The 264,307-nt window shown below is 41.2% G+C and overlaps 17 protein-coding genes across 19 annotated transcripts; 6 read left to right on the top strand and 11 right to left on the bottom strand.

Moving 5' to 3' along the window:
• Nucleotides 1-21,760: 21,760 nt before the first annotated feature.
• Nucleotides 21,761-33,119, bottom strand: gnpat (glyceronephosphate O-acyltransferase). Its single transcript, XM_079290999.1, has 17 exons — nucleotides 32,977-33,119; nucleotides 31,745-31,936; nucleotides 30,679-30,855; nucleotides 30,462-30,591; nucleotides 30,032-30,159; nucleotides 29,787-29,862; nucleotides 29,360-29,511; nucleotides 28,500-28,630; nucleotides 27,110-27,348; nucleotides 26,925-27,023; nucleotides 26,345-26,521; nucleotides 26,117-26,196; nucleotides 25,846-25,986; nucleotides 25,285-25,384; nucleotides 25,080-25,173; nucleotides 24,131-24,192; nucleotides 21,761-24,037 (listed from the first exon to the last, which is right to left on the bottom strand). Exons 1-17 carry the CDS (start codon nucleotides 32,998-33,000, stop codon nucleotides 23,994-23,996), a joined length of 2,046 nt encoding a protein of 681 aa, XP_079147125.1. The 5' UTR covers nucleotides 33,001-33,119; the 3' UTR covers nucleotides 21,761-23,993.
• Nucleotides 33,120-33,215: 96 nt separating this feature from the next.
• Nucleotides 33,216-38,080, top strand: fsaf1 (40S small subunit processome assembly factor 1). Its single transcript, XM_079291416.1, has 9 exons — nucleotides 33,216-33,362; nucleotides 33,884-34,060; nucleotides 34,240-34,340; nucleotides 34,791-34,853; nucleotides 35,038-35,133; nucleotides 35,240-35,323; nucleotides 35,477-35,511; nucleotides 35,746-35,884; nucleotides 36,029-38,080. Exons 1-8 carry the CDS (start codon nucleotides 33,296-33,298, stop codon nucleotides 35,882-35,884), a joined length of 762 nt encoding a protein of 253 aa, XP_079147542.1. The 5' UTR covers nucleotides 33,216-33,295; the 3' UTR covers nucleotides 36,029-38,080.
• A 2,977-nt stretch (nucleotides 38,081-41,057) lies between these two features.
• Nucleotides 41,058-73,771, bottom strand: trim67 (tripartite motif containing 67; the record flags this gene model as incomplete). The annotated part of the gene is made up of 11 exons (XM_079290319.1): nucleotides 72,929-73,771; nucleotides 59,488-59,583; nucleotides 57,077-57,199; nucleotides 52,308-52,418; nucleotides 50,823-50,976; nucleotides 46,268-46,431; nucleotides 45,805-45,943; nucleotides 43,588-43,712; nucleotides 43,269-43,447; nucleotides 42,325-42,487; nucleotides 41,058-41,105 (listed from the first exon to the last, which is right to left on the bottom strand). The coding sequence occupies exons 1-11, from the start codon at nucleotides 73,754-73,756 to the stop codon at nucleotides 41,058-41,060; spliced, it is 2,130 nt and encodes a 709-aa protein (XP_079146445.1). The 5' UTR covers nucleotides 73,757-73,771.
• Nucleotides 73,772-78,863: 5,092 nt separating this feature from the next.
• exoc8 (exocyst complex component 8) lies at nucleotides 78,864-82,867 on the bottom strand. Its single transcript, XM_079290719.1, has 4 exons — nucleotides 81,633-82,867; nucleotides 80,794-81,047; nucleotides 80,358-80,606; nucleotides 78,864-79,971 (listed from the first exon to the last, which is right to left on the bottom strand). Exons 1-4 carry the CDS (start codon nucleotides 82,774-82,776, stop codon nucleotides 79,564-79,566), a joined length of 2,055 nt encoding a protein of 684 aa, XP_079146845.1. The 5' UTR covers nucleotides 82,777-82,867; the 3' UTR covers nucleotides 78,864-79,563.
• A 631-nt stretch (nucleotides 82,868-83,498) lies between these two features.
• On the top strand, nucleotides 83,499-87,811 carry sprtn (SprT-like N-terminal domain). The gene is made up of 5 exons (XM_079290527.1): nucleotides 83,499-84,098; nucleotides 84,289-84,388; nucleotides 85,191-85,319; nucleotides 85,430-85,715; nucleotides 85,893-87,811. Exons 1-5 carry the CDS (start codon nucleotides 83,767-83,769, stop codon nucleotides 86,873-86,875), a joined length of 1,830 nt encoding a protein of 609 aa, XP_079146653.1. The 5' UTR covers nucleotides 83,499-83,766; the 3' UTR covers nucleotides 86,876-87,811.
• A 4,340-nt stretch (nucleotides 87,812-92,151) lies between these two features.
• fam89a (family with sequence similarity 89 member A) lies at nucleotides 92,152-99,050 on the top strand. Its single transcript, XM_079290711.1, has 2 exons — nucleotides 92,152-92,539; nucleotides 94,400-99,050. The coding sequence occupies exons 1-2, from the start codon at nucleotides 92,291-92,293 to the stop codon at nucleotides 94,688-94,690; spliced, it is 540 nt and encodes a 179-aa protein (XP_079146837.1). The 5' UTR covers nucleotides 92,152-92,290; the 3' UTR covers nucleotides 94,691-99,050.
• Nucleotides 99,051-103,431: 4,381 nt separating this feature from the next.
• On the bottom strand, nucleotides 103,432-108,118 carry arv1 (ARV1 homolog, fatty acid homeostasis modulator). Of its 2 annotated transcripts, none has more exons than XM_079290606.1 (5): nucleotides 107,988-108,118; nucleotides 107,533-107,652; nucleotides 106,771-106,924; nucleotides 105,366-105,590; nucleotides 103,432-104,132 (listed from the first exon to the last, which is right to left on the bottom strand). In XM_079290606.1, the coding sequence occupies exons 1-5, from the start codon at nucleotides 108,081-108,083 to the stop codon at nucleotides 104,008-104,010; spliced, it is 720 nt and encodes a 239-aa protein (XP_079146732.1). In that variant the 5' UTR covers nucleotides 108,084-108,118; the 3' UTR covers nucleotides 103,432-104,007. The 2 variants fall into 2 exon arrangements, with proteins under 2 accessions (XP_079146732.1, XP_079146733.1); XM_079290607.1 differs by lacking the exon at nucleotides 103,432-104,132 and adding an exon at nucleotides 104,381-104,508.
• A 685-nt stretch (nucleotides 108,119-108,803) lies between these two features.
• On the top strand, nucleotides 108,804-129,075 carry ttc13 (tetratricopeptide repeat domain 13). The gene is made up of 23 exons (XM_079290639.1): nucleotides 108,804-108,984; nucleotides 110,631-110,725; nucleotides 112,100-112,175; nucleotides 112,275-112,345; nucleotides 112,504-112,569; nucleotides 113,397-113,489; nucleotides 114,666-114,782; nucleotides 114,875-114,985; nucleotides 117,183-117,265; nucleotides 117,439-117,580; nucleotides 117,857-118,031; nucleotides 118,449-118,605; nucleotides 119,140-119,270; nucleotides 119,362-119,494; nucleotides 120,216-120,308; nucleotides 120,552-120,635; nucleotides 120,960-121,044; nucleotides 121,373-121,482; nucleotides 122,131-122,266; nucleotides 123,064-123,143; nucleotides 123,815-123,893; nucleotides 126,060-126,139; nucleotides 126,226-129,075. Exons 1-23 carry the CDS (start codon nucleotides 108,816-108,818, stop codon nucleotides 126,338-126,340), a joined length of 2,481 nt encoding a protein of 826 aa, XP_079146765.1. The 5' UTR covers nucleotides 108,804-108,815; the 3' UTR covers nucleotides 126,341-129,075.
• A 1,167-nt stretch (nucleotides 129,076-130,242) lies between these two features.
• On the top strand, nucleotides 130,243-138,720 carry selenol (selenoprotein L). Of its 2 annotated transcripts, none has more exons than XM_079290683.1 (9): nucleotides 130,243-130,400; nucleotides 131,550-131,628; nucleotides 131,785-131,838; nucleotides 133,676-133,721; nucleotides 134,299-134,426; nucleotides 134,600-134,714; nucleotides 135,368-135,490; nucleotides 135,988-136,125; nucleotides 137,593-138,720. In XM_079290683.1, exons 1-9 carry the CDS (start codon nucleotides 130,295-130,297, stop codon nucleotides 137,728-137,730), a joined length of 927 nt encoding a protein of 308 aa, XP_079146809.1. In that variant the 5' UTR covers nucleotides 130,243-130,294; the 3' UTR covers nucleotides 137,731-138,720. The 2 variants fall into 2 exon arrangements, with proteins under 2 accessions (XP_079146809.1, XP_079146808.1); XM_079290682.1 differs by having other exon boundaries at nucleotides 137,519-138,720.
• Nucleotides 138,721-139,131: 411 nt separating this feature from the next.
• On the bottom strand, nucleotides 139,132-142,222 carry clec11a (C-type lectin domain containing 11A). The gene is made up of 5 exons (XM_079291029.1): nucleotides 142,113-142,222; nucleotides 141,270-141,384; nucleotides 140,971-141,078; nucleotides 140,469-140,552; nucleotides 139,132-140,259 (listed from the first exon to the last, which is right to left on the bottom strand). The coding sequence occupies exons 1-5, from the start codon at nucleotides 142,203-142,205 to the stop codon at nucleotides 139,847-139,849; spliced, it is 813 nt and encodes a 270-aa protein (XP_079147155.1). The 5' UTR covers nucleotides 142,206-142,222; the 3' UTR covers nucleotides 139,132-139,846.
• A 3,031-nt stretch (nucleotides 142,223-145,253) lies between these two features.
• Nucleotides 145,254-149,841, bottom strand: cUnh1orf198 (chromosome Un C1orf198 homolog; the record flags this gene model as incomplete). Its single annotated transcript, XM_079290525.1, has 6 exons — nucleotides 145,254-146,742; nucleotides 147,185-147,547; nucleotides 148,099-148,266; nucleotides 148,473-148,598; nucleotides 149,075-149,125; nucleotides 149,536-149,841. The coding sequence occupies 6 exons, from the start codon at nucleotides 149,839-149,841 to the stop codon at nucleotides 146,686-146,688; spliced, it is 1,071 nt and encodes a 356-aa protein (XP_079146651.1). The 3' UTR covers nucleotides 145,254-146,685.
• A 900-nt stretch (nucleotides 149,842-150,741) lies between these two features.
• LOC306793577 (gap junction Cx32.2 protein-like) lies at nucleotides 150,742-151,949 on the bottom strand (the record flags this gene model as incomplete). The annotated part of the gene is made up of 2 exons (XM_079291235.1): nucleotides 150,742-151,401; nucleotides 151,821-151,949. 2 exons carry the CDS (start codon nucleotides 151,947-151,949, stop codon nucleotides 150,742-150,744), a joined length of 789 nt encoding a protein of 262 aa, XP_079147361.1.
• Nucleotides 151,950-154,827: 2,878 nt separating this feature from the next.
• LOC306793576 (gap junction Cx32.2 protein) lies at nucleotides 154,828-155,682 on the bottom strand (the record flags this gene model as incomplete). The annotated part of the gene is made up of 1 exon (XM_079291234.1): nucleotides 154,828-155,682. One exon carries the CDS (start codon nucleotides 155,680-155,682, stop codon nucleotides 154,828-154,830), a length of 855 nt encoding a protein of 284 aa, XP_079147360.1.
• Nucleotides 155,683-157,238: 1,556 nt separating this feature from the next.
• Nucleotides 157,239-159,011, bottom strand: gja11 (gap junction protein, alpha 11; the record flags this gene model as incomplete). Its single annotated transcript, XM_079291147.1, has 3 exons — nucleotides 157,239-157,847; nucleotides 158,440-158,625; nucleotides 158,883-159,011. The coding sequence occupies 3 exons, from the start codon at nucleotides 159,009-159,011 to the stop codon at nucleotides 157,239-157,241; spliced, it is 924 nt and encodes a 307-aa protein (XP_079147273.1).
• A 2,401-nt stretch (nucleotides 159,012-161,412) lies between these two features.
• hsdl1 (hydroxysteroid dehydrogenase like 1) lies at nucleotides 161,413-165,897 on the bottom strand (the record flags this gene model as incomplete). Its single annotated transcript, XM_079291018.1, has 5 exons — nucleotides 161,413-163,570; nucleotides 163,732-163,872; nucleotides 164,174-164,257; nucleotides 164,547-164,989; nucleotides 165,678-165,897. 5 exons carry the CDS (start codon nucleotides 165,895-165,897, stop codon nucleotides 163,505-163,507), a joined length of 954 nt encoding a protein of 317 aa, XP_079147144.1. The 3' UTR covers nucleotides 161,413-163,504.
• Nucleotides 165,898-168,385: 2,488 nt separating this feature from the next.
• Nucleotides 168,386-231,187, top strand: tbc1d32 (TBC1 domain family, member 32; the record flags this gene model as incomplete). The annotated part of the gene is made up of 33 exons (XM_079290641.1): nucleotides 168,386-168,540; nucleotides 168,667-168,831; nucleotides 169,206-169,383; nucleotides 169,570-169,641; nucleotides 170,203-170,322; nucleotides 170,676-170,754; nucleotides 171,609-171,712; nucleotides 171,801-171,862; nucleotides 171,986-172,136; nucleotides 172,298-172,357; nucleotides 173,412-173,511; nucleotides 174,963-175,100; nucleotides 177,200-177,289; nucleotides 178,490-178,632; nucleotides 179,359-179,486; nucleotides 180,209-180,410; nucleotides 183,109-183,188; nucleotides 183,533-183,671; nucleotides 185,230-185,317; nucleotides 185,675-185,793; nucleotides 187,311-187,430; nucleotides 187,694-187,782; nucleotides 194,892-195,014; nucleotides 197,071-197,179; nucleotides 199,987-200,080; nucleotides 200,165-200,290; nucleotides 204,207-204,290; nucleotides 214,307-214,376; nucleotides 215,847-215,962; nucleotides 219,329-219,483; nucleotides 220,721-220,861; nucleotides 223,935-224,123; nucleotides 230,333-231,187. 33 exons carry the CDS (start codon nucleotides 168,386-168,388, stop codon nucleotides 230,450-230,452), a joined length of 3,909 nt encoding a protein of 1,302 aa, XP_079146767.1. The 3' UTR covers nucleotides 230,453-231,187.
• A 25,440-nt stretch (nucleotides 231,188-256,627) lies between these two features.
• On the bottom strand, nucleotides 256,628-258,251 carry LOC306793503 (nuclear factor 7, ovary-like; the record flags this gene model as incomplete). The annotated part of the gene is made up of 2 exons (XM_079291146.1): nucleotides 258,116-258,251; nucleotides 256,628-258,039 (listed from the first exon to the last, which is right to left on the bottom strand). Exon 2 carries the CDS (start codon nucleotides 258,020-258,022, stop codon nucleotides 256,628-256,630), a length of 1,395 nt encoding a protein of 464 aa, XP_079147272.1. The 5' UTR covers nucleotides 258,023-258,039; nucleotides 258,116-258,251.
• Nucleotides 258,252-264,307: the final 6,056 nt, after the last annotated feature.

Below are 264,307 nucleotides of genomic sequence, written 5' to 3'. Positions count from 1 at the left end.
TATGACTGCTCGCAGAGGCGGACTAACCATGAGGCAAAGTTTGGCAATCGACCCATCGCTAAGCCACCCTCCGTGCTGCTACTCCAAGCTGTCAGAGCTACCATGGAGCCCACACTGCCACTAACCACACACCCTGCATAAATATGATCAATCTTTGGTGACAACGAAAACGCAATTCCAGAGAGAAGCAGACAACAATAGCAGTAACAATAACAAGAGGTCTAAAACATGCGTTTGAAAGAAGTTTTTGAAATATGGATGGGTATGGGGTTGGGGGGAATTCAGAAATACAGCCCTGGTTTAAACAAACTGTTCGGCTAGGTGTAAGTACAGCAAAGCTTCCCTGGCGGTGCCGAAAAAAAGGAGGAAAGCATAAAGTGTTCAGCAAAACTGCCAAAGGTAACAACCTTTTTAACGGCAGTTACAAAAGACACGAACATGCCTGAAAAGCAGAAAGAAGCAGCTGCTCGGCAACCTTTACTTTCCAAAGAGCCATTTTGTGCTGTTTGTCTGGAGCCGCAAAAGCTATTTGATATCACAGCTTATAAAGTGTTATATAGTTATATTATATATACAAAAACTATAGTTTGTTGTATTTATGAAAATATAGAACAAGAATAAAGACAATTCTTCACATTTTGCATTTTGCTTTGCTTTGCTTCACAATTGCTTTCTTCCCAGGGTGCTATTCAAATGGAATTTCAGTGAGACATTGTGTACACACCTGAAAAATAAGTGTTATTATTTCGGGAATAATCCAGTTTAGGTGCCTTCGCAACTTGATGGTGATAATGTCACAGGCTGGGAGAACCTCTGCAGGTTCTGAAACTGTGTCTGACAGAGTGACACCTCTTTAAATCTGCTAAACTTGTAATGATGGTGATGCAGATCAGCATTTGCATGCATAAATAATTTCCCTCTTAATTCTTATTACAGACTTCTGGCTCAGTCTGATGTTACGACAGTTTGTCACAGAAAAATCGTACCACTTGTGTTTTTCATTTTCCGTGGATGCTCAAGCTTTATAGGTGAATAACTATGATTATTTCTACCCGTTGAAGTAAACATTACATAATCAAAGAGGGTACCTAGAGCTCTGTCGACGGACTGTTTTATCTGCACATGAGGCCCCACAGGTGGACAGAAATATTCTGCTCAGTTGTTTACTCATTGATGTGGCTTTCAGGTATGTAAACATCTTCACCGGGAAAAAGAAGACCTTATTCCTAGTAGCTGCCTCTCCTCATGCTTGTAAATATTCACATAATCCCTTTGCAGGTTTAATGGTTTGGAGAACGCGAATCTGTTCTTCAAAATGTTTTAAACATGTTGGGAATTTGCCGAGAAGGTCAGAGCGACTAAGGGGGTTGGTGACATACAAGAGGAAGACACAATAAGAGGTGAAGAGATAAAGAGAGACAAAGAGAACAGACTGTTCAACCTTTACAGACAGTTACACTGTCAGCACACCCTCTTCAGTGGAACGACAGCCTGAGAGCAGCAACCCTAAAGGGAAGGTGGCATTTACCTTTTTCTGGCCCACAAAGAGCCCTCGACTCGGATAGGCACTGACACACACTGTACATTATAGCGCCTGACAGTGTCAATGTTTCCATTGAGCACTCAGGTTGTGCCGATTTGAATGTCTCTGAACAGCAGATCTGCTTTTTTCACACCTGAGGCAGCGAGTACACGAGTGTGTAGATTCGATTGCTTGCTTGCATGAGGTTTCTGGACATGTGTATCAATGAGAGCTAAAATAAATCGCAGATACAGAGAGTAATGAAGTAGGTGTGTGCAAACTATTTTTTGTCACTTCGCAGTCGAAGAAACACAGGTGTTAAAGAATAGAATGAATGATGGCTGCCATGTCGACGCCATGAAAGTAGGGCCCCTGTATTATTTATTAACTCTGTATGTGTGACCCATTTTTAAAGATTTATGTGTTGCAATCAAACGGAGCTGAAATTTGATTTGAATGCTTCTTCTTTTGCAATTAGTTGTGAGGTCATGTTACGTTTCACTCAGATGCCAATCCTACTCGACTCTATGAGTTCATGCGATCCTTGATCTCGGGCTAGCGCTCTGATCATTCACATGCAGCCAGAAGGAGGAAGAAGAGGAGGGGAGCAAATAAGCCACTCTTCACCTCTGACACACACACACACACATGCCGGAAACTAATCTTCAATCTCTGATTTTTGTCAGTGTTTCAATTTCACTGGACACTTCCTGCAGCACTGAGGAGATAGGGAAAGGGAGAGAGTGCTGCCGAAGATTGACAGAACAAAGGAAAGTGTCGCCGCCAGCTCCCCTGAAACCCACCAAAATGAATAGAGCACTTCCAAATGTATATTTTTACTTCAAATAGCAGCTTTCCTTTCACTTATGATGTGTTGGGTGTGCAGTCAGACTGTGATAACTTATACTTAAAAGAGTGAGTGGTGTGCAGCTTTCATACAATGCAACAGCCCCATTGACAAAATCTCTTTCTTTCATTATTGATCAATTCGAGTCCTGTTGGTTCTGGAGCAAATCCCCAACTTCTCATGCAACTTTCTTTCAAATAACTTATATAAAATAATATATATAAAATATAAAATTGCTTTGTTCCTGAAAACCCAGCAAGGAAAAAATGTCATCAACAATTGCTATAAATAATGGAGACACCATAGTGTTGTGAGTTTTATTATTTAAATTTTCCTAAATTGCTTATTTGATGGTGTTTTATTTTATATATCTTATATACTACTGATTCTTAGAAAAAGTGGGGAAAAAACAAAAAACTGAGTCCAACACAACAAACTCTGACAGCATGGGCACTGTTCTATTCAACTATCACTCACCTTTCCACTGTTGTCTTCTGGCAACAAGTCACATGACACAAAAACAAACCGAAAGCGAAAGACAATACAAATATTTGAATTCTCTGTCGGGTCCTTTCCTTAATGTTGCCAGATATATAATAACAACCCGAGCCCATCAGTGGTAAAAACAAGCACTTTTAGTGGACATATATCGATCGTGAGGAATTGCCCTGAGAGATGACACAGCAGCCCATTTAGCAGCTGCCGTCTGCAGCGCTCTCACTCAATACTGGGCCGATTTCAAAAATGGCTGTCCCCATATAGTCACTTAGACACAAAAACATGGGAAAATATGGTCCAGATTGAAAAAATACTGAAGTTAAATTGAAGTTATTGTGAAAGGTACAGACTGGATGAGTGAAGCTGTGATGCGCTGCCGTTGACAGATGTGGAAAATTATGAAGAGTTGTTGCCATCTTCAATCATGTTGGTTCAGACTACGGAGGCTTTGTGCTTTTATTGCATGAGAATAGGCGCAACTCATTCCCCTTCGTTATACAATATGTTCTGGCTGGGGGTCAGTAGCTCGCGCAATGCATCCTGGTACATGTAGGCACTGCATGGCTATGCGAGCGGGAGAACTCAGCTTTCTCTGTCATTATAGCGCCCACAGACAGAATGACTACATTTATCAACAGCACAGATTGGCCATCCAGGAAGTGATTTTCCCTTTAAGGATTCGGTTAAGGACTGAAAATACTCAGATTTTGAGCACTGAAGAAAAACTGTTCATATGTTTCAATGTCAAACATTTAGGGCGCAAAACAGGTCGTGACTTTCAGTTAACTTAAATGTACTTAGTTACTCTCCTCTACTGCCAACTTTGTCTGAATCATGAATCAGAAACACCTAAATTCCACTTGTAGCTGCTTCTTAATACTCTGCTGATGGTTATTTTTACCCAAAGAAAACTTTACACTTTATACAAAGAAACTAAAAACAAATGGTAGAAACAACATTTTCACTCCATTTCCAGTTGACAGATACAGGGTTAAGGTTGAATGAACTTCCTCCCTTCCTTTATTCCCTTTCCTTTCCTCACATCCTTCTTTCATTTATTTCCATTTGTATTTTACCTCGGTCTCATTTTTCATCTGTAGTCCCAGGACAGCTGAAGAGGAAATGATCTCAGATTTACGAAACAATTACAGGCAGGCAATTATTCCAGGAGCTTTAAACACATGCGTGCTTACTTCTGGGAAATGTGCAGTTCTCTCCCTCTGCGATATGGTCAATTGAAGATCCAAATGATGTTCATTTACATCAGTGAAGCAGCATTAGGCTGGTAATGATTATGAAGGTTATATTCAGTCTTGCTTACAATGACTCCTGCATGGAAAACTGATTTAATATTGGTATTCAAAACAAGGCAGCAGCAAAAAAAAAGAAGAAATTATTTATTTAGACTACAGTAATACAATATTCAATTGTGTGTTGAGTGAACACACATGCACGCACACACACACACATGATACATGGTGGATAACAATGAAAAGCAACAGGGGGATTTAATCTGTATTCAAATTGAAAAGAATCGGCTGTCATCACAGTGTAATTTGGATTGTAAACTGTGTCTTTTCACTGGCCCAAGGTATGTGTGTTTATTTATGAGTGTGCGTCTGACTCTGATGAGACTGGGTGCTCTCCATTGTTGTCCCGCAGTTTTCAATTTGAGGGTCATTTGTTTGCATTTTCCAGTTTATGACAGGCGGGGTGGGAGAATGCCACTGTTCGATCTGATTGTAATTATTTAGAAGCTGTAAAACACTTGTCGCTGCCTCTCCAGTTTGCCTCCACCTCATTTGTCTGACAACGTCTTTTTTTTCTGGCCTCTGCCTTCCCTGATTCTTTATTTTCGAACCCACTGTTACTGGCAGCAGTGCCATTCAAAGGAACACGCCCAGAACCCGGGACATTTGTTTATATGTTTTTTTATTTACAAATAATGAGTAGATCAATAATTACATTTGATAATGGGGGGGGAACTAACTTCTGTTGACCTTTTTATTGTCTAACTGTGTCTTGTTTGTATCTAATATAGATGCATCTTGTAGTTCTTGTCATGGAACAATAGACGAGCACTCCAATCTCTGGCAAGGTTACTGTAGAAGTTATGGAGGTAAAAATGTGTAACCCTGTCTTGTGGGGCATTCTTCTTGATTACCGGCTGTTTGAGCCGTCAGCCATTCAGCTCTTCTATAGCCTGTGTGAGAGCCGTGCATGTATTCTTGTTTATGAGTGAAACAAGGTCAACCCGGTCTCAATCCCAACTCGTCAAATATCACAAATAGATTGGTCAGTGCCCCTCGGCGTCAGATACCGACGTACCAAGGCACCCTAAAGTGTCTGAATGAGATGCACCGGGCTTTTAACTGACTCCAATGTCAACCCATCCGCATCATTATTAGATGGTTAGAGCAAAAGATGTAAAGAGTGTGACAGTCGTCTTAGATTGGACGGGTCAACCAAATTTGTAAAAAAAAAAACTGTACGCATGTAACAAGCGGAAGCTGTATGTTTCATGGAGACAGGAGTTTATTTTGAAAAGACACAATGCAACGTGTCATGCAACTGGGCCAGAAGCCAAAAGGTGTTATAAATGCTCTAAATGGTCACACTCAAAGGCGACGTGAACATAGCCCGCTGTCTTAAAGAGTCAAAATGCGATAATAAATCAAGGATTGGGATAATGGCACACACTTTAAGACAAAGGCATTCATTGTGTTGCCATTGTTTGTAAGTGACAGAAGTATCGTTAAAAATAAGACCTATGGAGGTAGTTCAAACCCTATTTGCTTTCTCACCTTTTGCACAACTGGATGTCAGATTGTTGGTTTTTGAAAGTTACAGAAATGATCAGAAACAGCCTCCTAAATTCCAATGTTGAAACAGTTTGAGGGTTCAGATGCTGTTTGACCAATCCCACAGCCTTCAAATGATCCAGTTGAGGCATACTAGCAGGATTTTATATTCCATTGGGACTGGGAGAACCTGGGGATTCCATGGGGGGAGCTGGAAGAGGACACCTTGCTTACCGAGCTGCCACTACTGGGGCTATATAGGGTCAACCCCCTTGTTGCGTCCTGAAGGAACACACAGCCACTTAATGCCACACAAACCTATATACCCAAAGAGAAATCCCATCAACAGTCTCAGGGACAGACGCCACCGCTCTCCATCTCACCATCTCTCTCGTTCCCCCTTTTCAGAAATTAATCAGGCAACGTGTACTTGGGGAATGAGGTGACATTTTCCGATAATGAGAGCGATGGGTGGAAGGGAAGGAATCACTGCGTTTCCAGGGCCCCACCATCGACAGAGATTGACATTTTCCATTACCGAGTCAAAATGTACATGTGTTGCTCCGTCTGAGCTGCAGTGTGTGTGTGTGTGTGTGTGTGTGTGTGCGTGCGTGTGTGTGTGTGTGTGTGTGGGTTAAGGTTCGTTTTGGCAGCAGACGGCAAAGAGGTCATCCATCTTGTTAAAGCCTTATCCCAAAGTCTATGTGTGTGTACCTTTATGTGGTGTTTGGGCGTGTGTGTGGCAGCTGTGCGTGTGTGCTTTGGGTGCAAATATGGGTGTGTGGAGAGTAGTAGTGGTAAGGTAAAAAAAGAAGCATGATTTATGGAAGGGAGTGGTGCTGGAAAGCTCTAGGTACAACAAAGCCTGTAAATCCTGGTAAAAACCTGGATAGAAGCAATTTAATGTCATCAATCTTCCGACCTAGAGGCTGTGATGTATTGAAAGGAGTGTGTGTGTGTGTGTCTGTGTGTGTGTGTGTGTGTGTGTGTGTGCGTGTGTGTGTGTGCGTGCGTGTGTGTGTCTGTGTGCGTGCGTGCGTGTGCGTGTGTGTTTGGAGGAATTAAAGAAGTTAGCTAAACTCATCCCTCAGGTGGACAAACCTGCTTTTAACACTATCTTAAATGTTACTGTAGTTGAGACTTTGTGGATTTCACCCTAAAGGTATTGTCTAAGTGTATTTTTGTTTCATAACAACAGTAATACATTTATACATGACATCATAAACTCATATGAAACACTAAACAGTATTACTATGCTGGAACTATTTCTTGAATTCCAATCTTTTTAAGGACGTTCAAAAAGTTAATATTCTTGAAATCTATTTTAAAGCAGCGTGAAATAATATATAAACATTTTGACAATCAATCAAATGTGTTGCCATTTTTTTATTGGTGCCGATATGAAGGTACTTCCTTTGACATGACTTATTTGACACTGTCTGAAATGTCAACTGGGATCTCGGATATTTCTTCTAAACAATAGAAAATGTTGGCCACTAAAGGGTTAAAAGGGCAAAGAAGGTCCATAGAAGAATCACAGATTATTCCGATACAAAACAAGAAAAAACGAATTATGCGGTTTAATACAATTTAGTTTTAATCTTCAGACCTCTAGAAGAACATTTAACTTCTCACAACTCATAGACGTGCAACCGCTGACAATCGGCTGCAAGTACACATTGCTTTGTATTCTAGTGTCACACTTTGTTAACATGTGTTCATGTATTAAACATTAGTCATATAGCATTTTGTCTAAGACAACTCCGCATAGATATACTTTATGATCGCGCGCGTGTCCACCAGCATCCATCTACACCAGGGGTGCCCACACTTTTTCGGCTTGCGAGCTACTTTTAAAATGACCAAGTCAAAATGATCTACCTACATTAAAAATGCTGAATATCTATTTATACATACCGAGTATACTTTATATTTACAATATATGTTGGCGTACCTTGCATAACTGCATGAACCCTTATGGCACAATACAATTCTGTACATTTGTGGTCGTTACCTTACTCTGATGACTGCACTGAATGGATTGGCCAGAGTTGCATATTCCGAACAGTAGCTGCTGGTAGCCGCCTCAAGCAGACTTCATATGATCATCAGTCGTGGTGGAACGGTGTTTGGACTTAATGTTCTTCATGTGGGAAAAGGCTGACTCACATACATGAGTAGAGCCGAATAATGCAGTCAAGAAGGTATCTATCACATGTCCTCATGTTTGGGGACTTTTCCTCTGTGAGGAACCTGTCCATGAGCCCTGGACTTCAGCTGAATGTCAGCTTGCAGTGTCAGAATCTCATCCTCCACTCCAGACGAGTTCAGGTGAAACAGCGTTGACATTTTTGATGCGAGTGAATCAACCTCAATATCTTCCCGAAATGTGCAGCACATAAGTGTAGCAACTGGCTCGAGTAAAGCAACGTCTTGAAAGCGTTTGTCAAACTCTGACAGACACTTGTCAATCTGCTCTGTGTAGCGCGCACTGTCAAGTTACGCACACGCCTTCCGCTGAGTCTCCAGTTCTGACCCGAGGTTTTGGAAGTTTCCCAGATCATGGCGCTGCAGATGTAGCTTCTTTAGTAGAAATAAATTGGAAGGCTAACTAATTAGCTCGCCGGAGTTTTGCAGTAGCTCGCGCGGTTGACCGCGCATACGTGGTGACCCGTGTGTTAGAAAACCAAGTGGCAAATGCCATGAGGACATCTAATTATTTTTGAATGGCATGCGATCTACGCGCACTACCTCTATCGACGTATTGGGCACCCCTGATCTACACTATGTCTCTACAGCTCACTGTGACTCAAAGCCATAATCTGAGCCCGAGCGTGGACTGAAGGCTGGAAGAATCGCCCCAAAGTGAAAACAGCCTCGTGTTGCAGGCTCCCCTGAGATGTGCCGATGTGACATAACATTCACTGGCATTCACGGGTTAATACGAGTTTGATTTACAGCACGACAGGGTTCCATCTATCTAACCACAGCTGGTGTCGCTGCTCAGCATTGCTGTGTTCTCCACTAAATGCTACTAAATACTTCAGCAGCATCTCAAACAAAAAGCCCCATGTAGACTACTGAACTTGGTCTTGCGGACAGTGAACGACAACATAACTTTGTTTATTTACTCATCATGAAGTCAGTCAACCACATGATTAATACTTGTATCTGTCTTAAAATGCCTCTTCTGTGCTTACTGGATCCGAACTCCATACGAACATGCTATTGAGCATGAAATTCAAAAGTACCCAGGTTGCAAGTTATATACATGTTATATTTAATTGTTTAGTTTGATCCGAGACCTGTTAGTTCCTCTCTGGTCTGCTCCAACAGCTTCATGTGAATGTGAGGTCGCATCGACAGCATTATCTTTCTCTGTAACACACATTTGACAGGAGAGGCCTTGAGACATGATTTAATTTACCCCTGCAGCCACTAAATCATACAGTAAAAACATCTACTTCTCTCACACACACACACACACACACATATTGACAAGACAGTACATCAAACGCGATGAGCGCGTCCACACTGCTGTATTGCTGATTTGGAAAATTCACACCCGTCTTTCTCTGACTCCACCATGTCTCTCTCTCTCTCTCTCTCACACGCGTCAGAATACGAACAGTTGTTATTGTCTAAAAATGGAGCGACAGTAAAAGGCTCAACGGGACGAGATTTCTCGTCACACAAGTTTGACAGCTGCAGCCTCTGATTCAGGAAACGGCACGCTCTCTAATTTGTGTTATAGAACACAGCAGATCCCACAAATCCTAAGAATGCATGCCAACATCCAAGTCGATGTAATGACTGGGAAGCTGATCACTTTTCAAGCTTCAATGTGTCTGAAACAAATGCCTTAAAAAGGACACAAATATGTGGTGCAGCGCTGTATATCCACAATAGTCAGCGGTGGAAAATATATTCAGATCTTTTACTTGAGTAGCAGTAGCAATACTATGGTGTAAAAATATTCTCCTACAAGTAAAAGTCCTGTGTTCTAAATATCTAACTTATGTCAAGTAATTATAGCCGAGTAAAAGGTGGGCCACAATATTTGCCTCTGAAATTTAGTAGAGTAGAAGTAGAAAGTAACAGAAAGTGGAAACACTCAAGTCAACCACACCACTATCATAAACACTCTCCCGTTAAGTTCAGTACTTGAATAAACATCCTTTACTGATTGTAGTCCAGAGTTGGTTGTTTGAGGGTCAAGCACAGTCTTACAACCCTCGTGACTGGACCCGTGACAGTAACACTCACCAGTTGTAAATATAAGAATCTTTCCTATCTTTACCATTCGTCCATGTGATGTAAATGCAGCAGTATTTGGAAAAGTGGAATATAATCATAATGATGTCATCCCATCCAATCACATGTCTTAATAAGACACACCTTTCAGAAACAGCTGTACTAACCAGAAAGAAGCTGTCTGTTGCAACACCTGCCTCATGAAATCTACAGTATGATCTACCGCTACATCCATTTACATCTTTCATATATTTAGCATAGATTTGACATTGAATTTAATGTTAAAGCTTTATTTCAGAGGTCTGTGTCATCATTTTCTAGAAAGTTACCAAGATAGAACCATGTCATGGTGCACTACATATGGGTTCAATGGAGGCAGTGTTGAATTGGTATACTTCCAACTTATTAATTCCAATTAATTGCTTAACTAGTGTAACGTGGTCTTTACACGAACATGCAAAAGCGTGCAATATGTCTAGAGACAAGAATAAGATTTCAACATTTATGATGACGTACGTTTGAATTTATACCCAATTATTTATTTATTTATTATTCGACTGTTGGATTAGGTTCACACTGTTTTTCTGGATTAAACAGAAAAGTGTAGAAAGCCAATATGGCGCGATGACTTCTTTTCTAAATTTGACCGACAGTAAATGTCTTTGATGTCACAGGTCTGACTTACTAATTTATTTGCCAATTTCCTAAATTGTTTTTATCTTTTTCTCGGACATTTAAAACCAGAACCTCATTCGTAATATTCAATTTCACAATTTTAAAAAACTTTAAAAAACTACCAACAGCAGATTTAGTTTACGAAAGTAATGCATCTTATCATTTGTACATTATTATCAGTTTGTAAGCGTCTGTATTTATAACCTATTTTTCTTAGTACCTGGTTCTTATTTGTTGCTTAATTATCAAGTATTCTCAAATTACTTTTATTAAAGTTTAACATTGTCCTAGTTCTATTTACACTTTTCCCCCCCGACACACAAACTGACACATCAACGGCCGCTGACGGTGAGGTAGCTGAGGAGGAAGATATTGTGTTGAGGAATAGTGTCAGCGGGAAATGTCTTGTGATGGGCAATGGCTGTCCAAATGACATCAGTCCAACTTTAAGCCCTGCATCCACGCAACTCATGACAGATAGATTAAGGTTTTGACAGCCTTAAGCCTTCAAAGCTCACACCTCGACACATTCGTCTTTGAACTTTTACTTTGCTGCTCTGTTTTTCTCTCTCCGTCTCTTGACCAATGCTCGCTCTCTCACTGAGGACACACCTGTCAGAACAGACATCACAGCTTTCTTACCTGGCCTGCCCCCGTCTCTGCATTCACACACAACCACATAATTCATAATGGATGACATCATGCTGATTTAGACATAACTGCAGTGGTGGAATGCAACTAAGTCCATTTACTCAGATAACTACTGGAGTACATATTGTAGGCACTTTACATAAAATGAGTATTTTTATTTTATGTAACTTCATACTCCTACTCCATTACATCTCAGAGGCAAATATTGTATATATATAAAAGTATTTAACTCTAATATGACAACAAAGATTTTTTAAACCTGACTTTATCCAATGATTTATCTTTCGGAAATATCTGCAAAGTATATTTACTAAGATAATCTCATTTGCATATTTAAACATATAATACGGTTTCAGAAAACATGTTCTACAAAAATAATTCTCATGAACTTTATTTTTACCATGGGGTCAGTTTTTCTCCACAAGAAATCTCTCATCAGCGAGCTGTTGTTTGCACAATATTAGCTCTGAAGAGACCTGATGAAACGTTCAGCAGTTGAAATCAGTTGGGACACCACTGTGAAATGTTTTTGTTCCTCATTGCAACAACAGTTACCTTACATTTTCTCCAGCTCTGATTCTCACCCCTGGCTGGCTTCTTATCAGTGTTGAAAAAGACATTGCAACCACTGGCAGTTGCACACTTTGCTGTTCTGGTGGAAGATATTATGGACAAGCGTCACCTTGTTTACACAGTAATCTTGTGAGTTTCCCCTTGTCTCCTCTGAGGAGTGTTAGGAGGCTTCTCCTCTCCTCTCTTTTGCAGTAAGGAGGCAGGCAGCTTTGTGATAACCTTGCCCTGTCATTGCGTTCTTAGAACAAATCTGCTCTTATCGGGATCTTGTAGCAGGCAGCAAATGCAATTTCCCAGCTCCCCCGGCGGGCGTCTGCCTCAAATCCTCCACGGACAATCTGCCTGTGTGATCTGACGTCTTTAAGAGGGACTTGAACCAAGGCAGCATTAGCCCATCTGACAACTCGCTCTCCCTCTGACAAAGTGTCAGCCTCGCCCAGTGCGCTCCCTCACTCCTTCCCTTTTGTTTTCGCCCTGATTGCTTTCTATCTCTTTCACCCTTTCTGTGTGTTAGCATCCCTTCTTTTCTCTCTTGCTGTCCTTCTTCCTTTGTGGTGCCACTTGTGTGTTCTCAGGCCACACGTTACAGGAATGCATGAACAACATCTCTTGTCCATCGTGCGCTCTCTCTCTCTCCCTCCCCACCACATCGCAGGCCACTTCTCTGTTCTCCTTCACTTAGTCCCACTCCTCCACATTACAGAAGATCTGTTCAGACAGACTGCTGCTGAGGTGAGCGCATGCTTGTGCCTGGATGTGGCGTTGTGTGTGTGTATGTGTGTGTGTGTGTGTGTGTATGTGTGTGTATGTGTGTAAGTCATGTGTCATGGTGTGAGCCTTATACTTCAAACAAACTACCTGTTCACGTCATACAAGGGCAATAAAGCAAAAACAGGCTTAGTCATCGTTTTTGTTCTCGATTGTACCGATTCATTTTCTTGTACTGATATTGTACCGATATTTCCATTTTATACCTTTCATGGAAAAATACCTGATTAAGTCCACAGCAACAAAAGCAAACTCCCTGGTCCTGGCAAAAGCGTCACTGCAGGAGCCCGACAGCAGCCAGATGAAAGCTGGTGTGACCGAGAGTCACACAACCCTCAGAGAGAGCATGTGGTGCTATTGATGAGCTGCCACTTCATAGCTTTACTCCCTCAGTGGTAACGCGTTGTACTCTGATATGGAATCAAAACAAGAAAAGAAAATTAAATATTTTATACCAGCATGTCCAGCTTTTCCCAAAGTGCTTTTAATAATCAGCTGTGCTGTAGTTATTTTAATAAAAAACCATATCTTGATTTTATTAAATATATTTTAAAGACAACACTTTTTCACTCATCTGTCTGTGTTTGTTTTATGAGATCAGAAATAATGAATCTCATTAAATTCCATTCAAGAAATTGTTTAACATTTTAGGAAATACACGTCTTTTTGCTGTCTTTCCAAAAGTTAGGAGATCGATACCACTCTCATGTCTTTTAGTACAGATGTATCTAGGAGGCAACTAGCCTAGCTTAGCACGAAGAGAAGAATCAAGGGAAACGGCTAGCCTGGCTTTTCAGAAAGTTGAATAGCTGCTGCTACACTTCACCGTGTACTGGTCTCACATCTCATTGCAGCTGCAGTCATGACAGAATCTGAACCTCCTGTTGTGAAACAAGCTGGTAACTGGCAAAGGAAGAAATTATTAAAATTGTTGCAAATCCAATCTGTGGCAGTGGCATAACTTGACAGCATATTTGAACAGGTGGAGCTGTCCGCTCTGATAACTGCGATCTTGTTGACGTTTTTTTTAGAATTCAAGATTTCATGAGAAATGTGCATGTGCTGTAGTAGAAATAGTGTAACCGCAAACAAACACAATGGTGCCGCCAGATGGAAGAACTGTTAGACAGGTAACTCATTTGACTATGCTATGACTTTTTTGGACTATTTCTTGACATACTATACTTTGACTTTTTTGACATTCATTACATAGTATTTGTACTATCCAATGACTTATCTTAAAAAAACTTCACATACTGTAATAATGCTAATTTTCACCTTTTTGACATACTGGCCTTTTAATGACATACTGTAGGGAACGACCGAATTCACGAGGCCCCTTTAAGGAAAGGGGCGTAACCCTGGTGACAGGGGGGGTTAAAGGGTGGCAGGAAGTGAATGGATGTTTGTTTTGTATGGATGGAAATAAACGGCCACATGGTGCAGCCAAAGGGAATACTCGCCTCCTTGTTTGTTTCCACGCACCTACATTGGTGACCCTGACGCTCATGGACGTTTCCAGAAGTTAAGATGTCGATACATGCAGTTTCGCTGAAACTACCGGAGTTTTGGGAGACGCAAGCGGCGGTGTGGTTCGCCCAAACTGAGGCACAGTTCGCCCTCAGAGACATTTCAGCGGACGCGACGAAATATTATTATGTTGTGGCGGCTCTCGGCAGTTCGACAGCTCGACAGCAGGCAGAGTGGTGAGCATTCTGGAAAATCCTCCAGAGAGGGATAAGTACAATACCCTGAAAGACCGGCTGTTGAACATTTTCGGGCTTTCGGACTCTGAGCGGGCTCGCCGGTTGCTTGCTCTGAATGGCCTCGGCGACAGCAAGCCATCGGAGCTAATGGACAAAATGTTACCGCTGCTAGGTAAACACGAGCCGGAGTTCCTGTTTACGGAACTTTTTCTGCAGCAGCTCCCGCTGCAGGTCCGGGCTGCTTTAGCCAACACCAGGATTACCGATTGTCGGGAGTTGGCCGAGGAGGCCGATACGTTCTTTCTGGCGGGCCAACAAAGCTACACGGCCGCGGTGAGGCCGGCTCAAGCCATGGCGTGGCCGGGGGAGACAACGATCGTCGCCGCAGCAGCAGCAGCGAGCCAACGCCAGGGAGCTACCGGCCTGTGCTATTACCACGCAAGGTTTGGGCCACGGGCTACAAGGTGCCGTTCACCATGCAGTTTCGGCAGGACGGGAAATGCCAGGGCCGGCGCTCAGTGACTGCCATGAGCGTCGGTTGGGAAGGCAGGCTGCTGTTCATCAGGGACGACGTTTCCGGGCGGCGCTTTCTCTGCGACACGGGGGCGCAGAGGAGCATTGTGCCTGTATCGCGGGTGGACATGCTGACAAACGGGCAGGGCCCCCCGCTGGAAGCCGCGAACGGTACCCCCATACGCACTTTTGGGGCACGGTGCCTGGAGCTGTGTTTTATGGGGCAGCGTTTCAGCTGGGACTTTGTTACTGCCCAAATTGGCATTCCCCTGCTTGGCGCGGATTTCCTATGTGCTTATGGACTATTGGTGGACATCAAGGGCCGCCGCCTGATAAATGCTGTGACTTTTTGCTCTTACCCATGTACACTAAGTGGAGCGGGCTCTACCAGGTTGACTAACATGCTTGCAGCGGCTGATGAGTTTCTGCGTCTGCTGGCTGAGTTCCCAGACCTCTCGCAGCCCACCTTCTCCTCCTCCACGGTCAAGCATGGGGTGGAGCATCACATCTCTACCACCGGCCCACCGGTACATGCCCGGGCCCGGCGCCTAGATCCAGCAAAGCTCACCATCGCCAAGATAGAGTTTGAAAACATGGAGAGCCTGGGCATCATTCGCCGCTCCGACAGTCCATGGGCTTCACCCCTGCACATGGCCCCGAAGCCTGGGGGCGGGCGGCGCCCGTGTGGAGATTATCGCCGGCTCAACGATGCAACGATCCCGGACCGCTATCCGGTTCCACATATTCAAGACTTTTCTACCCACTTGTCGGATAGTGTGGTGTTTTCGAAAGTGGACCTGGTACGAGGTTACCATCAAGTGCCCATTCACCTGCTGGACATTCCCAAGACTGCGTTGATCACTCCATTCGGCCTGTTTGAGTTCTTGAGGATGCCGTTTGGCCTTAAAAATGCAGCGCAGACGTTCCAGCGTCTAATGGACACGGTGCTGAGGGACCTGCCTTTCCTGTTCGTCTACCTGGATGACATCAATGTTCATCAAGAGCGGAGCATAGGTCTCACCTCCGGACTCTATTTGAGCGACTCAGCCAGCACGGGTTGATCATCATCCCGGCTAAGTGCCAGTTTGGGTTGACCACCATTGACTTTCTGGGTCACCGCATCACAAAGGACAGGGCGCTTCCCCTCCCGGCAAAGGTGGAGGCAGTGACTAACTTTACACGCCCACTCACGGTGAGGGCCCTGCAGGAGTATTTAGGCATGGTGAACTTTTACCATCGCTTTATTCCGCGAGCAGCGCAAGTGATGCGGCCCCTGTACGAAGCCCTGAAAGGCAAGGCTATCAAACAGCTTGTGGACTGGACTGAAGAGAGGGAACTTGCGTTTGTTGATGCGAAAACAGCTCTGGCAAACGCAACAATGCTGGCACACCCGTCACCTAAGGCTCCGATTGCCATCACCACGGACACTTCGGACTATGCGGTGGGCGCGGTACACGAGCAGTGGGTGAAAGGGGCGTGGCAACCGCTGGCTTTCTTCAGTCGACAGTTGCGGCCTGATGAGCGGAAATACAGCACGTTCGATCGGGAGCTCCTCGGCCTCTTTCTGGCCATTCGGCATTTCCGGTTCCTGTTGGAGGCTCGGCCGTTCACTGCGTTTGTGGATCACAAGCCACTGACGTTTGCCATGAGTAAGAGCACCGAACCATGGTCTGCGCGCCAGCAGCGGCAGCTCTCCTTCATATCAGAGTTTACCACGGATCTACAGCATGTAGCAGGCAAGGAAAACCTGGTCGCAGACTGTCTCTCCAGGGCTGTCACAGGGGCTGTCCAGTTAGGCTTGGACTATAACAAGATGGCAGAGGATCAAATTACAGACCCGGGCGTCCAGGAGTTGAGGACGGCAGTTACGGGACTGCAGTTGGAGGAGGTCCCGTTTGGCGAAACTGGCGTTACGCTCCTGTGTGACGTCTCCACAGGCCAGCCACAGCCGGTTGTTCCCGATGAATGGAGACAGCAGGTTTTTGATGCTATTCATGGATGTCACACCCCGGCAAGAGGGCGTCGCAGAAGTTCGTCTCAGCAAAGTTCGTCTGGCATGGGCTGAAGAAGGATATACGGAAGTGGGCCGGGACTTGTGTGGTGTGCCAGCGCTCCAAGGTGCACCGTCACATAAAGAGCCCTTTAGCACAGTTTTCGGTTCCAGAAAGGAGGTTCGATCACGTAAATGTGGACTTGGTAGGACCTTTGCCCCCATCCCGTGGTTTCACACATCTCCTCACGATGGTAGACCGAACCACTCGTTGGCCAGAAGCTATCCCGTTTTTACAACGGCGGATGAGGTGGCTCGGGCGTTTATTCAGGCTTGGGTCGCCAGGTTCGGAGCCCCAGCTGACGTTTCCTCGGACCGAGGCCCACAGTTTACATCAGAGCTGTGGAATGCAGTGGCAGGAAGCCTAGGGGTGAAGCTCCATCGCACTACCGCCTACCACCCGCAGGCTAATGGTTATGCGAGCGGTTCCACCAGTCGATGAAAGCTGCTCTCCGTGCCAGCCTCAAAGACAGCAGTTGGGTGGACAGGCTTCCGTGGGTCATGTTGGGGCTTCGGACAGTTATTATTATTTATATTGGTGTCAAAAACTGGCAGCTCGTGGACTCCCACAGAGAATGAGAGGAATAGTTGTGAATGTGTGCGTGTGTGTGTGCATGTGTGTGTGTGCGCACATAGGAGCACGTGTGTGTGTGTGTGTGTGTGTGTGTGTGTGATGTTAAAGTTTAAAGCAAATGTGTTGCTCAGAATAGGAAATCTAATTATGGCTAATTGCCATTAAATATTATCCATGCATGTCTGCATTTTGCAAACATATTTAAAAATGCAAATGTTTTCATTCAGCACTAATCGCTGATCTTTCATGTATTATACAATAGAAAATATGAATACATCAACAATAATGGTGGATAAGAATACTATAATTATATCACTTAACACGTATTGTTTGCCCTCAATGTCTAATTTGTGACCAGAGTTAGACAGCTGATCTTATCCGACTGGATTTAATATGCACAAAAATGCATTATACATTATGAATGCACTTACTCTGCGTACAATTGGTCAATAATCTGTTTTTGATAATTAAAGCAGCATTTTATTGTTGCAACTGGTCGAGCTAGTGTATCGACAGTTCGGTTTAGTCCAGTGGTTCTCAACATAGGGATCGGGGCCCCTCCGAAAGGTCACAATATGAATCTGAGATGATTAGTGGGAGAGGAAAGAAGAGAAAAGAAAGTTCTGATACACAAATTCATATTCATATTTTCTACAATCTTAGCTCTTTTTTGGCAAAATATCTGATCATTTTATCTCTTTTGGCTTCAAACTGTTAATTCAAATGAAACCATTGGAGGGGTTTGCGGAGAAATGTCTTTTTGGTGGAACATCTGATGAACATCTGATGAAGGTCAAAATAGACACAGATTCTTGTATGAGGTCAGAAGGCAAAACGGTTCAGAACCTGTGGTTTAATCCTTATCAATACATTATATTTTAAAGTAATACCACCTGTTAGGTATTTGCAGTGGAGAAAAACAAGTACATTTCCATCTGAATTAGTGTTTAAAGTAGCAGATAATGTAAATACGCAGATAGGTCTCATCCCTTCATGCCACACAACCTCACTCTTCACCAGTACAAGGAGAACAATACGCAGAGGTGATAATTGCTGCTTTCTCTCCATAAAATATCCATTACAAGGAATAATTGTCATCTCATGGAACATTTTGAGGCATCAAATTGTCCCCATGGCTGCAGCATTTGCGAGGATGCAGTGACACTGGGGACTGAAGCACTAAACAAAGTGAGAACTTCAGTGACCAACACATCCTGAGAAAAAACTAATGGCGAGCAGATTAACTCACTTTTTCGCTGGCTGGAAAGTTTAATTTGCTTCAAACTGCTGGGACTCACTACTAAATTGCATGGATGATGTTTAATTGCTGAGGTTTGAAGAGTCTTTACGAAGGCGGGCTCTTAGAGCACTTTTCTGTCCTCTCGAACTTGTCTACGAACAATGAGATGAGTGGTTTGAGGGGAGAATACTGATGTTTTGATGATAGCTCAGCCCGTAGACTTTCAGGTTTTGATTGAGAAAACCTTTAAATGTGTAGTAATTGGGATCTCCTGGACTCTCCACAGGGATCCCTGCCAGGCCCCCAAATTTGAGGTTTAAGTGCTGCTTCCCCCTCCTGTATGTAAATGTCTCAGCCTTCAGCACAGCGCTGATAAACAGGATCTGCTGCAGCAAATGAGCTGAATCCATCAACCTACCATTACCTAAGGTTAACTGCTGAAACATTGTACACCAGGGTCCCTTTCTCTTTCAATCAATTCCCAACATATAGACCTCCACAAACCCCTCTGGGCACAACACCAGAGCACTCAGTCATGCCTACACACACACACACACACACACAGATACACAAAGTAAAGCAATAACACTGACCATATTTAAAGGAACAAAACTAAATACAATGCACTTCTGTCTGCTGCCTTCGTTTCCCAGCGGCTGCCATGGGTCAGAAAGTAGTTTATTAGGCTGTTGCCCTCCTGTATGTGTGTATGGGAGTGCATGTGCATGTACATGTGCCCCCCCCTCCACACAGCTTGTCCTAATGTAACAGGTAAAATGCTGATATGGCTGTGGCTGACACTATTATACAACACCACCACCAGGGAGACAGATATGGATGGAGGGCAGGAGAAAGCAGGAGGAGGAAATAAATGGACGGAAGGATGGACTGGAGTGTGTGTGTGTATTTAAGCAATTTGGTACGGCAACTTTAGATGAACCTATAATTTGTCAGATACTGAATGAGTGTGAGAGAAAGGGCAATAAGGATGGAAAGTGGTGGATTTGCTGGCAGCAGTCTCTTACTCAGCAGCAGAGCCACAAAACATGATGAAAAGAGCTGCTGTGATTTTACGTGTGTGTGTGTGTGTGTGCGCGCGCGCGTGCGTGTACACATCAACAACCTGCCATGAACAACGGGCTCAAAGAGAGGCAAGTCTGACACCTAGAGGAGGTTTTTATGTTGGGATTTCTCACCAACTCTATTGTTTGTGAAATATGCTACCATGCTACATCATAAATTTTTTGCAGTTGCAGAATATAACTAAATACATTTACTCAACTGCTGTACGTACATACATATTTTAGGTATACATGCTTCCATTTTATGCAACTTTAAACTTCTACATCACTAATATTGTACTTTTTACTCCGCTACATTTGTCTGAGTGCTTTAGTTAGGTTTCAATATTGCATTCCGTCTGTCCAGTGAAAACTGTATACATATATTTATAACATTCAAATCAAATCACATAACTAATTTCTCAATATGAAGAACAAGCCGTGGTCAGTTTATGCACATGTCCTCTAGAGACGAGCAGAGGACAGATTGGACAGTTTGCTCAAGTTGCTGCTCCTGGGATTGAACCTGTGAACTGTAGATTACAGAACGGGACACATTTCTACCATCAACTTGTCACAAAGCGTCTCTACAGATTTACTTTCGTCCTCCTGAAACAGTCGTTCCGTAGTAAATGATGGACAGATCATTGTTACAAGACATTGGAAGATGGGAGTGCATGAGTGTGTGCGTGCCAAGGACTATAAGAAGAGGACTTAGTTACCATAAGGTCACCCATTGATTTGTGGAGAACAGTTTTAAAGCCTAAAGTTCGGCATTTTAGCGGTTAGCATTTCTCCATTAACGGTAATGTTAATATTAGCTTAGAAGCTAGCTAGTCGAACATTCTTTCATGTTTGCTATATATGCTGGATTGTTATGTATTCATGTAACGTTATGTGTATATGGACAGTTTGTAAGGCCATATTTCATATTGTGTTTCCACAGTTTTACAAAATTAAGAACTTCTAACTGAAGCCCTGAAACTCTTCAATGGATGCCTGGGTCTTTATTGAAAGGATTTACTGTTAGCTATCTGTTAAGCTTTCCTGCACAAAGCAAGAGCAGAATAGCGACGGTGAAATCGCCGAACTCAAGGCTTCAAAACATGTTAGTGCTAGCATGGCATGCTAACGTAAGAGCTCTTAACTTGCAAAAATACTATGTCACCATACACAGTGGAGACATGTAACTGTTAACATGTCGAACAAATACATAATAAATACCAGCATGTCTCCATCGGTTGGTCAAATTCTTGTCAACATGCTAGAGTTAGCATGTTAGCTTTTAGGATCCAGTTAAAACTGAAGTACAGATTAGAGTGGTAAAAGTTGAGTCCAGTTTTTAGCTTCACTTGTGGTAAAAATCTTAAATTTACAGTGTTTCAAACACTTTCACCCATCAAAAGAATTTCGTCATTGTAATGAACAAAAAATCCTCGTGGGGTCTGCTAATGTGGAGGTACAATTTTGGTGCAAGCAGTTTATATTAAAACACTGACATGGAACATTTTATTGCATAATAAGTACTTTTAATAAGCATACTTTTCAGTGAATTTTTATACTCTTAATAGTACAGTAGTAGTATAAAATAAGGGTTTAGAATGCAGGACTTTCACTGGTAGTGGAGTATTTTTACAGTGTGGCATTAGTACTTTAACTTCGGTAAATCACCTGAATACTGCTTCCACTACTGGTTATTTATCAGTGGTTTCAGTTTGGAAACAATTGGCAAACAGATAAGATACAAACAGTGGCTCCTAAACTCACCACCAAATCCTTGACCAGGGGCCAATTCTTGCTCATAGTTTATAAAACTCAGATTTTCTCTGTTCATTTGAGTAAACACATCAGCATTATTGACTATGATCACATCATGTTTTCATCAATTAAGATCAAACTGTTTCTCTGAGCCGTCTGTCACGAGAGGTTTGACTATCAAACAAACATTGGATGTAATAGAATGATGGAGTGAATTTTAATCAATGTGATTAGCTTGACTCCAGTTTACCTACAGAAGAGACGCAATCTTGTACTCCAAAAACACTTTATTAACATGCTTTTATCTACCTGTACAGTTTGTACTAAAAGGCACACACACACACACACACAAAGGAGTCAAATATTTAGACATTATACAGTATAAAAACCGTAGACGGTAGAATTAGAATGACACGTTTTGACAGGCAGATTGTTGTTCTACAAACGTTTGTTAGCTGCAGAGCTACTTTGTAGTTCGTTAACTTTAGCGAGTTGAAGTGTGTCAAGTTCCAAAACATACAACTTTACTGTCGGGCAAATTTGGCAATCAAAGAAAGCTGGAGGTGGCACTTGCATTATTGTTGTGATCACTTGATTTTGAAATGAGAGATTTTATAGGCTGGCTTCAAAATGGAAGATGAAGAACTTCACTTAGGCTACACTTAGTAGTGTCGGCCATCTTCCCCCGTTGTATTAGTCATGATCATTTGGAATCCTTGAAGCAAACAGGGGATGCCCTTTTATTTTAAGGAAAGTAGGAAACTACTTAAGTCTACTACAGTCCTTCAGAAAGCGAAGACTAGTTTAACAATTTAACATAGGAATTAGAGTTCTGCTTCAACAGTTTTTGGGCGAACTTAGACTTCACTGGATGACATAATGCCAGCTTTCCCGTGTAAACACTACTTTGGGATATTGAATTGATATTGAAATGATTCAGGTGATTATACAATAAAAGAAAACCTAGTTATGAAAATGTTATTCCATTTCTGCTAATAGAGCCCCTGAAATGCTAGACAGTGGCCCTTTAAAGAGAGGAGTATGTTTCTTTAAGGGCCGTATCAAAAATGTTTTATCTCTAAAACTCAGGTATCATATTGGCAACAATAAAAAAATATTTCAAGCAATACCCAGCCCTATTTGGGGGGCCGGGAATTATAGCCAAGGAAACAAAATGTAACCTACGTTCTTGTCTGGTCAAAGTGCAAGTTAAGTGTGTTCTTCTACTTCTATAAAACCCCAAATCTGTTGTAAATTACACAATTCTGAACATGTCGAATGTTATTCTTATGTTAACTAAGTCAACCTGTTTGGTCTGATCCTTTTAAATTAAGTCTGAACTTGTTATTCCTCCAGCTCAGTGGCATCTTATGAGCATCGTCTGTATGCGTCTGTCTTTCAGCTGCTGCTCACATTTGACATTATTTTGGCTTCCCTCCCTTCCCCTGTAACAAAACTACATCAAGTGTGTACCGCTTTGAATAAAAATAAACTTTTATATACTCTGAATTCAAGTCAGTAACTATTCTAGACTCGACTAGAAAATGTATAAATTATCTGCAACCGTGAAACAAAACATCAAACTTGTTCCTTTGGTGTAGCTGGTAGTGCTTCGGTACAACGAACTGCCATTTTATATGGAGTTTGGCAACTACGCAACAGTAGTGTTATGCTTGTAGCGTTACCTCCACTGCGTAAACAAAGACGAAGAGCCTTTGTGTGTTGGCAAAAGGCCCGAGGGTGGCTTTCAATCCAACAATGACACCTTGAACAAACTGTTCTTGAAGGAGGCATTGGGTCTGTGGCAAGTTCAACTCAAATATATAAACTCTTTCATTCAAACAGTGCAACAGAAAAGGTTTTTAACCAAAAGCTAAATCCAGTAACCCAACCAAATCTTTAAATCCACCGATTTTAAGCAACCTTTGCTGCACAAAAAAAGAGAAAGCAGTCCGTCAGAAGAGTGTTAGCACATAGTTCCACACAACATTGCATGAATAAATTCATTAAAGTGCTCAAAATAAGAGAGACAAGTCAAACAACTAATAAACAGACATGAAAAAGAATAACACAAAGAAAAGCCACACTGAGTGCAAATGCATTAATGTGGAACGGCCACTACCCTGAGTGGAGTTGGCACATTCAGAAGCTTTCACGAGGCTGCTCGTAGCAAAAGGTCAGATTTTCATAATGACGCAAAGAGCTTGCCGATAAACCTGCGCAGGCCTTACTCGTCATCTGGCTTTATTAACATTTATAAAAGCTTTTTGTAATTGAAAGATCTGAGAGAGTGAGAGAGAAAAGGAGCATATTGAGAAAAGAGGTGAAGAGAAGATAGTGAAATTAAAGAAAACTAATCAAGCTGTCACCAGGTGGCAATTCTTTCGTTTGGCTGAACCGGGCCGACCACGCAGGGAAGAGCCGAGACATCGTTGGATGCAGGTAAAAAAAAAAATGATCAGACACTCCTCGATCCCCTTTCTGCCTAACGAGGTCGCTGAATTAGAGGCGAGCGGCGACAGCTTTCTGAGTGGGCAGTTTTCCTCCTAGACAAAAGACACACATTTGAGATTTGTTTTAAAAGTTCCTCGTAGAGCAAGAAAAACTTAATGTATTCCTGCTGGGTTTTTGTTTCTTACCTAGAGTGTCTTCCAGTGAGTTCACCATCACCTTGTTCACCTTTAACGTCCCCTGATCCACACTGGAGTGAAAACATTGAATTGTTATTTTCAGTAAAAAAATCAAGTTTCAGTTCATGGGGAATATTTCTTTGCTTTAAAGTAGCTCCAGAGAAAAAGGTTAGCGGTGCTTTTTGTTGATTATCCAGAGTAAATAAAACCCAAACTCTGTCTCTCTGTCTCTCTCGTAAAATAGAATCTGTTACCAAAGCATCAAGTAATGATGACAAATAAAATGGGTAAAATTCATAAAATCAAGACAACAGCAGAAACCAATGAACCCTTCCACTGTGTGTGTGTGTGGAAGACTTTGGAGCTGTGTGCTGATGTTATTAGTGTGTGTGTGTGTGTGTGTGTGTGTGTGTGTGTGAAGCACTTTGAGTCAAATTTGTCCCGAAATAAATTTGATTGAATTGACACAAATGTACCAAAGAAACACACTTCTTATTCACAGCTCAGTCAGACAACAAAAGCTGAACAAATCACCTCAAACTTTAAACCTTCATGTTGGGATGTCGCAATATACCGGTATTGACAATAACCGTGACATTCAAAAATGAAATATTGATATTACATGTATATAATACACATATGATAATATTGTGTAAATAATCCAGCGCCTCTTAAATCCCGCTTTTGTACAGTTATCATTACAGACTCTCGTATTTTGAGTGCAATTAATTTGCCAAAAATGAGACAATACACACAATGAACTATGTTAATATGATATAATGACCACTATGATCATACACATGAAACCATTAATTAAGCTAAAAGGTATCACAGCAAAGTCGGGGTGGTCTTCCCTCATTAATATGCTGTATAACGCTCACTAAAGTGTTGTATTTGTAGCTTGGCTGTTGTACCAGAAGACCAACCAGGGACTCAAGAATGATCAAAAGCAACATACCCTTTGATTCTCTGAACAGCTCCAAGTCTTAGAAAAGCAGCCAGACAGTTTTTCTGAAGGTCAGATGACAACACTTCAGCGTGCCTGAGTCTACCTGGAGAACACACACATTTAGTACACACATTTTGTACATTTTGTAGAGGGCTGAGGTGAAAAAAAGAAAACTGGCAGAAATGATTTGAGAAACTCTTTAAGGAGGAAAAACCTGCTAGAAGATGTTTGATGATGAATTTCCGGACGGCAGGAATAAACAGTTTTTCTGTCAGAGACTCAGTGGCCTCTTCACACAGAAACCGGCACACCACCTGAAACCACACACACACCTCTTAAGACTGATAATGTGTTATCAGCCTCCTCTAGAGGACATCTGAAGTGTAACACACACAAACTTTCTTCATTAGCTCTGGTTGTTAAAAACAAAGCAGGATGTTTGCATATACTTTAACTTGTGTCCACACTGTTTATGCATGTATTTGCAATATGAAATGCAATGTGGAATTAAGTTTAAGTCCAGGCAAGGATATAAATATATCAAGCGGTCAGAAAACAAACAGTGTGCAGAGTACACATGGAAGTACAATTCCACTCTACCGGGTCTGAAGAAATGAAACATCAACTCTCATAGTTCATAAACATTCTAAAAGTTCAGAGTCTTCAATTCAATGTGCAGATCCTCTCTGCTTTTCGTTTACTACATATTATGCACACAAGTACCCTTCTGTATACAAAACATGTAACACAACCAACCTCCACGCGTCTCCCTCACCTGGTATCCTTGTAAAAAGGGATCCAGCATACTGATGAGGAAGGCCAGTGTTCTGTGTCCTCCTTCAGTTACCAGAACCTCCTGCTCGGTAACCTCCAGAGCTCCGGTCTTCAGCAGCAGGTAGCAGGCCTCCTCAAAGTCCTGCAGAACACAAGAGTGACATATGAAGGCTATGGCCACGCAATCACGTGTTCACAACAAAGTCACCCACGTTTCTACATTCAGCCGACATTTATTTCAAGCACAGCAGTATCTAAATGCTGCTCCTCACCTGCACTGTAGCTCCGGGACAGAGGATGAACTCATTGGAAAACATGTTTCTTAGGAAGCTGAAACCGTTGAAGACCTCCTCTGCAAAACACATCATCACAAAAGTCTACTTTATGTTGTGGAATGTCGAGAGTGAAACTATGAAAATAAAACAACTAAATGTGTAGTTTGCAGCGTTTCTAAACAGGCAAACCGCGCGTGTGTGTGTGTGTGTGTGTGTCAGTCTTACGTTTCTGGTTGGAGGAAGCAGCGTGGATGGCTGAGGCCAGCAGAGCCGGCCGGAGAAAGACGTGCAGCGCCTGGTTCCTGTAGGAGGCGCAGGAGAGGACGATGACCGCCTGGCTCAAGAGCTTCTCTTCCGGAGTGACGGTGCTGTGAGGCTCCCCTGGCCCCACCGGTGCTCCTTCTTCAGTACAAAGTCCAGAGTCAGCAAATGCCACAACTGTTTTCATGCATTGGTAACGCTTTATTTTAACCTATTTAGTATGAATGAGCAGGATATAAACATTTAATAAATGAATGACAACTAAGTAAAACACAGTTGTGAGCATTTACTTTTATATAAGTGTACATTCATATATATCTGCTTACAACTACATCATAGTGTGTTGTAAACCATTTATTAACGTTATATGGTGATTATGGTGATATACAAATAATGTGCAATGTTTTATTGTTGTTATTATTATTGAGTGACTGCTAGATGCCTTAAATGTGCTCTGTAACCTCATTTTGTAGAGTTACCCTGAAGTTACATGAAATAAAAATGACATGAATGAAAAACTGAAATCAAAGCAACAAACACAAACCTTGTTCCACTGCCAGCTGGACTTTTCCCTCACAGATCCTCACTAGACCTCGATGCAGGGAAAGACCGGAGGAAACTACTTCTGACGGACTCATTTGGTCTAAAGGAGAGAAACATAACCCACTTCAGCACACAGAGAGACAGTAGCATGATTGTGAACACTTAAGTCGCGGGCTCGGTATGTACCAGGCCAGTGAAGGAAGGCTCCGTACTGCCGGGAGAGGTCTCTGAGCCACACGGCCTGTGCAGTCAGCTCGTCCAGTGCTATCCCCTGTTTCTGCCCCGCCGCCTGGTTCTGGAGCAGCAGGGAGGCCAGAAGGACCCACGGCTTCAGGACCATGTTCTCCTCCTGGGCCCGCACCAGCTTGTAGGCCGAGTCATTCACAAAGCTGTGGATGTCCTCACCGGCCCTGCTAGGGATGTGTCTTGAATGGAAATATTACAGTTAATCCAGGTTTTTAGTCCCATGAAAAAAGTAAAGCTAAAGTTCTGATCGCCAACACATCGTTTAGATCAGTGGTCCCCAACCACCGGGCCGCGGACCGGTACCGGGCCGTGGATCATTTGGTACCGGGCCGCACAGAAAGAATAAATATGATATTATTTCCGTTTTATTGATTATCAGAGTCTGAAAGAAGTTTTATTTTGAAAAATGACCGGATTCTCTCGCAATTTCATCCGCCTGTGTCTCTTGACAAGACGCTTGTCTCGGTAACGTGATACGTTACCTCAAAAATTAAGCCCGCAAGCTCGTGAAAATGAGTAAAACACTTTTGGAGAGCTTCTTTGCAAAGAGAAAAGGTCACTAAGGAGACAGAAGAAGAGCTACAACTTCCAAGAAGGCTTCATTTAACAGACAATATCAGGACTCTAATTAAATATCAGGAGTAATTCTGACGCGCTAAACCCGCTCTGCAGAATATGTGGAGACATTGGAAGATCAGCTGCTGGAGATTGTAAATGACGGTGGCCTTAAAAGTATGTTTGAGACAACAACTCTGCTGGTGTTATCAAGGCTGAATATCCTGAGATCGCCACTAAAGCACTGAAAACCCTGCTTCCATTTCACACATCCTCTTTGTGAAGCGGGATGTTCTGCAGTGACGGCAATCAAAATAAAACGGAGTAGACTGGACATCAGGAACAGACTTCGGGTGTCAGTGTCTCCATTACTCCAGATGGGACCGTCTCGTTGCAGAGAAACAAGCTCAGGGCTCCACTGATTCAGCGTTATTGTGAGTTGCATTTATTTATGCATTTTATATTTGTTTTCATGCCGATCGTATCATTTTATTTCGTTGTGTTTTCCCGCCACACCTTGAAGGCCGGTCCGTGAAAATATTGTCTTACATGAAACCGGTCCGTGGTGCAAAAAAGGTTGGGGACCACTGGTTTAGATAATCACCCCTACTAGAATAAAGAGCAGGCTTGAGGTGTTTACTGACAGTTTTCAAAAATGGAAATATAAATTTGAATGTAGAGATTTTGTACGAACATTAAGGCAGGCACAATACAAACACAAGATGCCTTATTGTTCTTTAAACGACACACGTCATTTAATGTTGAGATATCACACCTGGGTACGAGGTTGAACTGGCAGCGGTCAACTTTGCCCTCGGCTAAACTTCTAACAGACACAGGTTGGCCAAAGTACACATGGATGCTGCCGTAGTCTTCACTGAGGACCTTTCTGGCTTCGAACAGACCCTAGAAAAGGAAAGATGCACAAGAAAAGCAGATGAAGTGATGTGCAGAGAGCCACATCTCAGCACAAGTGTACAGGCTGCAAAATATGACTTGTACAGGTTTTGCATAACAATAATTAGCAAGTGTTTCCATTTATCTTTCATCAACAAGTCATGGGCTGGTTACACAAAACACCTCAAGTTTTCTCCTCAAGTATGAGGCTTATTTTCTTCTTAGCTGAGGGACTTACTTGAGGGTGTAGCACAGAATCCCTTAAAATAATCCCTCAGTTAAGGAAACTGGATATTGTCTGACCGTTGTTTTGTTTTTTTCTGTTAAGAAATTGGTCTTCATATTGTACAGGATCTTGAACCCTGAAGTGGGTCCAATCCATCACCCGGCACACTTTTGGGGAAGACAGCAAGTGTGCCTCGCTCTCTCGTCCTCTTGATTTTATGGGAACTTCACGAGTGTTCAGCCGACGGGTAAGGGCGTTTGAAACTCGATGGATGGCGCGTCACACACACTGTTGACATGAAATACCTTATCTATTACTGACTGGAAAGATCCAGTGTTAATTGCAAAGGAGCTGGAAGAGCGCAGCTGCGAAAAGTAGAGTGATCCAACTGTAGAAGGTCAGACAAACAATCACTGCCAGTCAAATAAAGTGTAAAATCACGTGCTCGTCGTTAAGCGTATCTTAACTTAAGGTGTTTTGTGTAACCGGCCACAGATGTTTAAATGACTCACTGAAGTGGACTCCTTGGGTTTGGGAATACCCAGCAGCTCTCTGGCATAAAGCGTCTCCTCTAAGATCCTCTCATAGCTGATGCTGACTGGGACCACGTTAACGTCAAACACCTGGCCTTTAAGGAACGGATCCATGACTATATTCAACAGACCTGGGAGAGGACAGAAAGAAATGTGTCTAACCAGTTGCACCACAGAAAATTGGAAATATTTGCAGAACCATGTAAAAACATGTATTTATCATATCCTGTGATATTTTGAATTTGCTAAAAATATGTTTTAACGTGAAAGTGTGCTGGCAGGAAAAACTACAACACATTATCTAACATGGGTCTCATAAAACACCCAACTGCAGATGTTTGACAGGTGTTTTATTTTTCCCATGTAAAGCTCGGAGAGTTTACGGTTGCTTTCGCTTTTACCTTACCCAACTTTGGAGTCAAAGACTTGGACGTCCGGCTTCTGGTGCCCTCTAGGAAAAATTCAACTGGTGCAAATCCATTCTAAAAATGAAACATAAATCATCAAAAATCAAAATGATAAAATGTTGCTGTCATTGTGAACTAATTGAACTCACACAAAAATGCCACAACTCCACGACCGTAGGACAAAACAGTCACTTCTTCAAGAAAAAAAAAAAAAAGATTTAGGATGAAAGAAAGTTCTCCACACCTTGAGCATGGTCTTGACATACTCCGAGAAGACAGCCCAGTACAGCTTGTCTCCGCCAAATGACCTCCGAATGAAGAAAGCTCCAGACATCCGGAGCATCTCGCCAACAAATTTCATCCCCATGAAGTCTGCAGGGACAAACAAACTGTTGGTGTGTGTGCAAATCGTGATGGTGTTGGACTGCATCATATTAAGGAGTGCTACTATTATTCTGCCCATAATTTGATTGAATTAAACTTTGTAAATACTAAATATACTAATACTAAATATGCTTCAGCTGACACCAACTCTAGTAGGTGTAGATTGAAAAGAAATGCTACAATAAAGAACCAACACCTTTCTCAAACAGAGTCAAAACACACTGCACATGACACATGACACACATGACACATGCTTGTAGCTCGTGTATCTTGCTTGTTTACATGCTTACCCATGCCGGCAGCAATGACAGGCAGAGTCAGGTCGTAGGTGTACAGCAGGTACGACATCAGCAGGAAGTCCATGTAACTGCGGTGACTGGGTAACAGGACTACCGGGTGCTCCCAGATGGCCTGCTGGAGCTAATGACGAAGCAAAGAAGAGATGAGGTGTGTTTGTGTCATCTTTTCACTCGCACTCTGTTCTTAGTGTCACATGTGTGTTCTCACCCTCTGGATGCCCTCTTCGTTGACATAGATGCTCCTGAACAAGGATTTGAAGACCTTGCTGAGTGTGAAGGCAAAGAAGCGAACGGTGCTGAGCTGCAGAGAGTGAGCCATCTCCTCCAAGATGGCTGACGCCTCGTCCCGGACGTCACCGGTCTCCCTGCCCGTCTCTTTGGTAACCTTGACCATTCAAAATAAAATGGTCAATTAAAACAATAAGACCGCTTCATGAAAGAAAAAAGAAAAATGTGAATATTTGACATCTGAATACCAGAACATGGGACTCTTTCTACTTTCTGCAAGTTCTTTACGTCATATGCAAATATATGCCCAGGAGGAGAAATATGTTTTTGGCAATACAAATTTTCGATCTCAGGCTCCCTCCAACAATGCACATTAAATATAAAAAGAAAATGAAGTGAGTGCAGAATTTAAAATACAGGGATGAAATAAAACATATAAAATAAAATAATATATATTTGTTATGGTAGAAAGGTGTACAGTAATATCGAAATGAATAAACTGGTATATGCTGTGTATCTGCAATAGCCTTGAAAATTATACTTTTTAGTATCGTATAGCTAATAGCCATTTTTGTTATAAATTTGAATCTACTTTCTGTTAATTAGTTGTGAAAATGCACATGTCTGTACTAATTTGAAATATGGTTTATTAATTACACCTACCATTACTACAACTGTCTGAATTTTTTTCTCTATAAGCTGATAAATAAATGTCATCTCTATAAAGAGAAGAACAAAGTTTATTTATTCTTGTCTACTGTATGTAGATGTAAATGTACAATAAAGACTAGAAACTAAAGGAAAAAAAAGGCACTTCTCTTAACTAACCAGCCAACTTTTGAGTGTGACAGTGGTGCACTGGGTTAAGAGGGTCGTCTGGGAACCGGAACGGTTCGATCCCCGACTGGGACTATATATATATACAGGGAGGGTCAAATGCAGAGAAAAATTTCCCCCTTAACGGGATCAAGATAGTATTTCTTCTATTCTAATCTCGAGGCCTCGTCCATTACCAGAATATGAACCTACTGTCGGGTCACCCTCACCTGATTGATGACATAGTGCAGTTGATCAGACTGAAGCACCATGCTCTTCAGCATGCTGGGTTTACAGGGTGCCACGCCTTTATAAAAGAGCGGCGTGTAACACCTGAGGGCGTATCTCAAGTCGCTGGAGTTCCTCCTCTCTTCCAAAATGTCCTCAAAGTCATCTCTCTTCTTCAGCATAGGGTCTCTATGCTATTAAAAACAAGAATCATAACATATATACATATTTATTAGTTGTGCGTTACTGAAACCATAAAATGTTTTAACATATTGTTGACAAATTCAGAGTACGAAACTGTAAAGAAGTAATAAAAATGCTTGTTCTGCATTTTTTTTGAGTAAAGCCCTGGATTTCACCTCTCTGTGACACTTAAATTTGAATATAAAAACACCTGATTAGTTGACACGGGGCACTTTAGGGCACCAGTCTCTGACCACTTATATCAAAATGTGTGACCCTTTCTGTGTTGTAAGAAAGCATGAGCCTTATTTAGATAGGATCACGAAAAAGGTAAAGTAGCAGTACCAGTGTAAACATACTGCTTTCGAAGTCCTGCATTTCATCTATAGTATTATCATGTAATACTTGTACCTTGTAGGTGGAGCTAACTGTATTTTATCAGTTTCATCCATAACAATACTTCATTGGTTACATTTTGTATGTCAAAATTTCGAAAGCAACTAGTAGTTCGATTATTAAAATAACTATGGTGAAGTAAAAAAGCGCAATATTTGATCATGCAAACTGTATGCTACCACAAAATAGATATACTCAAATAAGTACCTTAAGTTTGTAATTAAACTGCATTGTAGTGTGAACTAGATTGAGGATACTTGTTAGCAAAGTACACTCTTGTTTTGTTTTACAACACTTTACTGCAGTTTAATGTAAAGCTAATTGAATTTACATGTAAAAAAAAGGTGCTCTGCAAATAGAGTTGCCTTTATCTATTTTTAGTTGTATTAAAAGAAATGTCCTGCAGGCTGCATGCATTAAAGAAATGTAAAGGGACGATTGCTCAACAGTGGTTGTATCAGTGAAAAACATCGCAAAGCAAAACACAAAATTGCCTAATTAAATACCCCTTTACTGTTCACTGTTTTGTTACATAAGTATGAAATCTGATTGAATCCGTTTGAGTGTAATGTCAAATAGTGTGCTCTGAGATACAGCAATTTAAGAGCTTGTCAAGTTAGCTTAGCTATTGCCAAGCAAAGCGAAGCATACATACCGAATAAACAGCGCCGGAAGCCATTCTTTGTCACAATTTACAAACTCATACACACTGTGATCACTGCACTTATACGTTCAGGGATGTTTGTGCGGTTCTTGCCTCTTGATATGTCAATACGGTAATTATTAACCGGAGAACTTCTCATCGGCGTACTAGTAAATGGCACGTCAGGGGCATTTCCGCAACTACGGTAGCCGTGAAGGGTCAACCATCGTCACACGTGCTTACATTGCATGTTGTGAAACGGCTGTTGTCGTTGAGTCCCGAGAATTAAGAACTATTTTTGCTTTTATCCTGTTTCTACCATTAGCTTGAAATGAACGGAAAGAAAGATGGAGATTGTCTGTCTCTCGAGCACGTTTTGGATAAACTTTACGAGTTTGGTAAGTGCTGATAGCTACCATTTTAAGGTATGCTAGTAAACCTAGCATACCTTAAAATGTGGTGCTGTTTGTTCATTCTAGCTAGCTAACGTTAGCTTATTTGGCTTGCTGTGGGTCTGCGGACATTATACAACTGTTGAAAACTAAAAATACGGTATTTGTTGCCGCCGATCACAGCACAAACAAATTCAATCAAAGTGTTGTTGTAATTCAAGTCGTAAGGGTGATTGTCTAGTGAATCCAGCGTCTAATGCAATCCAATATTACAACCTCAATAGTAAACATATGGTTGAAAAAGTTGTCAACATTGTGATTTTTGTGAAGTTAGAATTGATGGCAAAGTTGTCACGTTGCGTTGCTTAGATTGTATTAATGTGTAATTACAGAGACAAATGCTCATATCATATTCAGCTGTTGTGTTGTGTATTAAGGAAATGATGTGTTCAGAGCACATACAAGTTGATCATGTTTACCAACAAGTTGCAGGGACTTGAATGAGATGTTGTTGACTGACGTTTCAGATGATGGACCAGCATCCAAAAAGAAGCTCAAGTCTCAGAAGAAGAAAAAGAGAAAAAGATACGAGGAAGAGGAAGAAGAGGTGTTCCCTGCAGCCGAGGATATCTGCAGTGAAGACAACCGAGTCGATCATGTGGGAGCCGAACACCAGCAGCAACAACCAAAGACTGAGCGAACAGGTGGGCAGCATAGCAACAAGCTGAGTAACAACGCACATGTGATAGATATATCTATCATTTTCGGTTTAGCATCCGTACATATGCACAGCTGTCAATATACTATGTTTTAAAACTCTCCCCTCATCTGGCCTCCTCATCTCGCACCATTCATTTCATTCACGCCTCCTTTTCTCGTTCAGGTCCAACCATCCAGCGGGTGAGCCAGGTGAAGGTTGTAATATTTCAGGACCCCAGAAAGAAACAGAAAACCAAGCAGACTACAGCACCCGACAAAATGCCTGTAAGTCTACACTGCTTTAGCTCACCGTGTACATCCTTCATACAAAATATGTGTAAAGGTTCAACTTAGACGAATGACCTGAAGGCCAAATCCTTTTTATTCATGTCACGGTATGACCTGTTCTCAGGTGCTTTAACTGTGAATTGTCTTGCCCCGCCAGTGCTAAAGATCTAGGAGTAGCATTTTGGAAAATGTGCACCCGTAATAGTGTTTAAGAACCATGACATTGTTTTATTCAAACCAAATTTTACATCAAGTGGTCTTATTTGTGCAAACGCAGAACGCTTTACATCTCTGACATTTTAAACCTAACCCCTTCCGTGCTGCTGTGTGACCTTTAGTCAACCGTCTCGGTTTGTGTTCTTCTTGTCACCTTCCATTCTCTTCACTTTCCCTCTCCCCTTGTCTTTGTCGCCAACGCCTTTGGTTATGTGCCATCCTCACTTCAAGGCCCCTCAGAAGATGACAGAGGAGGAGGAAAGCGGCCAGCTGGAAGAGCTCAACTTGGAAAAGGTGACAGTTTTATCAAAATGTACTGTGTGTGTTGTTTTCTTTGTAAAGATGTTTAAACTATCAGTCTTGCATTGTGTGAATTGGTTCTTCTCATTTAGTAGCTGCCTCGCTGTGTGGAAATTGTTACTTAGCTCACTGTATCGCTGTGACGTGTTTGGCTTTAAACTGTATTTGTTTGCATCAGACTCGTCTTGAGGTCCATCGGTTTGGAATCACCGGCTATAAGAAGGAGCAGCAGCGTGTTTTTGAACAGGACAGAGCCATCATGCTGGGGGCCCGAGTAAGGAAAACAGCTTTTCTAAAGTCCTGTACCTATTTAATTAGCACCACAGCATTGTTAGTAGCAAAGTGACCAAGTCACAAGTTAATTATTGTCTCCTAATCAGCCTCCCAAGAAGGACTACATCAACTACAAGATGATGCAGCAGCAGATCAAAGAGAAGAAGCAGAAAGCAAAGGAGGTTCAGCCGGTAAGAGCCGCACCTACAATCAATTACAATAGAGACGCATTTCCATTAAATCATTCACACATTTTAAAATGTATTAAAATAAACACAATGGTGGTATTAAAAAATATATATCCTCCACCTGTTCTTATTATATCCTGTATTGTTGCTTCGTAGGACCTGAAGAAAAAGAAGAAGCAGAGTAATCAAAGGTGGGTGAGGCTAAACATGTAATTTGGAAGAGACGCGCTCAAACCAACGTCAGCAAACATTTCAAGTGTTCTTGAATCTGTATTATATTAAGTGTCTATCATAATGTATGGATAGAAAACACAGCACTAGTGTTTTTGATTTAGCATCACAGAATGGACAGATAGTTGTACAGGCTGTCTTGTTGCGTCTGAGTGGTTGAAACCTGTGTTTGATTGTGCCGCTATCTCCACCAGGGACAAGAAGAAGAAGGTGCCCTCTAGTTCTGGTTCTGGCTCGGCCCCCACAGGTCAGGTGGGCCGCTTCAAGAACGGCATGCTGATCCTCAGCTCCAAGGAGATCCAGAAAGTCAAAGGCAACAAGAGACGCAAATAGGTGAGTGTGTTTTTGTACTTCTAGCTAATGATCGAAAAGGAATTAGGAGACATAGTGCCCCCAAAGTTTGGACATCTACTGGTCTTCACTTCAGAGTTGAGGGTCAATGTTTCATGGTTGAAATATGCGTGTTTGTGTTTGCAGGTGAGCTTCCAGGATGGGAAAACATCAGCAGACCAGAGAAAGAACTGGCTTCTAAACACCGTCAGTGACTCATCTTACTGCAGGACTGTGTGCAGTGTTATGAGGAAGAGCACGAGAGACGAAAACAACGTGAGCCGTAAGGCTGATTTCCAGAGGACGGTGTTACTGGAGACAGAAATCCAATTTACCGACCCTGAAGGGTGGCGGGGATGTAAATGCACGACACCGGAGACCTCGGTCAAATCATATTCCATCACAGTTAATTTATTTTCTTTTTATAAATGACCCAAAAAAACAAAAGAAGACATTTGCGTTTCTTGTGTTTTATACGGTAAAGGTTTTTAAATAATGCAGTTACAATGCATTTATCATATACAAACCATGTAGTCGTACAAAACATTTACATTGGCAGGAAGGGAGGGGATCATAACAGTACAGATGGGGGTAATTATCTTTAAAAAAAAAAAAAAGCAATGTACACACAGGTTACTCCTGGCAGATGTTTTCATGTCGAAACATACATAACCATGACAGCGTAGTTTGTCTCCCTTTATAAACCCTTCATATATGTAAACGACTTCTTGACGGCCTCCAGAAGCTGCGTTCGAGGTGAAAACGTTACAGATCTTTACAGATTTAATTTTGTTAAAGAGAAAACATTACAAGCTGATGGATTCTGAGCGGCAATGACAACGGTCGAAACAAGAGGTGTAGTCTGGCAGTGTGCGGCTGGGTGAGGTCACAAAATCTCACCGGTTTGTTTTTTTTTGAAGCAGCTTTTGTGTTATTTACACATTTTAAAGAAGAAGAAACAGCACAAAGAAATATGAAGCTCATCTGCAGCACATTGTTTCAAGCTGTAAGCAAAGCTGTGTTATGTTGAGATTTTACCTTTTTTTTTCTTCTTTTTTTTAAACCTTCAACCCGTGGCAACAAACCAATAGACAATATATATAACCAGGAGCCATTCAACTTGAAAAGGGCAATGTACAAAAGAAAATAAATATGCACTTAAATATATTTACACACTTTATTGAGTAAATACATCTGCAGTTCTTTAAGTTAAACAGCTTACAGCAGTGACATGCTCTTTTCCCCAGCACCGTATCTTGAAGTTAAATTTAAATCTCACATTCATGGGTGGGTAAGTGTTTGAGTAAAGGGGCATGCCATACAAGCACTCTTACAATAGCGTATCTACAGGAGTGACTACAATGTGACTCTTTTAAAATAGGTGAATTTTGCCACAAAAGGTATTGTTTTGATATGAATTTAAGAAATAACCGTATGCGGAAAAGACAAGGCGTGAACTCATTTTACCTGATACACTGTCGGACTCCTTGAACCTCCACCTAACACCTTTTAGCTTCTAAGTCAAGTCCTGGCTTTGACACTGATGGTGCATTCATGTCAAGTGGGAAAGATGGTAAACGTAGGCCTGGTTTCAGCTGGTAGACCATACACACAATGGCAATTGAAAGTCAAATAAAACTATTTTCATATGGCTTTTGTCTGGATTTATTGTTGGCAATGAAATGCTTTATTAAAACTTATTTTGGCCACTGGGGGGCATCATAAACAAAGGTGTGATAACACTGACGTCACCTTTTAAATCGATGTGGTAAACTTATTAGCAAACCGTTGTTTATTTACCCGCCCAGCAGACATTTAGCAACATTATCATTCACCCGGAGCTGTGTTTTTTGGCGAACAGACAAATGAAGTGAAAATATCTCTCTTCGCTCTAATTTCGGTCTCTACCAACTCCTTCGGGAAATATCTGACTCAGCTGCTAAATGCTTCAGCGTGTTCACCAGCTAGTCGCTAACTGTGCCTGTCTGTCTGTGTACAGTTAATCAAAACAGCAACGTTAAAGAAAACTAAGGCTAAAAATGCTCTGTAAAGATGAGAAGAGTCGGGGAATAGTTCTATGTGTCCATCATTACGAGTGATTCAATTTGATCAACTGTTGTAAAAAATATAGATGTAAAAAAATCTTTCCCACCTCATTTGAATGCAGCATCAGGTACAAACAGCTTTGATTCATCGATAAATACATAATCCCATCCCCCAAAAAAGGCTCAATCATTATTCTTCAGTATTATTTCTGAAATATTCTTTAATTTAAAGGACATAAAATGAACCAAAATATATTACCTTATAATACTGCTCTAATGCTCTACAGTTAAATACATTCTGCAAAAAAAAAGATAGGAGCCAACAAATGTTGCCATGTTTCTGTTGTATTGAAAATAGACCGAATTAACTCCAGTAAGAAAGGCCTTATTTAATGTATAGTATGTATAGTATTCAGTCACCTGGCATATGTAAAGGTTGTGTTGAACTGAGAATTTAAAATAAATTGGGTAATTGCTGCCTGCAATCATAAACTTACTTCAAAAAAGTGAAAATATAAATGACTGCTATTCTATGTCCCTGATTAGATGTATGAGATAGTTGACGACACGAGTAAAATAGATAAGAGCAAAATGATCGCTGACATTTTGTTTAAAAAGTCAGCGATTAAAGGTATGAAATCACAGTCTGGTATTATGAAACAGTTCATTAATCCTGTTGTTGCCACCATCCACCAGCAGAGGGCAACCTGTCGACGCAGTTGGCTTTAACGTCACTCATTGCAAAGACACGGCACGCTATTTACAATACAGCTTCAGATATTTTGTAAACTTGTTTGACGCTTAATCCATGCTTAATATCTCACATTATAGTCATAACTCACATATTTGTCTGTTGTTTTCCATTCACACGTAAAGCCCAATCTTTGTATGGCAGCTGTGTCTAATAACTTCTCTCTCACACGACATTATAGGGAATAGAAATATTTCAGATAAAGATGAAATAAATGAGCAAACTTCTCCATCCTCTGCTGCATCAGTCGTGAAATATATACATGGGTACTGTATGTTGAAACAACATCTTATATCCGGAGTCACAGTGGTTTGGTTGGATTTTAAAGCCGCTGCCCAATCCAATCCCTGATGAGAAATGCAGCAGCGAGCGCAGCTTCACCTGATGTGACTTTTCGAGACCATCTTCAGCGCGACATATTAAAGGGGCCTGACAGAGATTCTACAGAGAGGCTGGGAGATGAGCACAGAATAGAAATTCCCAATGCGACAACCACACTTTTCTCCCTCAAATGTTGATATATCATCGTAGCTGTTGGTCTGGTGAGGTTTGGCTGGGCTCCATTCAATGTCAGCGATTTCGGACGTTTATTCCTCGAGGTGAAATCACGTCCTCGTGAGTCAGAGTGAATACAGAGCCTGGGAGAGGCTGCAGGGAAAATGCTCCTGTAGGCAATGAATCAACCTCGTTCCCACACTTTGATTCATTTAACAGACCAGTTGGTACACGATGATCTCGTTAACCAAATCAACACAATCCCCAAAATTGTATTAAATGCTGCAGGCATATTTTAACCTCTAACCTCACTGACGTGCTGGTGGTTTCGTCCTTACAAGCTTATTCTGCTCAGTCAAATTTCATTCACAGAGCTTCATCTTAAATTCCAGATCTTAAAGTAAAAAAAAGCCAAATCTGTCAGTATCAGTGTCTGTGTCAATGGTTCAATATTAGATAAGAAGAACAACACCACCCTCATGTCTCTAGCATAAATATTAAACGACACCCAGTCGCCACTTAGCTTAGCTTAGCATAAAGAGTGGAGTGCTCTGACCGAAGGAAACAAAATCTGCCAGCCAGCACCTCTAAATATATAATATCTAATTTGTTTAACCCTGATAAATAATATCACAAAACAAGTGTACTTCCAAAAATAAAGAAACTATTCCTTTAATCTCGTTAGGCGGCAAAATGGTGCATGAGAGTTTGCTGCTCTCCTTATCTGGTCACTGGTGAGTCTCTCTGGTGAGTCTCTCTCCTTTATTCTACCACTTGAGGCAGATAGACACTGTGAGTGGTCAACAACACTCTACCAGGAACTAAATTCCTCCCTTCTTGAAAAGACAATGACAAGCCACTTCAAAATGACACAACCAATCCGCATGGAGACACCACTGGAATGCAGCAGAATGAATTTACCACTTTGAGGTTGCAAGATGAATCATTTCCCCTGCAGACTGGCCACTCCCATGCTTTGCAGATCTGTCACATTACTGAAAAAATGAAATGGAATGGAGCCCAATGCGCCCAGCTTTTGATCTCAGCGTGTAAACCTCTTTGAAAACAGCACCAAACAATCTTTATGCCTTTTTGAATGCCAAAGACAAGAAGGGGAAAACAGAAAAGTGCTGTTGGAGCCACAACTGAGAGAAAGAAAGTGTGCGCTGAACGTGTAGCTTTTAAATATTCCATGAGGGAAACATCCCGCGGTGCCACTACAACTCCTATAAAAGACTCTCTTCATCTAGTTTTACCTCGTGAGCCGTAAAGACCCCCCGAGAGAGAAGCGGAGCGACAATAAGCGCTGCTGAATCCTTTCTCCCTCGCTGACTGGAAGCACCTCGTTGTCCTGGACTTTGTTTTTTAAACTGATTGTGATGCTTTTTTCTGATGGTACATCTTACGTTTAATCATAAAGCTTAGTAATTCTCAAATAGAGAAATTTAAAAGGACGATATTGTTTCACTGCGCAGTGTGGGAATCTTCACCATTGATTCTGTCAAAGTGAGATAGTCGATGAGTTTAGTCTCAGGCTGTATTTTCCTTCTTGTCAACATTTTTTGCAAGGTACAATAACATAAATGATGACAGTTCTTGGGGCAAAAACTGGGATGTAAAAAAAGTATGGCAATCCAGTCATCTCTGTAGCGATGTCCACACGCTTCTATCATTGTATTAAGAGCCAATAATAACCCAGATTTTATTCTTTCGTCCCAAATTATGGAGCGGTGTCTCCCATTGAAGTGTATCCCAGACAAAGGGCACCTTGAGAAGAATGGATAGACGGGTAAATCCCGTCTGTGACTGGAAAAGGTCCACGTGGGAGCGAACTGCATATGACATCGTTGGTTTGTATCCAGGGCACGCTCGGAGGGAAGACCTCCTACTGTTTGGTATTCTTTGGCAACTCCAGGCCCGTCAGTAAGGTCGCCTGAAAGGAACAACAGAGCAGATCATCTGTGATCGAGACTGTGAGGAGATCAGTCAATGAACGCTTGAATTTGAGGAACATATGTGACGACTGCTTGGAGTTTGAGGAATAGTGATGGGATGGATTTAGGAAATACAGTCTTGTTGAAGTATTCCATCTACGGATTCCTTTCTCCATACACTTTGACTCTCTGCTTGCAAAAGTGATGCACACACTGTATTCGCGTCCTGTAAGTGTGTGTGTGTAAAACCGCTACGACTGACTGCTTTCTACATGCGACTATTTCATGTCTACTGGAAGAGGGATCTGATTGTTGTTCCTCTTGATTTCCTGTCTTTGCTTGTCACTTCAAACATGTACATGTTGCAAATATAAGGATTAAGATGATTTAAGCTGCAGCTATAACAATGCCTATGTATTAATGCTGAGGTCTACCAAATATCTACTGTTGTTTTGGTAGAAATCAGCAGACAGCTGACATTTCTCGGGTCGTTAATATTTAAAAGGAGCTTCAAACTTATGCAACATGAGTTTGAAAAAGATAAATAAGTGATGTGTTGCCTTCAAGTGGTCCTCCTAAACTCCCACTTGCCAGAAATACAACCGGATGCTGTATTTACGTGCTTCAGGTTCTTGATAGAAGGATAACAGACTGCAACAAGGATCACTTCTTTAGTATTTTGGAAATCGGGGTGCATTAAATGCTGCAACAGCCTGATGTTTGGTTATTTCTATTATCAATTCAAATTAAACCATCGATAAAAGAGCAGAGTGATGTTCTCAAATGACTTGTTTATTCAGGGTATTCAGTTTACAGGTATATAAAACTAATAAAAAGCAGTATTGCAAATCCAAGAGCGTGACACCAACCACGACTAAAAGTGACAAAACGTACAAGAGAATGCAACACTTGCTTCAGCGCACTTTGACACGATATTATGACCAGTCTTGGCAGCTCTGGTATCAACAAAAAGTGCTTTCCCAGGTGAATATATCCCTCATTTTGCTCATTCATGCAACCACTGCCTGAAGACGTACACACGCTGTACATATACTCAAAAGAACACATCATAACCAAGTAATCCTGACCCTTACCCTAACCTTAAACCAAGCCTTCACCATAAAATGTAATGAGTTACGCTACGGGGACATGCAATTGTCACTTTGTTCCCGACAAGACAGGCAAAACACACCTACACACACACACACACACACTGACCTCCACGTTTCGGTTGAGGCTGACGGCAGGTACAAAGACCCCGTCCAGGTTCTCGAATGAGGTCGGCCCATGCTGCTCCTTGTTGATGTAAAAAGTCAGTGTGCGTTTGGTCAAATCCAGCAGGACGCCAACAGTCGAGCCTTTGGCGATTCCTCCCTCCGCCCTACACACACACACACACACACACACACACACACACACACACACACACACAAAATATCAAATAGATAAAACAGCTTAATTTGTGTGTGATAGGATGTGATAAGAACGTGTCTGAAAAAAACATTGAAACAGGGAGACTGACATCTGACTGACTTCATGTAAACATTCAAGAAACCCCCTCTCCCTTCTCGTCTTCTTGTCATTCTTTCCCTACAGCTCGTTAAAAAGAAGTTGAAACTTGAGCTTGCATTCACAAGTGGACCAAACTCCACTCCATATCATAATCATATCAGAGAGTACCGGTACAGCCTCCTGCTCTTCTCATTGACATACAAGTGTTGTTTATGGATAAAGATGAATACATTTTCTAATAAGGCACACAAGTTTAAAGCTGTAACTAACTGGCTAATTAATTGGTTATTGTATACTAATAATACATGTTTTTTAATGTTAGTTGATACAACTTTTCAGTTGTCAGGTCAGGGAAACAAACCTCAGCTAGTGTTCACACTTAAAGTGCAGACTATATATATTTAAAATTTGAAGAAAAGTTACAAAAATGTTTGGTTCGGTGCGTCTCAATCAATCAGTCAGTTATTTAGTGATGGCTGTGAGGTGTCTTTCTTTTACTTTGAATTTGTTGAACTGTCTTTGCTGGGCTTCATATTTGTATTGATGATCTATCGTTGACATACGGTATCAGCTATTGGTGGCTCCCATCGAAACAATACCAACGGCGTTAAAAACACACCCTGTATATAGACCAATAGAGTATACACTACCTGTTGGTGTGGGAGTTGTTGTGCATGAACCAGGAGCGGTTGTTGTCCACATACATGGCCCACGCCTTGTCATCTTTGCCCAGCATCATGTCTTTCATGGTGTTGATCCTCGCCACGCCAAACGCAGGGTCAGGGTGGTTGTCGTAGCGGTCGATGTGGACCTCCCAGTAGTGGATGCCCTGAGGTTCACGTGGAGGTCGAATAGATTTGAATAAATGTGATGTGAAAACTGATTTTGCTCACCCGCTCACTCATATGAGAAAGAAATCTCATCTACGGTCTAAAAATCCATTAAAACAGACAACAGGTGTGAGCTTACTTTGGAGAAAGCAGCGGTTCCCAGCACCACGCGGTCGTCGTAGCTGCTGCAAGTGACTGTCTGGTTTTCGTTGGTCAGAACTATGTCCCGATGAGCCGTGGAGGGGTCAAAGGAGAACCAGGCCACTGTAGCAGGGAGACAACAGTTGGTCATGATGAAGAATTAGAAGTTCTGAAAGTCTGTGCCACCATTCAGACCCATGTAGTCAGTCACAAAACCACATTTGTACCTCCACCCTCAATGACTTAACCTTCACAAACTGGTGTCACACTTTTGTTTGCCAAAACATGCAGAAATAGCATATTAGCAGCTTCCTATCATGTTGATGGTGCTCATTAATTGTTTTTATCCTCATCAATATGGCCACGGTGAGAAACTCAAATCTGCTGTTTTTACAACAAGAAATACGTCCCGTCATAATGACATTTCGTCAAATACTCATGTCAGGATAACAGATCATGTTCTGTTGGATTGATAATAAAATATAACAATATTAACAAATTATTTAGCTGTATTAAAGCAATGTATGTGCATATAACACGATACATTCATATGTTAAAATAATTTACATGAAATCAGTCAAAGCCTCAAACAGAGCTGATTTTTTGTTGCAGAAGCAGCAATTCATTGTTGTACTATCGATACACTTCAGACAATAATATACACAATATAACTAAGGAGATTGAAAGGGCACTTTGTCCACGAACACCTTATGTGATTCATTTTGATAAACACGAAATAGCTCAGACTCATGAAGCTGAAAAGCGGCTTCAGACATTATGAAATGTTATTAATCAGCCCATCAGGACATTTTCAACAAGTCTCAAAGCCTCCACTGTGATTCGATGACCATCAGCTGTTATATTAGGAGAGTCGTCTGTTGCCACATGAACGTATTATCAGTGGGTTCCTTCTGGACAGAGTTACGTATGGAAATCCATGTCTGGCATTACATACATGGCACATATAACGTTCTGTCTGGCGGGGGCATAAGTGTGTGGGTGAGTTTATAGCTGTGGGATAAAAGCATGCGAGCACACACACACGCACACACACCACACAAACTAAAGCCACGAAAAATCAGAACAGAAACATCAGGGATGCATGTACTATCTGTCTGAAGGCAGAAATGCTTTATCAGCTGGCTACATCATTGATTTGGAAGTGGTGACACATCAAACACACACACAAAATTGTACATAAAAATCAATGTTTGTTATTTACTTGTCATGTCTCTTTTCTCTGTGTATTTGGAGGAAGCTACAGTCCTCGAGGATAGAGAAGGAGGAGGCGATGAGGAGCAAGAGGAGGAAAAAGAGGGCGAGTTGACAAAGAAAATGAAATGCCAAAGAAAGGAAAAAGAGGGCGGGAGGGATGAACGGTTATCAGTCACAAAACAGACTAATGCCCATTGTTGCTGAAACTGGCTAAGTGAGATAGAGTGTCTCAGTGTGACTCTCACCTTCATCCCACTGTGGTTGTGTAAAATGTTGTCATTGTCCCCTTTTATCCTCCTCCTTCTTTCTCCAACTCCTTTCTTTTCTTTCCCTTCCTTTGCCCTCTTCAGCTTTGTTTTCCTTTCTTTACCATTCTTTACACTTATTTCTATCCTTTCCTCCTTCCATCCTCGTCCACTCTCTTCCTTTTCTTGCCTATGTCCTATTTATTCTTCTCTTTTTTTCACTCTTCATTCCTTCTTCCCTAATATTTCCTTTTCCATTCATTTCTTACTTGTCCACTCCCCTCTTTCCTTACAGGTTCTCTCACTTCCTTTCCTCTTCTTTCCTCTCCTTTCGGTCTTTTACGCCTCCCCTTTCTTTTCTTATCCTCTTTTTTCCTTACTTTTAACATTACTCCCCTCTCCTTCCCCTTTATTTCTTTCTTTCCTTGTCCACTCCCTTCTTTCCTTTCATTTTCTTAGCCCCCCCCCCCTCTTTTCCTTTCCTTGTACTATCCTTTCTTTTGCCCTCCTCCCTGTCATTTGCCATCCCTTCCCTTTCTCTAGCTTTTCTGTTTCCTTCCAATTGCCTTACTCTCCTCTCCTTTCATTTTGACTCCCTTCCTTTCCTCGTCTAATCAATTTTACATGCTACAATTCATTTGTGTCTTCAAATCTTTTACGAAGATCATCACAAATACAACTATTCTGCGGGAAACAATAAAATCAAGACAATCAAAGGAGGATTATTCACACACACACACACACATATTGCCTACCATCAGAGGTCTTGAGCACCACAGTCTTGCTGTACGGCCCCACACCGATAGCATTGTAGGCTTTCACCCTGGCATTGTAGGAGCTGTTAAAATGAAGGCCGTCCACAGTACACACTGTTTCCTTCCCCACATACACCTCCTGAGGGCACACACACATTTTAGTAGTATCATTACAAATGCAGATTAAGTGCATGCACATGTTCGTTCGCTGCTTAAACACACAAGATGGACTCAAGTATTAGTAAAGACTCACACACTTAAAATGCATGTTTACTGATGACACACATATAACACACACACGCACACACACACACTACCATCTGGCGTCAGTCAGATTTGAGCAGCATATGGATAATTAATAATAAAATCAAAAGGAAGACTAGTGACAGAAGTGACATCATTTACTGCATGGTGACAACATGACATGCACATTACGAATTATAACTCAGTGTGTGGCACGGACCCTGTACTGTCCTCCGTTGCCGTCGTCCAGCTCCAGGATGTAGCCCTCAATGAGGCTGACAGGGGGCGCAGTTACCCTCCAGGCTAAGGTGGCGCTGTTGTTCCTGGTGCAGCACTTCTCCAGCTGCAAGAGAGGAGCCACCGGTACAGAGGGTCCAGACTCCACTGTGGGGAGAAAAAGATGGATGAGACGTAAAGATTGTAATGGGGAGTTTAGAGGAAGGAGAGATGAAAGGGTGGGTGGATGCACGAAGAGAGAAAGAAGACGTGACATGTGGTCAGCTGGCTGGTTGACTTTAAATAAACTGATGCGAGAGAAAGAGAGGCTTTACTGTAGATCTAGTGGGGGATGAAAACATTTCCAGGTTTATACACAGGGCAACTGGGAATTGGTGGAGGCTTGAAGTAGGCCATGTGAAGACATATACATGATAGAGGTAGCAGTAGTGGGGCATAGGATAAGACCAATATAAGCTTCGAAGACTAGTTGATATTCTTGTCAAGGTGGGACAACCTCCCAAATGATAAGTAGACTGTCTTGAGATACAAACTGCCTATTGAAAAGACAGACGAACACATTTAGCTAATTGCTAGATTCAGGGCAGGAATCTTGGCTTGTTAAAGAAGTCAAAAAATGAATGTCATATCAAAGAATTTTCTGACAAACAATCATATCTGTCTAACCCTCGTGGTGGTAAAATTGGTGCTAACAAACAGGACATGACAGCTGGGCTTCATATTTGTATTGATGAATATCAATGTCAAACAGGACATGACAGCGTTCCAAAAGGAGCTGAAACAAACACACAAACAACAACATCAGGGTAAAAATAACCACTGAACACACACAGGTGGAGATCTCAGGGTGATAAATTCTGCTTCATTCATCATTTCTTCATTTGTTATCCGATCTTTCAAGACCAAAATAAGTAGTAGTGAAGACACAGAGGAAAGGCAGCAGTCATGACAGAGGGAACAACATAACAGGGTCGATCTGATATACACTGTACTTATCGATTCAGTTCATCAATGTCACAGTAATCACAGCATTTGTAGCCAAAGTAGTTCTTTGATTCATGCACAACCACAAGATGAAGATTATTTGCTGTTAAATGAATGCAATTTTGTCATTTATATTCATATTTGCAGCAATATATTCTCCATTTATTATTTGTAGTATGCTATACTTTAAATCCATATTTTACAATTTAATTTTAAGATTTTCTTAATTGAAAAAGATTATCTTCATTGTTTATTTTAGATAACAATTCAATAATTGTGATTCTGACATTTGGGGATCATGTTTAATACACATTTGCTCTTATTATATTTGTGCTGAAAGGTGGCACAAATGATTATTTCCACAAAATAAATCAAAGGATTGGTAACCAAAGACTAGCATGGAATACAGAGAAGTACTTCAGGCAACACATTTCTGTGACTTATATGGAAACTTTGTGCTCCAGTGAAGGCAGCGCTGTTCTGCAGAGGTGCCATTCATTGGAGAGGAGCTGGAAAACAATAACCATGCAGAGACCAGATAGACACTGTGGGACAAAAGGACCGGTGATCTTCCAACCATAAGCAGTGCTGAGGGACGAGGAAGGAGTGACGTAAAAAATTCAAGGAAGGAAAACAGAGGTTCACTGTGAAAAGTAGAGTCTCTGAAATACCTCCTGGGCTCTCTGTCTCCAGCTCAGCCTCACCACTGTCTGCTGCCTGCATTTGTTTCAATAACGGATTCTCCTGCACATCTGTAAATATGACGTTGGTTTGGATGTTTTAATGCAAGAGCACATGGACAAAAGATGGCACATAAAGCAGCTGGAACTGACAGTGAGACCAGTGCAGAGATTTGGATTGAATGCATTAGAAACATGACAAAAGGTAAATATTCGCTGACGCAGTGAAGAGCTTGTGCTGTGTCAACAAAATGACCAACGGCAGCAACACAAAAGCCTTATGGTCATTCATTTGCAAATGATATGTAAATTTAATAATGTTCACCATATATCATTGACTTGTAGGTCAGACTATTATAATTCATGAATACTTCTTATGTCAGAAAATCTCTGACATATAAGTTATTTTGAAAGCTGTAAATATTTCATCAATGTAAAATGTTGTGTCATCTGCATATTATGACATTCTGAGTTTTCTTCCCAAATATCTGATATTAGATCAGAAAACGCTGCAACAAAGACGACAGACTACCCATGAAGGATTGGTCACAAATAAGACAATGTGCGTGCTTAGTGCTGTTTTCAAGTAACTTGATTTCACGCATGCTTTAGTCAATGCTTCTACCTCAAGCAACTAAGTGGTACAACAAAAAAACAACAATCACTTTTGCTACATTTTCTTAAATGCATTTTCTTTTACAGCCTGTTATTTTTTTACTTTTGGCAATCATTCATTCCTGTTCTACATTTTAATTACCAACTAAATAGTTTGAGAGTTTACCTTCAATCTGAACCTCAAACACAGAGTGAGAGTTTAAATGACAAATTCTGACCCTTCACTTTTTACCACTTCACAATGGAGCATAACACATTACAGGAAATTCAATCTTTCTACTGAGTGTTTGGGTTAGGGTTGCTGAATGCATCAAAAATGGGAACACGTGAAATACAGCGTTCGTTCATTACAATCCCTTTAGGTAACAGGATAAAGAAAACTAAAACCTAAAATGTAGTTTTTCACTCTTGGATTGAAATGCTTTTGTTATTGTTTTGTAGTGTATGCTAAGGATTTAGCTACGATTTAGGTCTGTAGATATTCTAGAAGTTGGGGGTTTTGGCATTCTGAAGAGGATCCTACAATAAAACCGGAGACATGGTAGATATTTTCTTGACTGCTTCCAGTGTTTTGAATCACTTAAATGTTGTTAGAGGCTAACTAATTTAAATACATAACTGCAATTAGACCTCTATGTTGGTAAAATAAGAGGTTGCTGCTTTATTTTAATCGGTCAATAATTGCCCAATAAATTCTTTAGAAATTCCCTGCCAAGAACTATGTAATCTGGTAATAATTAAATGGGAAAGACAAACGTCTGAAGTGTTTGCACAAGTTCAGTTGGTTGAGTTTATAAGCAGTTGTTGATTTACAGAGGACACCAAGACTGAAAAACATGTGATTCAGTTCAGATGGCCAATTATAACTTAAAATGAAGGAGAATACTTTCAGGCTACTTATGAACCAGAACACCTCCTGCACTGTGTTGTTGCTCAGGGTGTCAAAGACTAAAATTGAAAGACATGAAATCAAATGCTCCATGTTTAAACTCCTTCGCTTTGTTCCTGATGTGACGGTGGGGAAACGTAAACAGATGGGTTTCATGTCGTCGGACTTAAAGAACAAAGGGAAGGACGACCAAAGCCTCATACTTACAAGCCTCTTCAGCCAACTCAAATTAGAGAAAGTCTCCTTCAAGCGCGACTCAATCAGGGTCATGACTCTGTAATATTTGTAATAGATCACAATGTATTTTCAATAAATGCAAATAAAATATTGCATGAATGTAATAATGAGCATTATTCACTATTACAGCGATGTTGAATCAACATCTACAAAGGAAAACGTCTGATCTTTACTGCCCCAGTGGAGCCGTATCACAATAAAATATGCAGAGTGCTGATTACATATTTAATGTACATTAACAATACATCTGGGTAATCTCTAAGACTGCCGCAGAATCAATGTAGAGGACGTTGTGTTTACTCATGCACGCCAACTGGTTGCTGGGTAGCAACAGCTAATGAATACTTAATCAGCTATGTACATTGTTGTACAGCTGGAAGAAACCTCTGAAGGGAAGAGCGACAAAAACGACATGTTATGTAGCCTGTTTAAAGAGGCACTCCACCATACTGTAATTATATTACAGCAATATGGGAACAACAGGAAATCCTCTCGTTATTCTGACTTGGGGGGGGCGTTCAAGCGCAATTCCAAGATGGTTACCTCCTCTGCTAGCCTTGTAATAACATAATTTAGTGAGTTACTAGTCAAAAACCATACATAAACTGTATTTACCTCCTTTAAAATGAACTGAACTAATTGCATTGGTGTTAATTTTGGATTTTATTGAAATGCAACTGCCAATGATGGCAGTTTGGCAGACATTTTGCAAACCTTTTTTTTGACACTTAAATCGATGTGGTTCTTTTTATCAAGTGGAAGATTAAATGAGACGTGTCATTATGTTAAACCGGCATAATGACACAATCAGTTGCATTATGGGAAATGTAGGATCAAGTGGAGTGGAGCTTGACCCATACAATGGAATATAATTCAAAATCTCTCTGCCTCAGCTCCATTGAAAGTGATGGTACTCTTTCAATCAGTTTTTTGTTCGACCCCCCATCTTTATGAGCTCACTACTAAATCGATGGAGTACTCCTTTAAATACAAGTGTTAATACAGAGAACTTAAGAATACAATTAGTTGATTCCAATAATGAATAGAAATTAGGATAAAGGTACGATACAGTTTAACAAAGGTATAACACAAATTGCCAATTGAATAGGCAGTGTGTGCTTTCGTGTCTTCACCTTTGCCCTGGCAGAAGTCCAGCTGCAGGATGGTTTGGAGCAGCGAGTCGGTGTTGAGGGTGAGGTCAAACTCAGGGCCTGCTTTTGGCTCAAGGGCTCCTTTCACCCACTGGTCCTGAGATGATATGACCCTCTTGATCAGAGCATCTGAGATCTACACACACACACACATATGTAGGCAAGGTTGAAGCACGCATATACACAGCGATGCAAGATAAGCATGTGAAAAGACATGTACAGTCAAACAAACACAGGAAATGAGAGCATCTGAAGTCAATATCTATAAGCTTGCAGGGCTGTGATACTCTCCCGGCAGAACAGCTTCTCTGCTCTGGGTACAGTTCCATTCGCCTGCCTTTATTACACTGTGTCTGACAAGTGAAATGAGGCAGGCATTAGTGCAGTTCAAATATTTAAGGCTGAGAATTAGACCCCTCATCTGCTAGTAAGAGCTTTATTGCCTCAGGGGGGGAGTGAATACATTTTATTAAACTACTCTCAACTGCAAAACATTTGATGGGACCGTCTTGAAAACATGAGCCTAGTATTTAGAAATTCATCCTCGAGCATTACAACGCAAATTGCTTCATTTAGCTTAATTTTGCCTCAGATCACTTCAAACTGTATTGTATTTACAAATGTTGCGAACTGATATCCTCCCTTGATTGAGACTCTAGTTAGGATGTAGGTGTTGGCAACCATAACAGACCACATAATCAATACATTATAAAATATTCAGATGAAATGGAAGCAAGGGGATGTGTGTGTGTGTGTGTGTGTGCACACTTGCACTTGCCTTGCACATTTGATGATGGTGACAAAATATGGAAATTACCATATTTTCTTTTGCTATGCATGCAAGATATGGAAGAAAATCAAAGACGTGTGTTATTGTACAGTCACGTTGCTTGTGTCTGGGTTAGACCCAAGATTGGTATAAAACTCAAATAAGAGAATTCCAGAAAGACTTATCTCGGGATTTGGAGGGGGAAGCGCTCCCTAAAGAGTCCCGTCAAAATGTGTTCCTGACCCCAAACACAACATTAAACCTAAACTCTCGCATCTTTCGTTCAAGCAGGTGCACATGTCACAGGTGACCTTTCTCAGTTTGACCTGACAATATACGGATCAATAACTATCGATCGGCCACAAAGCATCTTAGCCTCCTGATGACTAAACATGTTAGGTCAATTAAAAATAGATCAGCTGCAGTATTAAGCAAATCAGATGCTCCCATGCTGGCGTGTGTGTGTGTGTGTGTGTGTGTGTGTGTGTGTGTGTGTGTGTGTGTGTGTGAATGCAGGCAGGCGTGTGTGTTGTTTGAAAAGAGAAGGTGCCGTTTGTTTATTGTTTTTTTATAGGATTTATAAGACATCGCTATCAAGTTGTTTCTTTATCCTGTTGCTTTGCGAGACATGCGGATGCCATGATCTTACACTTGTGCAATCTCCCCCCCCCCCCACACACACACAGTGGATGGGATACCTGGAGGAATCCACTGGGATCGTTCTCTTTGAGGACTTCCAGGCAGAACTCCATCATGCCGGTGGTCTGACGTAGCTTCATGGTGCAGTGGGTGATCTGGTCACGCACCACCTGAGACAAAGACACAGATCAGAGACAGCAGATGTTAAAAGAGCAGAGCTTCTGTAATGTTGTCGATTTTAAACCTCGAATAGACCGTGAACCCCGAATGTGACAATTTGTTTGATGTTGAACTAAAGTGCAGAGAGAGCATTTGGTTTTACTTTGTGTTACGTGTAAAATTCCCTGACATCAGAGAATTATGAATTCCCCGTACGTAACGGCTCAGTAACCATTAAGTCTGTACCCAAATGCAAATTGCCATGTTTGATGAGGGAGGCAGTTTGCAACAGGGGATAAATAGCACTAAAAAAACCTGACAGTGCCAGTTTGTTCCGGTCAGCTCGAATATCTCATCGCAAATAGGCTAATGAAAATATTTTTCACACAGCTCGGCATGACTGAATCCAAGGAGAAAATATTCTCTGGTGTCTTTGCCAACACTTAAGATATTAAATTAAAGATTCTTCAGTATCTCTGCCACCAGCTGCTGTTTGATGATCAGATGATAGAGATTCAACATCACGCCGACTGCCTCATTTGTTTCCTTCGCTCCAATTAACCAGGATTTCTCGCCCTCGCCAAAAAGCTCCATGCCAGCACGACCAAATGGAGGAGAGCCAACACAAATAAGTAGCCTGACCAAGCAGAGGGGGCATAAGATAAAGTGCTTACTGTCCAAAGAGCAGGTAAAGGTCAAGAAACTAAAAACTAAACCCAGGCTGAAGACTTAAACGCTACGGCTTGGATTGACATTGTGTACAGAAGGAGGAAAAGGGCTGGTGCATATTCTAGGAGGCCACAAAAACCTTCCCATGCCGTTCAACAATGCCACAAAGAAAACAGGAGAATGCATACAAGTGTGAAAGTGCAATGTGTTCATGTGTGACAAATACAGGAATTTAGTCAACACAAGAAAAAGGCCCAGATTGGTAGCAAGATGCTATATGTACTCAGAGTGTGATTAGGGAATGGGGAGCAGGTGTGCGGATCGGTGTGGATCAGGTGATTGGCACTGGCTGGAACAACAGGTGAGTCAGTGGCTGGCAGGCAAAACAGACAGCAGGACTGTATGATTCAATATTTGGAAGACATCTTTAGAAAATCCCATAGTATTCCTGGTACACTGTCCCGTTATCAGCCATCTTTGAATGTCTCTCACACACACACACACACACACACACACACACACAGACATCACATGCTATCTGCTGGCTGAAATCTGCAGGGAAATGAGATTCGGACGGGTGTCACAACCAGTCGTTCGAGGCTAATTGAAACGCAGTGAACTGTCACCACCTTATTAGCCTTTTGTTTACATTTAATAATACCTGCACCACATTTCAACTGATCAGTGGTATTTAATTATCTTAACAGATATATGTATGTAATATTAACTGAGCATGAATTTAAATATGTATGCAACAAATCCAGCAACTTTTAAAAGGCTAAGCAAAGGAAAATTAGACAGAAAACATCTTGTGATGCCTTGTGAATCCTCGATAATGAATTACACCGTGAACCAACGGCCGCCTAAATGAATCAGAGAGTTAATTAGACGGAGCCTTGGAAATTAGGCCCCTCGTTCATTTGATGGTTAATGAGATCACAGTTAATTATTCACCCGTCAACTGCTGTATGAAGTGAAATATGAAGAGCGTGAACTGAGAGTCAACTGAAAGAGGATCAAACCAATCGAGAATTTGAAGGTACGGAAACTGAGGGTGTGATGAAGCAAACAGCAGAAATATCGGATGGAAACTGGTCGAATATCTTTTACAATAAACCCTGAATCTATTCTTGTGCCATGAGTTTTTTTTTGGTAATGTTCAACCTCTTATATCATTGTGTGAACAGTTGCTTGAAACCCACCTGTTCACACTTGCGTTTGCCAAGTTTGATTTATTTTAGTCTTTTTCTTATCTCCCATTTTTCTACTTGTTATTCGTTCTTTGTCTTGCTTTTCTCTTTTGTCATGAAGCACTTTTTGATGTCTGATCTAGAAAGGTGCTGTATACAGTAAATCAACTTTTGCCCGCTCATTATATCTTCATATCTCGTCTTTTATCCGTCTTTTGGTTTGCTTTAAGTTTCAAATAATATTCGTGTTGAATTCGTGTTTTTTTTGGTTGTGATGTGTGAAAAGATTTGGTTTAGAGCCGTGTCTTGGGCTATGTTTAAGGATTTAAGATTAGGGAGGTTAAAGAAAGAATCATTGTGTATTTTGTGGCTATATAATCACCTTAACACACCTTAGCAAAACACACACACACACACTTAAATTATTTACCAGGAGAAATAAAAATTGATATTCAGGTTGGATAGAACCCCGCACTTATCTCCTGTGTCAACAACATGAAGTGTGAAGCGTGAGTAAATCTCAGATTTATTTAAATTGTCTTCTGTCCCGCTGAGGTGTGCCGCCAGCTCCCTCCCACGGCTCTATCAACATGTTCCACATGCATCTGAAATGAATTTGAGGGTGTGAATACTAAAACATGTAAATGCAAACTCGATTTGGGATACCAGACACACTGCTAACATGACTCACGGTCTCCTCATCACACTCTGAACCACGTTTCAGTTCAGGTTAGGGCAATATTTTGGGTCGTTATTGTCCATAGTGCAAGGGCACAGTCTTTACGATGGCATGGTGTAGTAGAGAAAACCACGATGGAGCGCTGCAGTATTTAGTGGTGTAGAAAATGACAAAATGCAGGAAAACAAATAATGCTCATCATGCAATATTGCTTTAAAACTTCACATGCAGTTTATGTTCCTGCAGTCTGTAAGCAAAGTGATAAACAAAACCTCTCGTTTTGCATTTTCTAAAACAATTGTCAAATTTAAAGAAACAGCATGAAACTGTCAGGTGTGATCTTAAAGAAATGACAGAATTGGCTTCTGATTTCAATAACTGAGAACGGATGAAGCTTAATCTCATTCATAGTAGAACTCAGACACACACTCATCTGTATGTATCAGAGGGTCGGAGTCTGCTAGTCGCATGTCGATGTGTCCTTGAGCAAGACACTGAACCGCTTGGAAGCGTCTGCTAAATGACTGTAATGTAATGTATGCGTCAGAGAGAAGTGAATATTAATCCATCAGCCGCTGGATTATGGCTAAAACTACTCTTGTACTCTTGAACATGCATCTCCGAGTACAGTTTAGTAACACTGCCACACACCATGTTACGTGACTGTTTGTTGAAACAAACAAAACAAAAAAACACTCCAACACAACAGAATCACAAAAGTGATTCTTGTAAATACTTCAAAAATGTAAAATCAGTTGAAACGTTTTTATAATTTGTTGCAAACAACATATACACTGCCAACATGTATTGCTTTTAAGGTATTAAGCCTCTGGCTTTGGTGATTTTTAGAAACATCTGCCTTTCTTGGTGTAGACACAGGCTTTAGATTTTTATTTTTATTTTTTATGATTTGTTGTTTTGTGTCTGGCAAAAGCTGTATATTATTAAGTCTCTTAATAATATATGGAAAAGTTGTATAGTGGTTTTCTGAGTTGTAGGTTTAGTCTTATTAGTCACCAGAATTAGTGACATCTTCTGTTTTAAAAGTCATTGTATTAATGACAGCCCAAAATCATTCAGTATTCGGTATTTTTTTGTGAGTGCCACCAGTTTTGTTGTTTTTTTGCCGGTATTTTTTCATACTTTCATTCGTCTAATTTAATTGTATCGTGGTTGTGATTTGTTTTAATTTAGTTTTTCCTTATAAAGAACTTTGAAACATTGTTTTAAAAGGTTCTATACAAATAAAGCTTAATTTTATCATTTTATTCACTCTTTCATTTCTTGCAAATGCAAAGCAATGCTGGACGCCTGATACAATAGAGCTTTTACCGTTAATTGTCTAATTGCTTCCATGAATAGCAGCCTGTAATGTTATCACTTAGAGAGAAACAATGTCCTGAATATGCATTTATGTGAAATAATCTATCAGCCATCTACAGCTATTGTTCTCTTGTTCCCGCTTCGATGCAGCCTCCAGCTCTTTGCCCTCTGGCTAAATCTCAATCCCCAGCCTGCAGATAATGACAACAGCTGTCTGTGGGGCCTCCATCCAAACCCCCCCCCCCCCCCCCCCCCCTTCCTCCCCCGCCACCCGCCAGACGGTCAGTCGGTCGGCGGGCACGTTGGCTGGGCAGGCTTCCATGTGATGCACTACGCCTTGGGAAAACCCCAGCGGTGGATTAACAGAGGAAAGTATTGGAAATCTTTCTTCTTACTTTGCTGGATGAACTCGTTATTATCTTTCAAAATGAAGACGGAGCTGGTTATTTCACACGAGATGTTTGGATTCGTGTTATGTCCGTCCTCTTCTTACTATTCTGACAGGCTGTTCTCAGACACTGTTCGTAGCCTTACCGACAAAAAGTAACGCACTGTAATTCCTATATATCCCACAAAAGCTAGATTTCAATACGATAACATCAAGTAAATCCAAATATGCTGCTCGCTTTAGGCAGGGAAAGAAGGAAGGAAGGGAAGTGTATTTCTTACTTGCCCATGAAGAAATGAACCGATGAAGATGAGTGGGTGTTTGCAGCATTTATAGTGTGTCTTTGTACATGCTGAAAGGTTCCCTGCAGGTTGGGTGGATTTGCTGCTACACACTGACAAAAGGCTCAATCAGTCCCACCTTTAGCTTGCAATCCTTCTCCTTGGCGACTTTGGTGAGCAGTTTGGCTTTCTGTCTGGTGAGCGCCTCGATCAGAGAGTCACACTGGGCCACGAGGCAGGCTTCGAACTCCACGCGGTTCTCCTGAAGCGACACACAAACACACAATCAGACGGGGCAAAAAATCACAAAGACGTCATCTGGGCAGTTTTGCCAAAAGGAAGCTTGTTTAAGGTGTTCCACAGTCACCCTCCTTATGGGCTCTCAGGTAGAATCAATCAGCAAATGTATATTTGTGTATTTGTATTCATTTAGCAGCACAGCGCTGCTTTGTGTTTGTTACTGATCTGTTCATTTCCCAAAGAAGATCTTGTTCCATGTTTTGTTTTCATGACACAAACATTATTAACACTATACTGTGTTAATTACTTCAATATACAAAAAATACATCCTGCATCATAGTTACCATCTGCCACTACATTCCCTCAAGACACGCATTGATATCATACAGCATAAAAATACAACATACTTCCTGTTCATGCCCAAATGTAAGGACTTTCCTCATGATGCTACAACCTGGCTGTACAAAACTGCTCACAAAACTGTGTGTGTACGCACACCTGCAGGAAGCGTTCCCTTTATGAAGCACAGTGCACCTGGAAAAGTGTGCACGTGGATCAGCCTCATATTCCAGTGCATGCAGTAGTATGTCTAGCTGTTAGCAGCTCTGCAAAAGAGAGATTTCCCCTCTAAACTGCTCAGGTATTTTACGAATTGATCTAATTGGGCAAAAAAGATTACAAAAATGTGTAGTTTTATGCACTCTTCCTGAAATAAGAAATTGATAGAAAAACGTTTACTTGTAATGGGGTATTGGGGTATGCGTTGCAATCGACGCTGTCCTCTGAAGGCGATCGACAGCATCAGTCATGCTTGACACGGGAGACCACTTTGACAGTCAATGTTGTTCTCTGACCTTCACTAAATGTTTATTATTCATTATTTATTGTCATTTTAACCCAAACCATAATGTTTCCCTGAACCTAACCAAGTAATCTTTTTTGCCAGAAGCTGACCAAAACGTCACCATGAATGTGTCAGATCAGAAAACGTACTGTATGTCTCTGCGTGCAGTCCCATGCAAGAGTTGGCACTTAATACAAGAAAGATCCACGGGGGCATTTTCATCTCTGAGCCCACATGATGAGGAGATAAGGTTTTTGATCGTAGTGATTTCCAATCACGCATCCTCCACTCTGGGACACAGTTCAGATCAATAAGAGGATGAGTGCTGGAGGTATTTATTCCTCACGTCACTCACACATTTTTCCTCCTCTTTATCCAGCCATCTCTCTCCCTCATCTCAGGCAGAGCAAAGAGTTTGATTTTTCTATGTATTTAAATGCATCCTGTTCATTTTGCAACATGACTGTTAATGCCTCTAATGCATCCAACAAACGTTTGTAGAACAACAATCTCCCTGTCACAGTGTGTCATCCAAAGTCTGCTGTGCAAGTGTTTTGGGGGTTGTACACTGTATAATGTATAAATATTTGACTCTTGCGTGTGTGTGTGTGTGTGTGTGTGTGTCTGTGTGTGTGTCTGTGTGTGTGTCTGTGTGTGTGTGTGTCTGTGTGTGTGTCTGTGTGTGTGTCTGTGTGTGTGTGTGTGTGTCTGTGTCTGTGTGTGTGTGTCTGTGTGTCTGTGTGTGTGTGTGTGTGTGTGTGTGTGTGTGTGTGTGTGTGTGTGTGTGTGTGTGTGTGTGTGTTAGTAAAAATGTGTGCATGACTGGCAGATGCAGGGAAAACTCACACATGTATATCTCCAAACACACATATACACACAGAACATAACACAAATGCACACATAACATAACACACCCATTGGCTTTTGGCAGACATGGTTTGTTTTAGTTCAGTGAGTCAGTGGATTTGCCTCCATGCGTCAGTGTGAGGAGTCCAAATGTGTCTCTGTGACTGATTTATTTGGAGCTTATTGCCCATTACCAGCAACCCCAAAAGCAAAATGTATTTAGTCTCGAAAAAACACCAAAGATGATGCAAATTATGCAAAAACCTCGACATGTGGAGTATAACTCATCAGGCATGGATACTGGTTCTGGTACAATCTTGCACAGCCAGACCTTCATGGGGATCCTGAGACCCAAGAAATCCTGAGGCTCTGAAACAACCACTTTCAGAAATAAACAACAAGTGTGTCCCAGTTCCACCTGCTGAACATCAGCATACAGGCTGATGTTAGAGGGGGAATTTGCATCTGCCTGCCTCTTCTATTACAAAGTCCTATACTTTGTCAGTGCTGAGAAAAACATTTTTTTCAAGCTATCTCGACATGACATGGCATCTTCTAATCGACACATATGGGATTGAGAGATGTGTAAGCAGTATATTGCACGCAGTGTTAAGTGTTACCTGTATCTGCTGCAGCATGTTCTTGAGTTGAACCAGAAACTCCTTGGCATCTTTAGCTTTGTCGGAGACCCCGTTCAGGGCCTGGGAGATCTGGCACTGCAGAGACACACAGATAAAACGATTAAATTACATTTTAAAAAAGTGGGATTTTTCGGGCAGCTTCAGTCATCTTAAATACTTTGGCAAGTATATTTAGTTTTATATTTTAGTAAAACGTATTCTTTAAATCTTTGCCCTACATGACACTATACCGACATCTCTCTTGATATGAGGAAGATAGAACATTATATATACACATGACCTCGAAACCATAGAATTGATCTGTCAGATATGACTGTAACACCGTGTGGATGAGGCTGAATCAAGGCTCTTCCCTACTGTGTAACCATTGAAGCTTTGAGGCTTATTCTAAGTCGGTGGTTATGTAATCGTGACCACTGGATGCTCAGATTACGTCTGATCCTAGCCTCGAGCAAAGTCCTGGGGACCCCCTTCTCACAGGCCGAGACTCTGCATTGTTTTAATAACACTGTATGCACTTTATAATATAGATAGGATTGTCATCTGAACTACAGTCTAGAAAACACGTCGCTTGCTGTTACTCTCTTTATAGCAACAGCAACACTTCAACACAAAGCAATATTAAACGAACTAGCAAGAATTAATATAAAACAAATTCTAGACATTTGGTTCTCTGATGCTAGTTGACACGCAGCAAAGTCATCACGGTAAAGACCTCAAAATCCATAATGACATTTATACCAAAACAGGATTCATAAAACGAAAAATAGCGTAGAATCATTTTACATTTTTTAAACAAAAGCACTATATGTCACCTCAATAAACATATATATGTATATACATATATATATATAAATATAAAATACATTTTATCTTCAATATAAGCCAAACATTTTGTAAGCCAGAGCTTTAATTGGAGTACTGAGACGAATGCGTTTGACACTCTTTGATCCTCACTAAATTGTCTCGATTTGTTTTCTCCTAAATGGAGCACTTACCCATAATTGTCTGCCTAATTTCCATTGAGTAGCAGAGGGGATGTGCATTTACGATGTTAAATACTTTCTATATCACTATCAACAGCTGTTTATACTGTTTATACTGTTAAGATAATTTGCATATTGAAAGATGAGGAAAATGTCCTGCAGCTACTAGCATTGGCTGTGCAAACTATAAACACAAGTTCATTCATATGTTTGACCTCCGGGATCCTTCTCTGCACATTTTAAGTCTCTTTAAAGTCCAATAAAAATGGTAAAATAGATAATGCAACTGTGCTCTGACTACACGCTCACGTTTAGTCACTGTGTGTGTGTGCATCAGTCACTGGTAAATAAGAACGACAGGACAAAGGAAACACACACACTCTTACACACATGCCAAGCTGTGATGAATCGGCTCCACTGTGGCCACACCCACATTTCCCACCTGCTCCTCTTTATCTGTACACACACTCTCACACACACATTCAAAAATGAGCCATTAAATAATTCTTTATAACCCTTGTAATCATCTATTCCCTCTGTATTAGTGGAGATCATTGTACGTTTCTCCCTGTCACCATTCCCTTGGTTATGTTTGAAAGCAGACCTCACACACATACGTGCACTGTATGCATAATGCACTCTCCACATCGCTACAATAACCACTCCACCCCCACACACCCACCCACACACACACACACACACACACTGATCTTATCTCCATCCGTCACTTTTATGCACGTGCTCTCCAAAGTCAGGAGGAGGGACGTGTGGAGGGCATGGTTCATGAATCAACCCAACCCTTCTGTGCAGCTCCTTACTGCTCCTCAGCAAGAGGCCATCTGGCCCAGCAAGCTGTCTGGCCTGTTTGTGTGTGTGTGTGTGTGCGTGTGTGCGCGTGTGTGTGTGTGTGTTTGCATGCCAAGATGCTAACAAGGGGTTGACGGATGTGCCATATGACGGCTGTCCTGGCACATCCCCTCCTCTCTTGTTTGTCTGGTTCTACATTCATTTAACTCCAGTGCTGCTCATCAGGTCAAAGTTCTGAGCTGCGTCCACCCACCTGCCTGGCTGCTCCATCATTTGCTATGGCGACCTTCTTTTATTCGTTCATTGATTTTCTTAACCAGCGACTTCTTTTTCAGGCTGGTGGGGAGCTGGAGCAATCCCAGCATGCATTGTGTGGAAGGCGGGCTGTGAGGGGATTTTGTCAGAGCGGCCACCGTTTTCTTTTGTCGTCACTTAACCAGGTAAAGTCTCATTGACATTAAAGTCTCTTTTCCAAGAGAGAGCTGCATTAAAGATTGTTACAACAACAAATACAATACAAACAGAAGCAAACCAAGGTAGCTGTCGCACACCACAAAAGATTATAAATAATACCCAGTTAAGCTGCATGTACAGGTACAAGCCTGTCTCCTAGAACTTACTTATTACTCATTTGCATATCATGAAATATAAAAAAAAAAAGGAAAGACTGTAAAAGCTGTAAAAATGTTGATACTGAACATATCAGTAAAATATCATTTGACAACATATTTCATGTGTTTTCTGCCACAACATCTGCTCTTTGCCACTAAAGCATCAGCTGTTTATAGCAGGAGCTACAAACAAACTACACCACGGTCACATGACTTCAGGTCACTAAAGTAAAGGCGGAGAAGTGTTCATGGTGACGACGTTTAGTGGTCTCATCAAGCCACTTGTTAAGCGCCTTTTTTAAGGCACGTACAAGCTTCAAAATTCACAAGAGGGGTATTCACTGACGTATTTTATATCATAGAACATAATGTTAAAATGTCTTACGCTTGTGTTAACCACAGGCATCTAACAAATAGCCCTTTCAAAAAAACAATTGACTTTGAGACAAGAGAACCAGAAGAGCAAAAATAAACACATTTCTTGATTTTAGGACTCATTCCTCCAGCACTCTAAATAGACTACACTATACTATCGCCATGTACTGCTGCAGATTTCCACCAACAACATGATTTATTGTTAGATACTTTAGAATTAGCTGACTACAAACGCTGAGCGTTAATTTGCAGATATTCCGACTGTGCTGATGTGTCGTCACCAAGCCAACAAACTGCTCATGTGCTCTAATTAATTAGAGCAGCTGTTTGAATAGATTACAGAACTGACCATGATGCTGTAAAACATCAACAGATTTAAGCTGTTTATTTCTGAACTCTGAAGAGGCCACGTCTCCATCATCACAGTTATACAATTATATTTGCTTACAATTCATCTCAATATGTTTTTCTTATCCCACAAAGCAATGCTCGGAAGTTGCTCCTTACAAATACAACTACTGGCTTGTTGTTGCTTTCGTCTTTGTTTTGCTAATGTAGATAAGGGGTCGAAATGTTTAACGTAACTTGTTTTGGATTGAATGCTGTTTACTTTTTTGAAGAAAAAAAATTACATTCTAAGCTGATTTAAAAAAAATGTTTTCAAAGCAAAAACATAATGCAAAAAAACTTGATAAGAATCCATTTTTAGAGGTGTTATAATAACACCACTTCATAAGACACCTCTTCGTCGAAGCCTGAATACTCGTTGCGTTGACCGACAGCAGCAAAACTGTGTATAACAGCGTAGAAATGTGAGTCTGCCCTGCAGGGAGAGGATCAGCCACTGAAGAGATTTAGAACAAAAGGGAAACACGAGAAAATCATCCAGTTGAAAAGGAAATTGAAAGTGCGCAACAACAGGAGACGATAAGAAATGGAATTCATCTCAGCGAGGATCGTCGCACCTGCAGAACAGAACTGTACATTAGGAAATCCAATTTCTATCCTCCGTTGTTTCTTTTCTTCCTCTCCCGTTGACCTTTTTCATCTTTCGCTACTCCTCCGAACGGGAGTGTCCTTTTTCTTTTTCCCGCTGTCAGCACGCTTCGGCACTCCTCTCAGAGACAAGTGCTATTATCTCATTATCTTATTATAGGAGCGGTGGAGGACCATTTATTCAGTCTGTGACATTTAGAGAGACCAGTGACATTACAGCTGTATTGGTTCACTGATTAATTCAGCTCGACAGATTGCAGGATGCAGGGGAGGACAAACGGATTCAGGAGATCACAATGAAACGGCGGCAAACTGGAGAGCGGGAAGGAGGGTTCTGAACTTCCAGCTAGTTTGACTTCTGGACCTGTCAGTGCAGATAGTAGCCTCGTAAACAGCCTCTTTTGCTCTCCACACGGACTGTTTACCTGCATTCAACCAAAGTCTGCTCAAACACAACTATTAGTCACGACTACTCGTACTACAGCCGGGAACCAGAACACTTCCGATGCCAAAATCTTGACCTGTTGCCTACAAACTCTACATCTCTTTCTCGAGATTAAAAAACAGGAAATGCATCCGATTGAAATGAATGAGATGAAGAACAAGCCTTTGCCGTGGCTGGTGCTGCTGTGACCACACTTTAAGAAGCAGTTCTCAGACAAATGAAAACTTTGTGGAATAAATCACACAGGAGAAGGTAACAAGTATTCAGATAATACAGTTGGAATGAAGGGATTGCATGTCTTGTCATGAGCCTGACGAGGCCTGTGGCAAAATGCATTGTTCGCAGTTGGGTCCCGCTGTCGGCACCTAAGAAGACGCGTGTCAGATTTTAAATAAACTTCATTAAAATATCATGTTTAGATCTGAAAAAATACTGCATCATTTCTTTAAAAAAAAGACCTGCATGCTCCAATGGGAATCATTGCATGTGCTGAAAAAAGTAAATTTTTGAATTTCCAGTTAATGTTCAGTCACCTTTGGGAACTCTGTTGATGTTGTGGAGAAACAGTTGTGGTGATTAATCTCAGAGAGAAGATGGGGGGTCACTGTGGCCCTCAGGAGAAGAATAGGCAGCTCTTATGTGTTTGGCTGTCAGCCGGGGAATGGTGGATGGTGGTATTGACCTTCTCAGAATGATACCCAGGGGACATGGAGAGGACCAGGCGGAGGAGGGGCTGAACCCCTTCATTTACCTCTACTTACCCTTTTATTTCTTCTCATTTGCATTCACAAGCCTGAGCGTCCTCCTCTGTTTTCGTTTACCCTCCCTCGCTCTTTCTCAGTAGAACTTGGCTCTGATATGTTTTAAAATGTTTAAACCCAACCATCTCCCAATGGCGTATTTGGTGATGAATAAGGTTCTAATTGTGTGAATCAGTAGAGCACAAATCACCTCTTCTCCATCCCTTATAAAGCTCTGCACCATGATCACTAATTTGTGATGAAGAAAGCAGCCTCGAATGAATCCACTTCTCCCAAAAGAAAACTGACTTCCTTGAGCAGAAACATAAAGCGTAGTAAATTAACGAGCACATTTGGTTAAAATGCTGCTGGGGTCCTTCAAGATCCATTGCAACACGCACATAATAATCATGAAGCTCCAAAGAGAATAAGTGGCAGATTGCAGGGTGAATTTGGCTACAACCGAGAGCCGGTTCCTGATACATCACAGGAGATGCAGCTGCTTTCGCAATCTCCACTCTGTGCATCATGGTGCACACTCAGAGTTCACACTCAATCTTTTAACACTATATCTACGTCCAAAAATGTTGTTTTCCTTTCATGTTTTTAATTGTTTTTTATAGATATATATACAGTGTCTACAAATCAGAACAACCAGTATGTCCCTCTCTCAGTCTAGCCAGCCAGCTGTGTTACAGTATTAGTGTTTCACATCTGGTGGAGGTCAAAACCAATCTCCTTTCCCCTTCCTCCTCTTCATCCTCTCATCCACCATCACCCAGCCTCCCAATCCTCTGCTGCTCTGCTACACAGACATTTTAAGGCTGATACAATATCCTTCAGCCCAACCAAAACAAGAATCAACCGAGCCACAGCAAAAAGAAAATAATACCCAAATATCAGGAAAGCCAAATCCACAATGAACGGATAAATATTTCAGGATCGCTCAGTGTTGGTCTTGTGCAGTCAAGTAGTCATAGTGGCCATATTTACCATATTTAAGCAGCAAAATGTGCTTTCAATTTAATATGATGCTCAAAGGGTCATATGACTGGGACGGGCTAATATGTGGGAGTAACAGCGGATATGTGGCTTTAAAAACAAGATTATCATGTCATTCCACCTGACTTAAGACATAATAAACCACAGGAGAACGCAAACTAATCATGGTAACAATGACTTGCACAAAAGCCACAAGGCTACAGCCATGCTAGCAGATCTGTTAGACTGCACCTAGGCACAGCGGTCCTTTGAGCTAAATGCTAGCGTCAGCACGCTAACATGCTTGCTCGCAATAACAAGGTTGACACGCTGATGTTTCGCAGGTATGATGTTCACCATTCTCACAATCTTATGTAGCATGTTAGCATGGTAACATTTGTTAATTTGCACAAAACACACAGTACGGCTGAGACTGATGGGAACTTCGTTAGCTTGGCAGGTATCTGGTCATAAGTCCTTATTGTCTGGTTTTAAGGTAATCCATCCAGTAGTTGTTGAGATATTTCAACAGGCTTTTGCTGTGCAAAACCCTGCTTCACCTTCGCAAGTCAGCATCTTTTACATACTCACAAACTTTTGAACTGAGTGTGCCTGAATGTCGTGAACTAAAACATTACTAATACATCAATGTACAGTGTGGAGCTCAAGTTCAACTTTATGTTCCTTCATTTATCAAAAGCAAGTCCCTGCAGAGAGAGAAAACGCAACATCAAATGCTTCCACTTCTTCTTCCTTCTCACGATGATGAGATCTGTCACAGTTTGCCACCCAACCAGAACACAACGCTGTCATATCCTTTGCAGGGGAATAGATTCCTCCCGAGTTGTCTCAGATAAACCGCGGCTCCAGCCAGAGCTGTCTGAATGAGCTCCAGGAGGAAGCATCGTTTTATCACCCTGACTTTTCCACGTGGGTGTTAGCTTCTGAGGAGAGAGCGGCGAGGCAACAAAAGGGCTGCAGAGCAAAGAAGAACAGCCCCTCTAATCAATAATAGATCAGTGCATCTTCCATATTAATAAATAAAGAGGGTAGGGAGATCGCCATGGGCGTAATTGTCATATAACAAGTGCAAATTAGGTTTGTTGAAGATGATGAATTACGGACTATCATGGGAGACAGTTGAGTTCTCTGTTAGGATTTCATAATGCTTCTCCTCACTGTTACACTACAGCGAATGTTACAGAAGCACACACACACATAATACTCATCTATAAGCATGTAATCTGACGTTTAATCTATTGGCCTTCCTAATGAATTAGCAGCTGCTTGTAACCATGGTAACGAAGCTCATTGTTCCATTGTAGGATGTCCATAGAAACTCTTCTCAGAGGTCTGGCATCAGCACTCATTCTGCTACCAGAAATAGATCACAAATGCACTCTCTCTCTCTCTCTGACACACACACTATACTGGGTTAACAACAGCAACACACACATTCTTTCTGCAGAGTATGTCTGCTTGTGTTAGAGCCAGAAGAGAGGAAGTGTAAAGTGTGCATTAACCTACATTCAATGAACAAGTCCAGCAGCACAGCCTTGAGCACAGCACACATGATTGTGTGTGTGTGTGTGTGTGTGTGTGTGTGTGTGTGTGTGTGTGTGTGTGTGTGTGTGTGTGTGTGTGTGTGTGCGTGTGTGTGTGTGTGTGTGGTATGTAGCCCACTCATGACGTTGTGAGGAACACATTAAAGGGACACAAGCTGCCATGTGAGGACATAAATCCGGTTCACCATGTATTTTCGGGTTATGTCTTGGTTTTAGGGTTGAGGTTGCAATTGAAATTAAGAGTGATGCATATATTTAAAATTGCGCTTCTATAAAACTGTCAGACTTGCAATGGACAGGTTTTTTTTTTTCCAATATTGAAAAAAGCGTCTGGAATCATTGTTTTTTTTCATTCATGCATTGTTCTTCTCAGCACTGTGCTACATTTTGGTCTTTTGTTTCTGTCGATTTTTAAGACCTCCTGTTTCTTAAGCATATAAAAACCGATTGGCGGCCTTTGCAAAATGTGTGAGTCGTGTTTTTATCAGTGAACTGTTCCTGACAGTCATGTCTGAGGAGCCCCAGAGGTGACACGGTGTCACTCTCTCTGTCATCGTTACGGTTGTTGTTGATTTATTCATCGTTCAGCTTTACATAAGGTTACATTTCATTTTCAGTCAATGAAAGTGTGACAACCGTCATACGGTATAGCCAGTATAGACGCGAGGCGGTGCTGCTTTTTTATGAGAGAATATTCATTTTCATATTTGGATATCTGTTTATTACTATTCAAATATACATTAAAATTTAGAACATGCTTCGACAGCCCTGGCCTGCCAGCATGATTCTGTGATGGTATGCGTAAATGCATAGATGTATTATAGAAGCTGCTATAGTATTATAGCAGCTTTGTTTCACCGTCTCAAGCAGACGAGAACAACAGTTTAGGTTTGGAGAAGTACAAATCCCAGAAGAACAACATGAAAATAAATCAGCTGGGAAGTTTGAGGAGAGACGTGACTCTAAGTGGCCTCCTGAGGGAGCAGCTCAAAATACCGAGGGAGCAATTCAACTTGGGTGCTGGATACAGATCATTCCTCGCTCAGTAGTAATGGTCCAATCGTTGAGGCACCGCACCGTCATTCTAAAACGCCGTCAGGCCAAAGGAGAAGACAGACTATAACATCTGAGGAAAGAGGATCTATTTTGGGAAAGGCAGGAGAGGCAGATGTGTTGAATGTTATATTATTTAACCAGCCAAGTTTGGAAGCAACAGAGCGCATGGGTTTGTAAAATTCAAGAGGATGTGAATGGTTTTTACGAGAAAGCGAGGTTCAGACGTATCCAACAGTTGAACACACTGGAGCAACCCTGTCTCTTAGGAATTATGGAAACATAAGTTCTGCTTTCACGCTGTGGCTCGTGCTTCAAGTCACTTTTGACAATTTAAATATTCAACCAAGACCACAATCTTTCCCTAATCTTAATAGAGTGTTTTGAGTGGCTAAACATACCATTTAGTAAAAAGTCTACCAATAGAGAGTGCCGTTTCGGGGACTGTTCTGACCCAACAAGAATTAAGATTGCAGGAAACCCTAATTGCCGTTTTAAGTTAATTTCTTCATCATGATAATGGCACAAAACATTAGTTCACAAATGACATTACTGTTGTCCACCACGAATGTTTAGGCATGGATCTAAAATGATGTGAAGATGACGGTGCACACACTGAAACACGCGCAGCAGGAGAACCAGCAACTCTGCATTTGTGCTTTTCAATATTGAACTCGGAGCAGTGCCAGAGCCAGCTGCTCTTTACTGGACTGAGCTGGTTCACACATATACACACACGCTAAAATACACGCGCAAACACACACGCGTGTATGTGTGCGTGATTTAAATAGACAGTGTGTTTTCTGCTTGACTGATCAGAGGAAACTGGATCAGTGCTTCTTCCTCTGCATTCCCCCAGCGAAAGTTCATCCGCAAACTTATGCCTCGCGAATGAGTGTGTGCGCTAATGAACTGTGAGTGTGTGCCTGTGTGTGTTCCTGTGTGTGTGTGTGTGGGTGTGTGTGTAGGCTTATTTGAGTCCCTCTGAGTGTGTAGTAGTGGGATAGTCACCCCTGGGCTGCTCCATGATGTACTAGTGTTTGATTTGCAACAAATACAATGATGATCCAACTGTCTTCCCTTGATATATCTCTGTACATTAGTGGTTTCCCAAAAGGACTTGTCAAGCATAAAACACACACACTCAGAAATGCTTATACATGCCTTATCATTAGGGATGTAACAATTCGCTCAAAGAATACACGGTATGTAGGTTGATGCACGGTAAGTGGAACCAAAGTTCACAAGCGCGCGCTCCGTCCGGACACATTTAGCCGTACGCTGTTCGCAACATTATGCAGAGGTTAGCGCAACAAACTGATGAGCTTGCAAGTCAAACTTAGCGAAGGTAGAACAAACTGAAACACTCCTAATACACAAAGTTATATTTTGTATTTTCAATTTCATAGCATAAGAAAAAGAAAATAGTTTAGAAGCCTATTGGAGCCTTTTGGGAAAGTGTTTGTTGGGTTTTCGTGCAGTGTAATACAAAAGTGTTTGAAATGTCCCTTGTTTTCATATTGACAATAGTTGGCCTAAGTTGCCAGTGGGCAAAATGCTAGCTCAGTCCTCAGAAAGAGGATTTTGAAGAAGAAGATGCATTGTGATTTCAAACAATAGAAGAATGAGGAGGCGATAACGAAGGAAAAGGATGCTAACGTTGATGCAGCAATACCCCCACTTCAACAGAATGATCAAAAAAAGGAAGGGCGTGCTGCCCACCAAAGTAAAAGAAAAACAGCTCTGAGTGACACTTCAAAAAATCAACAGCCATTTCAGCTCATGCTGCTCGGAGCCTGTGCAGACCGAGAGGTACGAAGACAGCCAGCCATCGATTTCCCTCAACGCGAAGGACACCATATTAACTTAAGTGGCGGCCATCTCTTATTCAAAAGGCAGACTGCAATCACAGCAGAATATATTTACACAGCTACAGCCCAGTGCATGCTAAAGGTATGTGAGCAGTGGGTAATGAGGGGGGGGGAGGAGAGAGAGTAAATAAGAAAGAAACAGGGATGGGGAAGTAAAGGGAGGCAGACATATAGACGTGAATGAGTGAAAGCCAGAGAAGAAGGCAAAAGAGGCTGAAACGTGTGACGGATAAATGACTGGAGGCTTCCAATCACACAGACAGAGATTAGTCCCGATGACCCACTTAGCAGGAGACAGACAGAAATGTCTTTTCATTTACACTTGTGAAGTCTGGGTGTGATGATGTCGATGGCCCTATGAAAGGCTGTATTAAACACAGGAAGTAGCCTGGGCCTGTACAGAGTCCTGCAGCTTGTTAAATGCTGGTAATAGTCGTATTGATTGTCCTTTAAGCCCTTTTTGATTCCTGCCCATGGGGCCTTTTTTTCCCAGTATAATTATTATAATAATTATTCATAAGGAATATGGTTATTGTTACAATGCTACACATACCTCCCCTTACACAATCAACTCTGGGTTGTGAATTTTTTAAGTTTAAAATTTCAACAGCAAAGTCAGATCCCACTGTAACCTGAGAGTGACCTGAGTTGACCCCATCCACGCCGCTTTTTAAATTAATGAAAGACTCATTCAAAAATAAATGACATCATCAATCACTTTAATCATCCTTTAATGACACAGGCGGTTGATTTTTGGCAGGCAGAGGGGGGAGAGTGGAGAAAGGATGAGCTTGTAAAACACAGGGTTTTCATCTAACTGTGTTCCAGTAGAATGCAGTGAATGAACAATGTTTATTGAAATGAATGAAGGCCAGATCCAGAGGGCTGCTTTTTAAACAACACTCATTCAACTCAAATTTGAATTCTGTTCACCATCAGATTTCCATAAACCTTTAACAAAACATATATAATGTATAACGTTGGAGAAATCAGATGTTTGAGGCAGAGTGAGCAGACTTTAAGACACTAGAGTTAAACAACCAGCAACATTTTTGATCTGTACAGCGTGATATTTCAGGGTTTTGTCGAGCCGTTTCATGGAAAATTGACGCTTTCAAATCATCATAGTATGCACAATATAAAAGAAAATGGGACGCACACACAGCTCAATCTGTTTACCCCCTGAATATGTTTTAATCTGCCCACATCAACAGCTTGAGGGAGAAGGCTCAACTGTAACGAGTTTTGGCTTCTATAAAAGCTAAATATAGAACATATATGATTCAGGGCCACACTTTTGTTAACTAGGCAGTGGGTGAAGAAGCACTAAGATCTTTTAAGTACCACAATGATCAAATACTCCATTACAAGTAAAAGTCCTTCATTCTACTTGAGTAAAATGATTATGTATTATGAGTAAATCAATTTAAAGCATCAACAGTAAAAATTACTCACTATGAAAAATGGTGTGTTAATAAATGTGTGATTTATTGGATTCGTATATTTGGAATATTATTTCCCATCAATGAGAGCAATGTAAAACTTTATATACTGTTGGCATATTGAACTGATCATATCAAGTGACCATAGTGATTAAATAAATGTGGTGAAGTAAAAACGCCCTTGAAACAAAGTATTTTAAAACCATATTTGTTCAAACTTGAATAAAAACCTATTTTTTCTACTTTCTTTTTTTATCCCTGTCTTGATTTTGCCTGAGGAAATGCATCAAACTCTGCTTCCCACACTGCAGTCACTACTGACATTCCACACACACACACACACACACACACACACACACACACACACACACACACATGCAGTACATGTGAGCCAGTACATGAAATAGCAACACAACGCTGACATAATCAAGGAATGACTCATATAATACACACACACGGGGGTTTTACGCCTCCAGTAATTATTTCCCTTTGTGAAGTCAGGGCTCTCTGATTTACAATTTGCTCCATATACAGTAAACACAGCACAGCACTGCAATGTGTCTGTGTGTGTGGGGGGCTGTTTCAAACTACCAATTTGAAACAGCCAACACAAATATGAATGCATATAAGATGAGGATGCAATTGGTTTGAAGGCATGTATGTCCGTAGCTGTAAATGAAGACTTATGATTGAGACAAGCTGTTCAACTTGAGGCACATCAGGTAATAAATTCGGGTGGGTGTATTTCTGCATACAAATGTCCCTGGCAGTGTGTGTGTAGCCGAAGTGTGTGTGTGAGAGAGAGAGAGAGAGAGAGAGTGAGAGCGAGAGAGAGAGAAAGAGAGAGAGAGAGAGCAAGAGAGAGAGCGAGAGAGAGAGAGAGCGAGCGAGAGAGAGCGAGAGAGCGAGAGAGCGAGAGAGCGAGAGAGAGAGAGAGAGCGAGAGAGAGAGCGAGAGAGAGAGCGAGAGAGAGAGAGAGAGAGCAAGAGAGCGAGAGAGAGCAAGAGAGCGAGAGAGAGCGAGAGAGAGAGAAAGAGAGAGAGAGAGTGAGAGCGAGAGAGAGAGAGTGAGCGAGAGAGAGAGAGAGAGAGAGAGAAAGAGCGAGAGAGCGAGAGAGAGAGCGAGCGAGAGAGAAAGAGAGAGAGAGAGAGAAAGAGAGCGAGAGAGAGAGCGAGAGAGAGAGAGAGAGAGAGCGAGCGAGAGAGAGTGAGCGAGAGAGAGCGAGAGAGAGAGAGCGAGAGAGCGAGAGAGAGAGAGAGAAAGAGAGCGAGAGAGAGAGCGAGAGAGAGAGCGAGAGAGAGAGAGAGAGAGAGAGAGAGAGCGAGAGAGAGAGAGAGAGAGAGAGAGAGAGAGAGAGAAGAGAGAGAGAGAGCGAGAGAGAGAGCGAGAGAGAGAGAGACTGTGTGCAATAGTGTGTGTAAGCCATACAGCTTTGGGAATGGACTTCAGCCAATTCACATTTAGGCCTGTTGGCTTATGAGACAGAGAGAGAGAGGGAGAGAGTGTGTGTGTGTGTGTGTGTGCGTGTGCGTGCGTGCGTGTGTGTACCTTGTGTTGTTTCCACATCATGGGCAGCGTTTTGACGTCGTGTTTGGCGTGTTTCCCCTCCTCCAAACACTTCATACACACCGGAACCTTGCAGCTGTAGCAGTACATGCTGAAGTTTTCCGCTTCGTGGTCCACGCAGGTCGCCGGTTTCCGCGCGGTAGCGGGCGGCAGCGGACCGCCGCTTCCTCCTCCGCTTGCCGCACCTCCTCCCGCCGCTCGGTTCGGCGGCGGCACCAAGCGGTGCTTGGTGAGCGGACCGCGGGACGGGTGGCATCGCTGCTGGCAGGCGTGACAGTAGTAGACGTCGCACTGCTCGCACATAACCGTTGCGTCCACCGGGTTGCGGTCGCACAGCTGGCACTTCACCGCTGTAGAAGACGAAGAAGAAGAAGAGGAGGAAGAGGAGGCGGAGGAGCGGCGGTTCTGCTGGTACCGCGTGACGATGGCCTCGAGCAGCCGGTTCCGAGGGAAACCCCGGAGCCCCCGTTCATCCAGGGAGACGCTCCGGTGGCACAGCGGACAGGTGAGGGAGCAGTGTCGGTGGTGGTTGGCCGGCGGAAACACCCGCACCCCGTTTGGAGACTTGAGCTGGCACGGCGTGTAGGAGCCGTATCCGCTGTCCGTCTCGCTGTACAGGCTCATCTTGTCCATGTCCAGGTAGTCGTAGTCAGAGCTGCCCGAGGCTCGGCTCTGCACCGGAGTCTCCCCCTCCGGGGTCTGGACGGTGATGTTCCGAGCACAGGCCAGGCAGACATTGTGGGAGCACGGCAGGAGGATGGGGTCCTTGAAGAGAGAACCGCAAACGGGGCATTTTAACTCTTCCTCCATCGCTCCCGTTTGTTTCGGTGGACCGGGGGAGGGAGAAGCAGCTTCAATGAAAACACTCCAGCACCGACTGACACGGACAGCTCCCTACGCGTCTCTGCGCATGCGCAAAGGGGGCGGGGATTGTGGTTTGAGTTGATTGATCGAGTTCATTTAAAGGTTCTGAATCACCACAGATCTCCTGATTGTCATGGCCAATGTTCCCTCTAAGCTGCGCGCTTGAGCAATCGCGCACTGCTCGCACATTCTCAGCGCACAAGAAAATCTATGCAGCGCATAAAATAAAATTCAACATAAACGTATTAATTAATATCTAATATTAGTCCTAATCTTATCTAATCAATTAAACCAATAATAATAATAATAATAATAATAATAATTTTGTTTTCTGTACTATTTTGCAACGTAACTCAGTGAGTGACAGGTGTCCAGCCAATGATACGATTCGGTTCACTTACGCTACGCAGCCAATCATAGCATTGACACTATTGCCCTGCCCATTCGCGCCGTGCAGGTTAGCTAGCTATCAACAGTGCGGCGGAGTTACGAGACGCAAATGCTAACCCCTTATCATGGCGAAACGAACGGGCAGCGACACATCCACTCACCAAGCCATTGGAAAAAAGAAATGTGGTTCTTTTAAGCTTCCAGTGCAGATTGTGAAAGAGGATTCAGTTTAATGAATCGTATCAAAACAGCATCCAGAAATCGTCTTGAAGTGGCACATTTGGACCAGCTGATGCACATAAAGTCAAAGCAAGAAGCAGACGAAGCCATCAACCTGGACAAAGTGTACAACCATTGGAGAAGTGAGAAGGACAGACGTGAAAAATAAGGTACAATTTAAGTCAGATTTGTGCATATTCTAGTGACATTTATTACGATTTTTTACTTATGGATATTAATCATTAAATTATGTTACTACTAGATAATTTATGGGTAGTAGAAATGATAATAAAAAACTGAGTAATTACATATTTTACAGACAGAGTTACAGGAATTTACACTGTATCACAGGCTACAGCACACGTCATTGTGCAAAATGTGAATGTTTTAATGTGAACAAAATGTTATGTCTGAAAGGTGTATATGTATCATTTCTTCCAGAACAGGACCTCACACAGGCCAAAGCAAGACTCTTCCCATGGCCAAGCAGGACTGTCACATAAAACATACTACACCTCTCATGAACAACAAGATTTTTGTCTTTTTCCTTTAAAGTTTGTCAAATCACTTATATTAAAAGTAAACTAGTGAAAATTGCTGCTGTAATTTGATTCTTTTAATAAGCCATGTAACTTGCTATGATCCAAGGTTTTGAACAGGTGTGATACTGGTGTGTGGCCACAGCGTGCACATCTGATGTTGCTCACAGTGGTCCTCAGTGTGCTCAGGGAGCTTGTGTGTATGCCCAGACACATGAAAAATTAGAGGGAACATTGGTCATGGCTATATTTACGTATTTTGTCTTTTATTATAATAAAATCATCATTATTGTATAGTAGAGGATATTATTTTGTACGATTGTAATTGTCTGAATGTATTTATCTCAATGCAGTCTGATTTCTTTAAATCCTGGTTCAACCATGTAAACCACTTTGTGGTGTCAATAAAGGTTATGGAGATTTGAAAAAAATCAAAGAAGCATGAACAGTGACCATTAAAGAAAATCATCATATATCTTGTGGACTTTGTGATTTCGTGTTTATGTTTATGCTCAACATTTTACACACATTCTTTGTTTCTTCCTTAAAAAATACAGGATTTGAAGTACAATAACATTGGTAATTGTTGTAGTTCATAAAAACAAGTACTCCTTCACTTAGTTACAAGTACTAATGCCACGGTGTAAAAATACAAAACACTTGGACGGTTTAATCTAGAACAATGCATCACACTTAATAAACTGACCATATGTTTTTAATTCAAAAATAAAATGTGCAAAGTAACTATTACTATCGTCATATAGTCACTTTTATGGCGTAAAAGTATACCACTACGAAGTAGTATCAGATTCAAATGAGGTAACTTATGTGCAGTACTTCTTCCCCACTGTAGGTCTGTTTACAACTCCTACAGCCTGTTAACTATTAAGCCAAAATAAGATTTAGATTCACGTTAGTCGAGTTCTTTATCTGAAACTACCACATACCAACTAAAGATAAACAAACAAACACAAAACTGTGAATATTAACGAATGAATGTTGAGATACCAGAGAAGACAGATGTTCAAACTGTAGATTGTATGTCTGTTCGATCCTGTAACCTTCTGTGTTGTGTGACATTAGCTTTCTGTGTTAGCTAAATGTTTAATTGACCAGACAGCAGCCGTGACAGAAGTCCCTCAGGCTCAGGCTGCTGCATTAATACCCACTGGGACAGCTCTTGCATCCCTGTTAGCGTTCCATTAGGATTCAGATCTGTTCCGGGGTGAAATGAACACACACTTTTAAAAGGATATACACACACTCATGCAATTACTTTCTTCACTTAACCTTTAACCACAATCTCAGACACTTTTACGAGTTAGAACTGTTTCTTCTTGTTTCAGTCATTTTGAGGACATTTACTCATGTAAATATTACAAGACAGGCTTCAAATCACAGGAGCTGGTGTGAAAGCTGGAGAAGCTTGAGTTAAATTGTCACTTTGACAGTAATGCAGAAGTCATTGTAAGACAATCCTGAAGAAAATCCAAATGTCGAACAGCACTATCCCCTTAAAATTGCAGTCAAGGAAGAGTTAGTTTAGGTTATTTTACCACTTATAATTCATTTGTTGATTATATTTTGTCTTATTCATGTAATGAGTAAAGTTAGCGCGAAGCTCAACCAAGGTAAAATTGTGTACATGTTTGCACACAGTCCAAAAAATTCGTCATGACTTGTATGACAAAGATGTTGTTCAACAAAGTAGCACACACAGTAGAGAATTTCAGCACAGAGGCAACCAAAGTCTCTCTACCAGAGGGACAGATTTCAAACCATGCTATTTGTGTCTTCAGCCAGCATAAGATGAGTTCTCACAGGGAGAGAAGCTCTTTCTCGCTGTGCTCCTTAAAGCTGCTGGACCACATCCCTTACTCCACCAAGACAGCAGTGCTGGACTTGGACTTCGATGTCATTTTGAAGAACCTGAAGACGACTTTGGGAGACACAAGTTTCACCCTCCCACCGACTGTTGGAAACCTCCGGCATCTTCCAGAAGCTTTGTCAGGAGTTTGGCTCATCATTATCAGCAAAACAGCTGCAGGCTGCCATGGTGCCTGAAGGCATTGAGTTTGAGGAGGCGGTTGCCATGGGAATTAAAAGGGTTAGGGTTAGGGTTAGGGTTAGGGTTAGCATTTATTGGAGCGCAAATGTGTCATTATCTTTTTTCATAAACAATAAATATATCACTGTTTGACGAGAGGAATATACCCCCGACAGCTTGTATCAAACATCTCCCAAGGCTGGAAGCAAACATCTGAACAATGAGACATGTTTTTGTGAAGGAGGAACTGGATGAAGATGCTGAGATGAAGAATCCAAAGACAGCACCGTCACAGCAGCCTTTGCTGGTGAAGAACCAAACTACCATCTGAAACATTCCCTGTGTATTCCTGTTGTGTGTTGACTGAATCAATTCCTCTCCAATAATCCCACCATGCCTGATGCTTCTTCTCTGAGGATAAACGGATAACTTCACCCGATGCGAGGCTTTCCTCGAGCTCCCGATCACATCGGTGATTATAACGAGATGAGCTGTGAAGCAGAGAGAACAATCATGTGTTGAATCATGAACGGAGTCTAAAAATATCAGAGTCTGCCAGCGTGGCAGCCTGGCGCTCCTGGGAAATATTTTAAACAGAGAGAGCAGCAATTTTATTTCCATGTTGCAACTACACAAGCCAAATTGGTTTATCTGCAGGAACAACTGCAAGGCAGATATGTCAAATGATTACGTTTGGAATTTTCTAGCAAAACAGGACGTTGAATGCACAGATTTTTGGTCACACTTTACAACAGGGAAATAACCAAAGTTATGGATTTTAGGATGTTTCCAAGGAAATAGTTCAACACTAGAACTGTAAACAGTTTTTACAAAACATAACCTACTTTAGATTATTAGTTATTGTCAGTAAAGAAAAAAGGATGATGAAAGATTTCCTGAACATCTTCATAACTTAAATCAGTTATCATATTCAAAATGACCTGATTCTGAGCTGCCACAAGGGGGCATGACATTTTGACACAGCAGGGACACACTGTATCATCACCGTCGTTAGTTATTAATTCCACCTGTGCTTTGCCTGCTATGACAAGTCAGAAGGTCTGCTGTGAATAAAGGTCGATCAATGTGATTCATTTAGGATCGAGACATTTTAAAAAATGAATTTTTTGGTGCAGATAGATTCGGAGAGACGAACATGTAAAAGTGCCGAATCGACTTTTGTCATGGAAGAAAGGGAAAAGTGTGGATGTTTTTCAAGCAAGCGCATCAGACAAACTCACAGCTTGCTCTCCAGCAGGAGAGCCTTGCTTCTATTTGGGCAAGGTTTACCTTTTCACAGAAGCAACAGCACGACAGAAACGATGAGAGATGTGGGGGAGGAAACATGCAGTTCATGGATATGATATGTTAAAAAGTTGTACTTGGCTCCTCTAGTTAGTCTCCCCAATAGTGTTCACAGCTCTATGAAGCAAAACGTGACAGAAAACGTTTTGATTAATGTGACCATTGGTCAACTCCTGGCCTTTCTTTGTTGTGGTGTCATATTCCTTCCAATTCATAGTTGTGGATTTAATGCATGCTCTATCAGATCATGTGACACTTTATTCGACTAATAATGTGACCTCTAGAGGTAATTGGTAGCACCAGATTTTATTTGTTTTATATCTATTGAATTTTTGAAAAACTATTTTGACTATTTGTACATTACATTAAATCCAAATTTCAAAAAAATCAATAATAATGCAACAAAATAGGAAAAACACCAAGGGGGGGGGGGGGGTGAACACTTTTGCGAGGCAGGAACACAGACATTGAGGCACAATTCTCCTCAGCAAAAATCTGGAAACACGTGAAAACATAGATTGTGCATGAAGATCTTTATTTAATTTCATGTGCTTTTCTTCAAACCGTCAACATTTACCAGTGCATCCTCCTTTCAGTCACCCCTTTTAAATCAGTCCTAAGCTAGAATACTATTTAGTGTCTAATAACAGTCCAGTATAGCAGTGTAGTCAAAACAGTCAAAAAAACTGTATAGTCAAAATCATAGCTGAGTGAGTTTGAATCAAGCATTATATATATTACTTAAAAACGTTCAAACAGCATTCTTGTTGATGGTGAGTACATACATGATGCATTCAGATGATATTTTTGTCAACAGACAGAACTGGGTATCACATGCACAAAACTCAAACTGCAGAAAATGAACATATTCATCAGCTGCTTGTCTGAAATGTGTCCTGATGAGCCACGTATTCATTGCACGATTATACAAATGTGTGCACTTGGCTACCAGCACACACTCCGACATGAAAACACACTTCGAAGTGCCAAATCTGTAGATGAGGGATTTTCCACTGACAAATGGAACATTTTTTCATCAACATTCGCCAACAGCAACAGGCAGTTTTGTGAGCGTTGGTACAAATATCTTCGTACACGTACCTCTCTTGAGGTATCGTATTCTGCATTCTGCCATTTCTTGTCCTGCGATCTCAAAGCAACTGACTTGTAGCATCTAGTCGTTCCTTAAATAATTGCCACAACAGTCAGTTCAAAAGAGCGTTTGAGTGTCTTTTCGGCCACCGTCCTGGATCTCACACCATAGATGTGGTGCTCTCTGGATTGATCCGAACGGGCCTGGTGCTCTTCCTCAGGTCCTGCAGCTGTTTGGCGGGCTTGCCCACGCCCTCCTCAAACCTCCGCTCCACCACCGGCAGCACGGTGTCGTGGAGGAAGCTGGCGTTCTGCATGATGAAGACCTTCTTCTCCGGGTCCTGCTCACAGCGCAGGCTGTAGTCCACGTGCTGCACGGCCACCAGGATGATCTCCCTCAGGCCCTCCAGCAGCACCATGTGCAGCTCGGGGAAGTAGAGCTTCAGGCCTTCCTCCAAGAAGCTCATCATCTGCTTCGTGAAGGCCACGATGGTGTAGCTCAGGTTCACCCAGCAGTCATCGCCGGTGTACTGCTCGAAGCTGCCAACGCCACAGCTGCGCATCTCGTCCTGCGGAGGAAAAGATTGATGTTGTTAACAGTGATTTAACAAATACTTCAGTCATGGACGTCATTAACACCAAGGAAATTGTACCAAAACAAAGATTATTTTCATTTTACATACATTTTTCATGTATCGATCAGTGTTTGGTTCATACAAATACTGATAATATTGAAAAATAACCATAAACATTTCCCAAAGTCCAACTTTAAATGTCGTGTTTTGTCCATCCGACCGTCAAAAACACAAAAATATTTAGTTTACAGTCATAAAAAATGACAGAATTCTCTGCCCATCAACTCAACAATTACGCGACTGTTTCGGCCCCGAGCTCCATCATCCACATCACCACTGACAGCCAGCAGACCCAACAGAGAGAGCGACATAAAACCCACCTTGAGTTTAGCCAGAGCCTCGGGGGTCATGAGATTCATCCTCCTCCACATCTCCTCGGAGTTGCGGTGCTTGGTGGCTTCGATGATGATGTCGTTGTAGCTCTGCAGGGACGCCTTGATGTCTTTGACCAGCAGGGACTGCAGGGTGAAGGTCAGGTCCAGGCCGATGTCAGTCAGCTGCTGACAATGCTCCTTGGCCACTTTAACACACTCGGCCGCTGTCGACAGGCTCTCCTTACTGTCAAACACCTGATGAAGACAAACATGAATCCCTTTATAAAAGGATATTTTTCTGCAATTTCATAAGAATAAATAGACTTGCAGATCAGTTGTGCTTTTATATGATTTTAGGACGACAGCAATACTTTTGTCGTGATTTTATTGTAGATCACATTTATCGGTACCAAAGCATCTTTCCGTCTCCTCCTCTACCTACCTGCTTGCTGAAGGCGTCCACAAACATCCTCATGGCTGATTTGGACCAGACCACGAAGGCGGAGTAGCAGCCCGTGTTCCCCGCAAAGTCCATCTCAAACTCCTTGGCCGTCTCCAGCAAGCTGGTGAAGAAGATGTTGCAGAGTTTGTGGATGTAGAGCAGCGTGGCTCCTTCGATGCGGAGCTGCCGTATGGCCGTCTGGACTGCGGCAGCGCGGTTCTTCAGGAACAACTCGCAGGCCTTGGTGGACTGGCCTGCAACACAGTCCAAAACAATTCAGATGGGAAGAACTAGCAGTGTGGAGAAGGCTGATATAAACATTAGGAACATATGTTCGGGAGATACATTTATTAGAAAATACATCTGAAAAGTTCAACAAATAAAGATGTGAAATTTTGTGATTTATTTTAAACACTTAGAAAATGGTTCAGGGTTCTGCTGGGACAATTTGAACCAACTACCAGTGGCTCAGTATTTATACACTCATGTCCCTGTCTGATGTATATCTCTGCAGTTTTATTAATATTCATTTGTAGTTTTCTACCTCTGTCAGAATTTTCCCAAGATGCAATTTTGAGTTTTTGCTTTAATAGCATGTTTTGAGTTTGATAAATCTTGTCTAAATAATCTAATTTATGTTCTACACTTTCTGCACAGGGATCATAAAAATGTCTCTCCTCTATTGTACTGGGAATATTGTCGGCACCAAAGCATGATATCAAATATCAAGAATCATCAGAACCTAAGTGATGATTGGTTTGAAGATGCGACAGTAAACTACATATTTTGTATATGATGTGCAAGTTGCCTATTGATGAAGACAAAAGACAAAGTTGGACCTAGTCGGATCAGCTGGGACACGGCCCGCCGCGTGGCTTTGGGTCCACCACGAAGTGACCGATCGGGAGACAACTCGAACACCAGAACCTCCGTCAGCTGCCGCACACGCTCGTCCACCTTCAGCCTCAGCTCCTTGACCCTCTGGGTGACCGGCTGGTCTTTGAGGTACTCGTTGAGCTTGTCCAGCAGGTCCACGGCACCCTCGAAGTCTCTCTGGGCGATGCACACGTCCAGATCTTCCGGCAGCTCCTGGATCCACTCGGGGCTGAGGTTCACACTTTCCCCGGCAGCTGCTGGCTCGTCGTCCTCCTGATCGAAGGGATTGGTGGACACCCTTACGGGAGACGTAGGGGCCTCCTCCTCCGTCTTGTGCCGGTCCTTGGTGACTTTATTCTTCTTGGTTTCCTCCAGGATCTCCAGCCACTCCTTCTTGATTTTGCTGTTCTCCGCCTGGAAGATGCGGCTCTCTGGGAACATGAGGATCTTGAACATGTCCTTCATGGGAGGGTTGTCCTTCACGTTGACCACGGCGAAGCTCTCCAGGTCGTACAGGGCGTTGTACTTGTACTTCACCGTTCCTCTGCGGTTCGGCAGCCAGGTGGCGATCAACAGACAGTCGTTCATGAGGAAAGCGTGCACCTTCTGGATGGGGGACATGTTGTCGACATCAAACTCCACAAGGTCCCCGTTGTAGACCAGGTGCCTCCCTGGGGTGTCCATGATGTTTTTGCCCCCCTCCACTTTCTCCAGCAGTGAGGTCAGCGTCCTCTGCTTCAGCTCCTCCGTGTCTTTGGGGAAAGCAGCCTGCATCTCTTTGGAGGTCTCGTCCTTGTCTGCGGACAACAAGGCCTGGGTGATGCTCTCCATGATGCTCTTCTGCTCCGTCAGGATGTGACTCAGCTGGTACATCTCGCTCTCCAGGTACGAGATCTCTTTGGCCGTCTCGATGAACTGTCTGTAGTTCTTGTAGACATTTTTCTTCAGGTTTTGAGCCGTTTCGTCGGCCAAGTTTTGGATTTTCTGACGATGCTCCTGCAGATCTCTGTCGCCATCGGACTGCTGTGACAGCAGCTTGACGTAATTCTGCGGGTCGAAATTAGGCGATTCGAGCAGCTTCCGTAGTCGGTTCCCCGTTTCCGACATCTTCTATCGTGTGTGTTTACTTATTTAGACAAAATGTTGACAAACTAGGAATACAAGTAGACAGGGGAAGCGTTCATCTGTTCACATCCGCTTTCAACCCAAACAGGAAGTTGTAACCGGTTACCTCCCTGTAACGTCACGGGATTCAGAAAAAGAAATGGCTAACAAATCGCACCAAAACAAACATTTTTTAATGAAATGTCGGTCGTTCATAGAAGTCAAAATCGTTACAGAATTGCAGCACTTTAAACATAAACTAAATTCAAGACTTGTTGCTAATTGCCCCTGATTTAACCACCAAACTGCAATTGAAAAACTAGAGTGTATTTTAGATTGGCCAACTACTTGAAATAAAGAAGATACAATTCCCACAATCCTTTGCTGGGATTTGAAACGAGCAAAGGTTTTGTCAAGTTTGCGTGAGTCACTCAAATCTAGAGCTGGAAATAAGTTTCATAACAAGAGCACATATTACATCGATTTAGATTTTAAAGCATGATTCGTGTATTCTACAGAACAACTAACAACATACGAAGTTCAAATAGGTGTCCTATAATATTTAAACTAAACATTTTTAAAACGAAAACATCTGTATTAACCATACACTTCTCCTGTGAAAATAGATGCCATCAGTTATTTATTTTAGAAGTTTTATTTTGAAAACCTTAACGGATGTTCTTTTGGTTGCATTGTGATAGACTTGACACAATTGTTGGCGCTAGCTGTGGACAGCACAGTCAGCAGTAACAACACCTTCGTCCAACATGAAGAAATGCGTGTTTTTAATGGAATCATGACACAAATTCTAGTATTTGTACAGCTGGTATATTTATCTGACTGTATAGTGGCCCCGGTACTTCCGTCACTTGTTTGTGAGAGCCCTGTACAAGTTACGTTAGCTAGTTAGCTTTAGCAAGCTAACGTAAAGTTAGCCGAAACTACGTGGCTAGCTACCTCAGCTCACGTCACCTTATTAGTGTTTCTGTTGTGATGGATGAGGATTTTCTGCTCGCCATTCGGCTTCAGGAGCAGTTCGACAATGAATACGAAACATCATCATATTCATCAAACAGCTTTGAGGAGAATGGCTTCGGACACAGTAGTAAGAAACGGAGAGTGGAGGTCGCTGGAGGTCTCAGCGATGTTGTTCCCTACTGGAAGCCCACTGCCCAGCCCGAGAGGCCGCTGTCCATCGTGGACGCGTCCTGGGAGACGCTGGACCCCAGTCCTGATGTTAGAGCCATGTTTCTGGAGTTCAATGACGTATTCTTCTGGGGGAAACTCTGTGGTGTCGAGGTTAAGTGGAGCCCAAGAATGACACTGTAAGTAAGACACCTGTCGTGTTATGATTCGTTGTGTTGTTATTGTTGTCAAAGACCAAAAAAAAGAAGAAAGGGTTGTGTCACGGTTTAAGTAAACCAGAGCTGCTGGGTGCAAATGATCTTGTGGGGTTTATGAAAGGGCTGTTGGTCTCTAATGTCTCGTGCTCTTTCTGTGCTTTGGTTTTTGTAGGTGTGCTGGTGTGTGCTCCTATGAGGGCCGAGGTGGTCTGTGTTCAATCCGACTCAGTGAGCCCCTGCTGAAGCTCAGACCAAGAAAAGACCTGGTGCAGGTGAGGTGGATTGTTACACCAATCTGGCTTTTTTTTCAGAAGCGAATTGAAGTATGTTATCAAATTCCTCTATTTCAAATCTTCAAATTGCACAAATTAGAATCATTTGCACCAAAATAGCCATCTTCTTCTGTTAAATAAAATAAGATCAGATTAACACTATATATATACCACACAGTTCACTTACACTGGAAACTGCTTTTTATAAGGCTTGAACGTTTACTGATAGTAGGATTAGAGGTTTAACAAACAAAACATTCAGAATACATAAACAGGCGATGAGGCAGGGTTGGTCATCTTGAGAAACTAGCAAGAGTACGCTAGAGTTAAAAACAAATGATCCAACCGAAAAAGCCAGTCCAGTCAGTGTTACCAACTCTAGCTCCAAAAGTCCTTAACTCTAATAGAAAGTTGGCAACACCGACTCCCTTCAGGCCTCCATCCAAAACCACTCCCTCACAATTACCATAATAAAACCTATATAAACAATGAGCATGGCTATTGTTAGCATGCATTTGCTTACTGTCAGCATGTCTGACAATATCAACAAAAATATATAACATATTTTGAACAAGATTACCAACCCTGCCTTTCGTAAATCAACTCAATATTCCTCTACGTACGTAAAAGAAACTCTTAATTTCAGACATTTTTTACTTTCAGCTCCCAAGTCGTGGATGTGGATGTGTGTGTGTGGGTGTTGTGAAATAGATCTGGAAATGCAAAGAAGCAAAACACGTCCATCCTCAGACAGATTTTAGTGGGTTAATAAATATTCATCATTTTATTTTGATTTCCACAGACCCTCCTCCATGAAATGATTCACGCGCTGCTGTTTGTGACCCAGAACAACAGAGACCGAGACGGTCATGGCCCCGAGTTCTGCAAACACATGAACCGGATCAACGATGCTAGTGGGACAAAGATTTCTGTAGGTGTATCTCCTGTTACACCTCTCACAGCTGGTGTTGTCTTCTCTCGTCACGGCCTTTTACAGAGAGTGCAATAATAAAATAACCTCCTGAAACAATCTCTCGTCAGGTCTACCACAGTTTCCACGATGAGGTCGATGTGTACCGGCAACACTGGTGGAAATGCGACGGGCCCTGTCAAAACCGCAAGCCCTATTTTGGGTTTGTGAAGAGGGCCATGAACCGGGCTCCGTCTGCTCAGGATCCCTGGTGGGAGGACCACAAGAGGACGTGTGGAGGGACCTACACCAAGGTGAAGCAGCCTGAAGGATATGGCAAGAAGGATGGTAAAAAGGATGGGAAGACCTCAGAGAAGAAGGCCTCGGGAAAAGAGAAGCCTTCAAGTACAACCACAGGTGATGAGCTCCTCTGGTGTATGTTCTGCTGTAATAGCTATAAATCCTTTCAGGCGGATAACAATATGTTTTGATTTAAGCTTTTGTTTGCAGCAGCTCTTTAGGTCGAGTAGATAGGTTGTTGTTGTTTTCGAGAATCTGTTGCCGGACTCAAATGTCTACCTTTCTCCCTATCAGGCTCTGGATCACAGGACATAAGGAACATGATCCCATTTAGTGGCCAAGGCTTCCTACTCGGAGGAAATTCACAGTCGTCCACGTCTTCCTCCCCGTCTCACACAGCGGTAGTACCTTCTTCTCCGAAGAAACTCTTCACCACTCCGTCTCCGGCTAAAAGTCTCAAGTCTCCTGATAACAAAGGGATCTCTAGCGCCTTTCCCTCCATCAGACCAGCTCCCTCCAACAGGCCGAAGCCACCTATAAAGAGGTCCGTCGGTAACACAAGAGCTTTTATCAACATCAACGGCTCGCCGGTGAAAATCCCCAAACCCCACAGTAGCAGCCGGAGCCAAGAGGGAGATCAAATCAAACAGAGGTCCATTGAGGAGCTCTTCAACAACAAAAGCATCAGGAGGTCAGCGAGTCAATCCTCCACCTCAAGCACAGAAACTAAAAGAGATTCTTTGACATCACCGAACACTACAATGAGTGCGTCTGCATCCTCCAGCTTCCCTAAATGGCAAAATAGCCATTCAGCTTCCTCTCCCACAACATCTGAGCCGAGCGAGGGTAAACCCAGACATTCTGTAGTTTCAGCAAAAACCAAAGGCAGCCCTGCTAAACCAACACAGTCCAAGTATTTCAGTCATTCTGACAGCGACAGCACGTCGGGAGCTTCTGCTGCAGCTCAGGCATCGAGGAAGAGGACGTGGGACGACCACAGGAGCTCATCCAGCATCATTGACTTCTTCCAGAAGACAGTAGGCAGCGATTCGGCGGCATCGAGGGAGTCGATGACGACCAAATCGCCCGCAATGCAGCAAAGAACTGCCACGGCCTCCTCATCCTCCTCCTCCTTCCATTCCTCTGCAGGGCTGCCTAGTTTCCCCCCCTCCTCTTCCTCCTCTTCCTCCTCCGCACTGACGGTCAGCTGTCCTGCGTGCCAAGCAAAGGTGGCGGAGTCGAATATCAACGAGCATCTTGATTCCTGCCTCTCGTGAGTGAGGAGGAGCCGATCGGAGAGTGAGAGGGGGATGCTGCAATGAAACCAACTTTAGAAATGTCCAGAGACGTTTCAGGGAGTTTGAGTGATTTTTTATCTCCCTTTCAGTTTTCTCAACTTAACTTTGAGGTTTTAGATATTTAAGTGAAATGGTTTCACTTTTGTTTTTGAAACGTGTGGTTGGACACAGTTTTTACTGCCTGACTGGATTGTTTTCTTTGTGGTTCTTCTCTCACGCGTGCCTCTCTGACAGTTTGTGTTTGCTGCGCGTTTTTGTTAGCAGCTAATGTAAGCAACGGGATTGTAGCTGAATTAATGACGTCTTTTTCATCAGGCAAAACAAACAACGTTCCAGTGAATTCTGTCTCGTGGCGAGAACAAGTTTGAGTCCCAGAAGCTGCTTGTTTTAACAATGTTGAATATTTAATGGGCAACATTCTCATATTGGTCTTCTCTACGTAAAACGTACTGAAAGATATAATAGCAGCTTCTGGTTTGCATCCAGAAGCTGCGCATGTGTGTAGAAATGGTAGCCTCCTGTGGGGGCGGATGTGTTTGCTGGTTCCTGTAGTCTGATGTGTCAAATCTAAATGTGCTGCCCTTCAGACAGCCGGAGACACTCGCTGACCTCTGCTGACCTTTGGGAATCAGATTTCCAGCTTGTCAGCTATTTGTTTCTGCTCAACATCGCATTTACACTGCAGGGTCCGGCAGTACACCGGTATCTGATTGTGCCAAGTCATTCAGTCATACTGATGGATGGTTTGACTGGTTTTATTTTTAGGGAAAGGAATAAAGTACAAAATGCTAATTTTATAGCTCCAACATTTTAGAGTTATATCTGTATGTTCCACTTTTACAAGTATGTTTTTAGGAAATTGTTAAATATGTTCACATTTTGTTGCCAAATTAAATATGTATACTGTTCTGAGTATTTTGTATGGAGCATAATTCATCCCAGTATCGAACAAACATCTCATGATAAAAGCTCAAACTATTCAAATGATAAATGAGCACAACTTTGTGCTTCATCAGCTTTAAATACGGTGTCAGTGGTGCCTCAAGCAGCCTCATCATGTAGAGTCTCGTGGGGGGGGGGGGGGGGGTCAGAGGTCAGACAGCTGGAGGCCAGCTGCTGATCAGGACCACACCCTTCTGTCCGTGCAGGACAGAGCGGAGCGAGGCCAGCACGCACCCATCCCATTCCAATCACCACAGTTGGCTGCTGCACAGATCTCTGATTACCATTTGGCTGCACGTGCATCACTGTGAGGCGGAGGATAGATCCGGGAATGAAGGCATGTGTTTTCTCTGGTGTTTGAGGTGACAAAATGCGACGCTTAAAGAGGAAAAATGTCTTGTTTTGTTATTTCCAACCTCAGGTGCTTGAATGAATAAGTCGTATTTACGACTTCTGCTCTTGGAACTCAACGGCTTACAAGTACTGAAAGCAACAAGAAGTCATATTCAAGTTGATGTTCACCTGATCAAGGCTGACGGACCAAAAAGGTTGTTAACAAGTGAGCACAAGTGACCCAACAGCGCACATGATTTTCTGCTTCTCACAGTCAAGAGTTTTTGATCCCACACAGCTGCTCGTATGACTTGATGGCCTGGAGGAAGTATCGGCAGCAAAATGCATTTGAAGTACCCAAAGTAAAAGTACTTGTTCTGCAGAGAAGTGGCCCCTGTGACTGACAACATGTTACATTACTGGATTGTTGCAACTGATGCACCAGATTTTAAGTAGCATTTTACTGCTCGTCAAGCTGGGGATAGAGTGAACTACTTTTTATCTAGTTTGTATATTACATCTTGTAGTTTAATTCAATGGTTCCCAAACTAGGGGTTAAGCCCTCCAAAGGCTCACAAGACAAATGTGAGGGCGCGTGAGATGATGCAGTTCAGCTGCACGAATTGGCATTCAATTTTTGAACTATGGTGAAATGATCCAATATTTTTTTTAAAAGCAGTACACATAGCAGTGTACTCCCATTGTCACTACAATTACCTCATTCTGATCCCATTCCCTCCAGAGGCCCTTCAGGAGAGGAAAACTCATGTCAGTGACAGCAGCTGTTCCAACCGGACACTCCTCTTCCCTGACCTGCTGTACGCTGACACGCTATAGGAAGCTGACCTCCGAACACACACATATACACACACACACCCGCCCTCGTTCCCTACAGACCTATTGTGTCCCTCTGACAATGACGCATACCAGACTAGCTCCAAGTTCAATGCAATGTAGGCTAGATGGGACTGAGGCACACTTTCCGGTAATTAGTTCTGGTAGAGGTGCCAGTTTTTCTCTGCAAAGATCATTTATCAACAAATGACGGTGCTTATGTTTATATATGTTGAGGTCAAAAATGAATTGTCTCTTGGTGTGATTTTTTTGTTGGAGCATTTATGCTCTTTCGAGTATAAGATGAAGCATTATACCACTTAATGATGGCATCGTCGTACCTTGCCATGTTCAGTGGACGCCTGCGGTTTCATCCATGATTTAAAGTGTGGTGGAAAACCTCAAATAACTTGTTTAATATGGAACATAATTCTATGCATTGGAGAAGTCTGGTGTCCGTTTGTCCCTACATGAGTAAGCTACTTACTGTATTTTTTTGGCCTTGAGCAAGATATCGCTTTCCTGCAGAGACATAAGCGGATATCTTTAGACCAGTATTAGCCGGCCAACGCTAAGTGATGCAAACCCGTGTGCTTTCCAACAAGGCAGATTAACACGAGCCTGCTATGGTACACATGCATCCCCAGGGGGTGCCCTCATAGGCCTAATCCTTTGATCTCAGGAGGCAGTGATGATGATGGAGGTGGTGGTGGTGGTAGTAGTGGTGGTGGTTGTGATGATAAAAGCTTAAAGATGGGTCCGTCTGCTCATAAAACCCTCACACAAAACAGATTGCCCTTGATCAGTCTCTCTGCACGGTGCAGCTGTGGACTCTCAGCTGATGGCTCATTGTTTTGAGAGCAGGATTAGGCTGTTCAGTGGGGATGCTTTCTAAAGGGCGAATACAACATATGGTGCTGCTGACTGATAGCATGGTATTAACCGTTAAAAAGTCACATTGTAAGTTGGTTATCCATCTCATAACACAGCTATTTAGCCGTATATGGAGTCATATTTTATATTTAACACCGAGCATTCCATTTATTTAAGGTGGATTTAAATACACATTTGAACCAATGATAACTATTGAGCCTCGAAACGGACAAAATTGAGTAAATGTGTCGAGGCGTAACTAAAAGTGTGTTTAACCTCAGTGGAGCAAACAAGCTAAGTAACCAGCGAACCAAACAGAAAACACGAATGAAAGCAGATAGCCACCTAGCTTACTTTACTGCCATGTTAATCATTCACATACATATATACTTTGCATCATGCTGCAGCATCATGGTCAGTCTTGTAGGCCTAACAGCAAGCTAACGCTGACAAAGTGAGGTCGCTACGGCTAACTAGAAATTCACAGACACTATGCCTCTATCTTCATATTATTCACTTCATCAAGGACCGCAATGGAAACTAGTGTTGGACTTTATGTGTTTTTCTTGACATTTTGTCTTTTTTTCCACCTAATATCAAAGAAATGACTCCAATGAGTTGGGTGGCTAAATTTGTTAGTATAATTAGCATTAGCTGGCAACCTTTTGTTTATAACTGATTGGAGTTTTAAGGAAAGACAGAGATAAAGCTTTATATTTCTTTTTCACTTCATTATTAATACTTCACTGTTAATATTATTGAATTAATTTATATTTCCAGCTTGGCTCATGAGGTTTTTTTTTTTTTTTTACATTTTGTCAGTTTGAGGGCTCCATAACAGCTTCACATCTGTAAACCACTGTTTATTGCCACAGATTAATCTTCTCATCTTACTCCTAAGAAAGTTAGTGAATATACAATACATAAAATGTTGAACTATTCCTTTAATTAATTCAATGACAGCTTTAAAATCACCTTTTTTGACCAATACTTTGATCTATGAAAGCTGTTGGGCCGGGTGCTTACAAGAAGCACACCATGTGCGTTTATGTCTTATCTGTCTGTAGGAAATGAGTCAGGTTCAATTCATTCCAGTAGAGTGATTAGAAATACCAGGATTCAGGCGCCATCCATCTGCTGTGTGTGTGTGTGTGTGTGTGTGTGTGTGTGTGTGTGTGTGTGTGTGTGTGTGTGGTACAGCTCACACTCCTTTTGCAGAGGAGCGTGTGTGATGCTTTTGTGTGTTGATTTCAAGGTTATTGTTGTGTTATTGTTGTGCTGGAGCTGCAGGCTGGGGGGGAAGTGAAGCCCACCATCTGTCCTTTATACTCAAAAACTATTGTCCTGTGCACACACACTCCCATCATGACCTCAAACCCTCGGTCTCTCTGCTGGGGGAAAGAAATCTATCAATGAGTTTTATTGTAGGCACTCAAATATACACAATGTTAAATTAAACCGATAGGCAGGCATTTAGTTAGACCTATCATAAATTCCCGAGCTCATTCAATGAACTTGAATAAATTATGAATAAACAGCGTCTATTGATGATATTGTACATTTTGTGTTTATCTGTGTTTATCTGTATTAGTAGCTTTTCATTCACACTTAAATGTGTGAGTTTCTTCAGTTAATTAGTCATTTACCAAACGAGAAAGTGTGTATTAATGTATCAGTATTTTAAAAGTGACAGCCAAAAGTCTTTTATTAACAAAAACCTTGTCTCCTCTCTTGTCTAGATGGATTAAGATGATTGAAAAGACAGTTTTCCTGCCTGTAAGTGTTGCCATCGGAAGGGAGACGCCCAGCAGTCGCTGTGTTAAAAGGGCAGGAAGCGGATTTTACTACTCATCCACACAATCATCGAGTTAACAATAATAACCCATATCCACCGGAAATAAAATTCAAAATAAAAGCTATTAAGTAAACAACAGAATAGGCATGCACGAACGAATTAACAAGTGATATACAGTACAATTACAGTCAATATCGTCCAATTTCATAAATGATATGAAACCAATCAAATTGTATAATAGCATGCGTGGAAATGGTAGATTAGTAAAATGGTCAAATAGTGAAAAATGGTCAAATAGTTCAAATGTTTACATTGTGAAATGGGAAAAAAATGCATTCAGACACCACAGATTGTGTTTTTAAATTTTTTTTAAAGTAATGTTCACCTGTGATGCTTTTATTTCTTTATCAACGTACCGGAAATTCAACTACTTAAATCCGGGTAACTTGACGTGGCGTCGCAGGCCGCCCTGGGCAGATAAAACCACGACTGTTTGTTGCTCGGCTTGTTTGTTGCGGCAGACGGCTGTTTGTTCTCCGTGCTTACAGTATACAAGGACTCAACAGTCAACTTCAGTGTACATACTAACATCTTTTCGCAAAGTAACCCACGGGACGATGAATGGTAAGTCAACGAACGGTTCGGTGGGGGGAATGGCCTGTATCGAGGGTCTGCCCCCGCTGCCGAAGAGCCTGAGCGGCTTGCTGAACTCGAGCGGCGGCTCCTGGAGAGAAATGGAGAGGATGTACGTGAAGAAAGCCATGATCCAGGACGACCTGAGCCGCGGGAGGAACAACACCGACAACCTGCTGGCCCACAAGCCGGCCAACCTCGACGCTGCTCTGGCTCTCCTGCGGAAAGAGATGGTAACATTTCAGGGAGTGTTCACAGATCGTTTTGTTGGAGAAAGAGAGTGCAGTGCCCCCTATTTCACCCCCGTTTAATCTCTCTGCGGCCAAATCCCCCATAGACACGCTGCTAGTTTGACGTTGCCTGGCCTTTGGGCAAAGTTACACACTGCTTTCTACATAACTTAAAGCCGAACTACTAGAGTTTCTGAATTAATTTGGCTTTCATACATTTATCGTGATTAAAATATCAACTTCCAGGTACGGTCGTCCTGTCTAACCGAACAAGCCCAAAATGACTCATTTTATAGAATTGCATGTTTGCTGAGGTTATGTAAAGAACCTATTGATTCATAAAAAGTATCTTTTTTTTAATATGCAAAGTCGTTTGTTTCGTTGAGCATATAAATAAAACGTGATTAAATAACAGCTACAAGAGGAACCATGAGCAGGAACAGCTTTGTGCTGATTTTTAGTCAAAGCTCAATTTAATTCAACTTCAGTATAAGAATATATTGTTCATGAGTTTGCATGCAATCTTGCAGTGAACATGTTGCTACATGGGTGTAAACGGAATTTAAACACTTCCTGCACACACTCTTACACTCTTGCCAGCTGCAAGAGTTTCATTACAGAACCAGACCTGATTTCAGCATCCATGTAGACTCATCCATGGCGTGTTGGTGGATACAAAACAAAAGTCTGTTTCCTCACAGCCAGCAATTCAGATAAAAGAGGTCAAACTCTGACTGAAACTCTATCCCTTTGCCATTTGGATGTTTGGTTTGCAGGTTTTACTCAATCCTGTTTCTGCCTCCGTGCTTTACTCTCGCTGCAGCACGTTCCCCGCTCGAGGCTCACTGCTTTGTTGCTGTAAATGTAGTACTTTGAGGTTGTAGTTCACATTGTCTAATAAGTTGTCAATGTCATGTGGTAAGCTCCCCAGTTTATGGAGCGCGGTACTCTGGTTCAGCTGACTGACCTGCATGTCTGTCTACTGTAGTTTGTGTGGAAGACAATGCAGTGACCCTCGGTTCATACTGCTTTGTCAGCTGAGTGGTCTGCAGTAGAAATGGCCTTTCCAACCCTGCCAGTAGAGGGGTTTTGCCTTGAATTATTAATGTCGTAATGTCCGGTAGTGTTGCACATAAGGATTATTTTATAAATTCATCATTTGTAAAAATAAAAAATAAAAAATGACCATCAGGCCTCACTTGTTTAGTCTGGCAAACAGTCAAAAAATATTCAAATTACAAATGCATATAAAATGCAGCAAATTGTCCCATTTAAGAGAGGCTGGAAACGGTCACTGTTTGTCATTTTAACCTTTTTAAATAACTTAAACGAGTATTTGATAATTGCTTTTTTTGATTGACAGAAAAATCACTGGTAATTCTTTTGATAATTGATTAACTGGTAAGAGGTATGGACATTTTTTGGCATCTTAAGTTTGAGGATTTGCAGCTTTTTCTCTTTTGGTTTTGGATAAAATAATGACGAATCGTTCTCTAGTGATCTTGAGCTGTTCATAGACTCCAGAGTACCAATCACAGATTATCTCAAGAAAGTACTTATAGTTTTTACTTATAAACCATTGTGGAAGAGCATAGTTTATGTTTAGCTCGGGTATTTTTGGGACTTTGTGGTCGTGCATACAGCAGATTTCTGCATTTTGTGTCAGACCTGCACTGGACAAGTTTGCATTTGTCCTCTTGAATTTATAAGTATCTCCAGCTTAAAACCGGCAAACCCTGGATTCTAAAAGAAGGAAAAGGCCTTTTAAAGTCGTAGTAAGAATGCCTTTTAAAGTAGTAGTAAGCAACGACTCATTAGAAATGTATCTCTAATTAATCCGGCTCTTAATCCCTTTCTCTCCAGGTGGGTTTGCGTCAGCAGGACATGTCGCTGCTGTGCCAGCTGTGGTCGCTCCACGAGTCAATCCAGGACTACAAGGGCAGCTGCCAGGACCTGAACGCCGCCACCAGCCTCGGCATGATGGACAACGTCTACTTCGACGAGGACGATGAGTATTACCCGGAGCCCGGCGCCACCCCCACCGGGGAGCAGCCGGATGGAGAGGTTGGAGACGGGACGGCAACAATGGGAGCGTCCAAGAACGGCAGCGGCGGCAAAGACGACAGCTGGGACTCCTTTCACATCACCATCTGAGGCCTCGTTTTCAGCGTGTTTCTGCCGATGGATACACGTTTCTGTGGGTGGGGGGGGGTGAAAGACTTGAGTCTCTGGAAACCTTTTGCTCTCCAAGAAGGAACTAGTTGGTTAGCGGTAGCAGTTTATGGGATGCCGTTACCAGACCAGACTCCAGCTTTCAGTTCAGCTCCTCCTCAGGTGAAACAAACCCCTGCTTGTGCTGCAGAAGTGTTGTTTTAGTTGTTTTTCTTTCTTTGCAGCGGCAGCAGGAGCTTCATCAGACTTTGGAGCTCTCAAACCCAGGAGTTGAGCTGGACTGTAATCCAGGACTCCATATACTAAACATTAGGCAATATATATATATATATATATAATTTCTTTTTATATAAAAAAAAGCTGTGCTGCTGCTTCTATATCAAGTGGTTTTGCGAGCCAGTTACCCTTTTTGGCAGAACTTTTATACATATACAAAATATATGAACAAAGTTGTATTATTTATTATATAATATAAATGTCAATATTTGCTTTCCTGTTACTCTCAACGGAAGTGTTGTGCTGCAGCTCTACCCGCGTATATAAGGGTCATTTACTGTTTGGGAATCCCAGAAATTGGGACTTAAAAAACAAAAACAAAAAAACATTCTGGTCTCTGCAATCAGGTGTTTGGTGCAAGGAGACGGTTTTCTGCGTGGACATGCTTAATGAGACGGTGTGTGTGTGTGTGTGTTTTACACATTCTGGACAGAAGTTGTCAGACCTGAGGAACGGCGTGAGAGGTGAAGTCGTCGCACCGGCTCGCGGTGTAGAAATGCTCGGACACAGGGTGAGGTTTGGTACAGGAGCCGAGGGCGACACTGTTACCGCCTTCCTAGAGGCGGCAGACGTTTCCTCTGGAAATGTGAACTGTTCAAAAATGCTGGAGACAGTTTTCAAACAAGTAACATGAGCAGCTAAGTCGCCATGTTCTCTTGTGCAGTATCATCATAACCAACAACATAGCCAGGTATAACGTGCTTACGAGCCAGCATCAATTGAATGAAAGGAAAACTGTATAAAATGACTTGCTCAGCCATTATCCACAAAACAAACTTTGAGACTTTTCTTATTAATATACTCTATTGAACACATGTGGCCAAGAATTGAGAAACTGATTGGCCGGGCTCAACTTGTCACACACTCTACGCTTGCTGGTCGGATGGGCCGTTCATGTATCACACGGACATTGATGGAGAATCTAATCGGCCTCTGATGGCCAGCCAGTTAGAAAAGTCCAGCTTTTGTTTGAACAAGTTGGGTTCCGCGCTCACTGTGGCCTTCAAATACTGCTGGCCGTGTAAACACCAAGCTGTAGGTCAACGCTCAGTAACAACTATCGGCTGAATACAGGGTACTTTATTTATAACGCTTTGTGTCGCACTAAAACTGATCTCACCCTGACGACTCCTGCACGGACTCACGCTCACCAGGCTGAACATTATGTTGGACACGTCAGAGATGTAATTCTTAGTATTCTTAGTAATTCTTAGGGTATTATTAGTGTTTCAACATGCCTGCAAACCTTTTACAGGTCATTTAACGGTCTTAAAACGGAAGTAAATGTGGAGTTTATTAGACTAACAAGATTGTAACAGCAAGTGGTTCTAATTCAAGAGATCTCGATGGATCTCTGCCGGCCACTTGAGGTGTTTTTGATTGAAACCGTCCACAAAGGCAGCCTTATTGCAGACTCTTAAGTATGTTTTGTTTTTTTTCTTACCCTGCATCATCTACTCTGTGACGGAATGTTCAAATATGTCTTCCTTTAATCTCTGAAACTCCACAGCAAAGAGTTTAGCTGAACCTGTAGCATGCAACGCCACCGCTCAACACACAGCTGTTCTATCAGTTAAAAACAACTCTGTCAGCACCCACCTGCACTTTGAGAATGTGGGTGAAGTTTCAGTGTTGACATGGCGTCCGCACAGATCACCTGTTGTTGTAGGCTGGTCCACTATTTGTGTGCTAGTGGAGCACAAACCAAAGAAAAGTACAGCACTCCAGATGAAATGTATTTGGTTTAAGGAGCTGAGTTTCCCCAATAATGACCTGCTCTTGAATGGTTACGTTTGACTTAAAATGTACAGTACATAATGACACATGACGTCTTGAAGAATGTCTTTACCGTTATCATAAACATGGCGTCTCTGTCCTCTAGCGGTTCATTTGTCTTTGTGGTGGTGGTTATTCCCGCTTCTTATTTTTCGACGTTTCTTTTGTGAAAGTCTCGGTTGCGTCATGTTTTGGTGAAACACCTCTGCTTCTTCACAGATGGTGTGCAAGTCAGTATCTGTGTAGTATCATCGTGACCTCTTATCACACAGACATTACAGCACCGCTCGCTCAACAACACTACCTACTCACCTTTAACCTCTCGCGCTGTTAATATCAAAATGCACGTTTCTAAAAGGAACCAGAAGCCTAAACGCGGTCTTCAGTAGAAGATGATGTGCTGACTTCATCCAATAGATCCAGTTGAATGTGTGCTCACTTTTATTTCTTACCAATCTTCTCAGTCCATAGAAGGTCACAGATTATAAAACAAATTATCTGGTTGTATTAGTATAACCAGTGAAATTACCCGTTGCGGGTCAGTAGAAACACCCGTTTTATCGCTGCGACGTAATCTGAAGCTGACAAACAATATAAACGATGCGGCGCAAAACATCTCTGCACAAACTTGACGCCAGATGTTTTAATTGTCTCCACAATTAGTGCCTTTTGTAAACCTCCAGGTTTCAGACTGTTCAACCTGTGGACGAGAATAAACCGCACTCGCTTGACGCGCACTTGGTTGTTAACGCTGCTACCTGTAGAACCTCCTAAATCCCTTACTGGTAGTGTGATACATCAATATGCAATTCCAGAAAATCTCAGAAAAAGATGTAAAGAGATTTGGAGGTTCACTCTGGTATTTTCCAGGCGCTGCAGTTTTTTTTTGTTTTCTCCTTTTTAATTTGATTGACGAGGATGTTGCTGACGCAGCTCTCTTCCAGTCTTTCCTGATGCTTTCCAGACATTGTACACATCAAACATGGAATAACTTAAAACAACCACTGTTTCCTACAACATTCATTCTGTCAAAATCTAGTTTAATCTTCCGCATGAAGCAGCTTTAACGTCCAAAACGTGTAATGGCCTTAAAATCAGTCAAATCACTTGCGGCATAAACTACACGGTGCGCCCCTCACTTGTTCACGCAGGTGTTCAACGAATGATTTTGCACCTGTTTTGTGGCGGTTGTGTATTAAATATCCCCAGAAGAACAACTACCTGACCCTTGTGGAGGTGGTTGTCATCACACAGGCCCACGGTGCTCCTTGTGCAGTTGAACTGTCACTAAATGCAGCAGAAGAGAGTCAGAAACGGGCATTAAATTGAACAACACCAGCAAGTTGTGCCCAACGTCGTACCGGTAGAGGTTGAACAGTGTGTTTACTACTTTTTCGACCCCCCCCCCCCCCCCCCTTTTCACATGATTGTTGGATGTGCAATGCGCCGATATCATCTCAGGGTGAACTTGTGGCAAAATGTTTTGATGTGTTCATTGTCTTTACCTTGGAGGGCCAAAAAAAAAATCTTAAAATCTTATAACACGATTGTAAATGTACACAATGTGTCCCCCTCGTACTTACAGCAACTACAATGGAGATATTGTACGTGAATGTCATGTTTTGGTGCGCGTCTCTCTTAATCAAACAGCAAGGGCTTCTTCCTAAAGCTGCCATTTTGCACCAACTTTGAACAATCGCACGAAGGAATCAACTGTTAGAAGAGACGGACTCTTTTTCGACTTCAAGTGGCCTCCATAGACCACAATGCAATGCAACCAACAAAGACTTCCTGTGTTTTGACTAAGATGAGGGGTATTGCTGTAATCACGGCCACGCCTCATGGTTCACCTGGCAGCCCTGCTTTAGTGGTTTGTCACTAAGCACTCTGGGAAATGTAGGAAGGATGGAATGAGATGCGCTGTAAAAGGGTTTCATCTAAAAACTTGGTGCTTTTGCGTGGCCCCCTGCAGAAAAGCCCCCGAAATCCATTAAATACATGAGTTTCTCCACTAAAAGTCAAACTTCTTCTTTTATCTGACCCGGCTTTGATCAGTCTAATTGTAGCGCGTGAATCAGCCGAGTGTATTAAACATAACGGATCCTTTTTACAGCCGGTTATTAGATTGTTATCCACCTTTTTGTAATTACTGGCTGCAGCTGTTAAATTCGTTTGATTCTGAGAGCGAAATGTCTGACTTCATATTTATACTGTATATTATTCATCATAATCATTGATTAACTATAGTGGGAAAAATAAAGGTGTTTCTGTATTTTGTGTTGCAGAACTTGCTGTCATGACTCCTGTTCTTTGATCTGCGAATGACCATACTACTGTTTCTTTGGACAATTAGTCTCAATGCTATCATAGTTATTATACCGATATGAATTAATAAAGTGAGTCCATACTGTTCAGGTTTGGAGTGAGCTTCTTTTTTTTAGTTATACACCAAACTGAAGCAATTGTTAGAAATCAGGTGGTATCGTTCAGAGTTCAACTGCTCCACTGTACAATGTTTAGGTGCTTGTTCTTAACTCAAGTATTTCTATTTTATTCTACTTTAAACTTCTACATTCTATTATAGACAGAGCAACTCCTTTACCAGCAGCATTAAAGTAATGTACACATGAATGCATCAACAAGTACAATCAAATAATAGAATAGAAATGATTCAGAAATGGATCATTCTGTATAATGAGTATTTTGTTTTTAGTATGTATCTTGATTCTAATACTTATGTACTTACATTTAAGAATGCTTTTGAATGTAGGACTTTTACTTGTAACAGAGTATTTCTACCGTGTGGTTTTTGCTACTTTGAATGAAGTAACCGATCTGAATACTTCTTCCACCACTGGCAATTTCATTAGTTTTGAATGTATACTTGGTCATAAAGTATTGGACACATTTTGATCTGATCAGGGCCTTAGCTGAAGATGAAAAGTTAATTAAATAAAATCATTTTTACTTCACCCAGAGGGGAAAATGAAGGCCTGAACCAATCCATCAACTAGTCGTTGACCCACATCTATATCGTCATGCCATATATAACATAACATGGCTAAAAATGATGAGACAGAAAATATAAACTATCATCCTTATCGACCAGTAAAACTCCATCTCTCTCTCTCTCTCTCTCTCTCTCTCTCTCTCTCTCTCTCTCTCTCTCTCTCTCTCTCTCTCTCTCTCTCTCTCTCTCTCTCTGTCCTACTTCTTCTTCTTTCTTCCTCCTGAATGCGTCCCACTCTGACCTGCATTTTAATGCACCGATCTGCATTTTGCTCCGAGTATAGCCGCCGTGCCGGCTTAATGGAACATATCAAATACGAGGCGTTATTATACAGCAAATCAATCCACTCTTAAAAATAGGTCAAATCAGCTCCAATGCAAAAATGCTGCTTACATATTAAATGCAGTATTTTGCATTCCTAATGAATAGTTTTACTTCTACTAAAAATACATATTTCTCTTATAACTATATACTTTTACTCAAGTAAACCATTAATACAGCACTTTTAATTGTAATGGCAATTGTGGTGCTTTGTACTCCTTTGCTTTTTGAGTTTGTTGTTTCTGGCTTTGCAATACCAACAGATTTAGTCTGATGATATTTGTTTTACAAACTCTATATTCATTTGTGTTCAGGTATAGGCATTTGAATGCAAAAATATAATGGTGTGCATTCAATGTTTGTCCCTCCATTCGCCTTTTTCAGTTTGTTCACCGAAGTATTGAAAAGCAAACAAGTCGATCTGCTCTGGAGCTCTGCTACAGCAGATCTGACGTCAAATGAAAGGACTAAATATAGCCCTAAATATCATAAAACAAGTCATTTAAAAGCTCTCTGAAAGAGCTTTGACACATTCTCTGTACATGTTTGTCGTTCTCTCCCTCTGCTCTGCGCTCTGGTCTCGTGCTGCCCGTCCGTGCATCTGTTGGGAGATTAGAGCAGATTAACATAATCTTGACTGAGAGAGCGAATCCAAGGTGCGCATCACTCTCTCCACAGGGAGGGATGGGGCAGATTGCCACGTCAGAGCCGGGCAGTGTGGACCAGCTGAAGGCAGGTCTGTCACAGTAACATGAAGGAAAGCTGTGCCTCTGAATTAGGCAGTGGTAACATTTTCAAAGTGAACATTTCTTGTAAAATATTGCCAAAGAGTATCATATTTTTCTGCAAAACTGAAGTCCCCCGTGGTCCTTTTTGTTATGTTGTGCTGTCTTCTTTTCCTTTGTGTTGTTCTTTCTTAGTCCATTGATCTCAGTGAGGCCCCTCCATGACAGACATGCTGTCTCTTTGACTCCAAGACCAACGGCCGCTGGTTAGTGCGCAACACATTTCCTGCTAATTTAATAGCTCATCATTTTTCATATTTTTTATGTTCTCGTGCAATTCTGTGTGCTGCATCCTGCTGACATCAAGGCTCAACTGCAGTGCAACAGCATCTCAGGGACGCCAGGAGGGAATATCTTCAAATCTTGCACAATCGTCCACTTGGACTCGAGGATGAACTGATTTCGGTGGTCAAAGTGGACTAGCCATAACTGAAGAATTCCTTCAAGAATTATGAGAATTTCACAAAAATATCTCAAAGGATGAACGATGAAGTGATGACAGTTTGGACAGACATGGATTTAAACTGGAATTTGATTGGTGGAGGCATACGACTGCGACGATTGGAGGGGTTCCCATGAAATTTGGTGACATTCATGTTCCCCACAGGATGAATTGTTGACTTTTCATCAAGTGCCAAACTAAAAACAAATCTTAATTGTTCCAAATCTTTGCTTTATGACTGACATTCCATTGACAGTAACTATAGCAGCATGCAAACAGGCCGAGCTGAGATGGCGAAGATGGTAGACGTGAGCATTAAAGTTGCTCAACATCAGCGTGTTGTAATTGTGAGCATGTCAGCATTCTGCCTTTACCAGCATTGAACAAGCTTAGCTGCTAGTGGCTAAATTAGACTCTTGGTAATGTTGTTTTATGTATGCAAAAAGAAAAACAATCTAAAAAAGCATGTTCATCCATTACATGCGGTCACACTAAAACCCAACAGAAACCCTCCATTAAAATATACTTTCTTATGATAGTTTCCCTGCTCAGCTCAGATTATGCTATTTGATACATATTGGCCAACTGTTTTTATTTAGGTATCGATATTGACGGATTATTAGATGAGAACCTACTTCAACTATAACCTCGTCTGTCCTTTTAGTCATTGGGTACAATAACTTTTTCAATGTCAATTTTCAGCAAAGGCAAAAGGGTTTGTACCAGCAGTGTATATTGACTCGAGGTTGGATTTACCCTCCAGCTTCAGCTCCTTGGCTTTGAAGACTGATAGAAGGCTGTGAGGTGACTGCTGTTACAGTAATCTGATTCGTTAGATTAACCCACTGCATGCCACGGGAATTGACCGACACTCCCCAGATTCCACATTTAGAAACTGCCTCAGGGCTTTGTTCACGAAGGCTTTGTCCCTTAGAGTCGAAAACTGTGTCAACAAGTTATACAGGCACACCACGCTTGATTCCACTATAGTGCATCAATCAAAGACGTTTTAAATATTGAAATAAAAACAAGTAGGCTAGCCGTCTGAAAACACCAGCTACCCACTCCTGCAGAATAAGATGGAGTGGATTCTGCTGGATTTCTGTGCTAAAAGCTGAAAAACCATCCAGACTGCGTTGATCGCCGCAGACCGGAACACAGAGCCGCCCCAGGGTGAGGACACCTACCAAAACATTCCTCACTCGTTTGCCGTCTCCTCAACTATTCACAGGCCTGTAAAAACATGTGCAGAGGCAGCACACACACACACACACACACACGTGCACAAAATCAAATCACATACAAATACACTGTTTGACAGCACATACTGCAACATTTATATCTCTGCAGCTGGTGGCAAACGCGCTCCACAAGTTTGTTTCACATAATCCATCACAGAAGTCTAAGAACCTGCCAAACTTCAGGGCTCGTCTGTGACAGACGGCCACGACTATTTCAACATTCATTCCTCTTGCAACATTTGCAACAAACCTGGGAAGTACAGAGGTAAAACAACAACATTACAAGTTTATATTTGCGTTGAATAGTATGCATTTAGGATATTTCCTCTGATGAACCTTCATCTGAAAACAAAGGACACAATAACAAATATTAAGGCGGTCAAGAGAAAGCCTTTGCTCTTTACATCTTGAAGAGAATATCATCAGATCTCATGGGGCGACTCCTCTGTCAGCAGATGGTTTTGTTCAGAAAGGATTCCGCCTCTCGTCGCGTGTTCCTCGCAGCGGTTCATAACGACTCGACTCCTGCAAAGACTGCTGGGGGTTCAGCTCTCCCTTCATAAGTGCAGTGGATGAATTCCCCTCATTCCACTGACCTGCTGCAGTTTAGTGTCAAAGGATTTGACTCATGGCTGACCCTGCCTTTAGGGGAGACACTGCAGGTGGATAGGGTTTAAATTCAAACTGATACGATATCAGCATAAAACTGCCCCACTTGATCCCTTACATTAAGATAATAACGGATGCAAAAATCCAAATCCAGTCAAACCTTTTTAAACTTTAAACATCAGCCGTGCCTCATTCATCACAATGACACGTATACGTTTTTAACATGGTAATAAATAAAGGGAAAGTCAAATATGTCTGCTTTATTTCTCCACTTACCCCCATTCCATTCTCACAATTCAACCTGTGTGTGTGTGTGTGTGTGTGTGTGTGTGTGTGTGCGTGTGAGTTAAGATAAGCATTTCACCAATGAGCCAGAGAATGTGAAGACTGTCGTCTGGGTCCTGTCCAAACAGAGGAGTAGTTATTGTGAAATTACAACCTCGGGGTCTGTGTTTGTGTAAATCGTACGGAGTGGCAATGAGAAATGGTGATTTAGATGTAGACGTGCTGGAGCTCCTCTCTGTGTGTCCGCCTCAATAAAGTAATCAAATCAAATACAAATCTCACTGGGGGTCGAGCGCTCATGCTAATAACATTTGTCTTTTCAGCGACTCCTTGACATCCTTCCACAATGAAGACGGATCTTTGTCTCGATAAAGAGTCTCTTCTGCTGCTCTCTGTCTCCGTTTGACAGCCGGCTTTGTGGAGCAAAAACACTTCAAAAAAACATTCCTTCTTCCAGCCCCGTGTGCAGAGTGTTCATTCACTCTGGCACAGGTTGTGGCGTCCGCGACCGCTTGTTTACTTCCTGCGATAACCGACATTTAGCCTGACATTCATTAAAATGTCAACAGGTCCTGGAAGCTCCATGGAAGCTTTTTACAGGCCTGAGCCACGCAGGTCTCCGACAGCAGGCCTAAACCCACGGCCATCAGCGACAGACGTCTGCTGCTGTTCAGGATCACTGGAGGAGAGAGATAGAGAGAGAGATGGATGAGCCGCTCACTTTTTTACAAAGAAGGTTTTCATGTTAATCAAAGTCTAAAAAAAATCTGATCTCATCCAAAGAAAAAAAGTCTCTTGTGAGAAGTTCAGTTTTTAAACCTTCAACAAGCACCTTGTTGCCAACTGGTATGTACAGTAGAAAACAAGACGCAATATGATACGAAAAGACTAAAAATAAAGCAGCGAAAAGACTGAATTCATTACTTGGTTGCACTTGGCATCAGACACACTCTAATTAGTTCTTCCTGAATGTGACGTACAGACTGTCCCCATCAGAGCAGCAGACCTTAAATCACTCCACAACGTGTCATTGTTTGCTGCTCACAGGCGAGCTGCTAAATACAAAGAGCAGATTAAGAAATAATTACGCAAGATAAGAAACGTGGACTGTTGTGTTATGTGATGCATTTATTTTCGATGTGTCGGGGTTCTATGTAGAGGAGCAGCACCAGGAGTGAGAGGGGGGGTTAAACTAAGAGAGCGTTAGTTGCCACCTGCTGGTGCTTTAAAAGAAGAATGAATCCCTGATGTGTCTCACAAGGTGCAGTTTAAGGGTCTACATATCCCTTCAAATTAAAAAAGGAATCCTAATTTCTCTCAGAATTCTCTCAGGTATTTTCTTGGTCAGTAGTGGGTGTATCTATAATTAAATAAAGATGAGATTGAGATTGACATAAATCCACTACAACCATGATGTGTTTTATATTTACAGATTTGGTCTTTTTAAACTAATGTGAGCGTCATCAGTAATTTAACATTGACCGTGACTATTATTATAAAACATTGTGTAAAATCTGCGTGAAAGGATTTGCTAAAACACTCTTTTAATGTTCTATAAAAGGCGTACAGCTGTTTCAAATGATCCACTATAAAAAAAAACATTTATGGAAAAGCTCTAATTTACAGTAACTTCATTATATTGAATATTGGTACAACATATCTACACATCTGTCTTTTGTTTTGTGCGTTTACTTCATCAAAGAACGGCCTAAAGAAATAATTACACATGTGCATTCCAGTTAAGAAGGCTGTGTTAAGTTACCTTCAATTGCCTTTCCTCAATTGTTTTTACATACGTTTAAATTCCCGTGGGGCAAGTGCTTAGAAACACTAGCTTGTATCTGTCTATCTTCTATCTTCCTGGCTGGATAACATCGGTGTTAGAGAACAGGCCCTCAAACAGACCTCTTACCTCTGATAGCCTGTGAGTTGGACGTGAGCACAAACAGCTTGATGAGGCCCAGGCAGAGCGGCGAGTGGTCGTGCTCCCAGATGACAGCGGGGATGAGGAGGACCTTGCCGTAGCAGGACAGCAGCAGGGCTCTGAGGAGCAGGCTGAGCTCGAGGGTCCCGCCGCGCAGACGCCCCACCGCCACCCAAAGGAAGCACAGCACGCCGCCGAAGAACGCCGCCAGCTCTACGCCACCGACAGACAGACGTGTCAGACACATAGAGATGTATTAAGGGACAATAACAGATGAACTCCGTGAGTCAGCAAGATTCAGCCTTTACCTACAAAAGCAACATTTAGGGGATTTGCCATTTCTATTCTTTATCCTATAGAGGGCGCTGGACTCCAGGGTGGTGCTGAAATGATTCGCTGACTGACTGAAAATTTATCGACAACTGTTTTTAAGCCAATTAAGTCATTTATCAAGCTGAAATATTCTGGTTCCAGCTTCTCAAAATGTGAACATTTGCTGCTTTTCTCTGTTTTATATAATTGTAAATTAAATATCTTGCTTTTGGACTTTTGTTTGGAAAAAACAAGTGATTGAAAGAAAAGCACTATGACCTCTGGGAGTTTGTGAAGGGCATCGATTTAGTTTACAGGTACCAAATGGTACCTGTACTCATTTATACTCACACTGATGTGCTAAGTACAAAATACTATTATCTATCTCCTTTGTAGCCTTCTGTAAATATAAACTATGAATACAAATGCCATTGGGAAACAAACAAATGTGTTTATTGTCAATACTCATATACTCATAACAGTACCAGACACCATTACCGGTAATTTAACTGAAGACGACATGAACTTAGTTACTGTATTGTCCTGTAAACAAACTAAATACAGCATATTGCAAGAGTCCTCTGATTTCCAAGGGATCTAACTGGTTACAGGTGTTTTCACAGGTGCATTCTGGGTGCGGGTGATTGATAATTGAGTGTTTAGCAAACAACACACAGGTTTATAGTTTGGAATGATGTGTCTCATGTTGATAATCAGGGGAAGTTATTTGGGGGGGGGGGGGGGGGGAAGTGTTTTTTCGAATTTCAAACTTAATGTGACGCAGACAATGTGTTTATGGTTTAGCTTTCTTGGTCAAAAGATTCTATTTGTGATTTCTATAACTGTGCCACAGGTACCAGTTTTTGCATCTTGGTAGTTAAAAGAAACTACGATACACGTAAGATGACATCGTGAGGTTAATAGCAGCGAGTCACAACATCTATTATATGATAAATCGCTGTACACCAGAATAATCGATCACGTTGCAGCTCAACTAACACATGTACTTAAGGACAGAACTTGAGTAAGTCGATAGAAACAATAACAGACGTGTAATGGAGCTCCGGTTTCATCGTCTTACCGAGGGCGGCCAGTCCAAACATGCCGTAGAACTCCCATTCCTTGGTGTACCTGATGATGTCTGCAGGGTCAGTGCTCTGCTCGGAGCTGTGGAGCAGGGACCACCTGAGGTAAGCCTCGCACAGCAGGCAGAACACACACAACTTCCAGTGGATCTGGAGGGGTGAAGAAGATGTACAAACACACACATGAAGTATACCGGAACGCCAGTGGCGGAAGCAGTATTCAGATCCCTTACTGAGGTAGAAGTACTGTGCTTATAACACAGTATATTACACTACAAGTAAAAGTCAGAAAAGCTCAGAAAACAGCTTTCAGATTGGCAACACTTCATTTTCCAGCTGATCCAAGATGCTTGGATTAAATTAAGGAGAATATTTTCAACACATAAAGGAACGCTTCATCCTTCAATTTAGTAAAAAAAAACCTGGATTACCATATTTGGATATACATGGTATTTACTGGAGGAAGGATCTGAAAAATGGAACCTGAAAGGTAACTAAAGCTGTCAGACAAATGTAGAGGAGTAAAAAGTACAATACTAGTATCTGCAATGTAGTGAAGTAGAAGTATAAAGTAACATAAAATGGAAGCACTCAAGTGAAGTACCTCACATTTGTATTTACGTACAGTATTTCAGTACTTCCACCACTTTTGACTTTTAACTGAAGTGTTCATCAAAAGGCCTGTAATTAACACACACACGCACAGTTATATATATATAGTATTGTTTGTGCACGTGCAAGAGGACTAGTTGACTTACATTCAAGGTTGTGTTGAACAAAATGTGTCTGAAAGCCTGCGTCTTGCACAAAATGGCATCAATCAGGATGATAACTGGGTCATATTCAATGTACTTGTCCACTGGCTTCTGGCACGACTCCTGGAGATGCACACACACGAGCACAGGTAACGTCAACTCCAGATAGTACACTGACGTACTCACCTGAAATCTCCACATTGCTGTTAAGGCATTGACACGATCATATTAATAAGAAAATGATCTTAATCATTTATAGAAGTGTTCAGGCATGTTGTCCAACTTGTGTTAGCCATATAACGTTAGAGATACAAACGTAGAATGCTTCATTTTTAGAAATGAGTAATATGAGATCTGCGTTAACTTAACCTAGCTGTTTTATCTTTGAGGTAAACATTGTTAGCTAGCATTTTCATAATAAATAGTACTCAAATCCAAGAAGTTAACAGTTAACGCACACATATTGTTGTCTTCAGGATCCCGTTACTGTAATCCCTGTGTAACTCCAGTGCCCTTTCGTTGCATTCAACACATCTAAAGTCATCTTTCCCCATTATTCGCCCTGTAAACTGCTAGCTGACTACAAAACACCGCGAGCGTGTGAGCATAGACTGTACCACAGCGGAAGTAAGACTTTTACATACAGTCCCGTCTTCAAAATAAAAGTCCACAATTGCATCTGTTATATTCCAAACGTTCCAAATCATATCAATCATCGAAATAGGTTTTCACACATAAGGGATTTTTTTTGTGTCTGTCTTGTGGTGCATAACAGTTGAAATAATCAAAGTAAGACAACAGAAAAAAGTACTGCAAAAGTCGAGAACATTACAATTTAAAGATAAATTCTACAATCAATAGGATCTTATTTAATGCATTGCTTGCGAAAAGAGACTCACTCTATTCTTTAGTAAAGGATATCTTACGCTTTCTTATACTATATTATTATATATATACACGACAGTAAACGATTTATTATTTTTTTAAATTCTTTGCCAACGTATCTCATTAAAGCAGTTATTGCAGTTACTCTGAAAGTAGTCGAGTTTAGCTTTAATTTGAAAGTTATAGACGGAAACAGTTTTTGTTTGTCCTGCTCTGTACAGTAAGGACGGCTCAAACTGGAGGGACCGGTTTGACAGCCGCAGAGTATGTTGGGAAATGCAGTTTAATCGTCCTCTCCGGCTCCAGTCTTCTTCTTCGCCTCCCGCGCGTGATGAGGGGGGCGTGGTTCGTTCGGTTTTCAGCAGCTTCCGCTCTCTCTGGCGTCACACATGTAGCAAAACATGGCCCCTGCCGGTCGGACTGTTGTTGTGGTAGCGCTCTCACTGCTGTACCTGTGCCGGACAATCTTCTCCTCCGAGTATTTCTCCACTCTCACTTTGTTCAACAATGAGCTCCACAAGCAGGGATGCAGCTCGCTGTCCGAATGGGAAGAGTACGCGGCTGACTGCGGTAAAAGTCTCTCTTTTTCGCTGTTACTTTGCCACGTCTTCCCCGATTCAACTGTCACCGTGGAACCCGGCTAGCTTAACCGTTTGTACGCTAACGTCAAGATGAGCAAATCACAACAAGCAGTGACAGCCCGGGGGGAGCGATAACTGAGATACGCTCTTGTTCTTACTGCCGTAGAGGTTAAATGGGGTTTCAAACCAAAATATACGAGAAAGAGAGTAGTAGCACAGGAGGGAGAGTATATTAATGTGCACATACCAGTCAGGAAACTCAACAAAAACTCACTTATAAACTGCATCTGTTACTGCATCTGTTAGCTTACCCCAAGAGGTCAGCACCGAACTCCATTCAAAAAGATAGCTGTTCCATTATTGTGGTATTGCCTTGCTCGAGAGCAGAATCGCATAACAAAGCAGAACTGAAACGTTCTTCTGATTAGGCAAGTAGCTTCTGGTGGTTGCTGTCCATCTGCCTAATGTTACAACTTATGCAGCCAACTATATAGATCTTATTTCTTATCAAATCTTAGCTTTTAGGACACACTGTTCCCCACTGTGTATATATAGATAGAGCAAAACAACTACACAATACTCATCAACAATAACTGTCAATAAAATTGGGATAATTGACTGTAACATACACATACGTGTGAGGTGGACATAGTGCAAATTACACTGTAAAGTTTTATTGCAGTTGTGGGTCGGATAATTCAAAGATGTTGAAAGATGAGTTAAGTGAGAGATTGTTCGAGGGAAGCATGAGGCGTCACCTCCCTGGCTGTACAGGTGTGTTTTGGTGGAGAAGGACAAAGAGAAATGAACTGGTTAAACAAGCTCAGATGACTGATGCATGTGTGCTGAACTGAGGAGATAGTCTTAGTGATTTCTAAGATATTTTAAGGCACAATAGCAACGTTCATGGCTTCTTGCGTGGTTTATTCCAAGCGTTACACACATTCTGACCGATTTTGATGCAACTTTCCTGCCTCCTAGGCGATCGGCATGCTCAGTTTAGCCTGTATTAATATCAAAGAGTTGTCTTTGTGCAGTAATGTAATGGAGTCTTAACAAATCCCTGTCCATGCAATTCTACCGCACATTAATAACACAGCTCTGATTAGATCTGATAGAGCCGTGGTGTTCACTATGGCCATGAAATATCCACCTACAATGTCTACAAACTTTGGATTGTTGCATGTGCTTTGCAGTAAATTGTCAAAACATCCCAAAAAATATAAAAATGGCCCTTTTTTAAGTGACACACTTAACATCTTCCCAGATTTGAATGTAGCCTGGTGTGTGGTTGTCAAACCACATTGCTGTCGTGCCAGTATGAGTGACGGCAAGTCTGCTTGACATCAATAAATGTCACTTGAAAGACTAATGCTTTGGCAGGATGAGTTTATCGGTCATTTAAAATGAAATACATATGTATGTGTGTGTGTGTGTGTGTGTGTGTGTGTATGTATGTATATATATATATGTATATATATATATATATATATATATATATATATATATATATATATATATATATATATATATATATATATACATATATACACACATATAGTCTGAATACAATACATTTAAATATTCATTATTGTGCTCAGTGATATGAAATGCTAATAACATTTGTCTTTTCAGATTCCTCCATTTTACAGTTGGAAGACCCAGACTGTGAGGAGGGAAGCAACCCACCCTGTGAGTCAGTCTTCTCACTTAACGCAGAGAAGATCCTGGTGAGATCTCACACACACACACACACACGCACACACACAGATCCATGAGTTGCTTCTAGTCGAGCCACAAAAAGCTTGTTTTTATCAAAATAGCGCAACTATGTGCTAAATATCTGTGTGACAAGCTCTCCAGTCCTTTGTCTTTGAAACGAGTGACAAACTATTTTCTATTATTGATGGATTTACTCCAATTTATTGGTGAAACATGAAGCTTTGCTTATGCTTTAATTTGATACGCATTCCTCAAGTCTTAGTTTGACATTGTCACACGTTGAGCCAAAAGACAGTTATGACAGAGTCTCTTTGTTGCTCTTACATTGAAGAGATTAATAAGCATGGTGATTTACTACACAGTACTGTGTAATGACACAATACAGTGATACACACCCCGAGTACACCTCCACATACAAGTTCAGAGCAGTTTCATTCTTACAAAAACAATTTGAATTGAATAACTGCACGCCTAAGATCTTTCAAAAAGAAGATTCATTTTATTATCTTTTGCCATGTTTGCACAGTTCATCCAAATCTGTTTCCCATTTACTTTCAAGGAGGTTGGAAATTGTGCACGTTCAGTAGTTCGTAAATTGTTCTCAAAGCCTGTGTTGTGTCTGATTTACAGTTAAGAAATGAGACCTCTCTAGCTTTTGACCTCATGCCAGTAAGTGAGTTCTTCATTCTGATGAAGTTGCTGCTGGTACTTGTTACGTAGGTGCTATCTGAGGATATGTATGAGGCACGTTTTTTTGTCTCGTCGCTTTGTCTTGTTGCTGTTTTATTTAAACCTCAAATGCTGCCACAGCAACATTTGCATGCCGTCAAATTTGCATCCTGTAATGGTTTCTGTCATGCTGCCGTTCTCCATTTGGGAGGGCGCAGTAAATACAATGTGAGACTGCGAGAAAGAGAAAGGGAAAGAGAAATAGCCCTTTGCTGCACACACAGAATATTTATTGCTTCACAGGAATTTGGCTCGGCAGTAGTGAAGGACCTTGACATTTGAAAGCATTTCATTCTCTGATCTCTGGGGCTTAATTGTTCAGTGTAACCCTGAGAGCTGCTGGAGTGCTTGTTGATCCTCTTTTTAACTCACCAAAACCAAGGTTTTACAGCATTTCCCCCACTTTACAAATATATTAAATATAGTTATTTTCGGGCAAAATGTCAGTTGATTGTGAAACTTTTTAGTTTGTCCACTTTGAACCTCGCATGTTATTCTGTGTTTCTGCTCAATTCTGCCACTGGCTTCACACAGGAAACCATTATTTGTATCTTTTTGCTGAGCTTTGCGTGTCAGCGCTGTCTCTTGATCTGCGTCTCCCTTTTCACCTATACGTGTTGTCGTTTGTTTTATCTCGTCTCCACCTCTCACAGAACCAGGCCAAGTTGTTTATAGAACAGAAAAAAATCCCCTTCCCTGTAGATAACCACAACACAAACGAAGAACTTGGTGAGTTTGCCTGTTCTAAATACGAACCGTATTCATGCTGAACTGATTAATGTGTATTTTTGCCAAGTTTTCCCAGTTACTCATCATCTGTCTTTGCAGCTATAGGCTACGTTCTGATAGGCAACGGCCTTTATGACGAAGCCATCAAACACTTCTCACTCTTATTACAGGTGTGTTTGCAATGTTCACCCTCAATGCAGCATGTTTTATTATTGCCTCACTTTTGCTATGTTGTCACCATCTACGTCCCTTCAACCTAGACTCAAAACACAACTTCCTTTCTTTTTGTTGAACATTAAATGAAGACGTGTTTTGACTTTGATTAAAGGGCGACCCAGAGCTGGTCAGTGCCATCTATGGGAGAGGGATAGCTTACGGGAAGAAAAGTCTGCAGGTGAGTGGTTCTTGTGTGTGTGTGTTGTTTCTGTTACCTCTCGATGTTTGGGGATACCCTGAAACTATTGTTGTGTTTGACTCTGCTGTAAGTTCTCTGCACTTGTGAAGCGCCCTCTGGCTTTGAAATGTGCAATAGAAAGACATTTTATTCACTCACTTAACATTAAAATACTCTTGAAATGTGCCACATTAATTTGGAGCAGCATTTAGAATGTCATAAACTAAATAACGAAGTTATGGCTGAAGTTAAGTTATGATTATTGCCCTCATTAAGATATGAAGGGTTTCTTTTCAAAAAAAAAAAGTTTCTGCTCGATTATTTACGAGAGACGCACACCATTCACTACGGCGCTGTAGTCGAGGTTTATCAGATGATTCATAGCAGAGGACTCGTACTTCACATTACACAGTGCTGCTGTGTATCCTCTCTCAATTGATCGACTTTTTTTGCATTAAAAGTTGAGTTTGCTGAACGAAACCCTTAGTTTAATTGGTATACTCCTATTCATGCACATGCCACAATTCGATTTAAAAACAATTTGGCAGCATAGGGAGTTGTTGTCTTTGTGCATTTTCTCATTCATCCTGGATTTTGGTGACAGCAGCAGTTTCAGGTAAACGCAGAATAACTCAGTGTGTCATTTATTGAATGCTGATCCAATCTGCCAGGACTCTGCGGGTATGAGATCTATGAGTGTGCCCTCAGAGAAACGGCCGCGCAGCACTTTTTCTACTTGTTGGTGGCTCCTAGTTTTGTTCACTGTATGTTACGGTTTGTTTCAACAAAATGTAACTGCCCCTCCCTTTCTTCTGTCTCCACGCCAGGACATAAAGAATGCTGACTTGGCGTTGTACGAGCTCAACAGAGTCATCACCCTGGAGCCTAACTGGCCAGAGGTCTACGAACAGAGAGCAGAGGTACAGAGACACTGTTAAAACGGGGGAGTTGCTCTTCATTATGGGTTATGGCCTCTGAAGCTTCTCCAAAAGTATGAAAAAGTATCTTTTTAGAGGAGATTTCAAGTGCTAAAACCTCTTCACAACAATGGAGCTCGTTTAGCTGATTAATTTCCATGTGAATTTTCTATACCGTTCATAAGTTGGAAGTGATCATTAATCTCCACCACATCCCATCAAAAACACAGTATGCTCACTGAGAACATAGAGGCACGGAGAAGGAGGCGTAGTCCAAGATGGCGTGTGTGAGATGTTCTGTTACAGTTTGGGTGGAGTTTTAACATTGGGTAAACCTTACAAACTGTGTGGCTTTAATCACGTGCACAGGAAACAGAAGAAAAAAAATTCAGATTGTGAAAAAGTTGTAAGTATTCAGTTGTAGAGAGACATCTGGATCTGTACAGCCAGTAATATTCAGACACACAAGCGTGAAGTCACGTGGTTTTTGTATTTCACCAGAGTGTTCGAGGAATCACACTGCCTGTTTGAGAAAACGTCTCCTCCCCGAGGTTTCACTCTGAGGCTGTTTCCTCTTTGTGAGCTGTAAGCCACTTCAACACATCTCCGGTGTAATCGGTCTGAAACGCAAGTCACACAAGTGTTGTTACACAATCCGGTCCACTGAGACCTCATGTCACTTTATGTCATTGAGTTGCATTTTATTGAACTCATTAAGAACAACATTGTGCAACACAAAGGCCAAGTTAATAAGCTGAGTTTTGCTTATTCCTTAAATCCTATTTCAAGAAGATTATTCCTGTTATTTTTAAAACAAAAATGTTTAGGTTCACTGTGAAAGAAATACTCACTCCACCTTTCCCAGCAGAAGAATAATCTTTATAGTCCTTTCTCTCAGAGGAAATCCTGCACAATTGAATATCAACTATAAATAGTGGATCACATGCAGTGTTTCTGTGCTGTTTTTTTCCATCTGTAAGTCAGTGTGTTTCACTTTAAAGGAAAAGATCACAAACTCCTCAGCTGGAATGATCCAACCAGCTTTTACTAATCTGCAGGAAAAGCAATTTCATTGCAAAAACTATTTCGCCAAGAATCAAATGAAAAGACGTAATTATCTGAATGTGTTTTGAAGTGCGCGCTGGGACTTCATCCTTCCATTTGTTTGTGCGTCTTCAGATCCTGTCCCCTCTGGGTCGTATCAGTGAGGCTCTGGGTGACCTGACCAAAGCGATCCAGCTGCAGCCCTCAGCCCGTCTCTACAGACACAGAGGGACCCTGCTCTTCATTTCAGAGGTTTTGATTGTCACGTGTCCCGTATGTGCAATGTGTACGCTGCAGGCCTTCATGCTTCCATTTGCTGACCCTGTGCTTTGCCTTCCCATCAGGACTACGTGACAGCTATGGAAGACTTCCAGCAGTCTTTAGAGCTGAAGAAGAATCAGCCTATCGCCATGCTGTATAAAGGCCTCACCTTCTTCCACAGAGGAATGCTCAAGGTGCGTTGCTCACTGTCTCCTCTTGTTGCCTGTTTTTAAGCGTAAATCTGTTAATTTGGTTGTGTATGTTTTCATTCTTGAAAATAAATTAAAACCAAACTTTTTAAACAGCCTTTGTAGCATTTTCTGGGTGCTCAGAGACAGAGATCTCAGGGGAAATTACTTTAAACCAAACCACTTCTTTTAGGAAATTTTGGGTATTTGATGGTGGGAATTGAGTCTTATTATGTCTGCAACATGCAGAAATAAGGGAAACGTTGAAATGAGATAAAGGACAAGGACGTACACCATATTGAAGCTCCTGGTGTGGCATGCAAAGACTTAATTACAAATAGTATACTCATTTGAATCGGCTATGAGCAGCTTGCAAAGTAGATCGAGCATCCTGCTCTGGGAGGGACTGCAAGTCTGGGTTGATTTTTGTTATCAGGTTACCACATCACACAGAGTTGTTTTTTTTAGCAGACCTCTCAGTAGGGAGGAGATGCCGTTTCACACCAGTTTCCTGTATCTGCTTGTGGAGGCAGTACATCAGAAAACAATGCTCCGTGTACCGTGAGGAGAGTTAAAAGTCAAGATGTCTCTGCTTCTACATGAAACGTCTCGATATGATATGGCTTAACTCTTCCTCGTGTTGTTACTCTGTAGTGGGCCTTAGTTCAACATCCATAGTGTTTCTCACACTTTGATTCATTTATGTCAGATTGAGCGCAGAGCAGTGTCTGCAGCTGCGGGTTTTTCAGCTGCAAGACTTTTCAGTTGCGGTGTTTAAGTGAGTCACGTGGGTAGGTCTTTTTATTTGGTCGTGTTTATCACCTCTGCTGACCAATTTGAAGGCGGAAACCCTGTGCAGTACCTACAGACAGTTAACTGTAAGCAATAGCAACACTCTGAATATACCGAGAATGGAGCCAGTAGTACATTTGATACTCGGATACAGATACTCTCATCGTCATGAAGAGTAGTAGGATCATGTACTCTGAGTGTGAGAGTTGGACGTAAGAAGAGCTGCTTTGTGACAGTGGAATCTGCTGCAGCTTGTCCTCAACAAAGTCAACATTGCACAATCTGATTTTTTTATCAGTATAATCTGCGAGGAAAATAGTGTGAATATGCCCTTTGTTTGCATGGCCGAGGAGGCGCACACTTCCCTGTTCACGAGAAAAACGTTATCTACACCAGTGCTTCTCAAACTGTGGGGCGCGGCCCACTAGTGGGGCGCAGTGGTCTTACAGGTGGGGCGCAGGGGGAAATGCAGAATTTTTGTATTTAAAAAAAACATTTTTTTTTCTTTTTGTTTTTTAAAGTAATTAATAAATACATGGCGAAATGCCTGTACTTTCGTGTAAATGTTTACATTACGCCGTCAACAGGTTACGCTTGCGCATGCGCGACGGCCATGATCCTTGGCGACTCACGTGTGTGGCTTAGTGTTCCAAATGAAGACACATTTGGCAGGCGGGAACAGAAAAGCAACCGCAAGCGATGCATCCGAGACCAACAGCAAGCAGCCAAGAAGAACATGTATCTTGCTCTGGGTTTCACAGTGAACGCGTTAGGAGATTAGGAGACCAGTCTGTGTTTTATGTCTGAAAACTAGCTGCGGATAGTATGAAACTTGTTTTGTTTAGTTTTTCACAGGTTGCACTTTATTGTTATCTTGAAAAGATGTTTAGTGCAAAACAGGTTAATTGCAGCCAATTGCAATCAGCAATTTTTTGCCAAATTGTAGTTATTTTTTGCACAGATACTTTATTTGCATTGTTCTAACAAAGTGATTGCCCATTTTATTTGTTTTTGTCTGATGGAGCAATCTGGTTTACTTAAAAGTGATTGCAATTTTCTTTATTCTATTATTTGAAAAAGCACAGACGGAGGAGTCACAAAATGTTTCAATAAAAATTCAACATGGACCATTTTGTTACAATTTTGTTGGGGCGGTGGGGCATGAACATTTTTCTTCCTCCAAAGTGGGGTGCGACAGAAAAAGTTTGAGAATCACTGATCTACACTAAACATTCTTTTATGCTGCTATATGGAAAGAGAGACACAGTTTGTAGCCACACTCTGAATATACATATATATCTGATACACGGTGTGAACACTCCGCTGAGTCTCAATTTTAGGTCCATCCCCATGTTGTGCAAGTTCCTCTTGTGTTGCCTCTCTGAGCGGTTGTTGGGTTTTCTGTCGTCAGGAAGCCATAGAGACATTCAAAGAGGCGCTGAAGTTGAAGTCCGACTTCATAGACGCCTATAAGAGCCTCGGACAGGCCTACAGGTACAGCCATATTGGCATTCACTGCTCACGTCACATCTTGTTTTTACCCAACGTTTAAACACAATATGTTCCTTTTTGTATTTCAATAATTGAGAGTACCTACCTCTCCCCCTCCGTCTCACTGACAACATGTGCACTGTCGCTCTCTTGGTGTCTCTTCCTCCTCTTTCCAGAGAGCTGGGTGATTTTGAGTCGGCGATGGAGAGCTTCCAGAAAGCCCTCATGTTGAACCAGAACCACATCCAGTCTCTGCAGCTCCGAGGCATGATGCTGTACCACCACGGCTCGCTGCAGGAGGCCATAGGCAACTTCAAGGTGGGTGGGGGGGGGGTCCACAGTAGAATTAAAATAGCTCGGTCCTCCACTCCTCTGTATCGATTGTATGGAATTATACAACGTATTCTTACTCATTTAATCAGCAGATTTAAACTTATTTTATAGCCTGAGTTAGTTAGTGAGGAACACAAATGATAGCTTATAAGTTCATCAACCTTAAACTGTGTACATAACATATGTCCTGCAAACGTCATCAGTCCAACCCTTCTTACCGTCTTCTGTCTTTGAATCTCTCTCCTCCTATTGGTCCTCCAGAGGTGTCTTCAGTTGGAACCCTACAACGAGGTGTGTCAGTACATGAAGGGGTTGAGTCACGTGGCGATGGGACAGTTCTACGAGGGCATCAAAGCTCAGACTAAAGTCATGTTGAACGACCCTTTGCTGGGGCAGAAGGCCAGCTCCGAATACCTCAAAGTGAAATACCTCAGAGGTCGGTGTCGCATGCACGCAAACACCAGATACCATAATGACACAGTCAGATGTTTTGTTGCTCCGCTTTCATTCACACAATGAATCCTGTGCAAGTAAACTGTCGAGAACATCCCACTCTATTCAAATGTTTTTGTAACGAGTACTCAGATTAAAGTTCATTTTATTTCATGAGTTTTACCAGAGTTTACACCACAGCCCCTTAAAACTCTTAGTTTTGATTGGCTGACTGGTTCCGATTTGTTTTTAGTACCTTTTGATGCAGGAGTTTGTTTGAATTTCTAAATGAATTAATTCTACACAGTGAAGGTAATGACAGCAACATTAGCTAAAACCTCCATTTCTAAAATAAATCAGTACAGGCCATTTTGATATTATATCTTATATTCTGCTTTGCCCCTCCTTGTTTTCCTACCAGAGTACTCTCGCTACCTGCACTCCCACCTTGACATCTCAGTAGTCGAGTACAACGTGGACCAGGACTTACCAGGGAACTTTAAGAACCACTGGGCCAAGAACCTTCCTTTTCTAATAGAAGACTATGAAGAACAGCCCGGCCTGCAGCCTCATATCAAGTAGGTGTGATGGGTCCGTTACAGCTGATTCACACCTGGAGCAATAACTCTGATCAAAACTGTAGTCATTGGTATGGATGTGAATGGGCTTTGATATAGTAATATCTACGATTCATACATTTTCTTGGTTTTATTTGACATTAATATAGTGTCCTGCAATTCACCTGTGTAGTGAGTATTTCATCCTCAGGAAGTCTGAGAAATCAGGATCCATCATTACCCTGATTTCCAGAGCCGTCGTTTGTTGCAAGCCCCGAGCTGAGGCGAACAGTGTTTTATGGTAGAAAGCTAACACCTGACATCTTTTTTTTATATATATATATAAGGCATGATAGCTCCAGTGTCCTTCAGGCAGAACCTTTTATTCCTCTGTCAGCAAACTAGAACTTGTTTCTTCTGTTTCATAAAGACATTTCAGAAGGTTGACAGGTAGCCACAGTACAGTCCAGAAAAAGACAACAACAACCTGCACGCTTCATGAAAAGCTTTGACGAAGTTCATCCTCTGCATCTTCCCGTGTTTTGCGGTTTGCAGGGACGTGCTGCCGCAGAACTTTGAGAGCTACAGCAGTGAAGTTCAAAAGCTGATCTGCTCAGCCGACCACCTGGGGGCGCTAATGCAGTACGACACTCCTGGTTTCTTACCCAACAGGCGAATACACAGAGGTACCACTGATGAGTGCTGCAGTTCATGAAGATGTTTTAAGTATTTACAGCAGCAGTAAAAAAAACAATATCGTTGTTTGTACTTTTTCAGCCATGGGTTTAGCAACCCTGGAGGTGATGCAGGCCATGCAACGAACGTGGAGCAACTCCAAAGTGCGAGTCAACGGCAAGACCAGGCAAATGCAGTGGAGAGACATGTTCGATATAGCTGTGAAATGGAGGAGGTGAGGACCTGTCACAAATGTATGAAAAAAGGAATTCAAACCCAGATGTATGTACCAGGTGTGGGGGTTAAACGTAATGTAATGTTAAAGATGTTTTGCATATTTCTTCCTTGGCAAAAGGCAAGTCATCTGTGTTGTAATGAACTCTATAGCTCAGCATCAATGGGTGGTATAATACAGTGACTGTAGACACAATTTATTCACTCCAAAAGTGGATTCAGTGTTGAGTTACTCTGAAAGCATCCAACTGTTCGTTTGGTTTGGCGAGATGAGAGCAATGACCAAAAAAAACCTCCTAAAAATGAGTCGTATTCCAAGAGAAACTAAGTTCTGCTCACGTGCAACTTTGGAATCCTAATCATCTTCAGGAAATAACCCTAAAACACACGTGAATAAAGCAAAAAACAATACAGATGTTGATACGTGATGGCTACCCATTTGTTTTCTTGCATAACAAAAGAAGTCTAGACTGAAGCTCGTATTCATCAGAAAAGTTGTATTAAAGCTCAGAGAACTGAGAAGTCTTTCACTAAAACCTCTTTAAACTGTTATATTTCAATCATCTGTGTTCAGCTCAGTTGTTTTGCTTGTAGCATGAAATGAAACAAACCAAATACAGACACACGGTTGACTAAACCTTTCCTCTGTCCTTCTGACACTTCGGTCCGTAGCTGATTGGATTTCAGTGTAGAGACTGACGGGGCTTTTCCTGTGCTTGTAGGATCGCGGATCCAGACCAGCCAGTTTTGTGGTTAGACCAGATGCCCGCCCGGAGTCTCAGTCGAGGCTTCAACAATCACATCAATCTCATCAGGTAACAACTTGGCCCCCGAGGACCGTGTCGGTCGCTCTTATGAGCAAATGGAATTTCAACGTGTCTTTCCTTTGGGCCTTTTCTCAACTCCAGAGAGCGAATATTTTAAATCCTTGTAATTCTACCCACTTCTCACAGTAGCCTTGACTCTGACGAGCTCACCGAAAGCACTTCTTCATACAAAAGTCGCCTTTCTTTGGCAGCATGTTGAAATCCCTTTTTCTTTTTTCTCTTTTGCTTCAGGGGACAGATTATCAACATCAGGTACTTGGCGTACTTTGACAACATCCTCGACTTTATCAAAGACAGAATACTGGTGTACCACGGGTAAATTACTCCACGACTTCATCCAGTTTCCATCTTCAGTGACTTAAAAACACTTTTCCGGTCCTTCCATTCTGTTTCTATCTTTTGCATTCATTGAAAAAGTTGAATGAAAGAACTTGTGGCTAGCATCCGCATGACTGCGGTCATGTAAATAGGCTTGCCTGCTGTACGCTGCCTACACAGCAGAGTTATTTTTCCCCCAGACTTTATTCATGTTGCATGAGTGTTGAGGGAGTGTTTCTTAGAAATATATAATTAAATATTTATTCTTCATCAGTTTCCTCGCTGCTTCTTTAATTAACAAGTTCCTGCTTTGCGTCTCAGGGCGTACAACCCCAGAGGGCTCTCAGAGGTCCGTCAGGCGCTTGAAAATGTGAATAAAGTAGAAGATCTGCTTCCTATAATGAAGGTAAGGATGGAAATCTGGATTATTAGTGGGGAGGGAAGTAAATAGAGATAAAGACGATGCGTGCATGTCTAAATACACTGGATTAAAGTTTAGATATCACACAATCCATTCAAGGTCCACTTACTTATGATGTGATAAGTTGCTTTGGAAATAAGTAAGTGGACCGTGAGTTGACATTGTTGTTAAATATTAACTAAAGTTTGTTAAATGTTTGACTGTGAGAGACTTCTGAAGCGGGCACAATATGTCTTTGGGTTGTTTTCTGTCCTGTAGCCGTTCAGCAGTGAAAACCCAGAATGGTTGTTTGCCTGTTTTTCATTTCTTGAAGCAGTTCAATAGTAAAACCAGAGATGGCTTCACGGTCAACTCCAAGGTGCCGAGCGTGAAGGATTCTGGGAAAGAGTACGACGGTTTCACCATCACGATCACTGGAGACAGGTACGATGAAACGACGGTCTGCCGTATTTTGCCTTTTTTTTTTTTTTTTTTTTTTTTATCCCCCTGAAGTTTTCTGAAATTGTTTTTAGAATTTCTGCACAAACTGTCAGAAACCGTCCCAGGGAAGCTCGTCACATTAGTGACATTAGTCCGTCGTCATAATCGACTTGAGTGAGGAACTGCTCACTCCTGTGTGATCAAAGAAAGCAAATCTATTCCCCTAGTCATGTGAAATCCATAGTTCAGTGCCTAATAAATGTCCGTTTTCAAGATAAAACTGCACATTTTACACCGACCTTTTTATTGGGAGCAGCCCAAGGCACACCTGGGTAATCATCATGCTGTTTAATCAGCATCTTGATACTCCACATGTGTCAAGTGGCTGGATTATCTTGGCAAAGGAGAAGCGCTCACTAAAATGGATTATTATTATTAGATGGAAAATTAAACTAGTGACAAATGGGAGCGAAAACCAAAGTGTTTGTACTTTAGTTCTGTGTGCATTGAAATATGTAAATGTTGGCCGGTATTTTAAAAGTCTTTGTTATAACAGGCTATGACAGCTTCCAGTTTGTCTGAGCTATGACCGCTTGGAGGAGATGGAAGTGATCATGCATTCCCTCTGGTGAACTGTTTTCTGTGTCGTAGGGTGGGCAACATGTTATTCTCAGTGGAGACTCAGACGACAGAAGAGCGGACGCAGCAGTACCAGTCAGAGATAGAGTCCATCTACAAAGACCTCACCGCCAAAGGAAAGGCATTGATGCTGTCCACGGAACTAGGGGTAAGATTTGATGAAAACACTTAGCAGCAGATTATCCAGAGTTACCAGGATGTTGTTTTTTCAATGCTGCAAACAAACTTCCATTCACCTCAGTTGTGTCGGGGTGGAGGCAGAATTCTATAGTCTATAGTTAATAAACATATTTTAAATATTTAATGACATTTTAACAATAATAAATTAAAAGGGAAATTAATTGGTGGCAGCCCGTGTTGCAGTTACTCCTTCAAATTATTCTGCATGGTTTATTGAAACGGAAAAACAGTGAACTGAACTGTTTTAAAGTATTTGCGTTAAATATTTCACTTCATTTCAAGTTGTCAGTCAGCGCAGCAGTTCCCCAGTTCCCCCTCCGCATCTGACCATCTCCTCTTCTCTCATTCTTATTCCCCCTCTGCACGAATATCCCAGATTTCAGTTTTCTTGAAAACAGGGAGGGGATTTAATGAATTCTCTGGAGAATATCACAGTCATTTTACAAATAGATCCCTTTTACGGGATTAAAGCAGAATGTAATCTCCAGCTGGCTGCTGTAGAAGACTTTCAGACAGTGAAAAACAGACATTTAGACTTTCGAGAAAGACGATCAAACTGTTAAAGAAGCATTCTGACTTGAAAGTCTGTTCTGTTCAACGCGAGCTCAGTTCTCTTCGACAACAATGTCCCAATTGTTGTTGCAACTAAACAAGCTTATCGACTCTGAAACAATACCTGAAACAAAATGAACACGGGACATCTCTTGCTCCGGGCTAGTTTCTGTCATAACCGTTGACTCTGTGATGACTTTTTGTTCTTTTTAGGATGCAGATGCCGTGTGTAACCTGATCCTCTCCTTGGTGTATTACTTCTGCAACCTCATGCCCCTCTCCAGAGGTTCCAGGTAATGTTCCACGTCAAAACAGCCATCGTGCAGGCGTACGGTTTTAATGTGTCATCATTTATAACCCGTGGGACAAATAACGTGTGTTCTTCTGGGATGTGCTGTGGCATGATATTGTGTGAGTAACTGCCATTTTAGTTTTTAGTTTTGAGTGAGATCACCGTTAACAAAATGACAACAGTTAACGGTTGACATTAAAGGCAGAATGAGTATGATTTTCCTCACTTATGACCCACTAGATGTGTGTGATGGCGTCTGTATCTGCAGACACTCGGCCCTCTGCCTGTATTTCATCCTCTTTACATTTTGTTCTGGGCGTCAAATGCAGGAAGAAAAAGAAAAGAAGAAACGTAGCGACCAGGTGCCAGATTGTGAGCATGCATCCAAAGGAAGCTGGCAGACACAGCGCTGAAAATAGGCCAAATATAGTGAGGCAATACGCCAAACGACAGTGATTCTGTGGTTGGCTTTCACCCGCTGGCGATCATTGTTCCCCTCGTTGAGGAGGGGTGTGCTTCCAAAGTCCTACAAATTCTTTTCTTTTCTTTCTGGAGGTGAAACCTGCAAGTTTCAGAGGGTGTGAGCTTGATTGATGCTCGAAGGACGGCATGTTCTACCTTCAACGTGCAGTACTAAGTTATGACGCTGGTGTCTCATCTGCTTCTCCTCAGTGTGGTGGCCTACACAGTCGTGATGGGTGCGCTGATGGCCAGTGGGAAAGAGGTCATCGGCAGGATCCCGAAAGGAAAGGTAAACATAGGTGACCTTTCCGACTCTCAATGGCTCAGACCGAGTGACATTTCTCGAAGTAACGACATGTTTTTAAAAACCACTTTTAACGTCTTTATCTGAATAAAACTGTAAGCAGCATTTACGGAAAATGTGTGAATAAGAAACCCATAACAGCTCGATACGGCCAACAATGTGTGAATGTCTGAGGGGGGGGAATATGTGAAAGACTATCACTACCTCCTTTTTTTGTTATTGTGTTGAAATGAGAGGTGCCCATTACACATGAGTCTGCCATCCGCTCCACTGATAGACACAAAGCCTCGTATTGTTTCGTACACATTCATTCCGGCCCTATTGAAGAAGATGCTTGGCTGAAATCTCACTTATGTCGTTCCTGCCGAGCAGACGCATTGTTCGACAGACGAGGCAGAAAAAAAGAAATCTGATCAGCTCATGAAAAGTTCAGCAAAGGTCAACTTTATTTTCAGCCAAAGTCCAGGTTTCTGTTTGCTCGGCTCAAGGATGTCTGGTGATTTGTGGATCTCAACAAATTAATAAAATCATTTGACTTGGATGAAGCCAGAGAACATCCAGATAAAGAAAAGCGCCACGCTTTAACTTACACTCCAGCCCTATTTGTAGGCTTCTGCTCGAAAATAGCATACCCATACTAAAGAGACCACAGTTCTGTACTATAAGGTCTATTTTAATAATCGGATCACAACACTGGTGAGATTGTTCAGTGGGTAATATTGTGTATATGTTGCTGGTTAATATAGTAAATGAAGACATTACACAGCTCAAAGTGAAAATATTCAGGTTCGCCTGGAAAAACAAAAGCACTTTTATTGATATTGAAATACTGCAGCAGCCCCCTAAAAACTCTCCCAAATCATTGCACAACTGATCAGTAGTTGCTGAATAAAGGTTAAAGTGGGATAAAGTGAAGAATAAGAGGCTTTAGTACAGAGAGGTCACGCAAGGTCATCATTTTCGAACCAGCTGTTGCAGCTCTTTTATACACTATATATTTCACTTTTGTTATCACTCATATTATTCAATACATCCAAATACAGATGTTAGGAATCATTTTGAGCTTCCTAACATCATCAGAGTATGTTTCTGGCTGTCATTTATAGGATTTTCTCAGTTCATGTGTGTCTATGGGGCTCCAGGTCAGCCTATGATTGGTCGATCTCAGTCATTGAACCCGCCTTCGAAGCGTCATAGTCTCAGCAAGGCGGGTGCCGAATCTGTTGTTGATTGACACATTTTTCATTGAGTAAAGTTGGAAGAAGTGCCGCGTCTCCCCGAGTGTAAATTCCCGCTCGCAGGACGTCTTCTGGAAACAGCGCTGAAGTAAACCGGTTGCAGTTGGCTTCAATGATTCTAGCTTTGAAACGGATAATCTGCGAGGATAGTTTACTAATTTTTCATAAAACTGGACCACAAACCCACGATTGTTTTCGGCGAAGGGCAGTGCCATGGTACCGTTGTCCACTCACAGCTTTCTAGTGGTTTCACGGAGAGAAAAACTGGAGGTATGTACGCGTTCGGCCACGGATGCTAGTGCTATTAAATGCATTGGTTAGCTCGGTAGCGGCTAGCATCAGAGTGCAAATCATGATTTGCGTACACATAACGGCGATTTCTGCCCATGATTTCATGCTGTTATGACGCTGTTCTAGATGCTTATATTAGTAGTCTATAGTTGTGTTTGGAGTGTGTAAGAAGTGACTTAGATGATAGTGTTGCCCATACATTGCTGTTTAATCCAGTAAAAGAAATTTACAAATCCACAATATTTAGCAAACAATAAATCCATTTTCACCACAACATTTTCAGGGGGGCTGAACCCCACGAGGTCGCCGGCGGCCTCGCGGAGTTAAAGAGGTTAAGCCTTCTTGCAGACATATTGCTGCTAGTGATGACATCAGTTCAAAAGAGGATTTCATTTTTGTATTTTTGTATACCCGATGAACCTAAAACGCCTCCCTGACCTACGTCCCACAGCTACGCCCTTTAAATAAAAATTTTAATTGAAATAAAACTTTAAATTTTAAATCTTTCAATCATTTGTTATCTTACATGTTATGGTTTTTTGGTAACAATCAGAAGTGGGCCTTAAGTGTGACTAGTTTTGGAAGCCCTGCTCTAAACTGTGGTTGTTGAATATTGTTCCAGCTGGTGGATTTTGAGGCCATGACCACACCCAGTCCAGACAGCTTCAGTAAAACGGCAAAGAACTGGATGAATCTCAAGAGGTAGGAAGACGAAACATGTCCCTTTTGTCTGTTGTTCCTCTGCTTGGCTCGACTCTTATCGTTTCACGCTTTTTCTTCCTCGACAGTTTACCAAGTTGGTACCAGAGTCTTCCATCTGTAGCGGAGACCTTCCCGTCCACCAGAACGATGATCGAGGTTCTCAACACAGACTCGTCTTCGCACTGTCCAAAGAAGTCCTAACACAACTTCTACACGGGAGACAAGTCTGATTATTAAGTCTTAATTAATAAAGCTTCTACACTGGGCAGAACAAAAGGGGCCCAAACTGGATTGAGTTCTCCAAAAGCTTCTCGGGCTTTACTGGTAATTGTTTAAATTTTAAATTGGACTTGATTGATACAAATTCAAAACATTATTTTAAAGAGGATTTTCGTTTGTGAAGAGGGTTATTTGTTTGGGGGAAAGCTACAATTGATCTTATTTTGATATCAAATTACCTCAAAGTCCTGCTCTGTTCTCTATCATCCTCCGTCACACTTAACTCTGAAATTATACAAGTTAAAATTCTGACAACGCCTATTTGGATGCTTGTAAATGCAATGTAGGCCAACGTTGTCACAAAACCTGAAGTTTGACTTTGCTAGCAGTGCTATAATTGTTCTGAAACCATTATTGTCTCTACTTGAATCACCACGGCAAACTCACTCCTTGTGTTAACGGCATAGTTCGGAAATTTCATTAAGCTTTTTTTTTTTTTTAAACCTAGAAGTTCATGTCCAGTTCAGAATGTGTCGTTCCAACTGCAGCAGTCAACCGTCAACATCCTGGCTGACTTTTTATTTTATCTTCCAGTTTTCAATTCGTTTCGTATTAGAATTTCACTTCACAGAACACATTTAGTCATGTTCATGAAGTTGATTATTGAATCAGACTTTGGTTCAGGTACAGAAAATACCGATTTTTTTATTTATTTATTTTTTCCGACACACACAAGATGACAGAGAACAATTGTATCACAGTTTGGGATGCAGAAGCGATTCTGTCCACCCTGTATTTTTCTCTGCTTCACAGGCATCACTAAACCTGAAACTCCCAAAAGCACACAGTCCTCATTCTCATGAGCCATCAGCATGAACATGCATAGTCATGGTTAAATCTTTAGCTTTAGATTACCTGGAACTTTAACTTGGATGTTACTTTGCTGTCTGGAATCTAAAACCATTTTTGGTTAATATTGAAGTTTGTAATTGGCACAATTGGTGTTTAGACGGGTTGGCTGCTGAACTAGTATGAAAGCAACAGTCAGAGATTTTTTCAGAGCGATACTTGTTGCTTTTTGTGACGTAAAGTTCTCAAAGATTTGTCAGTTCATTGATTATTTGATCAACAGAAAACGAAAGTGACTGATGTTGTTTGTCCTGAGTTTTATGTCATAAATTGAATAGATTTGGGATAAAAACGACTTGGACCAGGCTGAATAAAAAATTATTTATTTATTTCTGTAAAAGAGACAAAGCTTCATGTCCTAATCTAGCTATGAACTGTGGCGGAGAGACTTTAACAATAAGCATAATAAGCTGCATTCAGTGACGTGTCTCATATCAAAGTGAATAGAAAAGTAAAGGCAGCCTGGTTGTTATACAGTAGTGGGATTTGCAATAGTACCTTTTTCTTTTTAAAGTAAGTCAAAATCCAAACGTGCGCAAATAAATGAAAAGACTCCTGAATGTTCTCTGACATCTCTGACCGTTGGATCTTGTTGAGGATTAATTATAGATGGGGGGTAAAAGCACACCACACACTGTTATCATCTTCCTATCATTCCTTTAGCCTGCATCAGATGCCATCTGTGTCTCACACACGTCTCTGGACTTTCTTTGGATTAATTAGCTGGTGAGAGCTGCTCTTACCGGTTGTCGTTTGGGAGAGAAGAGCTCATATACCTCCAAATGTCTTAATCATCAAATACTGTTGCGAAAAGTTGAGTTGTTTTTGCTTGGCCACTTTTCTGTCTTGTCAAACGTACAGATATCTGCAGAAAACCTGGTCAGTTTAAAAAAAAAAAAAAATGTTTTAATGGGAAAAGAGGTTTCCGGAATCCTCAAATTTAATTGGCAGTAAATTTGAAAGTGTTGAAAGCGTTCATCGCTTGTGTGGTTTTCTGTTTGGTATTATCTGTAGGGAAAGCTCATTAGTTTAAAAAGTGTCTGTTGACAAGATCGACATTTCTGGCTACACAAAATTAAAGACTTTATGGAAATTGGACATGCACGCACACACATGAAAAAATATATATATATATATATTTTGTTTTTTGTAATTCAAGGTAAAATGGGGTAATCCTGCAAGGGAGATCATTTGATTAATATAAATGAAATGTGATGTTTATAACCTTATGAAACAAAAATACTTGAGTGACATTGAGGCTACATTAGCCTGTGTTTTTTTTAATGACTCAACAACGTTGGTTTAAGCACAAGGAGGAAATAAGCTCAGCAGGTAATTCACCTGGAATGATCCGAGTCTTTTGAACAAATTTAAGCCGTTTTCTCTCTATTTGCAATTTTGATGAATATGGGGCATTGAATGCTAAATTATTGTCACAGACAGTTATCTCAATGTTGCAGTAGTTCTTAATTGAATGTCCAGTTTTTTGTTGTTTTTTTATCCACAAAGTAAGAACAAATTGATCCGTTCAGTGGCATTCCTGATTTATTTCTTGCATCGCTGACATTCTGCTTTCCATCACTTTTTCTTGTCCATATCAATGATTGTGCCGACTGGCTGTCATTTCCTTTTCTTTTTTTGCACTGGGTGACCCAGTCATTCAGTGCTATGGTGGGATCTTAAAGCTTAAAACTTGAAGGAGGGATTTTTTTTAATTGTTTTTTATTGAATGAGAGTTCAGCAGTCAATAAACATGGTTGACAATTTTAACAGGCTCTGTCCTTTTCTTTTGGGAAACCTTAAATTGTCCAGGGAAATTGAAGACACTTTTGCGAAAGAAAAATTTGATATGATCCAAAAAAATACTTTATTCACTTTATTCAAAATGATTCACTTACTTAACTCTTCTAACGTAAAGGTTGCAACTTCCTGAACAACTGAAACTGATCTGACTTTGAGGCGCGCTGCCGCGAAGTCCGTGAGGGTTTAGTTAAACACGGGGTAACCAGTGGACGCATAGAGACGTGAAAAAAAAGGTAAACAAAGAGGACTGCTCACTTGTGTTCGGCCTGTCATAATAAATGTTCTCAGAAACATTAAGGGTTAAAGATGGAACAAAAAATAAACATGAAATCAGAAGATATTTATTCATCAAATACCGGTATTTGATTTTGTCATGTGAGAAAAGATCCTGAAAGACGAAGTATAAAATAAATACACACAATTATACATCATATTTTTTTGTCGTTTTCATGTCGTTAACATGATGTTGCAGCAAAGTGCTGTCCCATTCCTGTTTACACCATCTCAAACCCTCACAGTCTCACACCCAACCACTTAGCTGGTGACGTCAGTAAGTCCTTGAGGGTTCAGGGTTTGAGGGTTTAGGGGGGACATTGGGATATGGCCTATGCTGCCTTTGCTGAGGGAATTACCCACAAATCATTGCAATGTGACGTTAAACACAGGGTAACCAGTGGATGCATGGAGACGTAAACAAAGAGGACCGATCACATGTGTTCAGCCTGTCTTATTATATTTGCACAGAAACATTAAGGGTTAAAGATGGAACAAAAAATAAACATGAAATCAGAGAATATTTATTTATTTATTCATCAAATATTTGATTTTGTCATTGAAGCTTGTGATCTTGTGAGGAAAAAGCCTGGAAGACGTTCAAATCAGGGAGTACAAAGTATAAAATAAATGCCTACAGTTATACATCATATTTGTTGTTGTTTTCATGCTCAGGTGATATGTTGCAGCAAAGGGCTGTCCCGTTCCTATTTACACCATTTCTAGAGCTCACAGTCTCTCACACGCAACCACTTACCAGGTGACGTCAGTAAGTCCTTGAGGGTTCAGGGTTTGAGGCTTTAGTGGGGACATTTGGGATTTGGCCAGAGCTCCCATATAAGGCTTTACCGCGTGACTTTGTCACGTGATCGCTCATTTTACACTGTCTCGCACATGGCTGTCGGTTGACTGTCAGTTGTGGCTGCAGGTGAGAAAGGAGGCGGTGTGATCATGGCCGAGGATGCGACTGTATCGGAGGAGACTTTAACAAGTGCTCTGACTCTGATGGTCAACTTGGGCAAAGTCCTTCTACAGACAGCCAAGGACCAGGCAGAAGGTAGGACTGATGCGGAAGAGGTCTGCATCTGTGGGGACAGATATCATTGAAAGTTTGGACTTTGTATGTGCGCTATTGTCAAGAAAGATAAGTTTGGACTTTGTATGTGCGCTATTGTCAAGAAAGCTATTCGATTGCACGCTTATTATAGAGCTGAAAGTAGTCCGGTACGTTTTATTACACGTACCATTAACGTATTCAGTGCCGGGAAGATGGGACAACAGCTGGGTCAACATAGTTATCTCCGTATTGTCTTACCGGCTCGGTTTGTCTCTTTGTCATTACAGTACAATTACATTCCTTAATAGGCCTATTACGAGAAAGGTAATTACGTTTCTTAACATTACGAGAAAGGTCATTTGTGCTGCATTCATGTAGTTTCGGAATAATCGCAAAAATGAGTTCCCTACTTTAACATTTCATGCGAACGCCCCTTCAACTTTTGAACTGTGAACAGCCACCGTGTTGTTTGAAGCAGTGAAATACGGGACATATTATCTGTGTTGTGAAGTGGAGCTTCTAATGACGACCAAGACACGTCTGGGTTTGAACGGAACACGTTTACTTCTCAAACTGCAGTGTTACAACTGTTAAAGTAACAGTAACAGTCAGTGGCGGCTGGTCAATAGAGGGCCATGGGGCATGGCCCCACCATGAGCCACACAACAAACAAAAAATTATATAAAATTATAATGTTTACTTCTCCTGATCTTTACCTCCTATAACAAGGTCCATAGGGGCATCTCAATAAATTAACATGTTATATTATATTATATAAGTGTTATTTACTGATTGTTTTCGTGTTGGAATACATGTTAAATATTTAACTGCCAAGTAATAATAATAATGCATTAAATCATACTGGGATGTTTGCTGAAATTGACAGGATGGCCCTACCTAGAACATTTTACACCAGCCGCCACTGGTAACAGTACAGTAACAATAACTTGCCTTTGTATTGCTGTTGCGCTCGAGCGCAACAGCAATACAAAGGTCATTTTTACCACGTATTCTAAAACGTCAATATTTAACTTTTCACCCACAGTTACCACGCAATATAATTATTTGTAGGCGCTGTTACGTGCTTACTGCCAACACAGTGACATTGCACAAATCAGCCTGTAACTGTGTCCCTTTGTACTCATCCAGAATCCCTGGAGACGTTTGTCCCATATAAGATCACCACTTTACTCGGCCTGATCACAGCCGGAGCAGACTTCTACAGAAGGTGAGGCGCTCTCAACACCTGCAGAATCATTTGGCCGTGTCACTGGCTCAAGTACTATGACGTCAATCCACTGTTTTAATCAAGGTTTGACTATATATATATATATATATTGTTTCATACTGTGACGCAATTCTGTGTTTTGTTGCTGTTGAGCAGCATAGGAGTGAAGAAGAAGAGTGAGGCAGAGGACATTTGGCAGAAGTATTATCAGTAAGTATGAATGTATAATCATAGCAAATGATGATAATAGTGATGATAATTACACAAATGTATATCTTAAATGTGCAATAATGTCTATAATTATTTTTCCTGACCCCTTTTTCATCCCCTCTAGCATTTGAAATAGTGAACACACTTATGTTTGTGATTTAAAAAAATGATAGGGATAAGTTAGGGCTGGGCGATAAATCGATTTAATCGATTAATTCGAATGTGTGCTTTAAGGCGATGTGTTTTATTGAAAATCGAGAAAATCGCCCCCACCCCTTTTTCCCGTAGTAGAGTGCGCGCGCATTGTTTACAAACTAAAACAATGGCGGCCAGCAGCTTCACTGCTGGCCGCCGCCGCCGCCACCTCACAACAACAACCCAGCATTTTGGAGACATTCACCAACTGTACTCCGCATGAGAAGAAGAGTGCCCGGTGGAAAGCCATCACGGATGCAGTCGCGATGTATATCGCAAAAGATATGGTGCCCATATACACCGTGGAAAAGCCGGGGTTTATTCACCGTCTCAAAGCTTTGGACCCCAGGTACGTGCTACCAAGCCGTAAACATTTTTCTGACGTTGCCTTGCCTCGGCTGTACAATAGTACACGCCAAAGGATCTCTGCGGAGCTGGAGGGGATGTCATTCTACTCCGCAACAACTGACCTGTGGTCCAGCAGGTTGACCCAGACACCGATCCACTTGACTGGTGGAAGCGTCACCAACTTAACTTTCCAAGGCTAAGTACTTTAGCAAAGAAATACCTCTCTGTGCCAGCTACAAGTGCCCCCTCTGAGAGGCTTTTCAGTGTGTGGGGGGGGGCATTGTTACATGCCACCGTGCATGCCTGAAGCCAGAGGTAGTAGACAGGCTTGTCTTCCTGGCAAAAAATATTTAGAAAAAACATGCACTACTGTTTAATACTGTTGGTTATGTTGTGAATGCACTTGATTTTGTTTACATGCACTTATTTACTGTGCAAAATATGTTATGTTGATGTTAGATCAGATGTTGCACTTTTGAAAATGTGAATGTTAAAGGGTCATATACATTTTATTTCATGCTGTGTTTGTATCAGTGTATTCAGTTAGAAAAGCTTACTGTAAAAAGTTACATTTGCACAGTTGTTTACAATGGAAGGCTACTATTTAATGCCATTTAATGTTATGTTTAATTTAATTTTATATTTAAATGATTCAGGCAAACAAAAGAGTGACCAAATACTTTTTGTATACTACAGGCACCTTTCTACAATGTTCAGGTTTTGTTTGCACTTTATTTTTATCAACCTACTTGGGAAAATCATCACAAAATAAAAGAAAAAATTGTTTTCAACAGCTTCTGTCATCTGCAAAAAATTTTGGGGGAAAAAAATCGATTTAAATCGTGAATCGGATTTTTTGTAAAAAAATCAGAGATTTTTTTTTTAGGCCATATCGCCCAGCCCTAGGATAAGTTATGTAAGTTTATTAAGGCAAAACAGTGCGGAAACAAACAAGGGAGCCCTCTGCATTACACCAAGCCAAATGCACCAAAAAGAGATGAGAACACAAACATCATAACTCTCCCTCCATCCTTCCCAAAACCATCGAACTTTGCTCAAACCGGCACGTCCCCTTTACTGACATCCAACCCACTCCTCAACTGTCTTCTTTTTTTTTTTTTTTTTTTACATACAGTTGATCCAAAGCCAAATAGCCTCCACAAACACAACACACACCAGGCCGAACAGTCAAGAAAAACCTGCAGCTTGGTGTTGGATCTTATTAGTTATTAATGTAATGGATAAAGATCAGTGTGGACGCCTCTTTATCACAGAACGTTTCTCACTTTTCCAGCCACGCAGCAGTGAGAGAGCAGGTGGAGGAACTCTTGCAGCTTGAGGTGTGTATGCGTGAAACGTTTTGCCTTTTTAAGTTTACATTAGGTCTTTGAATGTTGCGTATTATGACTTAAATTCACAGACATATTTTATACACTGCACACAGTGAAGATTGTGGTCCACATCTTTGGTTAAATGTCAATATAATGAAACCCTGAAATGCAGTGTGTATATTTATATGCATGGATTTGTATTCTAATTCTCCAGGAAGTCATGTAGAATGTGTGCAGTTTTACAAATCTGTAACAAATCAACAACAATAACATTAAGTCAGAATGCAGAATGTCTATTTTGTGACTCTGTGACATAAAAACATTTGATAAAAATAACTTTAGACTTTGATGCTATGTGCTTGTTAACTTAGAAACAAGAGTGAATTAGGTCTTTGTCCAGTTTTAGTTATACTTCATTTTACGATTCCTTTAATTATTTCGAAATATGTTTTTACATTATTTTTGTATGTAATTTGTCCCTGTCTGATTGACTTGATGTATACTGGGATCTGTTTAGTTTCATAGTTTCAACCCGTGTGTGTGTGTGTGTGTGTGTGTGTGTGTGTGTGTGTGTGTGTGTACACAGAATGAGTGGGACTCCTTCCTGGAGAGTGTGGACAGACATCTGCAGACAACAGACAGACAGCTGTCAGGAAGAAAGATCGCAGACCGCCTGAGCCCTGATACTCCGTTCACCGATGGACGGAGTGGAGCGTGAGTTCACACACTGCTGGTCACAACCTGAACTTGAATGTTCTTACCGGCTTTTTTTTTTTGTCAATTAAAACCCACAGTGGGGTTGGTCATCAGTACAAAGAGACATCTTTACCATGCAACATCCAAGTATTTTGATTGAATCGAACTGTTTGTCTCATCGTCGTCTGAAGGAGCGTGACCCTGGGTCGGTACCTGGGTCAGGGTCAGAAGCCGCTGCTGGTCCTCATCCGACATTTTGGATGACTACCGTGACGAGACCACGTGGCAGAGCTGGAGGCCCATCAGGTCAGTTAACATTCAGTTCAGGTCAGTGAACCTTACGTGTGGTTAAAACTATGCCGTAATGAGGAACTTGCAGGTGAAAGTCTCATCTTACCTTGAAACCGTAACTGGTTCCCAGTTGAACGCATCTAGCAGAAACTAGATAATGAGCAGATCAAGACAGCCTGTGTCAAAAGACCTGTACTCCCCTATGTATGATTTATCTAGAGGAGGCCTTTGTATGAATAAAATGATGTGGTGTCTGATACTTCGTCGACGCTTTGCCACAGTCTACGCAATACGTAGCTGTTGTGTTTTCTTCCCTCTTGCAAGAGAATAAACAGACAAAGACAAACTTGAATCTTCTGAAGACTTTATTATTGATTTGTGAACAAAAACTCTCTTCTCCCGATTAACCTAGAAGTCTTCCACAACACCATGTATACCAAAATGTTGAATTATTCCTTTAACCATGTGGACTCCTAAATCTTTTTTTTCTCTGCGCTCGCTACAGAAGTGTCCAAACATTTTTTTTTCCATGGCCTTGCAGCCACCACCCGTTTACTTCGAAATCAATAAATGACTCGTGTTGTGACGGAGTGAGTGGAACAGATATAACCCATTACAGGCTTGCGATCAGTGTTTTTGTGAAATTGTTTCATTTTGCGTCTCTGTAGGCTGCCCTGGAGGCTCTGTCAGTGCGGGTCTTGGTAGTTTCTTTCGGGGGTTTGGAGGGGGCTCAGGTGTGGCTGGAACAGACTGGATGTACTTTCGACATGCTGCTGGATCCACAGAGAAAGGTGAGGCCGTGACTGAATCAACTGACAACATGATAAGGAAATAAAAAAAATGTTTTTGTCTTGTTCTGTAAATTTCAAATATGAGGATCAGATTACAGCAGATTCAACCTGTCTGCATGCTATTATAGTGTAGCTATATTTATATTCAGTGCAGGTGGGTAGGTGCATGAGACTAGAGACTTGTTTTATTTAGCAGCTGTTTAATGATGTGTCCTGAAAGCCCAGTAAGCTGAAGCCTCCAAACTAACATTCTGAAAAGTCAACCACCAGATGTTAGCAGATGTGAGATGGAAACCAGGGCAAGCAACCAAATATGAAGACAGAAGATTTTCCACATGTCACAGAAGCGATCGTCAATCATGATATGTGTGTGTGTGTGTGTCTGTGTCAAAAAACTGAATAGGTCGTCCACAAAATACTTTTCATATCCAGTTTTGTTTTTTTTCTGCAGAAAATATTACACATTCCTAACACAGCAGATGTCGTCTCTGCCACAGGTATACAGGAGTTTCGGCCTCGGCTCTTCCTACGCCAAGGTGATGAGGTTCGGCTGCCTGCTGCAGTACTCTGAGTACGGAGCTGTGGACAGAGACTTCCCCATTGTCGCCCCTCATCTGCTGGAAGATATCTACCAGGTACAGATGGACGACACAGCAGCAAATACTTTGGCATTGAGGTGCTGATGTAGGAACCTGAATCGGTGATGTAAACCGAGGAAATGTGTGCCAAATTTTCAGATTGGGTTGGGTTAAACGTTGGGTTAAAAAAAAAAAAAAAAAGTTGCTCCCACCTCCCCCTCTCTGTGCTGTGCCTTTTCAAATTGAGAGAAATTACTTTGGTTCATAACTGCTAACTGACAAAGGAAATACCTGCAGACACTTTCAACAACTTCCACTGAAATGAAATGCAGTTATCAGTCCCATTCTGTGCAACTTTGATCGTGAAGGTAAATTACATTTACTTTAATTAATGGTCTCAATTAGATGATCCTTATATACTCAAAACATGACATATGCTATTTAAAGGCTCTTCCATTCTGTACTTTAGTTCAGGCTGCAAAACAAAAACAACTAGAAAATGCATTTCCTGCTGAAAATGCTGAAATTTGAAATTAATTGCAAAAACATTGCTGAAAATAGATATCCAATTTTTCAAAAATTGCAAAAAGCTTAATAATTCAAAAAGTTTAAAGATTCCAACTATGAAAAGTCATATCACCCCTCTCCTGAAAGAGCTGAACATTTTGATGTTCTAATGGTTTCTGTGGCTTAAAAAATTTCATCAGTGGTGATATTTGTAGTAGTATAAGTTGTAGTAGAAGTATTATCAGTAGAAGTATTAGTAGCATTAGAATAAGTACTAGTAGTAGCAGTAGTGATATTTGTAGTTGTAGTGGAAGTATTATTAGTAGTAGAAGTATTAGTAATTGGAAGAAGTAGTAGAAGACGTAGTATCAGTAGTCATAGTAATAGCTGTAGTATTGGTTGTTGTATTTAATATAACAGTAGTAGTAGTAGTAGTAGTAGTAGTAGTAATGGCAGTAGAAGAAGTAGCAGTAGTAGTACTAGTAGGAGTCGTACTAATAGCTGTAGTAGTTTTACTACTTTTAGTAGCATGAATAGCAGTAGTAGTAGTAGCAGTTGTCGTATATGTAATAGCAGTAGTGGTAGTCATAATATTGATGGTAGCAGTAATAGCAGGAGCAGTAGTAGTAATAGTAGCAACAGCAAAAGTTATAGTAGTAGTAGTAGTAATACTATATTAGCAGCAGCAGTAGTAGTTGTCGCAGTATTAGTAAGAGCATTAATTATTTTAACAAAAAAGCCTAATTTTGAGCTTGTTTAAATACAGTTAATCCATGGGGCTTTTATTTTGAAAGGGTGGGGCTGGGTGGGGGAGGGAGGGGGAGAGGAGACATAATCATCATGTTTGACACACATAAACAGAGGTTATTAAATGACAGGCTTCATCACAAGCAACTTAACAGCATTCCAACAACAAGCTTTAATGTGTTTTTGGTATTTTTAGATGGGAGGTGACTTTTTGCTGGATGAAGCTGGGAAGGTCCTTCTTTCTCACCCGTCTAAATCCCCAATTGACAGGCCGACTGTGAAGGCCATCCTGCAGGCCCTGGACCCTTCAGGCTGCTCTGCCGACTCAGCAGAGTAACATCAACATGTGGACGACGAGCTGTGAAAGATGCTGGAGACACTTGGGTTGATCAGGGGGGTTTAATGTAATCTTTTTGTTGTTGTTGTTTTTACCACATCACTGACACCACAGAGGAAGAGCAGCTCTTTGACTCACGTTTATGACGTCACGTCTCGCATTCATGACACCATGAAGAAATGTGACCGATGCAGAACTGTAAATCAAAGACGAATGGCTCTTCTCTTTGTCGTGTCATTGTTGTGATGGGAGCATCTTTCAAAAAATGAGCGGTACGACTGGATTGCAATATAGTTTAGTATGATTTTAGCAATGTCACTGTAATCTGTCATGTTGGAGAATATGGCATTCCTTTAGGCTTTACTTCAAAGGTGCTGAATTTGACTTTCAGAGCATTAATATAGCAGCAAACAATTATTATCTATGAAAAGATATAGCGGAGTAATGTCTACCTGAGCAGAGACTGAAGTCACTCTTCCTCTGTGTGTGTGTGTGTGTGTTATAATCCGAGTTTTTGTGTTGACGTAGCCGGGCCGGCTGCTCGTGCATGCTGTTGCATGTGAGTCTCTGTTGTAGCCCGCTAGCTAGCTAATCACCACCACTGCGCTCATACAGCAGTAACTACTAAACACGCAGTGCCGACCCTCTTAGGGCCCACCCTCCGGTTTCCCACTCAGGTGGCTCTATCAGTACTGTTGTGATTTGCACTGTTTGTGCTGTTAGCACCGTTAGCTGCTAGCCACCGGCTCAGCCATCACCATGTTGAGAGCCTTGTGGAGTCAACAGATACGCTCTGAATTTGGTATTTTGCACCTTTTATTGGTGACTTATGCAGGCTTGGATTTTGGAGGCCCTAAGTGGTGGTGAGAGGGAACATTTTTAGTTTTGGAAGGGACAAATGACTACATTACCCAGACATGATGATATCACTGGCTACTTAGTGGCTGGTCAGGGTAGAGATGAAAGCTGCTGCTGCATCCTCTTTTTCTTATGTAATCATGAAACTGCACTTTGAGATTTTACAGTAGAAAAAAAGACATAATTGCTGGTGTGCTACAAATCTGATCTGTTGTCTATGAATAAAATAACAACATAATTTGTCAGAGACTGTGTGGTGTTTGATGTTAAAATCCCACAGGATGACAGCCCAGGATTTCTGATGAGTAGGAGCTGGGTATGCAAAACGGTATGTACCAAAAACTGTCGGTAAGATATGTAGTCTTCTTGTCCTAAAATTTAATGAGAATGTTCTTGATTTAAATCAAAATATTTGCCAATTTTAGAAAAACATTGTATAGTTGCATATATTTAGACACCATTTAACATTTTAGAACTTGGGCTTCTTTTGTTAAATAAAAAAGGGTTCCGTAGAAAAATGTGTCTCTAGTCCTATATTTCTAAAAGTAAGTTCTCACAAACGTGTCATTTTGGTACCAGCACTGTATCAAAACATATCACACAATACCCAGCCCTACTGATGAGGCAGATTTATGAAAAGCACTTACATTCAGTGTTTTATATACAACTCTTTTGCTTTACATACTGTGGGAAAATGTTCTGGTCTGAGATGTTGAAGAATCAGCAATTTGACCAGACTTTGTTAAAACAGCTTCAAAGCTCAGCAGTGCAGCTAAGCACTGGCCTATTCCTGTTCAGCCCAAACACATTGATTTATATCTTCAAGAGGTTCACTATGTGCTGATTCTGCAGAAAGCGCCTCCCAGATTTTCATGGTTTCCTTTTTTTTTTTATTGCAAACTTTGAATAAATATTTAGAATCGCCGGTGTGAAATCACAGCAGAGTCCTGACTGGTTTACATTCATATCACTGCAGCTGCATGACTAATATATTTATTATACTAACTTCATCTGATAAAGTTAACTAATCTTACTTTTTCCGTACTTTTAGAACTTAAATGGCAATACATTGCTTATTGAGCATTATCCTACATGCATATGGTAACTACTTAAACACTAATGCTGCACTAATAGCATATAGAAAGGAAATTATAATTGATATTTCCATTGAAACACATTCTTTCTCTAATGGAGAAGTTTAAGACTCCACCAATCCAGCTATGTTTTAAGTGTCTATTAAAGGGCAATAAGTTATTTGAAAATAGAATGGGCTTTTATTTCTCATGATTATAATGACTGAAGCTCAAAGTAAGAAAAAAATAGTTATTCTTAAAGTGACACCCTGTCATCAAACTCGCACATATAGTTCATGGTCCGATCGCAGTAGTGGTCCCACCAGTCGCCGTCGTCCGACGACATCGACACGCAGTTCTCGCGCCTCCCGCCGTCCGGCTGGCTGGACAGGAAGTGTTTGCGCCACTGGAAGTACGAGACCCGCGTCCCGTCGTCGAAGAGGTACATGCCCTCAGATCGCAGGTCGTTGACGCCCAGCCACACGGGCCAGTTCCCCGGGTGGAAAAAGGACTTGACGTAGTCGGCGAGGGCCTCCTGCTCCTTGCGGTCGCGCGGCATCGCCATGCGACCGCCGCGCTCCAGGCACTTCCTGGACGCTCCGGCGTAGTCCTCGTGGCTATTGTACACGAGATAGCATTTGTATCCCATCCGGTGTCCCTTCTGGCAACCTGACAAGCAGAGAAAACGAGACAATCATCCAGTCTTAAAACGTGCATCAACAGATGTTTTGTTGTCCACTTGAGGGCAACGCAACATTTAGATATTACCACCATACAAAGTTTATGGTGAACAAAGCGCCCCCTTTTGCTTATTTTTCACAGCAGACGCAGAGCTAAATTGGCATTAACTTGGAGTTGTATGAAAGTAACTCTGTTACCTTCCAGTCTTCCCATCTCCTTGCGGTTGGCCTTGCTGTGATGGTAGACCACCCGGATGCTGTCCTCCAGCTCCTCAACTTTAGCTGCCAGGTGACAACAACAACAAACAAGGAGACATGAAAGTTATTCCAGGGCATCGTCCTCTTGACTTCCTTTTTTAATGGTATTTATCAATGGTATTTAATGGATTGAATGGTAATGATGGTCTATGGAGGACGTCCAAATGTAGTTCATCTCATTCACTTTCATTCATTCTCATTCAGCGTCGTTTTCATTCAGCTTGCTTCTTTCATCCTGTGCAATACCTTGAGGGGGGCGCCACATGTATCCTATCCATTTGTCCATTTTACAATGAACATGACTTACTTCAGGTGAAATGCCAGAAATATATATATATATATATATATATATATATATATATATATATATATATATATATATATAGGGTGGAAAGGGAAAAAAAGTCAGTGGAGAAATGTGGATGTGTTGTGATCGTCTTACCGTCCACCCTGGTCAGCCGGTCCAGTAACTGGCTGACTTTAACATCCAGGATGTAGTGACCAACATTCAGCTTGTGGATGGCCTGGTCCATATCGGCTAATCTGGACACTAACAGAATGCAGTAGGACAAGGACAGGAAAGAGAAATGTGTTGCATTCATGAAATATGAAATATTACTGTGCTAGAGTACAGCGATAAGGCTCATAGTCAGACTAATATATGATGCCGTTATTTTCCACAGTGATGACATAGTGTTAGGAAGCATGACAGCTGAACTGGATCTGGATATGGAGACTCACAGACATAGTTGTATGAGTTTTCAAAGTCTGACACTGGGCTGGTTGGCTCTGGTTCAGGCTCTGGAAGAATATCGGGAACGTCCCCTCGCGCCCTCTTCACCTCTGAAAGGGATGCCTGGCACACAGAGAGAGCAATTGTAATTTTAAACACTTCTTAGGTGCAATTATAAGGTCCTACCCATTTCTAAACTTCTTAATGTTTATCACATATACACATAAATAATCATCTCAAAATGTATAAACATACATCTTCAATAACGTGGACCACAATGGATGTAAATGTTTCGCTTATCATCCTCATTATCCTCTAAATGATATGCCGGGTGGGGTGTTTGTGATCTGTACCTTTGGTATTGTCCAAAAAATCAGTTTGAACTTGAAACCATGTGTACTTTAATCACTATCAGCAACACCCTGTGTGTCAACATGTTCCCTCTGTGGCATATGGACTGACTGAGGGAGAGGCGTGTTTCATTTTGAGGTCTGACACACACATTACGTTTTAGTAGAGGGGAAAAAACGACCAGATGGACTCGCTCCTCTCTGTGTATCATCATCAATTCTAGTCTTTAAAACCATCAACATCCTCAACGTGTCTGGTTTATTTGCACTTCAACCATCTCAACATAATATTCAGCAAAAAACGTCTCATTGTTTATTGTATTTAGCTTGATTTATTTAGCTTGACCTGACTCCCTCCTATACACATGTACAGCACTCTGAGCACTGTGAATGGTGTTTCACCCCAAAGAAACAGACAAGCAACAGCAACATCTCCAATGAAACACAGTTTTAAGTGAATCGAGTCCAAGCGCACACACAGTACACACAATCAGTCCTGACCTGTGTTGGTGCTGCGGCGGCCGTCCCTGTAGGAACACACACTCCCACAGAACATAAACACAGCAGAGCGAGCGAGGTGGCAGCCGGTCCCATCTTCTGCTTCCTAATAACTCTGCTTTTACTCCAGCAGCAAAACTCCCTCTGAGTCTCTCTCTCTCGTTCCACTGTCTGAGTCTCTCTCTCTCACTCCTCTTCCCCTCCCGACCCTCGTACTTCTCTCACGGATGTGATCCAGGACTCAGCAGCAGCAGGGATCTCCCATCAGAAATGTGAATGAGAGAAAACACACAGATGCTGAAATGTCACGTATTTAGAAAACAAATCAAAGTCACGTCCCAGTCGTCTCTGCTCTCTCTGTCTTGTTCAGGATGTCACTCCTCTCCTGCCAAACAACAGGATGTTTTTTCTCCCACCTCCCATTTCCACTCTTTGTGTGAACTCTGTAGTTTTACGCAGGGGAATAACAACATGCATTTTTAAGGCCCTTTAAATGGTTTTATTTCAGCCGAAAGATCATTTCCATACATTCCATGTATCTCCAAAATGTCATGAGCTAAGAAAAGCACTTCTCAGCTTTGTGACTATATATTTTTCAGAAAGACTTAAAATCACCAAATGTAGAGATATGTGGTTTTCTTTGGACGGCATTTTGGTCCTTTGGTTTAGATGGGAAAAAATCGAATCTGGAGATACAAGACTTCCATTCCAATTGAGAGACATCCTCAGTTCACCAGCAATGTAAACAAATTCAATTATAATGTCAGTAAAAGCACATTTGTCTCATAACCTGAATCAGTTCAACGCTCATAGCAATTGTGTACCCTTTAATATAATAATCTCAACTCAATGTCCACTTACTAGCTTTTTTCTGGAGCTTTCAACCGTATTAAACTGTCTTCATGGCAGATGGAGTTCGCTCCGTTCTTATGGATCTCCCGTGTCCAATTTTCGCCTAAATGTTTGGCATGAAAGTTCAGTTTTGGCCCTTTGAATAGTAGTTTGATAAAATTGTCAAACTACTGAAAAGCTCCTATTTACATCGTCAAGAATCAACGATCATGCCGAATGTACAATTTGAATGTTGCTTTAACATTTATTTCTGGCTTAAACGTTGGCTGAATTCCGTTGCAAATAGAAAACACTGCATGCCTGTACACACTTGCATACTGTGGTCCTAAACTCTCTCTCTCTCTCTCTCTCTCTCTCTCTCTCTCACACACACACACTGGCATACATACTAGATGTACACACACAGCCCTTCTTTTAATTGGGCCAAATATCAGGCCTGCTTGCCAAGCTTTTAAAGTGCAATTCAATAAATGATCGGTGAGAGAAATATGAGGTTCTGAATCTATTTAGGGGAAATGACGACATTAAAATAAATGTCTGTGCATGTGTGTACCGTGTGTGTGTGTGTGTGGTTGTAACAGGAGGTATGCCAGTTAAAATGCCACAAGAATCCATCAGAGTTTCCAGGGGAAGCAGGCAGGGCCCTGGGATCCGGAGACTGGGAGGAGGTCCGGCAGCGCCTGGGACTGTGAGCGTCTGCACAAATGTGTGAGTCTGCACTTTAAACACAGCTGTTCCAGTACACTACGGAGTCCAATACTCCCAAAAACTGTTTCCAGACTTCAGATTGGAGACAAACAACGGTCTGGAAAAAAAGTGTCTCCTTCGTGGTTCTTGTTGATTTCCCACAATCAAAACAGCTGCATTCAAATCAAACGAGGGCTGAAATGATGAGTCAATGAATCGCTTCAATTCATCAACTGCAAACGTGGAAATGTCCCGTTTTATCTTACACAATATTAACTTCACGATTTGGGGATTTTGGATTGTCTATCGAACAATGAAACTCATTTTGAAGAAGTTACCTTTAATAAACCAAACGATTCAGGGAGAGAATAGTTGACAATAAAAACAACAAACAATAGTTTAATAAATAAGTTATCGGCCTGTTTTCGTTGAATGTATGTTTATCAATGCGCCATGCCTTATACTGTCCTGTTCCCGCTCTAAATTCAATACCGTGCAGTGTTTTTTATTCACCCAAACATTTGTAGTAAAAAAAAAAAGTGAGAGGGAACACAAAGCAGCCATTCAGAGTGTGGAGGTCTTGGGTGGTGCTGCAGGGAGGTTGGCTGGACTGGACAAAGGTGCCACAGTCCAGCGAGGGAGGATGAACACACACATACAGTAAAGACCAACACTGATACATGATACATTCAGATATAATCTGTTTGTGGTTTATTTTCTTCTGATGTGGAATATCTTTTCCAGTTTAAAGGCTTAAAATGATTAAAAATGCTTTTAGTAACACATACATTGTAAAATCTGAACTGCAACAGATGCTGTGCTGGATTAGACCCCCTACGAGGGAGGGAGGGTGTCTGAAATCTATAAAACGATACAGGACATCAGCCTGATATGCGAGGACTAGGATGAGACGTGGCCACGTAGTTTAAAACATATACCGGTACATACCACCTCTTTCCGCATAAGGCATGGTCCTACATCCATTGCACTATTCCCCCGAGAAATTGGCCAGTAAGTCACCACAGTCCAGCTGTGCTATGGTCACATGCTCTGGTTATGCAAATCACGAGGTAACTTTTGGGGGAAGATTTTCGAAGTGATCTCCAACATTTGTGGTGGGACAGTAGATCCATGTCTTTGGGGCGTCTTCGCCAGAAGAACAACTTCCTGTTCTCTGGCTTTGCTGTGTTATTTTCTTACAGCATACATTGTGAATGAAACACAGTAATGGGCTTCCTTCCTTAAACCCACACTGTGAAGCGGCTGCTTTGTGCCCGAGGGAGGCGGTGGAATGAGGTCTGGTTATTCTAAACTGGGCCAATGTGTTGTTCAACTGAACAGCACAAAGTTTCCTCTTGAGCATCAGACATCCTTCCCTCCTCCTTTTCCTAAATGGCATTTTGGATCTGGTAGGAATTACAGCTGGAGGGATTGATGTCATGGGGCTGACGAGGAGGTCGACAAGAATGCAAACAATCTTCGGCTGATGTTGCATTTGTAACCATAGCAGACGCTCCTGGTAGTGACCTCCTCTTTCCCTCAGTTCAGCAGAAACCGTATTAATGTGGGATTCATTACGTTTGGAAAAAAGACAAAGACAAGGAACAGGTTTGACTTTTATTTATTTACTTCTAATATTTGACCTCAAAATGCACGAGTGCAAAATACAAGTATAGCTTAAGATACAATCGGCCGATAAATATAAAATTCAGTAAAATAGTTCTCTAATCGTGTAAACCGGATTTTAGATTTATGACACAAGTGGTACAAATCACTACATGCCTGCCTATTCATCTAAAACACGACGGTTGGCTGCGTCTCTTTTCACTATAAATGCACACCAGCGTTGCGCGGCACTAGCTTGACATCAAAGGTGACAGTTGGGAGGGGTGAGATGGTAAGGAGTGTCGTGGAGACATTGAATCCATACAGGACATCAGTAACAGGTTCCCACAGCAGCCCCGACATTCAGCCCATGAGTTTTCCATGACTAAGTTTGATCCCTTCCATGGCTGTTCCTCCCTCCTGTTGTTTTTGGTTTCAGTTTGGAGTCCACTTAATGAAAAACATCATCGAATTCAATGAAGTGTGTGTGTGTGTGTGAGAATGTTGCAAAATACATTCTGTTTAATTTCTGCAAAGTGATGCAAGGGTAAAATCCCGCGATATTCCCCACCTGAACATCCTTAAAAAAATTCCATAATATACCAGGAATTCCATACCCGGCAGGAACATTGTTTGTAGTAATTGGCCCATGTGGGCCGAGACTGCGGCACTCAGCAATACTTTAACTCTAAAACTCTTAGGTTCATAAATAAAAGCACATTAGAGCAAAATATCCATAACAAAAAAGGAAACAGAAAAAAGACGGATGAGTGTTCTAGTGTTTTGCACAGATGAAAATTTGACATGCGTATGGAACAAAAGATGTCCTCGCTCGCTAGATTAGTGTCTAAAAGTTGCACACGAAGGCAGCCAAGTCACACCGTTACTGTGCATTCACACCACAAACCCGATCAACACGTCACCATAGTTATCAGGTAATTCAGGGATATCGTTGGCTGCTGTCATGTGAGAAAAAGCATCCACAGCTGAACCTTTTATTGGTGTTGGCGAATAATAAAACATTGGATTTTTGTACTACTTCCCTCGGCCTTCCAATTTATATTTAACTTGTATTCGACAGCCTTCTCGGTAAAAGGATGTATATTCTATATCATATTTTGATGCAGTTCCAAACTTTCGTATCATCTTGTAATTGAGCTGATCGCAGTGTGAATGCACAATCCCTGCTCACTCTCCATTCGGTGGGCAGGCGGGTGTTTGGCAAGAAATGCAAAGCTAATAGGGAGAGGGAACACCAGCACACGGGCAGTGAGATCATCTCTTAACAAGCCACTGAAGATAATCACAACATAATGTGGCCATTCTAAAGGACTGGTGTGTTGTCTGTAGTCATGGCAGTGTGGTCCTTCTTTAAAGTGATGATGATGATGAGGGTGATTCATTCATAGCGGCGACTGGTCTCGGCTGTGGTTTACCAGTTGTCTAGGAAGTCGAATCCAGTCTTCAGGAGGTTGTTGTTCGTGTTGTACTGAGAGGGGCGGGAGACACAGTTCAGTACATTTGAATGGCTATTTGAAACAAGAGGTTTTCTTAACTCCCGTTCTCCATATGATATGAAGGATTGATATTGGAGAAACGAAATGACATGTTTTTAATTATGTTGGACTGTTTATTGTTGAAGTGTTGGCTGAAATTCTTTATTTTTGTCTCAACTTTCATTCGCTTAAAAAGGGGCTGCTGTCATAGCCCCAAGACGGTGGAACATCAAGCATTTTTTTTAGGTATATTTGAAATCAAGCATATCCCCGAGCTTGAAATCATACCGGTTAAAATTAAGCTTTTTTTCCAAACTTTCAAGACTTTTTTCATACCCTGCTATTTCAAAAATATCCAAAAGCAGAAAACTTGTACTTAAGACAGAGCTCACGTCACTCCGAGAACTATATCCGTTTGAGAACTTCAGAACTCACCTGAGCAAAGGTGGGGCTGGCGGATGAACCGTCATCCTCTTTCTCCACACTGGCGGGGTGGTGGGAGGGCTTGGACATCATGCCGGAGGAGAACACTTCATCCACGGTGGTACCGACCGACGGCAGGGTGCTCTGAGAGCGCTCCCACCCGTACACAGACGACGACACGCTGACAGGCGGTCGTGGGTTCGGCGAGATGGAGAGGGACGCAGGCGTTGCGCTTATGGCGACAGGGATGGCGATGGGGATGGCGATGGGGGGCTGGGGAGCAGGAACTTTGGGTGCTCGGTGCTTGGTGGACCTGGTAGGGGCCGGAAGGTGGGGCTCTACTGCCTCATGCTCCTTGGTGGTGACAGAGGTCTCCTGTAGAAAGAGGATATTTAATGTTGACATTTCCATACAGTTAACATCAGATTTTTAAAGCATGTTTTACATTATACACACACGTTTACGAGGATGTCATTTAAATGGCGATGTTTTCAAAAATGTTGAAAACGGATTATGATAAAGAAGAGCCGCATATTCATGTCCTTTAAGTTTCTCGTATGATCATCGCAAGCTTCACAGGTTGATGTGGCTGTACACACGGCAAAGAAGAACATTCAGAAACAATATAGAAATCATCGGTTTCTTTTTTTTTTCCCCCATCTGCTCCTCTGACACTTGTGGAGGCGTCACAGATGCCAGCGATCTCGGCTTCAGGCTGGCTTCTATTTCAGGATACACAGCTCGATAGGAAAAGTGACAAGTGTGTTTGGGTGGGAGCTTGCTTTCAATCTGTTGTTTGTCTGAAACTATACAGCCCCGGAATGCCATGCTTGTGCCAAAATGTGGGAACAAACATCAATGGCAGCCGTTACTTGAACTGAAAACGGCACCGGACAGTCAGAAGCACGGTAGATTTCAGTGTTTACCTGTCGGAGGTAGGAGGGGAGGGATTTCTCTCCTTTCTCCAGGGATTTGATCTGGCTGGGGGTCAGGGACTGGAAGTCGGCTTGCTCTCCCTCCAGCCTGGACCTCTCTGCGCTGATCTTCCAGAAAGACGACTCTTCCTCTGGCCTCCGTACCTCACTGACAGACACCTTCACAGTCACACAACAACACGTTTGTTTTAAATTCGGTTGTTTTCACAAAACCTACAATTGCACGGCCTCTCCTGTAAAATTCCAGGAACATTTTTTTAATTCATGCGATTGTGATTTAAGTTAAGGTAAAGGCTATTCAAAAAGCAATTCCTACTGGAGATACGCACCATTCAAACAAGCCAACAACGCGCTCCTCATCATACCTTGGTTCCTGGTGTGCTCTTGCCAAGCTGGCTGGAATGAGGAACCTTTGCAGCCTTGGAGTCTGCCTGCGAGGCTGAGACCCCCTGGTCGACTGGGCCCAATGTCACGCTGAAGTCCAACTGGCTCTGATAGAAGGACGCAACAATATCGCACAACTCAACTGGGCTCAACGCTACATGCTGATTTCAGGCAGAAAACAACAAAGTATTTGGATAATGAAATTGCAGAGATTAAAGAAACTTGAAACGAGAAAACATAAGTCACAAGTGAATTATTGACCATTATGATAATCAAGTAATCATTCTTAAATGGACAGATTCGATTATTTTCAGTTTTAAGTGATTGTAAACAGAACATTTGGGTTTTTTAAATTGTGGGTTTGATAAAACAAGCAATTTGAAATTGTCCAAAATGGGCTCTCCAATGGGATTCTTACTATTTTCTGACATTTTATAGCCTACACAATTAATTACTAAAAATGTGGTCAACCCATGTACTGATAATGCCAAAGAAGGAGCTAGTTGCAGTGCTACAATATTGTGCCAAATCTCTGCGCAGAAACATTTATGTCAGACTCAAACTCAATGTTGAATATATTTACCTTTGTTTCCCACGAGAAGGGGGCAGAATGCTCATCTTGCCAGGTAATGTCCTGAACAGAAACACAACAGTGTAGTAACCATTTCAACTCAGGGCTTTCCGTAGATAGCCTAATAAATGGGAATAAATGGGAGGATAATTCAACTTCTACCATATTTAGGACAACGTCTACATTATTTACATTTTTGCCGGCAAAACACAATAATAACAGCAACCGAAAACACATTTTATGGCCATGTTATTGACTATTGTAAGTATGTCCAGCAGAACGTATCGATATCAATTTATCAATGGATTCAATGGTAGTTAGTACGCACCAGGAAGCCGCAGTGACGTTTACCTACGCGTCTCACCGGCCGGCTACGTGGCTAACGTCAGTTATTAATCATGACAACACTGGCTATTTCCACCTCTAAACACACACAAAGCAACGTAACATCAATTAAAACGTGGTTTAACTACCTCTTCGCCGAAATGAACTATCTTCTGACCCGTTTGAATGAGCAGTTTCGGGTAACAGACCACTTCTTCACGCTCGACCCTGTGCATGGCGTATCGGGCTCGGATATTAGGGTCCATCATCCCGTTGTCGATGGCGCTGTCTTGCTCCTGCGGCGTCATCTTCTCCCAGGACGAGCCGTGCTTGGTTTCAATGGTCTTCCTCTCCTGCATGATTTTCTTCGCCATGGAGTTGATGGAGGAGAAGTACTCGAACTTCTTTTCCTCCAGCCTGTGGGCGTCGAGCCCCGCCATGGTCGCGGCGGCCATCTTTAGCTGCTTCCAGCTGTTGTTATTGTGAGGAAAAGGAAACTGGTGTTCGTCGCTGTGTGGGCGGTGGGCGGGACTACGAGCTGACGCGGAGGGACACAGTTGGGCGTGTTAATGGCGCCATCTAGTGTGTTTCCCCGGCAGGGAGTGGCTTGTGCACCACCCACCACTACAGGTTGTATGGAAGCCCATTTCTGACAGCACAAAAAAATCAAACTATTTTTGTTTCATTCGTGTACCTGCGCTGGGAGACACCAGTTCCTCGAGTGAATTTCCAGAAAATGTAGTTGTTATTTTACTTGTTTTGTGATACACCAGAAGAGTGTAATAACAATATACACATTTTGTAATTTCGTTGTTTTCATTTTTTAAATAATGTACCTGAATGAGTGATTTCCAGCATGCTAAATGTGATTTTAGTGAAACCCAAAACAGTGATGAATCATGAAACAAAAACTGAGATTGCAGTTTGAAATGTTTAATAAACATCATTTCTTTTTTTACAGTCAGTTCCAAATTCATATTCAAATATATGAAAAAAGGAATGATTTGTTATTAAAATATTTACAGTCCTAAAAGTCAAGCCTGCAAATTAAATAATATTTAGAAAAAGAAACGATAAGCAAAGTAACACTACTGTGCACACTGCTTTAAAACAAAACAAATCACTGACGCTCACCTTTTGTACAATCTTTAAAATTTTGCTTCAGGATACAGTACCTTTTTATATTCTATTATTCTTGTACATTTTTCCACTTTCATAACATACGTTACCAAATTTGCATCACTTTCAGGATTTATTTTAGCATCACATCAATAAATAACATTTGTATTCGCCCTCCTGTTTTCTTGGTAACGATGCGCCTGTCTCCATTTTGCACACTGGATCGAAAGCCTTCTTCAGGCTGTGCTGTGGCTGGCGTCATGGAGGCCGAACTTCTCGTGTTTCATCAGAGGGTTGCCGTTTAAACGCGGGTGAAGGGCGATAGAAGCAGCCGCCTTTGTTTTAGACCTTCGCCTGCATGCGCGATAACACGCCAGGTAGAAGATCTCCCCTACGTTGAGTAGGAGAGAGATGCAGGACACCACGAGCATGAAGATGATGAAGATGGTCTTCTCTGTGGGCCGGGACATGTAGCACTCTACGGTGAAGGGACAGGGGGCCCGGGTGCACACGACTCTTGGGTCCATGATGAACCCGTACAGATAATACTGCCCCACGATGAACGCTACCTCCAGAAGGATTCTGAAAAATATGGAGGTCATGTAGTTTCCCAGCAGGTCGCCTTCTATCTTGACGTGGCCTTTGTCGTCGGAGTACTTTGGAACTTTGACAATTCCACTCTTGGAGTGGGTCACGACATGTTCTCTCATCTTATTTTCTTTGTGGATAATGTGGAGGACGTGACCGAGGTAGATCAGCGTTGGAGTTGACACAAAGATAATCTGGAGGACCCAGAATCGAATGTGTGAGATTGGGAAGGCTTGGTCATAGCAGACGTTCTTGCAACCAGGCTGTTTGGTGTTGCAAATCATATTCGACTGTTCATCACCCCAGACCTGTAATGTTCAGAGGAGAAGTTAATATCATTTTATATATAGACGTACACGGCAAATTAAGTGAATGCCATGTCACTTTTAATATTTACTTTTAATGTAATTATGGATGTCCGTTGGAGAATTATGTTAATAACGGCTAAATGATAAACAAGCAGGCAACAAAATGGCATTCTGAAGATACATAGTTGGGTTTGGGTTAGAAACAAAAATGACGTTTTCTTTGTTCTTTATGAATCAACAACAAAACCATCAAGCAAGCAGGTTGAGTGATCAGATTGGATTTATACTGTCTTGCCCAATGCATGCTGGGATAGCCTCCAGGCCCTTTTGGGCTTCAGCCCCCCTAAAATAGGCCTTACGACGCCCCTGAGTTCGTCATAGCCCTACAAAAAATAAAGTTTGAAGAAAGAGAACTAGACCTTCTCTGCTCCAGCTCCAAGGATCATGATCCTGAAGATAAAAAGCACACTGAGCCAGACCTTCCCGATGACGGTGGAGTGGGACTGGACCTTGTCCAGTAGAGAGGACAGAAAACCCCACTCTCCCATGATCTCTGATCTAATGGGGGAAAAGCAAATAAAATACTATTTTAGACAATAAAAAACACTCGAAAAATGGTAAATCCCTGTTTTATCATTTCCAAGTAAATTATAATATTCCAGGCGTTTGGAAAGTGAAAACTGGTAAATTGGTATCAAGCGTTTGAATGTAATCAGTTTATTTATTGAAGTCCTGACTGGTGTCCATTTAACCCATGATATTTTATTCTCCATATTACATATAGCACAGCATCATGGGACGAAGCATTCTGCTATTGTTTAACACACAGCACGAGGCGCTTTGAGTCGTGATTATTGATTAACATTAAGGGTAACACATCATCAGCAACAGCAGGAAGTCTATTTTGCTTCGTAGACACAATCCAGGGTTTACAATTGAAAAAAGCCTTCAGCTACAGTGTAGCATGTTCAGGACGTAAACAGGGAGCTATACAAACCATTACGCAACAAAGTACTTATCTCAAGCTATCTCACTAAATGGGATTAGCTGTAATGATCGGAGTATATAATATGGTGTATGTATGCATTGCTAAGAGCATTGAACCCCAAGAAAATGTAAAAATATGTAAAAGTAATATGGATGTTTTTATCCTCATGGATTATGGACAATGCAGAAGTCTGGATGGTCTCTAGAGTTTCTCTGCACAAGTGGTGGAATATACTAGTTTATACTACTTATACTTGAGTATTTCCATTTTTTGAAAATATTATAAATATTTTATAATATTGTACTTTTTACTTCACTACATTTATTTGACAGTTACTTTACATATTCAGATTCATAATACAAAATACAAAATACAATCAACAAGTAAATGACTGTTATAGATAACATGTATTGATATCTAGCTATGCGGCATGTAGTAAAACGTAGCTCCACGTTTACCAGCTGCTTCATTAAAGTGATAAACACATTAAAAGCATCAATAATTATAATCCAGTCATATAATATATAGCCTATTATTCTGAAATGGCCCACTCTGCGTAAGGAGTACTTTTACATTTTATGCTTTAAGTATATATTGATGCTGATACTTTTGTACTTTTACTTCAGCAAAAGTTTAAATGCATCACTTTTACTTGTAACAAAGTATTTCTACACTGTAATATTGCTACTTTTACCTAAGTACAAGATCTGAGTGCTTCTTCCAGCCCTGCTCTGTACTCTCACGCACACTCTTACAACGCCATGCTTAAGTAAGAACACACTCACAATAATAGAGCCATCATAATATATCTTTGAGGTTGTGTATTTTATTCCAACAGTGATACCATAACATTTAAGTTTGAATTCATTACATTTTGTATGATGTGCAGCAAAAAATATTTTTTTTAAAAAGAAGTAATTGCGCAACTTACCTTTAAAAGGCCTCTGTGCAGACAAACAGACCGGTCACCAGCTGTGGAGATGAATGATAGAGAGCCCAGTGAACCAAACCAAACCTGTGTATGGTACCTTGAACTCGAGATTAGATGAAACTGCGCAACAGTGTCATGACATCTAGAAATGATAAATCCCAAGTGGACAATTTTGGGCAGAGCACTGACAAGATTGTACAGGTTAATGATTAGCAGGGCTATAAATCAAATGATTGTGCTCATGATGTTTCTACAGCTGTTTTATGCCATTGTTCACTGTTACCAAGGTGTGGTTTTTGTATTGATGCTATTTTATAAGTAAATCATACACACTGGCAGAATCGCTGAACTCCTCCCCTTTTTGCATTTCATGTTTGTGATGAAATTCAAGGGAATTAGCACAATAACATGAACACCTGTACAGACTGACGCAATCCAGTATAACCTTGCAACGAGCACAACGTGACGATTGAACCGTCGCATTTATGTTTTTGTGGAGACTGTGTCAGCAGAAAGTTTTTCTCTCTTTTTTCTTCTTTCAACCAACGCAGCAAATCTAATATTATAAGCTCCACAAAGATGCTTTTGTCGAAGAGATTTTGTATTGAATTGCAAGATGTTGAGCATGATTGATTGATCATTAAAACTGTTCTTTGACAAAAATCACTGGTTTCAGCTTCTCCGATTCTGAAATCTGTTTATTTATCACATTCCAGTGATATTATACAGATTTGTCACCATGTGCTCAGGGAAACTGACGGACAGTTTTTACAATTGGCCAAAGGTTTGTAGTCTATTCTATGACGATTCATATTTTGAAAAGAATCTATAGACTCATCAGCAATGAAAATAAGAATTAGTTGCCGGCTTTTCAGCTTTACCAAACAAGTGTAAATCACGCTCGTTGAAAGTGAGGCGTTTGGTGTAAACCTGTCTGCTGAAAATAATTATAGTCATGAAACATTTTTTCTTTTTATATCATAAATTTGAATCATTTATTAAAAACAATACAGCACACAAACATGTCTACCAAACACGGTAGAAGCCTTTCACTAACAATCATCATCAACATCATCTTCACCATTCAGTGAGCAAAATATTCCAAGTCCTTAACAATGAACATGGCAATAACTTACAGGACACATTCAGAAACTAGACATGGATGAAACTCTGCTCACTAAAAGAGTATTGAAGAACATAAATACATCATCAATATTGCATGCTTTCCATTATTAGATTTCCATTATTAGATTTCCTGTTAAATAATACAAAATAAATGTAAAATTCCACCAATGTGGCCCTAAAAAGAATTCAGATGTATGCAGACTTTTCGCAGCAAGAATATGACTTAACTACACAGTGATGAAGCGCCTCCTTGATATTCTATCAGGATTTTTAAAGAGCATTTTGCATGAATTCTTGATGCAGTCTCTTACATGTATCTGCACAAGGACGCAGCGATCTAAAAACGAACATTTCAAACATCATAATGGTCAGAGCAATGTTTTTAATGACCACTCAGTAGTCGTTTCTCCTCTTTGGCTCCATCCAAGCTTCCACCGATGCTCGGGCTGCCCTCCAGCTCCATGTTAATCTGGTTCTGCTTGAGCGAGTCCTCCAGCCACTTGGGAGACGACAGGCCAGCAGGGTTTTCGGCCGAAGTGATCTTGTGACTGCGAGGCCTGGACCCACATCTGACCTTGGTGCAAATCAGGTAGAACACCTCGAGGAAGTTGAGAAACAGGGAGACGCAGGCCACCACCAGCATGAAGATGATGAAGATGGTCTTCTCTGTGGGCCGGGACATGTAGCACTCCACAGTGAAGGGACAGGGCTTCTTAGAGCAGGGGAACATGGGGACCATGATGAAGCCGTACAGGTAGTACTGGCCCACTATGAAGCCAGACTCGATGATGATCTTGAACACCAGTTGGGTCAGGTAGCTCCCCAGCAGGTTCCCCTTGATCTTCACCTTTCCCTTATCGTCCGTGTATTTGGGCTGTTTGAGCACCCGGGACCCACCCGGGCTCAACAGCTGCTCCCTCATCTTGTTCTCCTTGTGGATGATGTGCACGGCGTGGCCCAGGTAGACCAGCGTCGGCGTGGAGACGAAGATGATCTGGAGGACCCAGAAGCGAATGTGCGAGATGGGGAAGATCCAATCGTAGCAGACGTTCTCACAACCAGGTTGCTGAGTGTTGCAGAGGAAACCCGACTGCTCGTCGCCCCAGACGTTCTCAGCACCTGCGCCCAAAACCATGATCCTGAACAGGAAGAGCACGCTCATCCAGATCTTCCCAATGACCGTGGAGTGGGACTGGACCTTGTCCAGCAGGCCTGACAGGAATCCCCAGTCTCCCATCTTTAGCGCTGATGTTCCGTTACTGATCTGTGATAAACGGATAAAAGCACAACCTTCTAATTGAGTTTGCAATGATCCTACAACACACCTTACAAACTGAAACATTAACCAGAGCTCAGTATTGAATCAATATGCTGCTGCAGGAAGAAAGGCACTCATTGTTCTTTTTATTATATAGATCAAATATTGGTTCAATGTTTTCCTAAAATAATCATGAATCAGAAATTTGAACAGAAGACTCGATGGCATTATGGGCTTAGTAGGCTGGTAAAGAGATACAATAAAGAAGGGAAGAAAGGAAAAAACATCTCTTTCCCGGTGTAAATGTAACCTAATAATGATATTTATACAAACATATTAAACGTGTCTTGTGGGCAAAGCCGGATGGTAAAACATGAAAAACAATCTCATGCAAGTAGTAGTTGAATGGAAGTCATATTAACACCGGTAAGAAAAAAGCAAAGTCATTAACACTCAAAGTAAAAAAAAGTCACTTTCTTACAAATACAGAAAACGCTACATTTCCATTCTGTATAGTGCTCTTTACAAATATTCCCTCCTCATTGAATTTATTTTACATTTTTAAATGATTAGTAATCTGTAGCGTGGAACAATAATCGTTGCATCTTACCTGCTGACCTGGTCAGAAAGGACTGTCTCTCCCTGGGACGGATCGCTAACTTTAAAGTTGGACCTTGGAGCTCGCTGGGTGAGGGCAACATGGGGACATTGAGCAACACACATCTGGCTTTAGATGTGACGTTGTCAGCAAACGTGAAAATAAAAAGTCGAGACCAAGAGGACGAGTGTAATGATTGACAGCTGTTGTTTAGCTCAGTTAAATGACCTAGAATACTTGAAAATAAACAGGGAAAGTGTGTAATCACTAAAACAAGGCTAAATAAAACTGCTGCTCATATTCAAATGTGATCTATGTTTGACTGGGGTTATGAATGATAAAAAAAAACTCACAGTTGTAAATAGTTAAGTTGGAAGTCACATGGCAAGAATTGAACAACTGAAATATAACCTGTAACACATTGAGATTTAGAGCCTAATCTTGATTCCTTTTGACAGAGCAGTGCAGTGCATTAAAAACTCATTTTGATCACATTATTAACTGATTGTATGCATTGTAGCAATTGTAGCTCTTTATATGCAGTATGATATGTTTGTAAAAAACTGCAGAGGTTCGGATGGATGAGTCTGTTCTCAATTTGAAAGAAAAATGGACAAAACTCAGACAGATAAGCATATATATGAGCTGTTTATTGAATCAAAATTGGAATAACATTGTCTAAAATCATTCCCAAAAAATACCATTTGCAAAATCTGTCAAAAAAACAACAACTAAACTGTCAACTGCAAGAAATCTTTATTGGTGATCGTGTCACAGTAATTTAAAGCAACATTTTGCATGTGACTGAGTACTGTTTACAGAAGCTGGCTACTCTCCCTCCCTCCATCTCAATTTACTGCACACAAACCCCCTTTTTTCCTGCCCAAAGCCAAAGCACACAAACACCGGAGCTCAAACCGACCACTGCCTCCTCGCTTCAGATGCGGACCTCCGCCCCCATGTTGCTGCTCTCAGGCGACACATTCATAGCAGCCTCGGTGACCCCGATTTTGGCCCCGTTCACCCCTAACTTTCGTCCTTGGAGCTCCAGCTCCAGGTTGACACAATTCTGGAGCATCTCGTCGCGGCTTTTAAAAGCCTTTCTTTCTGACGGTGGAGGCGTCACCGGGGTCACGGTGTAGTCCTGCCTCCTCGCCATGCACTCCTTCACAGCTTTCACGCACAGGTAGAGCAGCTCAACCAGGCTGAGGAGGAGGGAGACGAGCGCCGACACCAGCATGAACCAGATGATGACCGACTTCTCTGTCGGCCTTGACAGGAAGCAGTCCACCTTGTGAGGGCACGGGAAGCTGCTGCAGACGTAGCGAGGCTGGAGGGTGAAGCCGTACAGAAAGTACTGACCCACGATGAACAAAACCTCCAGGACAATCTTGGCCACAAGATGGAAGACATAACTGCGAAGGAGACTGCCCCGGATGCTGATCTTGCCAGTGCTCTTGGTGTACTTGGGAACTTTGTAGGCCCTTCTAAGGAACAGTCTGGCCTGGTCGTCCATCTCGGCCTGCCTCTTCATCCGCTCCTTCATCTTAGATTGGAAGAACAAGAGTTTGACATGTTTTAGTGATTGGAAAAAGACGTGTAGACGTATTGAAAGTAATTAGGAGAAAGATGAAAGATGGATGCCACCGTAGAGTATAAAGTTGAGGAAATTCATGAGCAACAGTTTTGCCAAATACATTATTCCTAAACACTTATTGTGAGTAGCGCTATCTCCCCCCTTGAAACTGTGTTGATACTTGTTTCTGCTTTGAAAACTTCTGATAATTGACATTTTGTGGAACCAACTGATGTCAAGCTAGACACATCTACTGTTCCTGACTACAAAACTACCTTTAAAGCCCACAAGAAGGGAGTTTTGGGTCCTGAAAATATAGATGTGGGATCACTTTAAAGCTGTATGCATCAAATCTTGGCCCCTAGGGGTCAGAAAAACTGGAAACAGCTGCCAAAGGGGTTTGATGAGAGCGGCTCACTTAGACTCAACCATACAGTAAATGAGCTTAAATGAGCTAAATTCGAGGAGTAAGTGGCACTACACTTCTACGTCACTGGCCCACGCCTGACAAACAGCATTCGCCCAGTCTCGCTGTCATGCTACACCCACTGCAGCGACGCACCTTCTTCTCAATGTGGATCACGTGGAGGACGTGACCGAGGTATAGCAACTTCGGAGTCGCCACGGCAATAATCTGAAGGACCCAAAAGCGGACATGAGAGATGGGGAAGGCGATGTCGTAGCAGACGTTCTCACAGCCGGGCTGCAGGGTGTTGCAGACAAAGTCGGACTGCTCATCGCCCCAAACCTAGAGGAAGATGAGAGAAAAATAGCTGATGCATATACTACTACACACTTCATAGAGTTTAAATTGTAGTAGGGACAATGTTTACTGCCCTGTACCTCGGGATGATCATAGAAATAAAGTGCTCGTGTGACTTTTCTGGCTTTTTTAAGTACTTCTTGCTCACCACACATTGGGAGGAGTTTTAAGACATCCACCAATCCCTACATTGTGGCTACTGTGGTGAAGTTCATTTTGAAATGGCGAACACGTGACCGGACCTTGTCGGCGCCGGTGCGCAGGACCAGGATGCGGAAGACAAACAGCACGGTGAGCCAGACCTTTCCGATCACCGTGGAGTGACTCTGCACTTTATCCAGCAGGCGGCCCAGCACATCCCATTCGCCCATTTCAGTCGCCAGCTGTCCTGCTTTCTGTGTGAGGAGATGAATTCGAAAAGGCTCCATAACAATGACCAACAGAAAGATAATATGATCATTTGAGAAGTGTTGCTTGATCAAAAGAGAATGGTTTGTAGTCTGGTTTTATTACTTTCATTGGCAGTTGAGTATCACCCCTTGACATGACTTGTTATTTCCAGTTTGACAAAAAGTGATACTGAAATCATTGTAGCTGTAAAAGTCAGAAGAGGCAGGCTCCCTCACAAGGCCAAACTTTTATCATTTCTTGCAGGCTTGATAGAAGCCATGGCTGCTGACTCCGATTTCCAAAACACACTTATTATCTGCTGCAAACCAAGACCGTAACCTTGGTTCATAGCAACCGTTGCAAATCTTAACTCAAAGTATGTGCGCTCAACCACTCATGTAGAAATACAGATTTACCTGCCTGAGTCGATGAGGCTGCTACGGTTTTGGTGCAGGTGTTACATGTATAGGGGTTTCATTCACATAGTGAATTATTTTATTTTGAATTCTTCTTCGATGGTTCTTATGTGGCATTGTGTTGTTTCTGTTGGCACCAGTTTATTTCATCAGAATACTATTTTGTGAAGCATTCTCGTAACGTGTGGGCTCACATTCTTACACGATCAAACATTAGGCTGTTTGGTAGCTGTTTGGTATGTGTTAGTTGTAATGAATCGCATTTTTTAAATGACTTATTTATGCTTCAGAATGGGATTTCATACTACGATAAAGCGCTGCCATATCCACTACATAGTAGTTCATTCACATGTTGAAATACAAATGCATTGTTTAGCGTTTTTCAGATTGTTCATGCTACAAATATTGCATCGTTTTACAGTAATGTACACCAACATACTCCAAAAATGAATCCATTAAACTTCGATTATTTCCAGTCCATGCACAGCGCAATATGCTTTTTTCCCTTTTTCACAAAAATCGGAGAAAATGGATTTGTAAATAGAATCTACTTACCAGTTGAACAAACCCAAAGAGGAAAAAAGGTGAATGAAGAGGGCGATGACTCTGGAGGACGACAAAGAGAGAAAGTGTGGAAGAAGCTGTTCGTTCATGGTTCTTTGGCATCTTATCTGGAAGGACACCATCCTAACCACAACAACAATCCTCCAGTCCCAACACTGAATTCGAGCGGCCGGTGAATGCCTTGTTTTGTCCTGTTGCTTGTATTTGCGGCAATTCTGCTTCACACCTGAATAAATAAGTGGGGAAACAAATGCAGGTGCTTTCGAGGTTTTGAGGAGTATGAAAGTGGTGCGATTCAGTTTGTCTCAACTAGATCTCAAGCCTAACTTAACAGCTATAAGAGATGTTTGACCAACGTGTTGAACGGTACGCTCCGCCACCATCACAACACCAAATGAGGGAATATTATGTTTGGAGTTTTATCCCCTCAGTAGACTTTCCCACAGACTCGGAGAAGCATCACTGAAGCTGTTCTGATCAAACTGCTTGATATATGACTGCAAGTGTGTATTCTTCACTTGTTCACCTCACAGAGACACTTTTTATTTCCAGGTTCACTCATCTGTCTGTATAAGTAAGCAATTCTAAACTATGCTGATAGCTCTTCTCCCAAATTGTGGAATACCATTTCCAAGGATGCTCAAAAAGGCATCTTATAACTTTCTGTTTGTCGTAAACTTAGTTTTAACTCTGGTCTTTACATTTTAATTCAATTCCATATTTTTATGTATCTCTACCACCATTTTGAATATCATTTTATTGCCATTTCTGATGGTATATTGTATTGATTTAATTAAGTTTGTCCTGCTACTTTTTAGTTGAGAGCAGGTGTTACTTTATTTGTCGATTCTCCTAATTTGTATAGCACTTAAGGTGACATTATTTGTATGAAAATCAGCTTCATAAAAGTTTATTAGGAAGTCTGTTATCATATTTCCTTTATTTCTTATGTTTTTCAGTATTTTCAGATCTAAAACAAAAATGCCTTCTGACCATTCCCTATTTCATGTCGACATTTACGAAATGCCTCAGAAGAAACAATCAGACCTGTAAGATTCTAGTTTTGTGTTTAAACCCTCCCAAAACAGCCCCGCTTTGCTCTGCAGCACGTGGCTCGACGGGCACACTGCACCTCATGTGTGTTTATCGGGTGTACAGTCTGTGACCTGGCTGATCTGAAGGGTCGCAGAGTAAAACTCTGGCAGTCGGCATGGTGTCTGTTCACGTAAATGATTTGCACTACCCGAATGTTTTTAAGAGAAAAACAGAGCGTTTGTGGCCTTCGGCATATAGGTCAACATCTCGTACACAGGAAACACCTACCAGTCAGATAACGGACTGACCTTACAGAGAGACACTTTGGCATAGATTCAGAAGACAGGACAGTGTAGGAATGGAGAAAGTTTTATTGGTCTAAATGGTGCAATGACGACACATATCATATTTAAGTCAACATATTATACGTTGTAGTGTATGTGTAAGCAACCACTCAACACAATATCTGAATCTGTTCACATTTCTTAATATAAATAATAAATACAGCTCAAATATAGTTTCTCAACAAAAGAAAAACATCACAATCGCACTCTTCATCGCGGTTCAAACTCACTCCTGGAAATGCTTGAATGTTGTACTCTGAGCAATGACACTTAAAGATATCATTCCCATTCACCGCCGCACACGCATTCGCTATAAACACTTGCATGTATAAAATGAAAAACAATTAATGAACACGTTTCTTACGTTTAGATCGGGTTATATTTATCAGAATAACACTGTGGTTCGTGTTGCATAATGCAGCTTTTTCTCACTAAAATATCAATCAACTCATAAATCTGTCTCTGTAAATAAACAATGAGTATGATTTCCTAAAAAAACAACGTATAGACTCCGAAAACAATAATCCTTATCACTCATCACTTATGACCCACGAGGTAGTGTGGGGGTGTCTGTATCTGCAGAGACGCTGCCCTGAACGTTTCTGGGCGTCAACCTCAACAACAACGTAGCGATCCAGGTGCCCGATCGTAAGCACGCATCCCAAGAGGAGGCTACAAAAAAGGTGGGCACGACGCAGAAAAAACACAAATACAGCCAGGGAGGAGGGGCCAACTAACAAACTGCAACTGACAAATCCATCTCATTCTTCCTTTAACGTTGAATGATGTTGGGTTTGGTTTTGGGGAGAATGCCATTTGCTGTTTGTATGTGTGCCATATACTGTAGGTGTGGTCAGTGCGGGTAACAAGCAGTAGACTAACAGTAGTAGTAGGACGTAGTGAGCATCAGAGCCTACATAACACAAACCACCATACAGGTTAATGATGCAGATGTGAGAAGGTCTTGCAGATCAACAATTCATTTTTATCTTATGATTTTGTTTATTTGCAGATTGCTTTATTGTTGCTTTCTTCTGACTGTCTTTTTTGTAACATCTGAGGTGAGGCTTTTGATCTCAACTGCACTTTAATACTGAACTCTATTTCGCAAAACAAATGTATTTCAGTGAGTAACTGTTTTGTTTTTTTAAATACATAGAAAAATAAAATAATTTTACTTCAGTTCTATATTTACCACGCCTTTATGACCCATGTTGGGCTTTAAATATGTTTTCATCCAACAGTTTAAAGTGTACATGGAGGCTGATGTTTAAGTCCAAGCACGAAACCAAATGATGTCATATTACGTTGTACATGTTTACAATCCGAACTCAAAGTCAAACCCAGTTGCCAGCCTCATGTCTGACCACCACTAAGACCTGTATACTAGGGGTGTAACGACACGCGTATTCGTATTGAACCGTTCGGTACGAGGCTCACGGTTCGGTACGCATGACGAACCGAATACGTTTGAATAAAAAAATAAATAAAAGCTTCTTTTTTTTTTTTAAACCTTTAACCAGGTGGTCCCATTGAGATTAAAAATCTCTTTTGCAAGATGTAAGTAACAATACTACATAACATTAAGGAACAGTTTTTGTTTTTTATGCTTATGTGTTGCTGAGAAGACACCCCAGAAGATGGGTCACTCAGGTATAGTTCCATCATTGTTCAAAGTCAAAGAATAACTTCATGATGTTAGTTGTAATGAATAAATATATTTTAAAATCAAGTACATTTCTCTGGCATTTATAGTTTTCTACTGTACCGAAACGTACCGAACCGTGGCTCCACTGTGTCGCACCGAACCCAACCGTGACTTTTGTGAACCGTTACACCCCTACTGTATACGCAATGTAAGATGTCACAGATTGGTCAGACCATGTAGTAATACAGGAGTAATATATGTATAGTCCAAATTCCACTGCAGCTTTCTTTGAAATAGACACCAAATAAATAGAAGAAAACACAGTCACCACCAACCTCAACAGAGCCTGAAAGTTTCACACATTTAACCTGCTGGCTGAAGAAACTAAAACTCTACACGACTCCAGTAACAAGAAGTTCCAGTAAGTGGGTAAAGTCTTCAGTGAGGAGGAGAGGAGGGGTGAGCTCTTAACTGATGAGCACACGTGATCCAAGAACCCAAATCCACTCTGGAATACGTGTCATCAGTCCATACTGGGAAGAAAAGAAAACCAGCAGAGACACACATCAGCATCCAGAAATGAGTTCCATGTTTTAGATCCTGTTTTCACAAAGGCTGGAAATGTAGATCAGTGGTCGTGTAATTGTCCGAGTTGATACAAATTACAAACAATCGTGACTTATTTTGTGCCGACCTGCAGTGTGTGAGGCCAGTAGCCGGTGGTCCTATTAGAGACGCCCAGGGTGGAGACAGCGTGGCGGGCGTAAACCTCTGGCTTTGGTACAAACCAGCCCGGTGGCGATGACGAGGATGGTTGTCGCTCACTTGAGGCTATCTGGACACACACACGCACACATGCGGTATATCAAGCACTGACATACTAAAACTCATTATATACAAATAATATTAACCTTTTAATTGAGGAGCACATTTCATATTTTTTGATAATTTACTTGTTACATGATTTTCAACAAAACTTATTTTCACTTAAGAAAAGAAGCCAAAGTTCTCAGATGTTGTCAAACTATGAATAGCAGTAAAATAACTTATACATTAATAAAAGGCATATTTCGGTTGGCAATATAATGACATATTTAGGTTCAGCACACACTGGTTAATGGTCATATCAGGTCTACCTGGAAAGGAGTCAGACTTTGGACAAAGATCCCTTTGCCGCTGTACTCAAGGTGAAGAGCTCTTGAGAAATGATCCATGTAGCCCTGAGATGGAAGGATAAGAAAGGGAAAGAGCATTATTGTTATCGTCAGGATAGAAACATGTGATTGTGGTTGTGATTTTTTACTTAGTGGGCAGAAGAATGAATAACAGCCAGCAGAAGCAGATGCAGTGTGATTTGCTTGTTGGTATGTTAGCCCTATAGTTGGACTGAACTTTTTAAAAGGTTTACTCTGCTTTGAAATACCAGCATCAACAGACATTTTTTTGGAATATTTATTTACAAATGTCTTTTTATATACTAGAGGACATTTCCTCAGTGTTTTGTCTCACAGTGGCGGCCGTGAGGGTCACTCTTCCAGGCAGGGGTTTGGCGCAAGCCCCCGATGATATATTGACTACGGCTCCTCTGCTGCGCTCCAGCATCCCTGGCAGCACCAAGCGGGTCATCAGAGTAGCGACCGCAACGTTCTTATTCACCAAATCCAACAGGCTCTGCTCAGGCATTTCAACCAGGCTCTGAGGGGAAGCCACAGCCTCCACACAGTTCACCAGGAAGCCGATATCTTTACCCCTCATGGCTTCTTTGATGAGGTTGCCGGCTGCCTGGTCCAAAGAGAAGTCGGCTAGTATGACAACAGCTTCCACTCCGTAGCTTTGGGAGACGGTTGCAGCGGTGCCTCTAATAGAGGAGTCGTCCCGAGTGACAAAGATAATGCTGACTCCATGCCTGGCCAGCTCCTCTGCATAGGCTTTGGCTACAGGCTCTGCTGCACCTGAGAGGAAAGAGGACAATATCTATCAATGAAAGTCATGTTAGGAAGGAATGAGGATATAGAACTGACAACTACAGCACAGTAACATCACCATGACCTCAAAACCTGAGATTTACTTTGTTACAGAAATAATAAGCTGATTAATCGATTGCCAAGACATTAAACAACAACAATTTTGGATTTATCAGGGGAAAATGCCAGACATTTGCTGTTTCAAATGTATTATAAATACCCTGATTTTCTCTGTTTTATATAATTGTAAAATGTATATCTTCAGATTATTGACCGCTGGTTGAAAACCAATAATTTGAATTCAATATTTGCGTACCTAGTTAACTGTTTTAGCAACATTAGTGTGATACCCAAATCTCATTGTAGTGTGTTATATTTAGCGTTGCAGCAATCTGTCAATTATGGTCTTGCTTCATTAATAAATCACTTTATCCACGGAGTGTCAGAAAATCCAGGATGACATGTTCAGATGTCTTGTTTTGTGAGACAAACAGCTGAATACCCAAAATATATTATAACAATGAAATCATAGAAAGAAAATCAGCATAGTGTCAAGGGCTGAATGAAGAGGCTGACTATTTGGCATTATTGACTCTCCTCTCCCCTCTGTCACAAAACATCTACAACGTCATGCACTCTCATAGCTGCTGAGGTCACTTGCTTGCTACATCCTTACCATAAACCACAGCCCAGTCTCCAAATCTCTGGGTGAGCTTCTTACTCGGGATAATTCTTGGCAGGAAATGCACCCTGACCAACGTGCAGCAGTCCCTCAGCAGGATTACCGCCCTCCTGGCCGCGTACAGAGCACCGATCAGGGCCAGGGTTTCAAAGTAAGGATTGCATGATCGAGAAATTTCTCCATACAACAACTGAAAGCTGTCCACTGACGCCATAGTCGACACTATGGATGCTGATGCTAGCTCGCTGGCTGAAACGTATTCAGCAGATTTAACGCTGTGATCTCCAAACGTAACGTTAACCAACAACTCAGGCGTGTGAACAAAACCTGTCGCTGTTCTCACATAGTAAATGTCTGGTAAAGGTAACGTTAGCAGCTCTGACAAACGTTTCAGCATAGATTATCAGTTGTTCAGCACCCGGAAGACGAAGCAAAACATTGAGTCACGTGACACATGTATTTCACTGGTGCTGCATTCGAGAGCACATGAGAAACTCCGACTCCGACGGGTTTACATCAGGCGTGGTTGGATTTTGCGATGTTTCTGGATAATAGACACTAATATTTCAACTTTCCTTTGAAACTCATTTAAAAATACTTCATACGGTTTACCCGGTTGCACAATTTCTAAATAAAAAGTTTGAAATTCAAAGTGGACCCTCCGACTTTTGACATTTCTCTTTTTTTATATGGATAATTTACACCTATCGGTTTCTAAAATGATTAATATGATCGTCATTCTTATGGGTAAATGCCATTTACTAAATGGCATTTTTTATATTTTAGCAAGTGGATAAACAATGAGCCATTCTTTGTTTGGTTTATACATTATTTCAAATGATTGTTCTCATCACCTAAACAAAGTACTTGTGTGGAAGTATATCGTTTCTTATTGTTTTGAGATATGCCCTTTCTTTTTGAAGTCCTTGTTTGTTCTTATCTATGCCTAGTGAAAAAGAAATGCCTGTTTATTTAATATTTATATATTATTTAATAATATGTATAAATCCCCCTTAGATATCTTTTTTATTTACAGTATGTTAGTAATACTTGTATTTTATTATTTAATATGTATGTATTCTCTGCGAGATCTTGTATGTTCCCAAATGTGTCTTAAAAAAAGAAGAAGCTTTTAGATATTCTTATCATCTTACTTGTAAAGCACATATTCCCGACGCTCAAAAAGGCAGCGTTTGTTTATTTGGACATCCCATAATGCACCGCAGTCAACACCAAGTGGACGTTTCCATAGAGACCCAGAACTTGGTTGCAAGTGCTATTAAAATGCTCCCTGGATAAAAGCTTTTACAAGTCTAACAGAGAGGTGACTGGTTTAACATATACCGCATACGACGTGTTTCCGTTCGGATGGTTCGCTCGTGCAGCGCGGAAGGGTTTTGGTAGTCTTTGATGTCTGCTAGCTAGCTGTGTTACAGTGGTGCATTAGCAACGTCGAGCTAACCAGAGAGAAACAATTAACTCATTTAGGCTCTTAAAAACAGTAAAACATCAGATAGTCAGGTTGGATGTACAATTAATATTTCTGTTAGATTTGTATTTGTATATTTGAGAGGAACCTGCTATGTAAACCGTTATTCTTGAGATATGTCATTCTAAGGTAAGTTAGCTCATTATCACACCTGTTGGCGATGAGTTAATGAGCCAACACGTCTGAGCATTAAAACCAGTGGTGGAGGAGGTACTTAGTTCTTCTACTTAAATTAAAAATACTTTGTTACAGGTAAAAGTCCTACATTCAAAATGTTACTTGGGTAAAAGTACATGTTGGGCAGAATGGTCCCTATCACGAGTTTATATTATTATATAATGCTATATCCAATTATTGGAAAATCAGTACTGATGAGAACCGTACAGCATTTTAACTTTTACTTACCATCACTTTTACATACTATAGGATTGTTTATTCTGTAGCACAGTATCATATTTTATAAATTGATCATAAACTAGTGTAAACTGTAAACTAGTAACGACAGCTGTCAGATAACTGCAGTGGAGTAAAAAGTACAATATTTCCTCTTGACATGGTGTGTTGTAGAAGTATAAAGTAGCATACAATTTAAAAGTACCTACAAATTTTACTCAAGCACTGTATTTTAGTTATTTTTCACCACTGATTGAAACTGATGGAGTAGTAGTAGTATTGTAGTAGTGGTCCTTAGTAATATTTTTACAAAAATAATTCACATGAAAATGAATAAATAACGATGAGGCATTAAATTAAAGGGGAAACACCCAAAGGTGTAGACTGAAGCTTTTTATACCTTGTTTTTATGAAAAACCGATTGCCTGCTCTCTTCAATTTCAAACAACCTCTGGATACAGTTTGGAAGCAAATCAATTTGTGCCTTTAACTTCATAAATGCAGTTTTAAGATCAACTACATCATGACATTTTAAAGTATTTAAGGTAATAAATAGAGTGTGGGTTGGCTTGTAATAATCTGATAGATTTATTTCTCTAGCATGAAAATGTTGGTTTTGTGTGTTTCACCATACCTCCACACAGTAAGTAGTGTATGGAACTATAACCTACAGCATATATAATGCATTCTGATGCAAGATATCTTTAGTTTTATGTTTGTCTATTGCAGTGGTTTTAGACATTTTTGGCATTGTTTGCGCATTTTAAGCCTAGAAAACGAATCACTCCATTCTGTCCCATGTTAGGGGCCAGCAGTAGAGATGTCTCAGTTGTCAGCTGAAGATGAAGCAGAGTTGCAATCCCTGCTCAAGCAGCTTCTGAGAAGCATGAACGACCGGATCTCTGGCGCCCCGTCGACCGAATGTGCTGAGGAGATCCTCCTTCACTTGGAGGAGACTGACAAGAACTTCCACAAGTAAGAACACCAGACTCGAATAATAATACATTTACTTTAGAGTTCTTATTTAAAAGTTATTTCTGTTTACATGTAATGTACAGTATATATCCAGTAGGTCTGACTCCGTCATTGCTCTCTTTTCAGTTATGAGTTTATCAAGTATCTCCGTCAGTATGTGGAGAGGTCATTGGGGACTGTGGTGGAGGAGGAGACCAAGAACTTGACCAGAGGAGATGGACAACATGCTATAGGCTCAGGTCACGACACCCTGATCCATGCGGTCACCCAAAGTACCAGAGACTCAGCTGAGTGAGTGTCGCTCAGACTCTGAGCTTTGTCTCCTCTGTGTTCTCATTCATAGATACAAATTTAGTTTTGTGTGAATTGTGCTAACATCAGAAATCCTTTACTGTCTCGCTGTATGATACTTATTTTCAACTTAAGTGTATGCATATTTAGAGTCTGTTTATTTTGAGGTTATGGACAATAAAAGCTGGTTTTGATTGAATATGTGGATTTCCTCCCAACTATTTTCCTCTTAACCCTAGAGAGAAAGAGAATCTTAATTTCTTACTCGAAAAAACCGCCACTGAGGCATTGTTAAGTTGGAGTTTAGCTAAACAATTATTCTGAAAGTAAGTGATCCTAATCAGACACTGATGCACTTTCTCGCTTCATGCCAGGTACCAGCAGATGATGCAGCCCTTGAAAAACTCCATGATCATGGTGGTGGAGTCTTTAATCAACAAATTTGAGGAGGACCAGATGAGGAAGGAGGAGATGCACAGAGAGAAGCAGCACAGTCAGTCCAACAGCCAGTACACTGACAACTGCTCTGACAGCGACTCCTCCTTCAATCAGGTGAGAGATACAGTATCGCGTAAATGGTCAAGATAGTATCTCAATCTCTGGATGGCATTCGTCGCCATTGGTGTCCTTGGGGGAGTTTGTTCCTTTCCATAGCAGACTGTAGACTGAGAGCTCTTTTTCATTTTGCTTTATGATGCATCATAATAATTTGTGTTTCATCTCCATTGTCCTTTATAGAGTTATGCGTTCATCAGACAAGAGCAGCTGCAAGCTTTGGCTGAAAAACTTGACCCCAGCAGACCCAAAGAGGTAGAAGGTCTCACTTACACAGACATTATGATGGTGTACTGTAAATAAATGATTTTATTTTATCCTACGTTCCCATAATATTTTTAATTTCTTTACTAAAATACAATATAATTGACTTCTTCAGGCTTCTAAAAATGAAATTTATAAAAAGATCCTTTGGTTGAACTTTTTTTTTCCAGTAGACATTAGTGTAATAATCAGGCGTTTGCCAATTTGTTTCACTTAATTCATTCAGCCTTCCATTATTTTTTGCTTTTGGGAAGGCATCAGAAGGGAACTATCGGTTTGCCAAAGTAATTCCCAATTCAGAGATCAATGAAATATGTGGATTTGAGAGCTGTTATTTCTGTAAGTCGACTAGTAAGTAATATAACTCGGTAGCCGGCATCACCATTCTTAACCCTGCCTACAAAGTTGATTTATTTTGTTGCTAACAAATAGCCCTCAATGGGCACACCAGACCTGTCTGCTCAAAGAGGCCACAAAATCTGCAAATCGCTGCTTTGTAACGTGAATATAATTCTCAGTGTAGTCCAGGTGAAGTGATGTGACTCTGTGTAGGTGCGCTGGGAGGCTCTGCAGGCTCTCTGCTGTGCCAATCCGTCTGATGTGCTGAGCTGCGAGAGCTGGAGCAGCCTGCGCAGAAATCTCTCTGCAGCTCTGACCGACCCCGACCTCGGCGTGAGTCCTGAGCAACCTAATCTACAAATTCATAATTTACAAATGAATCAATAACAATCATGTAGATTTCATGAACAATTTCAGGCTTTATAATGAATGATAACAAAGAAAGAAAACAGAATGTTCATCATCCTTCGTGTCATTCAGCCACACCAGAGAAAACAAGACCACACTGTTTTCCCTTAATGATTGGTAGCACATGTGCAGGCTGCTCTCTCAGTAGAGGCTGTACATCTTGTCTGTAATAATCTGGTTTAATTTCCTCTCATTGTACTTTCTTAGAATTTAACATTCAGATATCAGTTTGACTGTGTGTGTGTGTGTTGATAACGTATGTTGTGTATCTCCATCAGGATAATGTGCTGCAGTTCTTTGCTAAAAGCTTCTCCTCCTCTCCGCTGAATGTGACACGAGAGCTCTACACCAGCTTGGGTAGGCCCTTCTGGATGGACTGAGTGCATGAGCACCACCTTCATGTTTAATCTGAACAATAGACAGTGGTTCACAATCATTTCAGTTAAAATAAATTACATTTTAAAGGGTCAGTTCCTCTTTATTTATGAAGAAAAAATATTTCCCAGCATACTTCTAGTGGTACCATGCAGATACTAGTTTTAGATTTAGATTTGATTTTGAAATATTAATTTTTTCTATCTGGCATACAGTTTTTTATTTTTAAGAATGTTAAAGGACAACTTTGATATTTTACTCTCGACTATACTTTCCCATGTATTTGTGTCAAAGTGACTACTCGGGACAACATTTTTTGAAATTGGTCCGGTGTTGAGAGATTGTTTTTGCCGCTGACAGGCTCAGATTGTACCTTTCACTTGATCGTTATTGTGTCGAACCAAGTCTCGTACGGAGAGTTCTCGTTCTGAAATCTTGCGTTGCATCGAGATTGTTGAAATTGGCTACATATTCAGCCATGACATTGAAAATCTTGTCGGTATCACCAAGCAACGCTGTAAGTACTCTAACACAGACGTAAATAGTTGGTGAGTTACACTGAGCGATGACATTGCTGCTCGTTTAGCGGCTCTCGCTCAATACTGGACCAATCTCAAAAATTGACGTTCCCATTAGTCACTTGGGAAAAACATGGGAAAATAGGCTCTAGGTCGGAAAATACCAAAGTTATCCTTTAATTCTTTTGTATGGCTAAGTTAAGGATATATGCACTGTAAATTGATCATGTATGTGCTGCATTATGTATACAAACACCAATATGATCTTGCGTGTAATACAAGATTTATGATAAGTATATTTTGCCTTTTGATGTGCAGCTAAAAGTGTGGAGTCAAGTTTTGTGTCTCAAAAGCGAAGCTTTCCAACTGGCTCAGCCTCCATCGACATCAACAGACCTGAGATCAGTCGTCTTCTCAAACAGGTACAGCGTGTTTTGTCTTACAGTATTTAAAATATATCAACATACGAATACATTACAGCTTTCTAGCTCTCCGTCTGTTTTGCCTCAGATCCGATTGATGAATGACTTTCAAAAGGAGGTGACAACTTTTTGGATCCGCCATCCTGAGAAGTGAGTTTTTACCCCAACAGGCCTCTCTCCTGATTGAAACATGAACAAATGTTGAATACCAGTAAGATTTATGTTCCGTATGCTGCAACGGTTTGTTGTTGTTATATTTCTACCCGGCTTTAGATATATGGAGGAAGTTATAGAGAGCACCCTCTACCTGCTGTCCTTCCCTCACGAACATGGCTCAGCCTCACCTGGGACAGAGAAAGCCTTGGAATCCATTCATCTACTGGCCTTACTGGATATTAAAGCAACCTGGTTTATAAAGTGGATGGTGTGTTTTGCAAATCAACAGGCATTTTTGATTTGTGCAGATTGCCTTTTTGTATATTCACTACTGTGTTTATGTGTTGCTCAAAAGAGTCTTTCTCTCTTGTGCATGTACTCTGTCTCATATATTCTCTTTCATCCTGATCTGTCCTCTCCCTCTCTCAGCATGGATGCTACAGTAGGACTGTGGTTCTCAGACTCCTGGAGAGAAAGTACAAGTCTCTGGTGAGTGATTCACTCCTTAATCAATACCTCTCACTGACTCCTTTGTACTTCTGAAACGTTTAGCACTGTAGGGAAACAACCAACGAAACAAGAATGACATTTCTTTTCAGAGGGCGTTCAAACCCACTGCCTCATTTTGGCACCAGAAAAGATTGCACTGTAGATTGCATTCAAGAAAGATGAAACTGCATGTATTAGGAAATGGAAGGAATCTCCATCAAAATCAGCCACTAGATCCCAGCCCTAACCCTGCAAAAGTACAAATTGAGTTACTCTTTGAGGTGGATGATGATTTTCCCCTTCTGTCCTTGGGCCTCAGAAAAAAAGCTGAATGTGCACTAGTTGTTACTGTACCATGACACTGGATGTAATCAAAATAATTATAATTAATAAGTAATGTTAAATACCAGCATGTAACTTTTTTTTTCCCCGCTGGGGAAGCAGGAAATAAATTTCTTTAGGTTTGAAAGTTATTTGAGATAATGTAAGTAGACAACTCAACAAAATAGAACACATAGGTCTAGTCATTTTAAGATAATATTATTATGCTATTCGTGTGTGTGTGTGTAGCTCACATAGCCAAACAGAGCTCAATATTGGAGTCTTTGAGACAAAGGGGCACAAGAGTTGAGTGTCACATCAACATTCAATAATTGATTGTTTAATCCTGAACCTCCCTCTCAACTCTCACGCTGACTTTCGAGAGGCTTACTGTGGAATCACCCCTGAAACTTTCCCTAAAGTAAATGTCAATAACTCTTCCAAAGGCACTGTAAGCCTAAACTACTCTTGCATTGCAGTGCATTAAAATTCCCTCCAATGCTACAGGACTTAGATTAAACCAAACCGTTCGAGCCTTAAAACTCTCGATTAAGAGGGTCGATGAGAGGAGGTTGCATTGACATTCTGTATGAATTCTTCAGGTAAGCCTGTGGTCTTTGTTCTGTTCATAGCAACAGCCACACTTGCCACAGTAGTCGTGATTTCATTCAGACCAATCAGGTGTTCGCAGAAACCACAATAACATGCATTTTTTCATTTTTCACATTTTCAGATTGTTGCGGCCCTTCAGCAGTGTATCCGTTACAGTGAATCCTGTGAATGTTCCACAAACGAGACAACTGATCCCCAGTCAGCAGAGCAGCAGAGCACTGGTAAGTAAAACAGTCTGTAAACTCGTGATTTCTCCAACAGGTTCATGTCCTTTCTCAGGCATATCTGAATACCAATTTCCACTCTCACTCTCTGTGGTAAACATCAGCACATTTGCAGTAATGGTGATTTAATGTGTCCTGTAAAAAAAACCCAAAAAATAATGCACTCAGGCTGAACTACTGTGAAAGCCTAATGAGAAAGTAATGCTTCATTTGAAGCCTGTGGGTGTTAAATGTATTTGTACCTCGACTTTGCATTCATTATTTAATCCATCTCCTGAATGCGCACATGCTGTCCCTGCTGTCATTAAATCACAGGGATGGTGAGAAGAACAGTTGACAGAAGAAATAAAAATGAAATGAAGAGAAACAAAAGATAAACCAAAAGATTTATTTCAAACAAATAATAAGAACAAAAAACAATAACCAATAAAATGAACAGTAAACATGTAAAGCAAATTCTAAATAAACAAATACATAGGCAGAAGTAAACACTCCTACCCCTTTCTATAACTTAAGTACTGAGCTTCATTTTTTTTTATCACATATCCACAGAAATGATCATCTTGATATATAAAAGTAAACCATAAAAACAACCCAAAAACAACGTTAATTACAGAGAAAATAGAATGATGGAAGGTAGAAAAAGTACACTCGATGAAAGTCTCATCAAACCTTTTTATTGTTTCTCTCCTGGCTGTTTTTATTGGCAAAGAAGAATATAGAAAGCATGTGAATAGCAGACTCGTCCTTTTATCATCTCAGCAGTCTAGATTAGGCTGTCTGTCCTGTATGTGCCAACTGCAAATGTCGAACGTTAAAGGTACCCTGTTGAGTATTTGATTTGATGAAATGGTATGGGATAGTACATTTGGTAAAGAAGAGAGCATGATGTCATTGAAAACCATCTCGCTGCACATTGAATTGTGAAAATGTTATAAATGAGAGCGACTATAACAGTATATGGGAAGGCCAGTGTCTGTTTTATCTGCTGTAAGCCAGCTGGCTGCTCGAGACGGAACATATTGACCTTGTCTTGGATGAGTGGAGATACTCCGACACGCTGTCAATGATACACTCCTCAGAACAGAATTTTCTTTTTTTCTGAGCTGTGCTTCTTTTGGGATTTTCTGCACCCACAGGCACTGCAGTCTTTTTCATTTTTGTCTGTCTCATTCAGATATGAAATATAGTTTAACTGTCTGTCCGCCACCGCATCAGAACAAGGGCATTCTTCACTGTTTTATGAATATTCGTTCAGTTTATATTTTTGTTTTCATATTCGACTGAAACCACAAATAAGACAAACAACATCTTGACAAAGAATAGTCGGTCCCGGCCATGCACGCTGATTCTAGCACTTCACAACCTCTCTTATGTGTTGCAACACTACTCAATGTTTTGTACAGTTGTACAGAGTTAGCCGTCGGATTGTGTTAATTATGTTTCAGGTTCAGTCCAGAGGAGTGTTTACACAGGAAACGAGCTGGAATATGCCTTCTTTGTCCACTCGCTGTGTGTCCTGGGTAAACTCCTCATCTACACCAATGGCAGGAAGCTCTTTCCCATCAGAGTGAGCAAGCACAAAGGTACAAAACTAGACTGTTCTGTAAACAGTTTTAAACACCTGTCACGAGCAAGTGGGGCATACTATTTAATATCCTACATACCTATTTCACTAAATATCAGTATAAGATTTTTACTGTAGATGTTTAATTTGACTTTTTAAGAAATATGCATGAGAAGACCGATACACCCTCATATCTGTCCGTTAAATATGAAGCTATATTCTTCAGCGGGTTTGTTTAACGTACTGTAGCACAAAAGCTGGTAACGGGGAAATAGCTAGTGTGCCTCTGTCCAAAGGTAACACAATCAGCAACTCTAAAGGTCACTCATTAATATGCTGTATCTTGTTTGTTTAATCTGGCCAATAACTATTCCAGCACATACCTCTTGTTGTTTTACACTTATGTTTTTATACAGATTAAACCAACGAGATATAATGCATTATTTGTGGGTGGAGCTTTTTGTTACCTTGACAAGCCAGGCTAGCTATTTACCCTGATTTACAGTTCTTGTGCTAACTTAAGCTAACTGGCTTTATAGTTACCATAGAGACACTAAAGGGTGGTATTGATCTCCTCTTCTAACTCGGCGGTTAAGCATAGTTCCTTAAAAATGTCAAACTGTTCCTATAAATGAATACGTCACTCACAGAATGAACATTGTAACACGGGGTGAGTAATTGATACACAAATGGTGATTTTGTGGGTGAAGTGTTTCCTCAATGTCTAAACCTTGTAAAGAGCTGAATCCTGTTTATTGTCCGTTGTTGGCAGCTGCAAATCGTAAAGGTATTGACTCATGGTTTAGATGAGTGACGTGGATTGTCCTGTGGAAATCGTGTCCTAAGTCATTTTTTTAACAAAATGATCTCATTGGAATTTGTATGATCAGTTTGAACACGATGCCACTCCCTCCAGTCTTAACAGTGACTTTGTTCCCTCCACCCATCTTAATCACTAAAGTTATGTAATGGTGTGAGTGACACCTAGGTAGGTCACTGCTCTTTACTCTGCTTCTTCAACCATTAGTGACTCTTATTCCAAGGCATTCTGGAGGCAATCAAATCATTGACGTCAGAGTAGATTATATTCATCATGAGGCCCACTATGTGCTTCATAATATGTGTCAGTTCCTATAAAAGTTTGGATTTTTATTTTTATTAAAATGTTGTCCAAACATGTTTTCTCTGTGATTTGTTTTGTTTTAACTTTGCCACGGTGACAATTGATCTTGATAACTTCACTGTTACTGAAATTGTCAGTGCTCTCTTTCAGATGGAAAAGAAAGACATTTAAATATGCTTTTTTTAGTCAACCATTTAGGTCTGTGTCAAGAGTTCCAGACACTTTTTGAATGTTTCCAGGTCACAGAGAGAATCTGAAGTCCACTATCCTATTCCTCAGCAGGGTTTTCTTTACAATATGAGAATTGTGTCTTGTGCTGCAAGAAGAATACCCAGATAATACCCACTACTCATCTGTCCTTAGCAACATGTACATTCGCATTTACATTACTATCATTTACCTTTCTGATTCATCAATTAATCATGAAGGCTCTAAAATGTCCAAAAATAGTGAACGATACGCAACACATTGTCTTCGAATTTGTTCTTTTTACAACATATTCAATTGATTAAGATTTAAAACTTGATAGAGCAGCTCATCTTTACATTAGAGAACCTGAAACCAGCAAATGTTGGATGCTGTTGCTTGATAAATGAAACAGTTTAGCGTTTATCAAAATGTGGTTCAACTGTAATATGTCAAAGTATGTGTTGCACGATATGATATATAAAGCCCATTTAGACATGCTTGTGATAATACTACACTGTATGACGCTGTATCTTTCACTTGTTGCAATGACGTTCAGTTAAATTACAACACACATGATGCGATTCATTTATTCTGATGGCAGGTCATTGTTAAACACACCAGATACTAAAACTCATCCCGGACATACAATTAGGAGCCGACTGAGCAGCAAGACGATCCTTGTTATCAAGGTCACCAAAACTGGACACGGACCATTTCCTTCCCGGCATATCGGCCACTTTTTATTACTGTCTCCGTGTACTCTGAGTGACTCGACTGATTTTCTTATTTATCTCGTCCTGTTACAGATCCAGTCAGCCTGACAGACCTGGTAGTCATCCTGATTAACATCATGTACCAACACCCCAAACCTCCGCACAGTGACCCCTCACACACAGGTGGGGCCCCACGCACTCACACACGGTTATAACCATGACACAGTTTAGGCTCCCTCCCTGCTTTCTGTGGGGACTGAAGGAGCACAGTGACCCTCCCTATGAGGCGTAGCAGCATTCCTCGGACCATATCTTTTATCTCTTAACCTTGTACTGAGTCATGCGGCACTGTGGTTGTCTCCTGGAAGACCTTGCTTTATTGCCCCATTCGTTCTCTAGAATTACACTGCAGCAGTTTCCCTGCCAGTGATCAATAGTGTCCCCTACCTTGACTTTGTCAGATGAGGATCATCTCTTTTGGCTGCTGCAGAGAGTCACGCTGAGCAAGTTGTAGATTTATTTTAATATTTTACCGGCACGTTGAAGATCGTCTACACCAGTTGTGAGAGGATATTCTAAACAGTAACACAATGCTACAGAATGTAATGTCAGAGGATTTAAGTATGTGTTTTAGATTTTTATTTATTTCATTTAAATCTTGAGGAGGCAATATTTAAGTAACAATACATTAACTTTGTCACACTATCAAGTGAAGATGAATATTCCCAAAATGTTTTCAAGAATTATGAGTGTGTTAGTGGAGGGAAACATATCGTATACTTAAGTTAATACTTGCTCTACTTAAAGTATCAAATGTAAAATAACTCATGAGGCAGGATGACTTCTTTCACATTGTAAAATGATTATGTATACTATAATATTGTTTTATAGTTACCGGTGCCTTAATGTGCAAGCAGCATTTTAATATTGGATTTAAGACTGCATACTACAGAGTAGTTCGACAATGGCAATGTGGAGCGGCGAGCCTCACTGTTGAGCTGTGTTACAGTACTTGAGTAAATGTACAGAGTTATTTTCCATCATTGGAGTGTGAAGTATTGTCAGTCAATGCTTGGTTTCAAGTTCACCTTTTCTGTCCCCATAGAATCATGTATGAACCTGTGTCCAGGGTGATCAGATTGATACTGGACATATAAGCAAAATGCATCAATCCAAGTTGAAACACACTCACACTGACGATGTATAAATGTAATATGTGTCCAGTCTAGAACAACTGACAAAACTGTCTTGACAAAATCTGATTCCCAGGATATCAACAAATGGGCTACAAGCACGACAAAGCGTTAAATGTCAGTTTTAAAGGAAAACAATGGCAAGATATATCGACATGCAAGTACTTCATTGAAACATGTGTGTGTTCAGACTCCCTGTCGCCCAGCTGTCTGGTGATGGAGGTGCTGTGGATGCTGTGTGAGAGGACCGAGTGTGCTGCAGAGTGTCTCCACCAGACCCCTGTAATAGAGACACTGCTGGCTCCTGTTATAGCTCTGCTCAATGGACAGCAGGTGAAACACCAGCACGAAGCATATTTGTTTGAGTAAAGATGTGAGTAGAATAGACCACGTATAGGTTTGCAGATGCACACCACAAACAAGATTATTGATTCATGAATACAGACACATACAGAAAGTGTTTAGTGTCAATCAGCCGGTTAACTGCATCACAATATCATTGCATGTTAAGAATAACAAAAAGGCCATTTATATATTGTAATGCCTTTACAAATGATCCTTGACAAGCCTGTCATGTTGCCGTGGACCCTTTCATATCACAAATGTGTTGGTCTGTAGCTTTCTTGTTATCAAAATTCTGTTTTAGGGACTTTTACAACCTGCTACGATTAAAAACGAGAGACAATCAACACTTACTTTTTAGTTTTTACCTCAGCTGTTAAATGGTCGGTTTTAAAGATGATTTGGCAACTTCAGTCATAATAAATTCTTTGGCCTTTCGCCATCATTCTACCGTCCATTAACTTGATTTTTTCCCCCTAAACAGTAGCTCTAACTCAACATTAAATGCATAACATCTGCCTTCACCATATTTCCCGAATGTACATCTAATCCCAATCTCGACTATGAATGCAAGGTCTGTAGCCAGAATGTTATCCTAACCTCAACCTCAAGCCATGTTTTTAGGCTTGACTCCAACTCGACACCATATTACTTGTGATTCTACTCATCTCTGAAGCAGTTGGGTAAATTTGTCTGTTTATTCTCTACGCTTTGCAGGCCAAGTTAAAATCTCCAGCAGCAACACTGACTCTCATCGCTGACGTTCTGGCTCGCATCGCTAACACTGACAGAGGATTAGCTCTCTTCTTATATGAGAAGAATCTAGTCGTAGCCCACAGTGAGAGGTGAGATGGTGCGATTGGGTTAAACACACTGCCTTTTTTTATCTCTGATGTTAATGAAATGAATTACATTTTTTTGACTTGGCAAGAAGACTTTAATCTCGAGTTAAGTCTGCATAAGAAATCCTCTGCACAGTGAGCTGATTAGACCCAAGGATGCTGGTGTGTCACTGCGGTTATATCTTTGATCTACTCCAGTCCCATTATAGCAAAAACTGAAGAAAAAAAGTGTGATTTATTAAAGATGCTCAGGGTCACTCTGTGGCCCCACGTTAGTTTAATATTTTGTTATACTTGGTTGACCCTGAACAGTCTGTCCAACCTGAAACAACAGTTCGTTCGTTGTGAATTAGCAATAATACATTCACCAAGACTGAAATCACTGAGTGCAAACTGTTTTGACGAATGTCCTCTAGTCTGCCATTAATTATTTTATGTTCCTCCTCTGAGAAATATGTTGTAAAAACGAGCATATAAAAGTATAATGAGACAGGGAAAACAAAAGCAATACAAATGAGTTGCTTGCAGTTACATATAAATACTACAACTACTAGCATTAGAAAGTATTTGACATTTAGAAAACAGCTAAAAAACAGGAAGGGAATGAACTTAAAACTCCCCAAACATTTTGCGAAGCAAAGTAGCTCGTATTAAAGACATGAAATTCTTGTACAGTTTCGCCCGTCAACGTATTTCTCTTCGTCTGTTTCCCCTCTCCTCTGCAGAACCTTTGCTGCTCATGTCATTGTGCAGTTCACTCTCAGGCTGCTGGAGAAGGAGCTGTCCTCACTGAGTGAATCCGACCCGTCTCATACATCGTGTGGAGCCTTTATCTTTGTCTGTAGGCAGATATACAACACCTGTGAGGGTTTGCAGGTCCTCCGACCCTACGGCCTGCACAAGGCTGTAGCTGCTGCATGGAAAAAGGTAGCTGCACTTAATTCCTTAGTATAACACTGTTCAAACTTTCAGATTCTTCATGCTCAGTGACTTAGATTTTGAGTGGTTAAATAATGGCCTGATAAAAGACATCAGTGGTTTTAGGGTGACTGTATCAGATACAAAAAAGACCTAACACTTAGTTATTGGGGAAGTATTCGGTTTGATTTCTTAAATGCATCTGATAATTTAAAAGTTTTAAGTAATTGATGCAACAAAAACAATTAACATATTAAACACCAAATTATTAATCGTATTTGAAAACAGTTTAGCATTAGAAAAAAGTGTTTAGCATCATAGTATTGGTGTTGCTGATTGTTTATCACAGGCTGATTCTGCGGTCTGATAAAACCGTTGTAAAACGTGGTAGATAAAGGTTCTATCTGAATCATTTATTTCTGGAATATCTAATGGAGGGGTGTCCATGTCTAATGATCAGTTTCACTGGCTAGAATACTCGTGTCATGTTTCATTTGCCTGATGAATGCCGTGAAGGAAAATGCCACCACTGCTTGCAAATGGAGGGAATTGACTAACCATTGTAATCTGCTCCATTTAATCTTTAGAATACTGCTTTTGTCCTCCTAATGCATCAGAATACCTTTAGTCTGTACTGACAAACAAAACTGAAAATGCAAAAACTCAAAACAGACAGTCGAATCTGCAACCAAAACCGAAAATAACTCCTGCGACAATACATCTACAGAGGAAACAGAGAAAAGACAAGTAGTGAAACTGCTTCTCACAGGTAGGAGACATCATTACTGTCAGCTAGGTATCTATAATTACAGCATACAGTCCCACATCACATATTACCGCTCCTTTTTCCATTACATTCACTTCACAAATGTACTTCTATGAGACATTGTGGCATCAGTATGCAATCAGTATAAAACATTTTCTCGCTCACTTCCTGCTAACTTTCCTCCAGTGTGTGTTAAATATTAATTATCAGTCTGCACACACTGCGCTGTCTATGATGTCTTAAATCAAAGTCTACATCTGTTTTCGTTGTGTTACATAATGTAATGATAATGTTGACCTCATTCCACCCACTTTAAAAAGACACAAACATGGCCCCCAAAGTTTGTGGGAGGCATGTGATTTTAATGAGTTTACAGGGTAAAAAACAGTTCAAGATTTGATTGATTAGAATGACGTCTTTGACCCTGATTTCCAATGTTGTCCGATGGCGCTAGAGGGTTTGTTAACGTTCGTAGTGTTAATACACCGAGTAAAGGAGATACATTCAGTCTGATAGTGTCCTCATTTAGTTTGTAAAAGATGCAAATAACATACAATACTAACATACAGTCGGCATTTTTGAAAATACAGGTTTATTCCATTAAGATTTTGAATAATTCTTTCAAGCTGAAATTAACAAAAATAGTAATTTTTATGATTAAATGATCAATTATAGATATTACAATATCTAGAATATGAAGAAGTGTTGTGGAATATTTCTATGAAAAGTCGGGAGAAGAGTTAAAGTGTCATCAAATCAATGTCAAATGAAACAGAGTCTGGATGAACGATCAAAGTTGTAATAGTCAATTTATTTGCTTGCAAGCAAAGAGAACACTGTCTCACAGACACATCACGTCATCTGCAGGAGGTGCTCTGAATAACACAGTCAGATGCATGTCTTGCAAGCAAAGAGAGCACAGTCTCACAGATGCATCACGTCATCACGTCATCCTTTTACCATCACACATCACATATACATACAGAGGGTCATGCCCTTCAGCTGATGCTCATCAGGAAGTACCGTAATCTAGACCTCTGTGTGTCGCCGTCTTTGAAGACGGAAACAATGCACAGGAAAACAGATAACAAGATAACAGATAACAAATAACAAGACACCTGGATGCAGAACTGATAGAATCATCCACTCAAATAGGTTTGGTGCCTGCACAGTTAAAGATTTACATTCTTTAATCCTAAAGCATAAGACGATGACATATTTTCCCATAACAGAAGACAAAGGCTGAATGTCGACCAACAGCAATTTACAGAGTAAAGTGAGAGTCACAGAAAATAAGCAGCGAGGTTAAACAATGTATGAAATCAAAATACAACTTAGTTCCAAAATGTCCTACGTGCACCCAGGAAAAGTCCATTATCAATCTGTAGTCTTTCAGTAAGAAAAAATAGGTAACTATTAGGGGTGTAACGACACGCATATTCGTATTGAACCGTTCGGTACGAGGCTCACGGTTCGGTACGCATGACGAACCGAATACGTTTGAATTTTTTTTTTTTAAACCTTTATTTAACCAGGTAGTCCCATTGAGATTAAAAATCTATTTTGCAAGATGTAAGTAACAATTCAAGATGTAAGTAGCAATACAAGATGTAAGCATGATGTAAGTAACACTACTACATAACATGAAGGAGCAGTTTTTGTTTTTTATGCTTATGTGTTGCTAAGAAGACACCCCAGAAGATGGGTCACTCAGGTATAGTTCCATCATTGTTCAAAGTCAAAGAATAACTTCATGATGTTAGTTGTAATGAATAAATATATTTTTAAATCAAGTACATTTCTCTGGCATTTATAGTTTTCTACTGTACCGAACCGTACCGAACCGTGGCTCCACTGTATCGTACCGAACCGTGAATTTTGTGAACCGTTACACCCCTAGTAACTATAGATACACTTTACATTTTCTTTCTTTATTTCTAGACCAGTTCCTTGTCCGAAAGGGTTCCAACTCCGGTACCTGGAGCCACCGCTGGAACATCCACCCACGAGCTGCAGAACATGTGAGGCCATTTTAAATACTTTATTCTGACCCCTAGAATTAAAGTAGTGATTAGTCACAATGCAGCTATTACAGAGACTGATTATGGACATTTAAAGACACAGAATGATGCTTTTCCAACCCGTTGTCCAGCAACTTAAAGACATAATTATCAGAACTTCATTTGGAATAATTGTTTTTGTATATAAACTGATTTTGGAATACATAATTTAAAGGCTCCTACAGTGAGCTCGTTTTCCTTGTCAAATATGACTGTAAGCTTATATAGATAGCGCTGCAGCTTACTCGCTCTCTCTCTCTCTCTCTCACTCTCTCTCTCTCTCTCACTCTCTGACTTTGGCACAGGCTCATCTGGGAGGAGACGTTGTTGGACAGCCTGCTGAACTTTGCTGCAACTCCTAAAGGGCTGCTGCTGCTCCAGCAGACAGGAGCCATCAATGAATGTGTCTCCTACATGTTCTCTCGCTTTTCAAAAAAACTGCAGGTAATAACAAACCCTGTACAACAAACTGTATATTTTCAATTTGGCAATTTTCCATCATAGAAAATAATAGTGCTCAAATTTTTTTCTTTTACTTCACAATTTGTATTTATTTATACCAGTAGGGCTCTACCGGATGTCTTTTCTTTTTTCTTTTTACATTTGAAGCTTCTATTGAGGATTTTCAATAAAGCTCCAAATGTCGGTCATCATATTTATTCCTCAAACTAAATCCTCAATTTAAATAAAGCGATTCCTCAGATTATTAAAGTTAGTCTTTTTTTGTGAAATCAACTGTCCTTAATGAATAAACCTCATCATTGAGTGCCCCCCTTTGAATACGGTAAGCGGATGAGCAAACAATTTTTGCCTGCAATCTATCTTTAAAAAAAATAAAATTAGACTTTACAAGCCTCAGTGGAGCAGTGAGGGAGTTAAAGTACTTGCTCAAGGGCACCTCAACTATGGTATTGAGGTAGCTACACTCCTAATTTCCTTCCCCACCCAGTTTCCCATCTTGCAATCCAACAAGTGCTTGACTTTGCACCAGCTGATGTAAGGAATTCCAGATGTTGACAGAATCATTTAGTTGTAAAAGCGCTGCTAGATATCCAGTTAAACGTTAGCCAGATAACCGTTGTGCCACCTTCAATCAAACAGTGGGACTTTACTGCAGGGGTACTGATCAGCATTGATGCTGATATAGTTTGATGAAACTGTTTCATCACCTTTATGGAAGCCCTGAAAGACTTAACTTCGGCAGTGGTTCGGTTTTTAATCCTTCTTGATCACATCAATGTGCCACTTTGACTTGAGCTACAGTAAGCCAACCCTGATGCCAGGATGCCGGATTACAAACAAATTCATCACACACGCAGACTGTTGCATCAAGTACATTTATCTTTATCGAATTCAAATGTAAAATCACCGTTTGGCTTGGAGAAACACTCCTTGATGGCAATAGATCACACCGTATCGTTGTTTTATTTGTTAACACACATAGATATAAGATATATGTACATTTGAATAAATAATGAGATAGTAATATAATGTACAGCATGCATGCAGTATTTCTAGGCTTCTGTTTCCTATAATGTCCTACTCTCACAGAACATAATACATTTTAAAGCCTTTTATTCATTATGTACAACATATTTTCCATTATTCTGAGGGCAAACCTTAGCGGATCCCCCGTGGGCTACATTTAATGCCATTGTTTACGCCCTCTTGTAAATGCTTCTCTCGTTTGGCATTTCACTTTGATTATGTAATGTAATGATATTTTGTCTTATTTAGTCGGGACATTGTGTTGTAATTAATGAAGGGCCTGCACCCGCAAAAATCAATTTGCAATCAGATTTCTCCTCGGTGTGCTAAGCTACATCATGAAGTGCCTTTTCAGGATTCTAGCAGTGTCATAGCAGAGTTTGTTTACTGAATCATAAGTGCCACAATTATCGATTTCTTGTCCAAACTTCTCATTCATTTTTGATAATAATCGAGTAATGGATATGTAGTAAATATTTGGGGATTATGGGATTTCTGTGTGTGCTTTCTGTAGGTGAGCCGCTGTGAGAAGTTTGGATATGGGGTGATGGTGACACAGGTGGCAGCAACTGCTCCAGGGGTGGCTGCTTTGCACCGTTCAGGTACTAAAGCACTCACTTGTGCAAACAAACACTTTCCAACATTTTGTCAGCACACAACAAACAACCTGGGATACAAGCCCGTATGTATCACAGTTGGCATAGAGCAGCCCAGGAAGCAACTTCTTTTTCAAATAGTTTGTGACGGGATAAGTGGATGAAGAAGGAGCAAGGGGAGGTGTTAACGGTCAGGTTCTTCTCAGGATTAACACAGTCTGACAAGAAATGTCAGAAGCCACCCTTGAAGCAGCTGTACGATATTTTGAAACAATCAGTGAAATAATAATGATCTCAATTTAACCCAGACAGACGGATCAAACAAATCCATATCATAACTAGTGGCTTGGTGATGTGTTGCAGGTTTTGTCCAGGCACTGGTAGTAGAGCTGTGGTCTGTTCTTGAGTGCGGCAGTGAAGATGTTGGGGTGGTCCATCCCAAGCCCACGCCCATGGACCCCATAGACGGGAGCTGCCTTAAGGTATTGTGTGCGCGTTTGTGTGTGTGAGTGTGTGAGAAAGTCAAAATTGATGTATGTTCTGAAATAGGATAAAACTGAATTAATTGACTGAAAATGTAACCTTATGTGTCTCAGCTCAAGCTCAAACAGGACTGTGTGGGCAGTTCACTCCTAGTTTACAAGTGTTTCAAACCTTGAGAATTATTCCTCCTTGCATAAGGATGACCTAGATTTGGTTCAGTTTAGGACTGGATCAAACTTTCATTTGAACCTCAAGTGTGTGTGTGTGTGTGTGTGTGTGTGTGTGTGTGTGTGTGTGTGTGTGTCTGTGTGTGTGTGTGTCTGTGTCTGTCTGATGCTGGCCTCTGACAGGAGCCAAGTCGTCTCTCTCTCTCTCTCATTGAAACTGGCCAAGTGAATACGGACAGCCAGTGAAGTGTGAACTGTGACCTGCCACTGGTGACTGTAAAGCCTTGTCAGTGGGTCAGCTGCTAGGTTGCATGCATGCAGTCAGACCTACAAGTCCATCTCAGCCCAAACTGTTGCAAGCAGAAAAATGTGCAGTGAGATGATGTTAATGCCTAAACAAACTAATCATGTCGCACGGACTAATTACGGCTGGCTTTTTGGCAAATTAGCTCTGATGTACGCATAGTTGTGTGGTGGCTTTGAGGGCATTTTCACCTTTTGTGAGTTTAGAATTTTGTTCAATGTGTTCGATTCATTTATGTGTTGGAATACATTAAAAACGCAGGCAGATGATGACACACATTGAAGTCTGTTATGCACACTTCAAACATCGAACAGGCTGGAGCAGCGAAAGATTGGACCTCAGATAAACTTTTATACGATACTTTCAGACAGTTAAACGTTCATTTTCATCATTGCAATTGTTGAAAGGCTTTGTTGATTGCTTCATATCATTTAAAACCATGAGTTTTCCCTGTTCTCCTTGATCCAGTGATGAGAGCAGGAGGCTATTGTTCTGTTCACTTGTTCAAATTTCATTTCATGGTGAACTGTAAGTGTTCACATGCGGTCGCATCTTTTCGTTCCCTAAACATCCTTTTTTAATTTTCACTTTGTTTTTCCAACAGTTACAATTTTCATCATGGACAACATACACTGTAACCTCCTGGTTAACAACTTCAAGTGCCATTGTGTAATTGAGCCATCACATTTCTCTTTTATCATACTATCGTTCTAGTATTTGTATGTATCTAGTATTGTATATTATGTTACGTTAAACTGTCATTTCACCAATGCCACTGTATTTATATGCTAGTTTTCAAAACCAATAAACAACATTGCATACACCCAATAAGCACAAATTATGATGAAAGTATAATACAAGTATATTAAATCTTGATGAATATAGCCTATGATAGCCCGACCACTGTTCAAAAATAGTTTCAAATTAATTCGAAATGATCCCAGCTGTGATCAGTTCTGAGTTCTAATTTCCCTCTTTTTTTTTCTTACTGCTTTCTCTAACCCTCTAATGGTCTTTTTGTCTGTCTCACTTCCTGTCTCTCCAGTCCTTCTTGTCATTCGTCAACCTGCTCTCCTCTTCCCAATCGGTGTGGGAGCTCCTGGGCCGGCAGCCTCTCGCCAACAAGAGTGAATACACCCTGAGAGAGATGCCAACCTCAATTCCTGTGAGTGTTTTTCACACAGTAGTCGTCCAGACTTCATGCAATGCCTCTTTCAGCCATTTGAGGGCATGTTTGCTCCTTTTATTTTGCCTTCAACCACCACCCACACATTTGTTCTACCACTCAAAGGCCTCCTCCTAAATCCCCCAATACACTGAGGCTGACGTACATTTTTTAACCTTACACGCCGTAAACATCCACAGTTTTCTTTTTTGCACCATAACTGCTGTGTTTCTATTTTCACAGACTATCATTTTACTCCACAGGATCTGATTGACAGGCTGATTGCTGTGAATTCAGATGCAAAGATTCATTCCCTGTTCCACTATGAGCAGTCTCACACATTCGGCCTGAGGTGAGATTGATATTTTCTTTCCATATTACTTTGTATCAGTGGGGAGGCACATGGTATCTGATTAGCACCCGGTGACTACATGCACACACACACATGCACACACTTCAGCCTCTGGCAATAGCAGACTGACATACGGTTCTTTATACTTTGATTATCCAGCTTTGAAAGGCTGATGAAAGGATTTCTCTGGATAAGAGAGAAATAAGCTGGGCCGTGTGTGTGTGTGTGTGTTCTATATTTATGAAGACCAGACATCATGGCAAGTGAGAAGGGTGTTAAGGGGGTAAAGAAATTCATCTAAAAAGAAAATTTTTAGTTTTATGTTTTTTAGGTTCAAATTTGTGGTCAGGCCCTAGTACAAGTTGAAGGTAATACTGTACTGTAAAATGATAATAAATGAAAGGGATTTGATTATGCCTGTGTGGTAAGTTGCATACTGTGTGGTAAGTTGCATAAAGGGTTACAGTAGCCTTTAAACTAAGGTTTATGGTCAATGGTCAATGTGCTTAATAAAGTGTGTTTGAGGGAGATGTAATGCAGTTTGTGCAAGGTTGTTTTTCTTACATACATGGGTGCGTATGTGTCTTGGCTGTGTGTGCAATGCTCTGTGCGTTGCTTTCTGCATCACAATAGCTTTGAGTTGTTTGGAGCCTTGCTGACTCACTCGCTCAGTCTGTGCCCATCAGTCAGCCCACTCCTATTAACATCCAGAAGCCAAGTGAAAGGAACAAGATGCTCTGTTCCTTTGACATCCAGCCTGATGGATTCACTGACAAACCTACACTGTGTGCCTCCGCCTGGGTCGCTAAGTGTGCTAAATGTAGCATTTCAGTAAAGCCAAGGCCCATCGTGTTCATTTTGAGGTATTGGTATAATTTCCTTTAACCAACAACTTCTGAGTCAATCTGCATTAATGTTTGGCCATGAACACAGCAATGTTTTTAAGATTCCACGCAGCTTGATTTCAGTTTCATTCATCATCGGCTCACATGGGAAATGGTACAGTGATAAGCGAGTGTGAAGTAAATGGAAATTTCATTCAGCGCTTATGTCTTTTGCCAAGTTGTTGATCGATTGGGTTCACAGTCACTTGACCCTTCACCATATTTACATACAATTGTATTGCTACGATAGTGTTTCTGTGGGGGTGCTGCTCTCCAATACATACCCACATGACCAATGTGAACTCAACAAAAACATTGCTTTCAACGCGTCTTCTTAACACAGCACCACCCTCAACAGAGTTCTGCCTGTTGTCGTTGTGTTTTGTGATTATCCACAGCCTGCAGGAATATGGCAAGCCGGTATACTGTCGGGATGTTGCTTTACTGATTCCAGGGGAGGGACTTGCATCAGTAAAGCAGCTAATTCACACAAGGACATTGAACTTCTTAACAAACAATATGTAAGAAGAAGTATAATTAAAAAGTATATGGAGAATGGAAGAGTGCAAAAGATGGACTCTAAAGATAGATAGAAATGGATATAAAGGTTGCGTTATACATATCATAATGCCAGTAAAGGCACATGGCAGGTATTGAAAATACAGTTACAATGGGTAATTAATATCTCTAATGAACATAATATTAATTGTGTGGGTGGCTCAAGGGGGTCAAGCAGGTCGTCCTTAAACCACAAGGTTGTCGGTTCGATCCCCGGCTGCTCCTGTCTGTCGAAGTGTCCTTGAGCGAGACACTCGACACCGAGTTGCTCCCTGACAGCAGCCCACTGCTCCTAAATGCTGAGGAAGGGTTAAATGCAGAGGTTACATTTCCTGTATGTATGTGACGATTAAAGTTTAAGTGTGTGTGAAAAGGTAATGGAGAGGCAAATTGTGAAGTGCTTTGGATAAAAGTGCTACATAGAAGCAGTTCATTTACCATTTCACAATCGATAGTTAATATGAAGTGAGCTGACTGGCGGTTGGGTTATGAAACTGTTCACGAATAAGAAAATAGTTAACTGTTTCTGTCTGCCGTTTGGTGCTGAGCAGGTAGATGACAGTGTGTTGGAGCTTTTTTCACTGAAAGCAACATAATGAGATCAGTGAGAGTGAACTGACAGCTCAACCACTCGCTACAAAGCTACGCGAAGACGAGAGGAGGTTCAGGTGAAAGTTCACTACAAGCAAACTTTTTCACATCTTCATGATACATTGGTTATATGCGCTTTATGTTTTACTTCATATCATTAAATGCTGTCGTCTAAACAACAAGAAACAATCGCAGATAAAGTTTCTGAGGTAATATTTATTAACAGCAAAGCTTTAAAACTCGACTTATCTGCTTTATTATCACTGCGTCTGCGGTTTGATCAGATAGGATTGAGAGTTTCCTGGGAACATCAGCAAACTCCACAGCTGTAAATGATTCAAGTATTGCTAAATCCCCATTGTTTAACTGAGACCGGCCCACTTCAGACCAGCAGGCAGAAAACAGCACAGGTTCAAATCTTTCCATAGAAATAAACAACACCGTGTGGTCGTGTATAACCTCATCACTCATGACAAGAGGCTGATTGAGATATGTTTTCAGGGCCTTTAACAGACACTCACCGAGCCGCAAATGTACAGATCGTGAATAAATGCTGACTCAGGTTGATGTCTCAACTGCAAGAGTTTGGGGTATTATGGGGTCTGATGGCCGGAGAGACATCCTGTTAAAGTCATCGTTTTAGAGGATGCTTCACCAAAGACCAGTAAATATGCAGCAGTTTTTCACACACTTAAGAAGCTGAACCGTCACAGGAAGCAGAGCAAGCTGTGGTCCATCTGTGAACTTGTCCTGACACATGCATCTATTGCATTATGAGGTAGAGCTGGTGCAGTTTTTGTCTTGTATTGAATGTTCATGTAAAAGCATTTTTCCTTGTGCCTTAGACTGTTGCAGTTTTGCTTTGGCCAAGTTTGTATTTAGTGGAGAACGGCGCCCCCTGCAGCGTAAAGTTCATTCAAGCTCTGCAGGAAACAACTGGATTCCTTACGATGCGTTTCAAACAGTTGTACTTAATGCCCTTAATGCCTTTCTTACATTGCCCTTTTAAGTTCAGTCATTCCATCACAGTGTTTGATTGTACATTGACTGGTTTTGCTGCTTTATTTTATTTTCTCTGACTGTAGTTTTTAGCAAACAGGAGTAAATGGTGCATTTGTCGGGTACTATTTGCAGATGCAGATTTAATGCACATTCTCTGGACTAGACTCAAAACAAACGGCGTCATGTTGACTGTATTGATTGAACGTGTCACCCAGTGCAAACATGAACCTCACTGATGTGTTTTTAATAGTTTTTGGACAAGAACGGAGCTCTACGGCACAGAGGAATAAAATACATCCGGCTTTGTAAACACAGACGCTACTTGTTAGTAGGATCGGTTCATTGTTTCTTTTCACGGCCGTAACAAAATAGAGAGCTTTGCCATCCCTCTCCTTGAAACAGCCATCGTAATGAAACATCAGGAGCTGGTTTGAACTATTGCAATTGGACCTCTTCTACAATTGGCTCTTTTACGAGTTCACCTCAAAGCAGTTTGAAACCAGCCTTGGACTTAAACTCCAGCAGTTTGTCACTTCTTCACAGGTTATGTATTTTCACTGCAACGTATTCATCGCAGGTTTAATCACTTCTGTGGGCCAAACGTGCACTGATCATCCCTGAAGGGCAGACCCTCCTAAAAAACAGAAGCCACTCTTTCAACCCTTCTTGATCTTCACCAGCTGATGAGAGCAAACATCCCACCAGCCCTCTTTGTTGTCATGGCAACCATCACTCTTGCATATTCTTCCCCCGTCTGAATTGTTTGGATGCCTTTGTTTGGACGTCTCTCTCTCTATCGACGGCTCTGAACACATCAAGTGTGCGCGTGCTTGTGCAGACCTTCACACATTTAAACCTGGTTTGATTTATTTTTTATTTTTTTAAGTCTCCACTACAGAGATTATTATGAATATGACCATGTATACTTCAACAATTTACCAGCAATGAGACAAGGAAGGACACACGCACAAAGACATCTTGTTCATACACAGAAAGTTGGAGCATAAAGGCTGTCGAAAGTCAAATCAAAGATGATGTTTGTGTTGCAGAAAGGTCCAGATGTTCTCCGGTCAAGGTGAAACGGGTGATACAAATACGGCTTCGCCTGAAGCATTTGGTCGTAGAACTAAAGCCAAGTCTCTGTGGCAGGTCAAAGCGTTATCTCGTCCTCATTGCAGTTCAGTTGTAGTTGTCTCGCCTCCGGAGAGACAAAGTAAACTCGATAAGAATAGATTCGTAATAAATAAGACAATAAATATTTTAGAGTTGAATTCTGTGTTGAAAAACAAGTCAGATGTGAAAGCTCCCTAAGATGGACAACAAAGTGGTTTTAGATTACTTTGATTTGTTTTAGGCTCTGTAGAGATTGAAAGTGGACAAACGTTTTATGGTGTCGTTGGGGGGGTGCATGCATGCAGTGTTAAGGCCAAAATGAAGCGCCTAATTGATCTTTGCAGATACAATGCCTGTGGGGTTTTCAGTCTGCTGCCTGATGACGTATAGATCATTAAAGCGATTGTTTTCATTCGTAAAGAGCGGTCTAGTTACCAATTTGTCTCTTTTTGATTCATAGAAGCAGAACTTGCAAACTGATTTTACCACTAATTGCCATTTTTCACAGACTTACGGAATGTGATTGCTTCTTATGGCCACATTTCCAGAGATTTTCTTTGGATGACTGCACTTTTTTTAATGATTGTATTATTAATTTCAGCAGGACCTCCTGACTGTCAAAGATATAAGCCTCCCAAATAGTCCCTCTATTAAGTTGACCATTTGCATTTCACCTCAGGTATGACAAATCAATCATGCAGCCTGATCTTCAATCACTCTGGCAAGCAGATTACTCTTGGGAGTAATCATCTGTCATCGATGGGTGTTTCAACACAAGATGAGTGACTTGTCGTCCTCGTCGGCAGCAATGTCAACAACTCCCAAATGAGATGGATTGTAATTTTTCATGCGTTTCCCTTGGCACAATTTTAAAAAGCGCAAACTATCATGACAATAATGCCTTGCTGGCCACATACCATGCTTGGCCAGTTAGAGGCAAACACAAAAAAACACCTACAAGTGTCTGTTGGAGTAGCCAAACACTGTAATGGATTATTTTTCTATTTTCTGGCTTGTAGATTCAACAATTGATAGAGAAAGTAATTAGCATATAAATTGATTATGAAAATGATAATTGGTCAAATTAAATCTCCTACAGGCAACACAATTACCAATGCTGTTTTCAAGAGTTTGCCAATGAATTGCTATTCAGAACAGCTTATCATTTTAAAAGATATCTGATTGGAAAGTCAGTCTTCACCCCACTTGACTTGAAGAGCAGCCCAGCAGTGAGATAGCAGACGAACTGGAAGCAGGCCTTGTTCCCCATTTCTTAGTTTCAAACGGCGATAGGTCAGAAGGTCTGACAGACTCTCAGCCTCTTGCTGTGCTGCTGACAGAATGACTGAGTCGAGCTGTCTGTCAAACAGTAGTCGAAGCAACCGCCCAACACATCAGGAAATGAAGCAGCTGTTTGAAAGGAGAGCTGTGTTTCACAAGGACTAACACTAAACAGCATGCAGAGCCACCACCTCTTATATGTCGGTATAAGAACGCACGTATACACAAACACACTAGTTGAAATCTAGTGTGTTTTTTTTTTTTAAAGGTGTAAAAATAACTGACATTTATGTTAATTTCATTGGGTATTTGTTGTGTTTTTATGCCTGATTGTGAAAAATAACTTTTAGCAGTTGTTAATGATGCAGGAAATCAACTTGGACGCATACGTAAAACTGTCTACAAATACAGTAATATCATACTACGCATGTGCAAAGTAACAATATACTGAACAGATACTTCCTAATTTAAAGACATGCGTGACTCTCTGCTCTGTCAGTCTATTAAGTGACTGATGGCTTGTTATGGTTATGCTCGACCTCCATACTTAATTCACAGATATGAGACTGGTGTTAATCTGATTATCTACTTCCTGGCAAGAAAGCAAATGAGACATTTTTGCTAAATGTGAAAATATTAATTTAAACTTCAAGTTCTGTGGCAACTTGAGTATAGATTTGACTGTCAGTCTGCCTTCAAAATCTTTATTATACATATTTTGATCATATTATGCATATTGTATTCACCGAGGAGAACAACGATCTCATCGTCTGTCCAGTTTAGCTTCCTTTTTTATTCTCTTTGTTGACCATTTTTGAGAAGCTGGCGAACACAGACAACAATGCTGTCAAGTAACATTACAGGATGATGTGAGTGAAGCGCAACCATGGTAAGTGAAGTGCACACATGCTGTATTTTGACAGTAACTACAGTGAAAGCCTTAGTCTGAACTCTTAGGCCAGGAGACAAAGGGACAAGGGAGAAACTTAAAGTAACCGGACACGAATATTTAAAAGACCAGTTTGATAAATGAGTTGAAGGAGTAGAGAACCGAGCAGGTAGACGAGATGAGAATTGACTAGATTGTTTTGTTTAATGCTGCACACCATGTGACACACACATGATGGGGTCGTTTTGCAAAGCAATTCATTCAGTCTGAATTAAGATGAGCTCTGGTGCTGCTGGGAGGAGGTGGTGGAATGGGAATTTACGTTTTGGGAAATGGGTTACCACCCTTGTTCCCATGGATTTTTATTCCACCAAAAATTGTTACGAATAAAACTGTGACGAGCAATAACGCTGAAATTTAAAAGATGTTTCCTCTTTACAGGCGTTGGATCATATAATACACAGAGCTAAAGCAGTGTCCCAGAATGCTGCTTGAGCCTGGCGTCATTACCAGCAACTGAAAATGAACCATGAAGCTTCTCCCCAAAGGGGCTTCCTATTTAACAAAGCTTACAATTGGCTACGCTGCGCTGGTGAATAATTCTGATGACTGATCCAGCACTTGCAGACATACAATACCAGGGGAAATAGACAAACAAAGTCCAAATGGGGTCTTTGTCGACATGGTTCTCCCCTGCTGTACAGTAGTGCTACTACATTGCTGTGTGACCTGCCTGTAAATGCCAGTTCTCTCTGTATTTTTGATGTTTTGTTTTGTTTGTGTTGCTGCAGACTGCTCAGTGTGCTCTGCTGTAACCTGGACTCCTTTCTGCTGCTGGAGAGCCAGTACAACATCTGCTCCATGCTGCTGAAGAGTCAGGGGGAGAACGTCACGGAGCTGGACGCAGACGATGGGTATGAACCAACAAGCGCATGGTTGGAAAGTTGTATTATTGTCAATTACTTAAACAATTCTGTCATAATGATATAATTGAAGTTATGGATGTAACAGAAGTCAGAAAGGAAGTGAGTAATAAGTGCCTTATTGGTTTTGATCTTGTCATTAGTTGACAATGGAAAGAAATGGAATAAAACCAGCATTATAATTAGATTTAATGTAATAAAGCTAGAAATAAAGAAAGTCTCACTTAAAGAAATAGTTCCAACATTTTGGGAAATAATTTGCTTTCCTTCCACGAGTGAGATGAAAGGATGGATATTAATTTCATGTCTGTGCATTAACTATGAAGCCTGAGCCGGCTAGCTTAGCCTAGCATAAGGTCTGAAAGCAAAGTGAAATGGCTAGCCTGGTTAAAGGAGGTTAAAATGACTCCAACCAACGCCTCTAAAGCTCACCAAATTACATAATTGTAAAAGGTCTTTGAAGACAAAACGGGATTCTCACTGTGACGACAAGACCTTGTTATGTTGTTCACTTGCACCCCTTAGAGGTGTTGGTAGGTATATGTTTAAAGTTTGGACAGAGCCAGGCTAGCTGTACTCTCCTTCCTCCAATCTTAATACTAAGCGAGGCTAACTGCATCCTTATTTCAGCTCTGTTCTAAATACACTGACATTAGCTTGATGTTGATCTTCTCATCCAACTAGAACAAGAAAATGAACGAGTATTTCCCAAAACGATTCCTTTAATATGCTTCCTGTACTTGGAAGTTGCCCATATAGCTTTCTAAGAAAGTTAACTTTTCTCCAGAAGAACGGAAGGAATTTATTTCAAACATTTAGACGTTTCCATAGTTTGCACATTGAGTACACTCACCTTGCACACATTCATTCTCTCTCTCTCTCTCTCTCCTCTGTCTCATCATCCTGACGTGATGCAGCACTTTCAAATGGAATCAATGCTCAGGATGAGAAATTGTTTGTTTGTTTGCCTTGTGAATGGAAAAGACAGTGAAAATGCCTTTTCTGAAAGTGGGCGTTCAAGAGACCCTCTCGCTTGGTAATGTCTGGCAGAACTGTGGCTATTGGTTATGAATGAAAATGGCCCTGAAATGCCAACTCGCATTGCATGTCTGAGTCCTGGCTCAATTTCTGGAGAATGATAACTTGTTAATTTATTCTCCCATCTCCCTTCTGTGTCCTCTCTTTCCCTCATGCTCCCATTATCATCACAGACATCATCTTCTCTTCGTCCTCTTCACTCCTGTTCAGTGTTTTTTTCTTTTTCTTTTTTACTTTACTTTTTGATTTGTATACGCAACTTTCCCTAATGCTTCTTTTGTGCTTTGACCTTTTAGCTATCAGTAACACACACCATCACCATAACTACAAAGCAATCTTCACATTTATTTGACCCCGGCAGTTTGAGCTTTGAGTGATATGACTTTTTTTTTCACAAATAAATGTATGCAAATTACATTTTGTGGCAAACAGGCCATTGGAAAGAGAACTGTGCAAGACAATTGTCTCCTTTATGATTAAATTCCAGTCCAAATTGCTTCAGCTGTAAGAACTATCCACCAAGGCTGGCACCCTTCGACCCTAAAGTGCCTTTGTAATTGGGCTATTCTACGATCTTATCTCAAATTCGAAGCATTGAAACCCTCCCTCTTTCTTTTCTTACTTGTCGAGCAGTAATGACAGAGGCTTCAAATGCTGCACAAAGTCTTTTAGAAGACTTTTCAAAGAAAGTTATATGAGGTTCAATACGTTGGGGAAGTTTCGACGTGTTAGTGAGCTGGATGGTATATCAATTAGCATGACCTTGTGTGCCGAAAATATTATAATATACATGTAGAATAAGACGGACATGTATTGTATTCTACAACAGGCCCAATGTCCCTTTTCTTCAAATGTATTTCTCATTCTGTCATCTTGCAGACATGCCGTAGCACACAAATATCAGTGCATGAACGTTTAATACGTTAGGGCCTGAGGCCATTGTAAGTTTTCTTGTTTACTTCTGTTCTTTTGTACCCTAACCTCTTACACTTCATCATTCCCTTCTCAGGGAGTTAATCATAGACAACTTATCAGTGGAGAGGAATCACGTGCTGGTTCGCGTCGGTGTGGTCGGAGGACCGTCTGAGAGAAAGCTTCCTCCTCGAGCCCTTCAAGAGGTCAGCTGTGCTCTACTACTGTCACCTGGTTTTTAATTCGTACATCTATGGTTCCTCTCTCCCTTTAAGGTGGATTGACTGTTTTTGGCCAGTCAAATCTGCTTTTATTCACTAGGATTGAAGTTAAAAAAACAACTAAAGAATGTGATCTTGGTGTAGTATCTTTACGCAAAACGTTCGTGCCTGGTTAACACTGTGAAATGGAGGCTGTTAGGTTTGGCAACAAAACCACTGGGTTAGAGAAAACATCATTTTTACAAGTACGCTTGTAACGTCACCTACAGAACATAACATAATTTAACATCGTTACTCATTTACAAAGCTTCACCTGACATACTTGTGGTCACTAAAAATCACTCAACTTTTGGGTCCACACGGTACACAAATGCCGGCCCCCTGAGTAAAAGTCTTGTGCTTTTTTTTTTAACCGATCCATCACCTCTCCCTCCCGTCGCTCTGATCATCTAATAATGGCTTGGATGGGTTTACATTGAAGTTTTTTGAAAGCATGGTTCATGTGATACAGACACTGAATAGACGCCACTGCTGAAGGGTTGGAGTTTGACGCCCTGGTAGTTGGACCAGGCTGAAAGAAATGCTATACAGTCATCACAACAGTAGCATTTCTGTGAGGCTGTGGTCATTTTGTAGACATTTCAGTATCCACAATTCGCCACATTTTACGTGGATGCCCAATCAGTGTTGACAGTAAGTGTGGTCAATTGAAGCAATAAATTCCTCAGTGAGTGCTGTATTGACCGAGAAAGCAGAGTTTTCTGCTTGCGGAGCTGTGCTGACGGTGCCTACATGTAGCAGGATTTACGTGCAAGCTTCTGACACACAGTGTCCCTGCCGGCCATATCCTCCTGCACAGCTTGCAGCCTAGGCCGCTCTACGCTGCATTACTTCAGCCGTATACTCTGGCTCTCATAAATGCGGCAGAATATTCATGTCAGCCAAAACACTAAAACGTATCCTCGTCCATAACTGATATTTTTGGGATGTCATTTTTGCTGTTGGAAATCAAGCTAGTTTTCAATACGAGGGAAGAGAACTAGGAAGTTCTGTTTTTGAGCGTCCTCTAGAGCGAACCCCCCGGCTACCCGGATAAAGACGAGGTGACATAGCCGGTCGTTCTTCCATGCCTACAACTGGCACCGTTGCAACTTATGGCATCAGATGCAGGAAGATCTGTGGACTCAACTGTCTTGGTCAATCGAGCACGCACTCAGGAATTTATTGCTTCAATCGACTACATTTACCATCACCACTGATTGGACAGCCGCGTATAAATGGTGGCAAATTTTCCCCTTAACGTTTTGGTAAAATTATGTTTTCCTATGTATTGTTTGGGAAGACACATTAACACTTCACTACTGATGGCATCTTTGCACAGCTCCACTGATCGATACAAGTCTGCAGCCGTCACATTAATTTACTCAACATGTTTTGGGATGAATATAAAATATTTCGTTGTTTGTTATGCTGAACACGAACGGAAAACTAAATTATAAAGAGGTCAAGGAAAGGATATGACAGACTTCAAAAGAGGAGAGGTGTGAATTAGTTTGGGGAGTGTTTCCTTTGTGTTTCACAAGTCTGTTTCAGTCATCTCACCTGTACAGGGACCAGAAAGCTGTTAAATTAGTGCTGATTATGTGTGAAGTTTACGAAACAAGGAAAATGAATCTACTCTTGGTGAGAAATGAGAAGTGCCATTGTGTTAAAAACAATGGCTATGCCGGCATTTGAAAGTGGCTGTCAGAATATTTACCGCCTACAAGGAGACCGAATGGATGCTATCAGAAACATCTTAAATAATTAATTCAACAATTACATTTTTAAATCGCTAAACTGTTAGATTTCTTGTTCCGCTGCATGGGACTAGAATATGCAGAGATGGCTCCACAGACATGGTCATGTTCTAATGCCTCCGTGTCGGCAACGGCCGTGTCCTTCCGTCCTTATGTCCCATTTCTGTGAATGCAATATCTCAGGAACACCTGGAGGGAACAAACGTTTAGCTTTCAGTAGTATCAAAGCATCTTTGAATTTGGTTGGATACCAAATAAGTTAAGTACCTCGAATCATGTTGAATGCAACACTACTACCTACAATAGCAGCAGAGTTCCAAAGCTGTATAAGGATTGTATGCCATCATCAGTAACCTACCACCATACAGGGCTCTGTGCATATCCTTCTAATGTCGTTAGAGCAGCACATCACCTGAGAGGCAGACTCAAATACCAGCAGGGATTATATGAGCCGAGGGCACAGACAATTGGATAAACAGACCTGCTTTCTAAAGCCCATAAACATTTACAGCACACTATTTTGGCAAGTCACATATTGAGCTATGACTCGGTACTTGGAGTACTTTTAACAAAGATATGACAGTCGTAATGAATGCTTGACTAAATGGCCGTGGGAGGGAGAATGAAAAATAAAGATAAGAGGAGGAAACAAATGACGGCATACAAATACAAACACATTTGATAACAGCTGCCAGCTCTGCGCTAAATGATTACTCCTTAATTAATTGATCTACAAGTAACTGTTTAACTGTCCTTCCCTGTTTGAAATGTTTTAAAATTACAAACCAATACTAACAATCCAACATAATGACACATCAATAGCCCAGCAAACTCATAACCAGCCAAAGCATTTATCTACTCAGAGTGGTGCAAAAACAAATCAAAGACAACAATGCAAATATGAGTCATCTTTAGGTTATTTGTAATAATTGCATTAGGGTGTAATGAGGTGTCCAACATGGTCAATCATATTTATTTATCTGCTTATTTCAGGGGGAAGATCCTTACCCCTGGCCCATGTTTTCAAGCTATCCTCCACCTGACTGCTACACTTTGGACCCACCACAGATCCACCATGACTCACAGGGTAAGAGGAACATTGATGTCGTCGCCATGGTCAAGGTGCATTATTGTGATTTCTTTATCTATCGGCTTTTTCTCTCCCATACAGACTCTGAGATCGGTACATTTCTGCCATTATCCAAAGACTTAAAGAGCGAGGAGAGCTGGATGGAGAGCTGCCGGAGACAGTACTGCAGAGCCATGACCTCCGAACCCAACATCTTAACTGGAAAGGGTAAGCCGAGGTTGACTGGGTAGCTGCAGATGTGCCTTGTAGTCTGGACGTTCTACCTTCTAGTAGCACAATGAGAACATGGCGTTCATCTTGATAATATATTTCGGCCAATATTGTCATTTTACAGAAACTTGCTGATATAAGGCATGAGAGTATTATCGGCAATTTAGTAACATTTGTTACAAAGTAAAACATTTAAAAGAAACGTTAATGAATAAAGATTTAAAATTGTATGAAATAAATGTGTCTAGCCACAACAAATAGATAAACAAGTCATCAATGGTGCATTCGCTGTTTCTTGATTGTCTATATTTGAGTCTTTGGTTTCAAATCAGGGTAAACTTGTGCACTTCATCAGTTAACAGCTAGCAAGCTAATAACTATCCATAAACTAACACAACACACAGTGGATGAATTGCATTTATGGACTGCATGCAAGACAACACTTCTATCGTCTTCATGAAGTCTGAGTCACGCCTCGCCCTCACTAACACATAATAATGTTGAGCTGGCCAGGGAACAGATAAACACGGCTCACCTTTGTAAATCACTGGAACTGCTTTTACGCAAAAGGGAGAATCACAGCTAATTTCAGGGTAATTCTAGTACAATTAAAGCTGCCATTACCACAGTGGCAGACCCTATGTTGTGTAATTTCTTTTTTTTACGGACTGCTTACTAACGTCGTTTTACTTGGGTGGAGTAAAGCTTACGCATGCGTCTTGGCTATTATGTGTCTTTAACCACCTCCCGTGATGGTTTAGTCTACCCAAGATGCATGAAGTAGCTCAGTAAAAAGGGCTTCTTTGTTTTTGTCATAACCCACAGTAACGGACAGTAATCAACATGAGGTTCAGAAGACCTACAATGTTTTGTAGGAAGTCATAAACTTTCAAGTCACTTAAAATCAGCTGTGAGGATTCGTGTCCAATAGATGTTGCACAATGATGGCAAACGGCACCAGTAAAGTGTTCTACACTGAGCCAGAGGAATAACAACACATGGGTCATACTGTGTGTCCAATGCCGTCTTCAGAATGGGGCTGGTCAGTGAGTCAGTTGTGTCCAGGCAACGTTTTACCAAAGGCCAGATATACAAGTGATATGTGTAGCCATTGAAACAATGCGGTTTTCCACGCGCAAATTCGTCTTTCGTATATATTCGTATCGTGTGCACCTCCATGTCTTCATAATTTATAGAAAGCCAGCTAAGTGGGGGGAAAAATGTCACCTTCACATTTTACATTTGTTTCCAAATAGCTCCTTTATAAAGTTTCATATGCAAATGTATTCATGAGTAAAGAAATAACGATGAGACAAACAAAATAATAACTCCATGACGTTATCTGCTGATGTCTTCCATTTTGCTCCAGGTGCACCACACACACACCTCCTCACCAAGATAACACAGATCTGAAGTCCTTAAGCCTTTTAAGAACTCATCACTGGCATTGACAGTCACTATGAAATGACACTGAAGCTGACTTTTCTTACGTGGGAGTAATTTGCTGCGATTCAAGGAGGAATGAAACACATTCAAAATGAAGGAGGGCTGACAATCTTGTCATTAATGCATGCACTGTACAGTGATTGCTTCCTTTCATCAGCACACTGTTGAACTCGGCCTGTGAAAGCATCCGCTCTCGGCTCTGCGGCGCTCATTTCAGGGCTTTTCACTGGAAAACCATGATCAAGATTTATCATCTTTTAAGCTTCCCTCTGCTGCAGAAGTGCTATTTTATTTAGCACACCATTAACAGTCATTCAACTTTTTAAGAAGCGTTCAATGAACGAAATTGTCCCCTTTTAAATCTATTAAAATAAAAATGAACCAACTTCCTATGCAATTTAGGGAACATTACTTCTGTCTAAGTCTGTATTTAAAGAGACTGTGATTATCACTTGTGTGTTGAAAGGCTTCTACACAGCTCTAAGACGAGATGATTAAGTATATCTCTTCATCTGAACATTCATGATTACAACTGTTTGCATGTTCAATACCTCACTATCTTGTCAGCATATTGATTGCTCAATTGGTCTCCGTCAACAGCATGTCAATGAGATGCCTTCACTTGTGCTCATAGTCGCTGGGTTGCATTGTGATGATTATGTCTTCTTATCTGACTCCACTGCTGTGTATACAAAAAATATATAAAATACAGCTTTTTTTATAGAAGCTTTCATCGTTGCATGTACAAGCAGTTGCATGAACTTGTTTTTATGTTGACGTACAACAAAATAATGGAGGCGAAAAGACAGAATCTGAGAAGAGCTTGAGCCAACACAAAGCAGGGTCAATTTAAAACAGTTTCAACATAAAGCCCGTTCTATGATCACATATGAAGAATCGTTGACTGTCATTGTAGGATGAATGCTTTTTTTTAACACATTAGTGTTTCATAAAATAGCTTCCCTTCCCCTGGTGCCACTTGAGAAGAGTCCTTTTCAAACACAGAACCAGAGAAGACTCGGCTTTGTTAAAGGTTAAAGGTCAACTGGAGGCTGAGTAGGAGGTGGCCATCAATGAGCAGCTGTTACACATCAGGTAAAAAGTACATCAAAATGCATTGAAATAGATTCAATTAGTTCAACGCAGTACTTCAAATGGACCTGAAGTGGTGCTGTTACTTTAAATAGCATTTTAGTTCCGTTATACTTATTATTATAGAACTGAAAACTGCAGCCTCCAAAACGACCTTAAAGTAAAACCGTTTGGGTTTATTGCAGGGCTTTAGATCACATGAGCTTTCTATATGAAAGATATCACCAGTAGGCTTTGCTAATGTTCACATACAACATATTTATACTTTTTACATTACATTACAATAAGGGATTGTTGGAGATTTTAAAGGAGGTAATAAGTTCCTGTGGAAAAGAATATGCATTATTTTCAAGAGCTACTGTGAAGGAAAACATACATTTGAAATGCCACTCAATTCACACGTGTACTAATATAATGGTAAAGAAGTGCACCTGCAAATATGTGGCACTTGTTAAGTGAACGTTTGAATGGCCTCTTCTAGATCTGCTGTGGTACTACTGGATTGTACTTCATTTGTAAGCAACTGAGGAGAATATCATTTCCCAAATGATTAAATATAAATGTCAAATTGTACAGTATGACAATGTTTGGTGTTCGATCCAGTAGGATATGGGAAACTTTTATCAGACAGTAAATAATTGCAGCGTAATTAAAGTAAAGGGAAATGAATGCAAGTATTAAGTTAAGTTAGTGATGCAGCTGTGAAAAAACAGCTGCCGCGATTGTAAGCAGCTTTCAGAGGAAAACCTTTTCTGTGTGAATGTTCCTGCTGTTCACTGCACTACATTTCATTCAAACACTTTCAGTTGTATGATCTGTATTACTTTTACAAGAGGCCTCATCACCGAGGGTTTCCCTCTAATTCCCACAGTTAGATCCTCAGTGACCGTGGGTGGGTTTGCACAGCTGTGCGACACTAAAAGCAATGTAGTCATTGGATACGAGCGGATGCACATTTACATAGTGTCGTGATGGTATTATAGTACACGTGTTCCTGCAGCTGAACCGTGATCTTCTGTGTTAGACATCTATCTGTTTAGAGTTAATTCTGCTTCATTTCTGAACTATATCTATATATAACGATGGGACTTTTTTTGGCCTTTCTTTTATGCCAGTGACTCAGTGATTGCTACATTAAACATGCAAACTGTGGCTCACAGGAAATGTGTTTTTCCAGACCACTCAGACTGTAACAAGGCTGCTTACTGTAGTGGTTTATATAACCGGATATTATCCACATTCTATAAAGAGTTGGAAGTATTTTGGATGTATTTGAATTTCTAAATTGGGTTTTCTGTGAACTCGAGATGTATTGAGGCTGTACTAGCAGACATTTTGTTTACGCTTCTGGCTTTTTTCTTTTCTTTCTGCCCAGTGCTGGCTGACCTTCTGGAGAAGGTTGCGGCCCATCTATCCAACTCTGCCGCAGAGTGCTTCTTCACTCCAGCTCAGTGCAAAGGTCAGTGTGAGAGGAGCAATACATTGACCATTTAGTCAAAGTCAAATAAATGAAGGGTACTCTGGAGCAGTGAAGTAAGCCATGAGCGTTGCACATGGGACATCATTATTTACTTACTTTCAGGGGTATGAAAATGCACCCACTTGGTAACACTTTCTATGATGCCCACGTCTATAATGCATTATCAACACATCTGCTTCAATCTGCTTATAGCTCTGTATAATCACAGTTTCAGCGGGGGGAAGAGAACTGTTGACATTCATTGGAGTGATTATGAAGCTGTCGCAGGAACACTTTGAGGAACTGCTGAATCTGACTGGCATGCTCGACTGACACAACGTTGGTGTGTTTGACCTCTCTGGTGAAAGTCACTACAGGCAAAGAGCTCAACAGTGCCAGGGCACCAGGAGACGGTTTCACTTCTAATGCCAACGATGGACTCAATGATGGCTGTGTAGAAGTGCACCATCATTGTCTTTGGCAGGTTGAATTTCTTCAGCTGCTAAGATATGGAATAGGGCCAAAATATCTGATCTGTCTGATCAATTCTGTAGTTACATTTGACGAGTAAATAATGTCAGTTAGGTTGGCATGATCGGATATTTCATTATAAACTATGAACAAGACGTAATCTGAAACAGATATTTCTCGATGTTTACATTTTGCAAAAGATGCACCTTTTGTGACATTGACTTCCTGTCTAGTTAGCAAATTGCACTTCATTGGACAGCACTACAGATGTTTCCTAGCAACAGATTTACACATTTTAAATCCATACCATCTAAAACATTTCTGAAGTTGTAATGGTGCAACCCGATTTGATAAATCACTGTTTTGAATGGTAAAGCTGGTAAAACTAGTAGTGGATGCGAGTTATCTTGAGACGTTGAAGGCTCTGAATATTGTTGGTGCCGTGGTTGACGCACCTCTTCCATGTTGTGTGGAAGTCAGGGACGGTCCCTGTGGGCTGGCATACGGGTAAAGAAGTGGAGAAATTCGTCCTCCTTTTTAGAGCAGTGTTTTACCCCAGGTCATAATGTGTTGTGTTTCCCATATCAAACGCATAAATGATTTCAGTAGGTTGGATGTTTTGTAGCCGTTGGGCTAAACAACTTGATCAGACTGATGGCAGCTAGAAAGAAAAGCTGTTAATTAGTGAATACCCAGAACATCTTGCATACTGAAGCATTAATTGCATATCTCCGTATTATTTTACATATTTTTACAAGATACAGTTATAAACAGACGGTAGCATCATGCCCTTCACCCACAAAACTTTTTGTTAATTATAACAGCAAGTAGTGAGTTGCTTGTATTGCTTCTAACAGCAGCAACAAATGCCTTCCCTATTACACTCAGCAAGTGTTCCCTGAATAAATGGAATTAGTCCTTTATGTTTAAACAAGTTAAACTGCTATATTAGTGTAAATAATCACAGATTTAAAATGTACAGTACTGTATGTTTTAAATATACAGTACTGTATGTTTTAAATATACAGTACTGTGTGTTTTTAAATCAATTCATCACTGGAGATAATGAACATTACTTTGGAATTAAATCAACAGTGCTTCATACCTCTGCTCTAATAATGTCTTGATGTCTGTGCAATCATCTGGCACTGATTAGTAATATTACCATTATTATGATAATGCGACTGCTTTAAGCGCTGGAGGGGATGAACCCAAGTGCAGAGATCAGAAAGAGAGTCAAGGACAATTTTAAAGCATTCACTGAAGAGCAAAAAGACAAAGAGGTTTACAGCAACACAAACTACACCAAAGAGCAGAAGGGGAGAAAAGAATTGAACACTATGATGACTGGAGATAAAAATAAGCAAATCATGTGCTCAGCTGGTTTCTCCCTGACTCATGTATATATTATCCCCATAATAAATCGGTAAGAATCAGTGACAAAGGCCAACCCCCACTGGAAACGTGTTTTTTTGCTGAGTATCTGGCTAGAGCTCTCACAAAGCCTGTGTATAAGAAGTGAACATAGTCATCGTAATGTCACCCATTGGTTTGTGGATGGACGTTTTGAAGCCTCGAGTAAGGCAGTTTTGCCGTCGCCATGTTGTTTTTCGCAAAGAGTGAACGGAAGTTTGTGATCTATCAGTCACAGTAAGCCCGCCCTAAAGCATACTCCGCTTTATCGTCTATTTGACTTTAAAGGGGACCATAATTTACTAAATGAACATCATGCTGTATTGATGAAGACTTGAAACTAGAGATTGAGACCACAAACTCATGTTTACAATGTTTACTGAGGTAATAAATGAAGTGAGAAGCCTGAGCTCTCACTTTGGTTGTACAAGGACCAAATGGTTTGTAGCTACGACCCAAGTACCCCATTTTCCTGCAGTACTCCCCACCGGACTCCACGGGGGATACGGTCATAAGCAGAAAACACACGTAGACTGGATGAGCAAACTCCCATTGCCCCTCCAACAGCCCTGCCAGGGTACAGAGCTGGTCCACTGGTCCCCAGCTAGGACGGAATCCGCATTGCTCCTCCTTAATCTGAGGTTCGACAATCGGTCAGAGCCGCCTTTCCAGCACCCTAGATTCAACTTTCCCGGGTAGTCTGAGTAGTGTGACAACCCGATATTTGTAAAAGTGGGAGTGAACATCTGAAATAACATGAACAGTATATTAGCTACACAAATGCACCCTCAATACTGTAAAAAATGCTATAGTTTTTATTTGGTGGCTGATGAGAGGATAAGATGGAAGCCTGACTGGGATTGATGATAAAAGCTCAGCTGTCCTCATATATCTGCTGATTGCAAGTTATTACCATTTTGTCCGACTCGGTACACCTTAAAAGATGTGACCCGTTTCCTTTCTAGATTTTTTAACTCAGAAAATGGCCTGACTGCCATATAGTTGTACAATTGTGTTAAAAGTCCGGTAGCTTCCCTGAACTGATAATCAATCTTCTGACAGATTAATCTCGGTACTTTTCTCCGGTACTGCTGCTGTGTTTTTCCACAACCCATAATAGTCTTCAGTGTTTTTAAGAACATTTTAATGTCTCTGAAATCAATTTATATCGCGCTTGGGAGGCTTTTCTATTTGAAATCAGATGTTACTGATTTAAAATCGAAGATAAACACAAGGTTAATAAAATAAAGCTGAATAAACAGAAGAATAAATAGTTGCAAGGCAGCGCAAGCTGCAAATACAAACTGAAACGTTTTAAACCTGAATTGAACAGAGCTTAGATGGAGCAGACCTCAAGTTGTGACGAAGTTTGTTTCAAATCTGAAGTACACCATGAAACAATAGAACAGTCACAGAATCATCTACAGCAGGGATTCCCAAAGTGGGGTGCGCGCATCCCTGGGGGTGCGCGAGCTGCCTCTCGGGGGTGCGCGAGAGGAAAAGTGTAATGGCGGTCTGATGGTGTAATAATATTAAATATAAAAAAAAAAATGTAATTTTAATTTAAAAACTGTCAGGTGGGACATCTGAAGCTATCAGTCGTAAAAGAGGAGAGGGACAGAGAGAGAGAGAGGAATCGGAGGCGAGGGGAACGGAGAGGTGCGTTGGGGAGAGACCGGAGAAGAAATCGAGTCAGAGTCAGAGGAAGATGAGACAGAGGAGACCGAAAAGGAGGAAGGGATAGCACAGACAAATCGGGAGCACATCGGCCCATCGCGGAGTCAAGGTGAAAAAAGAGGAAACGAGAGTGAGCATCAGACTGGGAAAAAAAGAGGAAATATGATGAAAAGTATCTGTGTCTGGGCTTCACTTGGATTGGCAACGCAGATTGCCCAAAGCCACAGTGCGTGGTGTGCAGTGAGGTTCTGGCTAACAGTCTGAAGCTCTTATTTACGTCGCCACCTGAACACCAAGCATGCCAGTGCAAGTCAAAAGCCCCTTACATATTTTATATCGAAATTGGAGGAGTTACAAAACAGCCAAAACAACTGCAGTCTCATTCATGTGTTGGTCTATAAATGACGCACTACGGGCTTCATATCTGGTTACAGAATAGCGAGAAAGGGGCTACCGCACACAATCGCCGAAGACGTGAGCTCACCAGCTGCCAGAGAGATGGTGGAATGTATGATTGGGGAGAAAGAAGCAAAAAAGTTGGACATGATCCCGGTGTCCAACAACACTGTGTCGCGCCGCATCGATGCTTTGTCCGAAGACATCCTGGCTACATTAGTCGCTCATTAATTGTAAATTAAATGTGATAATCTGCCTCTGAGCCTGTGCGTGTGTCCTCGCATCCGTATTGCTCTTTAAAAGTGACGCCTTGTGTCACTGAAAGTTATTGAAACTTTGTTGCAGTGTTTCAGGGCGTTTTCACAAACAGTTCGTTTGCTTTGTTGCAGTTGCTCCTTTGTTCGGTTCGTGTTCACACTGCAACATTTAACAGCGGACTAAATCTTGTAAACAAATGCCGCGCGCGAGCAAACTGTTCTCTCATTGGTCCGATTCTTATGCGGCTATGAAGGCTTAAAAGGCTCTGTTGCTTCTTTTTTTCTTTTTTTTTATTAAGGGGGGGTGCGCGAACCCGGTCGGGATGTAGAAGGGGGTGCGCGGCCTAAAAAGTTTGGGAACCGCTGATCTACAGTATTCCTTCAATGTATCTGGTTGTATTTGGACAATGTGAACGCTGTTGCAAACCAGTGAACAGGACTGAATCATGGCAATATTGGGATTTCAAATTCATGTTTTCATGGTATATTAGTATTAGCTATAACGCAGGTTTTTGAAATAGTGTGCAGAATTTGGTCTTCCTCAATGTGTGTGTGACAAATGTCCCTGAGCTACTGAAGTAGAGCAGATACTGCACGAGAGTAATAGAATTCGTGAGCCAATCCTTTGTCACAAGACTAATAAAAGGCAGCGTGGGTCTATGTTTCTGAAATAGTGTCTAAATCTAACGATCTAAACACAACTCAAGGATCATTGTCTGTCCGACTGTGTTCTCTGTACATCCCGAGAACCGCTCATCTGATCTACACACAAACCCAAGGGAGTGCTTTGTCAAATTTGGTGCAATTTGGACACTCGACACGTCCAATATCAATTACATTTGAATAAACAAGTATGCAGCGCTGTGTGCAGCTGCAGGGCTCTGCACTCCAGCATGTCGTCCGCAGCGGGCAAACAGCGACTCATTGACTGCAGTTCACTTTGGCTGCTGGATGCTGGATATAGCGCGCTAACGTTACATGAATGCTGGTTAACTTTACAGCCGCCCTTTACTCCTTGCTTGAAATACCATCGTTACAACCAAACTCTTCTTTACTTCCCTTGAGTCAACAACCATTCCGGACGGGCACAGACGCTGAACGGCCAAACACTGAACGGCAATACTCTAGTTATGAATCTTTTCGATTTTTAATTATGTTTTTTTCCCAATAAAGAGGTAGCATTCTTCCATTGAAGAATTAAATATCTCCCCGCAGTGTAGTGGATGTCTTTTATCAGTATCAGCACAGAGGCATGTCTCCTCTGAGGCCACACTGATGAAGAATCTTAGAAGTGTTTGTTTTGATGAATTATTTATCTAAGTTCACTCACACACTTCAAAGATGTTTATTTCCACATTATGACATTCTTATATTTAAATACTTAATTTTTAGAAATCAGTCACTCTGAATTTACATCATTTTATTGGCATTGAACAGCTATAGAGCCTATATAGAGTCCTCCCACATGTTACACATTAGATTGATAGGAATTTGTCTGATCAGTCTTATACAAATGTGTATCCTTATATTTTGTATCATAAACAACTTGAGAAATCAGGTTAATGTCAACAAAAATTGAAGAAAAAATGATTATATCTTCAACTTGTGATATGATGGATTTGAAGATGCCGGCAGCTAGTTTGGTGTAAGCAACAATGATTACAAAGTAATCAAAGCTTTTCAGGATTTGACTGATGTACACACATCTCTCTTCACTTAAAAATCCAGCTCCTAGTCTAACTCACTTGTGTAAGCTGCATCCTGGACGATGATTAGCTTCCAAACTAGTTGTGATGTCACAGATCATGCTTGACATGTGTTAAAGGGTAACCTCTGTATTTTTCAACCTCGACCCTATGTTCCTATGTTTTTGTGTCAAAGTGACTAATGGGTACATTTTTTTTTTAATTGGTCCATTATTGAGAAAGAGCACTGCAGCGGGCGGCAGCGAAATTAGCTGCAATGTAATTATTTTCCTCACGCTCAATGTACATCCACTAAAAGAGTGTTTTTGCCCCTGACAGGCTCAGATTGTTAAATTGTCAGATTGTGAACGATAACGTTTTTCTTTCACTTGATCTGATCTGTTTGTTATTGTGTCTAAACAAGTCTCGCTCAAGGAGAAGGTTCCTTCTAAAATCTCATGAGAGGGTTAGGCCTCATCCACATTGTCGAAATCAGCTAGATATTCAGCCATTTCATTGAAAATGCATCTACTGGACTCTAAGACAACAAACTCTTCCTGGCACTCCTCTCACCAACTCTCACTCACATTTCTGCTGTTGTCTTCTGGCAACACGTCACGTGACACCAAACCGACCAGATCAAATGAAAGTTAAAGAAAAAGAAGTTCCATTTCTCTGTGGGGTCCTCCCTGTAATGTTCTGAGACACTTTTAATACCAATCTGAGCCTGTCTGAAGCAAAAACAAGCACATTTAGAGGAGGTACATTGACGGCGAGCAATTGACCGAAGAATTACATTGCAGCTTGTTTAACGACTGCCGGCTGCGGTGCTCCCGCTCAGTACTGGACCAATTTATTAAAATTGTTCCTCACTTACACACAGAAACCTGGGAAAATAGGGTCCAGGTTGAAAATGACAAAAGTTAACCTTTAAACACAGATTTAAGCAGAGCACAGAATAACTTCAGCAGATGAAGTGTATCACACTCATGCACAGCGAAGTGACAAAAAGCTCATCATACTTTGAGTGGAGCGGACTTTAATGGACTTAGATGTAACGCACTGCAGTGTATCATTTAACAGAAATGCATCAGTAGTTTTTGGAAAGACGGAACAAAACAACAGCAAGTAAACAATACACTTCAGTCTCATCTGAGCAGTTGGTTTTGCTCAGACATGTTTCAACTTGGCAGAAAATCCTTCAGTCAGTGCAGTTGCATAGAAGCTGTATAAAATCTGTGACACCCTGAAATCCGTTTGGCACCCTCTGCTCCAGCATCAGACCAACAATCAGTTATGCAATTGTCATATGAGCCTACGTCTCCTTGCTTTAAAATGGTTATTTGGTGTACTTTCTACTTCATACACACACGCTGCTATCCCATTTTCCCCTCTAATTTCCCTCCCACCTGATAGCCTCTGAGGAGACCAGACAGCTGTCGTGGCTCTCTGTGAATTCTGCAATCTGCCAGTCACATTTGTGTGAGAGAGTGTAAAAGTGTGTGTGTGTGTATAGCGGGGGTAACCGGTGGTAGTGGGCTCCTCTTAGTGTTTGATCGACATGGACTACAGTCTCAGCCACTCTGCCCTACTTGGGTGCTCCCATTGTATGGAGAGAGCCGACTCATTTGGCAGGTATGAACCTTTGTCAGTTCACTGCTCTGAGTTGTGTCTCCTCACCCTCCATGGGACTCCTGAAGCTGTCAAGCAATCTCATTACTTTAGCTGCCTGTTGTAATCGGATGGCAGGAAACAAAGAGAGCACCTTTTTATGTGACTGCTACATCTCAGGCGGAGATCTACACTTTCTCAAATGAATCCTCATTTCAATCGATTTCTTACCACGTTCTGCTTTTGGTTGAATCGCCTTCTTTTCTCTACTTCAGCCAAAAATACCTGAAAAATACCTGAAAACCACAAGTCCATTCAATTCAACTTTATTGCCAGTATATTTGCATACAAGGAATTATAATGTTGTAGTTCACATCCACATCTGTCCAAAGTGTGATCACCACTTCATTTTATGCTATGAGACATTTGTGTGAAATTGTCCTAATTAGCATATGAATTATTGAGTTATGGCCCAAACCGTGGTTTGTGAGGTCACAGGTCAGTTCATCCTTCCTGAGATATCGTGTTCACCAAGAGGCATTAAAAACGCAACACGGTCATTTTCAAAAGGGGAGTGATATTGTGCATGAATTGTTTTTGTTAACAGCACTGGAACATTTTGTTCCATTGGTTCAATGAGCAAGGAGTAGTGTGAATGTTTTACGTCGTATATTAGAGATTTGAGATTAGCCTGGTCATGGATCTACTTCGTGGCCTGCAGAGCTCCTCAAAGACGGTGTTGAAAAGGTTGTACATCGACAATTTTGAGATACCTGTACTCTACTTGTGTATTTCCATTTTATGAAACTTTATACTTCTCCTTCACTATTTTTCTCAGGGAAATATTGTCTGAAAGCTGTAGTTACTGTCGATTTCAGACTTGGATATTCCATAAGAAATGCATGATAAGCTTAGAAAATACAATGCATTGAAGATGTAACCAGTGGTTCCAAACCGGTTCGGCTTGTGACTTCTGAAAACAAATAGGTTATCGTTTCAAGCTTCACTTTTTAGCTTGTTCTGAAGATGTCAAACAGAAGATGATGTTTGCTCAGTCGTCATGGACCTGCAGACACTGATCACCTTCAGGACGTCTCCTCCTCGTTGGCTTGAATGTTAACCTTGACACCTCTTTCTTAATTCCACATTTATTTTTCAGACTGCACACGTTTGCCTCCATCTCACACTGGTCCACCTAATGCCAAAGATGCAATTCAGGTGCCATCTTTGTAACAAAAGTTCAAATGTTTGTGATTATAGTTATCACAAACTCTAAAGTAGTGCTGTAAGGAAGGGAGCAGAGAGGAACTGGAGGGGGGAATGAATACAACAAGAGAGCATTCATCTCCATTAGAAGTAATTGCCATCAGCAAGAGTTTTTTTGAGATGTTAATATGTGATGAGAGAAGGATGAGAGAGAAAATGCAGCATTAGTTGTTCTGGCACTGCTTCGTGCCTCTGTCACGAGCTATTTTCTATCAATTAATACAAGATTTGCCTGTCATTCATCCACATTGCTCAGCTCCGATTTTTCAACGGTAACAATGCTGAATTATCACTTCGATATGTCGATTACAGCGACCATATTATCACTTCCCTTTCATTATTCTGCACTCTTAGTCTGTAAATTGGATTTTAAGTTTTCCCTGCCACTAATGCCGTCTGGATAATACCTTTTCTATTAATGATCAAAATCTTCTCCTCATCTTCCCACAAACTGTCTGAAGCAGGGGATCCATTAGCACAAATGTAATAATATTCCTTCTCCCCAAAGCCAGGAAGCAGTGGAAACATCTTTCAAAACAAAATATCAGGCCTCCCGCAGTTATTGCTTTATTCATCGCTCTCCCTTCACAATTACTACTGTAACTCCAAAAACTAATATATTTTTATGATTCTGCACACTTAATGGGGCTAACTAAGAGCCCACGAGAGCAGCTGGTAAGACTGATAGCTCAACGATCTGTACAAAGCCGTGGCATGTGGATCTAAAGCTGCCCTGCTGCAGTCGTTTCAGCTGCCGTGGTATCTCGCTCCACACATGAAGATAAAGTCCTGAGATAACGGGCTTTCTCACAGGGGCCAACGTTTTCTTCTGTAGTTTCTTCCAAAAGTCCAACCCACTCCTAAAATCACGAGTTATAACTCCACTGCTGTAAACCATCAAAAAATGCTGCAGTGAAATTACCCGTGGCTGACTGATAGTGAAATTACCCAAGTCACCTTGATACCATGATGCCTCACGGCCATCACAATTAAATGGCAAACAACCGCTGTAAACCTGCCAACTATGAAATTACCCAGACACAACATCACATCCGGAGTGCTTTGTAAAGTAGCAAGTCATGATACCTTCTCATGTTTTTCAATTCTCTGCAGTCGTAACGCACCCCGTTAGTGATGTCTGGGGCGTGTTCCTCCACAAAACTTCAGCCATATCCCCTTCTCTGCCTGTTGCCTTGCCTGGTAACAACCACATCTCCTCTTTAATTGCCGTGTTTTACAGCAGAGGAGAAGAGTGTAAAGAGTGCTGTATTATCGTCGGTGGAGCAGCTGGGAATCGACACCTGTGTCAAGTATGTACAGCTAACTGTTCTTTCTGTAGCTCATAAACCTGCATTTAATTAGACCGTATTCTGACAGCAGCAACCTAGACAGCAAGGAGAATCCTGCTGTGTACAAGCAGTCCCTGAACCGCACGCTTCATATCAGTAACTGCAGATTAAGAAAATACCCCTAAAGGCTTGGATTCTGCTCAAGAAGGTACATTTACCCCAGTTTGATCCTGGAGAAAAACCCATTTCACTCCACTTTATGCTACTGTGTTACAACCAACTATCTGCTGCAAGTCATTTTAAAACCTTTCCCTAAATTCAGAGCTCCCAATGCTCCAACATTATCCAATATTCAAACTACCTCTAAAACGTCCACGGCAGTTCACTTCAATCATGAACTTACAGCAAGCAATTTCCCTCTGACACCAGAGCTCACTAACCCCAACACGGCACACACCATTCAGCCTACCGCCTTATTTTTACATTTCTATAACTAAACTGCATTCTCAATTACGTTTTAAGGGAAATGTATTTGATCCTGGATTACGCTCGCAGTTTTAAATATGTGGTTAATATTGTAAATTTCAACAAAATAAAAATGCAACAAAACTGCTGAAACTAAAACATTGTGGTTTAATTCAATTACGTACGTATATTAAGGCAATGTTGACTTTTGGTTTCAGGCCACAGCTCACAAAGGTGTGTCCCTCAGAGGAACAAATAGCCACCTGTCCACACTTTTTTTTACATCAGAGATACATGCTGCTGTGTACAGAGAAATAATAGTATTCCCCTCTACTCCTACCAGCAGAGCATTAGACCCCCACACCTGTAAGGGTTCTCCTGCTGTTCTGTTCTCACAACGATGCAGCCGGTGTGCACTATTTGGTCTGCTCTTCATTGTCCCATTAGTAGATCCTCTGACTTGTGTTATAGTTCTCACACTGCTGTTTTTTGTCCTTAAAGAACACCCTACTGCAATATTACAGAGTGGATATGGCTCTTTGTTCGGAACCTCTCCAGAAGGGAGCTTTAGATAAGAACATGTTCAGAAAAACTGAGTGCCATGTTTACATTTTCTGTATCAACAGAAACGGTGTGTGTGAGCGCTCCCTCAAAGAGCACCGTGTCTTAAAGGAATACAAGTAGTCTGACATGAATTTAGAATGAAGCCTTGATTCAGAAGTGTCAGACTTGCAGAGTTCAAACTGACCACATTAAGATGGTTGAATTTTGAGGAGTACGTTAGTGTATTTGCCTGAGGTCTCAGTATTTCGCCATCTCTTCATTATTAATCTCCCGTTGTGTTGTGTGACTTTAAGTAGAAGAAGGGGGTTCATAGAAACATCCGATACAGAACACAGCATTTTGGTTTGTAAGATCATATTTGACTGGTAAAATACCAAATATTCACTAAAACTGTGTGACACACAAACATGTTGAGGATTGAGAGGTCCATGTGAGATACCTTCTGTTGTCTTTTGTCTACAGGTACGGCAGCTCCCTGAAGCTACTGGCAGGCGATGCTGTGAATGACCTGACTCTGCTAATGCAGCACATTCACATCGTCTTGTCCACACAGAGAGTCAAAAGTGCTTCAGAGCTAAGTATCCTTCACAGACTCCACACCTGGACTCATGAAGAGTAGGTAGACTGTGACTGTCAGGTATTCTGTCATTGTGCACATTTTCTTGGGCTACACAATTGAAATACATAAATATGCAATTTGCGTCCAAAATGTTGATTGGGGTCCCACCATAACCTTCAAATAGTTGAGTTCATAAATTAAAAATCTTTGGAAAGTGACTTCAACAAATATCTGAAGATGAACCATCCCAAATAAATGAACACATTTACATATCTCAGAAGAAGTGATGCTTTGTACAGCTACAGTAGATGCATGAGAATACACATTAACACATACATGCTGACTTATCTATAAAAACATGCTCGCACAAATGTTGACGTCATTTTATATCCAACATCTTTTTACTCATTCAACAGATAACTGTGTGTGTGTGTGTGTGTGTGTGTGTGGGGTTAGATTAATAACTTCACCAGTCTCACTGAGAGGGACAACGAGGAACTGATCGTGTCCATCTCTGCCTGATCAACAATACAGATTATATTTCTCAGTTCAGCCTCCTTTTGTGCTGAATAGCAGCTGATAGGCCGTCTCTCTACTTCAGAAAGTTTCCTTTTGTATGTGGAAAATTGAACATGAAGACACTGAGTAGAGTCTTCCCAAATCGAAAGGAGATTGACAGAGGTGTGCGTCTTTGGCTCCTTTTTTGTAAAATCAACAATTAGCTCCTTGGCTCTACTGGTGCTGAGCGATAGCGTGTTCTCTGTGCACCACTCTGCAAGACTGTTGATAACCTGTGTGTATGCAGTCTCATCTGCAAACTTCCCGACAGAGTTCTGTCCATGGCGGCGGTAGCAGTCGAGGGTGTACAGTGTGGACAGGAGGGGGCTCCGGTGTTAAACACTAGAGTGGAGGAGGTGTGGCAATCTGTTTGTGAGGAAGTCGAACAACCAGATGCAGAGTGAGGTACGAAAGCCCAAAGTTTTAACAATCGGTTTCATGGGGGAGATTGAGTTGAATGCTAAGATGAAATCAACAAACATTCAGATGAAGTTGTTTCAAGATGTGTGTGGGCTGAGTGGACCAGTGGAGACGGCGTCCTCTGTGGATCTGTTTGCTCTGTATGGGGCTGTGGTTGTTGTAGATGTGCTGGAGAACCGGCCCCTCAAAGCACTTCGTCAGAACGGGGGTGAGTGCTGCTGGGCTGTAGTCGTTTGGACTGGACACTGCAGACTTTTTAGTTGCAGGGACGATGGTGTCTGTCTTGAGGCAGGGAGGAACACTCTCCTGTGACAGTGATATGTCAGTGAGGACATCATTTAGCTGGTTGGCACATGTTCTTAGTACACAACCAGGGATGTAATCAGGCCCAGCGGCTGTACTCTCATTCACTCTTCACTCCTATTCACAGGGTGTTTCTCACATCCTCTGTGGATCCTGAGTGTCCGGTCCTCTGAAGGTCGGGCAGACTTTTCTGCCGACTCTTTGTTGAGGAGATCAAAGCGAGCGTAAAAAGGTGTTCAGCTCATCAGGCAACGTGGTCTCACACATGATGAGGCGCTCCTGCTTTTGTTGCTCGTGACATTCTGGAGAGCCTGCCACATATCTTTGGTGTTGTTGGTGTGTTTCTTTGTCACCTGACCGAAAGTAGGTCCTTTGGCTTCAGACAATACTCTCAACATTATTTCATCCACATTATCGAGGAGCATGCTGGGAAGTATACAACACATTGATACGATTTTGATTTACTTTGGAAAGTTTCCGAGAAAGTCCACATCGTTTTAAATTCATACATCTGATTTTAGTAGCAGAAGTCTCTCACTTAACGTGAGGAAATTTAAAAAATATTGATTTTAGAGAGGGCGAGTTGTTTCATTCAGTCAGTATTTTTAGTTTGAGTGATGGTTTTTTCAGGCTCTGCTTTATTTATAATTCTTTATCATTCCAAATGCTGTCTCGACAGAGTGGACTACAAACAGATGAGGCTTGTCTGCCAATCAAAGAGCATGAAGTGCTATTCGACAGTGTGTTCGTTACTGAGGGCTGACCAGGTGGTTAAACCAACCAACTCACTCTGTTGCAATTTCCTCCCTTTTCAGTATTTATAACCTGAATCATTTCTGAGTTTGTGAAGCATATTTTACATGCTGTTACACTAAATCCAGTGAATGTTTTACGGGCAAATAGCATATTAAATATTCCTGTGTGCATTCTACCTAAACAAAAGTTAAAGGTTTGCATTATTCTAAGGCAGCAAATCAGCAGAAAGACATAAACAAACAGGTGTGTCGGTCGCCTGGGGTTGTTTTCTGGAGTAAAGCCAGATTGCGTTCTCACTCCCTGACTAATCGCTCCACAGTCCTCCTGCAACAGGACCTGCATATCAGGGCAGTTATCTGCTTCCCGCAGGATCTGATTTAATTATTCCAATGTCTAAATGAAACTGAGCTTAAGGAGTAAATGCATCAGAGCTCGAACTAACCTCTCGAGAAAGCTGTGAGTTAGAAAACCAAGAGTCTGACTGTGTTGTGGCCCCGGTGTTTCCAATCGTGTTTGTTTGTATTCTTGCCGTTGCTGGCGTCACGTGGTGTTCACAATGCAGTGGTGCCACCTGTAATTCACGTCGGCTGAATCTCTCACAGGATTCACGCTTGACTCCTCATAGAACAAGATCCCCAAAATCATAACTTCCCACAGCGATGCAGCCAACAGAGGGCTAGATCTTTGCAGGTGTGTTTGTCGGAGGCTGTTTTTCTGTTCAGAGGTGTTGGTCTGGTGCAGCAGGGTTTGTTGACTGTCCGAGCATTGCTCACGCTGTGGTTGACACGCTGCAGTGTGAGTTGAGAGTAAAGTGGTGTTAGTGTAATGCTTTATTTAACAAAACATTAGCACTCAGCTTCTTGTGACGCCAAATCCTACAAATCCTTTAAAATATAAACAAAATCAATGAATTTCAGCTTTGATAATATGCGTGTAACTAATTACACGCTTTCATGAATTCAACACGACCTGCTGTTGCCAGAAAATATGTCAAGTGAAGTCAGATTTAGTTATTTCTACGGCACTCTGATGTACAGCTCTGTAGATCATTATTACCGTAGTAATAACATGCAGAGATTGTTAATTCAATCTGATTTATTTTTGCATACAAAGTAGTACTTTACATTAATTAAGCTGTTATGAATTGGATTTGTGTTACAGAAGCTCGTTTTTGTAGGCAATTCAAGATCTGTATGGGTCCGCATGCATCTGTCTCATTTATTATCAATGGACCACTTTCATGTTGCAAAACTAATGTAAAGAGCTATGTTTGTTGAGCTTTGCTGAGTTGTCTTTGTATTGTCTGAGTATCTTTTCAGTCGTTTGGCTCTTTAACTTGGCCCTCCAGTCACTCAGCAGGACGGTTATCCAGGCCACGACTGGCTGGCCTCCACAGTCTTCCTCCTCATGGCTGGAGACATGAACCGGTCTCTCGGTTTTCTACTCGACCTCTCCTCTCTGCTAACCTCTGCATTCATCTGGCCAGCGAGGATACATGCGTCTGTGAGTAGAACAATGTCCAAACACGACTACGGTACAGTGTATTCAAAAGTACAACAGCCAGTATTTGAACATGCAGTAATTTAACACTGTAGAAGCTCTCATGGTGCTGCTGCTCAGGAGACAGTTTGAGATGCGGAGGTCGGCGGTTTGATCCCCGGCTCCTCCAGTCCACGTCGATGTGTCCTTTGGAAAGACACTTAACCCCCAAAACTGCTCCCGGAGGCTGTGCCATCAGTGTGTGAGCAAGTGTGAATGATTAACTAGCCCTGATGGGTGTATGAATGAGTGTGATTGACGTGTCGTGTTAAAGTGCTTTGAGTGATCGGAAGACTAGAAAGGCTCTACACAAGTACAAGTCCATTTACCAAATGTAAATGTGGGCTAAAACAAGTGTCGTCTTGCAGCTTTTTATATCTGCGTGCGAGTGTGTGGGTGGCGTGGAGAGAGGTTCATGTGATTTTTGATGAACATTTCAAACGTACCTCCCAACCGTTAACGGCTACGGCCTCCGTCCCATTTAATCCCTCCTCTTTCATACAAAGCACGTCAACAATCACAGCACGGAAAACATAATTAAATAAGGATGGTGATGAATCCTATGAACAATTTTCACAGTGACGTTGAGTTTGACTCCGTCTTCATTTTTCAACATGGTGAAAAAGAAGAGTAGTACCAGAACAAAGACGATTGAAAGTGATAAATGAGGGGAAATAAGAGTAAAAGAAAACGCAGCCTGTTCAATCGTTGCAAATTGCAGGGGAGAAGTTGTATCATTATACCAACCTCAGGCATCTCGTCCCATCAGAGTCGATGCAGCTCAGTTGGACTCGTCGGTTACGTGCTCTTAGTGTTCATGATGCAGATGCAGCCGGTGAATTCCTCCACAGAGCAGTTGGTCTCCAAGTACTCAGTGTGGTCGATTTTGTCAATATCATGGAAAAGAGACAGGGCACGAATAATTAAGAGGCAGCAGCAAGCTGAGGAGGGAATGTGGGCATGAACACAAAGCAGCATGCTCTTTCTGTTTCATTTGCTCAAAATGAAAGTATTCAAGACTGTTTTCATCTCCATACCAGCATCGAGTACTAAACAAGGAGCTTGTAATTGATGCGTCTGTTGTTTTTTGTTTGAATGTCCACCAGTAATATGAGCACAGTTGGACATATTTACGGATACAGAAATCAGCTTTAAATCTAAAAATGTCCCGAGATGAAAAAGCTTGTGTTTGTCATGACAGGTCCATTTCCCTGTGGAAGTAGCTGAATCAGGAATCCCTCCTGTGTACTGGTGTACAGCTCACTATGTGGAGATGCTGCTGAAAGCTGAAGTTCCTCTGGTCCACTCTGTCTTCAGGATGTCTGGCTTCACCCCGTCACAGGTACGACCTGGAAAGAAATGGACAAACCGTTCACTACAAGCTGACGGGTGCAAAATTGTCTCTTGGGCTGAGATTTAGAAAAAGACTGATCCTCATCAGACGTTGATTATAAGTGATTATAAGATTATAAGTTCAAAATGATAGAATGATACAACAATGCAGTTCAGGATACACAGTTACTTCTTTTGCATTGCTTTTGCCAAAGTCAGCCGCTCATTTTGTTTTGTCACTTTAGTTGAATATTTCATTCATGATGTCAGTAAAAGACCCAAAACAGAGTTTAAAGCCTTTACAAGCACACTTTGCCTCCCTTTTTAATCCACTTTCACTTTACTAGACTTTAAAAAAACAAAATGCGGTTTTGACATTGAATCTTTTTCCCTCTGCTTTTTTTAAATAGCAGTTGAAAAGTTAGATCTTTGTTCTTCTGCGCTTATTTCCTTTGACACCGACTTTCTCTCTCACAAACACCGAGACAGAAGAAAGGTTCTTTCACCTTGAATCCTCTTATGTTTGATCCTGTCTTCCGCGTGTCGGTGGTTGACAGTTGAGGTTCGCATGATATACGGCAGCATGGGCGCTGATAACACTCGCCGCATTTGCATCAAAGATCTGAACTCTCCGTCTCCAGGGTGGAGTAAAACGTTAACATTCAGCTCATCTCTTTGCTCTTCTCGGCGGTAACGGGCACCTGTTCTTCAGTTCGAACTGGAAGTATCTATTCCAAAGGTTTGAGCTTTAAAGCCTGACAAAGCAGCAGTGGCAAATGAAGCGTGTTACACCTCTGACATTCATAGAGTAGAGCTTGTGTTTGAATGTGTGTGGACGTAGGCCTCAGTCGAAATCCATCCACAGAATATGTCAGCATTTAAAACATCCTGCCTTGAGAATAGGTGTGTGTGTGTGTGTTAGTCTGAGCAGTGACCTGTGGTAGGTAAAGGATAAATAAGGTCAATGATGGGGGGGGGGGGAGATAGTGTTGTTCATGTGTACTGAACAAGAGGCAATGTCTGGCCTTTAGGCGCACTAAAACATTAGTGGGCCAAGTTCCCCATACTGATCATTTATATATATCACATTGAGGTTGTTACGGTTCAAAGGTTGTTTTTATCGAGTTATAGTTCAATTCACCGACTCTGTGAGTTTAGGGCTGCAACAACTTGTTCAAAGTCCGCGATGGCGTCTTTAAATGTATCGTTCTGTCCAAATGTCTTTTATATTTTACTGTTAATATGAAAATACAGTATAGTGCAGCTTCAAGCATCAATATGTTATGGTGTTAACAACAGAGGGCGTGGTAATATAGCGATATCAGGAAATGGAAATGAAATGAAAGAGATAAATATATGTTGCAATATGTCAAATGTATTCAGAAGCACCTATAAGTGTGTATGCACATTGTGCACAAACAAGGAATTTGCATCCCTAAATGTACTTGCACAGAAACAGACATAACAGATAGGAAGAAGGACAACAAAGCCGGAGAACAGATAATGTGCTGAAAAGTATATGAACAATGATATTGAATTATCACTCATCTCTGCCGCAGAACATTCCGTGTTTCACACACAAATATATCAAGGTAAGATTATAATGGCATCTAAAAGCCTCTTTGTGGCAGAAGGAAAGTGAATACTACAGTAAAGAATCCAGTCACTCACCAGTGCACCCTCAGCGTTAGCACACAGGAAGACTAACAGCAGCACGTTTTGCTGCTCTCACAAAAAGAAGAGCTGCTCTTGGAAGAACCTTGAAGGGATTTACAGTCACAGAAAGGACTGTACTGTATCTGTGGTACTTGTTTTTCTGCCCGAGGGTTTAGAAACAAAGCGCAGCGTGGATCCATTCCTTCCCTGTTTTTATTACAACACACTAGTTTGTCAGTATTTCCATTAGGCTGTAGCTGAGGAGGGGGGGGGGGTGATAATAATCTAATATGTTTATGGAGCATAAGTGGGGCTTGTTCTGTGTGCGTGAGCAGACTCGTGTCGTTAGTGAACACAGTGGCTAATTGTTGGCACGACAATTAGTTGAAAGGCGGCGAGTGCACTGATTGTTGTCTGTTTGGATAAACTGGATGTGCGGGTGTGAAACTCTGTCTGACTCAAAAGTTCTGATCTCATCGAGAACAGCTGAGTTCAGCCAAATGAAGAGAGTTGTTCTACCGATCCCGACACATTTGTCAATGAGCGGTGCTTCCCTGTGAGGCTGTGCACTCAGAGTACATGTGCCGTCTTCATTAGCCATTCCAATGGCATGGCTCAGGGCTCGGTGATGTCGGTCCACCCCTTTGTTCACAACTACATACTTGATGGTTTGCAGTGACATTTTGTGCAGACATTAATTTCCCCCAGAGTAGAAATCCTACTGACGACTTTGTGATCCCGCGCATGACCAGAGTCCTCCACAAGGCTAGGCGGGTTAACATGTACCAATACATGCTAGCTTAGCTTAATGTTCATTATGTTCAGCTGTTTTCTTACATTGAGACATGATGTCGTTTGATATGGTTAGCAATGACAAGGATGCGCTGCGTTTCGCACTCCTGCAGCAGTAGTCAGGCAGTGCGGTTTTGCATGTTTTGGAGGAGGAAGGCCTGAAGGGAAGGGCTGGGATATTTTCAGGTAGATACTTTGAAGATTGAGTTTACTCTTGGTTTCTCCAGTTAGAGATAAGTGTAATCACAGTCAATACGGTTGATGTACAATCCCTATGCATGATACCAAGTCCATCTTCTGTTCTTCTCCTTTTTCCAACTGAAAAACTACCGGTAGATTTACTTTGGTAATGAGATTAAACCTCATTTTATTTTCCTTTTTCATATTGCCATCTGGTTTAAAATGCAGCAGCAAGACTTTTCTACAGAACCACATTGTCATCTTTGTTTTGGCGGAGAGTCTGACAGCTACTTGTGAAATACAGAAGCCATTTTTAAATCCTGCTGAGCTTGCATCTACAAATCAACCTCCGTCTTTTATTTGTAAACTTTTAGCCCTGTAGCCTGCTGGGAAAACTCTTACACCATCTTCTGATCATCTTATATTCCTGTAAATCACTGCTTTTCTTACCACAGATGTGCCTCCACTGGTTGACTCAGTGCTTCTGGAACTACCTGGACTGGACAGAAATCTGCCACTACCTGTCCACCTGTGTGGTGATGGGTCCCGACTACCAGGTGTACATGTGTGTGTCCATATTCAAACATCTGCAGCCAGACATCCTTCAGCTTACACAGTCCCGGGAGCTGCAGGTCTTCCTCAAGGTGAGATGAAGCGTCAGTACTACAGTATATTTCATACACAGAACATCCTGTCAAACTCCATTTAAACTCAGCTGAAGGTGGCATTGTGCAGTAGGAAATATTTACTATATTATTATATATTTTCTCAATCAATCAACAAAGCATTGGGTTAATAAAATGTCAGAATATAGAAGATATAATGTCCATTATAATATCCCAGAGATCATGCCTTCAAATGTCCCGTTTTATTAGACCAACAGTCTGAAACTCAAGGATATTGAATTTACCAAGGTAGCATATTTTCGAAATACTTCCACACGATGCTTCGGTGTCGTAATTGTCTGATCAGCACTGCTTTGCTCGCTGGTTCCTCCTTTCCCTTTATTAGCACAGCTTACTGATTGATCAATAGGTGACGGTGATCTTTTGAGAGGTTGTTTTGTTTGTTTGTGCTGCAATGCTCTATTTTTATCGGAGGTTATCGTTGAATGCATCCTCCACTTGTAAATAAAAGCAATATTATATTGCTTACAATAATGTTATAGAGGTGTCAAAGAACGTACAAGTAACATCATTTGGGGAATTCTACACACATCAATGGGCGAGGTAGTTAAAAAGCAAAACTCATGTTAGGAAACAAAAGCACAAAGCAAGAGAGCAATATAATGCTTTATTAAGGCTTTCTTTGGAAGAAGCACTCCCTTATTGCGCTGTAATAAATTAGAAATACTTCATTATTTGGGCTCGTAAATTGTCTGGATTTAATATGAAAACTCTTATGCAGTTGCTGTGGTAGGACCTCACTGAACAGTTCAGCTCCCCTGTTATATTCCACAGTCATCCATGATTAACATCCGCAATGAATAAAAAAAATATAATGTGAAAAGAAGCCAATTCTGAAAGTTAACGCGTTTCATTGGATCGCGTTCTGCTCTGTGAATTGGATGAACTCTGAATTGAAGAGTGGCCCCAAAGGTTTCACAAAAGGACTTACGTTCCGGTCCAAGATGTCAACCGACTCCCAATATCCAAGGCAACATTAAACGGCAGCATTGTGAATGAGGCATGGCTCGACACGAAGCACTCCTCGTCATTACTCATTAAGCGCTTCGGTCCGTCTAGTCTCTGGCTGATCGCTCTGGTGTTAACATCGCCACGAGCCGCTGCTGACAGTTTTTGTGAATAAAAGATCAGTTGTGTTGGCTTTATCTGAGGAAGCTCCTCTAATGAGCTGTGGCATCAGAGGGACAGCTTTGAGACAGAGTGTGTGTGTGTGCGTGTGTGTGTGTGTGTGTGGGAGAGAGGGAGAGAGAGACACTCGCACAAACCTCGTCCTGAGCTGAACCGTTGATAGTTTCAGACATGCAGGTTTGCGTCCAGCGGCCTTATCGTCCCCCTCTGTCTCTCTCTGTGGGAACAATGTGACGGAATTATTTTACTCTGACAGATGTGGTGTTAAAGGATTTTCTTTACTATTCACACACACACAGACTTGCACCCCTCTTCGCTTATCCCGTCTCTACGGGGGTATATCTATATTTCATCTAAATTAAAATTTGAAAAGCCACATGACTTGTTACAATGGTGTGTGTGTGGAGCTTAACTGCAGTGGTGCTGATGGGAGGAGTGGACACAAGAGACAGCGGTTATCTCTGCTACTGACTCACAGGCTACAAACAATAAGATGCCTTTAGTTCTGTCGTAATGCATTCAGAGTCAAACTGCCTAGCACCACATGCATGCATATCATGCTTTTATACTGTAGATATGATGAAGATATGTTTCTTATTTTTAATGTTTGTCAAATCATTTCTGAGAAAAAGGCAATTGTCCCTGTAAACTTCGTCTCCTTCCACTATGACATCACTTTTATTGAGCTACAGGGAGTTAAAGAGACAGTGTGTAACATTTAGGGGCTCATTTGGCAAAAATGGAATATAATATTTGTTTTCTCTGCTTATAGATGTTCTGCAGAGCCTTGAGATCATGTCCGGGTGATAATGACTGAAGTTAAATACAGAGCTTTCGTGTCCCATGCAGATGTGCTGCACGAAAAACACAAGGGATCATTTCTAAATCACATGATGGTACAACTAGTGCGAATAGAACTTTTGGCATCAATTGGTACCATTCGTCCTAGTTAAGCACATACAACATGCGAATCACTCACCACCTGGACACTTTGAATGGCGACGATTGTTTTGCCCTGAAAGTGCTCATAGTGATGTGACTTTTACATAGTTATGTGTGTGTGTCCGGACTCCGGACATACTTTACATCTTGAGTTTATTTTTGGCTAAACCTGACCTAACCTTAAACTCCTCCTCCTGCTCATGTGCAGGTTCAAACGAGATTAAAATAACAATTGACAAATTATAACCTTTCTTCTCTTCAAGCAATATATACAAACTGTAAAATTAAAAAATCAAGATGAGCAGAATGCCTTGCAAGTCAATATTGTTAAGCTTCATTTTCAAAATAACTTCTGTAATTGATATATTCCTATTAACTACCTTTTATGCAAATCCTGACTCATCCAATATTCATACCACTCATTTGTCATGGGAGGACAGGCTTAGCAACCTTGGTAATTAATGCATTAATTAGTGTACCTAATGATTCATAGATCGTGAAGATTATGAGAAACATTAAGCAGCTTGTGACACCTGTTCAGATTGAAAATATCCAACTGAACATCACTGTATACATGCAGGCCCTGATTCCTCCACACTCATACGCACACACGTCTCCTCCTTTTCCACCCTCCTCGATTCTCCCAGAGAAAAAAACAGACCAAAAATCCACTCCCAAGTGATTCCCACTGGTTATCTCTCCTCTCCTTCACGGAGTAACTGTGTCAGCTGTGATAAATGAACCGGCAAAGCTACTTTAGTTTGGATGTTTCTTCAGGATTAATCTCACTTTGCTAAATCCTGGCTCAAATAGAGATGCCAACAAGTGGGCGACTTTCTATACTTACTGTAGTATAGTGCTGTTACATTTTGACAAGCAGAATAATAATACTGGTCCATTAACCATCCGGATGGACAGGATATTCACACAAAGAAAATATGGATTTAATAGACTTAAAGTTAGCTGGTACTACACTTTATTAATATCAGTATATCAAATAACTATATGTGACCTCTAATTCACAATACCCTTTTATTAAAGGAGATGTTTCTCTTATAAAGTGTGCGTTATGTAGTACATGCTGCCTTGAACAATGGCAGGAGCAGAGCCCTGTATCAGACTGAGAACTCATTTCTTCCTGACATTACTTGCTCCCCTCTGAACAATCACCCCTCTGCAGTCACTCTATCTGCCCCTATTGAATAATAGAAACCCAGTGCTTCATTTGCTCATGATCTTCTTCTTACTTCTGCTCTTTACTCCTTCGTGTTTTGTTTTTATTTACACGCATGATATCTTATAAAGGACACAGCGATCCTGAACCTGACATCGTTGATCTAAAGCAGTGGTATTTCAATTTCTAGTGGAGTAGATGAGTGAAAATAAATACACAAAATCATATCATTTCTGACTTTTCCCTCATTTTAGCTTTTTCTTTTGTGATATGCTGCATAGATTTACCTCTTATTATTTACCTCTAAGAATTATTCAAACAAAACGGTCATTATCACTCGATTGAACTGCTCACAACTCGTCTGTCCTTTGACGAGGGGTCACAAGTAGAAGTATTTCTGTGTATTAGAGGATAACAAGGACACCACATGGATAAAGGTAAAGAAGGCATTCTCCAACAATAGAAGATACTCTTTTTATGCACCGATTGTTAATAACCCAGATTTGACTCCTTCTTGCATGGACTCTGGTTTTAAAGAATGGAACACATATGGGATTAAGGTAATAAATGATCTCTATAAAGGTGGCACGATGAAATCATTCAATCACCTTCAGGAAGAGTACGGGCTACCCAAGACTCACTTCTTCTGATGTTTACAAATACACAGTTTCTTAAACTCTATAGCCCAATATAAGGAAGGTCATGGACCAGAACAGATAGAGACAATCATCCACCAGGTCTGTCAGCTGAAGAGGAAAAAAATAACTGTTAACCATAAACTGTTTTCTTTAAGCAATATAAGTACTCACAGCTGCAGGCAATCATGGGAACGAGATCTTAAAACTGCAATCACAGATCGGCAATGGAAAACAATCACGTTAAATAGCAAAAGAATATGTAGCAATTACAAATTCCAAGAAACTCAGTTTAAGATCATACATAAATTACAAACTACCCCATACTGCAGGAGCAAATATGTCAAGGACTGCTCTGGAGTATGTGTAAGATGCAAGCAGCATGTAGGAACCTACGTGCACTTAATGTGGCTCTGCCCGGTAATTCACACATTTTGTGTTTTGTGAAATTGGTAACCAAATATCCTCCATAACACAGTGTCCTATTGAGCTCAATCCTCTACAATGCATTTTAGGCCTAGACGCTGCCTCACCTGTATTAAACAGATATAAAAGAATCCTCAGTATTCTATGGTACTGTGCACGGTTGTCAATCTTACAGCACTGGCTAGATGAAGCAAAACCATCTGTTTCAAGTTGGCTCTATAATGTTCTTCAATTAATCCCACTGGAACGGCTCACACATGTTCTCCATGGAGACATAGATGGGTTCTTCTCTGTTTGGGACCCTGTTATGGATTATATTGGAGAGGAACATGCCGAAATCCTACTAAGAGGTTTTGCAATCGTGGGATCTAAGTGACTCTGAAGGAAGAAGGTCCACAATATTTTGTTGGTCACTGTGTGTGACTGTTTGTATGGTTGGCCGCCATATTGTATGTAACTCATGTGGAGGACAATATTTGGCATATACAATGTATGGGCTGAAAAGTGGACGTGTGTAGGAGGGAGGTTTTTGTAACTTCGGGTTCCGGGGGACGCCCAGGGAGATATATTCATGTTTATTGGTATCTAGTGGAAGGATGATGACTTCTATTTATTTACTTATTTTTGTTTTGTTCTTGTTTTTTTTGTGTGTCAGGGATTGGTTGTTTGTGTGGTTGGCAGGTATGTTACGTACTGTTCTGTTTGTGAGTGGCATCTCGTACTCCTGTGTAAACTGAAAATAAAAAGATTGAAAGAAAGGAGACCACAGTTGAAGCAGAATAGCACTGATTGTATCTCGCTTAGTGCTTCCAAACCGAAAAAACATGGAAAGTAGTCACTCATTTTTATATCCTACGTGAATTGGGGCATGAGTTACACGTTTGTCAATTTAAAGAAATATCTTTGCACGTCAAGTTTGTCGTATTAACATTTCGTTTTGTGTGAAACCACGTCGCACGTCTCGCACTGTACACTAGCGAACTTAGCTATGCTCCACTCACAAATGTAACATTACCTTAACTGATGTTATTTACACTGAAACGTGGTGTTTTTATCGGCTGACGAGCAGGAACCGTTGCTTGTGCGACTACATCCCTGTAGGAAACGCACAGGGATGTGCGTTTCCTTCAGCGAGAGACACGGAACTTAAGACGTTGCTTTGCTCGTCCGACACATAAACTCTCCCAACGCTAAGTAAGGATGTTGTTTATTGCCGCAGAGCAGCATTCGATTCCCAGAGATTTAATTTGATTTCCTGTGACTTTGAAATGAATTTAATGTAAAGCATTTTAATGAAAAGATTATATTGAATTATTCACACTTTACCTCCTAAAGATAATAGAGTAAGCCACCTTCTGACTCAATACCAAACCATTATCTGTCTGCATACCTCTACCTTTATTTCTTGGACACTAAAAGATAGGTCAAATGTACTCAATATAAGAAATTCAAAAAAAGCAAGGTAATTGACAATCTGTGCTGTTAAGAATACTCCAGCTAAAGGAACAGTGACAATGAAAGCAGCAGGGGTCGAGATATCCTGCTTTTCATCCCCAGTAAGGATCAAGCTCCACTAAATGCTGGATCCTACATTTCACATCATGCCACCTATAGCATCTTTCTGTTTACACCCTCTTTGCCTGGTCAATTACCACGCCATTCAAACTCCATGCCTTGAGTATGTAATGCAAACTTTCTATTATAAATGTGCCGTCTCCAAATTCAAGTCAAGATAAATAGTAGTGCCATTATAACTATATTACAACTGTTTTCTAAGGCTGAGTTGCAACTCACTTTTATGTGTGCAAACAAAAATGGTACAATGTTAATAAGTCCAACTCCAACTTTCTTTTTCCCTGCAGGAGGATCCGATCCAGGGCTTCACAGTCAGCGACTACCTGCCGTTCATGGAGGAACTGGAGCGCAGCTACAGACACATCGTTCTCACTGACATGAAAACCATCAGTAGCCCTGTCCAGTGAGAAAATGGGCAAAGTTTTTATGTTCCATAAGTTATAACAGATACATTGTTTTGATTGGCTGTTGGTACCTTAATGTACCTTTCAAATGAATGACAGCTTGGATCAGATTTAGTAATCTGGAGTGTATCTCCTGGTGTAATGCAACAATGTTCTCCACCACGTGAGAGAAATCTCAACAAAACATTTTTTAAGCATGAAGATGCTTCAGTTTGTGAGGACAGTGATGGAAACCCAAATTTGGGCCACAGTACTGCAAGAGAATTGAACCCCATAACTCCCGTTTGTTCCATGAAACTAAAGGATAAGCATGTTGATAGTCTGTGCTTTTCTTATCGTCAACAAACCAACTGAAAGGTGAAAACCAACAACGGATTGATCCTGCTAATGTCCTTCTGCTTTAGATACCCAGTAGTGCACCGAATGTGAATATAGTCCCCAACAAATGCACTATTAACACCTGTTTGAGTCAGGGGGCCAGCTGTTTCAGGTAGTTACGGAACCCTTTATACTCCCTGCCTGTTTTTAAAGATGTACGTCCTTGATGGGACCAAATGGGCCGACTGATGAGGCTTTGGAAGTATTGAGAGACGGACTAACACCGTTTAAAAAGATACAGAATACCCCCGTGCTTATCCTTTAGAGTGGCAGGTTGAAGAAGACGTGATTTCTTGCCACAAATCCAAATATAATTCTCCTGCATGTTGTACCTGATGTAAGTATGTGACATTTATCAACAGCTGCTGTTTGAAAGACCTAAAAATAATCACATTTAGAAAATGTTACAATCTGTATTTATTTTCTCCTACAATGTGAATATCTAAGATCTTTTGTATGTTCTTGTTCATATTAAATATTCAAATATCTTTTGTCAGATCTGTTGCCACGGTTTGCTAAAGTACCAAGGTCCCCTATAGGCCAGTGCAGGTCTCACGGCTATGACACACATCAATGCCAGGACACGCAACAATGCAGCTCACCAGCTCTTGTTTGTGTACTTATGCAGGCCCTAGTATGAAAGACGCATGAGGAAGGTTTTATCATCGTGATGAACCCTCATTAGTAACCACAGCCTTTTCTTTCTCTCTCCCCCGGCACCGCCGTCCTGTCGTCCCTCTTCAGACCCACTGAGACCTGAATGATAAATGAGCACATCTCATCCATCCGTCTCTCTCCCACAGCAGCCGTGTTTACCAGGGAAATGTGCAGGGCACAGCAGAGGTGGTGGATCACAGCGAGGGGAATTGAGCAAATGTTTATCATGGTAAAAAAACAGCACTACACGCAGAGCATTTCAGCGCTTGAACCTACCTACGTATTGAAAGTTGTTTAAGACTTGCCTATTCATACATCCCTCAGACATGTACAGCAATACAGCATGCATTCGGTGTGTTTCTGCTGACCTGATGAATGTCCAGTTCAATATTCACTATCAACATCTGGGTCTTTAGCTGCTAAATGTTCCACCATTTTCACCATCTACTTTCTATTCTTGTCTGTCTGCTATTTGGTGCTCGACAGGTAACGTACAGTCGGCTCATCAGAGCTTTGTTGCTAGAAGAAAGGCTGATGAGAGCTGGGAGACTGAACCACAACAGTTATTGCTGCGTTCACACCAAATGCGGCGCGAATTATTCATGCAAGTAGATTACATACACCGTCTATGCACAGACGCGAAGAGACTGGCGCGGCGCAAATTCGCGTCAAATGCCAAATCGCCCCAAACGCATGAGTTGAAATTTTTCAACTTAGGCGAAATATTCGCGTTACGCCGCAGCGCGATAGCCTATCAGCGTTGAGTTGCTCCTCCTGTCATCAATGACAGGATGCCAAATCTATTTATTTTGTGTACATACAGCTGTAGTAAACAGCGACGTGTGGTTTGCTACACACAGTGAATACACTGATAAAATCCACGGAGCTCCTCTGAACAATATTATGAACCAGACATGACGGCGTTTAGTTTCCCGGGATATCTGTGACTTCCACAACACGTACTAAGCAGAAATGGAGGTTATTTTTCCATGGTTAATGGCGGACAGTTGAACGGCTTTCAGGGCGATAAGCCACGCCCCCTCTCCGTTGCGTCCAGCCGCGTTTGGTTTGAACACGGCGTCACAAGAAGCTGAAAGACACTAAAACGCTCCATAGAAATGAGGGGATCCGACCTTTTCATGAGTGCAGCTTTAAGTCCGTCAAACAAGTTTTCATAATCCAAACGGAAGAAAATAGACTTGAAGCATAAAAATAGGCTTCGGGTGTGCTTGGATATGGTGAGTGAATAATGATCTGTTACGCCGCCTGTGTCGAAAGCTGGATTGATGACAATAATAGCGTCTCTGTGCCGTCAGATTAGCAAAAATGGACGACTTAAAAATGTGGCTGTTACACGACAATTCGGGGCTGGAGGCTGGCTTTAACACCATCTTTAAAAACAAACCGAGACTACGTCGTGCCACATTCAATTTATTAGGAAAAACACTCGGAGGAAGAAAGTTTGCTTCTGAGCAGTTTCTGTAGTAACATTAATATTTGTCTCATGTGGAACGAGCATATCGGATAAACATGTAGATGTGAGGCTGCTTACAGATGTGAAAACCAATAAGAGTTTCAAATTTGATTCAGGGGCTGACTGGGAGCCAGCAGTAATGCTTTTAGTTCATTCAAGCCGTTGCCTGAGTGTGTTATTGTTGCTTTGTCTAAGAAGCAAAGAGATTTGTTTCCAAGTGTGGCCCGTCAATTTAAAAGAAATGAAGGAAATACTGTTTTCCTATTCATGCATTTACTTGAATAGGTTTGCAGATATAATATAAACTAATAAAGTATGCTCCTCAGCCTCCATGGGGGAAGCCGCTGACAGTCGATGTTATGAGACAAAAAGTACGAGTTTGACTTGATCACTGGTTTCAGTAGTTGGACTACTGGCTGGCTGTGTATTGTTTCACCAGCGCTCTGCCAGTCTGCCTTTTAAATGCACTGTTGAGCGGTTACCAGACGTCACCGCTTGCTCTAGTTTCTGGAGCTTGAAGAGGAAACCAGAAGAGTGAGTGGTGGGACGATGATACAACCCATGTCAGTCAGCGATGCAGTGTTTTCATCAGCTGGATCCGTGAGGCTGCTGCTTCTGTTGAGCGCTGTGCAGAGTACGAGAGAGCGGGAGATCGATGTAGTGGGGAGAGAGAGTAGTGGGCCGTTATCTGTCAAAGCTGTATGTTAAAACATCAACGTTTTTTTTTGTCTTCGAGACACTGCGATGGAACTCGACTTTGCTGAGAGAAATGGATGTTCAGAAGGAAAGCACTTCTAGCTCCAAACAGCCCGCTACGCTAGTTCACGTCACTGTACAAACTTTTGTGGAGTGAGGGGACGTCTGACCCCTTTTTTCTTTTTATAACACAGCCTGGCAGCGCACCAGCTGGGGTGACAGTTAACCTTTTTAAGACAGAGACACAAAGAAAGTCTTTATATTAACAGAAGTTAGTTGAAGCAGAGGGACTACTGGGGCTTTTAAAATGTTCGGATTACCAAAGAAAACAACAATCTTAGTTTAAACTCAAGTTCTATACTGTACTTACCTCAATGGATTTGATAAGCGACTCAGAAGGATCAGGATTTCATCGGTGGATTCAAAACTGGATCAGATTGTAAAACAACCTCAACCCTAAGGAAAGATGTACCTCTCGCTGCATGTGACCAACTATTTAAATATCTTGCTTTGTTTGTAATTAGATGTGAACTCTAAATGAACTGGCAGTCAAAGGCATTCTTCTTCTACTTTGGTAAGATCAAAGAAAACAAACAAGTGTGAGCATGGCCTTAATTCAGCTGTAAGCGGCATCTATTGTTGTGTTGTGAGAGAACTTCAGAGCTGAACTGAATATGACTCTTCATTGACTGTTGATAAACTGCGCTTAGTTCTGTGTCCTCAGAAGGTTGATGAGTAAAGTCGGGTCCTTCGGGACGTTTCCGAGGCATGAGGAGCTCAATGTTGGACTTTGATATTTCCATAAAACTTGGTTCACTTGCAGGAATGAACGGCACGGGATCAAAGAGATCAAGACGACATAATTGTAGTCCAGAGGAGTGGACACGTTTATGGCTCTTCGTGTTTCGGTGACAGGAAGTGTTCGAGATGATCATTTTTGTCCTGATCATTGCTGATCATTGTTTGTACCAGTGATGTTGGCTCTGTTTTATCCCATTTACTACACATTATGTATACATTACAGGTGTGGTTCATTCAGATATTAATACAAGAGCAGCATCGCAGCATGTTTACATAAAAACTAATTGAGATGTCAGCATAAGTGGCACTGGCCGAAGGTACCTTTCGTCTTTTTATACTGTACTGGAATGAAACCAACTAATGCCTGGACTGGTAGGAAACAACCATTCGACGTCCACCTGTTGTTACCCTCCATGTTGTTGGGATGTAATGTTGTGAGGCCTCTCTGTCCCTCTTCACCGAGCTGTTTCACTTGTTTGACGATCGGTCACTGTTGAGTTTGACCCTCGCATTTATCGCAGAGAACCAACAGTCTGACATAATGAGCTGTTTATTTCAATTAGCTATGAAAACCTCATTATCGTAGCAGGGGCTGGCTTGACCCCAGAAGGGGATACAGTTTAGAGATGATGATTATAATGGCAACCTTCATAGTATAATGATCTGTTGTGCTGTTGATCTTGATTATGGACTTTGCAACCTGACAGCAAGCAATTTGAGGCAGATAATTGGAGGTAATTAGGCTGATTAGGCAGCGGCGAGGACACACCTTGCTCTGCTCAGAGCCTCGAGATGTCTGTAAGCCTTTTCCTTTTATCAACGGTGCGCTGTTATCTTTATTTGGCTTTTATCTCGCAGATGTTCATTCTGAACTCATTTAGAAGTGTCACTGATTCTTTGATTATACTCAACTACTTTCATCCTTTCTTCCTCTGATTTGAATCTTTAGCTCTTACATTGGCTGCTGAAGGTTGGCTGCCTGTCCCGTTATCAGGCTCTTGTCTCCATTTTTCATCTTCCGTTCCCGACTTGTTTCTTCTGGCTGCTGCGGCAGCCTTTGTAATGCTTCTGTTTGCAGATTGTCTCCCGCACCCTGATGGTAGCGGCCAGAGATGTCATATTCTCATTGTATATGCACATGGCGCTGCGTTGGAACAGCTCTGCGCTTAAGGGAATTTGGTATTTGCATTTCCATTTGCTATGGTCAATATTGTCCACAGTAGGGAGTATTGTTCATCCTGTGCATTTGAATCAGAGGACTATGGAGATCAATGATACAGACTGTTACACAAGGCGTATTGATAAGTATGTTGAGTCATTGGCATCTCTAACAACGACACAATCAGAACTTTGCATTTCATTTTACTGACACTTTTAGTGACGAGACCAACGTAGAATTATGTATTGATTGTGAGGATGGGACCCCTCCACCTCCTCTTTGTTGTGTGGTGTCTCTCAGGGCTCTGCTGGGTCTTTCTTTAATTTGAAGTTTGGCCCGGTCTTGTATGGAATGCATGCTACAAGCTCTCCCCGAGTCCCAGTGCCTAAACCATGCTGCTATCACGTCTGCTGCCTGTCAGATAGTCTGGGAAATGTGGTGCCGAGATGCCAAGAATTATAAATCACATTCACACTCCCTTGTTGCACAGACTGTAAGACCAGGCTCAAGTTCAACAATCTAGTGTTGGCTTCCTGATCCCCATAAATCCAATAATATCCAGTAATATCCAGGGTCTACCGCTACATGCATTTGGCTCCTTGCAGCAAACAAGGGACGAGGTTTGGAATATTGGAAATGACGTGTGGCTTGGATAAGGCTGACGTTTCTGTATCACCAAGAGAGTTGGTCACAAAAATGGACTTTGCCAAAGCCTTGAAAGGAATCGCTACAATCTGGAAATGACTCCCAAAACCCATGGGCAGCAATTTATTGTCACACCAATTAAGTTGCATTGATTTAGTTTTCAACCATAACCGTAATACAATCAGACGCCTATGATATACCAGGGTATTAACAAATGTATATTTCTGTGATTTAATTACTGCATTATTGTGTATGTTTCATTCTACTGTTGTAGATATTTTAATTTCAACTCCTTTATATACTGTTGGGTAATCTACAGCAATACATCATATTATACAACAGTGGGTCGTGGGACTTAGAAATGTTTTTTAACATCACATTGACTGTACCAATGATTGAATTAGCCTGAGAATAGATGTTATCGAGTGTATTTGTGAGAGTCGAGGTGTGCATGCCCATTAGTTTCTGATGGGGAGTTCCTGGGGGATCATGTCGTGAGAAAAACTCACAGAATGCATCAAAATAACCACAGTGCCTCGAGCACATTGGACAACAAATAGGTGCAAGAGCTGAAAAAGCTTTGGCCCAAAAGGAGTACAACAGAACATCAGAGGTGACAAGAGAACACGGGTGGAGAGGCGAGTCGAAGGGTCACAACGGAGTTATAAATCATCCTCGGATATTGTCTGGGACATAGTAACAATTCAATGACATACAAGACCTGCTTTTTGAAGACATCCTACACAGGTCACCACCGGCAGAACAGCCACATATTCCAGTAGCCAAGATGCCGCTTCTAATCAAGAGTAATGGACTCAACAGAACCAGAAATGAAGGCTGCAAGCTACTCAAAACGGATGAGGCTGCCGGCCCTGACAGTATTTCACCTGAAGCCCTTAAAGTAGACATGAACTCATCAACAGACGTGCTCTACGGCTTTTTTGGGGGCAAATTTGGGAATAGGAGAAGCAACACACAGAATGGGCAGAAGGACACATTGTGAAACTGCCGGCGTTCTGTACCCGGTAAAGTTCCAAACCAGGTCAACCTCAACTGTCTTCAGGACGCTGTAGACAAGCGGCTACGGGACCAGCGAGCAGGATTCAGGAAGGACGGCTCATGCACAGACCGCACAGCAGCACCATGATCACTGAACAGTCCATGAATGGTACACGTCCCTGTAAATCAACCTAATCCACTTTGAGAAAGCTTAGACACGACAACACGATGGGCCCTAATGGACCTCAATGACATTATCACCAAGATCATAAATTGAATCAAGAAGCCATATGACACGACCTCATGTAAAATCATACATGCAGGCCAGCTCTCCCACAGGATTAATGTCGAGACGGGCGTCTACCCGGTCTACTTTCACTGCTTCTGTTTCTCCGGGTGATCGACTGGATTGTGACGGGAAAGGAAATAGGATTTAGTGGAGGATGTGGGAGCAGCTGGATGACCCTCACTTTGCAGATGACACAGCCCCCCCTACACACACAACAATGTGCATGTAGGAGAGGATGGACAGTCTCTCACAAGCTACGTGAATTACAGCAAACCCAAATACAGCAAAGACACAGGTGGTGAAGATCCACTGCAAAATCAGCAACCCTACCCTCATGCACAGCTCTGCCCCAGAGGAGGTAAAAGCATTCACATACAGTGTTGTGGACACCCCCGGAGGGACACATACAGATGTAAAAGAGCAGGGTCAATAGGTCTAGGGTGGTGTTGAATATGCTCAGGAAGATCTGGAGCTCAGAGCTCTAAAAACAACAACGCATCTTCAACATGAAACAGATTAATTCTGTGTGGATCAAAGACATGAGAAATGACAACGCAAACAAACAGGCTGCAAATAATAATTAACGACTGCCTCAGGAGAATACTAAACATCTGGTGGAGAGACAAAGGAAGAAATGTAGACCTGTGGAAAAGAACAAGCCAGGATCCCATCGGCATTCAATTCAAAAGAGACCGACCAAAGAATCGACCACAAACATCACCCAACAAGATGGGAAATGGAACTCCCGAGGAACAAGGGAGAGAGGCTGCCCCAGGAACAGTCTGGGAGAGGGCTCAACTGGGCACAAAACGCCAACAACCAAGGGGGGTGGAAGGCATTCGTCAATGGCTTATGATCCCTGGAGCAGCAAAGGGATTAAGTCAAGTAAGTCATAGAAAATGACGAGTTTAAACCAAATTATTCTTCAAAATCCTGGCTCTCACAAATGCTCCATTATTTAACATTGATACGGTAAAAAAAAAAACTGTCATAAAAATGTCAGTTAAAGTCATGACAAACATGTGTTAGCATAAAATGCAGTCATAAAAAAAATCATAGTATTGTATGCCATAAAAATAACAGTATAGTATGCCTTGAAAAATGTCGAATATCATAAGAAACGTCAAAGAAAGTAATAACCTTGTCCTAGGATAGTACGCCATCGAAAACATTCATAAAAAATGATGTCGAAAAAGTTAAGTCATAATGGAGTATGTCGCAAAATGTCACAGTATAGTCCGTCCCAAAACGTTCTAGAGACGGCATGCTGAAGTACGCTGAATAAAATCATGAAAAACAGCTTTTTTGTGGAAAAAAGTAAATAACAGAGTCATGGTAAAATCAGAGCAAAGTATGCTGAAAAATATGGTCCGTCAGAAAAGTCATAAAAAGGCAAAGTATGTTGAAAACTGTCATAATAAAAAAAACATGGTATAGTATGGCCAAAAAAATCATGAAATAAATCATAGTATGAATGTCGAAAAAAGTTAAAAACGCCATAGTATAGTCTGCTGAAAAAAGCATGACGTCATAATACAGTATGTCGAAAAAAATAATGAAGTATGTCCCAAAATATCACAGCATAGTCTGTCCAAAAAAAGTCATTAAAAAAGCCACAGTGTAGTACGAGGAGTAAAATCATAAAAAATACCAAAGTACAGTTTGTGGAAAAGAGTAAATAACAGTCATAGTATTATAAGTTGAATAGTCATACAAATCATTGTATAGTATGTCGAAAAAAATCATATTATAGTATGTTAAATGTGTTTATGGTGAACCTCTTAATCGCCTTTTTACACATCAGGGCCAGGGATATTCAGTCAGGGAGCTCACCGCCTGATTACTGGCTTAACAAAAATATACTTTTGCTTTTACACAAAAAAAATACTGGGGATCTTTGAAAAGCTTTAAAACTGATTGGATTACACATAATGTTGCTTCCATTTTTGCAATCAAATCAAATCTAACACCAAATTGAACCTCTCTAATACAGTGTACAACAGTCCTCAAACGTGCAACCAAAGTACAGCTGATGGGAATGTCAGTTTTATAGTTAAGAAAAGAAACGACCTCATGGTGGTGCTGATAAAAAGTCAGGGGACCACCGAAGTCTGGGTACATTTTTCGAGCAAACCTGAATTTTAAAATGTCATGGCAATCCAGCCCATGGTTGTTGAGGTATTTGAGTCTGGACCAAAAAGGGTTTTGGATTCCTCTAACTTGGCTGCTATCGTGGCTGAACAAAATAAAAAAATGCACCAAAAAACCCAAACGAACACAATTTATTCAACTATTGTGTCACATGAGGAAACAGTCACGCATGTGAACACGTTTCCCTGCAGCAGGGTTTTGATAAGTTGCCATGTCTGGGGACAAAGTTGCCACCGTCGGTGACAGTCCCCCGGTGGCCTCCCAGCCTCCACGTCTCAGCCCAGTGGAGGAGGGAAGTGACAAGATGAAGAGCTACGACGACACACACAGCAGCAGCTCCTGTTGAGGATGAAACTCACCCCAACGTGGAGGAGGCCAGACCACGCGTGTGTCCAGCTGCTTCGTGCAGTTCACACGCTGCAATAAGAAATCTACCAAAACTGGTTTACAATTAAGAGGAATTTAATCCCACCGATGCAAGTACAATATTTACAGTGAAGTACACTATTTCATGAAATATTAAATCAATAAAACCCCGTTTGCAAAAAACTCAACTCAGCTCCTCAGGTATAAAACCCGTCCGTCCTCTGAGAGCCATCACGCGAGAGAGAAAAAGACTTGAAATGAAACCACCCACATCCGTTCGAAACACCTCCTCTTCCGTTTATCCCGATTCCTATTGGCTAACTTCCAGGAGTGTATTCGCCTGTCTGGCTTTCTGTCCCTGAGTTTACTAACACATTCAATGACTGTCAGTTACGGTTTAATCCCTTCTATGATAATCCTTCAGTATAAACGTTAAACTTCTGCAACTTTGGCAAAAGCTTCATGTCTCAAATTCTACTTCTAGCTACTAATCCAAAAACACTTTATGCTTATCTTAATTATGCATTTCCAAAACCCTTATGTTTATGACTAATTATGAATTCTTAAGTATGAATTATTGAACACTTTTATTATAGCTACTAAACACAGTTCTATGCTCAAATGTCTTACACTCCACACAAGCTAAAGTGCAGCTGATGGGGTATTGTCTGTGCGATTCTGATCTGCTGTCACAATGAAAGCCGATTATTTCGATAACATTTCCCTTGTCTGCTTTTTCCCCTCGCCATGATCGTTGGTGAAAAAATAAAAGATTTCAAAGACAAGGAGACAGGTTTGGACCCAAACACTGTTTAGAGTTTAGTGATTCATTCTACTCTTTCCTCTCTCTGTCAGTCAAAGCCAGTAGAGCCATTCTGTACATCAAATGCAACAGCTGATTATAGAGAGACTGAGCAAAAATTCATTACATTTACATTTTAATAGAACTTTTGCAAAATCAGTCAGTTTGTCTTCATGCTAGAAGCCTTCTCTCTCTCTTTGTAGTTCAGTGCACACTGCTTAGAAAACGTTCCTATAAAGCATACATCTCAGCTGTGTGGCTTGTCAAAGTTTTTTTTTTCCAAGAGTGGAATGACCTCATTGTTACCTGTTGTGGCCATTTGAAAAAAACACACCAGCTGTAACTTCAGTTCACACCTCCTTCAGTGGCAGCAGAGTGTTTCCTGCTCCCCGGCCTCAAGGGGGCAGTAAAGAGCTCATCCAGGCTTGGTGCACTACGAGGTAAAGAAAACCTAAATACATGCGACACAACGATGAAATTCATTCTTTACTGGAATGGTTTTCAAACTGTATTTTGCTGTGCTACAAGACAAAAGACCTCAAGAAAGAAAGCTAACTGTTTGGTTTGGTCTTACATAGACGATAGAAACACATTGTAGCTCTACTAACATGTTCTATAGTAGTGTAGCTATGGAGCGAAATTAGTCTCAAAACGGTCACAAATGTGTATTACATGATCTACAAATGTGTATTACATGATCTACAAATATGTATTACATGATCTACAAATGTGTATTACAAGATCTACAAATGTGTATTACATGATCTACAAATGTGTATTACAAGATCTACAAATGTGTATTACATGATCTACAAATGTGTATTACAAGATCTACAAATGTGTATTACATGATCTACAAATATGTATTACATGATCTACAAATGTGTATTACATGATCTACAAATATGTATTACAAGATCTACAAATGTGTATTACATGATCTACAAATGTGTATTACAAGATCTACAAATGTGTATTACATGATCTACAAATGTGTATTACAAGATCTACAAATGTGTATTACATGATCTACAAATGTGTATTACAAGATCTACAAATGTGTATTACATGATCTACAAATGTGTATTACATGATCTACAAATGTGTATTACAAGATCTACAAATGTGTATTACATGATCTACAAATGTGTATTACATGATCTACAAATGTGTATTACAAGATCTACAAATGTGTATTACAAGATCTACAAATGTGTATTACATGATCTACAAATGTGTATTACATGATCTACAAATATGTATTACAAGATCTACAAATGTGTATTACATGATCTACAAATGTGTATTACAATATCTACAAATGTGTATTACATGATCTACAAATGTGTATTACATGATCTACAAATGTGTATTACAAGATCTACAAATGTGTATTACATGATCTACAAATATGTATTACAAGATCTACAAATGTGTATTACATGATCTACAAATGTGTATTACATGATCTACAAATGTGTATTACAAGATCTACAAATGTGTATTACATGATCTACAAATATGTATTACAAGATCTACAAATGTGTATTACATGATCTACAAATGTGTATTACATGATCTACAAATGTGTATTACAAGATCTACAAATGTGTATTACATGATCTACAAATGTGTATTACATGATCTACAAATGTGTATTACATGATCTACAAATGTGTATTACATGATCTACAAATGTGTATTACATGATCTACAAATGTGTAACGATTTTAGGTACTCACATATACGTGTTCCAATCTCACACACAAATACGTCAATTAAACACGTGTAAAACAGTTTCACAAAAAACCGGAATGATTATTAATATTTTACGCACAGACTTTTAACTTCACATTTACTTGTGGGGCTTTTAGACGATTTTCAAGGTCTCCTGCCACACAGATCCATGATGCGTTTAACAATGGTGGAAAACTGGGACATCCTGGCTTTCCGTAAAATCATGTGCAAATTTCAAAGTGGGAAAGATCTTTCTTCTTAACAGACAGAATAGTGGACTTGTTGAAGATTTTTTACCTGAATTGGCCGAATTGTTTTGCTCAAACATTTTTTGCACACTTTCTCTCTCTAAATGGACACAGAGGACAGGGAGGAAAGTTCAAATAAAATGCTCACTCATGTGGTAAGTTTTTGTATTTTTGATTAGTTTACCAGAATATCCACACACACAATAATGAATTATTCAGATTTGATCCCTAGTTATGATTAAGTCTTTATTTTGAAGGCTTTGTGCTTAGTTTGCACTTCTGACTGGCCTGTATTCTATAAAAGGACATTGCTGTATTGATCACCAATGCTATTAATCCGTATGTTGTGTTGGGCTACAAGTCAGTAAGAATCCTTGTATGTCACATCAAGTCAGCAGATGTGATCGTACAGAGATTGAACCCATGACCTCTGACTGGGTGGACATCCTCTCTTAGGCACCGGGTCATATTGGGTCAGATCAGTCTCAAGATGAATGAATTACCAGAATACCCTCGTGGGGTCACGCTCATGTGATTTGTTGAAAAAGGAGACATCTGGTTGGCTATAGATAATTCCTCGTTATAAAAAATGTATTTGTGAAACGGGCAACATCTGGGGAGTCTCAAAAACCCCACACACAGTGAAGTTCACACATGACTAACAGTTTGTGTATTGAACATCCAAACGTTTTTGATGAATATTTCTAATCCCTTTAAATATACATTTGTTGATTGATATTAGATTTATTTAAAGACAGAAATATTTGTGTGAATCCTGTTTTTATATATGGATTATGTTTACATTTGTATTGAACAACTCTTTTTTTGTGTGTTGAAAATGTTTTTATGAAGACAGTCTTTGATAAGTAAAATAACAAAAAAACATGATTAGCCCTGCACCGACCTCCCTGCAGTACTGATGTGAATACACTCGGGGACAGAGGACTGGTGGGGAGAATCTAATGAGCATGGTCTGACATTAGCGCCGTCCACTCTGTGTCTTTAGCTCTTATATGTGCGCAGTCTACCCTGGCGGCATTGATTGTATTTTGTCAACGAGAGGTTATCAAATACAGCAAAATAATGACTTGGCCCCTGGAGCACACAACTGTTGCATAATGAAATCGATGGCTGAATTCCATTTAGCTGCTTCAGTTTCAGGGTCCTGGGATGGTGCACACTATATGAATAGATGGAGACATCTCCAATTGAATCCGTAACATGTGTTCTGCTGCTCCACCACCTCATCCCTGAACGGGTAAACTGACCAGCAGATTGTGTTTCGCGGTTCTCAGCTTAAATAGGCTGACTGTGATCATAACTTACAGCATCTGAACAAAGCATTTAACAAATTAAGTAATCAAAGTAAAACAAAATACCGGATAACAGGATCTAATTGTTGTAGTAAAACTAAATACACAATTCAAAGCTGTACAAATCAACATTTATGTATCAGAAATTTAGTTTCAAAGGAGAACAGGCAGACAAAGTGGGTAAGTATCTGGTGAACATAGTGGAGCATTTAGCAGCTTAAGAGCCACACATGTTCCCTCAGGAGTTTGAAGAGACTGAAACAGAGCTACGATATATATTGCAATATTGGACTTGCATCTATCAGGTGAACAATAACAAATGTACTGCAAATGTAAGTCAATGCTCTGTTCACAGCTTGCTTCACAAATCTATTGCAACTGCTTTAAGCAGCGTGCAGAGAAATATTAAGAACAGGAGAAGAACAAAGGGGACGTGATTCAAGGCAGACAAAAGCCTTTTGGAAACAACCACGAGTTATTGATGTCTTTTATTAGATAACATTACTCACCAATGAATGGTGTTAAAGGGACAGTAACTAAACGCAGATCAACAGATCACTTGAAGCAGATGTCTGTCATCGTGTTATGCTCATGCAGAACTATGAGGACTTCTCAGCTTGTGTGGCATTCATGTGGTCTTGGCCAGCTAACAGCAGCACATTTCATTTTGAGCTTCACAAATAAACCCCCCCTCACATCTCAGCACTGATTGGACTGACATTTATCTACACCGCTCTCTTAACACTGCTAATGGAGGGACTTCCACTGAATTAATCAATCGCTGTGGCAAGAAATGAGCTGATGGGAAGGCTGACCTTTAGGGATTGAGATCGGAAACGGTTCTGTACACTGTTCGATAAAGTGTTGACATGGATCTCCCTCTTTAAAACTAGAAATACAATGTTCCTGGTATCCAGCTTTAGAGTGTGTGCGATATCTTTATCTTTTCCAACACACAGCTTCTCAAAACTTTTACGCAACATTTTACGGCCTTTGAAACTAACCATTCAAGACTTTATGAGCGAACGAGAGACTTTGGCTTTGCTGCCAGAAACAGAGCAAAAGTCAGCGACGTTGATCAGAGGGAGATAAGAGTTGGAGCCCTCTGTTCTTTCAAGGTTGACATGGTTCAACAGTAACTCTCAATACCAGAATGAAGCATCGACTACGACACAGATTCTCTTGAAATCGCCCTCCAATGAAACACCATCAATGGTCGTAGCGCATACTTGTCAGTGGAGAGGGTTGATAATTAAACCCTATGAACTCTTGTGAAGAAGAAGTGATTAGTTAAAGAGCGAGCAGAGCACAGTGTGAGCATGCCGACCATCAGCTGACACTGTCTGAGTTAACTCGTTCATGATGTGTTTCTTCCAGCTCGTATGACGGTGTTGGGTTAGGTTCAATTGAGTTGAGGATGAGAGAGTTATGATGTACGTATGTGAGGATGTACGTATATATACACGTACATATATATACACGTATGTATATATACACACATATATATATACGTGTATGTATATATATATATATATACATATATATATATATTTACATATATATATATATACATATATATATATACACATATATATATACGTATACACATATATGTATACACATATATATATATATATATATGTGTGTATATATGTATATATGTGTATATATGTATATATATATGTGTATATATGTATATATATATATATACATACATATATACATATATACATATATACATATATATATATATATCTACTAACTAATGTCACATCATTTTCCTCTCTCATCCCCATGATGTTCTGTTGTTCTGCTTTTCACATCTTACAGGTTTGTATATGTAAACAGTCAACGCTCCCTCCTGCACTGGGGTACTGTGATGATTTAGTATTGCACTTTCAGAAAGTTTATATAAATAATAATACATTTCCCAGAGCGCACTTGATAGCACATTTCATCCCTGTAGGGTTAAGACCCATGTCTTTTTAACTCACACAAATGTTTTTGTTGTCAAAAATGTAGGTCTCTGCTTATTACTTTTTATGTTGGAACGCTTCCTCCAAACATACGACTGTTTCACTGGCAGAGTGGTACTTCTCATGACAAGTGAGCTATTTGTACGTGTATAATTGAAGGAGAGCCCATTAAAGAGAATGAACAAAGTTGCCTTGTGCAGCTTTGCAACATTTGAATTTTAAATATAATTTTCCTTCCCAGTGCAAATTGGAAAGACTCCTAATCTTGGATCTGAATGTTTAAAGCTCCTCGCTGTTCGACCAGTTTTCAGTCTGAGCCGCTGGCTGATCTCAAGTCCTGTTATAATCCCTGAACTCAAATCCCAACCTCCCTGAATAAACTAGTCCTGGATGTGCCAATCCACAACGCCCAACTTGTTCAGGGCTCACCGAGACTCTTCAACCTTGGCTGCCAGCTCGGTGTATCTAAGCTCCTTCCTTCCATCTGCCACATCATCTCCCGACGGCACACGGAGCTCCGCAAAGTGCAACAGTCCACAGAGTACTGGCCTAACAAGGCAGGTCCTGAGACTCAGTATCTCAGCGGGAACGTCCGCCATGACTGCTCACACTCCTCAGTGCCTCAAGTCAATCCGCACAGCTGCCCGACTGTGTGGACGGCTAACTTTGTTTCCTGGCAGAACATTTAGGACAGCTGGAGTGTGTCAGAACGAGTGTTGGGCCAATACCAGCCCATGTGTCGCATTTGAATCGCAAATCAGTTCCGATGACATCAAGGTGCTTTATCTTTTACCAGATTGATAAATGGATGAATGAATGAATCATGTTTGGATGGATTTATGTCTGTCAGGCTGTTTTCCAATGCTATTAGGATTCATAGTAGCACTGATGCTCGTACTCACAGTAAACAATGTGATGTTTTGCCAATTAAAATACATCTAAATGTCTAAGTTGTCTGAGTGATATTAACATTGTTTCAACAGCATTGTAAATTTATATATTTCAATATATTTGCGTTGCCCTTCCTGCTTCGTTGTTGATGCACCTGTCTTCCTCATCTTTTTTTAAACCACATTGTATTGCATCATTTTTAGGAATCATGACGTATGAATAAAGTTTCATCATGAAGAAAACCGTCTTCACCACCAATTAACTATGCAACGACAAGAAACCCGAGAACAGACATCCACAGAATAACATCAAATCCGTTCAATATAATCATGGAGGAGCTGTGCGCTGACCTCGCTCCACATGCGTTACCCTCCTCGTTGGTGGCTCGGAGAAAAGGGGAAAGCGATCTGGTTGTATTAGCGACAGCTACGACAACAATACTGCCACATGGAAACACTGTGTTAATACCATGAGGGTGAGAAGTCTCATTTCTGCGGTTGTAGAATCCAGATGCATGTTCAGACTGATGCTGCTCATGAAAAGCTACAAAGCATTAAGAGCTCAATTACTGACTCAAAGACACTAAAACCAGGCAATGTGAGTACATGAAGAAGGTTAGTTGATTGAACGTATTTATTTTTTAGCGCTAACCGACACTACACTGATTGTTTATTTGAATACATTAATTTTGATGAGATCTCACACAAGAAGGCATGATTAGGGCTTTTTTGAGGTACAAACATGAGTGAATTATGCCAACTCCCTTTAAAAGCTCTTAACTAAAATATGACTTCAAGGTCTTATAGATCTTTATAAGAATTGTGTATGTACAGTATATGTCAATATTTTAAATGTCCATTTGAGTGTTTTACTTTTGATCTTTCATATTTTCAAGAAAAAACGTAATGTTCAGTCTGCAGCTTTCAAAACATCCATTAATTTGCACTCTAACGCAATTATAAAGGACACTGCTATGGTGCGCACACACACACAGTTGTACAGTATATATACAGTATACACACAATCGCACAGCAGCGAATGACTATGATGCACTTCCTTTCCAGGTCCAAAGCCATTTGAGCAGCTCTGAGCTCTTTTCTTTCAATCTGGGAGGCGGTAAGTTTGAAATGAAACACACACACACACACACACACACACAGGCTAAACAAGCAGATGAGTGGGAGCCAGCAGGAGGGAAATGTCAGGACAATGTCAGGGTGTTAGCTTGGCATGGCACGGCTGGGCTCGTCTCCAAATGTCTGTGAATGTCACCACTCTGGAGACCCCCCCCCACACACACACAGATCTGGAACAGAGTGGAACGAGCGGGCGGGTGTTTAAAAAGGTGTTTAGTACTGTTTGTATGGTCATTAGTAGCCTATTCATTTAAAAAGTAGGAATATTAGACGATAAACATCTGATTCTGGTAAACTTTAAAATGGTGATGTTGGTATTGGCCTCTAAATCCTGCATCAGTCATGACTCTAAAGAAAAAGGTCTCCTTTACCTCGTGTCTCACGAGGAGGACCTGCAGACGCACACAGGCTGAACAATCAAACTTCCAGTCAGGATGAGTCACAAGCAGTCGCTGGAAACATTAGTCCGAGATGGAAAACAAATCTTGTGCATCCTTCTCTCAGTAGAAATTGGGAACAAAGAACATAAAGTATTGAGGAGTTACTCAGGTGGACCTGAGTTCATGCTGCTGCTGCCGCTGTTGTGTTTGCTTCTCTCCCTGTGAGATGATGGTAGTTTATTTCGATTGTCAGGCAGCTGAATCATTCATGTAAACAAAGAATGACCTCTCTCTCTCGGAGGGAAGTAAACAATAAATACTGTCCTTGTCTCTCACTCACACACACTCACACACACACACACACACACACACACACACACACGTTCGTACATCTATACTTCCCGTCAATGTGTCAGCCCAACCTTAACTGAACATCTTTTTTAGGGGCGACCCTGGCGCACTGGGTTAAGAGGTCGTCTGGGAACCGGAAGGTCAATGGTTCGATCCCCGACTGGGATGTGTCCCTGAGCAATACACTGAACCCCCGGGTGCCTGTCATTGGCAGCCCACTGCTCCCTATATACAGGGATGGGTCAAATGCAGAGAAAACTTTCCCCCTTAAAGGGATAAAGATAGTATCGATTCTATTCATCTCACTGAACCCCTACCAGTGATTGGCCCATTATACAGCATCTTAGCAATCAGCTGCAAACTCTCTCAAAGGGAAATATCCGGTATGTGAGAAGGTGAGTCCACACACACACACACACACACACACTCTCTCAAAACGAGCATTGAAAAGAGTGGCCATTGATGCAATTCTTCCATGGAGATTGGTCCGCTAATGGACCGAGGCTATTAAGTCTTGAGATGAGATGATGATGATGATAGCCAGGCGGCCCAAAAACAAGTGAAGGCATCACAGCCTCTGGATAATTTCTATATTAATGCAGCCATGATTAGTTTCTGCATTAATAGAAGACAGATGATGATCCACTCAAGGGTTTTTTAAAGTTCAACCAAACCTGACCGGCATAGAGATTTTAAGTGCCGTTAGATCAGAAAACATGAAAATGGTGCTTCAACACATTGTGGTGTGATTTAATGGTGATTTTACAGACAGTGAAATTATCTGAAGCACCACATGGGCTGCACAATGATGAGGCAGTATCAGTCATCTTTTAAGTAATGGCATCGCCTAAACACCGTCCTCTGGGACTGAGCTTCCGTCTGTTCGGATGGGGTTGTGTTCAATCAGAACTAGTATACGAGACATGACCACATCAGGCTTTAAATGCTTTTCCGAGGCGGTGTGAGAAGCTTGCTGTCAGAACAGAGAGTGGGAAGGTGCAATATCTGTTAAATATGGGGATAGTGGAGCACATTTGTCAGATAGTGTCATCCTTCATAGTGTTGCAATCTACTGCTCAAAACGTGCCAGTGTGAATGTTTCAGTTCTAGAAATTGTCACATGAAGACCATTTTCATTTGATGTCAGAAAGATGCCACGGTAGCTATTTGAGCATCCGACAAGCAGTTCTGATGGAGAATACTGGTCTCTGCAAGGTTCATTTCTTAGGTCTCTCTCTTTTCATGGTGCTGAATCATTCAGACCCCTGGCTGCAGTCGAAAAGTAAAAAATGACATCCTACTGTCTTTTCCAAAACACTTTTCCGTGACCTCGATGGAAAACGTCATGCGGTTAAGGATCGCTGCAAAGGAGAATCCAACTGCTCCTTCACTAAACTACATATTGATACCTGCTGTAGTGAATCTACAATGTTCCGAAGACAGACCACACAATATGCATCTTTCACTTCCCCCCCCATGCATCCTCACTGTGTTGTTTCATGCAGGCTAAATAAACAGGAGCGATACTGCAGGTCCTTCCTTCCCGGTGCTGTCAAACTTTACAGTCAACACTGCTCCCAGTAGAGTCTCACATACCAAAATTGACAATTCACTCCTGCAACATCAATTGAACTGTCCAATATCAAGAGAATTCCACCTGCTCTTATCATGGCTGCTATAGGAACATTTATTTCCGAGTGCAGCGATCATCTCCGTCTCTCTCCAAGGTGCTGAAAAGGGAAAATCCAGTCATTATGGACAATTATTCACCATAGACTACAACTGCTGCATAGACAACAACAGTACATGTAAGTGTTGGTATTACCAAATATTGTCCCAAATTATCTATTCATGTATTTTCACAATGTAACGTTATGTCTATACATTTCTCTATGTGGTATATAGAGTAGTGAGTAACTTAGTTATACAACAGTGAGACAGAAACAAACTTCATTTTTCATCAACGTCAATTGAAAAAAGTCCAAGCTGTGCTGCATCATCTGCCATTTTTGATGCCGCTTTCAAACCTGCTCACTTTGTTTTTTGTCTGCATGAAATGCATTTACAAGCTGGACAGAAAACACATTCATATATCATGCATGGAGGGGTAGGATCAGGCTGCTCAGTATCCAGGCAGCAGATGTGAAGCTACAATGCAAAATACATCTTAAGACAGGTTGCAAATGAGGTCTTCGTCAGTGTACGTATAATTCATTGTTCTGCTTGTGTCTGCAAATTGACGTTGTGCACGTCGTGGGCAGTATTTTTAGTCGGTAAACAAGGGAGTCAATTCCTTAAACCCAGGTCTGCAACATTGTTCTTGCATTTAATGCCAACATCATTACTGCCAGAGCCTCCAAACCTGCGTATACAGAATATGTTAACGAGACAAATTACAACAGTGGGTCTGTCAGCACACCACACGCTTTGCTCACTGTCACGAAGCTAAATATGAACGATGGGCATGAATATGAAATTCTCCTGTTCGTGGTATGGTATATAGAGGTACATCATGGGTTATTAGATGAGAAGACTACACACACCACCCTCTCCATCTCATTAGTGATTTCCATTCAAACAGTCTCCACTCCAATTAACCACCCCTCGAAAGTTCACCCGCCTCTCGCCGCGATTGATTGAACAGTCAGTTAACTCGACAGAGGAGGAAGGAATGAGGGGAGACAGGGACCTCTCCCTCTGTGTAAGGATATTTTAATCGGAAAACAAAATGACGAAACAATCTTGGGATAAAAAACTGAACTAAATTGCAACACAATCGGTGACATGCATATTATAAATCCATACTTAACATCAATTGAAAAACAGACTAGTTCTAAACCTGTGTGAATGCTCAAAAACATCCACACACACAATAAAGAGACTCGGTTGAACAACTTGAGTCTTAAAAGCTTTAAATTCTTAAAAGCGCTCAAAAAGCCAACGTGGTAAAGCTTGTTCGTGTTTGTTTTGTTGTTCATGAATGTTTTGTGGGATCTGGAGACTTAAGGTAAAGCTCCCTGATCCTTCCAATTACAAAAAGGAAAATTTCCAATAAGTCTGTAAAGTACATAATGTTCCTTCTCTACTGTACTCCCCAAAGCAGCATCCTCTGTGTCTATTAACAAGAACGCACTGTTCTGTTGTACCTGTGGCTGCAAATTAAATTTCACACGAGGTTACAGCAATTGATTGCATCAAGCTCAACCATGACATAGTTTTCTCCTTGTGTGTGTGTGTGTGTGTGTGTGTGTGTGTGTGTGTGTGTGTGTGTGTGTGTGTGTGTGTGTGTGTGTGTGTGTGTGTGTGTTTGCACAATGGTTTTGAAGAGGTGGCACTATACTTTCTGGTGTAGTCTTTTGGTTATAGGCTGAGAGATCCTGAGTTACCAGGATACTAGACTCATCCTTTGCAGGCATTACATGCACAGCGGTGCCGTGATAATATTTGCAGGATGATGTTTCTCCCACATCCTCTGCTCAGTATGTGCCGACTCAAAGTGCTCGTCTCAGCAAACGGGTTCAGTCTCAGCAACAAGCATTACAGAGGTGGATGTTGGGGGTGGAAAGGATCCTTCGAAATGTCTGAAGCAGCGACATTAGCGAGTACAAGTTCGCGACATATGGATTGAATTTGAGCAGGAAGGCCTTTATACACCAAATGAGTGCGGCGCAGCGATAGCTCCCCGTCACAGCCAAGAGATCCTGCCAGAACTCATTTCCTGTAAAGCACACTTAAGATCATATCAGAGGAAACAACTCCACCGCTATTACCTTAAAGAGGCAACACTGCCAGATTCTCCCAGAGAAATCCAACATGCTTATTCTTTTCAACAAAAACTGTTGATGCATTTTTAATAACGCAGGATAGATGCCACATTCCTGGCATGTCTCCCTGCCAGCCTTCTTGTACACCGTTTTGTTTACATGCATTTGCTCTTTCTTGGTGTCGCCTTATTAGTTGTGTTTCTGTTTCTGTTAGGGAAGCTGTAGCGTATCTACTAAATATGTATTTAATGGATAAAGGTGGCGATATTCTACATTTCTTTCTATATTTCTGTAAATTTGACTGTCCCAAAAATGTCCCAAAATCTTTTCAGTTCAAATGTGTTCTGGTTACATTTCCCGGCAATACAAACTAGAGATGAGATATCTCCATTTTAGCCTTGAAAGTGCAGTGTTTATGCTTCGTGTAGTCCTCCCAGTTTTGAAGCGAGGACCATTTGAATATTCAACAGCAGCTCCAAAGTAGAAAACCCCTCATTTTGCACTCCTAGATATGGACAACTAGTCATTTGGCAGCATTAATTAGGCACCGAGACTCACTGTGTGTGTGGTTGCATGTGCATGTTTGTATGAGAGAAGACGCAAAGAAAAAGAGGAGAGCAGCTGCAGAGGCTGAAAGTTAAGTGTGAGTCATAGATTAGTCTAGCTTTAATTCATGATGTTGGCCGGAAGCTGTCACATTCAGACATCACACGGCCAGAGAAGAAGTAGAACACTCCCAAAATGAGCCAAAATGTGAAGATAAAATACCTTTCTAACCTTTATCCAGCACCATCTCCTTTTTCACTCAGGCTAAAGTATTATGAAATAATGTTTGACATTACAGAATGGAGACAAACGTATCTGAATATGATCAATGACAAGAGCAATAATAACTAGAAAATGCATTTCCTGCTGAAAATGCGTTGGAATGCTGAAAGCTGAAATGAATTGTAAAAAATTGCTGAAAATTAAGAAATGGGAGACTATCTGTCTGAAAAATGTTGAAGCCTGAAAGCATTTAAACTGCACTGCTGAAAAACCTTCTAGTTGAAATGTCTAACTATGGTGTCTGTAGCTGAAAGTATGAGGAAGAAGAAGGCTTTGAAAGTTGAAGAAGTTTAACAGGATTTGAAGATTTTCTCCATAGAGATCCCATTCAAAAGAAAATTGCAAAAAGCTTAATAATTCAAAAAGTTGAAAGATTACAAATATGAAGATATATCACCCCTCTCCTGAAAGAGCTGAACATTTTGATATTCGAACGGTTTCTGTCGCTTCAAATTTTTTCAGCAGTAGTGATATTTGTTGTAGTAGTAGTAGAAGTTGTAGTATAAGTATTATTCGTAGTAGTAGTATTAGTAATTAGAAGAAGTAGTATAAGTAGTAGTATCAGTAGTCGTAGTAATAGCTGTAGTAGTGGTCGTAGTATTTAATATAACAGTAGTGGTAGTAGTAGTAATGGTAATGGCAGTATTTGAAGTAGCAGTAATAGCAGTCGTACTAATAGCTGTAGTAGTATTAGTACTGGTAGTAGCATGAATAGCAGTAATAGTCGTAGCAGTTGTAGTATAAGTAATAGTAGTAGTGGTAGTAATAGCAGTAGTGGTAGTAATAATATTAATGGTAGCAGTAATAGCAGTAGCAGCAGTAGTAATAGTAGCAACAGCAAAAAACATATATACAGCAAAAAACATGTATATATATAATTTTTATATATATATATATATATAATTTGGGTATATCTATATTCAAGATGTCTTTAACGTCTCTGTGTAGTAAACAACTGTCAAATCAAATAAAGAAAGCACACATCAATTATATTTTAACAAATATTATTCTCATTTTTCAAATTTAACTGGATGGATTATAAATACATATAAATACATGAATACATTCTTCTCATTTCAAGTAAAATAACAGCTGGATTAAAAAATAAATTGCGTAATGAAATTCAATTTAGAAAAAACATTTTCACTGAATTGCCCTGCAGCTTTAAATTCAGTCCATTCAGGATGAAATGAAAAATCCACAATATTATATTTTTCTCATCTTCCAAAAAGAGAAATTCGTGTTTGAAGAATTCACCTATACAAGTCTGTCCAGTCAGAGTGTAATGACTCTGGTCTCTCTGGCTATTTCGCTCTTTTGGAGATCGTCCTATGATTTGCCTTTCACGACTCACACCTCAATAAACAGTCCTGCTCTGCTGTCTGTGTCCTCGTCTCTCCCCGTGTGTCACGGTGTGTGTACATCTCACTCAAGTCAGGAAACTTGTCAGAATACCCATATTTGATTGGCTGAGCTTCATCACGTGATGTGATTCACAACGCATTGGTCGGTGTTTTTCCTGCACCGCTGAACAAGTGCCGTAAATGCTGGAACAATTCCGCTGCATAAAAAATGCCCTTCAAAATAAAATCACTTTTTTTCTTTTTTTTTTGTCAGGCAAAGGCCCGCGACCCACTGAAAACGGGTCCCACCAGTTGAGAATCACTGCTCTACACTACACTCACAGACGCACACACTCACAAACTCTCACACACACACACACACGCACTCTCTCTCTCTCTCTCTCCCTTTGTTCAGACACTTTGCATTGCAATGCAAAAATGTGAGCATGTCCACATGCTCCTGGCTCAGGCTCGCTCTTTTCTTGGAGGCTATGTTTCCTGCTGCAGAAAACAGCCGCTCAGATGGTGTTGAGGTGGCAGGGATACATAGGTAAGACTTGGCTAGCCTGGCCAACATGGGATATCTGTCATTGTTAGCTCCGCTCTGCGCTCAACTCAACTTTTTTTTTTATACTCAAACATCTCCGCGACTTATTGAGTGGCGTAATCGTCACGCGACACAACGAATCGATAATGAAATTCGTTGCCAACTCTCTCAATTGTCGAATTTTATCGTTTCGTTGTTGCAGCCCTAGTAGTAATACTATAAATATTAGCAGCAGTAGTAGTAGTAGTAGTAAGAACATTAACTATTTCAACAAAAAAGCCAAATTTTGAGCTTAATGTTTAAATACAGTTAATCCATGGGGCTTTCATTTTGAAAGGGTGGGGCTGGGTGGGAGAGAGAGGAAGAGAGGAGACAGAATCAGAAAGTATGAAACACACAAACAGAGGTTATTAAATGACAGGCTTCATCACAAGCATTCCAGTTAGATTTCACTCTGTGGGGCTTTTATTTTGAAATGGTGGGACTGGGTGGGGGAGAAGAGACAATCATAATGTTTGACACACATAAACAGAGGTTATTAAATGGCAGGCTTCATCACAAGCAGTTCAGTTAGAAAATGTGGCTTCACTGGCGATCTAGAAATGGGGTACCGTGTTCTGTGCAAGATTTTTTTTAAGTAAGATTTAACATTGGTCTCTATGGAGCAGATAGTTGGTTTTCCTCTCAATTAACGGCTGTTGTGCCAAATGTGTAAATCTGTGAGATTCTACAGTCATTTGTCTACGACAAGGACAATATTAGCTACTTTTCCATCCACAAATTATGCATGAAGAGTGAAGATTGTGGACAGTGGCAAAAGACAAATATTTTTTTCACAAGAATCTCAAGCTGCTCTTCACTCTCGCGGTGACATCACGCACTCTAAGCTGCGCAATACACACCCATTATAAAGTCAGAAAAGGACTGAAAAAATCAAAAGTTATAATGTGACAGTTCAAAAAGTGTAAAAGATATCAAAAAGCTGAATCATGCGGCAATAGATCAGGATTTTCTAAACATTTTAAACTTTAAATGGTGTCTGTAGCTGAAAGTATGAGGAAGTAGAAGGATTTGAAATTTGAAAAGGTAGAGAATAGAAACAAACAGCTGATTGTCAAACTAAATAACAAAAAGAACAATAAAACAATAACTGAAATAATAAAGATATATTTAGAAGAATGACATCAGGAGGACAGGTGCAGCTTTAATGCTTTAAAACATTAACATCATGAATATATTCATGATCTTTATTTATTACTGCTCTGTTCCACTCTCACACAGACCTTCATTGGTAATATATTCAGTTTATCAGCACTGATAATGAATGGAAACATCCTCTCAGTGAAAGTGTGTGTATAGGTGTGTATGTGTGCGTTAGTATCAGGATCAGAGAACGACAGCTTTCCTCTGTTCCAGTCCATATTCACTCTGATCCTCTGGAACTTCTTCTGCACTTTGAGAACAGTGGCTGGACCTGGTAGTGACCGTGCTGAGTATTTACCTTCATTGAACCCTATTCTCCATAATCCAGACTGTATGTCTCCCTTCCTCTGGGCAGACTCTGCTAACACACCCAGTCTCCAGGCTGTACTGTATCCAACCTGGACATCCCAGCTGTGAGTCCCTGAGTTAAATCCCTCAGAGCCCAGAACAGACCAGTAGTCATCAAACCTCTGTGGATTATGAGGAAGCTGCTGTCTCTCTCCTTGTCTCACACTGGTCAGATCTTCAGACAGGATGAGGTTTGGATGAGCAGTGTTTGGGTCCAGAATCACAGGAGTGTAGGAGACCATGTCCTTCATCTTGTTCCAGATGTTGAAGGTCAGGTTGCCCAGGTGTTTGGCCTCGTCTATCAGAGCTCCTGAGCGCAGCTGTGGATACTCCAGCAGCGGGTGCTGCTGGACTCTCTCCACTGCAGCCTTGTAGTTGTTCAGGAATGAGACTTCTTCAGCTATCAGCTCGTCCTCTGTGGCTCTGACTGTGTCTGAAAGAGCTGCTATCTCTCTGCTCAGAGCCTCCATCTTCTCCTTCATCATCTGACTCTTCTGCTCCTCTTCCTCCCTCAGTGCAGCCATCCTGGTCTCCTCTTCCTTCTCTAGAAACTGGTGAAGCTTCTTAAACTGCTCCTTAATCTGCCTCTTTGTGCGTCGGACCTGGACCTTCATGTGTTCTGCTGTTTGATCAGACTTCACTTTAGCTTCTTCAAAAACCTTTAACTTCTCCTTTAAGGGCTCCAGAGCTTCCTGAAGGTTCTTCTTGTGTTGTCGAGCAGCTTCATCGATGGGTCTGAATCTGTGGTCGCTGTGTTTTTCTGAATCTCTGCAGACGACACACACTGGCTGCTGATGGTCCAGACAGAAGAGTTTGAGTTTCTCAGAGTGCAGACTGCAGAAAGGCTCTGAAGCTCTCTGATCGCTCTCCAGTAAGAAACTCTCACACAGGTTCTTTAACACCTGGTTAAAAGGTGGATGTTTCCTAGAAGATCTTCTGTTACAAACTGGACACTCCTGAGTTGGTTTCTCTCTCCACCAGCTCTTCAGACAGTCTTTACAGAAGCTGTGGCTACATGACAGAATAACAGGATCTCTAAAGACTTCATGACAGACCGGACAGCAGAGATCCTCCTCTATTCTGGAAGCCATTTTGTCTCAGAGTGAAGCTGAAAACACAGAAAGTACATCAGTCATGGCTCCCCTCCCTCCTCTACTAACGTCACTGTTTTTAGTCAAACTCACATGCAGTGTGTGGAGCGTCAGCAGGTTGAAGCAGCAGTGTTGCAGTTTTCCTCTTTTCTCTCCTGCAGCTGAACTCACTCAGATGAAGTTATTAGTTTGTTCTGAAGGTGACTCTGATCGTCTGTTTCCAGTCTGCGTGTCTCTCTTTAGTGAGGGAGAAAGACAAACTGTTTTGCCTCAGGCGAGTCAGGTGAGTCAGGTGAGGGGTGGAGCTTTGTCACGCCTCCTCTGATGAATGTTGTTGCTTCACATGTAACACTGAGGCGTGTCTCCCAAAGTACTGATGCACTGCTGGATATGTAGACTGATAGAGTGCAGCAGGCTGTTGTAACAGTTATCTTTGTGTTCAAAGGTAGTCTGAACGTAGGTAGAATGTAGTGGAGTTCAATGTAATTTAGTAAACTCCTGAGAGTATTCTTTGAATGAGGAACCATGGAACATCAAGGGAAAGGAGTAACGTGGAATATTGTTGGAGAAGGGTAGTATGTGCAGTAAGGAATGATGTATGTAAGGGATCACAAGGAATGGGTCACATGTAATACCTAGAAAATGCATTTCCTAGTGAAAATGCATTGGAATGCTGAAAGCTGAAATTAATTGTAAAACAATTGCTGAAAATTAAGAAATGGGAGACTACCCGTTTGAAAATGTTGAAGCCCGAAAGCATTTAAACTGCACTGCTGAAAACCCTTCTAGTTGAAATGTCTAACTATGGTGTCTGTAGCTGAAAGTATGAGGAAGAAGAAGGCTTTGAAAGTTTAACAGGATTTTCTCCATAGAGATCCCATTCAAAAGAAAATTGCAAAAAGCTTAATAATTCGAAAAGTTTAAAGATTAGAAATATGAAGAGTCATAGCCGGCATGTTAAGCCGGCATGTTAAAGAGCTGAACATTTTGATAGGAGCTTAAAAAATGTGGAAGGCGATAAGTGCCAAAATACGTACGGAAGAAATTGTTGGAAGAATAAAGATTTGAAGAACAATAGTTGGAATGCTTAACAGCATTCCAAAAATAAGAGTGTTCTTTGGCAAGTGCAGTGCAAAATCAATACATAAATAACTGATTTGTGGTGTTCTCTCATCTTCTGAAACAGAGTTGGAAAGCATTTGAGAACCGAAGCATCTCAATATGTTTTCCATCCTCAGTCTCCTGTGTCTCTGAGTGCAGTTCAAGTCAGGCTTTAAGAGGAGTTTATTCCTCCGCCCACATCGAATCAACTGCAACACAATATCCTCCTCCTCCTCCTTCCTCTTTTGTAAGGAGGGAAGACAGGTTGCAAATGAATCACTCAGCATGTCAAGCACATACTCTCTCTCTATACATCTGATGACACATTCTTCAGTTTCTCTCCGATCGGCATGCAGCACGATATCAGCAATTACTGTTGGGGAGTCGGAATAGATGGAGGAGAGTCAGCAAGAGGGGAAGAGGGGAAGAGAGGCTTCAAAGCGGCAATCACTCTCGACTAAAGAGAAGTTGGTTTGTTAAGACGAAGAACAGATGGAGGGAGACGAACGACAAGTGTCAATGTACCGTGTCAGACGTGAAGGATTTGAGTTTATTTCCATGTTATCATGTGCAGTAAATGTCAAATACTGTGCATTCTTGTCAACAGCCCATCAGATTGATTTTGCGGTTAAAGTAGAATATTGAGGGGGTGGAGGAAGTCATTGGCTTTGAAGACAGGAGGCATGCAGGCTTGCATCCAGTTTTTAAATCTCCATGTTCTCTACGAGCAAACATGCTGCCTTTTAAACAGACCTGCCTTTCCCTGGTTATGTCCCTCTCCAACAACATCATGTTCCAGACAAAATGATGCTGAATCATCAAATCATCAAAATGCCAATGCCCTATAACCTTAAAATTCCACTTAGCGCCCTGCTTCTGGTTCCAGTAAAAGAGGAACATTGAATCAAAGAAAACAAATGAAAGCAAAGTATAAAACCTGACACATGTAGCAGCTGATCTAACCTTTGATTGCTTCCAAAGGAATCGACATTTCTGAAATCAATTCTAAGATGAGATATTTGACATTTTGGACCAGTTTCAGGCCAAAAGAGACTTTCAGGGAATGAAATGAAATTAGATCGCAAATGGCTTCATCCATTTGAGGACAAGATATAAATGACCTGATCATTGATGTCTCAGAGCTGGTAGAATCAGGACTGGACGAGAGTCAAGACTGGAAGTAGCCAACTTAAAGTTAGACGGTAGGTTGGCAATATGGTCATGAATTTTGGCCAAAGACAGCAATCATTATTTTTATTCAGTTACACATGACTGAGTGACATTTAAACAGCGGTGAAACAGTACGACACCATCATACTCAAATACTGTTTACAAGTACCACAGTACAACTGAAATGAATGGTATATCATTCTGTTGCCATATTATTGGGTACACAGCAGCTATGTCAATAAACCCAACCTTTGTGAAGGTTTATGTTGTTTTTGTGTAAACTGTTTGTTGCTCTTGTGAACAGGTACATTTAGTGGCTTTCATGGAGCTTTCAATCATATTCATTTTAAACCGCTATGAGTCCTCAATTTCTTTTAAAATGAACATCTACAACTCAGCAACTCTTGCTGATGAACATCATGAGATATGTTTGAAAGCTCCAGAACAGCTAAGCTATTCGTTGCTTTCTCAACTGCTATAGAGAGATTCATCTTTTAGGTGTTGTGGTCATTTTGTTGTTAATCTGAACTGCAAAGTGTTTCTAATATTTCATCTCCTCTCATTGAAGTTATGTATAGAAAAAAACAATGTATACTGTGTATTGCATTTGGTGGCTTCCTTGTTTTCCGTGTTTCCTCTCTCACACATCATCAGACTCTTTCCCCACACAACACGACATGTTCTACTGATGTTCAGTTGACTGACAGTGCCTGTCAAACAGACTACACGTTGCATGTATTTATCCCCGCTGTTCTCTCATTTATTTCCTCATGACTTTGTCTGTTGCATTTCTTTCATTTTGGTTACAGGGTACAGAGTCTTCACAGCCATTTGTTTTGCGCACAGATGCAGACACACTCCCACAGAGTTTTATGACGGCGCTCAGCGGAGCACCTCCATTACACACATTCATCCAAGTGACAGTAATGCAGCAATGAAAATAAAAAAAGACAGGAAGAGGGCACAGACCACCAGATGACCAGTGCACACACACACATATACGTACGTACACACAGGCTTATCTCGCAGATGAATATAATAAAGTTATGTTTGCTGAATTCCAGGAAATGATGAAGCGCTGTAATAAACGTTTTTACTACACTTCCCGATACCCCTGATTGAGTAAGGGATTTCTTACATTTCCCAGAATGCTCTTGTCACCTCCAGAGAAGGGTTATGAACCTCTGGTTAACACAAGAGCATGTTGTTGATCACAACTTCCCCCATTATGTCTGCAGACACGCTCGCTGCCCTGTGTACTTACAACGGTGCTTTTCAGCCTAAGTAAGAACATCCTTTTGATTGTACTTGTTTTTCAATTACCGTGTGTGTAAGTCACCGAATCCAACCTTATTACCTCACATGTTGCTGTTATTAATTGCTGCATACCTTGTGAACAAAAAAAACATTTGTCAATGTTTGTCACACAGTCGCTTGTCAATATTCATATGTACACTCGAGGTGAGAATATTCACTGGCCTCATGATACAATTCAATTACAATTCACCTCCCATTTTATTTTGAAAGAGCCTTCAGAAATCAGGCTACAACAGTCTATAAAAGCTGTATCTTTCCAATACCAGTATCTGTGTGACCCCCTCAGGACACACAATACATTACAAAAACATAAATCTTTCTGCAGTGCATTACGAGTGTGATGTTATCTGCAAAAATACATTTTTCTTATAGCAGCTCTAAGACAGGGCACAGCATGTCCATGGCATTTTACACTTTTCTGACTTTTTCCCCACTGATAGCTCTTCTACCCTTCCTTCCTTCCTTCCTTCCTCTACGTCACTCCATCTCCGGACAGGGTTAATAACACCACGGTTCACCGTCGCAGCTCATCCTCTTTCTGTTACAATGAATCCCCCCAATGGGATCAGTGTGAACATTTCATTTCCACCACTATAGGTGCAACGGTAGAGAAACGTGATGTCCTCTGAGCAAACTTCAGGTGTCTATTTGAAGAAGAGATTTGTATTTTGCTTGTATAAAAACAGGATTAATCTAACTCAAATATTGTTTAATCATTTAGCCTAAACCAAAATGTGTCGTGCCTCGCTCTCCCATGATTGGTTTGGAGATATTTTGTCATAAAACCAAAGGATTGGACTGGAATTTTGGCCCTAATGATGGCACGGGACAAAAAAAGGTAAAAAGATCAAGTTAATACAATTCACCCTGAGGGGAACATTGTATAATTGATTGGGTCATATATGTGTTCATGTACCTGAATAATAAAATAAAGATTCTTCCTCTGGCGACCGTGAATACAAAATGCCATCCATATTTGCACTGTGAATGTCCAGTTATGAGTATTGAATGTCATTCCCAAATGACAGCTGTTGAAACACACTCTAACAGCGTTAAGACAAAACTGTGTGTTTACTGTTTGTGAGGCTCAACAGACACACATTTCACTGTCGTGCGATTAAGTTTGTCTGTTCTTACAATGTGCTTCAACGCACACAGAAACTGACTTTGTACAATCAATGCTGGCGGCGAGAGAATAATTTACAATTCATGGATCAACTTTATTCCCCATGTCTCAGTGTTCTCTCTCTCTCTCTTCCAGGCATGGCTGTTTTGTTTGGGATTAGTTCTTCTGGAAGATTATTGATAAACTGTTGAGTGAGCACAAAAACAAACTCGCGCCGCAATCAATCTGACAGTCAGGATTGAAGAGTGTGCACGGACAAAACGCAAGCACAACATCCTGATTTGTTTTTGTTTCAGTTGTAATTTTGCCTGCAAGGGATACACACCGCTATAATAAGAAACGTGCAAATGTGAGACTTTGATGGTGCTTTGACACCCCAGCCTAAAGCAAACTGCTCCATTTGGTCAATGTGTTTGGTTCATTTGGGCTTGTGCGATTTAATTCATAAAAGAAATGCTTGCAAGACGACCAACCACAGAATTGTTCGATTTTAGATGATGTGATTTTAGTACGATTTCAAAAACTATACTACTGTTAAAGCGATCTGAGTACGACGTGATCTGATAATAAGCAGCGCATGTGATTATCTGAAGAACTTGATAACCATGTAAAAGGCTGATCAATAAGGCAGTCGAATGCAGTACAAACGGTGATGTGTAGTGCACGTATCCTCTCTGTGCTTTGGCAGTTCATTAAGTCCAATAAAAAAATACCCATGTTAATCCTCACCTTATTATCGCTGTACAAGACATCTCTTTTTTTTTTTCTTTTTTTTTTTTTACCCGGTCTCCACATAATAATTGGTAATTTCTCCGTGAGCTCCTTGAGACACCACAGAAAATGAATGAACTCAGAAGAAGCAGACTCGCTGTCAGTCACTGAGATTTGTTTTTCCCCATGTGGGTCCATGTGTAGCGCTGCTGATACAGGATGACGTGTGACAGTGAACGCAAGACGAACCAAAAGTAAAGATCAACAATTAAAATGTTTTCCCTTCGTCCGAACCAAATTAACTCAGCTACAGCGCCTTTGGATTTAACCCCTATGGATGGATACACACCCACTTGAGATGATCAATACTCTGCTCACAGGACAGAGACGGATTGTCTCCATACATTTAGAAACCACACAGTCACTGGTCAGTGTTTAGTGCTATATAGAATTGCTGCCGTTGATAGATGATTTAGTTTATAGCGACCTCCATTACAGCTTCATCTATCATGGTGGATTGGTTTGCTCTCGTAGGGCTCATTACTTGCTATAACACACACACACACACACACACACACACAAAATGGTTGCTTCAGAAATACTCAGCACTCTGGAGAGCAGAGGACATGCTGTCTTATGACTTAATGGTATGAAACACTTCATTCTGAAAGATTGAATAAGTGGGAGTAATACTTTTGTGGTGTGTGTGTGTGTGTGTGTGTGTGTGTGTGTTTATTGCATGCACCCCGCCCCCCACACACTCCTCTCCACCACCCACACACCCAACATTTCTTTCCCGTTGCTCACCCAAGAGAATGAAATTCTGACAACCCAGAGTGCATAGCAAAAACAAACATCAA

The sequence above is a fragment of the Melanostigma gelatinosum genome (genome assembly GCF_949748355.1).
Source record: "Melanostigma gelatinosum genome assembly, chromosome: 19".
NCBI classification, from domain to species: Eukaryota; Metazoa; Chordata; class Actinopteri; order Perciformes; family Zoarcidae; genus Melanostigma; species Melanostigma gelatinosum.
This window is presented reverse-complemented; position numbering and strand designations above follow the sequence as displayed.

Bases quoted from the DNA above. Each gene is read 5' to 3' on its own strand.
- exoc8 (XM_079290719.1), bottom strand. From the start codon at position 82,776: ATGTCGGAAACGGGGAACCGACTACGGAAGCTGCTCGAATCGCCTAAT. The intron at 81,048-81,632 runs GTCCAACTTTGT...ACTGTGTTGCAG, and splicing joins GTCCCAGCTGATCCGACTAG to GCCAGTCCACCAAGGCCTGC. The intron at 80,607-80,793 runs GTAGGTAGAGGA...TGTCTTCATCAG, and splicing joins TGGACGCCTTCAGCAAGCAG to GTGTTTGACAGTAAGGAGAG.
- gnpat (XM_079290999.1), bottom strand. From the start codon at position 33,000: ATGGCTTCCGGCGCTGTTTATTCG. The intron at 29,512-29,786 runs GTAAGGTAAAAG...GTCCTCTCCCAG, and splicing joins GTCTTTGACTCCAAAGTTGG to GTCTGTTGAATATAGTCATG. The intron at 28,631-29,359 runs GTGAGTCATTTA...TTCCTTTTCTAG, and splicing joins AACCCAAGGAGTCCACTTCA to GGTCTGTTCGAAGCCAGAAA.
- ttc13 (XM_079290639.1), top strand. From the start codon at position 108,816: ATGGCCCCTGCCGGTCGGACTGTTGTTGTGGTAGCGCTCTCACTGCTG. The intron at 108,985-110,630 runs GTAAAAGTCTCT...TTGTCTTTTCAG, and splicing joins AGAGTACGCGGCTGACTGCG to ATTCCTCCATTTTACAGTTG. The intron at 112,176-112,274 runs GTGAGTTTGCCT...CTGTCTTTGCAG, and splicing joins CAACACAAACGAAGAACTTG to CTATAGGCTACGTTCTGATA.
- fsaf1 (XM_079291416.1), top strand. From the start codon at position 33,296: ATGAACGGAAAGAAAGATGGAGATTGTCTGTCTCTCGAGCACGTTTTG. The intron at 34,854-35,037 runs GTGACAGTTTTA...TGTTTGCATCAG, and splicing joins AAGAGCTCAACTTGGAAAAG to ACTCGTCTTGAGGTCCATCG. The intron at 35,324-35,476 runs GTAAGAGCCGCA...GTTGCTTCGTAG, and splicing joins AAGCAAAGGAGGTTCAGCCG to GACCTGAAGAAAAAGAAGAA.
- fam89a (XM_079290711.1), top strand. From the start codon at position 92,291: ATGAATGGTAAGTCAACGAACGGTTCGGTGGGGGGAATGGCCTGTATC. The intron at 92,540-94,399 runs GTAACATTTCAG...CTTTCTCTCCAG, and splicing joins CTCTCCTGCGGAAAGAGATG to GTGGGTTTGCGTCAGCAGGA.
- sprtn (XM_079290527.1), top strand. From the start codon at position 83,767: ATGGATGAGGATTTTCTGCTCGCCATTCGGCTTCAGGAGCAGTTCGAC. The intron at 84,099-84,288 runs GTAAGTAAGACA...TGGTTTTTGTAG, and splicing joins TGGAGCCCAAGAATGACACT to GTGTGCTGGTGTGTGCTCCT. The intron at 85,716-85,892 runs GTGATGAGCTCC...TCTCCCTATCAG, and splicing joins GCCTTCAAGTACAACCACAG to GCTCTGGATCACAGGACATA.
- clec11a (XM_079291029.1), bottom strand. From the start codon at position 142,205: ATGGGACCGGCTGCCACCTCGCTCGCTCTGCTGTGTTTATGTTCTGTG. The intron at 141,385-142,112 runs GTCAGGACTGAT...TCTGTGTGCCAG, and splicing joins CCGCCGCAGCACCAACACAG to GCATCCCTTTCAGAGGTGAA. The intron at 140,553-140,970 runs GTAAGACGATCA...GTCACCTGGCAG, and splicing joins CCGGCTGACCAGGGTGGACG to CTAAAGTTGAGGAGCTGGAG.
- arv1 (XM_079290606.1), bottom strand. From the start codon at position 108,083: ATGGGGAAAGATGACTTTAGATGTGTTGAATGCAACGAAAGGGCACTG. The intron at 105,591-106,770 runs GTAAGACGATGA...TCGGTGGCGTAG, and splicing joins GTTTGGACTGGCCGCCCTCG to AGCTGGCGGCGTTCTTCGGC. The intron at 104,133-105,365 runs GTAAGAGGTCTG...TCTCTCCTCCAG, and splicing joins CAACTCACAGGCTATCAGAG to TGATCCTGAACAGCAGCAGA.